This window comes from Typopeltis vanoorti, chromosome 10, assembly GCF_054136105.1.
Source record: "Typopeltis vanoorti isolate ZY-2024b chromosome 10, IOZ_Tvanoo_1.0, whole genome shotgun sequence".
NCBI classification, from domain to species: domain Eukaryota; kingdom Metazoa; phylum Arthropoda; class Arachnida; order Uropygi; family Thelyphonidae; genus Typopeltis; species Typopeltis vanoorti.
The window spans coordinates 3732706-3967126 of record NC_143558.1 but is presented as its reverse complement, the minus strand read 5'-3'; the positions used below and the strand labels follow the sequence as shown (position 1 = coordinate 3967126).

The 234421-nt window shown below is 37.1% G+C and overlaps 1 protein-coding gene across 1 annotated transcript; it reads left to right on the top strand.

Annotated features, from left to right (window-relative positions):
- Positions 1-43124: 43124 nt before the first annotated feature.
- LOC150102136 (5'-3' exonuclease PLD3-like) lies at positions 43125-224205 on the top strand. The gene is made up of 10 exons (XM_090399515.1): positions 43125-43157; positions 126564-126829; positions 144750-144930; positions 151628-151751; positions 159581-159714; positions 172291-172491; positions 188435-188574; positions 200033-200192; positions 210359-210461; positions 223814-224205. Exons 1-10 carry the CDS (start codon positions 43125-43127, stop codon positions 223987-223989), a joined length of 1518 nt encoding a protein of 505 aa, XP_090255641.1. The 3' UTR covers positions 223990-224205.
- Positions 224206-234421: the final 10216 nt, after the last annotated feature.

Genomic DNA, 234421 nt, shown 5'->3' with positions numbered 1-234421 from the left:
TAATCTTGTGGGGAGCTGTGCACTCAAGATTTAATCTTGGGGTAGGGGCGAGTTGAGAATACACCACGCATTGCATACGACCTATGACCTAGCATCTGCAGTGATCGCCAATACATGAAACCCGTGATCTCCTCTGGTTCGGTTCGGGCAAACGAAGTAGCGCTCGGTCCGCCCGAGCACTACTCGTTCGCCTTGCGTTCACAGCGGCGGTGATTCCCGAGAACTATACGGTATTCCCACCTTATGTGACTGCTAATTCATAAGTAGCACAGAAATAGAAGACACAACACAACATAAATAAAAAATGAATTTTAATTAGGAAAAGATTCTTGGAAAATTTTCTAGTGTTTTTTTTTTTTTTTTTTTATTTGGGGGGGCGACTTACTCCCGGGTGCGCTACTGGGTATAATATAGTACCTTTTGGACGTATGTTCTTAACAAATTGATGGTATTAATAGTAATTAATACCATCAATTTCTAGTAAACACCTTTATGATGATGTTTTCATCTTTATAAGGACATATTGACACAAAATTTGAAGATGATGGCCTGGCTGGCGGAGTGGTTAGTGTATCTGCTCTCCAGCCAAAAGGCTGTCGGTTCGAATCCCCGCCCCCCCGTGGGCATGGATGTTTGTGATTGCCTGTGAAAATACTAGTGGTAGTTGGCGGTAGATGGCGTTGGTGGATTAAGTGGTGGAGACACAGAGTTGTAGAGTAGATGCCCTCCCTCGATGAGTCTTTGGACTCGCTGGACGTGTCACATAATAATAATGATGAACAAAAACAGACTCGATTCATCAACTGCAGAACGATTTCCAGACCGCTAACTACATTTACTCGATCTTGACCATTAATAAGGTTTTCCCCGCAGGGAAAAAAAAAGCTGGCTTCCATGGCCACATTTCACTAAAATTGAGTGTAGAATATACGGGAGATAAATATTGAATCGGGAAACAGAAACCCGCCTCTTATCCAGCATGATATGGGAATGAACTCAGCGATGATAAGAGGTAGAACCTCGCTGCCTACAGGCATCCTAAAAATTAGGGATAAAAGAATGCTTCCCTTTGAATGAAAAGGCTTTAGAGGATATATTTTCTTTATTCTTTTTCCTCTCTATAATTTAATTATTGAATTATCTGTTTTATGTATTGAGAGCAACATTCACACATACACAAAAAAGCAGTATGTTTGAACGTACTGCATTTTTTTTTTTTTTTTTTTAAACTGTTTACAAGGAGGAATACTCCGTCGCCTCTGGATGCCACCGACTAAAAATCACGTCTGATGTATCGCTGCCTAATGATACTCAAGTCGGACTAATGCTGTTGCTTGGAATGAGGACTGAAGTAACTTAAGCGACTGCGTTCTCTGGCTGGTCTGCCTGTAAGATGGAAAACTTAAAAAAAAAAGTGGAAGCAGGATCTTCGAATACTATCAGCATAAATTGTTTATACGGATAGATGATTCTTCGGATTAAGAGGAGATTAAATAAAATGCGTTAAAGCCATAGAAAGCGAATGATACGCGAACTCTGAACTTAAGGTTACCGAGATGTCGTCAGTATTGGAAATTATTTTTCCTTCGAGCTCTGCGAATTGGCAATTTCTTTTGCATTATTGGCTGCTGAATAGAAATGTGATTTTAAGCGATCTTCATTGTACTCGCTGACGATCGCGAAGTCCTGGTAATTCCATGATTTTTAATCCCTTACCAGATGACCATCGCTTAACACAGAACGAAAGTATAGGATGGTGCTGACTCATGACGCAGATTTCATTTTTGTATTCATGTACAGACTAGAAATAACTAGATCATAGTTCTACCATCGGCCAAGAGATGGCGCCACTATATTTTATGGTGCTGCTTATTTTTGTTTTACAGAAAAATTTTACAACCCAAATAAATGGAAAACTTTCAGTAAGACTCATACATTGGCAGTGTTTTGTACGCTACGTGTGAATGAGACATTTAAACTTCCAAGAAGGTTCAAATTAATATGCACGATATCTGTTACTGTTCAACAGTGTAAACTGTGGCGAAAAACTATTTGCTTTCCAGCTTCAAGTTTTTCATTTGTGAAGCTTTATTGTGAAAGCTCATCAAAACACATTTAATTAAATAGGGAAAAAAAAAAAAACGGTTGTAGAATTAGAAATTTAATAGTTGATTAAATACTGGAGACCGTCGATGACGTCATTGGCAAAACCATAGTAAAAACGAAGATGTCAACTAAGGAAGTTGACATTCAAGTATCAGTAACCTAAGGACAAGATGATGACGTATTCACAACACTAGAGTTTGAAGTAAACATGTCAAAAAAGAAAGAAAAAGAAAACTTACACCAAGATTGAGATGAATTAGTGCATTTAGGCGGATTGATTTAGAAGATCGAAATGCAAGAGCAGACTTGACAAATAATAGTCCAACTTGGAAGAATGGGATGTTAATTGCTTTGAACTATCATCGCATCTTGTTGTTCTCGTCCATGTTTTACCTTAGGATAAGAAACAAAAACTCGCGCGTGAAACAGTTTTACGATTAAGTATCTTTAACATCATAGACAGTGGCGGCTCGAGGCTTGAAATCGTGGGGTGCTGCAACTTTCGAAATATACATGCATACTGTGAGTAGTGTATACGTGTTTGGATAAAATATCAAATTTATGGGGAAAAATAAACATGAAAAAATATTGTTTATTATCGATAAAATTATACAGTTTAGTATAATTCAAAATTACTTAAAAATAAAATCCATTCCTTTAATTACAATCAAAGGAATGGATTTACAATTTTTGGACATTACAATTAAATCCTTTAATTGTTTAATATTTAAAGAGACGGAGTAAACACGATAAGCATTGCGAACACTCTACTACTGGCGCAAACTGTATATAAACAACAGTGGAACTGCGCGACGGACAGTGCCGCATCACGCTAATCTATCAGTTTCTCATGGAACACTTGAACAACACAGTCGCATATGTCTTTACCTGTCGTGGTTTGAGGTAAATTTTCTAATTTTATCAATTCCTCGTGCATAGAATCACCGTGCAATAATAGCCAATCGAGCTGATGACGTAATATCTGTAGTTTAGTCGAAACAAATGGAAAAACAATCGCATGAGTTCAAGTCTTGTTGTATTTGATTTTCTATACTAGCATTCATTGACATAACTCTGTCTTTAGTAGCATTCCTACTTAATGGTAACTCTTTCATGCGCTTTACATTTATTACCGGTACGTAAAACCTGGTACGTTTTACGTACCGGTAATAAATCGTAGCAACCTTGTTACGTTTTACTCTCTATCATGATACTAATTAGCAGCTATTTAGTAGGTTTTGTTGCGACGTCATCGTAAGTCGTTACTATTTGCATTATTTACCAAAATTTACTGAATTTATTGCAACTATAAAAATGTTTTCATTATTTACTCAGATAAATTCGATATTTAATGCTGCGAATTATATTCTCTTTAAAGTGGTTTTAAATATGTTTAGAACTTGTATTACTCAGTCGAGAGACTTGGAATGATTGGATGAACGAATTTCACACAGAAGTCAAATGAAAACTTTAAGTTTATAATATATAAAGCACGTATTTATAAGTTTGCATCGTATAATATTCATAATATTTTTATAAGTTTTTATAATATCATATGACTATGCAGAAATTATAATGATTAAGAAAGAAAACGTAAACTTAAAACACTCGTTGTTTATAGGCTAGTTACAAAATAAAATAGAAATAGGCTAACTATAAAATATAATTCTTTGAATGAACCGAAACCTACCTTCGCCTTAACTGAGAGGGATCTTACACGTTTATCGCAGTTTTTTCATCAGAATACCAATATCTTTAACAAAACAAAAAAACAAAAAAAACATCTGTTTTTTTTTTTTTTTTTTTTTTTTTTTAAATCAACTAATGCCTTTTATTCCCTAATAGGGAGTAGGCGAGGCCTTTATACCCTATCTAGCTTTTGGAGACTGAGTGGGCAGTTCAATCTCCACCGGTAGCCAATCAGAGATAGCTGACCCATGTCTATCACTAATTATAGCAGCCGACGATGAAGAGGCTGGCAAACAAGTGCTGCCATCTCTTGGTACCTAACCTTAACAAGATATGTCACTGTCTGAAATAATGTGGGTACTACGGTCGATTTTCTTGAGTTTACGGGACGAAAAACCCGAGTTTCCGGGAGGAAAAACCCGCTTGCCTGTGCCAGAGATCGACTAACTCGGGAACCGGTCGAAGATAGGCTTAGAAAAAGTTCCTCCAGTCGGCGACTAGACTAGAACCTAGGTCTAACTTCAAGCGGCCAAGAGCAGAGGACGCAAGTGCCACTTCCACTGAGCTACACAGGCCTCTTTTTTTTTTAATGCAGGTCTAATTATCATCATAATAATAATGTATGTGTCATTGCTTACCTTTGCTGTATTTTTGGTGATTACGATCTTTGGGAGTCGGAATTGATTATAGATAGTGATGAATGAATGTAATATTAATAAGCAGAACAGCGAGATGGACGTCTGTTGCATTTACATGAAATTCAAATCATGTCTTACTTGACATCTGCTTTGCATAATAATTGCATGAGCTGCTTCCTTGTTTTTACACTTCGAATTAACTTATTTCCATTTTGAAGATAAAAAAAAATTCTAAAATTAAGAAAGGTTGAAAAGAAATAATAATCTATAATTTTTAACTTACGAACAAGTTATCAAATAGTACTGAAGTTTCAAAATAAAAATGAAAAATAACTTCCTCACACACTACAGCATGAAAGTCCGTTTGATAAGCCACCTTTTTTTTTTAAAAAAAAATTCATTTTTGGGAAATACCACAAAGGCGATATGAAATTATTTAATGTTGACACAACAATAATGAAAAATAATTGAAAATTGAAAGAAACACAAAATTCTTCCAAAGTAACAGAATATAAAAGGTAGTACAAATAAATAAATTAAAAGAAAACTACTGCAGTTTTAATGAAATGTTGTTTCATTATGTCGAAAACGTCCCTGATGGGTCCCCATGAGGGACGTTTTCCAAATGATCGCCCAATCCCAAAATAATCGAGAAAAACACTGAAATTTCAGTTGAAATAAAAATAGAGATATGTATATTTTATATCTCATTATACATAATATGGTAGTTCCGTTTGCGATGAATGTGACGTAATGTTTCCATGGAAACAAGAAAACTGCGTATGTGGAAAGTGTCAAATAAAGCTAGCTTATACTGCAAATAAACACCTGGAATATATGTAATTAGTAAAAACTTGAGGTACATTACATAATGATATCATGTTAAAAATAATATATTTTTTAAACATTTTATTTCTTTTTCAGATACTTACATATGATACATACATACATTTCATATTATTTTTTAAATTCAATCCTTTTTTATTATTAGAATTATGATTACATATTACAACAGCCTTTTTTTTTTTTTTTTTTTGTAACGACGAAATTCGTACAGATTTTTCTTTCTTTCCCCTGTAAAATGTATTAATAATAGTTAGTTACCATAGTTGGAAATTTATTGTTTCTGGGGGTTGAATAATATTGCTTCTTTTTTTTTTTTTTTTTGTAGCATTTATACATTTAACAATGAGTTACATATATTTAAAATTTTCATTTAATGTATTTAAGCGCTGCAACTACTGCACTTAAATGTGATATATGGATATAAATAAATAAATATATATATATATTTTTATTTATTTATTTATTTATTTATTTATTTATTTATTATTTTTTTTTTTTGTTGATCTTGGTTGAGATGTAGTTTCTCAGCTTTCGTCTTCGAAGCTTATTTGTAAGCTTATCTCAGGATGATACCGGTTAGTTATTATTTAGTGTTTGTTTGCTGTGTTGGGAAGTAGGCTGATCTTTGATAGGTCTAATTTCCATTTCAGCTGTAGGTTGAGAAACTCACACACACACAAGCACACGATAACTTGGAATGTCTTGACGCGTTGCTGAACTGGAAAGCCTGAACGAATATATTGTGTTTCACTAAGTTTGTAAGGTGTGCAGGATGCGTGTTTCTTGTTCAGAGTATGTCCTTAGAGCTCTTTTCAGGCTATTGTAGTTTGTATTCAAAAGGTAATTTGTTTATCATGTCTGGGATGTAGAAGCTTCGCTGGCCTTTCCGTAGTGATTATTGTATTTATATGGGATCTAATTAGTTGTCTGAGGTCTTGTTATACGGTATGTATTTCTGGCTGTCCTGTAGTTGGCATCGAAATAATGTTTTAGCAAAGCTGCATAGTGACATAAATGTTTTGCTGTCAGTATTTTGTGTTCTGACATTGCAATGTTTATAGGGTCGTGATTTTCTCTTTGTTCCCAAAAGATCAGTTTTGTCATTTTATACTGTAACGACATTAATTTATTTAGTTTGTATGATGCACAGAAAGTATAGGTTGTTATAACGTATTATTATTATTATTATTATTATTATTATTATTATTATTATTATAGGACGCTTTAGCAGCAAGCAGTCACAAGCACGCTATTTCGATGCTCCCATATTTTAAGTTGTAAAGTAGATCTTTTCCTGTGAATTAAAATTTAAAGTACATCAGTGAACCCCGTTCTTCAAGACGAACATATAGATGTAAAAACTGTAAGTATCTGTTAAGTAATAAGTAAAATATAAGTATTCAAAGTTCGAAGTATACGTTGGTGAACTACGCGAGAAGAGAACAAAGGAAGACGCCATATTAGAAAATACAGCAAGTTCGTCAAACAAGAAATATGAAGTGCTACAAATGCCAAGAAGACCTAATGGGGGAAGAAACCACGTAACATGTAGGAACTGCCAAAGAAACATGCATTTTTTATGTTCAGGATTGTCCGAGACTACTTGGCAGCGAAAATCATACAAGAATCGTGACGAGTGGAAGTGTCCCCATTGCAGAGACAACAAAGGAACGTCGCCTTCGACCGCAAGCGGAAAACAGCCAATGCAGAAAACAACCGCAGGCAGTAAACAGCTGTCAACAACAGAGGGAATTAAAAACAAAGAAAACAACAACGGAAACCCAGGTGAGCCATCTTTAAATGCATTACTTGAAAATAGATTAAAAAACCTAAAAGACTGTTTAATCGATTTTGTTGGAGAACTATTTAAAAAACATACCGCACAAATTACAGAAAAATTCAACCAATATGAGGAATTTATTAAATTTAATAATAATTCGATAGAAGGTATGTTACAGACCGTTAGAGAAATTAAAAACTGCGTCAAAGAGCTAACTGAAAGACAGCATAATTTAATTAAAGAGACAACGGACCTACGGCAAGAACTAAACTCTCTAAAGAAACAGTATGAGCTCTCAAACCAACAGCAGCACAAAAATGACCTCCTCATAAATGGTCTCCCAGAAATAGCTACGGAACCTCTAAGAGACACTGTAATACAACTAAGACAAAAAATCGGCTCCCTCATTGAACCAAGAGACATCCAGTCAGTGCATCGGTTACCACAAAAAAGGAAAAGAGAAAATAATACCCGTCCTTCTCCTGTCGTAGTGCGACTCACCAACAGCCTAACAAAAACCACACTTATAAAAGCTAGCAGGATTAAAAATCCAGCAGTAAAGGATCTGAAAGGAGACCACGACAACACCCCAATATACTTGTCTGAATACCTTACTCCATACTATCAGAAAATATTCTACCAAGCAAGGAGAGTAAAAACAGAAAACAATTACCAGTTTATATGGATAAGAGACAGCAAAATATTCCTTAGAAAGACACAAGATGCAAAACCAATCGAAATAAAATCCGTAGATGACCTCAACAGGCTGTCACATTGAAAGGAATATATGACAACTCGTAAAGAAGGACCAGCACCCCAACCAACATGAATGCACACCATCAAGCAGACGTAATCACCCCGGAACATGATAATTGCCACATTCTGAAATCAATATCAGAATGGAAACAACTGACAATCCCCAAAAAAGGACTATCTATTCTCCACATCAACATCAGAAGCATTCAAAAATACTGGCTGACCCTGCAAGCTTATCTGAAGGAAGATATAGACGAAATAGACATTTTAATACTGACTGAAGTATCTACGACAAACGAAGAGGCATCCTCCTACCAAATGCCACACTTCCAACAACACAAACACTGCAGACAAACAAAACGAGGCGGTGGTATAATAATATTTACGAAACATAAACTAGAAGTAACAGAAATAAACTATAAATTAGAATACGCAGAAAACATATCGAAATTAAAAACATCAAACAAGAACACTCCCTGATATTAAACGCAATATACAGACCACCCAACTCGAGCACAACAAAATTCCTAGAAGAACTAAACAGATGGCTTTCAGCCACGAAAGTAGGCACCTTAAAATACTTGATAATAATAGGAGACATTAATATAAACATTAAGAACATAAATAACAACACAGAACAATACCTAGACCTATTATCGGCATATAACATAACCCCATCCATACAGTCGTATACACGAGAAGAGATAGTCGGAAACACAACAACCTCAACCTGCATTGATCATATAAATATAAGGACCCCTCCAAACAGCCACACAGCAGCCGTCATAACATGCAAACTAGCAGACCATTATTTCACAGCATTGCAGTTACACACTGAACCAGAACCCATAAAAATCACTGACACTACAAAACAGTATCATAGCATTGTAAACGAAGCAATAGTGAACGATGAAATCAGAAAAACAGACTGGATGCAAATAGCATCTTTAGACTCTGCTGAAGCTGTATATAATAATCTTAAACTTGCATTTAACAAAATATATAACAAAGCATTAACAAAAATAAAAATACGCCCCCAAACGAAACAAAATCCATGGATAACAGACAACATACTAACAGACATACAAAGAAAAGATGCCCTATGGAAACAACTTAAGAAGTCGCCAAACAATATCGCTTTAAAAGCTGAATACAAAAGAAAACGGAATCTCCTAACAACCCAGATTAGAACGGCAAAAAGAAACTATTACAGCAACAAATTAACAACAGCGCAGAATGACATAAAGGAAACCTGGCACCTGATTAATGAAATGCTGGACAATATACACAGGAACCACTGCCTCAGAAACAATAAAACACAGCTTTGCCTGCGACCCCAAATCCCTCAAACAGTTGGCAAACAACTTTAATCAGCACTTCGTGAACTCTGTCCAAAAGCAACAAGAAACAACCTTTCCTCACACAAACGAACATTCTCCACTAGGTCCACGAGCAACCCAGTCGATGTGGTTCCCCACAGTAACAAAAGAAGAACTATCACTGGCAATTCAACAAATTAATCCTAACAAAGGACCGGGGATAGACGGAATCAGACCAAAAGACATCAAGAAACACTCAATCGACCTACTTCCAGTTATACAAAAACTATTAAATAAAATCTTCGAAACGGGACACATACCTGAAACACTGAAGACTGCATTAATCACACCCATACACAAACAGGGAAAAAGAAACATAATAAGTAATTACAGACCTATCGCCACGCTGCCTGTAATCAACCAAATCATGGAGCGCATTGTACATCAGAAACTCTCCACATACGTTGAAAAATTTCAAATCATACCCAAAACACAATATGGCTTTCAAAAAAATAAAGGAACAGCAACACTCCTGGAAGATTTCACAGATCTAATAAACGCTGCATTGGATAAAAACAAAATAACATTAGTGGTATTCATTGACCTAACAAAAGCATTTGACACACTAACACACACAACCTTGTTAACGAAACTAACCCATATCGGAATTGGAGGTCGTCTACTCCAGTGGTTTAAAGCATACACGAAAAACAGAAAGTACATCACACGTATAGGATCAGCACACAGCAAAGAGGTACATGTAACCTGTGGAGTACCGCAAGGAGCTGTCCTATCTCCCATTCTATTTAACATATACACACACGACATAAGCCAACTACCCCTAAAAAGTAAAATCTTCCAGTATGCAGACGACACGGCCATAGTATCCATTCACAACAATGCAAATATCGCTTACAAAAATATGCAACACGACATCAATCAAATCACTAACTGGTTAACCGAAAACGGCATATATATAAACCCTGGAAAAACAAAGCTAATGATATTCAAAAACCCCCAAACCCTGCCCATAGAAACTAAATATGTCACTATCAAACATTCATCCTCCTATACACAAAGCGCAGAACCTAAAACCACAACCATCGCACAGGTGAAAACAACACGCTATCTTGGACTTCACTTCGATGCTGATCAAAGTTGGAATAGCCATACAAACTACCTACATACCAAGCTTAGGATAATAGCAAGCAAACTATACAGATTTAAAGACATTGCCCCAACCCACATAAAAATACTAATCTATAAAGCATTATGTGAAAACATTTTAAGATATGCAATCACATCATACGCATTCTGCGCAGACTACAGACTTAACAGGCTACAATGGTTGCAAGATAAAATGATAAAACTGATATTCTGGGAACAACCCACTCTTATGCAGGAAGCACGGACAAAACACAAAATATTTAAGGTGAAACACTTACGCCACTACACAGTCATGTTAAAACACTACTACAGCCCAACATATAGAGTAACCAGAACAACATATCAAATAACAAGACCACAGTCAACAAACTACATAACATATAAGTACAACAATTACTACGGCAAAGCCAAGCCACCCGAAACTTCTAGGTACCTGACATGATAAACAAACTGCCGTTCGACAACAGAAACTTAGGAACATACAGAGAGCTGAAACAGGCACTATATAAATATTATAGCGAGAATGAAAATTAGAGCAATTCCTGTTTCTCTCCCCCCCACCACACATGCGCACGTACATACACACAAACCTATGACAACCCCCCCTCTCAAAAACTATCACTACAAGAAAACAAAGAAACAAACACACCATGTTTAAATCCAACCCTATTTGCACAAAAATAAAAATTTAAAAAAAAAAAAGTTAAACTGTAATAGCAGTCGAAGTCTTACAAGCACGTACCAACAAACAGTAAAATCAATACCTGGCTTGTGACCATGAAACCACCACCCTCTGTCATCTATTATCTTCCTCAGATAAGCTCTGCTAAGCTTCGAGGAAGAAAATTACCAACTTCCAAGAATCTGTTATACACACTTGTAATGCTTTATAAATATTATATATATATAATTACTACAGCAACTATGTATGCAATTCATCTGAGACATAAAAAAAATAATAATAAATAAATAAAAAAATAATGATAATAATAAATAAATGAATAAAATAAATATATTATTATTATTATTATTATTATTATTATTATTATTATTATTATTATTATTATTATTATTATTATTATTATTATGTATATTCTAAAATCAAAAATTCTGTATAATCCTTATAGTAATTACTGTAAATATTATTATTGTAAGTAACTTATACTGAAACATAATAATTTTTTTTTTTTTAAATAAAAAAAAAAAAAAAAATTATTACTATTATACTCAAGATAACTATTGTATATATGTATGTGTAAATATTTTAGCAGTGAACAAAAATATTATTTATTTAAAAAAAAATTATTATAATTTAAAAATATTAATAACTCGCCAGTATTTGTTATTCACAATTGTAATGTATTATAAATATTATATATATATATATATATATATATATATATATTAGGATAACCAAGCAATTTTATATATGCTTGGTTATTTTAGCTCCTAATCCCAAGTATGCAAACAATTCAGTTTGCGCCTGAAACAAAGTTCAAGTCTAAAGATGGTACAACACCAGGGCAACTCATTGTAAAGGTGGGTAAAGCTCTGATGACTATTCTTAGTATTTTTCCATAATGTAAAGCACATCTCACTAGAAGATGTATACTGCAATGCATTATGGGTGGGGTCACTACCCAGACCGGTTTCGACCTTTTTTGAGGTCTCCTCAGTGAGTAGCTAGACCCTAAATACCAAGGTTTTAGTAATACAAAGCCTTATCAACTTTACCTATATAAGTTGCAACAAGGTGTATTAAGTTTTAATAAAAATCTCTGGAGGAGATATTGATGGGAATAAATTTTTAACTTGGGTATATTGTATATTAGGATAACCAAGCAATTTTATATGCTTGGTTATTTTAGCTCCTAATCCCAAGTATGCAAACAATTCAGTTTGCGCCTGAAACAAAGTTCAAGTCTAAAGATGGTACAACACCAGGGCAACTCATTGTAAAGGTGGTTAAAGCTTTGATCACTATTCTTAGTATTTTCCCATAATGTAAAGCACATCTCACTAGAAGATGTATACTGCAATGCATTATGGGTGGGGTCACTACCCAGACCGGTTTCGACCTTTTTTGAGGTCTCCTCAGTGAGTAGCTAGACCCTAAATACCAAGGTTTTAGTAATACAAAGCCTTATTTATTCCCATCAATATCTCCTCCAGAGATTTTTATTAAAACTTAATACACCTTGTTGCAACTTATATAGGTAAAGTTGATAAGGCTTTGTATTACTAAAACCTTGGTATTTAGGGTCTAGCTACTCACTGAGGAGACCTCAAAAAAGGTCGAAACCGGTCTGGGTAGTGACCCCACCCATAATGCATTGCAGTATACATCTTCTAGTGAGATGTGCTTTACATTATGGGAAAATACTAAGAATAGTGATCAAAGCTTTAACCACCTTTACAATGAGTTGCCCTGGTGTTGTACCATCTTTAGACTTGAACTTTGTTTCAGGCGCAAACTGAATTGTTTGCATACTTGGGATTAGGAGCTAAAATAACCAAGCATATAAAATTGCTTGGTTATCCTAATATACAATATACCCAAGTTAAAAATTTATTCCCATATATATATATATATATATATATATATATATACGTGTATATAAAACTATTGTTGTATCTATGTATGTAATTTATCTGAGACAATAAAATGTTTAAAAAAAAAAAATTATTATTATTATTATTATTATTATTATTATACTGTATATATAAGGTACCTCCATGGAGTCGAAAGACTCATCGCGGAGACCCAACATTGACATACTAACTGTTATTCACACAATGCCTGTCATATTGCTTACGTTTTATAACACAGTGACTGAACTGGATAAGGGTAATGGGTTTACAGTGATTCTACTGGACCTTGCTAAAGCCTTTGATAGGATACCACAAGTAATTCTAATCGGTAAACTGCAGCATATGGGGATTGATATAGGGTTGGTGAGATGGATAGGAGGTGGTTGATGGAGAGATATCAAAGAGTAGTTTATTCAGGGGTCGAGTCCAAAAGACGACCTGTGACTAGTCGTGTGCTGCAGGGTTCTGTTCTTGGACCACTACTATTTAGTTTGTTCATTAAGGATAAAGGAAAGGGAAACTGTTCATTTTTTTTGCTGATGATGCAAAGTTGGGTAGAGCAATAGTGAATGCACATGACGTCAAAATTTTGCAGGATAATTTGGATAGATTGGAGGACTGGGGTAAGGAGAATGGATGTCAATTTAATCTGGCAAAGTGTAAGGTTATGCACTTTGGGGTGAAAAGAATAGCAGCAGTATATCGCATTGGTGGAACCGTACTCCAGGAGATCGATGAGGCCAGGGATGTGGGAATGTTGGTAAAGAGGAAGTTGAAGTTTAGGGGGCACATTGCAAAAGTGGCTAAATCAGCTCATCAAATCACTTGGTTGCTGAAGAATACTTTGACGAGCAGAGACAAGTATGTTATTGTTCCTCTGTATCGAACCTTGATAAGATCACATCTAGAGTACTGTGCCCAGATATGGGCGCCAGGGTTTCTTCTTGATGGGGAAGAGGTTGAGAGGATCCAGAGGCAAGTGACCAAGATGATAGCAGGTCTATGGAATGAACCTTATGAGAACAGGTTGAAGATTTGTGGGTTGCAGAAATTGGTGGATAGGTGGAAAAGGGGTGATATGATTGAGACATTCAAATTACTGAAGGGTTTTTACAAGATTAATTCAGAGGATATTTTCCCTGGAAACTGGGCAAGAGTGTGGTTAGCAAGGGTGTTAGAACTAGGTTTTTTACTTGGAGAGTGGTGACTGAGTGGAATAAGTTGCCAGAGTCTATTGTGGGTGCCATGACTGTGAATAAGGTCAAGGCAAAGTATGATAGAAACTGTGCGGATGTTGAGTAGTTGTTTATGGCCTCCTCGATGAGTCTAAGGACTCCTTGGAGTTGATCGTAATAATAATAATAATAATAATAATAATAATAATAATAATAATAATAATAATAATACTTCCCCTTCAACTCATTCACAGATGAAGCATTCCCAATCACATTTGGCAACGCATTCCATCCATTTGCAATCCTCCAAACAAAAAATCTAGTCCTAACACCCTTGTTAACCACACTCTTGCTCAATCTCCAGGGATGGCCCCTCGTTCTCTCCCTTCCTACACTGGTCTTAAAAAAGTTATCAGTATCAATCCTATGAAACCCTTTTAATAATTTATATGCTTCTATCATATCTCCTCTCCTACGTCTATCAACTAATTTTTGAAACCCACAGACCTTCAATCTATCCTCGTAGGAGACATCCCACAGGCCTGTAACAATTTTCGTAACCCGCCTCTGAATCCTCTCAGCCATTTCCACATCACCAAGAAATCCAGGTGGCCAGATCTGTGCACAGTAGTCCAAATGAGGACTTATTAATGCCTTATAAAGTGGAACAATCACTTCATTATCCCTGCTTGTTAGTGTGTTCCTCAATAACCATGTAATCTGTTGTGAAGTTTTTGCAACCTTTGCAATGTGCCCTCGAAACTTAAGTTCTCTGTCCACAATAACGCCCAAGTCCCTAACCTCATCAAGCTACTGCAGTTCAGTTCCATCAATATAGTAATTTGCATGTGATCTCATCCTTCCGAAGTGCATCACCTTACACTTGTATCTTAGTATATTTTGGCATAGTGCTTTGTATATTAGTGTTTTTAGGCGTATGGGAACCATGTCTTTTAACGTTTTATGTCTTGTTCGGAGTTTGTTGTGTAGATGGTTTATGTGGCTATTCCAGTTCATATCTGCATCGAAGTAAATTCCAAGGTATCGTATTGTTTCACTTGAGTGATTGTAGTGGTTTTGCTGTTCTGTGTGTTTTTTGTGTTGGAAAGTGAATGTTGGATGGTTATATATTTGTTATCAACTGGTCGAGTCAGTGGATTTCTGAATATCATTAATTTCGTCTTTTCTGAGTTTAGGTGTATGGAATTTTTCGTGAGCCAGTCTATGATGAGATTTATATCATGTTGCATATTTGTTTGGGTTATTCTTGCGTTATTATGGATGGATATTATTGCTGTATCGTCTGCGTATTGGAATATCTTACCTTTGAGTGGTAACGGATTAATATCGTGCGTGTAAATGTTGAATAGAGTTGGGGAGAGTACAGTTCCCTGTGGCACTCCACAGGTTACTGGTAGCTCTCTGCTTCGGTTTGATCCGATACGTGTGATATGCATTCTATTTTGAAGGTAGTTTGTAAACCACCTGTGCAGAGGCCCGTCTATTCCAACATGCCTCAGCTTTTCTAACAAGGTTTGATGTGTGAGTGTATCGAATGCTTTAGTTAGATCTATAAAGACTACCATCGCAATTTTGTTTTTGTCTAAAGCGGTATTAATTACGTCTGTAAAGTCTTCCAAGGGAGATGTTGTTCCCTTATTTTTCTGAAAACCATATTGTGTTTTGGGGATAATATGAAAGATCTCAGTGTATGCTGTGAGTTTCTTCAATAATAATAATAATAATAATAATAATAATAATAATAATAATAATAATAATAATAAGCATTTATGAACCCTTCCCCCCCCCCCAAAAAAAAACACCCTCGGAATCTGTTACTGCAAATTTCACATTCATTGTTCATTTTCTGATGAAATTCTAAGGGTGGAGAGGAGCCGCATGCAACAGTTTTGTAACATATCGCATGTATGGTCGTCCAGGGTAATTAGGACGTTCATTTGTGCTATTTTTTGAATACCTGGTCTCCAGATGATGTAGAAATGACACGGCTCATGTACACAGGAACAATAAAGCATGTTAAATTCATTATGCATGATACATAAGCATTCGATGTCAATACAGGTTTTCGTGACTTCCTATAATTAGCGTTCAGCAGAGTTAGTTTTGTGATAAGTCACACCCTAGCTCAACTATGTTGCATGCAGGTTATCCATTGTACTGAAAGAAAATTTATTTTATAAACCGTTCTTTCTTTCTTGCTAATATGCGGATATATAAGGAACGTTGTACGTTTATCCAACGTGGATATACCTTGCGTGCATGTGTGTGTGTGTGTGTGTGTGTGTGTGTGTTTATGCTAAAAAGGCAAATGACTGAGAGGAAAATGTCAATTACGGCCATAATCTCTCTTCACCACCAATCGTCCATCTGTGGAATCAACTAGAAGTTGAACTTAATGTCTTTACTGGTATAGTTTACCCTAACGGGTTCGTTGTGGCTGTATGTAGTATAGCGTCAGTTATGTGGTCAAAAACTTACTTAAAACATTTTCGAAATCAAATTTGTGGAAATATTTTAAGTGCATTTCCTTGACAGACGATACTGTTTTTTTTTAAAATATTCCAATAATGAAGTACTTTTAACAGAATCTTATTCGAGATCCCGGAATTTTATTAAAATACAAAAGTTCTTGGTATTCTTGAGATAAGGTCTCCGATTACTGAATCGAACCCGTGGACTGCCTATTTCATCACACGAATTAATCGCTTATTCAACCCTGTTATTTCTTCTTGTTCGTTATCCTTTTAATCCTTTATCGCTACCATTCCCAATTCCAGTTATTTAATTCTGTAATCGCCCTAGTAATTATTAATAATATTATTATTATTAACGGGACCTCCATGGAGTCAGGGACTCATCGAGGGAGGCCACATACTACATACACCAGCTATCATACTTATTCTGGAATTCATTCAAACTGCTTGTACTCACAACATCCAATGGCAATCCATTCCAATCACGCACCGCCCTATGAGAGAAAATTATAGCCCCCACCGTCTTCTTAGCGGCATTCATTCTCAGCTTCCAAGGATGCCCTCTTGTCCTTTCCCACCCTCAATAAAATGAATAATTCCTTCAAATGAAACCCTGTATGAACCTTTCAGATGTTTGTAACTCTCAATCATATCTCCCAATATATCAGAATCATGACGGAAATCAGGAGACCAGACCTGCGCACAACAGTCCAAGTGAGGTCATATCAAGGCCTTATAAGGAGGCAAAATAACACCCTTATCTTTACATGTGAACGTTCGTTTCAGCATTCCAATTATCTTTTGAGTTGTGTTTGCAATCTTTGCTACATGACCCCTGAACTTCGACTTCCTATCTATTAACACTCATATCATTATCCTCTTCAGTTTCGTCTAGCCTAATTCCACCAATATAATACGGCATTGGATATCTAATCACGCCAAAGTGAATTACTTCACATTTATTAACATTGAAATGACAACCATTTTCACATGCCTACAATTCCAGCATATCAGCAGCATTCCTGATTACCCTACCTATCTTTGCGTCATCAGCAAAAAGCTGTATGCCATATATCAAATCCTTCTCAATGACATTAATGTACAGAATGAATAAAAGTGGACCAAGGACTGACTCTTGAGGCACACGACTGGTTACTTTGAAGAATCTTGCAGACTCACATCCCATATATATATATATACCACGTTTTGATGTCTCTCAGTGAGCCATCCTCTTATCCATGCCAACAGTTTATAATCTAATCCCATATTCTCCAATTTATGCAACAGTCTACCATGCTGTATTCTGTCAAAAGCTTTAGCAAAATCCAAAGTATCATGGTGACACGTTCTATAATAATGTTAGTAACATTATTATAGAATGTAAGCAAATTGTTAAAACATGACCTTCCTTTAATAAACCCATGTTGTTCGTTGCAAAGTAGAGATTCATTGTCCACTCATTTCTGAATGCGAATCCTAACCAACTTTATCAGAATCTCACCACCACTCCAGAGATACTGATTGGTTGATAGTTGAATTCATCGGGTCTTTGCACCACCGTGTACAATGGGATTGCCATACATACATTCTTCCCACTCCTGTGGAACCTTCCCTGTTCTGAGACTCGTATAGCCTGATCAAGGGAATAGCCAGTTCAGCTGAACACTCTTTTAAAACACGTGCTGATATTCCATCCGTCCCTATTGCTGAATTCTCGTTCAGTTTGTGCAACAGCTCTACTATCTCCTCTTCATGCACCCGATTTTCATCATACAGTGAAGAGATAGCAGTGCGTTCAATGTTGCATATTCCAGGTTGATAGCTTTTAGCAAAATGGCTGCTCATTAGTTGAACAACCTCTTCTCCATCAGTCACCCGTATCCACATATAATCTGCATTCAATGGAGTTATTTTCTCAAATTCATTTTTTTTTTTACTTGCAGCATAGCGATAGAATTGTTTTGGGATGTTTTTAACTTGCAGAGCCAGTTTCTTTCATACTCGGACTTAGCTTTCCGTACAACAGTTGTGATTATTCTAGCCTGCTGCTTATAACGTTCATAACGGACGTCATCCTTATGCACACGGTATTCCTTCCATATCGTCCTTTTCTTGCGAATCGTTTGCTTAATAAGATTACACATCCATTTCACTCCTACCCTATTTATTCTTCGAACTCTCTTGACACATTCTGATATCGCATCACTTAAGTATTTTTTAAATGCTTCCCATGCACTGTCGATATTCTTCCCATCCAGCAACCGATCCCATTCGACTGAACTCAGTGTTCTCCTCAGTGGGTCATAATTTCCTGCTTCGTAGTTCAGCATGCAACCTTTTCTGAATGGAACATTCATAAACTTAGTCACTTCCCAAGTGATTACCACATGTTCACAGTCACCAACTGGAGGCAGAATAGTTACATCTTTAACTGAAACGCCCTCTGACTCTATATTCAAATATAACACTCTTTGACCTCCAGTTCCTTCTGTCAGATGCTGCTTGAGGAAGTTGTCTCGCAACATCTCAATAAATTCAGATTCAGTTTCATTCTTCTCGTGCGATTTCATAGCTAACTAATCAATGTTCAGCTAATTAAAGTCCCCATTATGATTACTCTTTTTACACCCATCGTATTTATTTGTTGATGCATTTCTTCGTTTTCGTTTTATTATTTATTTATTTATTGTGTGTGTGTGTGTGTGTGTGTGTGTGTGTGTGTGTGTGTGTGTGTGTGTGTGTGTGTGTGTGTGTGTGTGTGTGTGTGTGTGTGTGTGTGTGTGTGTGTGTGTGTGTGTGTGCGTGCGTGCGTGCATTCCACCCACTTAAAGCTATAGACCTATAATACATCAGTATTATTACTATGAGTGGTTAAGAGTTCGATAATCAGAAAGTCTTGCTCTACAGGTTAACCTTGACCTACTACATACATGAGTATTTACTGGGGGAAAAATACCCTGCTTGGAAAGAAGTCAACGGACACCGTCATGGGCAAGGTGCATCGTGCCATGTAACGAGTCAAGTGTTTGTAAGCAGTATAAATTGGAGGAATATGATGCTCCCAAGTCAGAGGAACTGTGTCCGGATGAAATGGTCGCGAGAAGGAAACTGAAGGAATTTGAAAGAGGGGTTGTAAGAGGATGCCATGTTGCAGGCCTATCTGTTCGACAAATTGGGCCATCCCAGGTCAACAATCAGTGACACAGTACTGAGATGCAAGCGCAGAAAGTTAACAGCAAGTACTCCATGCAGTGATAAGTATCACCGAACGTCACCGTAGGGTGTTACGAAGGATAATATCTAAAAAGTGCCATTCATCGGTCGATACGTTGAATGCAGAGTTCTGGGCATTGATTGGAACATTCAGAGTTCCAATTAGTATTGACAAAAATATTCCACATATTTTGAAATTTTTTAAGAACCTAATAAATGGCGACCGAAAATATTAAGAAAAACGTATTCACAAAATCCCACCTAACCCCATGATTGATTTGCATTAAGATTCTGCAGTATTCCAAGCACCTCCGCTGGTTCACACAAACAAGCCACAAGTTGTGATATTTTTGGAGAACCTGATAAATGGCGACCGAAAACGAATTGGGAGGAATACGTGTTTGCGTGTGGGAATACTCTCGTTCCCACACACACACAATGATTGAATGGCGTGTGAAAATTTCACACACGCGAATTCCAAATTACAACTTCGTTCGGTAATTTTCGTTCCAAGAGTGGATGAAGTTTCTCAACAGCTTCCCTCACGGGATTAAATTCTCACAAGTGCAGTGAACTAAACTCAGATTTTTCTTTTCAAGAAAACTTTAGCCCACGTAAAGACTTTTGTGCAAACTTCGAACTTCAATGGCCAGATTTTGGTAAAGCATTTCGTTCTGTTCAACTATCTGAAAATAACAATTAACAGAATCAAAAATCAATGGTTTCGTTCAGGTTTGTCCACATAGCAAAACGATTTTTAATCTGGCAGTGGCGGCTCGTGGCTTGAATTCGTGGTGGTGCTGCAACTTTCGAAATATACATACTGTAAGTAGAGTGTATACGTGTTTGGATAAAATATCAAAATTATGCTAAAAATTTAAAAAAAAATTAAACATGAAAAAATATTGTTTATTATCGATAAAATTATACAGTTAATTCAAAATTACTTAAAAATAAAATCCATTATCATAACCCCAATAATATTCTAAAATAAAAACTGTAACAAATGTTATGTCTTTAATTGTAATGTCCAAATATTTAAAGAGTAAACGCGATAAGCACTACGAACACACTCTACTGGCGCAAACTGCATATAAACAACAGTGGAACTGCGCGACGGACAGTGCTGCATTACGCTAATAGCTCGCATCCCACTATGACGTGCATATGCTTGCGCGCGTATTTAAACAAATACGGTTGCATTAAACTTCCGAAAATTTGGGAAACATTAATTATCAGAGATCCCTCTTTACATCCTAGGCCACCTGCAAATGCCCATAGAGGGCGCACCACCTACATAGAACTTCAGTTTCACTCACTATTGTATTATTTGTGTGTTGTTACAAAATGTTTTTTTTAATCCCTGAAGATGTCTCTGTGACGAATACGAAATATTGGAAGTATTAAAATTATTTTTAATCCTCAGTGCTGCTAATATTCCATTAAACCTCCAACATGAAAGCTAGACAGTTTTCTTTAGAAAGACATCAGACTATCGTAAGTAAAAGACAAACTGGTCATCATTATTAATAGAAACTTTTCTTAAAAAAAATGTGATCATACTTGCAGTAAAACTCGGACTCGTGATGAATGGTAAAGCTGGTGAAAGTCTTGATCATTACGCAGAATGAATGCTCGCTGAAATAGCTCTTTTTTTGCAATGCTGATGACCTATTATACTGTAGTATATGATCTAACTAGAAAATTATATTTGCTTTCAAACACTAATGTTGTACTTGTTCTCTCACTTCGGGCACATTCTAAAAAAACAAAAATGGATACCACTCGGAGGAAACTTTGCTAATGAAGTCCTAAGCGTCGTCTGCTTCGTTGTCACGACTGCCGCGCCTCCTCGCCACCAGTACACAGTTTAAAGAGAATTCGCAAGTCTTTGTGACAAAAATCCTTACACTTGCTATGCGATTTTATTTTATTGATGGTTCTAAAAACTATACGGAGAAACTGATGAAGAGCCAAACTAATATATTTAGCAACAAAACGATACCTCTACAAGGACAAAATGCATTGAAAGGACAGATTTTTTTTTGGGGGGGGGGGGAGGTAATAAAACCCTTATGGCTTCCAACCATGTTGGTAGCACTATTTATTGCACAAGAAACCAAATTCTCTAATGGTATTTGTTTTTCATCAACCGCATAACTTTACATTTACTGACATTGAACTGACACCCATTTTCCCATGTCCACAATTCCAGCCTATTCAAATCATTCTACAAGTACTGCATATCAGCAGCACTCCTGATTACCCTACCTATCTTTGCATTATCAGCAAATAGCTGTATGTCGCTTGTTAAATCCTTCCTAATGTCATTAATATCCAGATTGAATAACAATGGACCAAGGACTTTTCCTGGTGGTACACCACTGGTCACTTAAATCTTACAGAGCCACATCCACCATAAACCTGTTTTTGAGAGGTTTTGTCTTAGCCATTTTCTTTGTTTCTCTAATAAACTAACGCTAGAGCTGGATAAAGTAATGCCTGTACTGTTATATTGTTGGATTTTGCAAAAGCATTTGACAGAATACCACATGCGAATCTGTTAAATAAGCTAAAACCAATGGAATGGAGACTGGATTGGGGAGATAGATTAACGCGTGGTACTCAGACAGGCACCAGAGAGTACTGTATGGTGGAGCGTGCTCAAAGATTAGAAAAGTGACAGTGGTGTTCCACAAGGCTCTGTTCTCCGTCCATTGTTGTTTAATCTGTACATTAATAATATACGAGGTAAAAAGCCAAACGGCTATTTTTTCTGGCGAAGTTAATTAAACTAAGGGGATAAAAATCCCTTATTATTTTACAGCCAGTATGCGAAACTCTGAGATCGAAACCTACGATCTAAGAGTTTCATGCCGAAGAACTATCGGCGAATCCAAGCGTAAGTGAACACCTGGTAGTACAACACCAAGGCAACTCGAAGCAAAGGTGGAGCAAGCTCTCTCATTATTCTTGATATTTTCTCATCATGTAAAACACAGCTCCTAGGAGATGTAATACTGCCTTACATTATGAGGAGAGGTCACTACCCAGACCGGTTTCAACCTTTTTTGAGGTCTCATCAGTGAGTTGGTAGACCTCGATGATATCAAAGTCCTTATAGTCCTTATAAGGACTGGCTTAAAGGGGCGAAGCAAGAATGCTTTTCATCTTCCCCGTTATCTGTAGAGGACAGTGTAGGGATAAGGTGCTAATGAGCGATTAAAGCTCTGATCATGGCAAGAGGATAACAGCAATAGCCGAGCCTCAGTTAAAACTTCATTGACTACAGCATTGCCATCCATTATATCCGGTATTGGTATTTATATTAGATAATATTACTAATAGTTTAAGTGAAAAGAACTTACATACCTTCACTATACGAATGCCAGAAAGGTGTGCTCATATATTATAACTAAGATAAAAAGCCAAACGGCTATTTTTTCTGGCGAAGCTAATTAAATTAAGGGGATAAAAATCCCTTATTATTTTATAGCCAGTATGCGAAACTCTGAGATTGAAAACTACGCTCTAAGAGTTTCATGCCAAAGAAGTATCGGCGAATCCAAGAGTAAGTGAACACCTGGTAGTACAAATATTGTATATTTAATACCAATCCAGTATCCATTCCATTTGTTTTAGCTTATTTAATATTGCATATTTAACTTCGCCAGAAAAAATAGCCGTTTGGCTTTTTATCTTAGTTATAATATATGGGCACACCACTCTGGCATTCGTTTAGTGAAGGTATGTAAGTTCTTTTCACTTAAATCTTGTTATCTTCCAGGTCTACCCACTCACTGATGAGACCTCAAAAAAGGTTGAAACCGGTCTGAGTAGTGACCTCTCCTCATAATGTAATTACAGTATTACATCCCCCTAGGGGCTGTGTTTTTACATTATGAAAAAATATCAAGGATAGTGAGGGAGCTTGCTCCACCTTTGCTTCGAGTTGCCTTGGTGTTGTACTACTAGGTGTTCACTTACGCTTGGATTCGCCGATAGTTCTTCGGCATGAAACTCTTAGATCGTAGTTTTCGATCTCAGAGTTTCGCATACTGGCTGTAAAATAATAAGGGATTTTTATCCCCTTAATTTAATATTGGAGATAATTTACAGAACTATATCCAGTTGTTTGCTCCCGCTGCTTAGTTGGGAAGGGATAAAAACTCCTAGTAAATAACGATAAAATGTAGCGATTCTGCAGAATAATTTTAGTCAGCTGTCATTGTGGTCAAAGGATAATGATTTTCCTTTAATGTGTCAAAATGTAAGGTTATTTAACTTGGGTTGAAAATGTTTCAATTTGTATATTATATTGATGGTTTCATTGCTGGAAATTGATGAGGAAGGCATCTGGGAATTGTGGTTTATGAACTTTAGAGATCAGATTTCAAAACTCTGCAAAAAAATTCAGATCAGTTGGATGCTCAAAAATAAGTTGATTAGTAGGGCCAAAAAAAAAATCATTATTCCTCTTTATAAGACTGATTCGTCCACATCTGGACTATCGTGCTCGGATTTGGTGCTTGGGCTTCTTGGAGATGTGGAAGTGGTTCAGAGGAGGGAACCAATATTGTTTCGGGCCCGTGGAATGTTCCGTACGAGGATAGATTGAAGATTTGGGAGTTTCAAAAATTAGCTGATGGATGGAAGGAAGAGACGTGGTGTGGGAGAAACAATTGAGCTGCTAAAAGCGTTTAATAGAATGGAGGTGGGAAATTGGGGAGAATGGAGATTGTTCTGTCGCCTCCTGCCATGGTGACAGAACAAGGGGTCGTCATTGAAAGCTGAGTAAAGTTTCAGTTAGCAATAAATCCAGTAAGATCTAGATTTTATTTTCTACAAGGGTGGTTGGTGAATGAATGGAATGAGGCGGTTGTCAGTTCTTCGTCGCTGAATTAGTTTAAGGAGAGGTGTGATAGGCCTTGCGTTAATGATGGTTAGTGTCTTGCTCCGATGGTGAAATTTCAGTTGCATTGTGGGAGTTATGATAGATTTATTGCGAACGATGTTTCTGGGACTTCGGCGATGAGTCTTCGGACTCCATGGGGATACCCGTTTACGATAATCATCATAATACATCGTTTACCTTCTGATTTGAGATGAGCAATTTCATCAACTGCTGTTTTTTCGAACTTGATTGTTACAGACACCTTTTTCGTATAAAGTGTGCAATGGCTTTTTATTATGAGGAATCCTTTACCTTTAGTTAACAGATTAATGTTTATTTTATTTTATTAATTTTCTTTTTTCTTTTCTTTTTTTTTTTTTTTTTGTCAGAAGGGGATAAAAATTTTTGTGGCCCTTCTCTCCTTTTCGCAAGCCTTACGTCTAATGAAAGGCATCTAAAAAGTGTTTTAGACGTTAAAAATTCTGAGTAAAGGGGGAATAAAAAGGATAGGGGAATGATTCAAGTTGATCTGGATTTGCGCCAGGATTTATGAAAAATGAACAATATAAATACATTGCTCTTCCCCTGTGCTACTGTAGATAATGAGGCAAGAAGAGGGGAGACAGACAGAGAGAGAGAGAGAGGCATGGTTGGTTGGATTAGCGCCAAGACATCTTCGCAGAGGAGCGTAAACTCAGTTACGTCTGCGTTGGGCGCTTTCTTGAGTCGTTTTGTTTATTTGCGAAACCCAAACAGGAGAGTCAGTTCACAAATAATATGAACAGAATGCGAAACGTGACAACCCACTCAGAGTTCGGGCATGGCGAACCCGAGGCACCTGAAGCTGGACCACGCCTTATTTCATGTAATATACACCTGTTATATTATCTGTAGACTAGTCCTTACTCTTCTTTCCCTCTGTATTTCTTTTCACCTTGCTCTCCCTTCCCCCCAATGCTATTAGAGTATTCGAGGGCTAGTGGTGATTCTGTCCTATTTACCTATTTTTTTATCTCATGCACCTGCCCACCCCCAGTTTAAAATGGTGAAGACAAATCAGAACTCTGTACCGCATCGGTCGTCGCGCGGGTTACCAAGGACCGCACTAGATGTTAGGCTTCCTGGACAGCCAGTGACAAATGGACTACAGGAGCAAGATCCACAGAACTCGAAAGTATTTACCAGGAAAAAGTGGAGTATGGCTGAAAATAGACAAGTCATGCAGTGCTTCTACAGTTCAAACCCATCAGTTATGGGATTTCAGAAACGATTGTTCCAACTTTGGCTTGAACGACACCCAAATTCTGAAATTTCATTCGAAAGGCTGATGCAGCAACGCAGCTTCATTATCAAACGCAAGATATTTAGTGAACTTGAGCTGGAAGCACTGAAATCTCAAGCTGTAAAAGGAGACCGTACTGACCCTGAAGTGACCAAGAATATGAATGAAGCAGAACCAGATTCCAACATGCAGAGTGCTGAAAATTTTGAAAATATACGAATAGTTGAAAGGAAGCTATCGAGTGAGGAACAAGAACTCGCAAGAAAAATTATCGAGCCAATGAACAGCAACCAGGAACGAGTTAGGCTTCCAGTATTGAGACAAGTACCTCAACAAATACTGAAGGAACTCCTACAAGAGGCCAATAAAGCTGCAAGGGATATTACTACTGGAACTATTGGGCAAACAAATCAACTTATGTACTCAATAGCCTACGTCGTAACATCTGAATTAGGATATAAGATTAGTTAACCCAAAATCAGTAAGGCTCAGGAACCAAAATGGAAGCATCGACTGGAGAATAAAATTCTTAAACTCAGAGCAGACGTGAGCAATTTGAAAAACCTTAAGGAAAAGAAGCTGAAAAACACAAAAATCCGAAATAACCTCATAAAGAGATATAATACTGGAACATAACCTATTGATGAAGTATTAGAGAAAGTGAAGCAAAAAATAGTTGCAGTTGCAGCTAAAATAAGAAGATACAGTGCACGCATTGAACAGTACAAGCAAAATTCGATGTTTTGCGCAAATCACCACCAGTTTTACAAGAAAATTGATAGCTGCAGGAATGATAACCTTGAAGAAAATATAAATATAAATACCAGAGACAAAGAAAATACAAAGTTTTGGAAAAACCTATGGGACAACCCTAAGAGGCACAATAGCAGGGCAAAATGAATTGAACAAATTACGAACAAATCTCAAGAACGAAAAATGGACCAACTGAAAATAACAACTGAAATGGTTCAAAAGCAAGCTAAAAAAATGAAAAATTGGTCAACACCGGGGAAGGATGAATTACATGGCTACTGGTTGAAATATCTAACAGGCTTACATGAAAGACTTGCAAACCAATTTGATGATGTTTTAGAAGGAAAATGCGAAGAAGAATGGCTCACAGCAGGGAAAACGTTTTTGATCATAAAGGTTAAAGAAAAAGGTCCAAACCCAGAAAACTTCCGACCAGTAACCTGCCTGCCAACAACTTTTAAGCTACTCACAGGCATACTAGCTGATAAAATATATACGGCTATCTTAAAGTAAATTCTCTTCTCCCAATTGAACAAAAAGGTAACAGCAAAAATTCAAATTCAAGAGGCACAAAAGACCAATTGCTGATTGATAAAATGATTCTGAAAAATTGCAAACGTAGAAAAACCAACCTTCATATGGCTTGGATAGATTATAAAAAAGCGTTTGATTCGGTGCCTCATAGTTGGATTTTAAAATGCACAGAACTATTTGGTATTAGCGAAAACGTGAAAAAATGTTTGCAATCCAGCATGAAAAACTGGAAAACAACGTTGGTTATAAATAGAGAAGAAATTGGAGAGGTAAACATAAAAAGGGGCATCTTTCAAGGAGACTCATTATCTCCTCTATTGTTTATATTGTCATTGATCCCCTTAACTAGAATTTTAAATAGAACTGCTCATGGTTATCAAACTGCACAAAAGAATGCAAAGATATCTCACCTTTTATACATGGACGATCTGAAGTTGTATGCAAAATCAGAAAATGAACTCGGATCGTTGCTAAACACTGTGCACATATTCAGTCAAGATATATCAATGGATTTTGGCTTAGACAAATGTGCAATTGCTGGAATAACAATAGGAAAGTTTGAAGATATGAACGAAATCGAGCTGCTCAATGGTGAAATAATCAATAAGCAATAAAGTTTGAAGACAGCTGCAAATATTTGGGAATTTTAGAAGCATCACAAATTCTGCACAATATGATCAAAGAAAGAACTAGAGCAGAATACATAGACGATTAAGAAAACTCCTTAAGTCAATGCTTAATGCTGGAAATTTGATAAAAGCAATTAATACCTGGGCCATACCTGCTCTGAGATATTCAGCAGGCATTGTTGAATGGATCCAGCTAGAGATGGAAGATTTAAATCGAAAAACTCGAAAATTAATGACAATGTACCATGCCCTCAATCCTCGCAGTGACACTGACAGGCTATATCTCGAGTTAGATGGATAAATGATTATCCGCAGGAAACAACGGAAAAATTTCTAATTGAGGTAGGGAAAGAGGGTTTATTTAAACCCATGGAGACAAAATTGGAATACAAAACCAACCAAGTAAAAGTGAGAACCGAAAAACGATAAAAGGCATTGTCTGGAAAATACCTTCACAGCATAGAGGACAGCACGGACAGCAACTTGACCTGGCAATGGTTGAGAAATGGAGCACTAAAGAAAGAAACAGAATCGGTAATTTTTGCAGCACAAGAACAGGCCATTAAAACCAACGTTATGAAGGCAAAAAATACAAAATATTGAAGAAGACAGTAAATGTAGATTGTGCAAAGAAAAGGAAGAAACGGTAGACCACATTATAAGTAGATGCATCAAAATCGCACAAATTGAGTACCGTAAAAGGCATGATAACGTAGCTAAGATAATCCACTGGCATTTATGTAAAAAGTGTGGGTTTGAAGTATGTAAAGACTATTGGAAGCATAAAGTTCACCAGAAAGTGGTTGAGAATGAAAAAGCTAAAATACTCTGGGATTTCAAAATCCAGACTGACTAAAGCGTGGAATGTAATACACCCGATATTACAGTGGTTGAAAGAAGTGAAAACAAGGGTGTTACGTTTATCGAAATATCAGTACCAGGAGATAGTCGGATTGACAACAAAGAAAATGAAAAAATTACAAAATATCGCGATTTGCAAATCGAAGTTGAACGAATCTGGCAAAAGAAAATGAAAGTTGTTCCCATAATAATAGGTGCTTTAGGCGCCATCCCTAAAACATTGAAAAATCATCTCGAAGCACTCGAGTTAGATGGATCAAAGATTGGGCAGCTGCAAAAGGCCGCTTTGTTCGGCACAGCTTTCATTTTCAGAAAGTATTTCCACAACTCATTGGCCCTTATTTGGGTAGAGCTCGAATTAGTGGAATATAACCAGCCTTTTCTTAAGACTGAGGAAGCAAATCAAGCTTTGATGAATATTATATATCATCATCATCATCATCATCATCATCATCATCATCATCATCCTTATCAAGGATTTAGGCCTAGTATGGCCTGTTCCAGCCTTAGAAGTCATCGTTGAATCGTTTAAGAGGACGTCCTGGTTTTCTTTTTCCTAATGGCTTGTACTTTAAGGCTTGTTTTGGTAGTCTTTCTGTTGTCATTCTTTGAACGTGTTCCATCCATCTATGTTTATATTTTTTAATTTTTTCAATTACTGGTTCTTGGTTTAATTCTTTCATAATATCTTCGTTTCTTTTGTGATCAAATAGGGTATACTTTGCAGTTTTTCTCATAAACTTCATTTCTGCTGTTGTTAATCTTTGTTTGTCTTTTTGTTTTATTGTCCAGATTTCGCTTCCATACATTAAGACCGGTAGGGCTAATGTATTGTATACTTTTAGCCTGGTTTGTTTTTGAACTAGGTTTGGTTTAAATATAGAGTTAATTACTCCTGTTATTTTTAAATATTTTGCAATTTTTATGTTTATATCTTTTTCATTTTCATAAGTGATCATACATCCTAGGTAGTTAAATGAATTCACCTGTTCTAAGATCTTGTTATCTATTACTATTTTAGTTCTTGCTGGATCTTGTCCTTTAAAGGCCATAGTTTTTGATTTTTCCGTTGATATTATCATACCACAATCTTTGGATATCTCATTTAGATTTAAAATAGCTTTCTGTAAGTTATCTTCAGAATTTGTAATTATTATTTGGTCGTCTGCAAAGAGGAGAGTGTTTAAGTTAACTGTAGGTGAAAGTTTAATTCCTTGATGTAAATTTTTACTCCATTTTATTATTATTTCATTTAAGTAGATATTAAAAAGAGTTGCTGAGAGGGGACATCCCTGTCGGACCCCTTGGTTTATCTCTCTTGTGTATGATAGCTCGTGATTTAATCTTATTTGTATTTGATTATTTTCATATATACTTGTGACAGCTTTTAGGATATTATTTGGTATTTGTCTTTCTTTTAATATGTTAAATAATATGTTTCTTTTAACTTTGTCAAATGCTTTTTCAAAGTCAATAAATGCAATATGTGTTTCTAAATTATATTCTCTTCTTTTCTCTATTCTTAATTTTAGGCAGACGGCTGGGTCTATACATGATCGTCCTTTTCTAAATCCATTTTGTACCTCTAGAATAAAGTTTTCGGAATATTTCATTAGTTTGTTATTTAAGATTCTGCTGTATATTTTGTAACATGAATTTAGTATACTGATGCCTCTATAGTTTTTAGGGTCATCTCTATTACCTTTCTTAAAGATAGGAATCACAATTGCTTTTTTCCATTCTATTGGGGGGATACCAGTTGAGTAAATTTTATTTAAAAATAACAAGAGTCTTCCTTTGAATCTTGTTCCTGCGTATTTATATAGTTCTGAACCTAGTTTATCTTCTCCAGGTGATTTTCCGTTTCTTGTTTCTTTCAGGCTGATTTCTAATTCTTCTTCAGTTATTTCCTTTTCATTTTCGTTAATTGTTTGCCAGTTGTCTTTTTTAAAATATTTGTCTGTTCCACAGTTCTGTGTAGTAATTTAGAAATTCTTCTAATTTCAATTCAGTGTTTAATTTTATGTTTTCTTTGGTATCTGCATTTAGGTGTTTCAAAATCTTATATACATTGGGTCTTATTTTATATAAATCCTGTTCTAAATTAGAAACAAATTTATTCCATGATTCTCTATGTCTTTTTCTGACTTCTCTTTTAGCTATGGCTCTTATTCTTTTATATTCTATTTCATCTTCTAATCTTTTACTGCTTAACCATTTGTGATAGGCTTCTTTTTTCTTTTTGATTATTTCTTTGATTGTATCATCCCAGATCTTCAGTTTTTTTCTTTTTTTGAATTTTTTGGTCTTTCCTAAGCTTTCATTTGCTGCTGCATTTAGTATCGTTTTTATATTAAGCCATTCTATTTCTATTTCTTCATTTTGTTTTATTTTATCTAGATACTGGCTAATTCTTTGTTCATATAGCCATTGTACATTTGTGTCATTCAATAGTCTAGTTTTATAAACAAATGTTTCAATTTTTCTTTCTGTTCTTGTTACTTGTAGCCATTTAGGTGGTAATCTTAATTTTATTTTAACAAGGAAGTGGTCACTGCTTATTTCATATCCTCGGTGAACTCTAACATCTAGTGAAAATTTTGATGTCTTTTCATTTAATATGAAGTAATCTAATATTGATTTCCATCCTCTTGCTGCCCAAGTATATTTATGTATGTCTTTATGTTTATAGAAGGAATTCATTATTTTTAGGTTATTATAAACTACAAAGTCAATCAATTTTTTACCATTTCTGTTTAGAGTGTGTTCTCCATGTATTCCTATATTATTATTAATTTTCGTGTTTCCAATTCTTGCATTTAAGTCTCCTGCTAAAATTATGTAATCATTTTTATTTATTTTATTATATATGTTTTGTAGCTGATTATAAAAATCAATATTATCCTGTTCTCTTCCTTCTTCTGGGGCATATAAACCAATTATTGTTAAATAGCCTCTATCTATTTTTATTCTAGCTTCTATTATTCTTTCATTCCATAATTTATAATGTTTTAACTGTTTTGAAAGGGAGTTATGAATCCAAATCATGACTCCTGCTTGTGCTCTTTGGTCTCTGTCGACTCCACTGTATATCGCATTAAAATTTTCAGTTCTCATAGTTCCTTTTAATTTCTTTTTTGTTTCAGTGATTACTGCTATTTTAAAGTTTCTTTCATTTAATAACTGGTCTAATTCTATTTCTTTATATGCTATTCCTCTTTCATTCCAGTTTGCTATGTGTATTATATTTTGTTGTTTCCATTTTCGTTTTCCCTTTTCCATTCCAGGGTCGTTTCCCATAGATTCAATCCGATTATCTTTTTCTGTCAGCTTACAAGTATGGTTATGTTCTCCATGTCAGGGGACTAGCCTGACGATGGAATAGTTCAGTGGTAGGGCTGCTACCTTAAGGCTTCTGAACTCGCCTTCTTCCGAATTTAAACCCATAGGAGGAATAGGGTATATTGAAGAGGAAAGGGTAAATTATAGAAGAAATATAGTAAGGTTTATAGAGAGGACATAGTTGTAAGGCCAGAAATGAAAAGACCCCATGGCCCTCGAGTACTCTAATAGCACAAGGGTCATAAAGTAAGAAGAGTTGGCTGGTAAGGCCTTATAGGAAAGATTAAAGTAAGTGGGTCTTCCTCAAAGTAGAAGAAGGAGAGGATAGATCCAGCTAGGGGTCCATGGGAGTGCCGCTTCCCTTTATGGCCCTGTTGGTCCACGAGTCCTTATTCGGACCACCTCACCATATATATATATATACACACACGCACGCGCATGTACACACACACACACACACACATGGTGGGCTCCCTATCCGCCACTCAGGGGACGCGCTCTCTAGAGGTTACAGGGTCCCCTGAGATATATATATATATATATATATATATATATATATATATATATATATATATATATATATATACATATATATATAGCAATTTGTAGTATTAACTCGGTACTGGGATATGTTCATATTTGTATATACTGACCATAACCGAGACTAGAATAACAATTAAATTTATTCAAAACGCAGCATGCTTCGTCAGATTGTCCGACTTCTTCAGGCGTGGGAACATGGAAAGCAAATAAACACTATAAGAATTTTTTTTTTTTAACTTTAAACTTTTTTTTTAAAAAGTCTAAACTTTTACATAGATCTTTATATAAACATGAACGTTTATACAAAGAAAGTTCTGAAACGCTACTACACAGACCAAACTTAAACCGCAACGGCGTTCTTACTGTTCCTAAAGTATGGGAAATTGTCATACAAATTGTGTTAAATAATTAATTTTTTTTTTTTTTTTTTTTTTTTTTTTTTTTTTTTTTGGTAACACGTTGCCACGTTAAATGAGATTCTATCGTAATCGTGCGCCCTAACTGTATGTTATTCCTATTATTATTTAAAACTACTGTACTGATGATGTCCTAAGATGCTTAGGATGAAATATCTACATATAAATAATTTGCACTGTGGTTAATACGTGTGTTTCTTTTAATTTTAATTTTAATCACTATAAGCAACATCGTATCACTATATAAACGACTATTGTAAAATTCAATTAGTTTTGAACTGTAGCTACAGTCCGTGTTGAAGTTCTATTGTTAAGCAGCTGCGTGCGTCTGATTTCACGCGTGTGCCAATATCGGATAGCAGAGCTGAAAGAGGACTTCGGTTATGACAACAGAACTTCAACACGGACTGTAGCTACAGTTCAAAACTAATTCTGAATGGCTCATTGCTTATTTGATAATTATATGTATATATATAAATACACACATATACAGGGTGTTCGGGATAAATTTGACAGTTTCGTAAGGAAAAAGAAAATCTTCTTTGTATCTATTAAATTTAATGAATTGACAAAAAAACATTACAGGCAGAGTTAATTACAATACTATCAGCAAGATTTACTCAAAATAACCACCATTAGCATCGATCACAGCTTCAATTCTGCTTCGGAACCTCGAACAAGCTGATGCTACAGTCTCCCTGGGAAGGGCCGCAAAAACTGTTTTAATTTTATCCATTAACTGGGCTTTTGTATTACTGGAAGTGCGATTGGTGTCTTTTTCAACTGCGCCCCATACAAAATAATCCATGGGGTTAAGGTCTGGGGAGTTTGGAGGCCAAACATTTGGACTGGTGAAGTCGTAGAAATTTTCAGACAACCATTTTTGACTTTTCCCAGAGGTGTGGCAAGGGGCCGAATCCTGCTGCCATACATACGGCCTACCATTGGCTACCCTTGTTATCCAGGGCTTGACTACAGTTAGCAACTCCACGAACAAAGCCCGAATTCCAATGCCAGGGTTCTTCAACACCTGTTCCTGCAGATTTGCGAGGAATTCTGCTGTACGAACGCAATCAGATCGTCTGCTAGGGATCTTTCTTCTTGCTACATCCTCGTAGTCACCATTGCAAGTCTCTAGTTCATGCCTGATTGTTTTTACTGTATTCAGGGAGCATTGGGCAGCAGTCGTAATATCCTTATTTTGATGGCGGGCACGAATCATCATGATACAAGTTATTCTCTTCCATGATTCAGGTGGGTTCCAGCTATTCATCCTTTCTGACATCTTGTATATGCATGAAGAAGGGTCCAAACTTTTAAATGAAGAGAAGTGTGTGTTAATACATGTAACTTACGGAAAAATATAATTAATTATAAATATGTCAAATTTATCCCGAACACCCTGTATATACTGATACAGTGTGTGTGTGTGTGTGTGTGTGTATATGATATAACAATGATTGCCAAGAGTCCTATCTTTGAATTGAATATGAAAACCTTTGATGTAGGTGTGTGGAATGTATGCATTGATGAATATAGATATGTTGGGGGAAAAAAGGTGATGGTGCAAGAATATGCATTACATGACACCTCCAAGGAGTCCAATGATTCCTCATGGGAGAGCACGTGTGTGAGACTCACATCTATGTGTGAGATGTGAGTCACACATAGGGTGAGATGTGTGACTCTACTACACACATCTCACCCTCTCCCCAACTTAATCCTTCCACTACACAAGAACATTATTACCATCAACACAATGTCTCCTAGTGCCTACCACCAACAGTATTTTTTGTCTGTAAATTGTGTGTTCTCATGTGGCCGATTTGCACGTATGAAAAACATGAGTTTCCCGAAGAGAAAAACCTTGCTATCCCATATGAGATTGGCTAACTCACCTTCAATTGAAAAAGCCCACATAAAGATCCCTCTTGTCACAACAAGAATTGAATTTAGGTCTTTTCCATTCAAAGGGTGCAGTGTCCCATTGTTCTTCCAAATGCACTACTGAGGTGCTTTCCATTTTTGCTTTTCCTGCATTTCAAAAGTGTGTTGATAAGGCAAATTGGGAATTGTACGTTATAGAATCCAAACAGAATTTTGAATAGCAAATGAGAAGACATGTTAAGTGGTGATGCATACTAGGAGGGATGTCAGTATAGATGTAGCTCAGTCAGTATAGACCATAGGTTCCCAAAGTGGGTGCTGAAGCCTTCTAGGGGGGGCTATAGTGGGAGCAGAAGCATAATTTTTAAATATATATATTTAATATATATTTAAAAATTATTTTCGTAATTTTGCGATTAGATAATCATTTAAAATTTAAATATTGCATTTTAATTCATCTTATGCCCGTCTTACACGATCAATTTTTTTTATCAATTTTCTATTTCAATTATTTAATCATTTGAAAATTTACCATGCCAGATAGAAATAGATGTCAATGAGAAAATAGAGCATGTATATATGTGTGTATAATAGGTTATGTTTACAGTAGCAAATATATTCGTTATATTTCATTTCAAAATATATACAGGGTGTTCGGGATAAATTTGACATATTTATAATTAATTATATTTTTCCGTAAGTTACATGTATTAACACACACTTCTCTTCATTTAAAAGTTTGGACCCTTCTTCATTCATATACAAGATGTCAGAAAGGATGGATAGCTGGAACCCACCTGAATCATGGAAGAGAATAACTTGTATCATGATGATTCGTGCCCGCCATCAAAATAAGGATATTACGACTGCTGCCCAATGCTCCCTGAATACAGTAAAAACAATCAGGCATGAACTAGAGACTTGCAATGGTGACTACGAGGATGTAGCAAGAAGAAAGATCCCTAGCAGACGATCTGATTGCGTTCGTACAGCAGAATTCCTCGCAAATCTGCAGGAACAGGTGTTGAAGAACCCTGGCATTGGAATTCGGGCTTTGTTCGTGGAGTTGCTAACTGTAGTCAAGCCCTGGATAACAAGGGTAGCCAATGGTAGGCCGTATGTATGGCAGCAGGATTCGGCCCCTTGCCACACCTCTGGGAAAAGTCAAAAATGGTTGTCTGAAAATTTCTACGACTTCACCAGTCCAAATGTTTGGCCTCCAAACTCCCCAGACCTTAACCCCATGGATTATTTTGTATGGGGCGCAGTTGAAAAAGACACCAATCGCACTTCCAGTAATACAAAAGCCCAGTTAATGGATAAAATTAAAACAGTTTTTGCGGCCCTTCCCAGGGAGACTGTAGCATCAGCTTGTTCGAGGTTCCGAAGCAGAATTGAAGCTGTGATCGATGCTAATGGTGGTTATTTTGAGTAAATCTTGTTGATAGTATTGTAATTAACTCTGCCTGTAATGTTTTTTTGTTAATTCATTAAATTTAATAGATACAAAGAAGATTTTCTTTTTCCTTACGAAACTGTCAAATTTATCCCGAACACCCTGTATATATTCGGCCATTGAGATGTTCGAGAAAAACCATAATGGAATCGTGTCCATGGCTCCAAATAATGAAGACATCATCTGCATAGCGTTTCCAAACTTTAGGTGTTAAAATAAAGGAAGAGATAGCCTTGGTTTCAAAATCCTCTAAGTAAATATTTGCGAGTACAGGGGATAAAGGATTACCCATAGCCAGCCCCTGATTTTGTTTGTATATATTATCTTGAAATCTGAAGTAACCGGACTTGATGCAATGTGTAAGCAAGGCTAACATTTTTTTGGATCACTTGTCCTTGAGTAATGTTAGGACTTCATCTGTAGGGACATTAGTGAACAAAGAAGTTATGTCCAAGCTAGCCATGATGTCATTTTCATTAACTGTTATATCCCTGATGTATGAAACAAATTCTGTAGTGTTCTTGATAAAGGATGGCGACTTGCCTGAAAAACGTTTGAGGTATTTTTGGCAAGATATTTTGAAAGGTTGTACGTCGGAGAATTGATACCTTGTACAATGGGGCGTAGTGGGGTGTTCTTTTTATGGATTTTAGGAACACCATATATGTGAGGAATTAACGGATGAAGAGAGCGTAGAGATAAGCGAACGTTTCGGGATAATTCAGTTGTTGTTTTTAATAAGTTGTTTGTACGATTTTGAAGTTCACGAGTTGGATCTCTCTCAAGTATTGAGTAGGTATCATTATGTAGTAATTCAATCATTTTATTCTGGTAATCTTCAGCGTTTAGGATGACTGTTGCATTGCCTTTATCCGCAGGGAGGATGATTATATTTCTGTTGTTTTTTAAACTTTTAATAGCTTTGCGTTCAGTTGAAGTAATGTTGTCTGCAGGTGGTTTTGCGTTATTGATAATAAAGATTGATTCAATACGTAGAAGGTTTGCATCTTGTGGAGGGAGAAAAGAAGCAGCTTTTTCTATTTTTGTAAGTAGTATCTCCTTTGGTATTAATTTTGGGGAAGGAATAAAGTTTATACCTTTACTAAGGATGCTTTTTTCTACATCTGAAAGTATATAAAAAGATTTGTTGATAACGACTTTGTCAACATTGATATGTGGTTTTGAGAAGTTCCTATTATTTTGTATTCTTTTTAATGTTTCAAATTTTCTTATAAGATTTACTTTGTTATTATATTGTATTCTGGCTGCTTGAGATTCACAGTTTATATCAAAAGTATGCCAACTTCCATTATCTAGAGATTCTTCCAGTTTCTCAGTTATGGTTTTTTTTATTGAAAAGAAAAGCGAGAGTTCATTTAGTATCCGAGATTCTTTCAGACAGTAGGTCTAATTTAGCTTTATGATAGATTCTCCTCACACGTTCTGTTGTTATATTTTCTTTCAAGGATATAAATTTAGGAAAGACAGCGTGAAACTTGCAACGTTTCAAGAAGACTAACCTGTTGATGCTTAGTCCAATCTTCTTCAGTGTTTTTTTTTGAAGTTTCTTTTATTATTAACAATAAAATTATAATGTCAATTGATGAAGGTCGTTACAAGCCGAAACTAGTCGTATTTTAACATTAAAATCTTTTTACTTAAATCTCGGTTTTAGTCATTCAATTCTTTAAAAAAAATATGCATGTTAACCGAATCAATGACCATTCTTTCATATATATATATATATATATATATATATATATATATATATATATATATACATACATATATATATATATATATATATATATATATATATATATATATATATATATATATATATATATATATACATATATATATATATATATATATATATATATATATATATATTATGTTTTATAACATATTTTCAGAAAAATTATTAGTTTTTACTACCCTTAAAAATGGCGCCAAAACCTCGTCGTAACAAGGCAGTGACTAAAGCTCAAGTTGCTACTGACGAGAGCGTATGTCCTGAACAGAAGCACTGCTGCAGTGATGATAATAATTTATCTGAGGATACGCTGACCTTAGAAATAGCTCGGTTAAAAGAAATTATTAGGAAATCCACCAGGGAATGGGAAAACGTGAAAAAACGTTTGTTTAAACTTCGACAGGATAAGAAAAAGGATGAGAACAAGAACAGAACAGGAAAATACTGAACTTGGTAATCAAAATATTAGTAACAACAAGGTAAGTCAGTTAATATCTAAGAAAAAAGAGGTAATATGGTATGGTGACTCAATTTTAAAATTTGCGCTCGCTGAGGGAGTCACCACTTCTAGTTTCCCAGGAGCTAAAATTAAAAATATGACAAACGTAATTGAAAACTAAAAAAAGAAATGTAAAAGAAATGGTACTTCTGGTAGGTACAAATAATTTAAGTAGTGACAAGGTGTATAGCATGAGAGAAGATATGCAAGGTCTGTTGGAAGAAGCGAGAAAGAAATGTGAAAGAGTAAAAATTGTAGGATTACTACCTAGATACGATAGTACTGAGTTAAGAAAGAGGGCGCTGATGGCAAATGATTTCACGCGCAGGCTATGTAGAAGATATGGATGTGAGTTTTTAGACGTGTGGGGTGTGTATGACGGCAGAAAATATTTATATAAGAATGATGGCCTGCACTTGAATTCATTTGGCATCAGAAGCCTGGGAAAATTACTTCTTGGTATGAGACCCAGTGAGTTAGGGAAACTAGATCATCAAGGGAGGAATGGGGAAATGTGTGTGAAAGTTCAGCTATGGTATACAAATGTGATAAAGATATAAATGCCTTTGAACATGTGTGGCGTAGGAGTGGAAAAATATGCTTTGGGTTCGGACCTTTTAAGTATGCCTCGGGAGAGAAAAGAGAAAATTCTAGAACAAGACCAAATACATTGCATATCTTAATTATAAGAATAGACTAGGTCGTAATTTATTATGTCTATACACAAATGCCAGGAGCATCAGAAACCAAGGGGTTGAGTTCGTTGCTTTATTGAATACGACGTGGCCTAAGATTGTTGACGTTAGTGAAACCTGGCTATCAGAATCAGATATGGTAAGTAGGATCGAGTGTAATAGATATACTATTTTTAGGAAGAACAGAAGAGATAGGAGGAGGAGTGTTACTAATCATATCAGATGACTTAGATCCAGTTAGCGTAGAAATACAAGAAAACAATGATGGTAACAATGTCCCATGTAGCGATGAGTTTGGGTCTATCTGCTGTGAAGTGGAGGTTAACAGAATGGAATATATGGTAGGGTGTTGCTACAGACCTGGTGGCTAAGTTGTAGGGGACGAAGAAATGCATCGCCAATTTAGCCTTATGGGTACCAAGCGAATGATCATTATGGGTGACTTTAATTTTACAAACATTGATTGGGTAGACGAGAAATCTCATGATCAGAAAGAACAGGAATTTATTGAATTGTTGCGGGATAATTATTTCAAGCAGCATGTGAAAGAAGGAACTCGAGGTCAAAGAGTGTTGGATTTGCTCATAGCGTCAGAAGGGATCTCTGTCAAGAATATAGCTATTTTGCCACCAATTGGTGACAGTGATCATGCAGTTCTTTCTTCGGAAGTATCTACTTGTATTGAAGCTCCGATTAAATCAGGCTACATGCTGAACTACAAAGCTGGAAATTATGATCAATTTAGAAGCATATTATCTTTGGTCCCATGGTATCAGTTACCGAATGGCAAAAATGTCAGCAATGCTTGGGAATCTTTGAAAAAGTGCTTGAATATCTGAATGTATCCCTAATGTTCGAAGAATAAATAGGTTGGGTGTGAAATGGATGTGCAGCCTTATTAAGCAAGAAATCCACAAGAAGATGATGTGGAAAGAGTATCGTGAGAATAACAGTGAGAGGAGTTATGAAATACATGAAACTCAGGCCAGAAAAGTAACGAATATTGTGAGAAAAGCTAAAACGGAGTATGAAAAGAAATTGGTCATGCAAGCTAATCCAAAAGAATTTTATCGTTATGCCGCAAGCAAAAGAAAGAATGAATGTGGAAGAATAACTTTATTGAATGCAGATGGTACACGAGTATCGGAAGCTAAGGAGATTGTTCAGTTAATGAGTGCTCACTTTGCTAAGATATATCAACCAGGTGTATGTAGTTTGGTGCACAGTGCCACTACTATGTTGGATGAAGAGTTAGAGGTTCATTAAAATGAGGTTGAAGAGCTTTTGCATAAAAGCTCTTCAACCTGGATAAAAATTTGTCAATAGGGACAGATGGAATATCTGCCAGTTTGTTAAAGGAATGTTCAGCTGAATTGGCTAGGCCTTTCACACATTTGTATAACTTGAGTCTAAGCTCAGGAATGATACCACAAGAATGGAAGGAATGTAATATAGTTCCATTGCACAAGGGTGGTGCAAAAACTGATGTGTCTAACTACCGACCTGTTAGTATCTTTGGTGTGGTAGTGAAGATTTTAAAGAAGTTAGTAAGAACTCGCATACAGAAATGGTAGTCAAGCATTCTATACTCTGCAGGGAACAGCATGGGTTTACTAAAGGAAGGTCATGTTTTAGCAATTTGCTCATATTTTATAACACTGTTACGGCCGAGTTGGATAAAGGAAATGGATACACTATGATAATGTTGGGTTTTTCTAAGGCATTTGATAGGATACCACACGATAGACTGCTGCGTAAACTGGAGAATATGGGATTGGAACATAATCTATTGACTTGGATCAGGGGATGATTAACAGACAGATATCAAAAAGTGGTATACAATGGGTGTGAATGCCAGATTTAAGGTAACCAGTGGTGTACCTCAGGGTTCAGTCCTTGGGCCATTATTGTTCAATCTATACATTAATGACTTCAAGTAGGGTCTATCATCAGATTTGCAATTGTTTGCCGATGATGCGAAGATAGGCAGGGAAATCAGGGATTCTACTGATATTCAGCAATTACAAAATGATTTGAATAGACTGGAAATCTATGCAAACGAAAATAACTGTCAGTTTAATGTTAATAAGTGTAAAGTTATGCAATTTGGCGTGATTAGAGTTCCAGCGGCATAATATATTAGCGGGGTTATGCTACAAGAAACTGAAAAGGCAAGGGATCTTGGTGTATTGGTGGATAAGAATTTAAAGTTCAAAGGTCACATAACAAAAGTTGCAAATACAACTCAGAGAGTAATTTCTATGCTACAAGAAGACTCCATGCTATGAAGTGAACCTTGATATGTAAGGATAAAGAAGTAATTTTGCCTCTTTATAAGGCTTTGATAAGACCACACTTGGATTACTGTGCTCAGATTTGGTCTCCCGGGTTCCAAGGGGGTAAAGAAGCTGTGGAAAGGGTGCAAAGAAGAGTTACAAAGATTATATCCGGATTATGGGATTTAGGTTATGAGGACAGATTGCGAGTATGTGGATTACAGACTGTGGTTAACAGAAGAAAGAGGGGTGATATGATAGAGGTCTATAAACTTTTGAATGGGTGTTATAGCATTTCAAATGATGAAATTTTTCGTTATATGGAAGGCGGGGAGAGAACACGGGGGCATCCATGGAAGTTAAGGTTGTTCTCAGTCAAGAAAAGGGTAAGAGCTAGGTTTTTCTCTCAGAGAGCAGTGAATGAGTGAGTGGAAAAATTTGCCCTTAGAGGTAGTGAGTGCATCTAGTGTAAATTAATTTAAGGGAAGGTATGACAGCTGGGTTGGGTAATTTACAGCCTCCTTCGATGAGTTCTTGACTTCCTGGAGGACTCAGATAATAATAATAATAATAATAATAATATTACCAAGTAATTTTATAAGCTTGGTTATTTAACTCCTAATCCCAAGTAAGCAAACAGTTAAGTTTGCGCCTGAACGTAGTTCAAGTCTAAAGGTGGTGCAACACCAGGGCAACTCATCGTAAAGGTGGATAAAAAAAAACTTATTTACATCTATATCTTCTCCAGAGATTCTTATTCAAAATAAAAACACCTTGTAGCAACTTCTATAGGTAAAGTTGATAAGGCTCCGTATTACTAAAACCTTGGTATTTAGGGTCTAGCTACTCACTGAGGAGACCTCAAAAAAGGTTGAAACCGGTCTGAGTAGTGACCCCACCCATAATGCATTGCAGTATACATCTTCTAGTGAGATGTGCTTTACATTATGGAAAATACTAAGAATAGTGATCAGAGCTTTACCCACCTTTACAATGAGTTGCCCTGGTGTTGTATCATCTTTAGACTTGAACTTTGTTTCAGGCGCAAACTTAATTGTTTGCATACTTGGGATTAGGAATTAAAATAATCAAGTTTATAAAATTACTTGGTAACCCTAATTCTTTATTCCCAAGGTAAAAAAACTTATATATATATATATATATATATATATATATAGAGAGAGAGAGAGAGAGAGAGAGAGAGAGAGAGGAGAGACTACGGTAATTATTTTCTTTTCTGCCTGCTTGTATGTGTTGTGTGTAGCCGTGAGTGCACACGCGCGTACGAACTCTGCCTCTCTCTCTCTCCCCGCGCAGCTCTGTTTCTTTGTGGTGCACTCTCCTCGCGTCAGAAAACAGAACCACTCTCTTGTCTGTCATCACAGCAACTGACAGTCTCGTGAGCTCTACGCACGTGCAGCGTCCCGTGTGATTTCTTGGGTGCTCGGCCGACTGCCTCGGTGACGAAGAACGTGTGGCCGCAAGTGCAAGTCGTGTGGAACGATCCACCCGGAGTAGCCATCAAATGGGAATTCGCATTTCATCCCTATACAAGCAGGTAAGTGTTTGCACTTTAAAAGAAATAAATTAAAATAAAAGTTCTCTTCCCTAACCGCAAATGTAGCATGCGTTCCATCGAATTCTCAGTAAGTTTGGATCGGTGGTATTTTCACCAGAGGAATTCGATCTTATATATCATTAAGGTACCCTAATTTGCATGTCTGCTTTCATACTCCCACTACGATGTCCTTGTTGCAGGTCGGTTACAAAAATCAGTACACCAACCCGACTCCTATAGTCAAATTATGGCAATCCACGAATGACTGTATAAGCAAACTACCTCTACAACTTACTTGATGCCCTTGGAACTTAATAAATGACTTTTACACTGTTTAGCAGACGACATTCAGGACGTTGCTCATGTTAAAGTTCATGAAGCAGTAACTCAAAACTATTTCTCAGGTGTGCAAGGGATATCTTAAGGACATTAACCCAATACACGTTTTGCTAATATTCCTGACGTATAGGTAGGTAGTCAGAAGTCAAAACCCTTTTTTGAACTGCCTAAATTAAACAAACTTCTGATATTAAAAATACAACAACAACAAATGAATGCTCTAAATGCTATTCTTCATATGGCTATACTAACATTGATACGTATTTTATCGTTTGTAACTTTCCTTTTTATTCATTTATATGTATTGCTAATAAAAATGAAGTAGCACTTACTTGGGAAGCTTCAAAACAAAGAAAGGAAGTTTTTTTTTTAATTAGAAAGCCAAAATCTCAGATAATTGTAAAAAAAAAGTGTGATTTGATAATAACATTATTGTATAGTGACATTATTCGTTATGAAAGAATTGAACATAGGGCTGTTTGTGTCTTATGTAGGCAATTTATTTGTTGTCATTTGTAATATTTATTTTCGTATCAATGTGAAATTTTAACATTAACCTTTTTAATTTAAAACACAATTCAGATTACTCGAAAAATGTCAGTACGGATTTTAAACAAGATTTTAAAGATTTTAAATTTGAATAGGAATTCACGCACTTTGATTACAGGAGGATAAAAAAAATCATTTTTCATACATATACATAAAAGAATGTTATATTCCTTAACATTTTTCAAAATTAAAAATAGAAAAAGAAACAGCAAGTGCATTTTAACGCTTTGCGTTGTCTTAACCTCGTTTTCTTCGCTAAAACATTCAACCATATCTAATTTTTTTCACCATAAAAAAACAGTAACTGAATTCTGTTTCACTGACTTTTGTACAGTTGCTTCCCTGTATAGTGGTAATTTAATTTTGTTGACACATTTTCCCATATAAATAAACCCCGTAGGTGTTGTCGGATGTCATCAGTTATCAATGACATCATGATAGTTAAAATAAATCTTAAAAGATATTTATGTATGATTAGGACAGTGTTTTAGGTATGTTTTAGGGGCCAACAAACCCGTAGATTTTTTTTTAATTGTTGATTGAGTTCACAGATTTTCTGGACCTGAAAAAAAAAAAAAGTTGGAATGTGGAAGTTTTCTCCTTTGTGTGTGTGTGTGTGTGTGTGTGTGTGTGTGTGTGTGTGTGTGTGTGTGTGTGTGTGTGTGTGTGTGTGTGTGTGTGTGTGTGTGTGTGTGTGTGTGTGTGTGTGTGTGTGTGTGTGTGTGTGTGTGTGTGTGTGTGTGTGTTTAGTATGCCATTTAACTCAATTCGCGTTTCAACTTCTACCTGTTCTTCAGTGTAATAATAATTCCTTTACAAAACCAAATTATTTTGAAGTTCCAGTAACTTTAAACTGGCAAAAATCGACCAATTCTTCCATTGGTTCAAACATGTCTTTTGTTCTGGATTAGAATACAATCAGATGATCTTCCATACAAATACCACGTGGACAGCAGTAACTGTAAAAAGTAATTTAGTAGATTAAAACTTTACCAGCGATTATAAGTGCATAACATGTTGTCCATTAAATACTTTTTGAGAAACGGGATACACTTTTCTAAGTTGTGTTATTTGGAATTAGCACTAAGGAGGGAAGTAAACGGCTCACGCTTGTGATCGTGTATTTTGTTCATCGTCCAGTTTGTCTGTTCTGTAAGATGAGCAATCCAAGTTTCTAAAAATTTGTGCCACTACTGCTGAGATTCACTGGCTTACTTTCATTTGAGAAAATGCATTTAGAATATTAGCTTCAATAAATCATTTCATCAATTTTTTTCGAGGTCTTTAATGATGGTAGCCTATAGATTGAGTAGAATTAAGAGCACGTTTAGGGTAAAATTATAAAGTTATCCAACTATCTGCATCACGTGATTTCGATTAATGTATTGATATGGTCAACTGATCTGTCCCTTTTTTTTTTTTTTTTTACAAAAGGTTATTTACCAACCTATAGTACATTTTGATCCTAAGTTAGATGAAGGAATTTTCTCCCGTTTTTTAAAATCAATTTTATATTTTTTGTAATTATTTCTTACATAGTCTGGAAGTCCTGCTCTAGAGACCAGACATGGCACTTTTTTTCAAGCCACTTCAGGGATCCAATTAGCTGGGCTGTGGTCTCACATCAGGCGATGAAATTCATGTCCTACCTAAAGACAATCGTAAACATCCATGCGCATGACGGGATTCGAGCCCTCAACTTGTTGGTTGGAAGAACGCAGGTGCGCTAACCACTCGACCAACCAGGACCCGGCGATATTTGTAACGGAAGATATCGTATAAATAAATAAAACAATCCTCTAAGGTGTGTTTATTTCCCATAAAGGAAGTAAGCAGGACTCCTTTATCTCCAACTCACTTTGAAAATTTGTGAGCAGCCGTTCCACCTTTAATACTGTCACCGATAGCTGGTCCATGACTACCGATAATTTTGAAGCCATCCAGACGAGAGGACGGCTGACAACTTCCGCCATATCGTGTTCTTAAGCCTAAATTGTAAAATTGTAAATGTCTTTTTTGAAAAATTACGAGAGTAATGCGATGGATTCTTTGTACGTTTTTGGATAAAGAAAACTCGAGTTCCTGAGGTGGTAAAAACTTCTCTGCATCAGTGATAACATCTGAATTGTTTCTCTGGTATGCCAGAGATACTGAAAACAAGTTACCTCTCTCAGGGCCGTCGACAGATTAGATCGCGCCCGAGGCAAACAATTAAATATCGCCCCTGATGAATTATAAGACAAAAATATAAGAAAATCTCCAATTACTATTTTGTTTTTATTACAAGCGAAACATTAATGCAGAACTATTACATAATAATATTAATTAAATGTTTGTTCTACGGGGATATCGCACAATAAAACAATTTATAAGCTCTTCTAAATTTAAATTATAAGCTATGTCAGCCTCTATCGATATAGTTGCTCGACCAACCAATCTTTCTTGGGTCATTGCTGTCCGCCAATAATTTTTAATCAGTTTCAGTTTGGAAAAACTTCTTTCCGCACTTGCTACGCTAACAGGAATTGTTCGCGTAGCGACGGCACCAAGCGCAATATGGCTGAGCAATATGATCTATACTACACCCTGTCGACGGTACTGACCTCTCTCTCTCTCTCTCTCTCTCTCTCTTAGAGGTGTGACCAGGGCTTAATAGACACAAAAATACTGACCACTTAGCTTTAGTTGTTTTCAGCCATAATTCAAACCAAAGTAAACAAAGAGAAAATCTCATCTACCAGATGGTTGAGTGTTCAATATTTATAATATCCTTATACTAAAAAAGATTGGTGAGTTATTTTGGATTTTTTGTTTTTACGACAAAGAGATTAGCACGATAGCAAGAGATGCCAAATATTTTCTTACTCTTCTATGAGACTAGCATACTAACCTTCAAGAGATACAGCTTTCATACAGAGTTATCGAGTCTCTTGCACGGGATGATGCTCAGATGCAAAAGTCTAATTAAGAAAGTTAAAAAGACCACTTCAAAATTAGAGAGAGATTCATCTTGCTTAGCATTCTTATAATGTTAGACAACGCAAGGGTGAAAATGACTGCTGAATATTCGCTTCGTGCTGGAGGAAATCAACATTACATCGCGATCTCGATTTCGTAATCGATTAAAAAAACACATTCATAGTTCACTTAGAAGGACCCTTGGTGAGAAAGAGATTTACTTGGATTAAACAGTGGTTAAGGATGTGAACCATTATTTCAGATCAGTGTTAAGAGCAAATGTCGCTACCTCATGAATCAGTGCTATTGGACAAGAGAGTCAAGAAAAACATTATTATTATTATTTTTTTAATAATATAATACACTACATAGTTTTAGTTACGTATGATATAACGTTACCTACATTTAATAATTAAGGGGATACAAATCCCTTGTTCATCTGCCAGTAAGCAAAACTCTAAGATCGAGAACTACGAATCTATGAGTTTCACATATACCGAAAAACTATCGGCGAATCCAAGTGTAAATGACCACCTGGTAGTACAACACCAAGGCAACTCGAAGCAAAGGTGGAGCAAGCTCCCTCACTATCCTTGATATTTTCTCATAATGTAAAAACACAGCCCCTAGGGGATGTAATACTGTAATTACATTATGAGGAGAGGTCACTACTCGGACCGGTTTCAACCTTTTTTGAGGTCTCATCAGTGAGTAGGTAGGCCTGGAAGATAACAAGGTTTAAGTGAAAAGAACTTACATACCTTTACTATACGAATGCCATATAAACGGCTTACTGGCAGTTGAACAACAACGGATTTGTATCCCCTTAATTATTATTAAGGATGCCAGAAAAATAGCCGTTTGGCTTTCAATTTATGTTATAATATACAAACACACCTTTATGGCATTCGTATAGTAAAGGTATGTAAGTTCTTTTCACTTAAACCTTGTTGCATCTGAGCAGTGGTATAGTTGAGGGGAGTAGGATGCGAGTTAATCGACCGTGAGATGCGGTGATTAATACCCTTGGAGGGTAATGGATAGTAATGCTGTAGCTAATGAAGTTCTAACTGAAGCTCGGCTATTGCTGTTACCATCCTGCCATGACCAGAGCTTTAATAGCTCAATAACACCTTATCCCTACACTGTCCTCTACAGATAACGGGGAAGATGAAACGCATTCTTGCTTCGCCCCTTTAAGCCAGTCCTTATAAGGAATATAAGGACCTTGTTATCTTCCAGGTCGACCTACTCACTGATGAGACTTCAAAAAAGGTTGAAACCGGTCTGGGAAGTGACCTCTCCTCATAATGTAATTACAGTATTACATCGCCTAGGGGCTGTGTTTTTACATTATGAGAAAATATCAAGGACAGGGAGGGAGCTTGCTCCACCTTTGCTTCGAGTTGCCTTGGTGTTGTACTACCAAGTGGTCATTTACACTTGGATTCGCCGATAGTTTTTCGGTATATATGAAACTCATAGATTCGTAGTTCTCGATCTTAGAGTTTTGCTTACTGGCAGTTGAAAAACAAGGGATTTGTATCCCCTTAATTATTATTAAGGATGGCAGAAAAAATTTTTTTTCGCAATAATAACTATGATAATTTATAGCATGTCATACATACATACATTACATACATACTTTTGATTACATGTGATACATATTTTTATTTTATTTATTTATTTTATCTTGGATGAGATGTTATTTCTCAGCTTTCATCCTCGGAGTTTATTTGTGAGTTTATCTGAGGATGACACTAGTTATTATTTATTGGTTTGTTTGCTGTGTTGGGAGGCTATGAAATCAAATCTATGTTTAATAGGCTTGATTTCCTCTGCAGCCGTTGATTGAGAGATTCGTACGCACGCACGCACGCACGCACGCACGCACGCACGCACGCACACACACACACACACACACACACACACACACACACACACACACACACACACACACACACACACACACACACACACACACACACACACACACACACACACACACGCGCGCGCGACAACTGGAATGTCTTGATGCCTCGCTGAACTGGAAGCCTGGACGAAGATATTGTGTTTCATTAAGTTTGTATGGTATTTTGGGTGCGTGTTTCTTGTTCGTAGTATGTCCTTAGAGCTCTTTTCAGGCTATTGTAGTTTGTAAGGTTTCTGTATTCAAAAGGTAATTTGTTTATCATGTCTGGGATGTAGAAGTTTCGCGTGGCCTTTCCGTAGAGATTATTGTATTTATATGTGATATAATTAGTAGTCTGAGGTCTTGTTATACGGTATGTATTTCTGACTGTCCTGTAGTTGGCATCGAAATAATGTTTTAGCAAAGCTGCATAGTGACATAAATGTTTTGCTGTCAGTATTTTGTGTTCTGACATTGCAATGTTTATAAGGTCGTGATTTTCTCTTTGTTCCCAAAAGATCAGTTTTATCATTTTGTACTGTAGCGACATTAATCTATTTAATTTGTAGGGTGCACAGAAGGCATACGTTGTTATCGCGTATCTTAGTATATTTTGGCTTAGTGCTTTGTATATTAGTGTTTTTAGGCATATGGGAACTATGTCTTTTAACCTGTAGAGTTTGCCACTTATTGTTCGGAGTTTGTTGTGTAGATGGTTTATGTGGCTATTCCAGTTCATATCTGCATCGAAGTAAATTCCAAGGTATCGTATTGTTTCAACCTGAGTGATTGTAGTGGTTTTGCTGTTCTGTGTGTTTTTTATGTTGGAAAGTGGATGTTGGATGGTTATATATTTGTTGTCAACTGGTCGAGTCAGTGGATTTTTGAATATCATTAATTTTGTCTTTTCTGAGTTTAGGTCTATGGAGTTTTTTGTAAGCCAGTCTATGATCAGATTTATATCATGTTGCATATTTGTTTGGGCTATGCTTGCGTTATTATGGATGGATATTATAGCTATATTGTCTGCGTATTGGAATATCTTAACTTTGAGAGGCAGCTAATTAATATCATGCGTGTAAATGTTGAATAGAGTTGGGGGATAGTACAATTCCCTGTGGAACTCCACAGGTTATTGGTAGCTCTCTGCTTCGGTTTGACCCGATACGTGTGATATGCTTTCTATTTCGGGGGTAGTTTGTGAACCACCTGTGCAGGGGCCCGTCTATTCCAACATGCCTCAGCTTTTCTAACAAGGTTTGATGTGTGAATGTGTCAAATGCTTTATTTAGATCAATAAAGACTACCATGGAAATTTTGTTTTTGTCTGTAAAGTCTTCCAAGAGAGATGTTGTTCCCTTATTTTTCTGAAAACCATATTGTGTTTTGGGGATAAGATGAAAGATCTCAGTGTATGCTGTGAGTTTCTTCAGTACGATCCACTCCATAATTTGATTGATAATTGGTAATGTTGCTATGGGTCTGTAATTGCTGATTAAATTTCTTTTTCCATGTTTGTATATGGGTGTGATTATGGCGGTCTTAAGCATACTTGGTATGTGTCCTGTTTTAAATATTTTATTTATTAATTTTAGTAGGATGGGACTTAAACTAGTTGCATGTTGCTTGATATCCTTAGGTCTTATACCATCAATTCCTGGGCCTTTGTTTGGATTGATTTGATGTACTGCAGAGAGAAGTTCTGCTTCTCTTCTGGTTGGGAACCATAATGTCTGTTTTGATTGTGGTCCAAGTGGAGGGTCACGTTTTGTGATTGGGGGAATATTTCTGTGTAGTTCTTGGATGGAGTCTGCAAAGTATTGGTTAAAGTCATTTGCTAGTTGTTGGATAGGTTTTGCGTGTTTCATGAAACTGTATTTAATGGTTTCGGAGGCGGCAGTGTTGGGAGCACTATCTAGCATCTCGTTGATAAGATGCCAGGTCTGTTTCATGTTGTTTTGTGCAGAGGTTAATTTTTCTCTGTAGTAGCTTCTTTTTTGTATTTCTGATTTGTGTTGTAAGGAGATTCCTTGTTATCTTATATTCAGTTTTTAAAGCTGTGTTATTTGGATATCGCTTTAATTCTTTCCATAAAGCGTCCTTTCTATGTATTTCTAGGATTAAATTTTGTGTTATCCAAGGATTTTGTGTTGTTTTTGAACGAATTCTGACTTTCTTTGCAGCTTTCTTATATATTTCCTCCAGTGTGAGTTTAATGTTGTTGTATAAGATATCTGCTGAATCTGATGCCAGGTCTGTTTTTCTTATTTCGTGGTTGACTATTTCTTCGTCTATTATTGTTTTCTGTAGCTTTTCTTCTGTGGGACATTGCATGGATATTGTCTTGGTGTGCAGGTTTAGAGCGGTGAAGTAATGGTTTGCTACTTTGCACTTTATGACTGATGCAGTGTAACTGTTTGGTGGTGCTCGGACGTTTATATGATCTAGACAGGAGGCAGTGATAGTATTTCCGAATATTTCTTCTCTAGTACATGGTGTTATTGTTGGTATTAGATTATACATGGATAGCATTATTATTAGTAGTAGCAATAGTAGTATACGAGCATCTCCATGGAGTCAGAAGACTCATCGCGAGAGACCCAAACTGTCCCCACAATATTTATCATACCTCTTCTTGAACTCATTGACAGACGAAGCACTCACAACTGACTCAGGCAACGCATTCCACTCATTCACCACTCTCCAAGTGAAAAATCTAATCCTCACATCCTTGTTAACCACACTCTTACTTCATTTCCAGGAATGACCTCTTGTTCTTTCACCACTGTCACACGCCTGAAACATTTCCCCTGCATCAATCTTATAAAATATTTTTAGTAATTTAAATTTTTCTATCATATCCCCTCTTCTCCGCCTATCAACCAACCTCTATAATCCAAAAACTCTCAATCTACCAATGTAGGGAGCATTTCTTACACTCACCAACTTGGTAACTCGCCTCTGAATATTTTCTACCACTTCCTCATCGCCAAGGAATCCAGGCGACCAGGCCTGAGCACAGTAATCCGGATGTGGACGTACCAACGCCTTACAAGGAGGCATAATAACTTCTTTATCTTTGCACGTTAGTGTGTTCTTCAATAGCCAAGTAACATTTAAAGAAAGAAAAAGTTCAGAATAATTGGCGTCATTAAAAAATCAATAGAGACGACAAACACATTAAATGAAAAGAGGAAAATGGATTATTGACTGAAAGAAGATCGAAACGATTGCATTCTAGGTTTGAATAGTTTGATATGGGATATCAATGCGAAGATTCCAAAAAATGCCACCTTTGAAGTAAAAAATAATAGAAGTGGTGTATTGAGATAAAGGTAGATACGTAGTGATTGATAAAAGCAAACATTTGAGTTTCTCTAAATCAGATCGATAGTCATTTGCAGAATGATGAAACAAACGGACATCATTAAGATTGAACCTATCGACCACGTATATCTGTGAAAAGAATCGAGACTTTGGCAATACTTTCCTTTAAGAAAATATTGACAAATTCTTTTATAGACCTCATATAAATTGTTCACATGCCAACTACAATAAAAGATAATTTAACCACTCTCCAATCAACGTAGATCTCTTTCTCGTAGTGTACAATCTGCTTCACTTTTAATGACTGTATGTTTACTACAAGGTGAAAATGGAAAGGATATGGAATACTAGTAATAGATTATTTATACCATTACTAGTATTCCATACAGGGTCGTACTTACACTTTTCCCGAAGCTTTCGGAGCTCGAGGCACTAGAGTGCTCCGGGGCCCTCCTGAATAATGAAAAAAAAAAAAAAACTACACTTTTTTCATTAAGAATTTGACAAGACTTTATGAACTTAATTTTCAAACTGAAACTTGATTTCAAAAAAAAAAAAAAAAAAAAAAAAACCTCCTAACCTAAATGGAGTTTATATATACAGGGTGTTCGGGATAAATTTGACATATTTATAATTAATTATATTTTTCCGTAAGTTACATGTATTAACACACACTTCTCTTCATTTAAAAGTTTGGACCCTTCTTCATTCATATACAAGATGTCAGAAAGGATGGATAGCTGGAACCCACCTGAATCATGGAAGAGAATAACTTGTATCATGATGATTCGTGCCCGCCATCAAAATAAGGATATTACGACTGCTGCCCAATGCTCCCTGAATACAGTAAAAACAATCAGGCATGAACTAGAGACTTGCAATGGTGACTACGAGGATGTAGCAAGAAGAAAGATCCCTAGCAGACGATCTGATTGCATTCGTACAGCAGAATTCCTCGCAAATCTGCAGGAACAGGTGTTGAAGAACCCTGGCATTGGAATTCGGGCTTTGTTCGTGGAGTTGCTAACTGTAGTCAAGCCCTGGATAACAAGGGTAGCCAATGGTAGGCCGTATGTATGGCAGCAGGATTCGGCCCCTTGCCACACCTCTGGGAAAAGTCAAAAATGGTTGTCTGAAAATTTCTACGACTTCACCAGTCCAAATGTTTGGCCTCCAAACTCCCCAGACCTTAACCCCATGGATTATTTTGTATGGGGCGCAGTTGAAAAAGACACCAATCGCACTTCCAGTAATACAAAAGCCCAGTTAATGGATAAAATTAAAACAGTTTTTGCGGCCCTTCCCAGGGAGACTGTAGCATCAGCTTGTTCGAGGTTCCGAAGCAGAATTGAAGCTGTGATCGATGCTAATGGTGGTTATTTTGAGTAAATCTTGTTGATAGTATTGTAATTAACTCTGCCTGTAATGTTTTTTTGTCAATTCATTAAATTTAATAGATACAAAGAAGATTTTCTTTTTCCTTACGAAACTGTCAAATTTATCCCGAACACCCTGTATATATATATATATATATATATACATATATATATATATATATATATATATATATATACACTACAAGGTGGAATTATATATATCGGTGGGCTATTAACAGTCCACTGATACGAAGGTGAAGGCAGAATTTCGTGGCACAGCAGACCAGGATAAACGATGTTCATCGTATACCAGGACTGTGATTGCTCGTACTTCAGTTTTCTATCTGTATTTTTGACTTCACAAGTTGATCCTAGGTATCGCAAGGCATCCTTGGAAAAGCATATCTATAGTTTCTATAATTTCTATAATAATATCTATAATAATAAAGTAGGATTAAATTGCAGTTATAATCATTTGCGAAGTCCTAACGAATTTTATAGTTACTTTATTTGGAATTCATATAAAAGCAGAAAAAGAAAGAATAATTGTTCTTCAGCGCGACGGTTCCAATCTCACAGATGTGAAATGTTTACTTTACATCTCATTCCATGACTTTCTTGAACAAAAATAGGATCATGTATATTTTAAATGATTATTATTGTATCGTCTAAACTCAAATTGTAGGCGGCGCTCAGAGTGTAACAGATGTAGTTTAATGTTGGACGTTTTTATTAGCTTACAGCGCAACAGATACTGTAGATATTTCGTTACAGACATTTCGTGTCTTTTTACTCGTTATTCGAGTATTTGATGTTGTGCTTAGGAAGTAATAAACCTGAAAAATCTTCGACTATATCCAGTTATTAACAGCTTTAGAGTCGTTACTGAAATAAACCAATATTCTATCAAGTGCTTGAGGTAATAGATTTTTAAGTACGATATAACTTCCATTAGTTCAAGGTCATTGGCCTTGAAAATACATAAATAATAATAATAATCGAATTTTTTTTTTTCTTTCATGAATACGATACAATTTCAAAAATTCCTGTACAGTAATTGTTTTAACTCAGCATGCACGCGTATCCAAAAGACATACTGCGTGCATGGCTCGAGACCTCCATTTTTGTAATGATATATCTCAATAAGACAGTAGGAGTTGTATAAACTGATCAGCGGTGCTGTATCTCTGTTGTTTTAATTAAAAATATTTTGTTTAAAAAGTTATTTTATTAAATAAAAAAAAGTATTTTATTTTGTCCGGTCTGCAGACAGACCTGACTAAAACCCTTTGGGAAGGTCTGCTACTGATGAGAAACACTATACACAAACTATAGCACTAATAACAGAAAATTATATGTGTGTGCCTAGAACTGTAGGTCATTATTAGGACAGACAAGATTAGAATTACTATTGGAAGCATAGAAGATAAAATGGGACAACATTGGATTGTATGAAACTTGAAGAGTTGGTGAAAATCGTACCGATCTAAAGAATGGACCTTTACTCTATAGTTATAGTGACAATCCAAGATCCCGGGGAGGAATTGGCTTCCTAATTAACAGCAATTGAAAAATATGGACTAGGACAGAGGAATGAAAATGGAGAAAGATTGATAGAATTTGCTGAAAGTAGAGGTCTTTGTGTAATTAATACTTTCTTCAAAAAAAAAAAAAAGAAAGAAAAGAAAGAATCGGAAATGAACATGGTGAAGTCCAAATGGAGAGGTGTTTAATTATATTTTAACCAACAGAAAGTATATTGTCCAAGATACAGATGTAATAGTTTATATACAAATAGTGACCTCAGATTAGCGAGATCAAAAATTGTCATCAGCAAAAGATGGGAAAGACAGAAACTGTTCAAAAGTAAAAGATCCTCTATTAATATACCAAATCTGGAGGGGGGGGGGGAAACAGCTCTTCCAGAAAGAGATAGAAGAACAGTTTTATAATATTGATATGAATGAAGACGGGGAGAAAAACTATCAAATAATAATTAAAACTGTAATCAATGAAATTGTCTGTAATTATTGACTGTAATCAATAACTAAGGAGATTGGTGAATTTAACCAAACGAAGTTGGAAAGAAAATTGTCCGATGAAACCCTAAACTTTCTCAGAAGGTAAAGAGAAATTAAAAGAGATCTAGACATGAAAAGTAGAATAGAATCTCGGAGTTATGTACAACAACAACAAGAAAAAGAATGACAGAAGAAATTAGAAACTTCATAGCAAGGAGAATTAGAATTACAATAGAAAACAATATGAATTTAAAAGGAGTGAGAAGAGATTTGTCCATTAGAGAAAATAAATTAATAACCCTTAAAGATGAAAATGGAGTAATAATTAAAGACAAAGAACAGATCATAAGAAAAACAGAATCCTTTTATGCCAGGTTGTGTGATGCTTCCCAAAAGACTTAAACCAATCTGAAAACAAAAATGTAATATCCCAAACGGAAGAGGGAGAAATATGGCCTGATGTTTTAGAAGAAGAAATTCAATATGCAATGGATAGCATGAGTAGTGGAAAGACACCAGGTGAAGATGAATTACCAACAGAAGTTTTGAAAGCAGGTGATGCACCAGTCATGACTATGTTAAGTAAGATGTATACTTCATTCCTAAGTCAGGAGAGAATACCAAAGAGTTGGAATATCCTTATTATATTTTTGAAAAAGGTAGACGGGGAAAATATTAAAAATTACTGTCCTATGAGTTTCCTTTCAAAAATATACAAAAGTTTTGCTAAAATGATTAGCAACAGAATCCAAAACAAACTAGATTTTTGCCAACGTCAAAAATAAGCAGGATTCAGGAAAAAAATGTAATAAGAGAAATAATTCAAAATACAAATAAATGCCAAAAACCCTTAGATCCTGCATTTGATTCAATCTGAACTTTGGCTATTTTAGAAGCCCTTAAAAATCAAGAAACTGAAAAAAACTTACATTGATATACTTAGTCATATATATTCAACTGCATTTTTAAAATCGGAAACTTATATGAAATTTTCTATAAAAGAGGAAGTTTAGACAGGGAGATGTACTGCATGTCGTTAAAACAGATATTGTTATATTATACCTGTGGCTAAATATCTTATAAATACGTCCACGACAAAATATCATTAAAAATGTGAGAAAGAACTAGAATAGCTTTAAAAATGGAAGTGAAACGCCAGTTATTCTAACTGTCACTTGTGACCTTTAAATAAAAAAAAAAAATTAAAAAAAATTGTTCCATTTGAGTTTACTAGATGAACCACAGCAGTCACCAGTTCGTGCCGTTTTCTGTTTCCTATTCTCTTTGTTGTACGACATTGACGGCACATCTGACGTCGATCGTGTGCCCTGCCGTTGCAAGCAGCGATGATTCGCTAAGAAAGTAAACACACGTGCGGTCGCCTCTTAAGAATTGACGAGAGGAGGGTTGTTCGATCAAAAGCAAGTCAGCGTTTGAGGTTAAAGATTTGATTGGATGCGACCAGATGGGTTCCCGAGTGTCTGTCCTGTCCAAAGAGGTAAGACTTTCAGTTTCACTTTAAGAAAAGCTCTTTCTTCTGTTCTGTGAAAAGCTGCCTTTTTCCGTCCAGCGCAATCAGTCTTGTCATCAATGTCGTGTATTCAGTTTGGAGCGTGAATGAGATCACATGATTGCTGTTATGATACTATCAACAGCATGTTTGTACGTGCGAGGCGTTTCCACATGTCATATTAAGTCTTTGTTTACTCTTTTTTTCTCCCCATTAATCTACATTTCAACTGCGTGCTAACAGCAGAAATGAAAGCCAGCCTGTCTCTTTCGCTAATATTAATTAAATAGCGCTATAACACGCAGTGTTTTCATTCCATTCAGAGACGCACAGCTAGTGTGGATAAAATTTGCATTTACCTCTTCAGTACTTTCCATTGTAAATCATCTAAAAATCGATGATTTGATAGGTAATTTGAAAATTACTTACTCAAATTTTTTTTCTTTCTTTTTTATTTTATGGATTTTTTTTTCTTTTTAAAAATTTTAAACTTCTTATACGAGGGTGGTCTGAAACGTTCTCGGCCTAACAGTAAAAAACGAATTTATAATTTCAAAATTATTTTTCTTTTTCCACATAATCTCCCTTAAGACTAATACATTTATTCCAGCGATGCTCCAGCGCCATTGTCCCTCCCTGTAGTGGTTCTCAGTAAGATCTGCAAATTCCCTCTCTAGAACTGCAATCACCTCTTGATTCGAAGAAAAACGCTGACCAGCGAGGAAGAGCTTTAGTTTTGGGAAGATACAGAAGTCAGAAGGAGCCAAATCTGGGGAATAGGGTGGATGGTCCAACAATTCATAGTGCAGATCTCTTAATTTTCCCATTGCCAAAACACCTTTGTGGGCAGGTGCATTGTCTTGATGAAAGATGATATTTTTCTTCTGAAAACCGCGTCTTTTCTGACGAATTTTTTCGTCTAGTCTGATTTAAAGATCGGAAGGATATTCCCCGATTATTGTTTTACCCTTTTCAAGATAATTAATAAACAAAATGCCTTTAGCATCCCAAAACACAGATGCCATGACCTTTCCTGCTGATGGAACCGACTTCGTTCTTCTTTGGCGCCGAACAACCGGCTTCTCTCCACTGTTTTGACTGCTGTTTAGATTCTGGTGTGTAATGGTGAATCCAAGTCTCATTCACAGTAATAAAGTAATAAATCGACGCACAAAATCAGTTTTATTCCTGTTAAAACGTTCCAAGCACTGTTCAGAGATTTTCATGCGAGTGCCTTTTTGATCTGCTGCGAGCAAGCGTGGTACCCATCTTGCACAAAGCTTTTTCGGTTGCAATTCTTCATGCAAAATATATCCTACACGTTCTTTTGAAATGCCTATAGTTTAAGCAATTTCACGCACTTTGACTTGCCGATCATCCAATACCATATCGTACACTTGATCAATGATTTCTGGTGTTCTTATTTGGACGTTCTTCACGTGGATCACCTTCAAGGCTGGTACAGCTATATTTAAACTCGGCAGCCCATTTCTTAATTGTCGAAAACGAAGGAGAAGGGTGCCCATAAACCTTTATGAACTTCGAATGAATTTCTTTTGGCGTTAAACCTTCTTTTACAAAGAATTTTATAACCGCTAGATACGCAATTTTATCCATTTCAAGGGATACAGACAACGCTTTTGCTTCAGACAGCTGTGTAAAGCAAACTACTTGATAGAATGACTTGCAATTTCACAAGGATTCTTATGACAGATGTACCAACTTAGAAAAAAAATCTTGCCGATAGTGTTGCTATCTATGGTCGAGACCGACAACGTTTCAGACCACCCTCGTATTTCGATGTTGGTTTGGATTCCCTTTGGGGAGGATTATATCTTATATATTAGATGAATTATATATTATATTATACTATTATATCTTATTAATATTAGATGAGTGGCTAAATCTTTTCTGAATTAGTCTTAACAGACTCAAAAATATGCGATTTATAGGATGTTATTAAGCTCTCGATGTCTACAGCAGCATTCCAGTTTAGTTCATCTGTTATTTACGTAGTTCCAAGGGAGGGACGAATTTTTTGAACAATTATCAATACAGTTTAACGAATTGTTGATGAAAGTTTTACATCATTGTTTATCTTAAAATAAAAATTCAAATCTACCATCGATTTACGGAATGCCTTATTGCACTGCGAGTTCTACTGGAGACGTTCATGCCAACTGGTAGCGAATCAAGTGAACTCGAAATATAACACGGTTTATTCTTGTTGCAGATGAACTCGAACGTTTTGTGAAATGAAACTAATTTCACGAACAATATTGAACACTTTCATCGTGTCTTTTAGGTAACCGGAATATTAAAATCTTGCCGAAAAAATGATAATTTAATTAAATCTACGTAATGTGTTGTGAATTCTTACACTCTTCTGAACGGAATATTTTCTGCAGAATATGTTATAACATGCAGACGGACAATGGAACAGAATGGATACAAACAGAAGCGAATATTAGATCTCACACACACAAAAGCAATGAAAATAATTTACCTCATAAAAAAGAAATTAAAGAAATAAACACTCCGGGGATTCGGACCCGTAGTCTGTTAGATGCAAAGTGCCCATACTGTATTCTTGGTAATCGGCAACTCAAATCTCAGTGGAAGTTTGGGCCCGTGAAAGTTTGTCGCGTGCAACCTTTCTTTATTTTCTTGTACCTCGGTAGCGCATTCGCGAGAATGACTCGATATTTTCATCGCGATTGGAAATATTCGGGTCGTAATCTGTCTAGGACGCGAAGAATCTTTATAAAAGGTTAGTCTCATACCTTAGGGAGGGAAGTCTTTCTTCCCAGAAATTCGCATTTTTCATCCCTCAAAAAATAAAATAAATAAATAAAGGTGTCAGAAAAACGCACGCAATAATACAATATGACCTCCTAAGCCTTAGTTGCTTCCGGGGTAAATCTTATTTTACATTCTCGTACGTATTTAATCGGATTGAGTCCCCTAATTAGCGGATTATTTAATGCAGTCGACTTGTCTGCCGCATCCCTTTAAGCGTGTTTTATGTCATTAGTTATCGAGACAGCTTGCCTGCTTTCGAGAGAAAAAACCTCTCCACCTCCGGCCGAGACCGGTAACTCATCTTCAATCGAAAAGCCATTTGCGTCATACACGGAATTCGAATCCAGGTCTTTCCCACCAGAGGATCTCGTCTATACTGATTGAGCTACGAAGGCTCCAGGAGATTCTAGGAGGCTCCGCGTTCAGCGTATTGTAGAACCCACTTTTTACTTGCCATCTTCATCCTACTGTGATTTCTTCTTCTTTTCAAAGACGAAGGATCGAAAATGACCGTATCGTTGCTCGAGACAGAACTAATTTGTATTATACACAAAAAGAAAAGTCAAAAGAGCTTTTAATAAAGAGTTTTTACATAGAACCCAAGAGTGCTGCGTCCACAGCGATCTCGCTAGAAAATGACATTGCTCGCATTAAATGTACGGACAATTGGTGCGCGTCTGGATGCACTCCACCTAGAGACACCCCGAATAATAACGAAGTAGGACATCCGCCTTTCTGCTCAGACTTTAATCGAGCTGTCTGCACGAACTCTTCATGTTACTTGATGCCTGGACGACAACGCTTCTAAAAATAGCCCAGTGGAAGGAGAGCGAGCGAGAGAAAGAGAGAGAGAGGTTATTGTTCCGTGTTGTGCTTTGGCTCAGGGGAGTGTTGTTCGATAAACGTAGTTTACCCCTCGGCTTAATTTCGTATGATAAAGTACTGCGGGGGTGTAACACGCTTCTAACCATCCCACCTTCCCCTTGGGTATAAACAACTCTAACAAGAAGGCACCCTGGGAGCAATATTATTTAGTGTGTGTTAAAGGAGATGGTTGTTGACCTTTCTACAGAGATAAGGAAGAATTATGGACAAAAATGGTGTGAGGAAACAGACGGCGTCACCTGTTGGCAAGTTATGGCATCAACAGTCGTGGTTGCTTATTATGTTTACGCTGTCTGGCATCTGTTGTTAGCAGAACAGATAAGGGGAAAGTTGCTTCGTGTACAATACCCAGCAGCGTCTTCGAAATCCTTGGTCATATCTTGACTTTATATCGCTGTGTTCCAAAGCTAAAACAAGGTCCAGCACGATAATAACTGTCTGATTCGTAGGCGGAGGTTGAGCACCTTTTTCATTCACTGATCGTAAACAAGAAAAAGAGGGGATTAGCGTAGTAGCTAGTAGGTGGTGAGTAACGATACCTACAAATGCTGCTTTGTTTATTTATTTATTTATTTTCCTCCTACTTGGAAATCCTGGTTTTATCTCCTGCAGCTATTACGTTCAGTTGACAGACATCGCACATAACTTCATTTGTTTGAATGCTAATCCATTCAACTAAAATCTTGGTAAATTGATCCGTTAGATTACACCACGGCTTAGGCTTCGAGGGGATGTGTTATGTATGTAAACTGTGTGTTTTCTTTCTGCTGGTTTGAATGAAAACTGACATTCTTGAGCGGGAAACCCTTCCATCCCCGTATGAGACGAACTTCCTCATCTTCACCTGTCTCGTACGAGGAGGAGCGCCGAACACAAGTCTTTCTAAACACACGACTTTGTGTCCTCCAGGGGTATCTAGAACTGTAGTGACATAACCTCTTTCGCCGTAACTTACCCATTCATAGCAGCTATCACTCAGGTAAGAACATCGCCATTAAAGAGGTCTATTATAGGAAATTTTTGGAGCGCTTTCTTTCTAGCCTCGCTTTGCCTTATCTTTTGGTGCACTCTATCACTTACATTCTCTCTCTCTCTCTGTGTTTGTGCGTGTGCTTATTTATGTTTGCATATGCTCTGTCAAACTTCCGTGTATGTACAGGAAGTGGTAACTGTTGATCGAACACTTCTTATTTCTTTCAAACATTTCTTCCGTTTGGTGCTAACAGAAAATAGTATGCGAAACGGCGTGAACATTGGCTGCTATAGCAACTGTGATAAACATTACGGTTCTCTCCCGCCGTTGAACCTCGATTCTAAAGTGTTTTCATTCAAAATCTTATTGCTGTACGGGGAAGCCAGCGCGCGACTTTGGAGAACACACCTCACCCATTATTAACTTCGGAAATCATCGCTGAAGCAGAGCAGATTCAAGCAGCGCTGTTATTATTATTAAGGCGTAATTTTGAAGAATCGAATATGACATTAATCGCTGTAGTTTGTGTGTTCCTCGTCGATTGGCGCATTCTTCAGGATTTCTTAGAAAACATTAAACTAAAGCCATGTGTAGAATTTACGTTCTCGTAATGGGCTTTAAAAGTAAAACCATTCGTCACATGTGATACCTCCTCCCGACTAAATAAACTGTTGGTGACGTCACTGAAGGAATTCGTTATGTGATTCCGAAAATCAGTTCACGTGTTTTGCGTGTAGGTGGTTACATTTGAAAACTCAAATCCAAACTAACACCAGCAAGAAGGTAAAATGTGCTCCCTCATTGAAATAGCGGTTTTAACTTCTTATTTTTTTTAAGTTTACTAAACTGTTTAATCCCAGGGTGGAAAAATAAAAGGACACTTTTATTTTTCCACCTGTGGAAATGCCATCTAATTTCTGCTGCGTATGCCTTCAAGAGGGATACTGCATCTATCAAATTGCTAGCTTGCTACCAAATGTTCTTCCAAGTTGATCTGTTATTTGTTAGCGAATATTGTTAGATCTTATATTATTTATAAGGCACTTTTATCTGTATCTATCCACCGAGATTTTCGTCCTCTTCTTGATCGTTTTTTTCATCCTGACTTCAAACAGCTGTTGGCTTTCCTCCCATTTTGTGTAAGTGACCCGTATTTTCGATTCTGCCATGATGCTACTATTTACGTCCATATTTGTTTTCAAAACTGCATACTTGGGAAAAGGATTAAAACCAAGTATAAAATTTCTTGGTATCTTTACACACACACACACACACACACACACACACACACACACACACACACACACACACACACACACACACACACACACACACACACACACACATCATCATCATCATCAGTTATATATATATATATATATATTAATCCCATACGCGAGAGATCAAGGAACTTATAGGCACATTAGTGCCGTGTGTGGGATACAGATGAGGACTGAGATAGAAATGAAATGTATCGTTTTTTTTTTTTTTTTTGAAGAGTTCCAGTTCCAGGTTGTAGTTGTTTGGGAATAATTTTTTAGGAAGGTTGTTCCAGAGTACAAAGGTAGACAGAATAGAAGAAGATAAATAGAAGCACGTTTGCTGTGCTCACAGCTGCACAGTAAAGAGTGTTGGGCAGCTCCTGTGTTAATAGGTGCAACAGAAAGTGGAGGAACGAAAGTTGCCAATTCACTGGTGCAGTGACCACGGAAGTGCCTGTAGAAGAGAGACAGTGCTGAAACACTGCCTGTGAAATACAGGTTGAAGTGAGTGTAAGAGAAGGATCATCTATGAGTCTAGTTGCACTTCTCTGGATGGCATCAAGGATTTTAAGGGAAGGTTTAGGTGCACCATCCCCAACATGTGAGCAGTATGATGTAATCTGCAGCCTTTGATTAACTGCTTTATTGCTAACCTATCTCTCGCATGCAATAGTTAAAAATAGGTTTAAACACTGCCCTGCATATATAGATATTTATAACACAAATCAAATGTAACAGGATTTGAAACGTATGGCGAAATAACAGAAGCCGAATCAGACGAACAGTGATTGCGAACGTATCCTTAGAAGTGACCGAGCAGAAATGAACCCTCTTCGGTACAGCGAGGAGCACATCGAATGATATCTTTGGAAATCTTCCCTGCAGATGCTAATGGTGTGTGCGCGTGTGTGCGTGTGTGCGTGTGTCGGAATGAGACAACTCTTTCAAAACAGAAACTTCCTGATGACCGCAGATTTCATCGTCGTAACAATAACGTCCTGTAACTGGCTGGCGAAGTAGGTCAGTGAGGTTTAGCAATTAACCTCGATGTTGCTAGATGACGGAAGATCACTGGGGTTGGGTTGTCGTCGGCCACAAATGAATTGATCCATCTTCACTTCCGTCAGCCGACCCACATGTATATGTTATAATTAGAATAGATGGGTTCACTCGCTGGCAACAGCTGACTGTCTTGTGAATGAACGAGGGAGAAATTGCCTTTCGTCGCTTCAGCTGTAACTTCATTAACAGTACCCTCCCCCTTCCCCTAATTGGTGTCATCAATTGACAAGAAGAAGAATGTTAAAAAAAACGGCTCACCCCCATTGATTCTGTTTAATATTTAACTGAAAAAGGAATTTTGTTACCACTTGTGTGGAGTGCATCTTACTTTTTTAATGGAGAAGTGAGGAGGGAATACGAGTACATCTCAATTTCTAGGAAAGACATTTTCAAGCTTTATCAACTCCATTCTTCAGTGGGGTTCTGGTGAGCTTATTAGCTTCGATGCTAGCAAACTTTCCCCCTTTTTTTTATCTGCAAGGGAAAAAAGCTTTCTGCCAGTCGTTTTGCAGTACCCTCTGAACAAGATGAGATTACTCTTAGGATAACTTTAACTTCGAGATTTTATTTATATTTTCAAGTATCGCAGCATCAGCATTCAAGAAGATTTTCTCTTTTGTTCCTGGAGTATCCATCCATAAATAATTATTGACTCTGTACAAATTCAGAGCCTTCATTCTTCCTAAACGAAGCCCTTGGGTTGGAAAGACCGGAGTTCGAACTGTCTAGAACACAAAGAACTTATATCAGTGCCTTTGCAATTGAAGGTGAGGAAACTCGGGTTTTTTCGTCTCGGAAATTAGCCAAGAGAACACCCGCAGTTTACAGAAAATTACAAAAAAAAAAAAACCTGCTTGTATGCTTTCACTTTTACTGCTTCGAGTGCGTGTTGCAGTGATTGCCACAGCACATTCGAAGTAGAGTAAATTATTGATGTATAAATTCGAAGCATGAATTTCTCACTTATTCAAGTTTCTTTTATAAAACGTAAATTGTCATTAAGAGAAATACGCCGTTTACTGTTTAATACAGTAAATTATTGTGGGAAAGTTTCGGTATTGAGACCACATTATTATGTAATTAAAGAGTTTAACACCCACAGAACTGCTAAACCACAGAAACTTACGTTCGCATAGAGTAAATTATTGATGTATAAATCTGAAGTGAACGTCATTAGTGTGTTTGCTGTTTAATCCGGAGACAATTTTTCCCTTGTCTTTCGTACTGGTTCGAACTCTCCCTAAAGCGTCTTTCACTTTATCTCTGAGATAAAGTGGCTGAGAGCGTAAATAAGTTAGTTGGATGGCTGATACAAAGCGAAACCCGTAAGGCGTTTGTGTATTTGTGTATCAGTTGCATAAGATCGGTTTGTCTATTTTGAGGGAGTGCAAACACCCAAGTTGCTGTCGTGACAGATTCAGAGCGAAAGAATAGGAGACACTTCTTTCCTGAGAAGGAAATCAGAACAGCTGGAAATTCCAATTGAATAAGAACAGAAAAATCTGATTTTTCTTTATTTTATTTTTATTTTTGAAAAACTTGAAATTAATATTATGAATAAAACGCCAAAGTAAGTCATATCAATAAAACAACACGTCAAAAACATGTTAAATATTTGACAACCAACCCGCTTCTGAAAATATTTCAGGGTTCTCCCTTAATACTTATCAATCGTTCCCCTCCCCATCTCCAGCCAACTAACCTCAGTTGACAGAGGCTAAAATGTTTTCGAGATGCGAGTCTAACCCAATCTTTCCACCGAAAGGGCATGTGTCATTCTTCTGATTGCGATATGGAGACATCGGAGGCGTGGAAACGTTCCAGTTTGCCTAATGAAAAGCCATTGGAACTAAAGTTACTCCAATAACACGTGACCTATAAATCCTGGAGATAACTTCTCTGAACTTTCTTTAATTCTCTTGGCTCTGGTTTATTGTACGCAACAGAAGGCGGAATCCTATAACATCCCGCATAACTGAAATGTGTAACGAGGTCACTGCAGACAGATGACAAGCAGCGATGCCTTTGAATATTGTTTAAATCCCCCAAGATTATCTCGCTTGACGAGAAACCTTTCGTATCCTATTAGCATCAACTCTCAGCTTTAAAGATGCATTACTCGGCGTCTGCGGACTGCAGCAAGCTTCATATTTTATTTTCCATTTTCCTAAGTAAGGTATCCCCCCCCTGAGGAATGAATGTCATCCGCCAACTTCAAACGGCTCGTGCTCATCTTGTAGTTTCTCCTTTGCGTGGTCACTTGGCACTGGAGGTATTTTACTTTTTATTATTTTCCAAATCTTCGTTGATCTTCCCTTCCCCGAATGGGCACGAAGATAATGAAGTTCATGTTACTTAAAAGAGGGAAAAAATTGTCTGTCCTCCTCGGGGTCTTGCGTAGGAGACGCGGAAGAAAAATGAAGTGAAGGCAGTCGAGTAAGTTAGAGAAAGCGCGGCAAATGACGTGTTCACTGGTCCGTGGAGCGCGTGTTTGTTCTGGGAAGCGGATACGTGCTGTGAATGACGTAAGATAGCGCCGTAGAAGATAGGAGTTGAAAATTCACCGCTGGTGGATGGACTTTGCCTCCTTACAACTCGAAACCGAACATGGAAGCGGATGGCAGAAAACCCAAAAGAGGTCCTCCCCCCCCTCTCTCGGTTACCATAGTAACCCTTTTTCTTTATATAGCACTGGTAAATGATTACAACTCATATTGGCTAGCCAGTTAAGTGCATACCGAGTTTCCACAAAGAATGCTTCTATTTTAAAAGGAAATATTTTTCAAATCAAGTTTTTTAAGTGTTTATGGTTACCTCACCTAACCTAGGATAGTCTTCACGTATTCAAAGTTGTGTGCACATGCGCGTCCTTGACATTCTAATTTGGTGTCCAAATGGTCAGCTTTAAAAAAATTGAGAAATTAGGTAAGCTTTATTTTTTTAAAGCTGACCTATAGGTTCGATAGTTTAAAAACAATCATACCAATAAAAAAAACTCGTATGTAGAACAAAAGAACTTAACGGTTATTATGTATAATTAACCTATATTCTCTAGAGATGAATCTTTTTTATATACAGTCGAACCTCGTTCAACGTCACGCTCAGTTTACGTCTTTTCGTTTAGTGTCAAAGCTTCCATTGGCCTACATGCGTTCGTTCTTCGTCACTTGCTCTGCTTACCGTCACGAATCGCTCGCGTGAAGCCTGCATGATGACCAGTTGAGGTGGGCATGGGACACCACTGCCCAGTCAGTCGATCTCCAGGCATTTTGTTGATTGGTTGTGTATAGTGACCTCTGACTTCAGTTTGGTATTTTTGGAGTGGCGGGGTAGTATTGAGTGACTTGTGTTTACTGCACCACTCTATGCGTTACATTATTATAAAGGAAGATCCATAAATTTAACCTCATGGGTCCTAAGAGACCTCAATCTTCATAAACTGGATCTGCAAGTAAAGCATCAAGAAAGGCCATCAGTTTAGCGACAAAACAAGCAATCATGAAAGATCATATCAAACGCTTAGTGTTAAGTAAATTTGTGAAAAATTTATCATGGCTAGAGCCACTGCAAATACAATAATTAAGAACAAGAGGTCCAGGAAAAAATGAAAGTGACAGATTCCACAACTAAACGTTTTTAAGAAAGAAAACCATCGTTGAAATGGAAAGAATGCTGGAAATAAGGATTAAAGAAAAGCAAAAGAGAGGCGATTCTCTTTCTCAGGTCTTCATTTGTGAAAAGCAAAAGAGAGGCGATTCTCTTTCTCAGGTCTTCATTTGTGAAAAGCAAAGATTGATATTAATGAACTAGTTCGTGATTCTTCGTCAAATGCACCGAGTTTAATTTCGAAAGATTCCAAAAGAGGTCGTGTATTAAAAGCATGTACAAGACCGAGATAAATAAAGCTTTTTATTGTTATTATTTGTTTATTATTCAATTTGTATGTAATACATGTTAATTAATATGCATAAAACATTAGTTCTGAACTTAAAAACATTTACAAAGCCTTAAATTGAAGGCTTTGGAGGCAATAAATTTTTACTTTTGGGTCTCCGAAACGGATTGAACATGCAATGTTCAATCCGTTTCGGAGACCCAAAAGCCCCATTGAACATGCAATTCGTTTAACGTCACGTTTCCTAGAACGGCATGGGCAAGAGATTAAGGGCAAAGAATGAAACTGTCGATACATTTGGAGGTTATAGTCCATGGAGAAATAGTTTTCTCATCTCATACAGTGGTGCTAGGGGTTTGTTCTTCTGGAAACTTGGAACACACACACACACACACACACATGAGCCGAATGTAGGTTGGTTTGCATGTTGTATGATAGATGCCTGTTGTGAAGACGATAATAAAAAGGATTGTTTAAAATCTCTTTTATACGAAAATAAATTACTCATGAGCTAGAATAAAAATAGATAGAGGCTATTTAACAATAATTGGTTTATATGCCCCAGAAGAAGGAAGAGAACAGGATAATATTGATTTTTATAATCAGCTACAAAACATATATAATAAAATAAATAAAAATGATTACATAATTTTAGCAGGAGACTTAAATGCAAGAATTGGAAACACGAAAATTAATAATAATATAGGAATACATGGAGAACACACTCTAAACAGAAATGGTAAAAAATTGATTGACTTTTTAGTTTATAATAACCTAAAAATAATGAATTCCTTCTATAAACATAAAGACATACATAAATATACTTGGGCAGCAAAGGATGGAAATCAATATTAGATTACTTCATATTAAATGAAAAGACATCAAAATTTTCACTAGATGTTAGAGTTCACAGAGGATATGAAATAAGCAGTGACCACTTCCTTGTTAAAATAAAATTAAGATTACCACCTAAATGGCTACAAGTAACAAGAACAGAAAGAAAAATTGAAACATTTGTTTATAAAACTAGCCCATTGAATGACACAAATGTACAATGGCTATATGAACAAAGAATTAACCAGTATCTAGATAAAATAAAACAAAATGAAGAAATAGAAATAGAATGGCTTAATATAAAAACGATACTAAATGCAGCAGCAAATGAAAGCTTAGGAAAGACCAAAAAATTCAATAAAAGAAAAAAACTGAAGATCTGGGATGATACAATCAAAGAAATAATCAAAAAGAAAAAAGAAGCCTATCACAAATGGTTAAGCAGTAAAAGATTAGAAGATGAAATAGAATATAAAAAAATAAGAGCCATAGCTAAAAGAGAAGTCAGAAAAAGACATAGAGAATCATGGAATAAATTTGTTTCTAATTTAGAACATGATTTATATAAAATAAGACCCAATGTATATAAGATTTTGAAACACCTAAATGCAGATACCAAAGAAAACATAAAATTAAACACTGAATTGAAATTAGAAGAATTTCTAAATTACTACACAGAACTGTGGACAGACAAATATTTTAAAAAAGACAACTGGCAAACAATTAACGAAAATGAAAAGGAAATAACTGAAGAAGAATTAGAAATCAGCCTGAAAGAAACAAGAAACAGAAAATCAGCCTGAAAGAAACAAGAAACGGAAAATCACCTGGAGAAGATAAGCTAGGTTCAGAACTATATAAATACGCAGGAACAAGATTCAAAGGAAAACTCTTGTTATTTTTAAATAAAATTTACTCAACTGGTATCACCCTAATAGAATGGAAAAAAGCAATTGTGATTCCTATCTTTAAGAAAGGTAATAGAGATGACCCTAAAAACTATAGAGGTATCAGTATACTAAATTCATGTTACAAAATATACAGCAGAATCTTAAATAACAAACTAATGAAATATTCCGAAAACTTTATTCTAGAGGTACAAAATGGATTTAGAAAAGGATGATCATGTATAGACCCAGCCTTCTGCCTAAAATTAATAATAGAGAAAAGAAGAGAATATAATTTAGAAACACATATTGCATTTATTGACTTTGAAAAAGCATTTGACAAAGTTAAAAGAAGCATTTTATTTAACATATTATATAAAAGACAAATACCAAATAATATCCTAAAAGCTATCATAAGTATATATGAAAATAATCAAATACAAATAAGATTAAATCATGAGCTATCATATACAAGAGAGATAAACCAAGGGGTCCGACAGGGATGTCCCCTCTCAGCAACTCTTTTTAATATCTACTTAAATGAAATAATAATAAAATGGAGTAAAAATTTACATCAAGGAATTAAACTTTCACCTACAGTTAACTAAAACACTCTCCTCTTTGCAGACGATCAAATAATAATTACAAATTCTGAAGATAACTTACAGAAAGCTATTTTAAATCTAAATGAGATATCCAAAGATTATGGTATGATAATATCAACAGAAAAATAAAAAACTATGGCCTTTAAAGGACAAGATCCAGCAAGAACTAAAATAGTATTAGATAACAAGATCTTAGAACAGGTGAATTCATTTAACTACCTAGGATGTATGATCACTTATGAAAATGAAAAAGATATAAACGTAAAAATTGCAAAATATTTAAAAATAACAGGTGTAATTAACTCTATATTTAAACCAAACCTAGTTCAAAAACAAACCAGGCTAAAAGTATACAATGCATTAGCCTTACCGGTCTTAATTTATGGAAGCGAAATCTGGACAATAAAACAAAAAGACAAACAAAGATTAACAACAGCAGAAATGAAGTTTATGAGAAAAACTGCAAAGTATACCCTATTTGATAACAAAAGAAACAATGATATTATGAAAGAATTAAACCAAGAACCAGTAATAGAAAAAATTAAAAAATATAAACATAGATGGATGGAACACGTTCAAAGAATGAAAACAGAAAGATTACCAAAACAAGCCTTAAAGTACAAGCCATTAGGAAAAAGAAAAGCAGGACGTCCTCTTAAACGATTCAACGATGACTTCTAAGGCCGGAACAGGCCATGCTAGGCCTAAATCCTTGATACGTATGATGATGATGATGATGAAATTACTCATGCATTTCCTGGCGAAAATTTGCATGTTTGCATTTCCTGGCGAAAATCGAGAAAATTTAAATTTTACACTTAGAAAGTAAGAATGATTTAACAACCAGAAATAATCAGTCTGCTTGAAATACTCAAAGGTGCATTTTGGTGCCAAACGCAGAATCGAAAATTCACTGGGATACGAAGCTGATGTGGGATCAGCTCAACCTTCGAATGATGACAAAATCACTATTGAAAGGAATTGAACAGAGTTCAGTTTATATTTGTCTAACAATGAAACAATGTCAGTGTAGTGTCGTGATTGTTGCTAGTAGTAGTAGGGGGATCACTATGAACCCCACCATTTACCCAAATAGAGTAGGGTAAATGGTGGGGGATGTGACGCAGTAAACGGGACGTCATTGGTCGGACATTGTGGGTGATGGTTAGAAATAAGATAGGGTGTGGAATACTTGGAATTTCGCTGGAGGAGACAGCTGTCTGTGACATCACGTTGTATCTTTGGTTCTTGCATGGAATTATGGGTAATGGTCAGAGCATGGAATTCTGGGATGTGGCGGTATAGTTAGCGACGTTAGATGAGCTTTTTGTTCACCTGTGACATTATGGGTAATGATTAGAGATTGGAATTCTGGGAGGGGAGGATATTTGGTCAAGTGTTGGGGTGATTGGCTCGAGTGTGGAAAAATGGGAAAATATTTATCAATGGATAGCAGTAGATGTTTTCTAAAATAATTAACCACTGGTATCCCCCTCACCCCCATCCCCCCCACACAATTTTTTTTTCATGTGCACATTTTTTTAAAATAATTAATTACTGGATATCAGTGATATTCCCTCACTCCTCATCAAACACACACACACATACACTTTTTTCCCTTCATGTTCACCTTTTCTAAAATAGTTAATTACTGGAATCTGTTTTGCTCCTTCTATGCCATGTTTAAGATCTTAAAAACTTCATTACTTTTCTAATTAAAAAATCAGCTAATGCCTATGTTGTTCCTGTATAGGGAGTTAGATAGGGTAAACGGTGAGGCTGTTTACCGTATCTGACTTTTGGAGACTGAGTGGGCAGTTCAATCTCCACTGGTAGCCAATCAGAGAGATAGCTGGCCCAAGGCTATCACTGATTCATCGGTACGTGGTGAAGAAGATGGCAAGCTAGTGCCGCCATCTCGTGGTCCCTAACCCAAACAATTTTTTTAATGTCTGAAAATAGTGTGGGTTCGGCAGTCGATTTTCTTGAGTTTACGGGGTGAAAAACCCGAGTTTCCGGGATATAAAACATGCCAGCCCGTGCCAGAGATCGACTAACTCGGAAACCGTTGGGAAAAAAGGCTTGGAAAAATTTCCTCTAGTCGGCGATTAGATTTCAACCACCAAATCCTTTCTTCGTGTGGTCAAGCGCTGTAGAGTGCAAATGCCATTTCTACTGAGCTACATTACTTTTCTAATTAAATATTGTTAATTTTATTACAAATTCTAAGCAAAATAAATATTCTTAAATATGGAGAACACATCAACGACACCTTAATTGTTCGTTTAAGTTTACAAATACACATTTATTTGACTGAAAGATTATTTACAAGTATATTCACAATGAAAATTCAAACATGTAATTACCTGGAAATATTTCACACGATTTGTCTCTTTTGCTATTTTCCTGAAGAAAGAAAAATTTCAAAGGGATTTCAAATTTTGGGATCGCTCATTTTTTTTTTTTTACTTTACGGGATACACAAAACAGTACAGTAGAGCACGATCTGCGGCCTGAAAAAGCGAATTCCAGTAAATAACCTGAAAATGCAGTGATTCTTGTTCCTTATAGGTTTCTGTCCGTTTCCTTAATATCATTCGCACTGTGGCTCATGGCTATGTTTTCCCCATGGTTGTGGCTGTTCTCTACATAGTGCACCATGGGAAGTAAAGTCACCACTATCCTCTTTTGTGAATTTTGCACTGTATTGTGACAGATTGCATTAAGACTTTTAATTTGCACTCGTAATTTTTTTCTACATTCATAACTAAACAGAAATTTAGACTTTATTTAAACTTAACAAGTGTCTGAAAGTAGGATTACCATATTTCTTGAAATGCCACATCAATGCCGATCATAAAAAATAATTGTAAAGAAAAATAAAATGTTTACCTTCAAATAAATATTTATGATCACGGCAAACAAGAAATGAATCATCTTTTTAAAGTTCTGACATTCACACCCATATTGTTTTCATCATTTGGAATACCGCAACCCGAAAATTCGCATCACTCGATACGGGCTTTTGATATGCTTCTATTCTTTTTTTTCAGTCCGCTTGGTTGTTTTTCTCTATTTTATTTTAAAATTCAAAATATGCTTTTCGAAACCTACATTTTGTATCCTTCACTGACATACAGAAACTGCTTTTGTTTGCAAAACTGTGGGGATACATTTGTGGTCCCTTCTGGCTATTAATTTTACCTTCGATTCCTTGTGCTTCAAAGCCACTTCTGTAGCTGAAATTTTATTTTATTTTATTTATTTTTTTAATTTTATATTTTTCTTTAGCATTAGCAAGTTTAACTAAAGGATATGAGACAAGCAAGGGTTGGACTCTGCGTTAGCGTTTTCTTATTAGAAACGTCTTTTGTCAGCAAAAATAAATAGTTATTTCTCATTATTTCAAATGAACATTAGTTCTGTAGTATACTTTGTTAATTTCTATGTTACAAATTTCCAAACATTTAAAACTTTAGATTGAGTGCAAAAGTCAATGGTGTCTAATCATGACTCATATCCTCCATTTTGATGTTTATGTGCGGTCCTTCTGTGATGCTAATGACACCAACATTCTAATTGAGATTATCAGTTCTGGTTTTCGAGTATATTGACGAAATGTTTACAGATAACTCAAACAATGTCAATAGGTGGCATTAGACATTTTTCTAAAATAATTAATTACAGGATATCAATTTTCCCCACTTTTTTTCCATTCTTGGCATTAATTTCACAGTAATGAATATATATTTTTTTACATTTACGTTTTCTTCTATTATGAGGGAGCCGGTGTAGCTCAGTGGATGTGGCGTTTGCACAAAACAGTGCTTGGCCGCCCGAAGGAAGACTTAGTTTCGAGTCTAGTCGGCGACTAGAGGAAATTTTTCTAAGCCTTTTTTCGACCGGTTCACGAGTTAGTCGATCTCTGGCACAGGCAAGCGAGTTTTTCCTCCCGGAAACTCGGGTTTTTCGTCGTGTAAACTCAAGAAAATCGACCGTAGAACCCACATTATTTCAGACATTAAATATATTGTGTTAGGTTTAGGGACTATGAGATGGTGGCGCATTTGAGCCATCTCTCTTCACTGTGTACCGCTTAATTAGTGATAGCCTTGGGCCGTCTATCTCTGATTGGTACCAGTGGAGATTGAACTGCCCAATCAGTCTCCAAAAGTTAGATAGGGCTAAATGGCCTTGCCTACTCCCCGTATACGGGAATAAAAAGGCGTTAGTTGATTTTTTCTATTATGATGTATCATGATCTGTGTTAATGATTCTGCTTAAAGATTGCTTTGTCGCCGATTTTTACACATATGGTCTTCATATAGATGTAATTTTATAGATCTTAAAAGTTCGTTCCTTTTTTCTTAAAGAAATGTTACCGTTTTTACAATAAATAAACAGAATTGCATTAAGATATAAAGTTATGGTTTTATATATCAACATCCAAACAGAATAACTGAATAAACGTTTCACTGTGGAAAGCACATCAACAACACAAAACATTTGTTCATTTAAGTTTACAATGCATATTTTATTTTACTGAAATATTATTTACAAGTATATTCACTGAGAAAAATTTTAACATGTAATTATCTAGAAATATTTCAAAAGATTTAGTTTACACTCTTAACATTTTCCAATGAGTTCAATAAAGAAACTGTTCATTACTCACTGTTGATTACATTAAATAGCTGGACATGCAAAAGAGTCTTAAGATGGGACGCCATAGGATGCACAGCTACATACATCTGATAAGGTTAGCCTGGATTTGACACCATGCCTCCCTAAACCAGACACGAAACACCACAACACAATACGATAGCTGCACTGTATGAACGACTGCAGTAAACTGAAAAGGCACTCGACTCAATTGCTATTCCTTATGGTACTGTTTACTCTGACTATTTCTTCAAAAAATGTAACATTCATGCAGATGACTCACGGACATGTTTTCACATGCTGGTGGACATGATGTTGATGTGATTTTAGCTTACTTTGTGACATCATAGGGCAAAGCTTAACTCTGTGGCTTGAATGGTTTTCTATATTCTTTATCCTCATTATGTTAAGTATTTTTTTCCAACTCAAATAAAGTAATTATTTATTATTGTTATTATTGTTTCAACTGAACATTAGGTCTGATGCTATACTTTTCATGATAAATCTTCTCCACTAAAAATTCTGGCCATTAATTTAACATCCAATTCCTTGTGCTTCCAAATACTTCCTTCTGTAGCTGAATTTTTTTTTCTAAAAGTTGACACAGTTTGTTGAAATATTTGAAGGTTGGCATGAAAAAATAAGACTAATAATTCACTGAGTGAATTTTAAAAAAAAAAAGTCTCTGATTAGTTTGTAGCAGGAAATTTCACACATTTGTCTACAAAGTCGCAAAATTCTTTTGGTTTTTTTATTCTAATCTGTTGGATGCATCTAATATAGTAACAAAGTTGTCCCTATTTTATTCATTTTGTACTTTATCTATTAAAAAGCCCACAATTACGTTATTTGCTATCTCTATCTTTTTCGTTCTGCTTGTAGCATAGTAGGGTCGTAAAGTTTTGAAATAAGTTTCGACTGTCAGTCACATGATATGAAACTTTTATTATGTACAACTGTGTGAGAAGAAAAGAAAATGTAGCTTCTCTTTATTTTTGAAAACACCATCGAGAGTTATTAATATTACTTGCTCAAACAGCGTTTTTGATGTAAGAGCAAGTGACTAGTTCTGTCACTCATATGTCCGAAAATTATTGGGATGGAAAAAAATAGCATTAGGTGGTGGAGGGTGATGGGGTAGTCGAGAGGGTGACTGCAGCAGTGGCGGCCCGTACATAAGCACTGCGAAACTGCAGCACCCCATGGAAAAAATGAAAAAATTAAATTTTGTTTGTGTTTATAAATAATAGCAATGCTTACAACATTAAATAAATGCAGTACAGCATGTTAAAGGTTACAGCTTATGTTTTGACATTGATTGAATAGTTAATAATTGGAATTGTTCGATTAACGCTTTAGATTACGAAACAAATGCACTGCGATCTAACGCCGATATTCGCTTGCTCTTGTCACTGCACGTTACATCATTCCCAACTGTAAATGATCCAACAGCAGTGTACTTTTAGTATGCTTATGCGTCTTATTTCTGTGAGATATGAAACGTTTATTATTGGCACGTGTTCGTAGTGAACTATTTTTTTTGTAAATCTTATTTTATTTTGTTAAAATAACATATAATTATTTATTTATTATAGATACAAGGCCGAATTATGACGAGTGTCACTGTTGAAAATATGAAAAGAATAATATTTTTTCAATTATCGTTACACGAAACAAATGCACTGAGATCTAACGCCAATATTGGTTTGCACTTGTCATTGCTATTAATAGGAAACTTTTATTATTGGTGTTTGTTCGTGGTGAGGATGAAATATTTTTAATAAAGCAATTTTTAATATGTAAATATATTTATTAATAAATTCGTTACTGAATTGAAAAAAAAAAGTGTTTTTTTTTTATATGAAGCACCCCCACTTAAAATTTTCACTGGCCGCCACTGGACTGCAGTCTTCCCTACAACGACCCCTTCATCCCCTTCTCCTCCAGAAGATGTCCGCTCAGTCAAGGGAGATAAGTGACCTCCCCATTAGCAGATATCTGTTAGTGATGTCGCTTATCTCAAACCGATAACTCTGTGATTATCAGTTTGGGTGACACAAAAAAAAGTTAACATTCCTTTAGGAAAAAGTAATGAACTTTTAAGAGCTAGAAAATTACATCTGTACGAAGACCATATGTGTAAAAATCGGTGACAAAGAAATCTTTAAGCAAAATCATTAACGCAGATCATAATACAAGAAAACGTAAATGTAAAAAAAAATATATCACTACTGTGAAATTAATGCCAAGAATGGGAAAAAAAGCGAGGAAAACTGATATCCTGTAATTAATTATTTTAGAAAAAGTTCTACTGTTACCTATTGATATTGTTTATCTGTCCATATACTCGAAAACCAGAACTGATAATCTCAATTAGAATGTTGGTGTCATTAGCATCACAGAAGGACCGCACATAAACATCAAAATGGAGGATATGAGTCATGATTAGACGCCATTGACTTTTGCACTCACTCTAAAGTGTTAAATGTTTGGAAATTTGTAACATAGAAATTAACAAAGTATACTACAGAACTAATGTTCATTTGAAATAATGAGAAATAACTATTTATTTGTGCTGACAAAAGAAGTTTTTAATAAGAAAATGCTAACGCAGAATCCGAACCCTTGCTTGTCTCATATCCTTTAGTTAAACTTGCTAATGCTAAGAAAGATGTTGGAAGTTTTTTCCCACTTGGTTAGACTATAATAAATTTAGTAATCCTTTATCCAAGTGGAAGCAAACAAAGTTGTGTCTGAAGTATCTTCAGGACTAAGGCAACTCGAGGTAAAGGTGGAGCAAGCTCTCATCACTCCTTGTCTTAGTATCTCTCATAATGCAAAGCACATCTCCTTGAGGACATGTATAATGTTTTGCATTAAGGGAAGGGCCACTACCCAACCGGTTTCGACCTTTATTGAGGTCTCATCAGTGGGAGCCAGACCCAGAGGTGGTGATACCAAGGTGGAAGCAATGGAGAAGTAATGTTTACCTATACGAGTTGCCAAAAGGTGTACCACCTTATTATTAAATTACTCTGGATTTAAAGAGAGATGTTGGAATTTTTTTCCCACTTAGTTAGACTATAATAAATTTAGTTTAATCCTTTATCCAAGTGTAAGCAAACAAAGTTTGCGCCTGAAGTATCTTCAGGACTATATAAGATCGAAACCGGTCTGGGTGGTTACCCTTCCCTTAATGAATAGCATTATACATGTCACAAGATGTGCTTTGCATTATGGGAGATACTAAGACAAGGAGTGATGAGAGCTTGGTCCATCTTTACCAAAACTTGCCTTGATCCTGAAGATACTTCAGGTGCAAACTTTGTTTGCTTACACTTGGATAAAGGATTAAAGTAAATTTATTATAATGCTAAGAAAAATACAACATTTAAAAAAATAAAATAAAATAAAATTTTAGCTACAGAAGTAGCTTTGAAGCACAAGGAATCGAAGGTAGAATTAATAGCCAGAAAGGACAACAAGTTCATCTCCACAGAAACTGCTTTTGCAAACAAAAGCAGTTTCTGTATGTCAACGAAGGAGACAAAAAAATAGAATTTGAAAAGCATATTTTGAATTTTAAAATAAAATAGAGAAAAACAACCAAGCAGATTGGAAAAAAAAGAAGTTGCGGTATTCCAAATGATGAAAACAATATGGGTGTGAATGTCAGAACTTTAAAAAGATGATTCATTTCTTGTTTGCCGTGATCATAAATATTTATTTGAAGGTAAACATTTTATTTTTCTTTACAATTATTTTTTATGATCGACATTGATGTGGCATATTGTTTTCAATAAATATTTCTGTTTAGTTATGAATGCAAAAAAAAATTACTAGTGCAAATTAAAACTCTTAGTGAAATCTGTCACAATACAGTGTGAAATTAACAGAAGAGGACAGTGGTGACTTTAAGTCCCATGATGTCACTATGTAGAGAACATCCGCAACCGTGGGGAAAACATAGCCTTGAAACCTATAAGGAACAAGAATCAACTGCAGTTATTTATTGCAATTCGCTCTTTCAGGCAGCAGATCGTATTTGTGTGTGTGTGTGTGATGGGGGTGAGGGGGATCCACTGATATCCAGTAATTATTTTAGAAAATGTGAACATGAAAGAAAAAAGTGTGTGTGTGTGTGTGTGTGTGTGTGCGTGCGTGCGTGTGTGTGTGTGCGTGCGTGTGTGTGTGTGTGTGTGTGCGTGCGTGCGTGCGTGTGTGTGTGTGTGCGTGTGTGCGTGCGTGTGTGTGTGTGTGTGTGTGTGTGTGTGTGTGTGTGTGTGTGTGTGTGTGTGTGTGTGTGTGTGTGTGTGTGTGTGTGTGTGTGTGTGTGTGTGTGTGTGTGTGATGGGGACCCAACAGTTAATTATTTTTGAAAATGTCTACTGCAATCCATGACAAATATTTTTCCATAGTTCCACTCTTGAACCATTAACCCCAACACTTGGCCAAATATCCTCCCCGAATTCCAATCTGTAATCATTACCCATAATGCCACACTTGAACAAAAAACTCATCTGACATCGCTGACAAAACCGCCACATCCCAGAATTCCATTCTATTCTCTGACCATTACTCATAATTTCATGCAAGAACCAAAGACACTACGTGACATCATTGACGGATGGTCCCCCAGGGAAATTCCAAGCATTCCATATTCTAAACATCACCCAGAATTCCATACTAAAACCATTACCCATAAGCGACCGCTGAAAACAAAAACAAGGCACTCACAAATCTGCCACCCATGACACACAGGAAGTCACACCTCCCAACTACTTCCCTTTCCATTTCTACTGAATGACGTCACTTATTTACACCTAACAAATTACGTCATTTATCTACATCTGATAACAATACACAGGATCAATCACGGCACGAATCCTTATCTTATCTTGATTCAGATCTGGTTCATGGTGTCCGACCAATGACGTCACGTTTCCTGCGTCACATCTCCCACTATTTACCCTACCCCTATTTGGTTCATAGTTCCCCCCCCCCCTGCTACTATCGCTTCTCGAAGAGCCTCGAGCTATAAAAGTATTAAGGTTTAAGGATTGCCAATAAAACATGTCGCAGACCATCTCCTCTGCCCTTCTTTTCTTTTCTTTATTGTGAGCCAAGCATGGCGTCATGTTATTGCTTTCCCCTGTTCTTTGTTCCATTTGTAATAACAGTAACAGCGTGGATTCATCATGCGAGCTTTTTCTGGTCTTCTAGTGTTTCTTCGCTCATCTTAACCGTATCTGTTTGTTTTTGTTGGACAGACGTGTGCATTCTATGGTCGTTTGCTGTTATTCGAGACAGTTTCCGATGCATGTCTTTCCAATACATTCCTCCGCAAACGTTAGGTCTACAGTAATCATTTCGCCAATATTCTGTCACCTTTGTTTTGTTTTGTTATATTTTGCTATAGGGAAACTAAAATTGGAAGGTTGAGAGTAGGAGGGGGAAGCTTATGTAGGGAATGTGCGCGTCTGGTCATCCCTTATCGAGGAATACTTTGAAGACTAGAGTAAATAAAAATCGGCAAGAACTAAAAGGAATCTGTAATTTTTGTACACTAATGCAAGAAGCATTCGAAATAAGAGGAACGAGTTTTCGGCGTGAGTCAGTGAAAACTCGCCAAAAGTTGTAGGCATTAGTGAAACTTGGCTGTCAGCAGAAGATGTGATTAGTGGAATTGAATGTGATGGGTACAGTAATTTCAGGGAGGACAGAGAAGATAGAACTGGGCGAGGAGTACTGCTGATGATAGCTGAAGAGCTAGAGTCAAAACAAGTACGTTATCAAGAAGATAGACGTGTGAATGGTAGTTCATTTGAGTCGATCTGGTGTGAAATAATGGGAACCACACGGAACCAAGTTGGTTGCTGTTATAGGCCAGGGGTACAAGGAGTGATGTAGAAGATATGCATCAGCAAATTAGCGCAATGGGTGAAGGTCGAGTAATTATTATTATGGGGGATTTTAACTATGGTGATATCGATTGGAAAGAGGAACGATCTCGTAGCAAAAATGAAATAGAATTCATACACTGTCTAAGATATACAGGGTGTCCCAAAATTCACGCAAGAAGTAATTTTGATAGAAAACACAGGTTTTTAATTAAAAATTGTAATTTCTTATTGATTCATAAAGTATACAGTATAGGGTTATGCTGAAAAACCCCAAAGAAAAAAGTCCAACAGCGTTAAGTCACATGATCTTGGAGGCCAATTCTGATCACCAAAACGGGAAATTACACGACCAGGAAATGACTCATGCGGTAATTGAATTGTTTCTCGGGCTGTATGGCATGTGGCACCGTCTTGTTGAACCCACATGTCTTCCACATCCATATCTTGCAATTTAGGCACAAAAAACTGGATTATCGTGTCGCGATAGCGAGCACCATTAACTGTTATTGCCTTACCAGTCGCATTTTCGAAGAAAAATGGACCGATGATGCCTCCAGCCCAAAATCCGCACCAAACAGTGACACGTTGTGGATGCATTTGTTTCTCAACAATCACTCGTGGATTTTCTGAACCCCAAATGCGACAATTTTGTCGATTAACGAAGCCATCAAGATGAAAATGAGCCTCATCGCTGAAGATGATTTTGTTCGAAAAATAATCATCCACTTGTTGTTGTTCCATAATCCATTCAACGAACTCTCTTCGCTGTGTGCGGTCAGTAGGCTTCAGTTCTTGAGTCAATTGAACTTCGTAAGCATAAAGATGCAAATCTTTCGTGAGAATACGCTGTAGAGAGCTTCTCGAAATGCCCAATTCAAGACCACGGTGCCGAATTGATGTTCCTGGACTCTCAGCAACACGCTCACGAACTGCTTCGATGTTTTCTGTTGAACGACTTGTTGAAGGACGGCCAGAGTGTATAAGATCACTAATTGATCCAGTTTTCTTGAATTTTTTAATTAATCTTTTCACAGTTGATGAAGTTAAATCACTATTCCGACCATATTTTGAATGAAAATTGCGAACTGTAGCTGCCAGACCTTCATTATTTTTAAAATACTGCTCAACAATGAAAATGCGTTGTTCTTTCGTGTAGCGCTCGATTTTTAATAACCCTGAACTGTCAGCTGTCACGCTGTCTTTTTTTTCTCGTTGGCAACACTTTACCGCACAAATGGCGCTAAATTTAAATCTTGCGTGAATTTTCGGATACCCTTTAGTTACTAGAAACAGGATATAACTGAAGGGACTCGTGGCGTGAAAGTGTTGGATCTGATCACGGGTTTAGAACACCTATGCATAATTAAGGTGTCCTCGTTACCTCCAATTGGTGAGAGTGATCATGTGGTATTGACTTGGGAGGTTGCAAAATTTGTGGATTTCTCTCTTATAAAGGATATATACGGGATAACTTAAGTAATTATAACAAACTTCGGAAGCAGCTTACAGCCATCCCATGGCATAAAAAATTGCAAAGGAAAGATGTTAGCAGAGCAAGAAGCCATGGAAAGGATTTTGTGGATAGTTTGGGTCTCCCGCGATGTCTTCTGACTCTATGGAGATACCTGTATTATAATAATAATAATAATATTTACTGCCCACCGACCCTGCGTCTATTTCTCCCTTTCATTGGCTATTCTATGTTTTGGTTATTTTGGATATTCCCAGCAGCAACAATTTCTAAAATACTTTTACCGATCCCTCCCCCCACTCCCACACACACACACACACACTTGAAGTTGCTCAAATCCTACCTTTGCCATTATTACGCGCACTTGAACGTAAAAACTATCTTCAGCAAGCAATTTTTCGTTTATTTATAGCTGATCTCTGCGACGTGTTCTAAGGTTTTTTTTTTTTTTTTTTTTTGTCTTTCAAGTATTATACAGTATATCATATTTTAAAGAAGAGGAAGAAAAATCGGTCACAAAAGATAGCAGAAAACACAACAGTACACGAGTAGAACCGCGCATAGTAGTTCAAATTTTTAACAGACATTTTAAAACCCTCATGAAATTTTACTTGGAATCAATGTATATTGAACTGTGGACTGTTTTGACTCGCTTCCAAGGTCCTGCTTAGTGTTCAAAATGTCGGAAAAGAATATCATGTTTGGTCTGTGGAACAGGGTTCTTGAATAATGTAACCCTTAGCCACGCATACTTCAGGATTACAACCGTTCCTGGACTCCTATCTTGGGGAAGGAGAAACCTTCAACTGAGGAGGAATTTCACTGCCCATTCGGTAATGAATGGCCAATACCGACGAACCATGTTTAGATGAAGGAACAGGCTTGGGGGGAGCTTGGGGAACAGCAATGCTGACATAGTAAATCGAAAGATATTCAGTCATTAATTAGTAAGGTTAATATTGGGTTCGCATTGCATATCATTGATCTCTGCCACGGACTGGAGTGTGAGCCAAACATTAAGTTACTAATGGGGCCATCGTGCAGCTTACTCTGATCTATAAAGGATTTGAGATATATAGAAAAAAAAATCACTCTCCGATTGATATAACACATACTCCATCGGTATCTTTTATGTTTCGACGAGTAATTAAGGCTTTTCTTTTTATGATTAAGACCTTTTTTTTTCATTTTTTTTTTTCATTTAAGTTGAAAAAGCTCCTGTAAATATTCCTCGCATTAAATGAGTTTCAAACCGATTATGGAAATAAAGATGATCCGGATTAAGCAGCTCGTGCTTTTAACCTTATCGTGTGCCTGTGCGCTTTTGGATAAAAAGACACCCGTTTGGATTAAAAACCACATACAGTGATAAAGGTTGTCGGCCTGATCTGCCATTAAGCTTATATTCATGCGAAGAATTAGCATTGTGCACCAAATCTTTACCTGAGCATTAAACATGACCTTAATAGTATCAGCGTGTGACAGATGTCGACGTCATTGTAATGTTGGCAATATGATACGTTCATAACTTGCATACTGCTATGTCGAGGTACTACATTTATTTTAGGGAATGTTGTGTGTAGATGTTTGTGAGAGAAACTTAGATATTTGTCAAAATGTGACGCAAGTAAGTGGATTTTTTTTTTATTATTATTTTAAAACTGACTTTCGAGGTCCATTACAGCGCTATGCGAAAAACAAACAGTACTCTGCACAAAGGTGAAATTATTATGATTTATTATTATTTTTTTTTTCGCATGCCACACGTAAGTGAAAACAATGAGGAAGATATACTAGTTGTTACAGTTTTCCAAGGTGATACGTCTAGGAGGGGATGGGAGTGGAAGGAAACCAACTGACGCAATAAAAAAAAAAAAAAAAAAAAGAGGAGAAGAGTCGCTATAAAACCAATTTTTAAGAAATGAACGGTAAACATTAAGGATAAATGACTGACCGGAAGTGTAGATGTAAGTGGCCAAAGGTCACGATTAGTGCCCTACCTGATCATGCACTTAACGTGATCGGTCCACGCAAAGCGGAAGACTCGTGTGGAGCGGTATTTCGAGTATCTAAACAGGCGGGAGAGTTGGCTGACAGAAACCATATCTATTTCCTTCGTTCCCCCTGCTTCCTCCCCTCCTAGGGAGCGCCATAAACTATTTAACACGCTGAGGGTGTTCCCGAAATATCTCGTGGCCGTTAACGATAAATAATTCTATCTGACAGAAGACCTCTCGCCTGTAGCTCATGCGGTAAGTGCTTCAAGCGCCTCTCCATCACAGCTGGCAGCTGGATGAGAGGTTTTTGATGGTGACACCACCTGCCGGCTAATGGGATCGGAGGCGGCCAGTGCAAGCGTTCTTTTTGTTGTCTTAAAGACATCCAGGTGTACTTTCCGTTTCTGCACTCTCACATATTGGGGGGGGGGGGGAATTGATAGCCTCACGTGTGGCATGACATCTCCCTCTCAACTTCCTGATGTTCTTGTCCACCTACTATCTCTGATTAAGCATTTCTAATCAGGCAGTACCCCTTTCGAACAAATGATGATCATCTATCGTTTCTATGACTACCGACACTATCCACTGCAGAGAAGAGGAGTCGACTGAAAAATGCATTCTTCGAAGGATTCAAGGTGAAAGATGTTACCATCACTACGCATCGGACGATTTCCCCCTTCCGACTACTAACCGCGCTCAAACTTGCTTAACTTTTTTCGTGAGCCATTAGTAGCAGAGGCTCTTTTATTCTAGGATAAATCGAAACATTCTCACCATCATTTTCTTTTTAATTTGACACGTTGTGCTATGAAAATTTTAGAATGTACAAAATCATTCGTGTTTTTCTCTTCATATGGTGACTCGACGCAAAAATCTCACAGCACTTTGTTGTTCTTACTCTGACATGGATCACATTGACAACAGGAAAGACGCCGTGGTTGAAATGCGAAATAACAGCTATGCCATATAGCTACCTGGCGAACGAAATTACCTTAATTTGTATATTCGGAAATGATCATGTCATTGAAATATATCAAATACAAAAAAAAGGCAGCAAACACTTTTCTGCTGACTCTCATAGTTGAATATGGATATACGAATAGGACTGCCTTTTCTTCTTGTCCTCTGCTATTGCTGTGTCTCCTACTTTTATTATTTTCTCTTGCAAAACTTGACGCTCATTAGCTCTGTAGGCAGCATATTCTTCTAGATACATGGAAACTGACGAAACGATAATAAAAGTTCATTTGGTGCCTAAATCTGATCCTCTTTCAAGTGCTCTTTCATACTAGCTTTACTGCCTCTGCAGTGTCGAGTGCTTTCTCCTACTTGTTCAGTATTATCACACAAGATTTGTTCAATATGTTAGTAAAATTCGTAGTTCATTCGCATAGATGAAGCCCTTTGTTTGGAAAGATCTTGGTTCGAATTCCATCTAGAATGCGAAGAACATTTCATCTGAACGTGAGTTATCCAGGATCATACGGGGACGGCAGGATTTTTTTCTCCCAAACGATAGAACAAACAAACGATAAGGATTAACCACCCTATTGGATCTGGTTTCGAAAGCCTGCATGGTGCAGTGTGGATCTCCGCGTAAGCGTAAAACACGAAGGAAATTATGAAAGCGCAAGTTTGTGTCTGGACACATTTCTCATCAGTGGAGTTGAGCAAGATTGTGAAGATGAAGTAGGGACAGTTCTCCGTAATTGAAATCTGTGCGATTTATTTATTTATTCCTACGGAGTTTCCTCCCTTTTCTTCCCCGTCCTTACTGGGGCGAGTTTGGCCCCCCCCCCCCCCTCATGGAGAGTTCAGTATTTATGACTGTAGATCCGTGTGTGTTCACCAGGCCGGTTTGCCTGCTTGCGGGATGAAAAAATCCCAGATAAACTGGCGGAAAAAACCCTGCTGTCCACGCCCAAGACCGGTGAGCTTGGCTATGGCTGAGGAAGATCCCTAAGTCCTCACGTCGCCGACGGGAATCGAACCTAGGACACTCCTTCCCCAGGCATATGGCTGCGAAGCGCAAAGCCACTCGGCTAACCGCGCGGTCACACATGAATATGAACAGATGTTGAGTAAATTCTAATCTGATCATTGTAGAATAGCTCAAAACTGGACAGAATTCCATTTTGTTACGTTGTTACAACTGATTTATTATGCCTTCGGCTTTGCGAGATGAAAAAAAAAAAAAAGTTTCGATGAGGAGAAAACCTCCGGCTAATTCGCCTTCAGTTGAAAAGGTTATTCTCAATCGTAACTATTTTAAATTTAATGGCATTTTCTTTTTGATAGCGTTATAAGTTATGGTAAACAAGAATTGTTATTGCGTCATTTGTTTGCGAAAATTAAGATCGCCCTTCGACATTTCGGGAGAGGGTAAAAACCTAACGTAAAACCCCAAGTTAACAAAGTCCATTGTCTATTTGCATGTGAGCAAACGCAGATTTATCGTAGATCAATCTGTAGTTGTGTTTCGTCTTGGGGCTAGCACTGTTTGAGATTGAGGTTGCCAGGCAACCCTGTAAACAACACGCAATGCGCACAGATGGAACTGATTGCATGTTAATAAATGCTCTGGTGTCGTCATAGATTCTGTTGCTGCACACCAAACAAAAAAACAAAGTAGGAAAGAAAGAAGAAAACATGTCACAGCTGGCAAGGTTGCAGAACACCCGGTGTCGGAGGCTTCCCCGCAATCCAGCTAAGCAGATCGACGATTTAAGGTCTTCGGTGGTTAATTATCTCCTTAGCGGGAACAGCTCCGTTTAGAAAGCGATCGGTGTCATTGATTAGCTGGCTCTCTTACAGTAGAACAGGAAGAAAGCGGAGTGTTTTTAAAAAACAGTTTCATTACCTTGGTTTGAATAAATTTGTTAAGAAAAATGCGAACGAATAGCTTCAGGAGTAAGCCCCACGGGGATCCGAAAACTTATTTTTCAGTATCGATAGACTTCGTTCGTTCCTTGTCCTTCATAGATAACCTAATCACTAATGTCTGGGTGGGTTCGTTCCCTCATATTTCACAGAGTTCTTTGGAGGTAATTTTCTCATGGCGACTCTCCGTCACACAGATCAATGCAGTCAGGTCTCATTACATGTGCGTCCTATATACACCTGCCGCTCTTGACGGATAGGCAAGGACGTCCTTTAATGGGACTGCGTTCCTTTATAGGCATCCCAATAAAGCTTTGGCTCTGAACAAAAGAATGTACACGTGCAGATGCACTCCACTCAGCATTTTATAGGATGTAATGACTGATTTACAAAACGCAATTCTTCATTTCTGGTTGTAATTTTAAGTTCGTATTGGACACACACGAACAAAACGTTACTGTGGCAACAGCGCTTCGTGAAAAACGTTATTATTTGTAATTTTTGAAATAATTTCATAAAACAGATATTGTCGCTCAGAGTCGGCATTCTTCATCTTGTTTGGAGCACCATCCAGTAGAATGTTAATTGATGAGAAGGAGAAGCATTCGAGATATCAAAAGATTGGCCGAGACCGACACAGGCTAGTTGGCCTGTGTCGGTCTAGACCCAGCGTTTCGTTGGTCTACCCCTGTTTCTTTGACCCTTTCTTTTGTAGTTCATCTCCCTGGATAGTCTATCATGTGGCATTGTTTCTAGATGCTCTTTCCATTTACTTCTGTATTTTTCGATTTAGTGATGTTTTAGTTCTTTCAGTGTGTCTTTATTTCTTGTATAACCTGCTGTTCTTCTCGTATATCTCATTTCTTCTGCAGTGTTTCTTTTCCTACCTCTTTCTCTTATTGTCCATGCTTCACTGTCATATAATAATGTTAGTTTTGATATAATATTCTACATTCTGAGCCTGTTTTTTGTTTTGGTTTGTTTTTTGGTGACTATTGCTGACCTTAATGTTTTGTTTATTATTCCATTTACTTTGGATAATTTGTTAATTTTGGTCTTCATTGGAACTTAATTTATAGCTCAAATAATTAAAATTATTGACTTGTTCGATTATTTTTGTTTACTAGTATTTGAGATGGGATGAGATTTGGGAAGGGATTTTGAGATGGCATTCAAAGGACATTTTCCTTTGAATGCCATAGTTTTAGTTTTTGTTCTTGAGAGGTTGACATATTATATTGCTGTAATATTAAATCCTGTTGATATACAGCTTTTGTAGGGTGTCTTCAGTCGTTTCAAATATTTCTTTGTTACCTGTATTGATTTAGATTTCATATTTGTTGGTTAACCTCCATTCTTTTTGGTTCTGTTATCCCTCTTATTACTCTTTTCTCGTACAGGCTGTAAAGTGGTTTTAACAAATTTAGTATATGAAAGAGTTCATATCAGTCTATCTTGTCAACAGTTTTTTAAAATAATCTGTGAATGCTAGATGTGTTTCTAAGTTGATCGTTTTGCTTTGCAAAGAAACATTCTCCGATTGTAATCAAACATATTTTAGCGTACATCCTAAATATGAATTTCGTGCTTGCAAATAAAATAAAGTGATCTGATATTAGCCAGAGCTGATAAATAACTTCAGATATCACAGACGGACAAATAAAACGAGTCTAGGAAAAGCTTTACATATGAGATCCACTTAAAAATAAAAAAGCAGTGATCAACAGGTAGTAATCATCTCAATGGATGAGAGAAATTCCTGTAGGTCTCTAAAACCTCTGTAGGTTTTTCCAAGAGAAATTTTATTAAGAAGCGAGCTAGATTCGAACCGTGCCTGTCTCACAGTGGGGAAGTAGAGCTTTCTGGGTTCTATGATACAAGTACGAGTAAGTTTAAGGATTTTTGACTATGCGGTTAGAAAAGGCAACTGTTGCATGCTTACTCTTCATTTAGAGATCTTCACAAATAAACTTTGCTTTTGTGGACACGTTTTCGCAAAACATGTTTAGTATCTATTTTTTCAGAAACACAACGCCTGTGCGCATGTCACACGAACTGAAATAATATTTTATAGAATTTCTTTTTTCCCCTGAAAACTAAATACCACTACAAATACGGACAATTAGTTTGAAAGTTGTCGGTCTTTACTACGAGTGTTATTGTTTTGGGTGCATACTGTGTGTGTGTGTGTGTGTGTGTGTGTGTGTGTGTGTGTGTGTGTGTGTGTGTGTGTGTGTGTGTGTGTGTGTGTGTGTGTGTGTGTGTGTGTGTGTGTGTGTGTGTGTGTGTCATGTTTAATATTTTTTGATATTTGGACAGCAAAAGTTATCCACCCTCCGTCCAGCCCAGCACATCATTAGGGACGGAATAGGAGTGTATTTCTCAGGCGTATGAATAATTTAAGTGCAAATTTCGAAATACTTAATAATTCCACAAGTCATTTATGTTTCCAAAGGACCGTACCCTTCATAAAAAAAAATAAAAATAAAAAATGACTGAACAGATTTCCGCTCGAAGCATATAAGGAACGTTTCTCAGAACTATTTTCTTTCCCTAGACGAATCGACCACAGAATGTTGGTAATAACAGTTATCTGGGATAGCAGCGATCGTTTGTCTGGAAAAAGGATATGACGTTAGCGTAGCTTGTCAATTTATTCTATCAAAAGCACATCTTAGAGTTGACTTATAGAGAAGAGTTATCTGCGCTAATGTTATTTCTTTAAGCAGATTCTCGTTTGCAAAACATTAACTGTATTAAACAAATATTTTATATTTAAGTGTACACCACTGATTCGTTCGTTTAAGCTAATTACGTTGAAGTATACTGTGGCGCTCTCTTTCGACATTTTTGGCTGAAACTTAAAAATATTTGGTTTACATTAGCTTTTTTCTTTTTTCTTTTTTTTTCCCCTTCTCCTTCCTCGATGCTGTATGTCGCTGTGCAGTATTGATTATTTAAAGATGGGCGAGTTCAGTAATGCCATTGCCGATTCTGGTAATTGAATACTTAGAAAACATCTTATCGGTGAAAGTTCCCTGTTCCAAACAAGTGCGAGGAAAGAAAATTATGGAGAAAACTGATGGCATACGGTGGGAAATGTCGTTACCTAAAAATATGTTTTTCTGCATGAAAAACATTTGGATTTTTGTCAGCTTAAGAGAAAGTGTGTATAATTGAGTGGACTATTTTTGTAAGTGAATGTTTGTTATTATCAAGTTGTCTATTCAAACAAGCCTCTCTTGAACTTTGGAATAGTTTGGTTTGTGGATGACGTACGAGTATGTGGCTGTTCCTGTTCGTATCTGTATCAAAATAAATAAATAAATAAATAATAATAATAATAATAATAATAATAAATTCTTCTTCTACCTTCTCCTTCTTATTATTATATTCAATTTTCGACTGTGAATTCAGTCCAGAGTCAAAAAGTAACAAGAAACATGAAATAGAATAATGAAATCTTTGACTGGCAAATGAGTCCAATTCGGGCCTTACCTTATTCGAAGGCCTAAGAATCGACTAAGATATCGTCGTAAAATGTGAGATGTCCCTAAAAGTTCAGTTTTTTAGAGTTGGGATAATGTTATATCTAGAAGGCTCGACGTTTCCAGATGTTTCATAAAGGTGCTTGGTATTGCTCCTAAGCAGTTGGAACTGTTGTTGTTTTCTTCCCCCAAAGTCGTTGGATTTCAATCTCCAAATCCCTGTACTTGTTCAGTTTTTCATGTACATTTTCTTCTACTCTACTATCTCCTGCTATTGCCACATCAATAAATCGCACAGGTTGTTGTTCGACTGCATTAATGCTTGGCATATTATGTTCAAGATGCCCAGCTGTTAATTTTAAAGTCCCGTAATATCTTCGCATTTTTATTTTCGAAAACGTTTTAAGCTGTGCGTTCCCAAGGGATTTTGCAAGTTGGGAAACCACATTTCCTGCACAAGCTCCAGCGTACAGCTTTTGCTACCGACAACTCTTTGTTTATAGTCTGTAAGAACTAACCAGATGGTCCACTGTCTCTTCTTTATCTCTGAACAGTCGGCATTTGCTATCGTTACAAATCTTTTAATATTCGCCTTTATTGCATCGTTCGTAGTGCTTGTTATTGAGAAGCAAGTATCAGACCTTCCGTCTATTTCTTGATGCGGCCCTGCTGAAAACATATTCAAGTTAAGCGACCGTCAACTTTCCTTTCAATATCTTTCAATTATTGACCATGGAGTGCTTTATTTTTTCCAACCTCCTGATCTTTGCCAATTCTTTCTCCTTGTACTATCTTTTTTGAATCTACTACATTCACTCCTTTTTTCTTTTTAAGCTTTAGTTAATATCTTTTCTGTTTTTTTTTTTTTTTTTTTTTATCATTCAACGCTCGCTTTTTTTTTCTTCTTCTACTGTTGCTGCGCTTGCAAAAAGACCACGTCCTCCACTTTTCCTGGCAATATAACCGATCCACATCACTGCATGGGGTGCAAAGCATGATTCACTGTTATTCACTTTCGTGTTTTACGACCAAGTGCATCCAAATCGGCTTGTGTAGAATCAATTATCTCTGCTGTGTATCTGATTACAGGGATGCCCATGTATTAATTGCTGTTACAGTGTTGTCCCCATTCCGTTTGGAGTCTAGAATTTTTCTAACTCTTTTCAGTCTTTCTTTTCTTTCTTTTTTTTTCCCCACTTCTGAACTTAAAATGTCGTCTACCTCAAGAATTCCTAGATATTTATAGGATTCGTGCTGTGGCAAGTTTTTAATTTCCTTCCATATGCACATAATTTCTCAAGTCCAAAGTCTTCACTTATATACAAATACACAAAGATATACAAATGTCTTCACTGAAGATTCGTTCTATATTGAGCAGTAACTATTATTATTATTATTATTTAGTAAACTCTTCTTCCCTTTAATGGCAGTTTCAGTTTTTGAGAATATTAAGTCTCGAAGTGCTCAATCTAGGAGGGGTGGAGGGGGTGAAGTTCATGCAATGAACTTCATCGATTTTGATGAAGTTCATTGCATGTTTACATCTTGTACAAAAATGTTTGGGTTTGAATTGAAATGAGATTCCTCACGCATTATCTAATACATGAATAGTATCGCATCTATTTCCTTGAACAAGTTCCTGAATCCGTGTCACATTTTCATCCATTTTTTTTTTGTTTGTTTATAGATATCCTTGGTGTACAGCATCATCAGCACTTCATTCCACTTTTGGGTGTGAAAAACACATCACGTGTTATACTCATTATTTTCTTTCCGTTAGCTCTTACTAAAGTGGACCGCAACCAAACAAGCTTCAGTCCCATTCAGATTTTTTTTTTTTAGATATCTGAGATTCTGTTTTCAGTTTGAAGCAGAACTGGATGCACAAGCATGCTTTTCTTTTTCTTTCTCTGCTTCATCAGTATCTGCTCAAACAGAAACTGTCAGGTGAGGCTAATCAAAGTTCTTTCTTTATGAACTGTTCCAACTCAAGTTTCTTTTCTTTTTTTCTTCAAGCTCTTCTGTTATCTGATCTCTTCGGCTTTTCCGTGGGCTTCCCCTTTCCCCTCAATTTATTAATTTTATACATGCTTCTTGGTATTTTGTCTAAATTCATTCTTATTCTCCCACTCACTTCAGAGTGGAGTTCACAATCATTTCTTCAAACACTCTCTGGAACCAAAACATTCCTAATGCCCATATTTCTTATTCTGTTCAATGTCTTTCACTTCACATACAGCAAAAATAAGATCAATAGTTGGTCTCCTTTTCTGAAAATAACCTGCCTTTCTCGATTTCATCTCTTATTCTTGTTGTCAATATCCTTTTAAAAATCTTTGCACACTGACACAATAATGTTATTCTCCTAGTTGTTCCAACCACTCTTATTTAGCCTCGTTTATATATCGGAATAGTAATCCCCTTGGTCCAATCATCCCTATCATATCACCATTTTTCTCCAGATCAGTCTAAAGATTCAAATAACTATTTCATCCTGAACTACGCTGATTAATTCAACAGGCAAATCATCTATCTTAGGAGATTTTCAATTCTTCATTTTCCTTAATGCTTCTTCAACCTCTGCCATATCAATTTCCCTCTTATCTCTGTTATGTCTGCTTTTATTCCTTTTATTTCACTATGGCTTTCATCTTTTTTTTAATAACAACAGATCTAAGATAATACTGCCACATCGTTTTAATCTCTCTTCCAGCAGTCACAAGGTTTCCATCTTCATTTTTTATCAAATGGTAAAAAATTGTTTTGATCACAATTCATTTTATTATTTTGCATATTTTCACATTAATATGCAAACTCGATCTTTCACAATTTAAGTATCTTTCATTAATTAATATCAAGATGAAAACATACATTTCCTCGAAAATGTGTCGACATTTTAAATGAAAGTATTTTTCAATCCAGTTACGTAATAGTGTCTTAACCTAAAAGGTTCACTTACACTTATCTTAAGATGTTCACTTTTGTGCGCATGCACATTCCTCCTAGTGTAATCAGTAGGTGCCAAGATGACGTCATTTCAAAAAAAGAAAAAGAAAGAAATCGCTGCTTTTTACGGTGCAAAAATTCGAGTTAGTAATTCGTGTACACTCAAAATGTAGGCGAATCTCTCAGGCTAAAATTACCTGACAATCTACGAAGCGTATTGGTGTGATCAGGTTTAAGGTACTGGAAATGCTGCTAAGAGTGCCGATTTCCTGACTATCTCATAGTCCCGAGCGTAGATCCTCACACACACAACGCATTTATTAATGTATTAATTGAGTTATTTCTTTTAGTTTACTTTTTGGGGAGAGGAAATGCATCACTTCATGTCACGTGGTTTCTTTGTGTTGTATTAGTTGCGATAATCAGCTGATATTCTTTACATCCCATGCATTCCGTCTGTCAGAATTTTTGTGTCGAAATTTTGAAGGAACGAGAAGCTTTCCAGTGGGAATATGTTGCTATCTAATATTTGCTTGTGCTCTTTAACCTCAATAAGAATTGTATGGGATATGCATTAAAAAAATGCAAATTTGTACTAGTTTGTTCTCCTGGTTGGCCAAATAGGTGTTTTCGCTCTGCAGTCAACAGGCTCTGAGTTCGAATGTCTTTAGGGAGTCGATGAATTTCATCTCCCGGTGTGAGACTACCTAACTGTTGGATTCTGAAGTGATTTGAAAAAGTTCTGTGTTTGCTTTCTAATGTAATTGAGCTCGTTCAATGGGAGTCACATAAAAAATATAATTGGTAATAACTCTGACATTTTACGACAGTAACACTTCTTTCCGTTATATTACGGCATATTTGTTTTTAAATAGCTTTATGTAGATTCCAGCGTTTACACGAGTATGGGTGGATAGCGACTGATTAACGTACATTTGCAAACTGATCATTTGAAAAGAGGTCAGCAAATAGTCTTGTTTTCCTTTCGACATATTTGGCTTATTGTAAATCCATGCGAGTGAACTCATTAAATCAAACGAAAGAATGTCAATGGTTGTTGGATGGAATTACAGCTGAAGCAACTCGGGCTATTTGGGCAACGTATGTCAGTTTCCCTCTTCAGCAGGATGAAAAAACCCTGCCGTCTCCATGATCCCGGTTGCCTTACTTTCATTTGATAAACTCTTTGAGATTTCTCTTGTCCCAGATGGGACTCGAACAAAGGTTTTCAATCTAAAGGACAAATATCACGTCCAGGAAAGTGTGCCAATGAATCACAAACTTACGATACCGAGATTTAAAAAAAAAAAAAACAGTTCATTTACTTTTCATAGGAAATGCTTACCATGATGTATATTAAATCGCATTTTTCCTTCTCAGAAGAACATATAGAGAAGTTCATGATATTTTCAGCTGCAAAAGCACTCCATATGACATCCTCATCAAAATGAAAACAGCGGAACGATCTCACATCCTGTTACACACACGCTGAGTTCAATTTTATTTTTCCTATGAAGGCAGCCCATAAGAAGTGTTGCATAAACACAAACGAAACATCTGCATTTACTTCCAGGGAACGAAATGCTGTAAAGTTTGCTTCCCTAATTGCACATTCCTATGCTGATGTACTTCAGCGTGGTTAATTAACCAGCTGAGTTAGTAATGGGACCGTCGTATAGAGATTACTGTAGATGACTCCACATCAATCAGTGGAGTTGAAAAATATTTAATTCGCCATCAGCGTGATAACAATCGTCCGAATTTCACACAGAAAGAGCTTACGAGACAATAATCATTGCTACTGGGGGAGGAGGGGAATATTCCTCCTACTTCGAAGTTTTTTTTTCGCAGGCCCGAAATATAATCGTCCCGATGGGCGATGTCTAAATGAGTCGTGTCTAAAGGGTTAGCAGCGTGTCTCCAGATCGACATGCCGCCCCCCCCCCATCGATCGCAATGTCCATTACCGCGTGCAAACCACACTGCAGGTGATTGCTAATATCCTAATGACGGCGCTTCACACCCACTGGACGATGCAATAAGAACTCTGCTTAATGTACTTTCTTAATTAAGGACCAAGTTCGCGGAATACACACGGGCCCAGCCAGACTTCCCCGTACTCCACGCCCTAATTAATTAGAGTTCCGTTAGGTGGCAGCACGGCTGTGTGTACTTAAGTTATCTGTTACACGATGGGAGGTTATGTAGAAAAGAGGGATTCGTCGGGAACGTATCTAGGCGAAGCAGAAATTACTTTCACTGCAGTGAGTGGGAATCGATGTAATACGAACTGAACAATGCACGCAAATGAAATTTTTCCCCCCCTCCTCACGGAGAATATTCTGGCCAGCAAGGAATTTGTACATAAAAGAGGATAATGCTGTTTACATTTGCACTTCAATTTCTCCGTCCGAAACAAACTTGTATGTAGTACACCATCTTAGAAACTTAGGTGACTTAGCGAAATGCCAGGGTTAAGTTAAGGGGGGGGGGAGTTAAAATGATTCGAATTCAAAGCCCTTTTAATGTTATGTTAACGCAGCCTACCATCAGAGGGTGTAAGATATGAAGACTAGTTATTTCTCTCTGTCTCTCCTTCAGCATTCTACATTAAACCCTTGAACAACTTTTCTTACGCTGTTTGATTTTTTCTTCTTTCTTTTGAATGTTCACAGAAGACTGGCGTAAGCCGTTTTCAAACAGAATGGACGCAGGGAAGGTGGCAATGGATGTTCGCTAACCCCTATAACAACGCAGCTAGCCCTGAAAATAAATACACTCCTGCCGGGGACAGATTGTCATCTTATGCAGTAGTAATTAGGAAAGGTTGCGATGTATGGTACTCCACCCGAATACTTTCCACTGCCGCTGTAACCTTTCTCAGGGACACATCGACAAACAGCCACCTTTCGCGCGGCGGAAAAGGCTATGGACAAGCAGCTAGCGTTGCCAAACCTAGTTTATTTATTCATTTATTATTATTATTATTTTTTCGAATAAGAAGGGGGAGGGAAAAAATGGACGGATTTCGCTTCGGAATTAAATTGCATTGCAGAAGAAATTTACGCGGTGCTTAGTTTTCTATTTATCTATTTTTTTCACTAACGCCGTTTGAAAATCGTATTTGAGCGAACTATCTGAGCTATTCAGAAGTCAATAAATAAATTGAAATAAATAGCAATTGTTTTAAAAATACTTCTCAGCTGAAACAAGCATCTCATTACCTATTGTTCTGAAACAGTGTGGATTCTATGGTCGATTTTTTATTTATTTATTTATTTATTTATTTTTTATGAGTTACTGAGAGAAAAAACCCGATTGCCCGCGACAGATATCAACTAACTTGGGAACCGGTCATTGAACTGAGGTTATTCTTCGTCTTAGCGCAGAGGATGCAAACGTAATTTCCAGTGTGCTACCGTTTTGTGAATTCATATTCAAAAGATAAATACTTGACTGAGGCCTACAAATAATAATAAATGTCAATAAATAAAAATGTTTATTTTATGGAGAGTGGTTAGTATATTGTATATTAGTATATAATATATCCATAACAATAAGTTTTCAACTTAGTGTATCATATTTTGTGTACCCTTTCGTTGTTATCCTTATTGTGCAAGTTACCTTTAGTTGACTTCCTTATTCAAAGGAACTTCAGTTTGACACAATCATTAGTCTGAAAAATCTTGTACGATTTCTGATTATTTGATGCCTGCCTCTTGATTAAAGAACACTCATCGAAAGCGAGTTTCAATCGAATCATCATTTAGAGCCTCCGTAGTTTAGACGAGGCCCTTTGATTTGTAAACACCTGGATCCGAATCCCGTCTAGGATGCGAAAATGAGTTAGCTGGTCTCACGGAGGCGGAGGAAACTCTGAACACATCGGACATAATATACAACCTTTGATGCTTCAGCCGTAATTTAAAACAACAACTCACCATTGGCATGGATGTTTGTGAATGTCTTTAGTTAGGAGATGATTTTCATCACTGGATGGGAAACCATCATCCCTTGCAGGCCTCAAATGGCTTCAGAAAAAGTTCCATGTTTGATCTCTGTAGAGAAGCGAGGTTTCGGATTTTCTATTAGCTTACCAAGTGCTGTATAATGTTATGGGCTTCCAACATTTCATAGATAAAATTCACATAAAAAATGTTATGCCAACACACACACCTCTCCTGTGGTTTTTCTTTATTATTTGGATTATTTTTGAAAATTAGAGTAGATTTTATCCTATTGATAATTTTCCATTATGTCCTTGTGACGTCATTCATTAAATTTCATCCGACAATTCATTCAGAGCAGGGTTATTAGTAAAAGTATTAAACTCATTGCAAGGAAGCTAAGAAGCTTCCTTCTATCGAAGCTTCCTTCCAAGGAAGCTTGTGATTCGCTTATAATCTTATTGACATCTAACTGTTTCTATACTTCCCTTATACAACATCGATTTCATAATGTAAACGGAACGTCAAGAGCAAATATTTATTGCCCTGCAGCAAATATATTATACCAAAGCAAATACTATAGCCATTGATAATAAAAGTAATGTGTGTACAGGTAACCGAAATGATTCCAGATATCAATCCAGTCACTACTCTCCTCGGCACCTTCGTCAGTACCCTTTCTAAGATGGGACACAAATAGGAAACGTGACCATTCACTACCACTCTCTTATTGTCCTTCTAACCACTTTAGTGATTTATTTTCATTGCCACAATTCCCCAATTTAGAAGGAAGATGACCGTGCAGTAGAGGAGTTCGAAATTACTTTTAGCATCTAATTCCGAAAGTATCACAGTAGCTAAGTTTCATAAATAGGCCCTCTCCTTAACAAAGCTAGCTTCACTTATAATTTTATTGACATCTAAATGTTTCTATACTTCCCTTAACAATTAACTTCGTTATTTGACTACTATCTGATTTACAGGTCTTGTAATTCTTTAGTTCACTTTTCGACACTTCTTTTGTGGATTAGGGTAACATTTATCCTCCAATCAGCTGGATTGATTGGACTAGTTAGAATTACGAACAAAGCAGTTGAGGCTATAGAGATTATGTCTATGAATTATGCATGTTCTCCGGCTAGCTTACCTAGTTTGGGAAAATCCCACCCACTTTCACATGAGACGGGTTAACTCATCTTCGAACTTGAGTCTTCCCAAGGGAAGGGCAAATGACAGGATGAGGTTCTAGTCAGTTTCAAAATCTAATGGGGTACATAAATTTAAAACATTTAAATGCGCTTAACATTCAAATGCTTTAAATGTGAATAAAATTATTAAATCCCCAGGGGAACGGCGGGTAATACGGAATACCATTTTATACACTCCACGGCGGAGTTGTTCTATGAGTAGGATAAGACGGGTGGACAGAAACTAATAGGTGCTGTGCATTTTGCGAAACGTATCTAAAATTCTTCGATTTCAGAGAAAGCGTGGAAAGCAAACAAAAATCGACCGTTTTAATCTCCTGCCTTATTGGTAATGCTGAGTTATTAACCAGCTGAATTTTTGTTTACTCATCGAAGTTAATGTTTTCATCATGAGGTCATCTGCTTTTCTTGTTTGCTCTCTTGGGCATGGGATCACAGAGCTCTCAGTGAAACAAGGGCAAGTTATTTGACAAAGGCTGGCTCAACAGTTTTTTATTTATTAAATAGAGACGTATTCTGTCATTGCTTTGCAAGCGTCTCCCAAAGTTTTGTCTAAATTTAAAACTCGCGATAATAATTAAAAATAAATATTTAAACTGTTCACTTGACAGAATTGTTCCACATAATCGATATTCATCTTAACCGTAGGAAATTTATAATAAAACGGATATTGCTTGGAATGCCATCGACAAGGCGAAATGAGGGCAATTGCTTGAATTATCAGGCATAATACGAATTATGTTTATTATTCCTTACCTTCATAATTAACAATCTTGTAGACTTACAAAGTTCAATTCTAGACAAGTGAACTCATTAGTTTTAAGTACACAATTTCGTATGTGAATAAACAGTACTTAACTGATCAACGGAAAATTAAATAACAACCAAATGATTGCTACTCCCTCTATCGGTGAAACCTTGATTATTGACTTGAAATTACTGTACAGTATCTCATTCATATTAAAAACTGGTGGGAAATTGATCTAATTTATGTTTATTATTTAAATAGTTTCAGAAGTTGTTTGCATTCTATATTGGAGGCAAATTAAATATTAAAATATGTCCAAAACATTAATTTACAATGGCATATATACATGAATAAAAATAAACCGATTTCTTGCATCAGACTTCATAGCCAGATGACGCTCAATTGTCTTTTGGAATTTACGGAAGTCTTAGCTTACACGTAACTTTTGTATTGTTAACTGGATGTACCTGCCATCAAGTAAATATCTCAGGTGGTTAACTGAAATAGCTAGAATGTTTGCGAATAGCTAGAATTCTTGCCAAAGATTACTTTTGGAACTTTTTTAATAATTATTAATATGTGCTGAGAGCAGACAGTTCGCCCTTATCCCAGCTTTATGATGCCTCTCGTAATCATTTAAGTGGGTGTCGAAGTTGATGAACACGGACACTTGCACTAGACAGATATTCAACCAACGTGGTTACCATAGAAACTTCGCAGTAACCTTCAGAGTAATGAAGTTTCTCGATACGAATCATGATTTATCGTGTTCCTAATGTAGATAATATAACTGGAATTTTTAAAATATCTGAGTAGAGATGGCAGACAAAGATGAGTTCTTGGCTGGTGAATGTTTGGACTAAGTAGCAGATTTCAGGCTATGCTAAGGAGAATGAACGATTAATGATTCCAAGTGTGTGTGTGTGGGGGGGGGGGTTATAGTACACAACAATCCTTTTTGAATAATAGCTTCAAGTATATTTGAACTTCATGTCCATTTATCACATTCGAGGGATAGAACTCTTAGGACAGTACAAAAGATATAGGATTATTCTTTAATGGCGTGCGATTTTTTCCCCCACAAAAGATTCAGATAGAATACTTGAAAGTTGTAGCACGCATTGCTATTAAAACTGGAATCTGTTATCATCGAAAACATTACATAACAGCCATCTGTTTCCTAGAATACTGTGGCCAGTTTAGTAGAGATCCTTATCCAATAAGATGATAGGCCAATGTGAGTCTTCAGAACAGTCTCGTAAATAGGAGCATCGACTCCATAAGGTCGAAAAAACACTTTCTTGACATCTACCCCTAAGGTTTACATAGTTGGTTCCTACAGTCTCATCAGGCTGGAGATAGGTCTTTATCAGATACACAGCTTCCCACAGCATCCTAAAGATGCTCAGTGGGCTAGCGCAACATTAAACTAAAGTTATGTGCTTGTAACCATTCCTGAACAACACATGCCCTATGACACTGCGTAATGGACGCTTCCTATTGGAAGCGTCCATAATACGAAGGGTAGATAATGAACCTGAATGATTGCATCTGGTCGGGCAACGATGTTTATGACTGTGCCATTCAGTTCTTGTTCTGCTGGTGTGAAAACAGAGAAATAAGGAAGGAAGGAACACCAAGAAATGTGTCTGGGATCATCATAAAAAGGTAGACTCGTGATTTCGGGTTTTGTCGGTCATACTCTGTCCAGTCCACATGAGGTAACAGGAACCAGAATTCATCCCCCCCCCCCCACAATTTTTTGCCTCTGTCCTCTGGTGCAGTATAATGAAGCCGTTTGTTGGAATATATAAAAAAATAGGAAATAATAATGAAAGAAAAAAAAAATGTTCTTCTTGCCTTCCTCTTCAATACATCAGTGATCTGGTATCCAGTGTTAATATTCCTTCAGCCATAAAAGCATGATTTTATTAGGGTGTTTTATCTTTAGTGACTGTTTACTTGTGGTATCCTGTTCCAAAGAATGCATTTGAACGCATTGTAAGTTCAAATACTTTTGCTGTTTCACCTTGATGCCGTTTGTTCTGTGCAGTCATTTCGCCCGTGATAGCATATATTTGATTTTACGGACGAAATGATGCACAGTATTTCCAGTCCTACTCTTAGATGTTCACTGCTTCCCATTCTACTCTAAATATGCACAAGACACAGGGCCATCTAATTAGAATACGACAACGATTTTTGAGACTGATATCTTTATCAGATCGGCTTCTGTTGTAATTCCGTATTAGACGTAACAGTACTTCATGGGGAAAGTACTGGAAAAAGTACACGAAAATTTCGGTCGAATTTTAGTGTAAACTAATAGCACTGTCTAGAAAGAAAACTTGCTGAAGTACGAGACGTTTTGTTGCATTCTAGTACTTTCCCAATGGAGTACTGTTACGTCAAATAGGGAATTACAGCAGAAGCCGATCTGATAAAGATATCAGTCTCAAAAATCGTTGTCGTATTCTAATTAGATGGCCCTGTGTCTTGTACATATTTAGAGTAGAATGAGAAACAGTAAGCGGCTGAGAATAGGACTGGAAATGCTGTGCATCATTTCCTCGATAAGTCGTTGGACTCCCTGGAGGTGTCAAATAATAATAACAATAAACTTGAAGTCATACATATTGCGGAATGTGTAAAAATGTTCCGCTCGCGCGAAGCGGAAAGGATATATTGTGTTACAAAGTCAAACGAGCTAACGCCAGATGCGCAACGCCTTCTAAACACAGCACGGCGTGAACGTGTTAAAAACGTCACTGTCTGGTCAAAAATATTCGTCCTACTCATCCCAACTGTCACTCTAATATTCAGTTGGTCTTACTTTTGCTGCTGTGATGATACAGGAGCGGGCCTAACCAAACTGTTGCCATTAAGTTTGAAGCAACTTCTTCAACCGACGTGTTCCTTAGGAAGGTAAAATCTCATGATTAGGGTGACGAAGAATTAATTCTGCTGACAAGCTACTCCTCTTTGTTCCTTAATTTATGGAAACCAGTATAGCTAAGGGCAGTTATACTGGTTTCCATAAATTAAGGAACAAAGAAAAATCGCAATAACTCGTGGGGAGAAGAGAAAAAAAACATGAACGTCAAGTACATCATGTAAAAAGTGAAACTGGGTGGTTATCGTATACAAATGATTGGCGCAGTCAGCGGTATACAAATAAGACATGTCATAAAGGTTTTGGAGTGGTTTTCCCTTTCGTGTATGGAGTGAAAACAAGAAGACATTTCGGGGTAGCAAAATTTTTGGATATGGATGAAAGACACCATTTAACCGATGATTTCAGGTGGCGAGCCATCGTAAGACTAGAGGCCAACCAAAGTCAGGCAGGGATGGATAGTTATATGCGAGTATTTCCGTGGCTCACAGACTGTGGAACCAATTCAACAGTCACAATCAGCATTCCAGCGATACAGTGAAAGGAGGGTACGACCTGCAACTGCCCTGGGTAATCGATAACTCCGATTATCTACTCGCCGAAATAGGAGTATTACCCCAATTCGGCTATCATCCGACCTTGCATCAGCTACAGAACCATTAGTATCTGCTTCCCCTGTATGCAAAAAACTTCACGACGGTGGTCTGTATGCTATGCGACCTGTGGTCTGAGGCCCGTATGCCCACGCTACAGGAGAGTACGTTTAAAATGAGCAAGGCTCCACATCTACTGGAACTACGACCAATGGGAATCTGTATTGTACACAACGAGTCCTGATTTACTTGACAAAGAGATACCAGGCGTGCTCTGATTTGGTGAAAATCAGGGACACTTTATTATCCCTCTAATATCCGTGAAAGGGACATTTAGAGTGGAGGTGTTGTGCTGGTTTAGGGAGGCATCTTGTTGGGTGGACGCACTCACCTGTATGTGCTTCCTAGCGGAAACATGAATGCTGCAACTTATAGAGATGAGGTCCTGGACCTCCATGTTCGTCTATATGCGGGTGCGATAGGGGGAGGCATTTATCCTACAAGACGGTAATGCTCCTCCTCAACGAGAGAAGCTCGTGACAAATATCTCTTCAAGAAGAGACTGTCGTACGTATGAGCTGGCCAGTATGTCTCCTGACCTTTATCCTGTTGATTATGTTTCTTTCACATCTCGTATCATACTGCTTTTCACCACATAAAAAATCATCATACAGTTTTTCAGTTATCATAATATTTCTCTTTATTCCTGAATTTATGGAAACCAATGTACTTACTCGTATGCATGTGGATCTGTGTGTTCACGAGGCAGGCTTGCCTGTTTTGAGAAAGAAAAAACCTTCCTCGCCACGTATGACACAGGCTCACTCACCGTTTCATTGAAAAGATCTGATAAGGATTACTCCTCATAGACGTCATTCGATTCCCGATTTTCCACTGAGGACTTGTCTCTACTAACTGAGATACGGAAACAATTGTTTAGTGGAATTATAGGGTGCAGCATTAAGATTCCCCGTCACTGTAACAAGGCCTCCGTCCCGAACCATGAAAAACGGTTCCAGGCTATGAGGCCTCCTCCACCAAGCTTCACAATTTTCACAGCACATTCTGACAGGTAACGTTCTCCTTGCACCGCCAAACCCAGACTCGTCCGGCGGATTGCCAGATGGTGAAGCGTGATTCATTACTCCAGAGAACGCGTTTCCCTTGTTCCAAAATCGGTGAGCTTTTTACCACTCTACCTGACGTTTGGCGTTTCCTTGCTGATATTAGGCTTGTGTGCGGCTGCAGAACCATTTAAACCCATGTTCTTCGGCTCCCAGCAAAATTTGTAGTGCTGGCACTGCTTTCAGAGGCATTTTGGAAACACTCTCAAGTGCTTCAACCGAAGCCTAGGCAATTTTTTGCGTCACATGCTTCATCACTCGGGTTCCCCTCTGCGATTTTATGTAGCCTACCAGGGCGTGATTATGCTGCTGCTTCTGCTGCTGGCACTTTCACGTCACGATAGCATCACTTTTTGTTGATTGGGGAAGCTGCAGCAGAACCGAAATGTCTCGAATTGAGTTTTTGCAAAGGTGGCATCCTAGTAGTTTCACGTTGAAAGTCACTGTGAGCTCTTCGGTATACGGCCCTCTTTTACTGTTGTTTGGTTGTGAGGTACTCGTTTATAGCTATATCCACTACTACAAAAGGATGTCCAGGATTTTTTTTTATCAGATATTGCATTGTTGCTCTGATTCACTGAAAAATGGCGTATCTGGTTTATAACGCTGATATCTGTTCATTTGATTGATATTGTTTTCACATGTACGTTCAATTCATTGAAATATATACATTTTTCAATCCAGTACCTATTTCGATTATATATATATATATATATATATATATATATATTTATTTATTTTATTTATTTATTTATTTATTTACGTGCAGGAATACTTTCGGGAAAAAAATTCAACTATTTACAGATTAATAAACTGCGTACATCTATGGCGTCTGTAAATGCTTAATGTTCCTGTCTAAAATAGTTGATGTTTGAGTTCTGTGAATTTTCGCACTCTGTTTATCCGAAACTGGATCTAAATTGTTTAACTCTGATCTCTCTCTCCAGTGCTTTTCATGGCATCGGCTAAACTAGTCCGTAGTGGGTTGTCAATTAAAAACGTAACCAGACAGATTTGGGTCACTTGGTGCTCTCAGTATAAAAACAACTCTGAGAATGGCCAGTTCGCCGAACTGTTGGGTGAGTCAGTTGCTCGTGAGTGCATTGATACCTCGGTGTGGAATTAGAAGGAATTAGTTTTCTCTTGTATTTGGGATGAAGGCCTGCTCTTTATAATAAAACATGCGACAGAGATACAAAGTGAAAACTGAGTCGTTTGTTTACACGTAATTTGAATCAACAAATCAAATAGACATCTGTAGTACAACTTAGAGCTGAGGGCTGATGCGAGAATTTTGTTGTTCGTTTGAAGATAAGCGCTTCTGAGTAGAAGTATACATAATTCGTGCAGCTTATTCACAGTAGCAGTTTACTGCGTACTTTGTTAGTGTTTGCGACTTTTTAGCCACACTCTAGTGAAGACTTTTTAGTCTTCACTAGACAGGACACAGGAACATCCTAATAACATTCTCGCATTTACTTCATAAATGCCACATGTTTTTCATGGTCGATTAAGTTGAGTCTTCTGATGCGAAGGACAGTATAAAGACAATTTCTTTTGCACGAATTCAGTTGTGAGGTCTTTATTCGAACACAATAGCGGGAGGCGTTCGCCTGAACACCCCGATTTCGATACAATAGTCCGCTTGTTTTTGAAGGAGTAGCTGACTATTTCTTTTGCAATTCTTAGAAAACAGTTTCTCTGTGGATTTTTAGAAAACATACTGTATGGCTAGGTTCTGCGACGGAAACCGCTGGGTTTATGGATATTAAAAATATACAAGTAATCTGAATTTCTATGTCCGTCTCATCAGTATTTTTCAAAACAGTATATCCATGTTGCTGGCTGATAAATGTACTGGACATACATCATTAAACGCAATGCGTTTACTTTTCATACCTAATTAGTCTATTTTCTCGTGGATATAAGAAAAAATAAGTTACTCGTAAATGACGCCGGTATTTACTGAAAACACAACTAAGGAGAAATCTGATATCTGGTAAGTGAACACTTATCTGTCTTTTAAGAGGAAAGCTGTTAAATGTTGCAGTTGGAAGGTTTGTCAGATTCTTGTAAGGATACCGCTAATTAAGATGCATGTGCTATTCTCTTAATGTCTTGAGACACTTAAACATTTTGACTTAGAAAGGGGTCTTGTATTTTTATTTGTTTATTTTGTTCCAATATGGTTAATAAGTGTTTGGAATTTTACTGGTAATTGAATTCTTGTAAAGAGTTCGTATTATAAAACTCACCACTGACTGAAATCGTTCTACAATTCATTTTATTTTTTATTTTATTCGTGCGGGGTTTCCCCCGTTTCTCGACCGCCCCTTAGACTGTTTGAGCCCTCTTAGTGAGAGATTAAGTATGCATTTTATGACTGTATATCCGTGTGTGTGTTCACAGGCCGGTTTGCCTGTTCTGAGGGACGAAAAACTCGAATTTCTGGATGAAAAAATCCCACCTGCGTATGAGACCGGCTAACTCACCTTCCTCACATGAGCGACGGAAATCAAACCCACGTTTTTCCGACCTTCGTCTATATCGACTGAGCTACGGAGGTTCCTCCAATTTTAAAGCTATTATTATACATTTAGTCACCTCAAATAGCGAACTAGACGATGATCACTATATTTTTCAGTCCACTCAACGGGATGAATGGAGTGGAATACTCGACATTAACATCCCTTGAGAAACATCTTCGCAAGCGAACAGCGCCTATTAGCTTGTTTTCCTTCTTTGTCTGCCCATCCACCCATCCGTTCGTATGAAACAACTCCAGAAAGGTAATTCGAATGCAATCCTCTTTTTTTTTTTTATTATTTCTTAACAGTCATTACGTCACATATCGTGAACGCGCCTGCAATATAACGCTGCATGTACTTTTCCCGACCTTCCCCGCAATTCAAATTTGTGGTCATTCACGACAACATGGATACTTTCGCAGTACTTCTCTTTGGTATGTTATTTTCAACATAGTTTGGTTTTGGTCTCTTCCACTGCTGAAAATCGTAAATCCTTACGGCGACTTTGCGTTTGGAGTAGAAATCACCCGGACAGCGAAGAGTGTTACAATCATTGAGCTAAGTATCGTGTTGAAAAGTATATTGATGCCATGGGTAGAGAACAGCGTGTGCGGAAGAGCTGAAGTTATCAGAAATTCAGTTTGCTGCGTGCTGTTGAATGTTTTGAATGTTCCAAAACGTATGCTTTTGAATTACCTCCTACTGATAGCCAATAGGAACCTTGTCTAGTGAGCGAATTTAGCTCTTTGTCACTGAAGCCTATTCGATTCCTATATGACACGGATTTTATACCTGTCTTTAGAACTGGTATCGGACATAATGTACTATATTCAATATGGCAAGCTCCTCTGATGCGACATCACCTTCTTACTTATTGGAGGCTTCACTGAATACTGCCTAAAACGGGAACATGGATTATTTGATAAAATCAGAACACCGCTTATTTAACTTTCGATCTATACACGACAATAATATCCTATAGGTCTATCACAAGTTGGGCTGATTATCATAAATATTGATAAAGTAATAAACGACCATAAATACTGTTAACAATCCTTGCAAAAATTTATCCAGCCTTCTCAATGTTTGTTTTAGTCTGACCATTTCAAGGTGCAAAATGTTAATTTGTATACCAATATATCGAGATCTCCGTTCTCATTATATGTAATTTATTAAAAGTTGGCATTTATGATGTACATTATAATACATTAATGCGATTCAGTTTTGGTTTCGATCTTCTCATTTTTATTAGCAAAATTTGTCAAAACGCTTTGTACGACTAACGCATACCCAAAAATGGAAATAGAACTCGCTATTTCGAACAATGGTGCATTGCATTAAGGTTTAGAGATAGGAATTAGGAGATGGCAGCAGTTGTCTGCTATACTCTCCTCTCCATATTCTAAATAAAAATAGCCCTGGGCCAGTGCTGTCTGTGATGGAAGAGCTTGGAGATTGTGTCTTTCGGTCTTCAGAACTGCTGAAATTCCTGTAATTAATTACATGCTATTTTATATAAATTAAGATTGTTTTGCTTATTTTTGCTAAAATTATTAAACTAAAATACTACCAAATTTTATTTAGCGAAACAATATCCAGATTTCGTTGGATCCTTATACGTTATCCAATCGAGCCGAAACCAAGATGTTTTAAAATATTCCATATTAACGGGCAGACAGAGAAGAAACAAGTGTATTTGAAGACGATTACTAGCTACCATTTAGTGCGACACACAATGCTCTTTTCATAACCCTTCGCATATTGAAGTTTTATTTAAAATGTATTTATTAGGCTAATTACATCGAGATGCTAATATATTAATTCAGTTTAGAATAAAGCAGTTGTTCAAACTCTCATACTTCTACAATAAAAGTCTCCAACTCACAAAATCCATTTGTAACAATTTACATTTAAAAACACAATAAAAGACAGCGAGGCGCTGTGCAACCTATCCTCTATTCTTCTCACTGTCTTTTGCAAATGTCATAATTTCTCGATGTTTCATGCATAGTGCCGAAAGTATTCCTGAGAAAATCTCCAGGTGAGAGTCTCGCAGAGATAATGGCACAAAATGCTGTCTGACAGTCGATCTGTGCGCGATCTCTACTTTGCTGTACTTCACGACTTCTTTAAACTGTTGATCGATTCCATAGATTTGTGTTTTGTACTGTAGCGCATATAACTCGTTATTGCTTCCTTTTTCCCCTAGTGTGCAGAAATCGATAAGTTAATACCGGCAAAACACTTTTTTGAGGTAGTGAAGACAGCTGAATACACTCTTAGAGGAAACGATTTTATTTGACGAATTTTTCACTACTGTGTGTATATCGACGAGTGTAGGGCTCAACCGTGTTAAGAATATATAACTGTCTTAGGTACTATATTTTGAAATCTCAGATCGAAACACACACAGAAATGGTGTTACCTCATATAACGCATCTGGAGGTATGGGTGTTACGAAGTTATATCGCATTCCCTAGTAAACAGTTTTGTTGAGGGATTGAAATCCCCAATATACAGGAGCTTGAAAGCTTTCAGGTTGGGTCACTAGGGACCAAATCTGGATCGATGGAAGCTAATCTTAACGCTTAGAAGTCGCTGATCACTGATATCAGGCCGAAGGCTGTCACTGATTTCATAGACATCCAGGAAAGAGAATATGGGAGACAACGGCCACCATCTTGTGGTCCCTGAGCTTAACACTATATATATTATTATCTGAAATAGTGTGAGTTCTACAGTCGGTTGGTTTTCTTCAGCTGCGGGTCTAAAACTGTGTTTCCAGAAGAAAAACCGTACTTGTTTTTGTCATAGATTGACTAACTGGAAATCCCCCTGAAGAAAGGGCTAGAAAAAAGTTTCTCTAGTGGGCAATCAAGATCGAATTCATAACAATCTTTCTTCTGGCTGTCTAGCGCTATGGAAGAAAATTTCATTTCCACAGACACTCATTGAAAACATACGATCATAATTTTTTTTCATGTAATCAGAGCAGGATTCGGAGACTTTCTTCCCGTATTAAAAATATCATTCAAATTATTATAAATGGAGGATATTGTGGATCCAGCCAAATATAGTAAAAAACTTCCGAAATGTTTCGAAAAGACAAACTCTGCCCCATGCCGATATGTCTTGTCTCGAAACCATTTTTATCAACGATTCAAGTTTGCCACAAGGCAGTATTTTTTCACCATTTTGTATGTGAAAGTATTTAAAAGTAAATAAATAGTGCTTTCAGTCAAACTGGGTAAAGAAAAGAGTACAAAACTACCAGAAAAAATGCTTTGTTCATAAAGATGATTTGAAAATGAACTTACTAAAAAGCGTGAGCAAATGAGTTGGTGTGGAACTCTTCGAAGTGACTTTCCTTCTCTCTTCTGGGGAATTCTATTAAAAAAGATGCCTTCTTCTTGGGTGTGATGCTGAGAACCGATTCTTCTTATAGATCGATCGCTTTACTTTGAAATCTCAAACGCACCGTGTTTGCTCCTAAGGGACGACCACTGTGTTGAGTCATCGAAAGCAATTTTTAGATACATACAATAATAAAAGTGACTAAAATTTCCTCATATACCACTCCGCAACCAGACCAGAAATGTTGTTTTCAGAGCAGAATGTTTAGCCCTCATCTTAGGTTCTTACTGTCAGGCCGTATCATCGCAGTGATGAATTCTTTGCGTCTGCGGAATATACTGATCATTGCAGTCTGTTGAAGGGAAACTGATGTGAGATTGCACGAATATCTAATGGCTTTCTGTAAAACCAAAAAAAAAAAAAAAAAAGTTAGGTGCACTTCTCTACTCTTATAGAGTACGATATTCAAGCAGGAAGCGTCACTGACCTTTTCTTCATCTTCACTTTTTCTCATTCCTTTAGCTTCTTTAATATTTTAAATCACAAAAGGACTGAATTTTTGTGATTAGAATGTGCAAGAGTGTGAAGACATTGAGAAGAAGACATCTTGACTTTTCTCCTGACTGGGGGAGAATAATTTTGTGCTTTTTATAAAGAAGGTTTTGTAAATCATCTCCTTTTTCAGCTAATATTTAAAATACAAAAAAATCCCTAACGCTTTTTGCTTTTTATAAAAAAAGTATTTATTATTATCATTAAAATTATTATTTATTTATTTAAATTATCTAAAAGTATAAGCATATTTTTTCCTTTGTATTTCGAAATGGTTCTGTTGAAGCAATAATTATATACATCAAGTTGGGAGGCAAACTTGTCAAGATGGTGACTTAAGAAATGTAAAAAAAATTCCACAGCTAGCTTTCCATCTTCTAGATGCTCACCGAAAGCTTTCTTTAAAACATACTTTTATGCCTACCATTGGCCTTAACTGTCACTGCTGCTCAGTAGCGCACTCAGAATTTAATCTAGAGGGGGGGGGGGGGCGATTTGAGTAGACGATTTGAGAATACACACCACGCATCGTCGCATACGACCTGTGACTGATCATCTGTAATGATCGCTAATTCATAAGTAGTACAGAAATAGAAGACACGACACAACACAAATTTAAAAAAAAAAAAAAGAATTTTCATTAGGAAAAGATTTTTGGAAAATTTTCTGGTGTGTTTTTTTTTTCCTTTGTCTTTTAAGAGGGGCCGGGGTGCCCTGGATCCCTTTGGGTGCCCCACTGCTGCTGCTGATAATATCAAAACACATTTGATGCCTTGAATTTTAATTTCTTTCTGAAGAAATCAAATAGACACAAATAATAAGCCAGTTAGTATAGGGCGGCATGATAAGAAGCACACTAACATGTAGATAAGGATGTGGTTATGCCACTTGTTTGTACTCAGATTTGGTCACCTGGTTTTCACTGTGATGTGGAAACATTGGAGAGGATCCAGGAAGAGTGACTATGACAATATCAGGACTCTGGAGTGTGGAGGTTGAAGAAATGTGGGTTGCAGAGTTTGGTGGAAAGATGAAAAGAGGTGATATGATAGAGATATTTAAGTTAGCTAGGGGATTTTATCGGATTAATACAGAGGGGATTATAAAATGAGTAGAAGGCGGGGGGGAATGGGGCTTCCAGAGATAGCTTCTGGTAGCTGTGTATGGCGAAGATGGGTGCAGTAGTAACATTTTTACATGGAGAATTGTGGGTGGATGGAAGACATGACCAGAATATGTTGTTAATGCAGGAAGTGTTAAGAATTTTAAGATGCAGTATGATAAATATATTATAGTTCAATGAACCTCCCATGATGAGTCTACTGACTCATCATGGAAGGTTCATTCTGACTCCAATTAATAATAATAATTTTGATATTTTGTTTGTCCAAATAGGAACGAAACCATCAGTGAAATACAACGTTGAAAAAAAAAAAAAAAAAAAAGGATGGATCTTTCGCAAGTCACAAGTTCAGGTTGCGTGCAATACTGACTTTCCTTATTGTAGGTAGATTAGTTGAGATCTGCTATAGCAGGGTTTCCCAAACTGTGTTCCGCAGAAGGTGAATAAGTGTTCCGCGAGAACTTCTCCTGGGATTTGTCATTTTAGTTTTCTAAGCATTTTTCAGAATAAAAATTTTATAGTGGAAATATTCTGAGGAGAATAATATTCGTGAATATGTCGAAAAGCTCAGACCCAGAACGCCTAATAACATCTGTGTAGCAAATGTTAGTGACCAAGCCGTGTATTTTTAAACGTGGAAGTATTCATGAATTATCGTTATTTTTCATACATCGAAACCTTTCAGCATTTGGGAAAGGGAATACCGCTGTTTATGACCGGTCATAAAAATTGCCTGCAAGCCGATTACAACAATGGGTGGCGTATCCTCTCAAAACTGAAAGAAATAACATCTGTGTTGCAAATGTTAGTGACCAATCAGCAAGGAGGTATAAAGAAAATTTTTCCACTAAAATTGAAGATCAAGGTAGTCTGTATCCGGTTCTCAAATCTAGTAATACTGAATACTTTCTTCGCAAGTTCGTATTGCAGTGTGTAAGTGCTTTTCTGAAACCAGAGTGCTGTAATTTTTTAAAAGTAATAGGCCTGCAGATTTAAATTTTAATATGAATAAGAGACAAAGGACTTTGTTTAATTTTGGTAGTAAGAAATCTCTTATTGAAGGTGTTTGTGACGCAACAGATAGTGATTCATCCACCTCCAGCCTAAAAAGCGATCTCCAAGATGTACAAAAGGAGGGGAAAACTACCAGCACACACGAGAAAAAGTCAGCATTCACTCGTAAGTACTTATAATAATATTATAAATATATTTCGTGGTCAGAATGGGATATGTCAATGAAAATCAGCACAAATTAATTTAATGATGTTTATGTTTAATTGATGTTTAATTTATTATTAATTAATTAATAATGATTAATTATTAATTATTAATTATTAATAAAAATCAGCTAAATTAACAGTTAATTATTAATTAATACATTACAAAATAACCAAGGTGTTCCGTGAAAATTTCAGGATTTGTGAAGTGTGTTCCGTCGTAGGAAAAGTTTGGGAAACGCTGTGCTATAGTATGGATTTTAAAAGGAATATAATCAGAATAATGCAATGACACGAAATAAAACAAGGGACGAAAAAAGTCGGAAATAGCATGGAATGGAGATAATTGAAGAAGATAGATCTGCGTCCAGCATGGGCTGATCCAGATTGAAGAAAAAGCAAAAATTAAATTAGAACCCCTAAGCAATAAAACATAGTATTTTCAATGGCCAAAGGATGGCGCCACTTTCATATTTTCAGAGAATGAATCATTGTTATTGAACTTCAGTAATACAGTAGACACCACTTATTGTGATCACTTAGGGGAAGTTGCTTTTCGATAACAATAAGCGGCTGATAACATTAAGTAAAGGATATAAAAAATTGCATCATTTATTTCAATTTATTGTTATGAACATTGTTTAATTTAATTTATTGTTATAAACAACTTCTTAACAAGCAACAACATAAAATTTATTTTAAAAACTTATCTAGTGTTGTCTATCGTAAATGAGGGAAGGAGAACCCCCATACGAAATAAATAAATAAAAATAAAAATATTACCATTATTGCATGTCATGGAAGCAAGTCTCAGAGACTTGCTTCCATGACATTGCTACCAAATGCAATGCATCAAGAAAGGAAATTTTTTTTGCAATTGCACTTGCATCAGATTGGTCTTTTATATAATCAAGTTCAGCTTATAATTCTCGCGTGAACTTTCCTGCGATAATAAGCTTCAAAAGCTCGTATGATGCCTTGGTCACATGGTTGAATTAATGATGTAGTGTTCGAAGGCAAGAAAATTACTTTGATGTTCTTTAACGATCAATTGTTTCTGTGTGCAGCAGGGGCGAATTCTCCATGCTTGCTGCGCAAGCTCATTAATTGAGAAAGAAGTAATATTTATTTGTTAATAAATGCATGCATTTATAAGCATTCCATTTCGGCTTTTATTTTTGTAGACAGACGACTTCTTAAGCTTGCGCGGCAATAATTGAGCTTTGCGTTGTGTATCGAAGGCCGATGCTTGCTCGTCTACTCAAAGCTACCTTGGTTTGCTCGGTTGTAGGAGCTTCCAGGTCCTCACTGCAGCACTGTGATTTCATGCGCGCGCATAGCCATTTCCGCTCACTTCACGTCGTCTTAAACACAGGCCATATGCAGTCAAAGTAGCTCTAGCCAGTGAGCTTCAGCCAGCCAACAAGTGTGCGAGTTGCTTGGGAAAATTATGTTACAACCAACTTTTTATGACGATGTTATTGACCAGTTCATAAAGAAGAACCGTAGGGTAGAATTTGCAAGTAGCTAAATTGAAAAAGATAGAATATCATTTGTAAAATAAGTGTTGTATTTGTATGATTAAATGTACATAAATTTCTAAATATTTAGTTTTAAATGGTCAGTAATTCATTATTCCGCTAATCAGACTTCAATCACACCTCTCACTCCCTGAATGATAACAATTTCAAGACCAGCATTCTCCCGTGGTGTGCAGTGCAGTTGTCTACTAACAAGACAATTTTTCGTTTTAATTTAAGATCCCACTTAACTAACCAATTGTTGAAAATGTCACTAGTCATCCAAGCATTTGCACCAGAACAGTAGTCAACAGGCAAACTTTTGACACCTTTAAAACACTGAGGATTTTTACTTTTTCCAATCACTAGGAGCTCTCATTTCTCACCTTTCATATTAGCACAACAAAAAAAACTGTCACTCGCTCTTTTGAAGATTTAAATCCTTTAGTACTTTCATTTTTAAATAAATAAATATGCTCAGGCATTGCACGAAAATAGAGTCCTGCTTTGTCAAAAAAAAAATAATAATAAATCAGCTAACGCCTTTTTATTCCCGTACATAGGGAGTAGGCGAGGCCGTGTTTTAGCCCTATCTAACTTTTGAAAACTGAGTGGGTAGTTCAATCTCCACTGGTAGCCAATCAGAGATAGCTGGTCCAAGCCTATCACTAATTAAGCGGCACGCAGTGAAGAGAGACGGCTCAACAAGTGCCGCCATCTCGTGGTCCCTAACCCTAACACAATATATTTAATGTCTGAAATAGTGTGGGTTCTACGGTCGATTTTCTTGATTTTACGGGAGAAAAAAAAGCCCACTTTCACGTGCAAGAGATGGACTAACTCGGGAACGGGTCGAAAAAAGGCTTAGAAAAATTTCCTCTGGTCGCCGACTAGACACGAAATGAAGTCTTCCTTCGTACAGTCAAGCGCTGTGGTGTGCAAACACTACATCCACTGAGCTACTTTTTTTTTTTTTTTAATATGAACAACTTTATTATCAACTTTCGCAATTATTTACATCATAATGAATTATATATACAATTGTTATACCATTATTTCAATCGAAGTTTCATGTTATGTTATATCATCATGTTATAATGTAGTTGTGACATTATAGTGCTCTTAAAATGCCTTCACTTCCTTTACTTATAAACAGGGAATCTCATAACTGGTAGTTACATACACATTACTTTCTATTACATCAGTTAAGGTATATTTCAGCTTTGTTAGCTTTTTTTCTTCTCTCTCTCAGTTGGGTTTAACACTTTTTTTTCTTTAAAGGATATACAGTAAATTCTATTTACATACCATATATATAAATATATATCACGCTTATTATATATTTAGCAAACTATATACTCTACAAGATAAATCATATATACATCTGTACAGCGAAATAACATTCATATGCAATCATCTATAGAATTTCTTCTATTATATTACAAGTGACAATTATAATTACAAAGCTTTCACGTATGTTACATAAAATTCGGCGTCTTGAATTTTCCTGATAGGTTTTTTTTTTTTTTTCAGTTAAACTTGTAACACTGAGTATGCTAATTTGATTTCGGCAAGCCATCTTTTAACGGCTTTCCAAGTTACTTCTGCTTCCTTGCAATATATAGTATTTCCAGTTCCTGGCAAAAGTGACATGTTGCATGCCCTTCAAGGGGGGTATACCTTTAGCCACTATCCACATCTTGGTTGGTAGGCACGCATGGTGCACTTTAAAGAAGAAGGTTTTATACCCTGAATATATTTGGAGCTTGAAGATATTGTTTAATACCGGACTGAGTGTGATTTGTCCTCTTCTTAATTCTCTATGTTGTGGTATTGGAATGGTTGTTCTGCTTAGTTTGTAGTATGTTGCTTTTGTTTTTTGACTTATTAAGGTTTCAGTGTTGATGCGCTCTGTCACAAATACGTGTCCTTCCGCCATCTCTGTAAACATTCTGGGAACTCCTCCGTGAATCTCTGGCATTGTGCTGATTATTCTGTGTGGAAGGCATTTCTGTAGGAATACTATTGCATGCTGTTTCTGCAGTCTTCGCTCTGTTGATAACTGTTTTTAAGTGGATATTAAGTAGACCTAGACCTCCGGCTTCTAATTCGTGAAAGAGCGTTGTTCTCCTCATCGGTTCGTACCGAGAGCCCCAGATGTAGGTGGCGCACAGCCTGTGGATTTTGTCTGCCCATTGCTCATGGAACGGGATGTTATTCACTTTGTACCAGATGCGAGAGGATAAATATATATTGCATATCCGCGCTTTTCCTCTTACAGATAGTTGTCTTGGGCGCATGGTATTTATTTTCCACGCAACGGCTGCGAGGAGTTCTTTCCACTGTTCTTCATACGTTTCTGGGCCGCCTATTTTAACTCCCAGAACCGGTAAGTATTCGTGAGCTCTTATGCCTTGAAGAATCTCAGGGTTCTTTTCCCATTTTTCTATTAGCATGCAATGAGATTTATTCAGGTTTACTTTCAGGGCAGAAGCTCTTGCAAAAGCGTTTAGTAATTTCATTGACTCTTCTATGGATGTTTCTGTCTCTAGGGTTAATGTGATGTCGTCAGCATATGCCAATATTTTCGCTCTGATGACTGGTTCTAGTGCAAGGACGAAGAAGGCCATAGAGAGGGGGGGGGGGTCTCCTTGTCTCACTGAGCATTTCATTTTAAAAGATGTGGATAGCTTCCTGTTCACGATTACTTGACTTTCTGCATTTTCGTAGAAAGTTTGCAGCCAGTTCCTAAATTTTGGGCCAAATCCCATTTCCTCTACAACTTTGAATATATATACTTGGCTTATGGTGTCAAACGCCTTTTCTATATCCAAGCCTAGTAGGACACAGGGTTTGTCGGTTGGATTGTAGTACTCATATACTGATCTTAAATGAGTAATTGTGTCTGCTATGTTTCTGTCCTTAATTGCACAAGTCTGTGTGGGAGATATTAATTTCTGTATTCTATTGGACAGGATTTTTGAGATGATCTTGTAATCGGTGTTTAAAAGGGTTATCACTCTCCATTGCTTTATGTATTTTAATTTCTCTGTGTCTGAAGTTTTCGGGATAAGTGTGATGTACCCTGTGCTGAATCTGTCTGGCTTTATTTGTGTTTCGTATATTTCTTGCGTCATTCTCATAAATAAATGCTCGAATTTTTGGAAGTAGTGCTTGTAAAATTCGTTTGTAAGACCGTCTTCTCCTGGGGATTTCTTGTCTGGTAAATGTCTTACTGTTTGCCTGTATTCTGCTGCTGTTATCGGGACGTCAATTTCCTCCGCCTCCTGCAGGGTTATCTTAGGTATGAAGGGGAGGAATTTGTCTCTGTCCCGTTCCTCGCTTTGTTTTTCCGAAAACAGTGTTGCGAAGTATTCGTGAATAGCATGCAGTAGTTCCGCATCTTCTTGGATAATTTTCCCATCGTAGTGTAAACATTCTATTCTCTTTCTTTCGTAATTCCGTTTTTCGAAAATCCAAGCTGTGGATATTTTGCCCTCCTCATTTTCTATGGTTCTTAACCGGGAGCGGAGCCATGCTCCTATTTTCTGAAGTTGTTGCTTTTTAATTTTTTCTCTAATTAGATTTATTTCTTGTTTAACTTCTGGTTTGGTCCGATCCATGTAGTACAGGCTGGATAGTTTCTTTAGATCTGTCTCACTTTCTTGGTTTTGCTGGTGTTTTCTTTTAGTGTTAATTTTTATGGCTGCGTTTTTAATTTTTCTTTTGAAGATTTCCCAGGCTATGATTGGATTGACTATTTTTTCTACTTCTGATATTATATTTTGTACTTCTTTGTTGAATTCTTCATCTTTCGTTAAGTTCTGATTAAATTTATACAGAGGGAAATTTCTGTTGACGAATTTTGTTCTTATTTCCTTGTGAGAGGGTTGAAATTCTACTATTACCAAGTAGTGATTGCTGAAAGTTACAGGGATATGTTCAACACTGTTCGCAGTGAAGTCTCTGTATTGGAACAGGTAAATCCTATCGATTCTTGAGGCGTTTCCAGGAGCAAAATATGTGAACTCCTTTTTTTTTTTTCTTGTGACCCTTTCTCCTGATCAATGAAGGACTGTTCCACGAAGTTCATGTCACCTACAATTACTGCTATGTTCTTCTGTTGCAGATTTTCTTTGATTATCTGCCAAAATGTTGTTTTTTCTTCACGTTTTGTTGGGCCGTACACATTCATTAAGGTTATTATTTTGTTGTCGAAATATATGTCAACTTCTAGGGTTCTGTGCCTGACAGAGACTTCTTGGGACAGCAGTTGCATGTGTGGTGTCTTTTTGATAAGGATAGCTACTCCACCGTTAGAACTACTGCTGGCAAGTTCATTGATTAGGATGTAGTGATGGACGAGTCTTTTTTCTAGTCGTGTTATTGGCTCTGGCGCGTGAATTCTTGTTTCCTGCAGCATTACGATGTCTGGCAATTTTTTGTGAATTTCATTGATCAGCAGGTTTTGGCATTCTTTGGTATTTATCCCATTGCAATTTAGGCTCATTAACTTCATTTTGGTTCGGATTTGTTCTGTTACGATTATTCGGGTTGTTTTATGTTTTGCTTCTGGCTCTGGTAGTATTTGGCGTGACTTTAATTTTTGTTCTTCGCTGTGTTTTAGGAGCTACGTTTTGTGTTGCTGGCGATTTGCTATTTGTTTCCCCTTGGGATTTCGGATTAGGGGTTATTTGTGATTCATTTGAGGTTTGCTGCTTGTCACCTGTACAATTCTTTCCACTAATCCCTTCCTCGTTAATGTCTCAGGGCGACTTTCTGGAATTTCATTTTCTCTGCTTTCTCCCTCTTATCATTTGATATAGACATTTCTGGAACAGTGGTTTTGTTGCCATTTTGTAACGTGAAGTTTTTTTCTTACCTGTCTGTTGATGAGTTGTTGCTTCCGTTGTTATTCTCCCTATTTTCTTCTTTGCCTTTGTTATGCCCATCTGTGTCCTGCACATCCTCTTCTTCACCTTCCATGTCTGGGGACTCTTCGTTTTGCCTCAATATGGAAGCGTACGTGCTACCCTAGCATTGATCTGCTGCATGACCTATGCGGTTTCACTTTTCACATTTCGGCTCATTGCAGTGTCTGCGTAGATGTCCGTTTTTTTTACAGCGGAAGCAGGATGGTGGTCTTGCTGGGACGACGACTATTCCCATAACATTTTTCACTTGTATAATATATGGGATGTCGTCAATTTTTGCACCTTCGTTCAGTTCTATAACTAATTTTTTTTTTTTGTTGCTTAGGACATGACACCAGCCATCATTTTTAATTGTTGATATGTTTTCCAGAAATTCTATTTTCCGAATCTTTTAAAGTGGAGAGCAACCAAGTGATTTTATAAGTGGGGTAGCATCCAGTGTATTAAAATTTCTAATTTCCTACATGCATTTATATTAATAATTTCACAGGTGCCGTTCCTCACGTGGATGTTCCCCATGCTGGCAAATCGTTCTTTAACTGTCAGTTGTTTGAACGACAGTAGAAAAACATAATTGTATTTTAGATGACCTAAACGCCACACATCACTTCCTTTAACTTTGTTTTCCGTAAGACTTTTAATTATGTCCTCCTCGGTGTAAGGACTGCATTTTGCGTCACATTTAAGAATAACAGTTTTAGACCAGTCTATTTCCAGTGGTAAGTTTAGCGATTTTAATAGGTCCCGCGAGTTAAAACCTTCAGACTGATTTTCTTGTTCGCTATCTACTTTAGATTCAATACCGTTATTTCAATTCATTATGCTATTCATATCACGAGATGGTTGAAACAAAGAGGTACTTACAGTTCCTTCTTGGTTAACCTTCGCATTAGCCTGCGAAGCTACGGTTGATCTTCGGTCTTCCTCTGCGGCCTGCAGCTTGGGGGTCGGGGCAAGGGTCTGCTCAGTGGATGCAAAGTCGGCTAACTACCCACTTTGCATCCACTGAGCTACATAGGGTCCTTCTTTGTCTGCATTGTAAATATCCTCGGGAGAATATTCAGCAATAATTTTTGGCCACACGGTGTTAATCCACGCATCATCAGCTGATAAAAAATCAGCACTTTTTTCTTCATCATGAATAAGCTTTACACAATATTTTCTTGCTTTTTCCACCTGTTAAACCATCCATCAGAACTTACAAAAACAATGGGCAAAGAAAATTGTTTTTGTAAGTTCTGCTTTTTGATGCATCAAAGGCCCATAAGTTGAATCATTATTTTCACGAACTAAACCAAATGTTTAATGCTAATTCAACTGAGTATCCTTACTAGATCAGGGTTCTCTTCCGATCCATGTTCTCATTAGTAAGAGCTGAAGTTTCGATGTTTGATCTGTTTTTTAAGATCTTACACAAGGGTGGTTGTGAAATTTTTAAATGCACAGCCACACTACGCTGACTCATCTTGGACAACTTATCATAGCACTCCAAAATTCTTTGCGTTTGTTGAAAAGATACATCTTTACGTTTTACTTGCTTCTGCCATAATGCTAAGGGCTGTTTTAATGAGCACTTAAAGTCAAATCCACTTACTGAAAGAAAGCACCAAAATAAACTCGAAAAATCACAATTAGACTGTATTTATACCCCCCCCCTGCATTTGCCTGAAAGATTTAAGATTTAGGGAAGATTAAGATAAAAAAAAAAAAGATTAACAAAAAAGTAGGATTTCGACAAATGTTCTTTGTCAAATTTGTTCATGATTAACCTTTATTTCTTAGAGTTCTGAGATGCAAAAGGCTAAACATTCGAGGATTTTGATAACAATAACCGGAAGTTTGATTATAATAGACGGATTATTTTTAATTCATTTTAAATGGAGTGTTTTGGGACCAACTGATTTTGATAACAAATAGACAGAGCCTCCAGTAGTGGAGACGTTGAGTTGTTTTACCTCCCGCAATAAGTCCTTTGACTCCTTGGTGGTGTCATGTAATAATAATAATAATTCTAGTACGTATATCTAGTCAAGGCGTGAGAAACACAATAATACTGAACTTAATGAAATTAGATGACATCTGTATTCCCAAGGTCTGTTATATCTGTGTAGTATGGACCAACTTTTTGAAATGGACCATCCCATTCATGTGCCGTCTCCTACCTAGGAGGTTGACTACCATGATGTTACTCATGGTTAACTACGGGCGTAACGACATGTGGCGAGGACCCTATCTCTTCCACATATTGTCGTAAGTATTCATGGCTGTAATCTGTGTGTGTGTTCACGGGGCCGATTTGCCTGTTCTGAGGGACGAAATACCCTCTATCTTCGTATGAGACTGACTAACTCACCTTTAATCGAAAAAAACCAGATAAAGCTTCCGCACGTCATAGACGAGAATCGAACCCAGGTCTTTCCGACCAAAGGGCTTCGTATGTACCGACTGAGCTATGGAGGCTCTGACATGACCAATCATCAGCCAAATATGTTAGCAGTATTTGTACAATTATTTTCTAGTGAAACTAGTGGAAGTAATATTATTGTGTGAGGGATTTAGCCTAAAGGCTCATATGACAGTTGTCTGGGTCAAGGTCGTTCTTTTTTAGCTTCTTTCTTGAAAATTCTTATAAACATTCTATTGTAATTTTGACGCATATGGCATTCAGTGATTGAAGGCAATTGTAAAATTTGTGTACAATGGTGAAGTTAACGTTTCACAGGACCAGCTTTCTACGTTTTTAAATGGAGCTGAGAGCCTAAGGGTGGATGGTTTAATTGAAGTCATAGGCCAATACCGGAGGGTTTCTGATCTAGTGCAACAGGGAAATAATCAAAAGAGTCTTTACGCTTTCATCAGTATTTACCAACCAGCGTGAATGACACTGAAGTAGAGCAATATTGCCACAGGTAAGGAAGAAAAAGAAAGGACTCTGTAAAAGACTAAAAGGACTCTTGGGAACTAAAATCAGAGACACTGAGAACCATTTGTCAGATATCAGAAATCCCGTGTCATCATTATTTGAAGATATTAGTATGGAAGTAAGGTAAGATGGTAATGAATTTAAGCAGATGTTATCAGCACCAACTCATTCACAACCTCATTTTCTTCAGTCAAGTGAGCCTCATGTTATATATTTCAGGAGACCCACAATAGAATATGCTGGAAGAAGGCCTCTCTACTCCATTGCAGCAAATATAAGCACAAAAGACTTTCCCTTTAATCTTTTTTTCTCAACAAATTTGATTGCATGAAACTGTCCCATATTTGGGAAGTGCTTATCCTCTGTACTTTAGTCCAAAAGCCAAGGATGCCTAATTTAGCCCACTAGTCGATGCTATTTAGGACTTTAGGTCTACTCCGAGTTGACATGTTTCAGTTTCATTATTATTATTATTATTATTATTATGTGACACCTCCAAGGAGTCCAAAGACTCATCGAGGGAGAGTGTGCGAACAGCATCAAATGATTGAACCCCTTCCAACTATTAACTGTGCTCAAACTTGCTTAACTTTTTGCTGAGCCATTAGTAGCAGAGGCTCTACCAATCGACCAACCTTTGCTGGCAATTAAATAACATATTTTTCTTCATCTTCATTATTTAGTGTCATGCCTGCATACACATATGTTGTTACATTTTGTTCCCTGATGATGGCATTGACTTTGGTGAAATATTGGAAGAATTAATTAAATTTCTTTCAGTTAATATATTAGGATTAATTATAATTCCTTAAAAAATATAGCTATAAGATACAGAAACTGATTGCAGAACTAAAATGCAGAAATTAATTTAGAAAATGAAACTAGAAAGCATCAAATTAGGTTCCTTATTATTTCTAGTTATACTTTTTCCTAAATACTTTTCCATATCCCCCTTGTGAAAATATATGGACTAATTTAGAACTAATTTATATATATATAATATATGCAAGCACTTCCATTGTGCAATTGGAAAAGCAAGGGAACATTGTGCACTTCACTTGGAAAAGAACCTGCATTTGATTCTCATCATCATGAGAGGAATCTTTATATGGACTTTTTCAATTAAAGGTGAGTTAACTGATCTCTTATTGAGGTCATAGAGTTTTTATTCTCCTGGGAACTCGGGTTTTTAATCCTGCATACTGGCAAATTGACCATCAGAACACATGCAATTTACAGACAAAAATACTGTACTGTCATTTACCATTACTATGCCATTTACAGGGGGGACCCTTTGTTCTCGCTCTTCTTGACATCTATTGAAAACGTCTGGTGTCTTTCCTATAAAACCTCTTTAATAATATGTTTCTATCATATCCTTTCTTTTTTTGACTATCAGCTAGTTTCTAAAGTCCACAGATGGAAATGATTAGGATAGGGGATCTGGCAGTGGCTGATAGACAGACATCAGTGGTGATTTTGCTGTCATTGATGTGACAGAGACTGACATGAGAATGGAGGTAGATAAACTGAGATACTCAGTATATTGAAAAATATCGACACAAATGCAGTAGTGGGACTGGACAGTATGTCAACTCATGTGCTACAAGAATGTGCAAGTGAACTGGCAGTGCCTCTAATGAAGTTGTTTAATGTAAGTCTCAGCTCTGGCAAGGCTCCAAGGGAGTGGAAAGAGGGTAAGATAGTTCCATTACGTAAAGGTGGCTCCAAAACAGAAGTAGTAAATTACAGAAAAAGTATTGGAATAGTTGATAAGAATAAAATTCAGTAACGGGTGGATAGGAATATGATGCTCTATAGGGGCAAATGGCTTTGTAAAAGGGAGGTCCTGCCTCAGTAATTTATTCAAATTTTATAATAAGGTGACAATGGAATTGGATAAAGGAAATGGCTACAATATGATACTGTTGGACTTTGCAAAGGCATTTGATAGAATATCACATGGAAAATTATTACATAAATTAATAATGGGAGTGGATAAGGGGTGTCTGATAGACGGACATCAGAGGGTGGTGTACAGTGGAGTGGAATCAATGTGAATGAGGGTGACTAATGGAGTGCCCAGGGCTGTGTACTAGGACTTCTACTCTTTAATTTGTACATTAATGATGTAGTGGAAGATTTGAGGATTTCTTCCTGTTTGAGGGATATTCAGTTCTTTGCTGATGATGCAAAACTGGAGAGGGCAATAGTTGATAAAAGTGATATAGATATCTTGCAGGATGACCTAAATAAATTGGTAGTGCAGACAAAGGACAACGGTTGTCAATTTAAAGTTGTAAAATGTAAAGTCATGCACTTTGAGATGAAAGGGTTATATACTTTGTATCATATTGATAGTACTATATTACAGGAAATTGATGAGGATAGGGATCTGGGGGTGAAGGTGGATAGAGATTTGAAATTATTATTATTATTATGTGACACCTCCAGGGAGTCCAAAGACTCATCAAAGGAGGGTTTACTCTACAACTCTCTGTCTCTACCATGCAATCCACCACCAACGCCATCTACCGCTCACCACTAGTATTTTCCCAGACAATCACAGACATCCATGCCAACGGCAGGATTTGAATCCGCAGCCTTTTTGGCTGGAGAGTGGATACGCTAACCACTTTGCCAACTATTGCAAGAGTTGGCACAATAGCTCTGGGAATTACTGGAATGTTGAAGAATACATTGGCAAGTAAAGAGGAAGGCTATGATTTGGACACATGTTGACTGATACTGTTTGACAGCCAATCACCTATTCAACTCACCACTCTTGTATTTAATCCCATTCATTCCAGTTTAATTACCAACTTGTATGGCAATCTATCAAAAGCCTTTCCAAAATCTAAGTATACCCTTGTATACTATAACAAAGTGATGAAGTACATAAGTAAACTGGTAAAACAATGAATGAAATAATGTAACTGTAACATTTAGCTTTAATAAATTTAGCTGTAACAAATGATTTAAAGGATGGCACACATGAAAGATAGAGGATACAAATTAATTACCAGAAGCAAAAAAAGAAGAGCAAGTGTGTTAAGGTTATAAGTCTATAGGACTTTTAATCAAGCAATCAGTCTCTGTTCCAATGATGTTTCTTTTACAACTGAATATACATGCAACAGCTACCTATCTAATGGCTACAGTTCCACAGAATGAACAAAATTATTATACAGGTATCTCCATGGAGTCATAAGACTCATTGCAGGAGACTCTATATTGACACACACTAGCCATTATTCACACAATTCCTATCACATCTCTTTATTATTATTTTATTATTATTATTATTCAGGCCTCCATGGAGTCAGAAGACCCATCACAGGAGGGCCTTCCTGGGAAACACAAAGTCTATCATACCACTCCTTGAACTCATTGACCGCTCTCACTCTCACCACTCTATCAGGCAAATGCATTCCACAGTTCAACCACCTTCCATGCAAAGAAATTACTTCTTAAACTCATTCACAACCACCTCTGGCAATGCATTCCACCCATTCACCACCCTCCAAGCACACGCTTTCAGCACTTCCACTGGTGATCCTTCATTCTTTCCCCTTTTTTGCCATCTACTGAAAAAGTCATCTGTTTCAATTGTATAAAACCCTTTTAATAACTTCTATCTTTCTATCATATCTCTTTTATTATGCCTATCAGCAGACCTTCAATCTATTATCATATGAAGCATCCCACAGACCTGCCACAATCTTTGTCACACTGTATAAAGAGCAGTCTACTTGTTAGTTAAATAGCATCACCATCTGCTTAACTTCCTTCTGATAACTGGCTTCAAATTATTGCTATCACCAAGAGTAAAACTAGTCACAATCAGGCAAGTATTAAACTTGAAGGCTGTTCAATACAGCATCGATAACTTCAATATGATTATTGTATTTTGTTGAGATAAATTCTATCATATATTAATTCATTAACCACGCTACCGCCCAGGACATGGTTAATGAATGCAAAGTGCATATTAAAATTGTAATATCATTGATATTACATTGAAATATATGATGGATACAAAGCATATGAGTATGTGTCTTTGATCCATAATGGCCGGTAAGGTGGTTAATAGCACTTGGTTTATGTTATGATTAAGCCAATAGACTGTTATTAATACATTCATTTAAAATGTAAACTTTGTAAAATATTTTTTGATTATTTTTGTTTATTGCAGACTGTTGTAGAAGGTACTGGTAAACTTGATGTTGGTGAATATGAACTGCAACTGTTTGACTCCCGCTATATGTTAAAAGGAGAGGAAGAAGAAAAGTGGAGTGGCTGGTTGAAACCTTCTTGCATTCCAATAACCATTATTCTTATTCTAATAGTCTTAGTTGTCCTCTTACCACTTTTGGATCAGAAAGAAGATCCCATGAATAGTGATGTACTAGTTATTAATGAATATAATTCTGCATGGAACAACTGTTCAAGTCCATGTGTGTAAGTAGTAAAATCCTATGAATGCATTCTAATATATAATGATGTGCTGAAAAGTACCTCCTAACTTTGCTCTCAGTAATAAGAATAGGTATGACATTCAAACAAAAACAGGAACTTTCCTTGAACTTTATTCTTTGGTGTACCTAATTATTTTTGAACATAAAGAGGTTATGATTCCATTGTATAAGACTTTGCTCAGGCCTCATATGGATTATTATGCACAGATTTGGTCACCTAGTTTCCATGGTGACCAAATCTGTGTTAGAACGGGTCCAGAAAGGATTCACAAAAGTGGTAACTGGTCTTGGAATGTGGAGTATGAAGACAGATTGAAAGAAAGTAATTTGCAAAGCCTTGTAGAGAGAGAGAGAAGGATGAGGTGGGGATATGACAGAGACATAAAGTTGGTTAAAGGTTGTTAACAGGTTAACATGGAAGAAATTTTTCATAGAAGGTGAGTGGAGGTTGTGTGCTAGAAACAAGAGGTCATTCCTGCAAACTATAAGGAGGGTGTGAACAAAAGAGCAAAGAGAAGGTTCTTTGCATGGAGAGCAGTTGGTGAGTGGAATGCATTGCCTGAATGTGTTGTGAATGCAGACACATTGCATAAGTTTAAAGCACAGTTGGATGAGCTTTGTGTGTGATAGTGTGTACCTCCCACAACAAGTCTCTGACTCCATAGAAGACAGATGTTAATAATAATAATTACCTCTGTAGTCCATACACACTAACCTGCACTCAGGTAGTTTCATCATAATAAGAACTGATCATAAAGGTGTTTCATCTTTGGACATGTGGCATCTGTGCACAGCTTGAGTTTAGTGGGAAGGAAGGAGGAAGAACTAATATGAATGAGTGAATGAGTAAGAGGTATATGGAGTAATTTTCATATTAATAAGGCTGTTGGGCTTGATCATATATGATATTAAGAACATATGACTGTATATTTTCATATGTGAACAAATACGAGAGTTCTGAAAATAACTATGAGAATGATCAGGTGGTATCAGTGGCAGCAGCATCATTTGGTGAATAGGAGAAAAAGAGGTGATATGGGATTTTTCCAGATTAATACAGAAGGGATTATAAAAAGAGTCGATGATAAAACAGGAAAAATGAAAGGCCATGTGATTTTTCTCGTCTTCACACAATTTCCAGGTTGTGTATTAGCAACATATCTTACATGTGCAAGTCTTACCTTAAAATCATTTATTCTCCATTACATTCACAACACATTCTAGCAATATGTTCCACTCACCAACCAAATTGGTGAGTGGAACATGTAGTCAGCAGAATTACAATGGATCTGTTGACTTCATGGAGGTTACTGTAATAATAATAATAATAATATTATTAAAAATCAAGATATTAGGAAGGATTGAAGAATGTGTGAACAGAGAATTTAAGATAGGATGGTCATTTAAACAGGATGGAGGAGTTGAAAACATTAGCAAAATAGCTGTTTGATGCAATGATGGTAGGAAAATGATCAAGAGGAAGATGGAGATCTGAGTGTATTGATGTAGTTAGAAGCACCTTACATGTACAAGTCTTGTATTGCAACATTGTATTAGCAACATGTCTATCATGTTAAACCTTAAAATCATTTATACTCCCCTGCATTCACAAACTGAAATATAAGATGCACAATACCAGAATCTAGTCAGATAACAGATTAGTTTGAAAGAAAATTGCAAATAAACAGTTTGTAATAATGTGAACATTTCATGTCATAGTGTCCTGTTCACCACTTCAGTGTTCATATTAATTATTATTATTCAGGCCTCCATGGAGTCAAAAGACTCATCGTGGGAGGTCCTTCCCAAGAAACACAAAGTCTATCAAGACTCATCGAGGGGAGGTCCCCCTCTAAGAAACATAAAGTCTATCATACCACTCCTTGAACTCATTGACCGTTCTCACTCTCACCACTCCATCAGGCAATGCATTCCGTGGTTCAGCCACCCTCCATGCAAAGAAACCACTCCTCACCCTCTTGTTCAAAGTTTCCTTTTGTAACTTCCAGGGATGCCCTCTTGTCATCACTCCTTTCCACTGTTCAACCAAGTGAAAGAACTCCATAGTGTCAACCCTGTAACCACCTCTCAACAGTTTAAAAGTATCAATCATATCACCTCTCCTTCTTCTATCCACCAAACTCTGCAGTCCACATTCCCTCAGCCAATCCTCATAACTATCATTGTACAGTCCTGAAACCATCTTTGTTATCTGCCTTTATACCCTTTCCACAGTTAATTTATCCCCTTCAAATCCTGGGGACCAAATCTGAGAACAATAGTCCAAGTGTGGTCTGATCAGGGTATTATACAACAGAATGATAACTTTTATCTCTACAGGTCATTGGTGGGGTCATTGGTGCAATGGAGATACTTAAAAAAATTGACAGCAATGATAGATTGTATATCTTAAGTGAAGAAGATAAAGAAATTTGAAGGCTAGGAAAGTGACTAATATTGTAAAAGAGAGAAAAATTAGAATATGACAGGAGACTAGCACTGCAATCCAAGGAGAATCCAAAAGGGTTTTTTTGCTATGTGGCAAGTAGGAGGAAAATTGATAGTGGATGGATTATCTTGCTGAGTGGAGATGGGAATTGGGTGACTAAAGCAGATGACAAAGTTGGATTATTTAATGATTACTTTATTAGTGTTCCATTCCGGTACTACAGGCTTTATTCCTAGAAGGATAATGAGTGGTGAAGTAGACTTTGTGTTGACTAGTGCTGACCGACCACAGTGAGTCTTGTTACTCCATGGAGATCAGGAAAATAATAATAATAATTATTATTATTATTAAACAAGACCTCATGGAGTCAAAGACTCATCTAGGAGTTCCTTTTATCTCACACACATCTCATCATACTGCATCTTAAACACATTCAAACTCCTTGCAGACACCACACTCTCAGGCAAGGCATTCCAATCATTCACAACTCTGCACGAAAAAAACCTGCCTCTCACTCCCCTACTCACACCCTCTTTATACAGTTTCCAGGGATGACCTCTGGTTCTCCCCTGATCTCCCACTATTCTCTGTAGAACTTCTCCACCATTGATCCTATAACAACCCCTTACCAACTTGTAGGTCTCTATCATATCTCCCCTCTTCCTTCTCTCCACTAGACTCTGCAAATTACATATTTTCAATCTTTCCTCATACTCGACATTCCAGAGGTCAGAAACTACGCCTTTGGACCCTTTCCAACATCTCTTCATCCTTCTGAAAACCAGGTGACCAAATCTGGGCACAATAGTCCATGTGTGGCCTAATCAAAGCTTTATACAATGGAACAAGAATCTCCCTACTTCTACACGTCAGTGTCCTCCGCATCATTCCCAGAAGTCTTTGTGTTGTCGTCACAATTTTGGCGATGTGCCCCCTAAATTTTAGATCCTTATCCACTATCACCCCCAGATCTCTTATTTCCTCTACTTCCAACAATATATTCTCACCAAGCATAAATTCTGCATCCCATCTTTGTTTTCCAAATTTTAAAACCTTACATTTTGCAACATTAAACTCGCATCCCCATTTGCTTGCCAAAACACTCAATTTATTCAAGTCTTCTTGTAAGGCCACAACATCTTCACTACTCTTTATGGTTCATCCTAACTTTGCATCATCTGCAAACAACTGAATATCTCCATCCAAATCTTCGCCAATATCATTAATATACAAGTTAAATAGTAATGGCCCTAAAACAGATCCCTGAGGCACTCCACTAGTGACTTTCCTTTTCTTGGATATTGCACCCCCATACACAACTTGTCGATACCTATCAGATAGCCAGTCTCTAATCCAATGCACTAATCTAATATCCAACCCCATCTGCTCTAGTTTGACTGTCAACTTATCATGAGGTACTCTATCAAAAGCTTTTGCGAAATCCAAGTATATTACTGTGTATCCTTCTCCTCTGTCCAGGGAAGCAGTCACTTTATTGTAATAAGTAAGTAGATTACTAAAACACGACCTCCCTTTAGCAAATCCATGCTGTCCATCAAAGATTATACCATTGTTGTCAACCCAACTCTGGATCCTAGTTCTCACAAGCTTCTCCAACAACTTAACCACAACACCTGACACACAGATAGGCCTATAGTGTGATGCTTGAGTTCGATCACCTCCTTTATGAAGCGGCACAATCTTGCCCTCCTTCCACTCTTTAGGGACTTGACCAAGTGCAAGACTTATATTAAAAAAATATGTCAAGGCTGGTGTCAACTCTCTGGCACATTCCTTCAGAATACGCGGTGATATATTATCAAGTCCCACAGCCTTATTTACATCTAGTTTACTCAACTCCCCAAACACCTCTTGCTCTAACCAATAATAATAAAAAACAGAGTAATGCATCAGATGAATTATATGCACTCACAGGAGTGGATATTTTGTAGACTGAATTATTATTAATATCAGTGCTCGACAAATATGCTCGCCCATTTGCTCATGGTGAGTAGATTTTGTTAGCTGACAGGTAGCTGCAGGTTGGACAAAATAGAATATTTTTTATTTAATAAAACTAACTTTTTAATCATAATATTTATAACTTTAAAAAATCACAGTGCATTACCATTGATCAGTTTTTAAACTCTTCATCTTACTGAGACATATTGCTAAAAAGCGGGGGGGGGGGGATTATATTTATCATTTGACAAGTAGGATTTTGCATAATTTGTCAAGCCTTGATTATTATTATTACATAGGTATCTCCATGCATATCCAAGGACTCATCAAGGGAGGTTCTAAACATTTCACAAAGCACTAACCAATATTTGCACAATATCTGTCATACTCCACTTTTAATTCATTATTATTATTATTCCAAGATCCCTATGTAGTCAAAAACTCATCATGGGAGGTCCCTTTGTCATACACATAGCTCATAATACTTTGTCTTAAATACATGGAAATTCTCTGTGGACACCACACTCTCAGGCAATGCATTGTTATCATTCACAAATTTCCTGCAAATAAAACCTACTTCTCACTCCCCTGCTCTCAGCCTCTTTATACAGCTTCCGAGGATTATCTCCTGATCTCCCACCTGTTCAAACCTGTTAACCATGCTACCGGCCAAGACGTTTATAGATGTCAAGGTTATCATGGATGTGAAGTGCATTTTAAAATTGTAATACCATTGATATTACATTGAAATATATGATGGATACGAAGCATATGAGGATGTGTATTTGATCCATAATGCCCAGTAAGGTGGTTAATTCTATAGCAACCCCTTACACACTTGTGTGTTCCTATCATATCATCCCTCTTCCTCCTATCCACTAGACTCTACAAATTGCATATTGTCAACCTTTCTTCATATTCAACATTCCAGAGATCAGAAACTATTTTTCTCAATCGCCTCTGGACCCTCTCCAACTTCTCTTCATCCTTTGAAATACCAGCTGACCAATTCTGTGCACAGTAATCCACGTGTGGCCTAATCAGAGTCCTATACAATGGAACCAGAATCTCCTTACTTCTACAAGTCAGTGTCCTCCACATCACCGCCAGAATTCATTGTATTGTCTAATTCCATCTTTGCTTTTCAAAGTTTAAAACCTTTATATTTCTCTCTACTCTTCATAATTCTTTCCAACTTTGCATTATCTGCAAACAACTTAATATTCTTATTTAAATCTTCAACAATATCATTAACTTACTGGTTAAATAGCAATGGCCCTAAAACAGACTCCTCAGGCACACCATTAGTGACTTTTCTCTTCCAAGGATGCTGCAACCCCCAAGAAACAACTGCTACCTATATATCAGATATCCATTTTCCAATCCAATGTACTAATCTAATATTCAACCCCCATCTGCTCTAGTTTGACTATCAACTTATCATGTGATAATATATCAAATGCCTTTTCAAAATCTTTGCATCTCCCTCATCTTACTTCTTTTACATCTCCCTTACTTATTACAAGATGTTGGCAGCTGCCAACATCTTGTAATAAGTAAGCTGATTTGCAGCATGATTTGTAAAACATGACCTCCCTTTAGTAAATCCATGCCCATCAAAGATAATAATAATAATAATTATTATTATTATCTAGGCCTCCATGGAGTCAAAAGACTCATCGTGGGAGGCTGTTTTTAGGAAACACAAAGTTTATCATAAACTTATTGACCGTTCTTGATCTAACCACTTTCTCAGGCAGTGCATTCCATGGATCAACCACCCTCCATGCAAAGAAACCACTCCTCACCCTCTTGCTCACAGCGTCCTTTCATAACTTCCAGGGCCCCCTGGTCATCGCTTCTTCCTGCCATTCCACCAAGTAAAAGAACTCCCAAAAGTCCACCCTGTAACTGCCTCTCAACACTGTAAAAGTATCGATCATATCACCTCTCCTTCTATCCACCAAACTCTGCAGTCCACATTCCCTCAGCTGATCCTCATAACTGACATTGTACAGTCCTGAAACCATCTTTGTTATCTGTCATAATACCACTGTTGTTAACCCAATTCTGGATCCTGGATCTCCTAGCCTCTCCAATGTATCCTTGCCACAGTTAATTTATCCCCTTCAAATTCTGGGGACAAAATCTGAGAACAATAGTCTAAGTGTAGTCTGATCAGGGTCTTGTACAATGGAATGATAACTCTTTTATCTCACTGATAACTCAGTGTCCTTCTCCGTATTGCAACAATCCTCTGGGTTACCTTCACCAGTTTTGCAATATGCTCTCTGAATTTCAGTTTTCTATCGATCATCACTCCCAGATCTCTTGTCTCCTCTACTTCCTCCAGTATAGCTTCTCCAATCGAGTATGCATCCTCCCATCAATGGATCCCAAACTTCAAAACTTTACATTTTGTTGCATTAAATTGATATCCCCCATTTCATTTGCCCATCTGTCTAGTTTACTCAAATCCTCTTGCAGGGCCGCCATATGTGCACTATTACTGATAACCCTTCCCAGCTTCATATCATCTGCAAAAAAGTGAATATCCCCTTGCAATCCACTGACAATGCCATTGATATAAAGATTGAACAATACAGGTCCCAGTACTGAGCCCTGTGGAACCCCACTTGTAACCTTCTGCTTCCTTGATATTGTCCCACTGTACACAACTCTCTGATACCTATCAGACAGCCAATCCTGAATCCATTTGACTAACCTGACATTTAAACCCATGTGCTGCAACTTAAATATCAGCTTATCATGTGGCACCCTGTTTGTCTTAATACCACTGTTGTTAACCCAATTCTGGATCCTGGATCTCACTAGCTTCTCCAACATTTTAACCATAACACCTGACATGTAGATTGGCCTATAATTCGATGCTTGAGTTCTGTCACCTCCTTTATGAAGCAGTACAACCTTCCCTTCCTTCCACTCCTTTGAAACTTGATCCAATGTACGACTCATATTAAACAAATGCCAAGGTGTATTTGTTTAATATGAGTTTCCAAAATTGTGAACTCCCTGGCACATTTCTTCAAAATATGTGGTGATATATCATGAAGTCCCAGAGACTTATTAACATCAAGTTTGCTTAATTCACCTTTCTCACTCACAGTTAGTTACGCCTCCTCATCATCCACTTCTCTAAAACTGTCCATAATTGTCACATTCACTAGGATGAAAGATCTTTATGAGCTGTTCATTAAATATGTCAACTATATCCTCTGCAGCAGTTATACTGTTTTCTCCAGTCAGTGTCATCCTACCATAATCGTTCTTCTTTTTTATGGCTTCATATCGAAAGAACTCCCTGGGCTGGGCTTTTTTTTTGGGGGGGGGGGGCTTCATTAACTAACTGCTGCTGATACACTTTTGCTACCCTTACCAGCCGAGTCACCCTCCTTGCCTGTTCTTTGTACTCCTCATGGAATTGATTACTACCACTCATCTTATGCTATCTCCATAATGCCCTCTTTCTCTGTATTGCATGCTTAATTTTCATTCATCCATAACATCTGCTTCACTCTGCATTGCTCTGCAAATATAAAGCACAAGCTGCAAAACAATAAAACATTATTATAATTATTATTATTATTCAGGCCTCCATGGAGTCAAAAGATTCATCTTCGAAGGTCCTTTCTAAGAAACACAAGTCTATCAAGACTGATCGTGGGAGGTCTCTCCTAGGAAACACAAAGTCTATCATACCACTACTTAAACACATTGACCATTCTCGATCTCACCACTCCATCGGGCAATGCATTCCATGGTTCAACTACCCTCCATGCAAAGAAACCACTCCTCACCCTCTTTCTCACAGTTTCCTTTGATAACTTCCAGGGATGGCCCCTTGTCATGATTCCTTCCCACTGTTCAACCATGCGAAGAAACTCCCCAATGTCAACCCTGTAACCACCTCTCAAAACATTCTGCAGAGAATGTAAAGAAAAAGGTGATCAGCATATTCATGAGCAGTACAAAGTGCAGAAAAGGAGGCTAACTAGTATGATAAGAAAGACTAAAGCAGATTATGAGAGGAAAATTAACTGAGTAGGCCAGTGGCGGCCAGTGAAAATTTTAAGTGGGGGTGCTGCGTATACAAAAAAAAAAAAAAAAAAACTTTTTTTTCCTAATCAGTAACGAATTTATTAATAAATAAATTTACATATTAAAAATTGCTTTATTAAAAATATTTCATCCTCACCACGAACAAACACCAATAATAAAAGTTTTGTATCAATAGCAATGACAAGTGCAAACGAATATCGGTGTTAGATCGCAGTGCATTTGTTTCGTGTAACGATAATCGAAAAAATATTATTCTTTTCATATTTTCAACAGTGACACTCATCATAATTCAGCCTTGTATCTATAATAAATAAATAATTATGTTATTTTAACAAAATAAAATAAGATTTATAAAAAATAGTTCACCAGGCACAAGCACCAATAATAAACGTTTCATATCTCACAGAAATAAGGCACTTAAGCTTACTAAAAATACACTGCCGTTTGAGCAGCTACAGTTGGGAATGACGTAACGTGCAATGACAAGAGCAAATGAATATCGGCATTAGATCCCAGTGCATTTGTTTCGTAATCTAAAGCATTAATCGAACAATTCCAATTATGATCTATTCAATCAATGTCAAAACATAAGCTGTAACCTTTAACATGTTGTACTGCATTTATATAATGTTGTAAGCATTGTTATTATTTATAAACACAAACAAAATTTAATTTTTCATTTTTTCCTTGGGGGTGCTGCAGTGCTTATGTATAGGCCACCACTGGAGTAGGCCAAAGTAAGTTCAAAAGAGTTTTTTCCTCAATGTAATGGATAAGAGGAAGGATGATTATTGAAGGATAACTTTAATCAATGCTGATTGCAGGAATGTACAGAAATAGTTGAGTTACTAAGCATTCTCTTTGTAGCAGTGCATCATCCAGGTGGAGATATTGCAGTTACTGGTGTTAATACAGGCTAATGTGAGAATTGAGTTAGATGAACTGGAGTTGCTCAACATATTGAAAAATATCAATGTGAACACAGCAGTAGGCTGGATGGTATGTCAGCCAGTGTGTCTCAGGAATGTGCAAGAGAATTGGCACTACCCTTGATAAAGTTGTTTCATCTAAATCTCAGAGCTGGAGAGGTTCCTTGGGAGGGGAAAGATAGGTACCATTACATAAAGATGGCTCCAAAACAGAAGTAGCAAATTGCAGATTAATTAGTATCTCAGAAGTGGTGGTTAAAATATTAGAAAAGTTGGTTAAAGGTAAAATCTGAGAATGGGTGGATAGGAATACAAAAATCTATGGTTGGAGAGGAGCACAGTGTTGTAAAAGTGTAGGTCCTGTACATTTCATAATAGAGTGAGAACAACATTAAGAGAAATGGCTATACCATGATATTGATAAACTTAGCAAAAGCATTTGACAAAATACCACATGGAAAACTGTTATGTACTTTGGTTCAAATGAGAATGGACATGAAGGTGGTATGGATGGGTGGAGGGTGACTGACTCTGTGCACTAGGATCACTACTTTTTTTTTTCTTGTTTTTTTTTTTAAATTTGTATAATAATGATTTAGGGAATGATTAAAGCGGTATGTGTGTGTGTAGGGGGGGGGGGATATTCAGTTGTTTGCTGAAAACGTACAACTGGAGAGGGCAATAGTTGAGAAACGTGATGTAGATATCATGCAGGATGATTTAAATAAATTGGGATTTGTGAGCAAAGGATAATGATTGTTAATTTAATGTTGCAAAATTAAGGTTATGCACTTCAAAATTAGAAGATTACATGTTGTGTACCATATCTTTGGTAATGGATTGCAGGAAATTGATGTGGCTAGGGATTTTGGGATGGTGCAAAGAAAGTTTAAGTTCAGAGGACATATTGCAAAAGTTGACGCAATAGCTTAAAGGGTTATTTGGATGTTGAAAAATGTACTGACAAGTAAAGATATGAAGGCTATTATCTCTCTTTATAAGGCTTTGATTTAGCTGTAACTACAATGCACAGATTTGGTCAACTGGGTTTCTTGGGAATCAGGAGGTGATTCAGAGACAAGTGACCAAGCTAGTGATAGGTTTGTGGAATGTTCCCAATGAGAATAGGGTGAAGATGTGTTGGCTGCAGAGTTCAGTTAATAGCAGAAAATAGGATATAAAGTTCTAAGTTATTTAAGGGGTTCTATAAAGTTGCATTAGTCTAAAAATGCATAATTATATATACTGTCTTCTTCTTTTAACCCTTTTTATAGCCACTTCTGGTTGGAGGTATCTCCTAATTCTCTCAATCTGTTTCTCTCCTGAGCTTGTTGGTACCGAGGCATTCTAATTGTTTTTCTTATATCATCTGACCATCTTCTTTCAGGTCTTTTAGCTGATCTTTTACCTTCATATGGCTGCCACTCCATTATAACTTTTGTCCATCTATTGTCCTTGAGTCCTGTAATGTGTCCCACCCATTTCCATTTCTTTTGAAGTATGTTTTTTCCAATATCTAAAAATTTTGTTTTAGCTCTTATTTCTTCATTTGTTTAACCTTTATATCAATGACATTGCCAGTGGATTGCAAGGGGATATTCAGTTGTTTGCAGATGATGCGAAGCTTGGAAGGATTATTAGTAATAGTGCAGATGTGGTAGCCCTGCAAGAGGATTTGAATAAGCTAGATAGATGGGCGAATGAATGGGGGTATCGGTTTAATGCAGCAAAATGTAAGGTCTTGAGGTTTGGGAAACATCGATGGGATGTTGCATACTCTATGGGAGGAGTTATACTGGAGGAAGTAGGGGAGACAAGAGATCTGGGGTTGATGATTGGTAGAAACCTGAAATTTAGAGGACATATTGCAAAGGTGATGAAGGTAACACAGAGGATTGCTGCAATTATGAGGACACTGACCTGCAGAGATAAAAGGGTTATCATTCCGTTGTATAAGTCTCTGATTAGACCACACTTAGACTATTGTTCTCAGATTTTGTCCCCAGAATTTGAAGGGGATAAATTAACTGTGGAAAGGGTACAAAGATGGATGACAAAGATGGTTTCAGGACTGTACAATTTTGGTTATGAGGATTGGCTGAGGGAATGTGGACTGCAGAGTTTGGTGGATAGAAGAAGGAGAGGTGATATGATTGAGACTTTTAAACTGTTGAGAGGTGGTTACAGGGTTGACACTATGGAGTTCTTTCGCTTGGTTGAACAGCGGGAAGGAGTGCTGACAAGAGGCCATCCCTGGAAGTTATGAAAGGAAACTGTGAGCAAGAGGGTGAGGAGTGGTTTCTTTGCATGGAGGGTGGTTGAACCGTGGAATGCATTGCCTGATGGAGTGGTGAGAGCAAGAACGGTCAATGAGTTTAAGGAGTGGTATGATAGACTTTGTGTTTCTTAGGGGGGGCCTCCCCTCGATGAGACTTGACAGACTTTATGTTCTTAGGAAGGACCTCCCATGATGAGTCTTTTGACTCCATGGAGGCCTGAATAATAATAAAAATAATAATAATAATAATTTTTGATTTATCTGTGAGTCTTATGTTTAGCACACATCTTTCTATTCTTCTTTCTGTTTTTTTGCATTTTATATATTGTTTCCTTTTTGATTGGCAAGGTTTCTGCTCCATATGTCATAACAGACAATACACATTGATTGAACAGTCTTGCTCTGTTCTTAGGTTTTATTTTGTTGTTTAAAAATCTCTTCCATTTTCCAAAAGCTGACCATCCCATTTTCCTATTCTTCTTTTCACTTCTTCACTGACTCCTTGCTTCTTCATTTTATGCTAACAATTTTTCAAAGTATACATACTCATCTACTATTTCCATTTCTTTATTGTTTACCTTAATAACATTGTGTCTTTCATCGTGTCCTTTTTTGGTTTGTCATTATTTTGGTTTTCTCAGAATTAATGTCTAATCCATTTTCTGTTGATTAAGTTGTTAGATCTTCTATCATTTATTTTAAATCTTTCATTGTTTTCAATAATAAGAATATCGTCAGCAAATTTTAGGCTATTTAGTTTAATTCCATTTGGAATTAAACTAAGTAATGACTAAATAATGACTAAAACTAAATGTTGACTCCTTTATTGAACCATTCTAAATTACTCATCAAATGTTCCAGTGTTAATGTGAAGAGTTTGGGAGAAAAGGTGTCTCCTTGTCTTATTCCTTGATTTATGCGAAATATTTTGCTTATTTCATTAAGAATGATATTTGATGTAGCATTTCCATAAATATATTTTATTATGTCAATAAAATGTTTTTTTCAATGCTATAATCTCTAAGAGCTTTTGTTATTGATGATGTTTTTATGCAATCAAAAGCTTTTTTTAAAATCTATGAAGGCCATGTGAAGAGGAAGGCTGTATTCATTGCATTTTTCAATAAGCAGGCTTATTGACTGAATATGATACATTGTACTGAAGTTCTTTCTGAAGACTTGTTCAGAGGGTTGTACAAGTCTTGCTTCTAATCTCTTGGTTAAAATGCTAGTGAAAAGCTTATAAATATAGCTTTTAACTAGAATATAAAGCTTATAGAAAGGCCCATCCTAGAAAACACATTCTGTCATACCACTCCTTGAAATCATTGACCGTTCGTGCTCTCACCACTCTATTAGGCAAGTGCAACATCCTCCAAGCAACCACCAAGGTGCAACCACCCTCCATGCAAAGAAACTACTCCTTATCCTCTTGCTGACAGCTTCCTTTTGTACCTTCCAGGGTGGACCCTTGTCATCACTCCTTCCTGCTGTTCCACCAAGCGAAAGAACACCCCAGAGTCAATCCTGTAACTACCTCTCAACAGTTTAAAAGTGTCAATCATATCACTTCTCCTTCTTCTAACCCTCAAGCTCTGCAGTCCGCATTCCCTCAGCCGATATCCTCATAACTAATATTGTACAGTCCTGAAACCATCTTTGTTATCTGCCTTGGTTCGGTATCCTTTCCACAGTTAATTTATCCCCTTCAAATCCTGGGTACCAAATTTGAGAACAATAGTCTAAGTGTGGTGCGATTAGGGTCTTATACAACTGAATAATAATTCTTTTATCTCTGCAGGTCAGTGTTCTTCTCAGTATTGCAGCAACCCTCTGGGTTACCTTCACTACCTTTGCAATATGTTCCCTGAATTTCAGGTTTCTATCAATCATCACCCGAGATCTCTTGTCTCCCCTACTTCTTCCAGTACTGCTCTTCCAATCAAGTATGAAGCCTCCAATCGATGTATCCCAACCTTCAAGACTTTACATTTTGTAGAATTAAACTGTATCACCATTCATTTGCCTATCTATCTAGTTTATTGAAATCCTCTTGCATGGCTACCACATCTGCACTATTACTAATAACTCTTCCCATCTTCACATCATCCTCTACAAACAACTGAATATCCATGTGCAATCCATTGACAATATCATTGATATAAAGGTTAAACAATACAGGTCCCAGTACTGAGCCCTGTGAGATCCTACTTGTAACTTTCTGCCTCCTTGATATTGCCAAACCATACTCTACTGTCTGATACCTATCAGATAGTCAATATTGAATCCCATTCTTCTGACATCTAAACCCAAATGCTGAAACTTAAATATCAGCTTATAATGTGGTATCATGTCAAATGACTTTGTAAAATCCAAAAAAATGGCAAAATATGCCTTTCCCTCATCAACTCCTCTTCTCACTTTATTATAAAAGGCAATCATATTACTAAAGAAAGAGCACCCCTTAACAAATCCCTATTGATTCTCACAGATAACATTACCCTCATCTGCTTAATGCTGTATATTGTCCTTCACTAATTTCATCAATATCTTAACAACTACTGATGAAACACAAACTGGTGTATAATTTGACACTTCTTGTCTGCTACCACCTTTATGCCATGGCACTATCTTACCCTCCTTTCACTTCTTGGGTACCTGTCCCTTGGCCAGACTTTCATGGATAAGCCAGTTCCAACGGAGCTCTCAATTCAATGTGCTATAGAATTGAGAGCCCCGTTGACCTGGCTTTTTCTCTCAAAATCGCTGGCAAAATTCCATCTACTCCCACTGATTTATTGACATCCAGAGTACTGAGTATTTGAAACTTACTCTCCTTTTGCACTTCTAAACCTTGATCCTGCCCTATTCCTCTACCATTAAAACCTCTTCTCCTAGATGAAATACTCCAATAAACAACTCCATTATGTCCTCTGCATCAGTCACTCTATTCCCATTTTTATCCAACAATATCAGTCTTCCACAATCACTTCTCTTACTTCAATCAGTTACTGGCCACATAGCTAAAAACTTCCTTAGGATTTTCTTTGGATCTGAGGGCCAATCTCTTCTCATATTCCAGTTTTGCCTCCCTCATCATACTGGTCACCCTCCTGGCCTGCGTCTTGTATTCTTTGGGTATCTGCTTTCCACCCCCTTTCCTTATATCTCTTCCATACCTCTTTTTATCCTGCAGTTCCTGTTTGATATTGTTTGTGATCCATTTTACACAAAATTGTATCCTCTTTTTCTTCACTTGTGGTATTCAGCTTGTTATTGCTGGTAATAAATATTCGTTCATAATTTCCCAAATGATATCTCACCTTTCCAGTTCTTCCCTTCATTGAACTGTTCCAAGTTGACATCTAAGACTATTATAATCAACTGCCTTATAATTCCACATACATTCCTTCTCTTTGATACTCCTGCATGTCTATTCATCTTCCAAGTGAAAACCACATGGTCACTCTCTCCAACTGGGGGAAGAGATGCAGTTTCAGTTATAATTAGCTCTTCTAATGCTATGACCAAATCCAAACTCTTGACCCTTGTGTTCCTTCTACTACACATTGCCTAAGACATTCGTCCCTCAAGAATTCAAGAAATTCCATTTTCTTATTACTACATACAGTTTCCTCTTCCCAATTTATACTCCTGTAGTTAAAATCTCCCATAACAATTATTCTTCTTAGTCACTTGCCAAGCTCAACTGCCTAAACATCTCCTGATCCTCACCCTCTGTGCTTCCTGTTTTGGGGTGTTGCCACCAATTTATTTCCTTTATTCTGGATACTCCTGGCATTAGTATAAAGAATAAAAATGTCACTGTTTCCACACATATCATTATCCCCTCCAGACTCCACTGCATTACCCAATGTATTCTTCCTTCTCTCAAGTATGTATTCCCACAAGAAGCCACCCCTGCTACCACCCACCCTCATAGTTCTAGTTTCCCTGCATTGACACATCGATTCGTTCAGAGAACAGCATTCTCTGCAGATGCCTACATCCTTCTTCATTCAATTGCAAGTGGTATTTCGCATACATTCCTTTCTGTCTTCAAATGCCTCCCAAGCATCCTTGTGCTCCAAGCCTCTCTTTTGACACATTCTTGTTATCATACCATTCATTATTGATGCTCTTCTCCTCACCTCTGCATTTTCATATCTGGTCAACACACACACACACATATCCTCCCTCTCTGAATCTTCTATGACCTCAAAACCTCAAGCATGAGCCTCAGATCTCTTGACACCTGATTCACACTGCCTCTCAAGTCATTCGTGCCTACCATCACAATCATCTCATCCACACTTTTACCCTGCTTAATTGCCATAGTCACACTTTGTGTCGTTCCTCAAGGCAAACACTTCTCAGGCATTCTATCCCTGCACATCACGAATCGAATCATCAAGTTTCCATACATCAGACCTCTTACCACTCTGTTTCTTCCTTGGTCATCTGCATCCCTTACTGTCTCTCTCTCCTCTAACACTTTCTTTATTTCCCTACTTACCTGCTGTCCTGGCATCTCTCCATAACTGGTTCCAACACTCCCTTCCATTTTTCTCATTTCTTCTCTTCCACTGTTTCTATTCTTTCATGCTTCTCAACTCATTCCCGAGACATCTCTTCTTCTTTCACGCTCTTCTTTTCTCCTCTCTTCTTCTCAACTCATTCCTGAGACATTCCACCTCCTCTTACAGCACATCTATCTCTCTGTGCAAGCTACCCACTCTTGCTCACCATTCATCCTCCCAACTAAGACCATCTCCGAAAACTTCACAATGATTCAAACTTTCCACACTCCCCACTTTTATTTTTTCATTTACATTACTCGTTATCCTCACCCTCTATCATCACACTACTCGTCTCTCTGGGTCAGCATTCTCCTTCCTCTGATGCACTGCTACCAAAGTCTATTATACTAATCTCCAACTCGCAAAGTTCTTCCCATTTCCTACATTTTCTGCTTATGTGCACTCCCCGATCTCTCACCTGCCACATATCCAACAGACAGGATGCATACATGCCACAAGCACTGCATACTACAAAATGTAGTCCTTAAATGGGGGAGGACTTGGTGACAAGCCATTGGTGAACTGAGCTTCGGCTGCAGCCATCTTTCAAATAGTGCACAAAGAACACCGAGTACTAAGAACTACTACAACTATACTAAAAATTTTATGTTTTTAAGTACAATTATCCCAACTGCCAATATCTTACATTGTGTAATTTAAAGTGGAAAACTTTAAATAAAAAATAACAAAAACTTATTTTTTTTCTTGCTGCTACCTCTGAACGCATCCGACTCTGACCAGCAAATTGAGCATAATAATTCTGCATAACCAGCATAATAAAGAAGGAAGCAAATTAAGTAATTTACTTTCTTTATATGCAGTAAAATAATGTTTGCATTCTTCCATATCTGGGGTGTTTCTCCTTTTTTATATATATATATTGAAGACGATTTTTGATTCTTGTTTCAGAATATTCCTGCCTTCTTTAGTCATCTCTATTGTTAAACCATCCTCTCCAGTAGCTCTATTGTTTTTCATTTGTTTTAATGCTTTTTCAGTTTCAAAGATTTCTAATGGAGGTATATCAGACATATTGTCATAATCTATTTTTTCTGTTAATTCTGAAATTTTCTTTCTATTTTCACTTTTATACAGATTCATGTAGAGATTTTTTGCTTCTTTTGTGATTTCTTGTTTGCTAAATAATTTTCTTCCATTATGGTCTTCAAGAGCTATAATATTCTTTCTTCCAGATGAAAGGTTATTTCTTAGAATTCTGAGGTTTCCATTTTCATCAGGGATTTTTTAGATCATTGATGAAATAACGCAACAAGGATAAATATAAAAGAAGATATTAAGAAGAGAGAATGATATCTTCTTTTATATTTATCCTTGTTGCCTTATTTATTACTGTTATTTCAACAGTTCCTCTTTTTTCCTTCTGCAGTCAATTGTTTTCTCTTTTCAATAAGATTTAAAAGAGAAAACAATTAATATACTTAATTAAATATACTGTACATTTCAAAAATTTAGAAAGATGTGATATGATTGTTGCATTTTTCACTATGACCTTATCTTTCATCTGTTTATTATATGAAGGTCATGCCCAAAGCCTAATTCTTTATCAATTTTTGAACCTAAAAATGCAACTACAGTTATGTGATTCATGCTAATTTTGTTTACAGAATTAATCTTGTAGAGAGCATTCCTCAAAATTTAACTTATCATAAAGGATCTCCAAGGCATCAATCAACATTTGAAGGCTGGAAAAATCTGATTTGGTCTGCAAGAGAGACAATTGATATTGCATCATATTATTGGACACTCAAAGGAAAGGACATTGTAACTGATCCTTTATACTGGCAGGTTAGGACATATACAATATTATTAATTATGATGTGAATGATTAATTAGTCTTTATGAAGTGCATATTTTATTATTATTACTGTTCTGTTATATTATTATATTATTCAGGGTCTCCATGGAGTCATAACCTTCATTGCCTGAAGGTCCCATTATCTAAACTTGTTCATTGACAATTGTCCAGACATTGCATTATGTGGTCTAACCACTCTTCATGAAAATATATATATAAAAAAACTAACTACTTTTTATTTTCTCACTCACCACTTAACTTCCAAGGGTGGCTCCTTAACTTGTTCTTGTCCCTTGTTCTGCCACATGAAAAATCTTCCCATTGTCAACCAGTAAATACCTCTCAATAGTTTAAATGTCTCAATTATACAACTGTTCATCTTCTTTCCTCCAAGTTCTTCATTTCACATGCCCTCATAACCAACACTCCACAGTCCTGATATCATTTTTGTTATCTTTCTTTTTACCCTCTCTAGAGTTATTTCATTCCTTTCAAATTCAGGTGACCAGATCTGAGTACAGTAATGGAGATGTGGTTTAACTTCAATGCCTTTATAATTATATCCCATGAATTTCAAATTTCTGTCTTATCATTGAAAGATCTCCTATAGTTAAAATCTTCCATAATGATCACACATTTTGTACTTGCTACCTAATTTATCTAGTTGTTGCAAAAGGACTGCTCTGTTTCCATAAATAGCTTAGCTTTTTCATTTCTACTCTACATATGTTTATTTCTCAGCATATTGATCATTTTTAGTTTTAGTGAACACTACCATATGCATAAATGCAGATAAGCTACTGTACAGTAATTTAGCTACATTTAGAGTGGTGTGACTTGAAATTACTTGTAAATAAAATGGAAAGTACAGCTAAAGATACAATTTTCAGCTATACAGCTTTTAAATATAGCTTCATTTTAGCTACTTTTATTGAAAGTGGGTTGCTGCTCGACTCTTGATTACATTTATAGCGTAAATTATATAAGAAATATAATTTCTTCTAGGAAGCTTAATTTAATTTGTTTAATTAAATTAAATATAGTTGATAGGCTTAAGTATAGGATGTTCTGCATAAATTATTTTAATTTTAAGTAATACCAATATTACTAATTTTATACTAATGCCAGGAGTATCCAGAATAAAAGAAATGAATTGGTGACGCTGATAGTATCAGCCTGACCACAGATTATTGGGATCTATGAGACATTGTTGATGGAAGATGATATGATAACAGGAATAGAAGTAGCAGTGTACAGCATTTTTTGGCAGGATAGGAAGGTAAAGTGCAGTGGTGGCATACTGCTTATGATAGCTGATGACTTATTTCCTTTAAGAGTGGAGGCTTTGGTTTTGAAAGTATATGGTGTGAGGTAGAGATGTGTAAGACAGGGTCTTTAGTGGGTTGTTGCTACAAGCCAAGGAGCACAGAGAGTGGGGAGCAGGAGATGTTTAGGCAGTTGAGCTTGGCAAGTGCAAGAAGATTGATTGTTTTGGGTGACTTTAACTACAGCAGTATAAGTTGGGAAGAGGGAAATGCATGTATTAATAAGGGAATAGAATTTATAGAATTCTTGAGGGATGAATGTCTTAGGCAACATGTAATAGAAGGAACAAGATGTTCAAGAGTTTTGGATTTGGTCATAGCATCAGAATAGCTGATAATAACTGAGATGACATCTCCCCCCCCCCCAGCTGCAGATAGTGACCATGTGGTTTTGACTTGGAAGATGAATAGACATGTAGGAATATCAAAGAAACGGGAACGTATGTGATACTATAAGACGGGTAATTATAATACTCTTAGATATCAACTTGGGCAGTTCTGGGGGGGGGGGCAGAATTGGAAGGCCAGGATATAATTAGTGCTTGGGAAATTGTGAAGGAATATTTGTTAGCAGTAATAATAAGCTGTATTCCATGAGTGAAGAAGATGACCCAATTTGGTGTAAAGTGGATGACAAACAATATCAAACAGGAACTGCAAGTGAAAAAGTGGTTATGGAAGAGATATAAGGAGAGAAGGGTGGAGAGCAGATGCATGAAGAATATAAGACTCAGGCCAGGAGAGTGACTGGTATGGTAAGGAAGGCAAAACTGGAATATAAGAAGATTTGGCACGAAGATCCAAAGAAAATCCTAAGGGATTTTAGATATGTGGCGAATAGAAGGAGAAATGATTGGAAGGATGACATTTTTTAATAAAAATGGGAATAGAGTGACTGATGCAGAGGACATAGGAGTTCATCCTGGAGAAGTATGTTTAAATACTAGAGGGATAGGGCATGTTCGAGATTTAGAGGTGCAAGAGGAGAGTGTGCTCCAAATACTGAATACTCTCAATGTCAATAAAGCTGTGGGACTGGATGGTATTTCACCATGGGTTTTGAGATGCTAAAGAACTGACAGCTCCGTTGACCTGGTTTATCCATGAAAGTCTGGGCAAGGGAAAGGCACCCAAGAAATGGAATGAGGGTAAGATAGTGCCATAGCATAAAGGTGGTAGCAAACAGGAAGTGTCAAATTATACACCGGTTTGTGTTTCATTAGTTGTTAAGATATTGGTGAAATTAGTGAGAGACTATATACAGCATTGAGCAGATGAGGGTAATGTTATCTGTGATAGTCAATATGGATTTGTTAAGAGGTGCTCTTTCTTTAGTAATATGATTGCCTTTTATAATAAAGTGAGAAGAGCAGTTGATGAGGGAAAAGCATATTTTGCCATTTTTCTGGATTTTACAAAGTCATTTGACATGGCACCACACGATAAGCTGATATTTAAGTTTCAGACCTTGGGTTTAGATGACAGAAGAACTGGATTCAATTTTGACTATCTGATAGGCATCAGAGAGTTGTGTATGGTTTGGCAATATCAAGGAGGCAGAAGGTTACAAGTGGAATCCCGCAGGGCTCAGTACTGGGACCTATATTATTTAACCTTTATATCAATGATATTGTAAATGGATTGCATGGGGATATTCAGTTGTTTGCAGATGATGATGTGAAGCTGGGAAGGGTTATTCGTAATAGTGCAGATGTGGTAGCCCTGCAAGAGGATTTCAATAAACTACATAAGTGGGCAAATGAATGGGAGTATCAGTTTACTACTGCAAAATGTAAAGTCTTGAAGTTTGGGATTCATCGATAGTAGGCTGCATACTCGATTGGAGGAGCTTTACTGGAAGAAGTAGGGGAGACAAGAGAGATCTGGGGTGATGATTGATAGAAACCTGAAATTCAAGGGACATATTGCAAAGGTAGTGAAGGTAACCTAGAGGGTTGCTGCAATACTGAGAAGAACACTGACCTGCAAAGATAAAAGAATTATCATTCAGTTGTATAAGACCCTAATCGCACCACACTTAGACTATTGTTCTCAAATTTGGTACCCAGGATTTTAAGGGGATAAATTAACTGTGGAAAGGGTACCGAACCGAGGCAGATAACAAAGATGGTTTCAGGACTGTACAATGTTAGTTATGAGGATCGGCTGAAGGAATGCGTTAGTTATCAAGGTTTGGCTGCAGAGTTTGGTGGTTAGAAGAAGGAGAAGTGATATGATTGACGCTTTTAAACTGTTGAGAGGTGGTTACAGTGTTGACACTGGGGAGTTGTTTCACTTGGTGGAATAGCAGGAAGGAACGATGACAAGGGTCCATCCCTGGAGGTTACGAAAGAAAGCTGTGAGCAAGAGAGTGAGGAGTGGTTTCTTTGCATGGAGGGTAGTTGAACCATGGAATGCATTGCGTGATAAAGTGGTGAGAACAAGAACGGTTAATGAGTTTAACGAGTGGTATGATAGACTTTGTGTTTTACTAACTATTATAATAATGGAATTAACTCACGTAAATTAATCTTTATTTGTAGAATTTTCACCTGAGTATCACAGGCATCATCAGTACAGGTACAAGGCTAATTAAACAATAACTGTTATATTCACAAAGCGCCACCTAAGTAGCTAAGGTTAAATTTCCGAAATTTATATAATTATTATTATTATTTTTTAATTATTTAAATTTAATTATTCAATTATAATAAATTATTTTTTATTTTTATTTTAAAAAATATATGTGTATACAATTATATGTTAAGAAAGATTTGCTGCTTTATAAAGTACTATCTCCCATAAGGGGGAAAGACATAGACCATCGGATCTGTTTAGGTTAGGGGAGTGAAGTAATGTTTCACATGTTTCTTTGTTTAGCCGTTCCATTAGGAACTGACTTTTGTGAATGACTTTTGTCTTGTTCCACTTAACTCTATGTCTGGTCAACACCAGACATAGAGTTAAGATGGCACGTTCTACAATTCCAGACTGTTCGGTTTCAAGGTACTGGATGTACGACTGGTGTTCTTCTAACTGGACCTGAGCAGATCATCCTGTTTGTCCGAAATATGATAATCCACACAAGCAGGGAATCTGGTACACACCTGGATAGCTGAGATGTGGGAGCTTGTCCTTTGGAGACATTAGAATGTGGAGATTTTTCTGATGGGTCGAAAAGCTATACAGATATTTAGTGGTTTTAGCACCTTAGCTATGTGTTCACTTACCCTGTGTACATAGGGGATAGGTATACGTGTAAGTTATTCTGTACTTGAAGGGGATCTGGAGCACGACTACTTAAAGCTTTTTTTATGAAGGACTTCTTATAGCCATTGGATATGAAGGGGGAATTAATATACTGTAATTCTTTTTGTAAAAGTTCTTCTGAAAAACAAAAGGAGTGGGGCTCTATGAACTAGTGGTTTTATAGTACCTGCCTTTTGGTTGGGATAGTGATGTGATTCAGCATGGATGTACTGGCCTGTATGAGTCTCTTTCCTATAGACTGTGACTGCAGATAACCATCTGGTTGGTTATCTTCTGAGGTGCCCTTCCATAAATGTCGTCCACATATCTGAACCAAATGTTAGGTCTGGGTGATGTAATGTAATGTTGTCAAAGATACGCTGTTCAAAATGCTCCATGAAGTAGTTTGCAATAGCAGGGGTTCGATTACCCATTGCTCTCCCTTCGACTTGTTGGTATAACTGGTTTTTGAAGGAAAAATAACCAAACTTTATTTCAAATTCAAATAATTTGACAATGTCTAGAGGAAATTCTTGGTGTAGTAATTCTATGCTGTCCACCAACAGAACATTCGTAAATAGAAAAACAACATCTAGACTAATCATAATCTCTGAATCTTCTAGATGCAGATCGGAAATTTTATTTCTGAAGTCCACAGAATTTTTTATATATGTAGCAGTTCTTCTAGTTGAAGAAGTGAGTAAATTTCTACCAGATTCCCTGCTCGTGTGGATTATCATATTTTGGACAAACAGGAAGATCTGCTCAGGTCCAGTTAGAAGAACACCAGTTGTACATCCAGTACCTGGAACCCAAACAGTCTGGAATTGCAGAACAGGCCATCAATACCAGACATAGAGTTAAGTGGAACAAGACAAAAGTCATTCACAAAAGTCGGTTCCTAATGGAACAGCTATACAAAGCGACATGTGAAACATTACTTCTCTCCCCTAACCTAAACAGATCCGATGGTCTATATCTTTCCCTCTTGTGGGAGATAGTACTTTATAAAGCAGCAAATCTTTCCTAACATATAATTGTATACACATATATATATTAAGAAAATAAAAATAAAAATTAAATTATTATAATTGAATAATGAAATAAATTTAGGAAATTTAACCTTAGCTACTTAGGTGGCACTTTATGAATATAACAATTATTGTTTAATTAGCCTTGTATCTGTACTGATGATGCCTGTGATACTCAGGTGAAAATTCTACGAATAAAGAATAATTTACGTGAGTTAATTCTGTTATTATAATAGTTAGTAATATGTCTACTCACGGTATTTCCTTACTGAGACTTTGTTTCCTGGGAAGTATCTCCCATGAGTCTTTTGACTCCATGGGGCCTGAATAATAATAATAATAATAAATCAAAACAAAATTAAATTATTACAGGATAGTTATTAATCGGTTTATATTTTACTGAATTTGAAACCAGCATCTTCAGAATCAAACATCCATATTACATTTCTTTTAGGCTTACCTGGTGATCAGAATACATTTTGGAAAATTATGGAGACAACTACCATGTTTGAGTGAAACTTTAGTTTAATATAAACCAAAATCTACACTCAGTGTTGATTTTGGTTTATATTAAACTAAAGTTTTACTCAAACATGGTAGTTGTCTCCATAATTTTCCAAAATGTAACCATATTACAGTATACATGTGACAATGAGTAAGTGGAATGATTCAGATTGCATGAGACAAAAGATCTCAAGTCTTAATTAAAAGTCCTCGATATGGTCACGAAGAAGAGGTCAAGAGTAGTTTCTTTGCATGGAGGGTGATTGAACTGTGGAATGCATTGCCTGACTCCTTGTGACTCGATGGAGGTCGTGAGTCATAATAATAATAATAATAATAAAATAAGTTATAAATTAAATTAAACAAATTTAGTTTAATTGTCACAGATTTTCAGGTGAAAAATTACTATCAATACTGGAATTTAGAATAAAAATATGGCTACTATACAACACATATTTAAACTTTTTTTTATCTGTTGGGTAAATGTTTTATATCTGTCTTCAGTGATGTCATAAAATTTTAATCATTGCTTAATATTCTGAATATTTAAGAAATGGTATGACTTAATTTTGACACAGGGTGAAAAAATATTTCAAGAAATTCTTCAAGCAGGAACAAAAAGGAATATCAAGATTAGAATAGCACAAAACCAAACACCAGAAAATCAATCTAATTATGATACAGAAGAACTAGAGAAAAGAGGTAAGATGTTATCACTCAGTTTTGAGAACATTAAAAATTTTGTTTGTGCTAGTTATCATATAAAAATTTAGTTAATATATTTGAAAGTAGTTTAAAATCATTTAAAGTTCAGAGGGTATATTGTAAACGTAAGTAAAATGGCTTAAAGGATTTTTCATAAGACAGTCAAATTTAAGCAAAAATAATGGCTAAAAATCTCCAGATTTTGGACAACAAATATACCAGCAGTGGCCTAGATTCCTGGATTCCCTCAATCTGTCTTCATATCCCAGAGACTAGTTATTAACCTTAATCAGTTTTCTTTAAACTCTTTCCAATATATATCCTCATCACTATCAAACCTAGGGGACCAAATCTGTACATAATAATCCATAAGAGGCTAGATCATGGCCTCCTATGGATTATTGCTATATTATTATTATTATTAATACTAATACTTAGGTAATGCATTCCACTCACCAATCACTCTCCATGCAAAGAACTTGCTTCTCATTCCCCTGCTCACACTCTCCTTAAACAGCTTCCATGGATGGCTTCTGGCTCTACTCTTGTCTCCCTCTACTGTATGAAATATCTTCTCCACATTAATCTGGTAATGACCCCTCACCAACTTATAGTATTATTATTATTATTATTATCAACAGACCTCCATGGAGTCAAGAGACTCATCATGGGAGATCCCACTCTCACATGCACAGCTCATCATACCTTGACTTAAATGCATTCACTGTCCCTGTACCCACCACACTCTCAGGCAATGCATTCCAATCGCCCACCACTCTGCATGCAAAAAATTCTCACACTTCATTGCTCACACCCACCTTACACAGCTTTCAGGGATGGTTTCTCATTCATCACCCCCTCTTCCCTATCTCCAGATATTCTATGAAAAATCTCATTCATGCTAATCTGGTAATTATCCCCTTACTAGCTTATATATCTCGATCATGTCTCCCCTCTTCCTTCTATCCACTACTCTCTGTAATTTGCATTCTTTCAATCTGTCCTCATATTCCACATTCCAGAGACCAAAACCAACTTAGTCAATCATCTCTGGACCCTCTCCAACATTTATTTTCTTATTATCCTTTTGAAAACCTCTTTACCAAATCTGTGAACAGTAATCCACATGCAGCCTGATCAAAGTTACAATAGAATCAAAACATCCTTACTTCTGCACATCAATGTTCTCTGCATCATTCCCATAATCCACTGTCATCCTCATAATTTTAACAAAACGTTCAAGAAATTAGAAGGTTGTTGTGGGTAGAGATCCACCACAACCCACAAATTCTTCATCTCCTCCACCTCCTCCAAAATATCTCTTAATTTTAAAATCTTAACTTTGCAACATTAAACTGATATCTCCACACACTTGCCCATTCAAACGGTCTATCTATCTTGCAAAGCTACTACAATATCTGTTCTACTTCTCATAACTTTCCCCAACTTTGCATCATCTGCAAACAGTTGTTTGCAGATGATGCAAAGTTGGGGAATAACTACTAGTTTGTCATATGGTAATCTATCAAAAGTCTTTGCAAAATCCAACTATACTACTGTATATGGCTGTTTATCTAAAACATGATCTTTCTTTAGATCACCAAGTTCTGAATCATTGTCCTCATTAGCTTCTCCAATACCTTGACCACAACTCTTGACAAGCAGATTGCCTATAATTTGAAGTCTTATCACCTCCTTGATGAAGCAGAACAATTTTGCCATCTTTCCATTTCTTTGAGATCTGGGCTAATCTAAGACTTATGTGAAAAATGTACATTAAAGTTATTTTTAACAGTAAAGTTATTTTAACTTTATATCAACAAGTCCCATGGCCTTGTGGCATCAAGTTTACTCAATTCCTCATATACCTCCTGCTCACTCCCACTGCTCTCAAGTTCTGCATTATGTTACAATCACAAGAATGGAATACTTTAATGGCTCATTAAACACTTCTACTATATTTTCCTCAGTGTTTATCATTCTTCCATTATCACTGATTAGAGGATTATCTTCCGATAATCATTCTTTCTTCCACATATTGAAAAACTCTCTAGGCAGTCGCCTTTAGCATCATTTGCTAACTGCTGCTCATACTGCACTTTTGCTACCCTTAATAATTGAGTCACTTTCCTTACTTTCTCTCTGTGCTCTTCATGTAACTGATCTTGTGTTCCTCCACAATGCCATTTTCTTCCAGATTACATGCTTCACCTCTTCAGTCATCCATTTTACTTCTACGTTATTTAATCTTCTGACCTTTGGAATACACTCAGTTATTGCCTCTGCCAAATAATTCCTGATTAGAGACCAAGCAGCATCGATTTCCTTCCCATGCAATTCCTCATTCCATGACATTGCTGCAAGCTGCTTCCTAAGTTTTCCATAATCACCTGCTTTATATTTCCACATATAACTCTTTCTTGCAAAAGTACTGATATGGCTAGCCACCACCCAAGTGATCACTTCATGGTCATTTTCACCAACTGGAGAAAGATGTGGCACTTCATTTACAACAATATCTTCTGATGAGATAATCAAGTACAAGGCCCTCTGCTTATGTACTGCTTAAGGTAGTTATCCCTTAAAAAATCAAGAAATTCATTTTCTTTGAATCCTGATGCCTTCTCTTCATTCCAGTCTATATACAGTAATTGAAATCACCGATAATGATCACCCTTTTCTTATTAGCCAGACCAATTTGTCTAAACATTTCCTTCTCGCTGGCATCCACATTACCAGGTCTATAGCAACACCCTACTAAACATTTCATCCCATCTGCCTCCACTTCACACCCACGATGAGTCTTTTGACTGCATGGAGGCCTGAATAATAATAATAATAATAAAAACTACTGTCAGTATTTGCTCCTTGCATCTCCAACTTAGATGGGCACAATTCCTCTGCCATCATCAATAACACTCCTCCCTTTTTGCTTTGTCTTTATGAAAGTCTACATCTCTCTCTCTCTCTCTCTCCCTGTTAGAATGTCATCTTCGTTCAATCATATGTCACTTATACTAACACTTTTTGGGCAAACGAACTCTATCAATGCTACAATTTCATTCCCCTTTTTTGAATACTTCTAGCATTTGTAAACATACACACTAGCTCATTTCTGTTTCTATATCAAGTCCCACTAACCCCACTTCTTGGACATGATTCCTCTATACTCTTCCCTGTTTATTATCATTGATATTAACCCCCTCCTCCAGACTTAATGTCGCCCCCCACATCCTTGACTGTCTTAATCGTTTCTTGTTCACTCACACATCTACTTCTGAAACCATTACTTACACTTTTCACACAGTGTCACCCTGTCCACCCTTACCTTTCCTGTTTCCCTGTCTGTTCTGCATTCCTTCTCTCTTATTCTCTTCACTCATGCCACTCACCTCTCTATTCATAAACTTGCCTACCTTACTTTCCTGCTCTTCCATAACACATCTTGCTTCCTCAGGTCTTATATTCACTTCAGTCATTTTCTCTTGTAGCAACAGTTTCTACCAAGTGACTCACACCAAATTCATTCACATGTAATGCATCTCTTTTATACAGCTCTATGTTTCCCTCAAATTCATTCCACACATTCACGAAATGAACCCTTTCTCCTCATGCAGCTCTGCTAGCATACCATTCATAATCTTCACTCTCTTCACTCGCCTTCTCAACTCATCATCATTATCATACTGGGCAACATATTGAGTACCTTACCTACCATACTGTTATCTTTCACTCTCCTTAACAGCTTCATATATCCCTCTTTACATTCTTCTTGTTACCAATCAAATCATTCTTGCCAACTACCACTACCAAGTCTTTTGCTCACATACTCCTCTTATCCAATGTTTCAACTACTCTGTTCATTTTACCTCCCAGAAAAGAGACCTTGTGCACCTTTTCATTGAATCTCCATACATGGTCACTCTCAAATCATTCGATATTTCTTTCAAATCTTTCATCCTATTCTTCTTCACATTCCCATGCCAATCCGTAATTCTCCTCAGTTCATTCTTCATACATTTAATCTCTTGCCTCATTTCCAACTCCACTTTCATATCTTGAATTAGTTTTTAAGGGTGAGTAGTGGGGTACTGCTGGATACTACGTGGTGGCTGTCACTCAGAGCATAATGTCATATGCATGACATTTTATTGTCAATACAAATTTTCTCCTTTTTTTTAAAATATTTGTTTGTATTTATATGAAAAAATTCAATATATTTATTATTATTATTTATATGGGTACTCCATGGAGTCAAAAGACTCATAACAGGAGACTCACTCTATCCATTAACACAATACCTATCATATCATGCTCCTTAAACCTATTCACTGTTGGAGTGCTCACAACCACCTCTGGCAATCCATTCTACTCATTCATCACTTTCCAAGTAAAGAACCTAGTCCGCACACCCTTACTAACCACATTCTTAGACAATGTCCAAGTGTGATCCCTTGTTTTCTCCCTACTCCCCATGAATTGAAAAAAAAATGTTTTGTGTCAATCTTATGGAATCTCTTTAGTAACTTATCATATCAAGTTTCTGTCATATCTCCTCTCCTCTGCCTGTTAGCTAAATGATGCAATCCACACACCCTCAAGGGATTGGTAACAGACTTGTCACCAGCTTGGTCACTTATCTCTGAATCCTCTCCACCACCAATTCCCAAGAAATGAAGGGGCCCAAATCTGTGCACAGCAGCCAACGTGTGGGTGAATCATAGCCTTATAAAGAGGAATGATAACTTCCCTATTTTTACTTGTCAATGTGTTCTTCAGCATCCAAGTAATTCTCTGAGCTATTTTGCCAACTCTTCCAGTATGTCCTCTGAATTTCAAATCTACCATCACTCCCATTTCCATCATCAATTTCCTGTAAACTAGTACCATCGATATGATACGAAGTATGTAATCATCTTTTCATCCTGAAGTGGCTTACACTTTACAACATTGAATTGATAACCATTGTCTTTTGCCCACACTGTCAATTTATTTAAATCATACTATAAGATATCTGCTTCACCTTTATCGACTATTGCATCATCTAGTTTTGCATCAAAAAGGGCACTGTGGAGGCAGCATAAGAGAAGTGGAAGTAACCAATTTCATGAGGTCTACAAAGACCAGGCAAGGTCTTTGTAGACCTCATGAAAGGTTGGTGAGAGTAGCTAAAGAGAGGTATGAACAGCAGTTAGCTAATGAAGCCAAAAGGAATCCTAGGGAGTTCTTTCGATATGTAGCCAGCAAAAGAAAGAATGATTATGGAAGGATGACATTGATTGGAGGAAATGGTGTAAAGACAGCTGTTGCAGAATGTGTGGTGGAGATACTTAATGAGCAGTTCATAAAGATCTTTCAATCTTGTGAATGTGACTTCATGGAGAGATTAAGAGCAGTTGATGATGGGGAGGAGAGACTGACTGTAAGTGAGCAAGAGGTGTTTGGGGAGTTGAGAAAACTAGATGTAAATAAGGCTGTGGGACTTGATAATATATCACCGCGTATTCTGAAGGAATGTGGCAAAGAGTTGACACCTGCCTTGACATTTTTTTTTAATATGGGTCTTGCACTTGGTCAAGTCCCTAAAGAGTGGAAGGAGGGCAAGATTGTGCCACTTCATAAAGGAAGTGATCGAACTCAAGCATCAAACTATAGGCCTATCTGTGTGTCAGGTGTTGTGGTTAAGTTGTTGGAGAAGCTTATGAGAACTAGGATCCAGAGTTGGGTTGACAACAATGGTATAATCTTTGATGGACAGCATGGATTTGCTAAAGGGAGGTCATGTTTTAGTAATCTACTTACTTATTACAATAAAGTGACTGCTTCCTTGGACAGAGGAGAAGGATACACAGTAATATACTTGGATTTCGCAAAAGCTTTTGATAGAGTTCCTCATGATAAGTTGACAGTCAAACTAGAGCAGATGGGGTTGGATATTAGATTAGTGCATTGGATTGGAGACTGGCTATCTGATAGGTATCAACAAGTTGTGTATGGGGGTGCAATATCCAGGAAAAGGAAAGTCACTAGTGGAGTGCCTCAGGGATCTGTTTTAGGGCCATTACTATTTAACTTGTATATTAATGATATTGGCAAAGATTTGGATGGAGATATTCAGTTGTTTGCAGATGATGCAAAGTTGGGATGAACCATAAAGAGTAGTGAAGATGCTGTGGCCTTGCAAGAAGACTCGAATAAATTGAGTGATTGGGCAAGCAAATGGGGATGTGAGTTCAATGTTGCAAAATGTAAGGTTTTAAAATTTGGAAAACAAAGATGGGATGCAGAATTTATGCTTAGTGAGAATGTATTGTTGGAAGTAGAGGAAATAAGAGATCTGGGGGTGATAGTGGATAAGGATCTAAAATTTAGGGGACACATCGCCAAAATTGTGAAGACAACACAAAGACTTCTGTGTTGAGTGATTGGAATGCCTTGCCTTAGAGTGTGGTGTCTGCAAGGAGTTTGAATGTGTTTAAGACACGGTATGAAGAGATGTGTGTGAGATAAAAGGACCTCCTAGATGAATCTTTGACTCCATGAGGTCTTGTTTGATAATAATAATAATAATAATAATAATAATAATAATTTTCCCGTAAAATTTTCAAGACTGTACCATAAGCCATATCAAGTTGGTGAGCTATGGCACGAGTGCTTGGACCAGTACTGGTCCCTGTGTCGTTGAACACCGAAGTAGCAACGTCTGTTACTGTCTCTTCTTGCATTGCTTTCCATCCTCTGCCAGCTCTAACTCCTAGTGATCCAGTTTTTTCAAACTTCTTAATTATACCTCTCAGTGCTACAGCTGACATAGGACCTGTATGCAGATTATGAAGCCTTCTAAATTCCTGAAGGGCTGCTACAGCATTGCATTGTTTAAGGTAAAACAACTTAACAAGTAAAGCACGATGAGACAAGGTAGGATGCATATTGAGCACAATTCGTCGGTCATTCAAATAACTGCCTGAACATTCCCAATCCCTTTTTAAGTGGAATTGGTGGTGCTGCTCTCACGTAAGCAGAGTAAAATTTGCATAATCCTTTTTACCTGCGTTTACTGCAAATATTTGACAGCTTTCGGCTCTGCCAGTGCCAAAATTTCCCCTATCGGTGACTTTTGGTACTAAATCTTTTTTTTTTGCTGAATTCATCTCCCCATGCCCTCATTCCGTGTATTAGTTTTAGCTACAGATACCTCCAAAGAGGGGAAAGTTAATTTATGGCCACCCTGTATATATTATTATTATTATTATTATTATTATTCCTGATACCTCCAAGGAGTCCGAAGACTCATCGCGGGAGGACATCTTCAACTCTCTCTACACCTTACCTCTACTACGAATCAACGCCATCTACCGCCCACCTCCAACACCACCACAACAAGTAATTTTTGTCTATAAATTGCGTGTGTTCTGAAGGGCCGATTTGTATGTATGCGGGATGAAAAACCCGAGTTTCCGGGAGAAAAAACCCTGCTACCTCCGTATGAGATCGGCTAACTCACCATCGATTGAAATCGACCAGATAAAGATTCCTCCCGTCGCGACGAGAATCGAACTTAGGCCTATTCCAATCGAAGGGCGCAATGTACCGTCGTTCTTCCAATTGCGCTACGGAGGCGCGCATATACACACACACACACTTAATAGTGCCTTACTAACAGAAATCTAAGATCAAATGATACTGAAAACTTGAATTGTGAAAGATTAATTTAGAAGAAATTTGTTGATACACAGCTGATAATAATGTACATTAAATTATATAATAGTAATCATGTGTCAGTGAAAATTATTATTTCCCTGAATGGATTTTTTCTTCCTCTGTAGGAGCTGCTACAGTGAGAAGTGTTAATTTTGACAAGCTAATAGGTGCTGGAATTCTTCATACTAAGATGTGGTTGGTAGACAGAAAACACTTCTATATTGGTAGTGCTAACATGGACTGGCGATCATTGACACAGGTTATATATATTTTGCCATATTTTTACTTAGTTTTTCCACATGAATAGAGAACTCTCATTTTATTAAAATAACTTTCACAGCTTACACACATAACAAAAATTATATAGAATTTATTCAAAAACTCCAATATATTTCATCCAACATTACACATTCTTATTATGCCATGTGATGAAATAGACTGCATTGATGATAAATTTAAATAGATTGACAGTGTCTTCTGGGAAATCAGATTGTAAAAATGGAAGGTACAGATATAAACCTTTTATTTTTTCTTTGAAGATAAGACTGTTTTTGATATAAGAGCTGGTATGGCCAGTGAGATTCTGAAGATGATGACAGAGAGAGAAAGAGAGATTGACAGAGAGAGAAAGAGAGATGTTTTGAAAGATAATAAGTTGGAGAGCCGATACAATCCATTATTGGGCATAGTTGGGTTTCCATTCCTACACTAGAACACAAATATTATCATCACGAACACTGACAAAGGTAATACCACTGTTGTCAAGAATTCCACTGTGTATAATCATAAAATTAATATCTTATTAAGAGATAGATCAACCTACAGTGTTATCAGCATGGGAACCAACAAAAAGTCAAATAAACAAAATAAATTATTAGACAATATACAATCTAGGGCTTCCATTACTATTGAGAAGTTACATAAGGATCCACTACACCCAATAGTGGACTGTACTGGCTCTCCAACTTATTACCTTGCAAAACATCTCTCTCTCTCTCTCATCGTCTTTAGAATCTCACTGGCCATACCAACTCTTATATCAAAAACAGACTTGACTTCAAAGAGAAAATAAAATATCTACATTTGTCTTCATAATGAGATTGTGGTTTCTTTTGATGTAGTCTACTTATTCATCTACATACCACTACAAGAGACTCTTTAGTTTTTTACAATCTGATTTCCCAGCTGTCCTGTTTAACCACCTTACCGGCCATTAAAGATCAAATATGCATCCTCAAAAGCTTCGTATCGATCATAAATTTGAATGTAATATCAATGGTATTACAATTTTAATATGCACTTCGCATCCATGGAAATGTGGACGTATATATACGTCCTAGCCGGTAGCGTGGTTAAATTTACCATCAACATAGGTTATTTTGCATGGCATAATAAGTTGTTCAGACAAATAGAAGGAACAGCAATGGACAGTCCTATTTTACCAGCCTGAGTTGATTAGTTTATGGAGCACCTAGAAAAATAACTCTTTGACATTATATATTTCCTCAGCCTCATATATGGTTATATTTTGTTAATGATAATATTTGCAGTCTGGTCTCACACAGAGTCAAAATTACTTCAGTTCCTAGAGAAAATAAACTCCTTATACTCCAATATCAACTTCACTTGAATGTAAATCATGTAAATCCAATAACCAACTACCCTTGTTTAAATACTGTAATAATTCATAATCCCTCAGGTCATGTTGAATTTTCAGTTTATTGTAAACCAACCTTTATTATCAGATACATTCACTCATCCTCCCACCATCATTAATCACAAAAAATGGATAAATGAACTAATAAAATTAAAAGCAATCTGATATATAATGGATACAACAAAACTACTATTCAGAAAATTATTGATAGTTATCATCCTTCTACCAGACTACAATCTGATGTGAAAAGAATTTCAGTGCTCTACCTTAAGAACCTCAGAACAAATATATTATTATTATTATTATGTGACACCTCCAGGAAGTCCATAGACTCATCAAGGGATATTTTGAATTTTGTTTTCTATTTTTATCAATTTTTAAATTTTTTTTTGTATTTTTCATTTATTTTTTACATAGTCTAGAAACTCTGCTCAAGAGACCAAACATGATACTTTTTCAAGCCACTTCAGGCCTCCAATAAGCAGGGTGGTGGTCTCACACCAGGCGATGACATTTATCTTCCACCTAAAAATAATCAGAAACATCCATGCCCATGACAGGATTCGAATCTGTAGCCTGTTGGTTGGAGAGCAGGTACACTAACCACTTGGCCAACCAGACTGGCAATTCCAGGCCTACATTCTTTTGAATGTAGTTAACATTATATTTCCCTGGGATGCCCATATAACGTTAGATGAAATATATTGGAGTTTTTGAATAAACTCAAAAACATGTGTAAGCCGTGAAAGTTATTGAACATGTCTAGTGCACATGTTCCATTAAAGCTATTAATTATAAATCTCATTTTATTGTTCTTTAAATGTTATATTCTAATTCCAATAGTCAGATTAGAATGTTACTTGATACCCTATTTAATTCTTTGCATGTTTAATCTTGTATACAATTGCAGTGTGCTCATATTGTATAAAGGAAGTATGAAAATCAAAAAATATTATTATTATTATTGCTTTTAACATCAGGCTTTCTTGGAATCAAAAGATTCATCAGTGGAAGTCTCCACTGTCGCACACAAGATTATCACACCATGACTTAACTTCATTCACTGTTACCACACTCTCAGGCAATGCATTCCATTCACCAACTATTTTATTCACCATGTAAAGAATGTACTCACCTTTCAGAATTCTTTTTTCAGAATATCCTCATCAATCAGAATATATAAGAAAGATCAGCCTGGTTGGCAATTGGTTAGCATATCTGCTCTCCACCCTGTGGGTTTGAATCCAGCCATAGGCATGGATGTTTGTGATTGTCTGTGAAAATACTAATGGTGGTGGGTGATAGATGGCATTTGTGTAGTTGTAGTTTGTTGTAGTTGGTGGATTAAGTGGTGGAGACAGAGAGTTGTAGAGTAGGTGCCCTCCCTCTGTGAGTCTTTGGACTCCCTGGAGGTGTCACATAATAATAATAATATAATTTCTTCTTCTTATGTAACTTCTTCTATATCATAAACATTATTATTGAACAATGCCTTAAACTCATTCACTGTTACCACACTCACAGGCAATGCATTTCACGCACCAACTGTTTTCCATGTAAAGAGCCTACTCCTTACTTCCTTGCTCACACCTTCCTTATATAACTTCCAAGTATGGCTTCTTGTTCTTCCCTTGTTTACATTCTATGAAAAATTTTCTGCACATTAATCTGGTAACAGCCCACTAACCAAGTCTCAATAGTATTTTTCTTCCCCTTCCTCTTCGTATTCACAAGGCTCTACAACTGCATTTTCTCAATCTGTTTTTGCATCACACATATCATAGACCTGACACTGTGCTAGTTAATCTTCTCTGGAGTTTTCAAGATATCCTCATCATTCAGAAAACTAGTTGACCATGTCTGTTCTCAGTAGTCAATGTGTGGTCTAATCAAGGCCTTATATAATGGATGTTATATAAGGACTTCAGGATGTTAAAGTCCTCTTCATTATTTCCATAATCCATTTTCATATCTTCACAATATTAGCAACTTGACCACTAAACTTCAAGTCCCTGTTTACCACCACTACCTTGGCATAAAAAATCTGGAGGGAAAATATGTTAATAGAGCATAGGAGATAGTCAAGGCATGTTTGAAAAAATCAGTATCAGGCAGTATACTCAGAATCAGGAAGATAAATCAGGTATAAGTTAGATGGATGAGTGAGTGTTGCAGAAAAAGAAAACATTGTAGAAAGTATATAAAGAGAAAGCTGATCAGCAGGCTCGTGAGCAATACATAGCAGAGGTAAGAAAGGTGACTAGTATGTTAAGGAAGGCAAAAACAGATTATGAGAAGAAGCTCTAAGAGGGCAAAGGAAAATTCCAAAGAATATTTTTGCTATGTGGTGAGTAAAAAGAAAGAACAACTGTGTAAGGATAACTTTAATGAGTGCTTGTGGTAAGAAGATAACAGAGGCAGACATAATAATTGAGTTACTGATTGATCATTTTGCAATGGTTGTACCACCTTACCCCAGTCCTGAAGATACTTTCAGGTGCAAACTTTGTTTGCTCATACTTGGATAAAGGATTAAACTAAATTTATTATAAACTTTCAATATTTTAGTATACCATCCAGGTTGAGATATTGCAGTACCAGATGTGACATTGACTGATGCCCATGGGATAAGATGGGATATCAACCCATGTATCACAAGAATATGCAAGGAATTGGCAGTGCTTCTGATGAGGCTATTTAATTTAAGGTATTATTTCTGGAAATTTTTCCATGTTACTCCTCTAAATAAATATTCATTTTTATGGCTATTTTGCTTATTTTTGTTTAAGAGGTACTCCTAAACAAAAATAGACAAAATAGACATAAAAATTAATATTTAAGTCTTAACTCTGGGAAGGAGCCATGGGAGTGAAAAGAGAGCAAAATAGTTCAGCTACATAAAGGAGGCTCCCAACGGGGTGGCAAATTATAAGTCACTCAGTATCTCAGGAGTGGTGGTTAAGGTATCGAAAAAGTTTATAAAAGATGGAATTCAGAGCTGGGTGGACATTATAGGAATGCATGTTATAGAAGGGTTGCATGGTTTTGTGAAGGGCGAGTCTTTCCTTAGTAATATCATGCAGTCCAGTACCATCAGTATGATATAGAGTATGTAACCTTTTCAACCCAAAGTGCATAACCTTACATTTTGCAACACTAAAATGACAATCATTATCCTTGACCAACATTGGTAATTTATTTAAATCGTCCTGCAGGATATCTACATGCCCTCCCTAGTTCCTCATCATCAACGATAAGGAGGAACTAGGGATTTTTGATTCACCATTTAAATCATTCATTTTTGAAATTATGGATTCTACAACTGTGTTAAAATAACTCTTTTTATTATCCAGACGTTTCGATCTTCATATCACAGTCATCATCCGAATCATACATAAATATACAAGACAAGCTGCGTTACATTTCATACTGAAAGCTAGAGAAACAATGATTTGATCACATGCTAGTCACTGGCATGACCTCTAGTGAAAAAAAAAAAAATTACATCAAGCTAGATTTAATTTATGATTACATGAATAAACATTCTTACTTACAAATAGTTTTCCTTCCAGTAACAGTTATGTCCTATTTCAATGATTACAATTGTTATTTCTGATTTAAAAAATTATTTATAAATTACAACATGAATAAACATTCCTTCTTATAGATTTTTTCTTTAACAGTGATGTCCTATTTTTTAGGATTAAAGTTGTTATTTTAGATTTAGGATCTTGGATTTTCTACAGTCCTATTTATAGTTGTTCTTAGAGAGGAAGGATTCGTGGGACGAATATATGTCTTCCATATGTATGAGATTTTTAGATCATCATTATTGTTTAGATTTGGTGTGGTTGATAATGAGCTCATAGGCTTCCTTAAATTTGCGTTCATACCATGTTTTGGTGTGATGTAGACAACTAGTGCTTTTCCAGTCAATTCTATGTAAGGTGTTCAAGGCATGATCAGAAAGGCCAGCTTCACCATAATTATTATATTCGATGTGTCGTTTATGTTCTTTTTGTCTGATCGGAATTGTGCTTCCTGTTTCTCATATGTATGATATGTTGCAGGTGCAGTAAATACGGTATACTCCAAGGTGGGCCAGCAGAGGGAGTGGGTCTTTGGATGAGGTGACTAAGCTTTTTAATTTTGCAGGAGGTTTAAAGGTGGCTTTGAAGTTGTATTTTTGTAGTACTCTGTTTATTTTATCTGATGTCTCTTTAATGTAGGGAATGGTTATAGTTTTACTGTAGTCTGGTTTGTCTTTGTTTTTTATTGAGGTCTTGTGGAGAATTTTGTTAATAGTATTTTGGCTAAATTAAATTTAGTTTAATCCTTTATCCAAGTGTGAGCAAACAAAGTTTGCGTCTGAAAATATCTTCAGGACTGGGGTAAGGTAGTACAACACCGGGAAACTCTTAGCAAAGGTGGACCAAGCTAACATCACTCCTATCCCAGTATCTCCCATAATGCAAGACACATCTCCTTGCGGATATGTATGTTATGCATTAAGGGAAGGACCACTACTCAGACTAGTTTCAACCTTTATTGCTGTCTCTTCAGTGGGTGCCAGGCCCAGAGGTGCAGATACCAGGCAGAAGCAATAGCGAGGGTCATTTTTACCTATAGGAGTTGCCAAAAGGTGTGCCACCTTTTTATTAAATTACTCTGGATTTAGAGAAAGATGTTGAAAGTTTATTTTTCACTTGGTTAGACTATAATAAATTTAGTTTAATCCTTTATCCAAGTGTGAGCAAACAAAGTTTGAGCCTGAAAATATCCTGAGGACTGGGGTAAGGTAGTACAACACCGGGCAACTCGTAGCAAAGGTGAAGCAAGCTAACATCACTCCTATCCTAGTATCTCCCATAATGCAAGACATATCTCCTTGTGGATATGTATAATGTTATGCATTAAGGGAAGGGCTCACACTTGGATAAAGGATTAAACCAAATTTATTATAGTCTAACCAAGTGAAAAATAAACTTTCAAGTGTTTTGGCTGTACCCATTTTTTTGAAAAGTATTGCTGATCACTTTAACTTCGTCTTTCAGTGCTTGTTCACTGGAGCAGATCTTCAGAGCCCTGTTTTTTAGGGTATTGATGACACCTAGTTTTTGTGTTGGGTGGTGGTAGGAGTTTATGTGTATATATTGGCCAGTGTGCGTCGGTTTCCAGTAAACAGTGAAGGAAAGTTTTCCCAAGGGGAGACGTGTGACAAGTGTATCCAGAAACGGAAGTATGTTGTGTTTTTCAATCTTAATTGTGAACTGTATATGTTTGTGTTGCTTGTTTAGGTGGCTAGGGAATGTGCCTAGTGTCTGGCGGCCATGAGACCAGATTGCGAAAACATCATCAACGTATCTAAGACAGATTTTGGGTTTTAAAGGGGAGGAACCTAAAGCAAGTTGTTCAAAATGTTCGATATAAAAGTTAGCAATGGGGGGGGGGAATAATGGCAAGCCCATGGCTGTGCCTTTTTTTGTAAGTAGAAAGCGTTTTGCCATACAAAATAACCAGAACATAATACATGCGCAAAGAGCACTGTGATATCAGGAAGAAATTTGTTCTGTAAAAGAAGGATTGTGTCATTGATTGGGATATTTGCAAAGAGGGCAGAGACCTCAAAACTGACTAATAGATCATCTTTTTCTAATGTAATGTCTTTGATGATGTTTATGAAGTGTTGTGTATTTTTGATATAGGAGGGGGGAATGACCTACCAACTCCTTGAGTGTTACCGCTAATTTTTTGGCTAAGTGATAAGTCGGGCTATCCATCCCTTCGACTATAGGCCTTAGCGGTGTGTTTTCTTTGTGAATTTTAGGTAGCGCATAAATTCTCGGGGATGAGCTTAGTGTGGAAATAGTTTTTTTACCTATCTTCAGGCCATATGGTAATTGACTTAAGTAGATTCTCTGTTTTCTTTTTTATTCTATTAGTTGGGTTATAGTTAACTAATTGTTATGTGTTATTGTCCAAGACCAGCAGATTTATTTTATCCACATAAGTGGTTCGGTTTAAGATAACGGTGGCACTTTCTTTATCTGCTCTGGTTATTACAATGTTTGGATTTGACTTTAGTGATTTTATCGCTGTTAATTCGTGTTTAGTTAGGTTGCTTGTTATTGTTTTGTTATGATTTAAAACGTTGGCAGTTTCTAAACGTATTTTTTCTGCTATGTTATTTGGGATGAATTTTAGGTCTCTTTCAATATTACAAATAAATTCAAGTTTGTTTATCGATTTGGGTGCTATGTCATAATTTAAACCTTTGTTAAGTATCGAGATTTCATCTTTGTTTAAAGTGTGGTTGGATAGGTTAATTATGTTACTGTTAATTGTAGGTGATTGATGTCTCCTGTTGTTTCTTGCTTCTGGTTGGTTGTTATTGTTCACTGTGGAGAAATTTGAATATGGCAGCTGGTTCTTTCGATCTTTTAGTCTTTGGAATTTGGAAATTAGGTTTTCTTTCTTCGTTTGGAGCACCGTGTTGTCAGTAATCTCTTTTCCAGGATCATCCAGATATCTGCGTTTATGTAGCTTGAAAGTTTCGTTTTTTTCTTTTTGTAGCTGGTTTTGTGTAGCTGCTAAGTTCTTTCTGGAAGCTTGGATTTGTTCTCTGAGAAGTGCTTTCTCCATGTGGAAGTATATTTGTTGCGCTTTTGCAGAAGTGAATTTTCTTTTTAGCCTGATGCAATTCGGAATGATATTCATGTCCCTATATCGTTTTAAAAAAGCCAGTTGATTGATCAAATTAGAAAACGGATTCTTAAGCTTACCGTATTGATTGCATCGCTTGTAGGTTGAATCTCCATGAATTATCATAATCCTTTCTTTTAGTGTTACATGGTGATCAGCATTCATTTTTGAAATTATGGATTCTACAACCGTGTTAAAATAACTCTTTTTATTATCTCGACATTTCGATCTTTATATCAAGATCATCATCTGGAGCATACATAAATAAGACAAGCTGCATTACATTTCAAACTGAAAGCTAGAGAAACAATTATTTGATCACATGCTAGTCACTGGCATGATCTCTAGTGAAAATAAAAAAAAAAAGAATGGACCATTTAAATCTTTCCCTGTACCATTGATATACAAATTAAAGAGCAGTGGCCCTAGTACAGAATCCTGAGGTATGCAACTACTATCCCTCATTCTCTTAGATTCCACTCCATCATATACTACTCTCTGGTGTATGTCTATCAGCCACCCTAATATCCATGCTACCAACATGGATAGCGGGGTTGCTGATTCATATTCCCATTTGCTCAAACTTTTGTAATAGTTTTCCATGTTGTATTCTGTTAAATGCCTTTGTAATGTCCAGCACCATCATGATGTAGCCATTAACATTATGTAATTCTGCTGTCACTCAATTATTAAACATTAGTAAATTACTAAAGCAAGGTCCACCTTTCACAAAGCCATGTCTCTCACCATAGAGTATTGCACTCCCATGCACTCACTGTTGAATTTCACCTTCAACCAACTTTTCCAATGCTTTAACTATCCCTGAGATATAAATTGGGCTGTAATTTGGCACTTCTGTCCCAGAACCACCCCCTGTGGAATCTTTCCAAAATTTTTCTAAACAGAAATTACACAGCGTGAGAAAGGTGGATGCTCCAAGAGGAGGTGAGAGAATGTGTAGCCAGGAAAGTAATGGGATGATCAGTGATCAAAAGGAAACAGATGGAATTGCAAAGGGTTCTAAAATGAAGAAGCAGAAAGGGAAATGGCCCCAGTCCAGCATGGAGAGATCACATCGAGTGAGTGGTATCAGTGGAACTAGCTGTAGATCCAGAAATGAGTTGTTGTGTTTGTATACCAATGCTAGAAGTATAAGAAACAAGGCGGATGAAATGGTTGCACTAATTGCATCTGTGCACCCAGAGATTGTCGGAATAAGTGAGACATGGTTAGATGAGGATGACATCCTGACAGGAATAGAGATGGAAAGGTATGATGTGTTTCGTGAGGATAGAAGGGGTAAAAAGAGAGGGGGAGTGCTATTGATGATAGAGAAAGAGTTATGTCCATACAAGGTAGAGATGCAAGAGGGAAATGGGGCCAGTGGTTTTGAGGCAATATGGTGTGAGATAGAGGTGAATAGAATCAAATACTTGGTGGGATGTTGTTATAGACCTGGTAATATGGATGGTGGTGATAGTGAAATGTATAGTCAAATAAGCCAAGCAAATAAGAAAAGGGTGATCATTATGGGTGATTTTAATTATGGCAATATAGACTGGAATGAAGAGATAGCAACTGGAAGTAAAGAAAATGAGTTTCTTGAGTTTTTGAGGGATAACTACCTCAGACAGTATGTAACAGAGGGCACAAGAGGACTAAGGGTCTTGGATTTGGTCATCTCATCGGAGGATGTAATTATCAATGAGGTATCAAATCATCCACCAATTGGTGAAAGTGACCATGAGGTGATTACTTGGGTGGTTGCCAGCAGTGCAAGGACCCCTGTGAAAAAAGGGTATATGTGGAACTACAAGGGGGGGGGGTGATTATGAAGAGCTCAGGAGACAGCTTGCAGGTGTATCATGGAATGAGGAGTTAGCTGGAAAAGAGATCGATGCAGCTTGGGGGATTTTCAAAAAATATTTAGTGGATGCAATGTCTAAATGTATACCACGGGTGAGAAGGTTAAATAAGTTAGGTGTGAGATGGATGAATAAAGAGATTAAGCATGCAATACAGAGAAAAAGGGCATTGTGGAGGCAGCATAAGAGAAGTGGAAGTAACCAATTTCATGAGTTCTACAAAGACCAGGCAAGGAGAGTGACTTGGTTGGTGAGAGTAGCTAAAGAGAGGTATGAACAGCAGTTAGCTAATGAAGCTAAAAAGAATCCTAGGGAGTTCTTTCGATATGTAGCCAGCAAAAGAAAGAATGATTATGGAAGGATGACATTGATTGGAGGAAATGGTATAAAGACAGCTGTTGCAGAATGTGTGGTGGAGATACTTAATGAGCAGTTCATAAAGATCTTTCAATCTTGTGAATGTGACTTCATGGAGAGATTAAGAGCAGTTGATGATGGGGAGGAGAGACTGACTGTAAGTGAGCAAGAGGTGTTTGGGGAGTTGAGTAAACTAGATGTAAATAAGGCTGTGGGACTTGATAATATATCACCGCGTATTCTGAAGGAATGTGTCAGAGAGTTGACACCTGCCTTGACATATTTTTTTAATACGAGTCTTGCACTTGGTCAAGTCCCTAAAGAGTGGAAGGAGGGCAAGATTGTGCCACTTCATAAAGGAGGTGATCGAACTCAAGTATCAAACTATAGGCCTATCTGTGTGTCAGGTGTTGTGGTTAAGTTGTTGGAGAAGCTTGTGAGAACTAGGATCCAGAGTTGGGTTGACAACAATGGTATAATCTTTGATGGACAGCATGGATTTGCTAAAGGGAGGTCGTGTTTTAGTAATCTACTTACTTATTACAATAAAGTGAGTGCTTCCTTGGACAGAGGAGAAGGATACACAGTAATATACTTGGATTTTGCAAAAGCTTTTGATAGAGTACCTCATGATAAGTTGACAGTCAAACTAGAGCAGATGGGGTTGGATATTAGATTAGTGCATTGGATTGGAGACTGGCTATCTGATAGGTATCAACAAGTTGTGTATGGGGGTGCAATATCCAGGAAAAGGAAAGTCACTAGTGGAGTGCCTCAGGGATCTGTTTTAGGGCCATTACTATTTAACTTGTATATTAATGATATTGGAGAAGATTTGGATGGAGATATTCAGTTGTTTGCAGATGATGCAAAGTTGGGACGAACCATAAAGAGTAGTGAAGATGTTGTGGCCTTGCAAGAAGACTTGAATAAATTGAGTGATTGGGCAAGCAAATGGGGATGTGAGTTCAATGTTGCAAAATGTAAGGTTTTAAAATTTGGAAAACAAAGATGGGATGCAGAATTTATGCTTGGTGAGAATATATTGTTGGAAGTAGAGGAAATAAGAGATCTGGGAGTGATAGTGGATAAGGATCTAAAATTTAGGGGACACATCGCCAAAATTGTGAAGACAACACAAAGACTTCTGGGAATGATGAGGAGGACACTGACGTGTAGAAGTAGGGAGATTCTTGTTCCATTGTATAAGGCTTTGATTAGGCCACACATGGAATATTGTGCCCAGATTTGGTCACCTCTTTTTCAGAAGGATGAAGAGATGTTGGAAAGGGTCCAAAGGCGACTGACTAAGGTAGTTTCTGACCTTTGGAATGTCGAGTATGAGGAAAGATTGAAAAGATGTAATTTGCAGAGTCTAGTGGAGAGAAGGAAGAGGGGAGATATGATAGAGACCTACAAGTTGGTAAGGGGTTGTTATAGGATCAATGGTGGAGAAGTTCTACAGAGAATAGTGGGAGATCAGGGGAGAACCAGAGGTCATCCCTGGAAACTGTATAAAGAGGGTGTGAGTAGGGGAGTGAGAGGCAGGTTTTTTTCGTGCAGAGTTGTGAATGATTGGAATGCCTTGCCTGAGAGTGTGGTGTCTGCAAGGAGTTTGAATGTGTTTAAGACCCGGTATGATGAGAAGTGTGTAGGATAAAAGGACCTCCTAGATGAGTCTTTGACTCCATGAGGTCTTGTTTAATAATAATAATAATAATAATAATTAGTGGTTTAGGAAATTATGATTTAAAGCACCAGTTGTTACCATTTAAATCACTTTAGATGGTAGATTGCTTTCATCATCTTGCTTATCTGAGGACTGAAGTAGAAAACCATGTTTGCCTTTCTTCTCTATAGCAGTACTTCTCTGGCCCACATGAAGATATGTTTTGTTTTCTTCTCTGTACCAGTACTCCACAATATATGATCCTTCTTCTTTTCAGCCATTTTCTGTCCACTGCTAGATGAAGGCCTCCTCCAGTTCTTTCCACCTTTCTCTGTTCTTGGCAATGGTTGACCAACTTTCCCAATAAACTCTGACAGTTCATCACTCCACCTTCTTTTAGGACGTTCTCGTGATCGTTACCTACCCATAATACTACAAATTCTTAACCTTTATAAGTTGACAAAAACAAAGAAAAAAAAAAAAATTGAACATGTTGCTAGTCAGTTATTGATTATCTCCATGAACAGTATCCCATAATAGTGAAATATGTATAATATATTTTTTTATATTTATTTACTTAATCAGGCAAAGGAACTTGGAGTAGTGGTGTATAATTGTACTTGTGTTGCTCATGATCTATCTAAAATTTTTGATGTGTACTGGATGATGGGACTACCAGATGCTCATGTTCCTGCTGACTGGCCTTCTTATATTCACACTACAATTAATAAAGACAACCCAGTTGCTGTTGAATTTAATGGTTCGCTTGGCTATACTTATCTCTCAGTAAGTTACTCTTTCACTATGAAATTTATGATTATTTATAATTATCAATAATTTACCTGTTAATTATTATTTTTATTATAAGTTATTATTTTAACTTATATTTCCCTCCTTCTTTTTCCTGCTTCCTTCATTTCATCTGTAGTCATATGCAGTTCTTTGAGATCTGATTCTAAAGTTATGCCAAGTGTTCATTCGACATTCGTTTTGTGTCTTTACTGAGTGTATATTGTTAAAGTGTCTCTAATAATGCTAGCTTGAGCCAGTGAAATATCAGCTTGTAAATAATTTATTTTAATTGATAAATTATTTATTTGCATTCCAGTGTCTGTGTAGTTTTCTGTTCCAAAACTTCTACATGAATCATAGAAATGGCTACAGAAATTTGAACAAGTAAATAACATTCCCTTGTGATCAGTTTTCTTTCAATTTATTTATCAATTCACCCAATCTTCTTGTATTCCCTTTATAGTGTGTCTACTATAGTAAAGTTTTTTTAGAAAGTTCATTTGGAAAATTAGCTAAAATTTTCCATATCAGTGTATTTGGGATGCTGACCTGCAGAGATAAAAGAGTTGTCATTCCATTGTATAAAGTCCTGATCAGACCACACTTGGACTATTGTTCTCAAATTTGGTCTCTGCAGGATTTGAAGGGGGATAAATTAACTATGGAAAAGATGCAGAGGCAGATCAGTACTGTACAATGCAGTTATGAAGACAGACTGAGGGAATGTGAACTGGAGAGGTGCTTCCCTCTCTCTTCTTGCCACTTTCTTCTGTAACTCCTGTTTGGTGGTGGTGGTGGTGGTGGGGAGCAGCTGATTATTATTATTATTATTTCGGTAATCTCCTTGGAGTCAACAGACTCATCATGGGAAGCCCATTCAGCAGCAACATGTCTGTCATAATGAGCTTTGAAGTTATTTACACTACCTGCATTCCACACACTAATAACTCTCCATTAAAAAAATCTTCTCCTGACATCTCCTTCACCACATTTTTATACAGCTTCTATGGATAGCCACTTGTTCCTCCCATTGTAACATCACTCTTTTTGTAATTTCTTCTGTATTGATCTCATAACTGGACCTGAACTAACTTAAAGGTCTCTATTGTATATCCTCTTTTCTTCCTATCCTCTAACCTCTGCAATTCCCATTCCCTCAAACACTCTTAATAACTAACACTCCAGAGTCCTAATTTCACTTTGGTCATTCATCTTTGGACCCACTATAACGTTTTCACATCACAATGAAAACTAGGTGACCAAATCTGAGTACACTCCTCCATATCTGATCAATGCCTTATATAGAAACACCACCACCTCCTTATCCCTACATGTCAATGTACTTTTTATCACTAAAAACACACGTATAACCACAGTGATTAGTTTTTAATATGTAAATATTTCATCCCAAGTATCTTGGGACATCCTCAGTACAGTAATTCAAGCAATACTAGGAATAACATACAGTTAGGGCGCATGATTACAATGGAATCTCAATATGTGTGCAGTAACGTGTTATAGAAATAAGTTAAAATATAACTGAAAAAATAAAAATAAAAATAACATATATAAAGAGACTGTTTTACACAATTTTGCATGACAATTTCCCATACTTTAGGAATAGTAACAATGTCGTTGTGATTTAAATTTGGTCTGTGTAGTAGGGCTTCATTATACAGACGTTCATATTTAAATAAAGATCTATGTAAAAGTTTCGACTTTTCCCAATGGATCCTATGATTTGGGTTTTCAACTCCGTGTTGAGAGAGACCAGATTTCTGCGGTTTGAAAAGACGAATGTGGTCGTTTTGTTCCGAGATGCGTTTCTGAACAGATCTACCTGTCTGTCCAAAGTAAGACAAATTGCAGGAGCACGGGATCTCATAAATGCCAGGTAACATCAGAGGTAACATGAGAGTTTGTCCTTAGGAAAAGTTATAGATCTGGTTGATGGGTTTGTAAGTAGTGGCAAAATTGTATTTCTTCATTATTTTTGAGATGTTCGGATATGGGAATTCTATGGGCTTCTTCTTGTCTAGGTTGATGTGTGGGGAAGTGACTGATGATTTTTTGAGTTGTTTTAAAATTATATCCATTTAGTATGGCTGTATTTTTGATTATTTCTAGTTCTTGGTTTAGAGATTCTTCAGAGGAGCAGAATTGTGTGCTGTGGTAACTAGCGATTTAATGATGCCAAATTTCTGAGATGGATGATGAGCGAATAATTATGAATGTAGCAACCTGAAAATGTAGGCTTACGATAGAAGATAGACAGCCGTGGCAATGGAACCATCTTCTTTTCTTGAAGATGTACTTTCACCCTCGCATCAACTTTACGCTAGAAAAAGAATCTACAAAGAGTATCTCCTTTCTGGATTTGCACATTCAAGAAAAGAAGATGGTTCCATCACCACGTCTGTCTATCGTAAGCCTACATTTTCAGGTCGCTACATTCACAATTCTTCCGCTCATCATCCATCTCAGAAATTTGGCATCATTAAATCACTAGTTACCAGAGTACACAATTCTGCTCCTCTGAAGAATCTATAAACCAAGAACTAGAAATAAACAAAAATACAGCCATATTAAATGGATATAATCTTAAAACAACTGAAAAAATTATCAGTCACTTCCCCACACATCAACCTAGACAAGAAGAAGCCCATAGGATTCCCATACCTTATGTCAAAGGCATCTCCGAACGTCTTTCAAAAATTATGAACAAATACAATTTTGCCACTACTTACAAACCCATCAACCAGATCTATAACTTGTTACCTTCTCCTAAGGACAAACTCTCACCTCTGATGTTACCTGGTGTTTATGAGATCCCATGCTCCTGCAATTTGTCTTACTTTGGACAGACAGGTAGATCTGTTGAGAAATGCATCTTGGAACATAAAGACGGCATTCGTCTTTTCAAACCACAGAAATCTGGTCTCTCTCAACACGGAGTTGAAAACCCAAACCATAGGATCCATTGGGAAAAGTCGAAACTTTTACATAGATCTTTATTTAAACATGAACGTCTCTATAAAGAAAGTGCTGAAGCCCTACTACACAGACCAAATTTAAACCACAACGACATTGTTACTATACCTAAAGTATGGGAAATTGTCATGCAAAATTGTGTAAAACTGTCTCTTTATATATGTTATTTTTATTTTTATTTTTTCAGTTATATTTTAACTTATTTCTATAACACGTTACTGCACACATATTGATATTCCATTGTAATCATGCGCCCTAACTGTATGTTATTCCTAGTATTGTTTGAATTACTGTACTGAGGATGTCCCAAGATACTTGGGATGAAATATTTACGTATTAAAAACTAATCACTGTGGCTATATGTGTGTTTTTAGTGATGAATTCACCACAGGTTTCATTATATAAAAATGTACTTTTTATCATAGCAGCAGTACAATGTACAGTCTTTGCAGCACTTGCGATGGGTCCTTGGAACTTCTGTCCACCGTTTACCACCACTCCATATCCCAAACCTCACCCACTTCCTAAAGTACAGCTCCACCAATACAGTACATAGCAGTATATTAATATTAAAAACTGCAACCCTATTCATTTATCTAAACTAAAAGTCTCTTCAAATTTTCCTACAGAGAATTAGCATCAGCACTACTCCTGATAATTCTGCCTAACTTTGAATCATTGGCAAATATTTGAAGATCTCTAGTTAATCCACATGAAATATCATTAACAAAGAAGTTAAATAACTTGCTAGTTTAACTTATTTATTAATGATTTGCTAGTATCTTTCAGAAAGCCAATCTAACCAATCTACTGTTTAATCATATCTTCTGCAGCTTATACATCAATCTGTCATGTAGTAATCTATCAGATGCCTTTACAAAGTTATTATTATTATTAACATATGACCTCCATGGAGACAGAGACTCATTGTAGGAGGTACACATCACACAAAAAGCTCATCCAACTGTGCCCTAAACTGATTCGATGTGTCTACATTCACAACACACTCAGGCAATGTATTTCACTCTCCATGCAAATAACCTTTTCCTCACTCCTCTGCTCACCCCCTCCTTATACAGCTTCCAGGGATGGCCTCTTGTTCTACCTTGTCTCTCATTCTATGAAAAATTTCTTCCATATCAACCTGATAACAACTGCTGACGAACTTATGTCTCAATCATATCCTTCTTTCCTCCTCCTATTCACAAGGTTTTGCAATTTACATTCTTTCAATCTCTCTTTATACTCCACATTCCAAAGACCACTAACCACCTTTCTAACTGATTCTCATCACCATTAAAACCTGGTGACCAAATCTATGCACAATAATCCACGTGAGGCATGATCAGGGCTTCACAACAGAATCATAACCTCTTTTTTTTTCTGCATGCCAAGGTCCTCTGCATCATTGCCATTATCTGATGTGATCACTTCACAATTTGTGCAATGTGATATCTGAATTTCATGTCCTTGCTCTCCACCACTCATAGATCTCTCATCTTCTGTACCTCCTTTAAAGTTTCTGCACCAATAATAATCCTTTTGTCTCTATCCACCAAACTCTACATGCATTCATAACCAATTTATATCATCTTTTGATATCATCTTTGCTATTCACTTTTGTACCGTTTCAAATCCTGGTTTAAGAGCTTTACATTACAGACATACCATCCTCTTAAATTTTTGGTCAGTGTTTTCTCCTCAATACTATATCTCTTCCTTTGAACTTTGAATTTCCATTTATAATCACTCCAGGATCCAATGTTTCCTCTACTTCTTCCAGTATAGTTACACCAAGAGAGTATGTAGTCTCCCATTTGTGGATCACAAATTTCAGAATCTTACATTTAGCTGTATTAAGCTGATATTCCCAGAGGTTTAGGCAGTTGAGTTTGGCAAGTGCAAGAAGAATGATTGTTATTTTAACTGCAGCAGTATAAGTTGAGAAGAGGGAAACTGCATGTAGTAATAAGGGAATGGAATTTCTAGAATTCTTGAGAGACAAATGTCTTGGGCAACATGTAGTAGAAGGAATACAAGGGTCAAGTTTTTAGATTTGGTCATAGCATCAGAAGAGCTGATTATTATTATTATTATTATTATTATTATTATTAAACAAGACCTCATGGAGTCAAAGACTCATCTAGGAGGTCCTTTTATCTCACACACATCTCATCATACCGGGTCTTAAACACATTCAAACTCCTTGCAGACACCACACTCTCAGGCAAGGCATTCCAATCATTCACAACTCTGCACGAAAAAAACCTGCCTCTCACTCCCCTACTCACACCCTCTTTATACAGTTTCCAGGGATGACCTCTGGTTCTCCCCTGATCTCCCACTATTCGCTGTAGAACTTCTCTACCATTGATCCTATAGCAACCCCTTACCAACTTGTAGGTCTCTATCATATCTCCCCTCTTCCTTCTCTCCACTAGTCTCTGCAAATTACATCTTTTCAATCTTTCCTCATACTCGACATTCCAGAGGTCAGAAACTACCTTAGTCAGTCGCCTTTGGACCCTTTCCAACATCTCCTCATCCTTCTGAAAACCAGGTGACCAAATCTGGGCACAATAGTCCATGTGTGGCCTAATCAAAGCCTTATACAATGGAACAAGAATCTCCCTACTTCTACACGTCAGTGTCCTCCTCATCATTCCCAGAAGTCTTTGTGTTGTCTTCACAATTTTGGCGATGTGACCCCTAAATTTTAGATCCTTATCCACTATCACTCCCAGATCTCTTATTTCCTCTACTTCCAACAATATATTCTTACCAAGCATAAATTCTGCATCCCATCTTTGTTTTCCAAATTTTAAAACCTTACATTTTGCAACATTGAACTCACACCCCCATTTGCTTGCCCAAACACTCAATTTATTCAAGTCTTCTTGCAAGGCCACAACATCTTCACTACTCTTTATGGTTCTTCCCAACTTTGCATCATCTGCAAACAACTGAATATCTCCATCCAAATCTTCGCCAATATCATTAATATACAAGTTAAATAGTAATGGCCCTAAAACAGATCCCTGAGGCACTCCACTAGTGACTTTCCTTTTCCTGGATATTGCACCCCCATACACAACTTGTTGATACCTATCAGATAGCCAGTCTCCAATCCAATGCACTAATCTAATATCCAACCCCATCTGCTCTAGTTTGACTGTCAACTTATCATGAGGCACTCTATCAAAAGCTTTTGCGAAATCCAAGTATATTACTGTGTATCCTTCTCCTCTGTCCAAGGAAGCAGTCACTTTATTGTAATAAGTAAGTAGATTACTAAAACACGACCTCCCTTTAGCAAATCCATGCTGTCCATCAAAGATTATACCATTGTTGTCAACCCAACTCTGGATTCTAGCTCTCACAAGCTTCTCCAACAACTTAACCACAACACCCGACACACAGATAGGCCTATAGTTTGATGCTTGAGTTCGATCACCTCCTTTATGAAGTGGCACAATCTTGCCCTCCTTCCACTCTTTAGGGACTTGACCAAGTGCAAGACTCGTATTAAAAAAATATGTCAAGGCAGGTGTCAACTCTCTGGCACATTCCTTCAGAATACGTGGTGATATATTATCAAGTCCCACAGCCTTATTTACATCTAGTTTACTCAACTCCCCAAACACCTCTTGCTCACTTACAGTCAGTCTCTCCTCCCCATCATCAACTGCTCTTAATCTCTCCATGAAGTCACATTCACAAGATTGAAAGATCTTTATGAACTGCTCATTAAGTATCTCCACCACACATTCTGCAACAGCTGTCTTTATACCATTTCCTCCAATCAATGTCATCCTTCCATAATCATTCTTTCTTTTGCTGGCTACATATCGAAAGAACTCCCTAGGATTCTTTTTAGCTTCATTAGCTAACTGCTGTTCATACCTCTCTTTAGCTACTCTCACCAACCAAGTCACTCTCCTTGCCTGGTCTTTGTAGAACTCATGAAATTGGTTACTTCCACTTCTCTTATGCTGCCTCCACAATGCCCTTTTTCTCTGTATTGCATGCTTAATCTCTTTATTCATCCATCTCACACCTAACTTATTTCTTATTTAACCTTCTCACCCGTGGTATACATTTAGACATTGCATCCACTAAATATTTTTTGAAAATCCCCCAAGCTGCATTGATCTCTTTTCCAGCTAACTCCTCATTCCATGCTACACCTGCAAGCTGTCTCCTGAGCTCTTCATAATCACCCCCCTTGTAGTTCCACATATACCCTTTTTTCACAGGGGTCCTTGCACTGCTGGCAACCACCCAAGTAATCACCTCATGGTCACTTTCACCAATTGGTGGATGATTTGATACCTCATTGATAATTACATCCTCCGATGAGATGACCAAATCCATTATAACTGAGATTGCATCTCTGTCCCCAGTTGGAGAGAGAGTGACCATTTGATTTTCACTTGGAAGATGAATAGTATCAAAGAGAAAGGAATGTATGTGGAATTATAAGGCAGGTGATTATAATAGTCTTAGATATCAACTTTGGGCAATTCCATGGAGGGAGAAATTGGAAGGGTGAGATATCATTAGTGCTTGGGAAATTGTGAAGGAATATTTATTAGCTGCAATAGCAAGCTGTATACTACAAGTCAAGAAGAGGACACAATTTGCTGTAAAGTAGATGACAAACAATATCAAACAGGAACTGCAGGTTAAAAAGAAGAGGTTATGGAGGAGATATAAGGAGAGGGATGGACAGTAGATGCATAAAGAATATAAGACTTAGGCCAGAAGAGTGACTAGTGTGGTAAGAAAGACAAACCTGGAATATGAGAAGAGATTGACCCTGAGATCAAAAGAAAATCCCAAGGAATTTTTTAGCTATTTGGCCAGTAGGAAGAGAAATGATTGTGGAATAATGATATTGTTGGATAAAAATGAGAATAAAGTGACTGATGCAAAGGATATAGTGGAGTTGTTCAATGAACACTTTATTGGAGCACTTCATCCTGGAGAAGTAGGTTTTAATACTAGAGGGATAGGGCAGGAACGAGGTTTAGAAGTGCAAAAGGAGAGTGTTTCAAATACTGAGTACTCTAGATGTCAATGAAGCAGTGGGACCGGATGAAATTTTGCCAGAGATTTTGAGAGAATGTGCTAAATAACTGACAGCTCCATTGACATGGCTTATCCATGAAAGTCTGGCCAAGGAAAGTTACCCAAGAAGTGGAAGGAGGATAAGATAGTGCCATTGCATAAGGGTGATAGCAGACTGGAAGTGTCAAATTATAGAGCAGTTTGTGTTTAATCAGTAGTTAAGATCTTGGAGAAATTAGTGAGGGACTATATACAGCATTGAGCAGATGAGGGTAATATTATCTGTGAGAGTCAACATGGATTTATTAAGGGTGCTCTTGCTTTAGTAATATGATTGCCTTTTATAGGCAAGTGACAAAAGCAGTTGATGAGGGAAAGGCATATTCTGTCATTTTTTAAAATTTTACAAAGGCATTTGACATGGTACCACATGATAAGCCAATATTTAAGTTTCAGAACTTGGGTTTAGATGTCAGATGAACTATTCACGATTGGCTATCTGATAGGTATCAGAGAGTTGTGTATGGGGGAGCAATATCAAGGAGGAAGAAGGTTACAAGTGGGGTCCCACAGGGCTCACTACTAGGACCTGTATTGTTTAACCTTTATATCAATGATATTGCCAGTGGATTGCAGGGGGATATTGAGTTGGGTGCAGGTGATGTCAAGTGGAAATATTGCAGATCTGGTGGACCTGAAAGAGAATTTTAAAAAACTAGACAGATGGGCTTATTATTATTATTATTATTATGTGATACTTATAGGGAGTCCAAAGACTCAACGAGGGAGGGCACCTACTCTACAGCTCTCTGTCTCCATCACTCAATCCACCAACCACAATGAAATGCAACTACCATCATCATCTACACTAACGGCATCTACCACCCACCATGACAACCACCACTACTAGTATTTTCAAAGACAATCACAAACATCCATGCCCATGGCGGGATTCGAACCTGCGGCCTTTTGGCCAGAAAGCAGATATGCTAATCACTCGGCCAACCATGGCTGACTGCAAATGAATGGACATGCCATTTTAATTCAGATAAACGTAGAATCTTGAAGTTTGGGATATGTTGATGGCAGGGTGAATACTCTGTTGAAGGAACTACTGGACAATATAGAGAAAATAAGGGATCTGAGGGTGATGATTGATAGAAACCTAAAATTCAGGGAACATATCGCAAAGTGGTGCAGGTATCCCAGAGGATTGCTGCAATACTTGAAGGATGCTAACCTGCTGAGATAAAAGAGTTGTTATTCCATTGTATAAAGCCCTGATTAGTCCACAGTTGGACTATTGTTCTCAAAATTGGTCCCCAGGATTGGATGGGGATAAATTAACTGTGGAAAGGATGTCAAGGTGGTTAACAAAGATGGTATCAGGACTGTACAATGTTAGCTATGAATACAGGCTCAGGGAATGTGGACTGCAGAGTTTGGTAGGAAGAAGGCGAGATGATATGATTATTATTATTATCAACAATATTATTATTATCAACATAACTCCATGGAGTCAGAGATTCATCATTGGAGGTATACAATGATCATCCAACCGCATCTTAAACTGATTCAATGTGTCCAAATGCACAACACACTCAGGCAATGCATTCCACTCACCAACCACCCTCCATGCAAAGAACCTGCTTCTCACTCCTTTGCTCACACCCTCCTTATACAGTTCCCTGCAATTAAACTGTATAAGAAGGGTGTGAGCAAAGGAGTGAGAAGCAGGTTCCTTATACAGTTCCCAGCAATGGCATCTTGTTCTACTCCCCTCTCCCATTCTATGAAAAATCTCTTCCCTGTCTACCTGGTAACAACCCCCTGACCAGCTTATATGTCTCAATCATATCCCCCCCCCCTCTTCCTCCTATTCACGAGCCTCTGCAACTTACATTCTCTCAATCTGTCCTCATACTCCACTTTCTAAAGACCCCTGACTACCTTTGTGAATCTTCTCTGTACCCTTTCCAACATATCCTTGATGCCATGAAAATCTGTTGGCCAAATCTGTGCACAATAATCCATATGAGGCCTGATCAAGGCCTTATACAATGGAATCATAACCTCTCTACTTCTGAATGTCAGGGTTCTCCGCATCATTGCCATTATTCGATGTGATGTCTTCAAAACTTGTGCAATGTGGCCCCTGAATTTCAGGTCCTTGTCCACCATCACTCCTACATCTTTCATCTCCTCTACTTCTGTTAAAGTTTCCCTACCAAGTGTATACTTTGCATCCCATCATTGCTTACCAAATCTCAAAACCTTACACATGTCAGCATTCAACTGACAGTTCCACCTACCTGCCCATTCATGCAATCTATTCAAGTCTTCTTGTAAGGCATTAACATCAGCCTGACTGTGCGCTGTCTCCCCAGTTTTGCATGATCCACAAGAACAGCTGGATATCATTAAACCCGATCCAATATCATTAACATACAACTTGAACAACAACAACCCCAAAACTTATCCCTACAGCACACCAATGGTGATTTCTCTTTAGAGATACTGCATCCCCATTTACAACTTTCTGATACCTATCCGATAGCCAGTCACTGATCCAACACAGAAGTCTGTTATCCAATCCCATCTGTTTCAATTTATTCTATCAAAAGCCTTTGCAAAATCCAAGTATACACAAATGTATATGCATCTCCTCTGTTCAAGGTATTTGTCACCTTGTTATAGTACATAAGTAAGTTAGTGAAACATGATCTCCCCTTAATAAACCCATGCTGATAACCACAGAGAATACTGCTGTTATCAACCCATTTCTGTATCCTACTTCTCACCAATCTCTTCAAAACCTTCACCACAACTCCAGATATACAGATTAGCCTATAATATGAAGCTACAGCCTTATCACTGCCTTTATGCAGTGGAACAATTTTACCCTCCTTCCACTCCCTTGGAACCTGTGCTGTTGCAAAACTCTGATTAAACAGGTATGCCAATGCTACTGCCAGTTCCCTGGAACATTTCCTTAAGATGCGTGGTGATGTGTCATCAAATCCTATCACCTTATTAACATCAAGGTTATTTATTTCCTCAAATACCTCCTGCTGACTCACAATTAAGCTATCCTCTCCTATGTCCTCTACACTTAAGTTTCTCATGATTCCACCCTGATCAGGATGAAACGCACACACTTATAGAATGGTCACTGCTGCAGAAGACATTGTTGAGGTATTCAGTGATCAATTTATGCAGAAATAAGAGGGTTAACATTCCGTTGTATAAGTCTCTGATCAGACCACACTTGGACTATTGTTCTCAGATTTGGTCCCCAGGATTTGAAGGGGATAAATTAACTGTGGAAAGGATACAAAAGATGGATGACAAAGATGGTTTCAGGACTGTACAAGCATAGTTATGAGGATCGGCTGAGGGAATGTGGGCTGCAGAGTTTGGTGGATAGAAGAAGGAGATGTGATATGATTGAGACTTTTAAACTGCTGAGAGGTGGTTACAGGGTTGACACTGGAGAGTTCTTTCGCTTGGTTGAACAGTGGGAAGGAGTGATGACAAGAGGCCATCCCTGGAAGTTACGAAAGGAAACTGTGAGCAAGAGGGTAAGGAGTGGTTTCTTTGCGTGGAGGGTGGTTGAACCATGGAATGCATTGCCTGATGGAATGGTGGGAGTGAGAACGGTCAATGAGTTTAAAGAGTGGTATGATAGACTTTGTGTTTCTTGGGGGGGGGGGGGGAACCTCCCATCGATGAGTCTTGACAGACTTTATGCTCTTAGGAAGGACCTCCCCACGATGAGTCTTTTGACTCCATGGAGGCCTGAATAATAATAATAATAATGATCATTCTTCCTTCTACTTGCCACATATCTAAAAAAACTCTCTAGGGTTTTTCTTAGCCTGATTTGCCAATTTCTGCTCATACTCTACTTTTGTTTTCCTTACTAACTGAGTCACTCTCCTAGCATGTTCTTTATATTTTTCATGTGACTGATTACTTAAGTGGTGCTTAAGGGTCAAAGCTGTATAACTGAGAGGAGACCTTCACATAGCCTTTAAAGGAATGTGGAGAATAGACCAGGGCTTCTGACCTAATGTCCAATCTTCACTTTCTCGTGGTGCACCCTGTTGGGTATCTACTTGGATACTGAACAAACGAGGATGGGCTGGCAATTTGGGATTTAGCCGACCAAATTGTATTCTTATTGGTTAAACCAAAATAAAGAAAAATCATCATCATCATCCTGTACACCCCTTGAGGGTACATGGCAGGAATTTGATGATGATGATGATGTGACTGATTACCATTATTCATCTTGTACTTCCTCCAGAGTACTTTCTTTTTCTAGATTTCATGCTTAAGCTCCACATTCATCTATTTTACACCTACCTTATTCAGCCTTTCTTCCTTTGGGATACGTTCGTACATTGATGCTGTTATATATTTCTTTGTAAGTTCTCATGCAGCATTTATTTCCTTACCGCTCAACTCCTCGTTCCATTTTATAGCTCGAAGTTGTCTCCTAAGCTTGTCATAATCATCAGCCTTATAATTCCACATATATCCTTTCCTCACAAAAGCCTGCATATGACTAGCCACAATAGAGGTGATTATTCATGATAACTTTCACCAACTGGAGGAAAATGTGAAACCCATTTAACAATTACATCCTCTGATGAAATGATGAGATCTAGAACTCTTGATCCTCGCGTACCTTCCTTACGTGCCTGAGATAGTTATCTCCCAAGAACTCGAGAAATTCACTTTGATTATTCCCAAATGCTAACTCTTCATTCCAATCTATACCGCCATAATTAAAATGACCCCATAATAATTATCCTTCCTTTGTTCACTAATCCAAGTTGTTTATACATTTCTTCATCACCACCTTCCGCATTCCCAGGCCTATAGCAACATCCAACTAAATATGTCTTCCTCTCAACCTCCACATTATACCACACTGCCTCATAACCATTGCCACTATTTCCCCCTTTTATGTCTACCTTATGTGGACTTAATTCCCCTTCTATCATCAGCAGCACTCCCCTTCCCTTCCTGCCCTTTCTATCCTCATGAAAAATACTGTACTCTTCCATTTCTATTCTTGTTACGATATGATCTTCATTCAATCATGTTTCACTTATTCCAATGATTTGGGGGCGAATAAACTCAGTCACTGAAATCATTTCATCCCCTTTATTTCTGATACTTCTGGCATTTGTGAACAAACACAACAGTTCATTTTTAGGTCTATAGCCAGTCCTATAAAAGTTATATGTTGGTTGTGATATCCCCACTACACTTGTCAAATCACCTTTATCACCGCTTACCATATATACCTGCTCAGTCTCCACTTCTCCACCCACATAGCAATATACTTCATCTTCATACAGAAATTCAGTGCCACTTTCAACATTCACTCCCTCTATGCCATGTCTCCCTGCCCATCTGAGCTTACACCGTTTCCCTGTTCCTCTTGTATTCCCGTTCTCTCTTCCTCTCTGACACTACTACTGTTTCCACTGCCAAACACTGCTGTCTCTTCAGTACCACTCTCCTGATTTTTCTCTTCATCTCTTCCTTCTGATATCTGGAATGCATCACACACTGTACTTCCACACATTATATTTTCATCCAGCAACACTTTCTCCAGCACACTCACTCCAAAACCATTTAAATGCAACCCATCATGTGCCTGTATAATTTCATTCTTCCCTCAAACACATGCCATACATCCACAAACTCCACTCCCTTCTCCACACACATCTCCGCCAACACACTGTTGATGATTTTGGCTCTCCGTCGCAACTCATCATCATCATCATCATACCTAGGTAACACATCGACAACCTTTCCTACTACACTGTTATCTTTCACTCTTCTCAATAGCCTCCTGATATTTGTCCTCACATCCTTCTTATGTCCAGTTAGATCATTTGTTCCCCACAATCACAACTAATCCTCTCGCTGGTTTCTTCTTCATGTCCAACACCTTAATTATCATACTCATTCTCCCACCCAGATAGCAGACCTTATGGACTCTGTCAGTAACTAGCCCTCTAATAATGGAGTCTCCACATACTGCTATCCTGGAATCACTCGTCACTTCTTTTACTCTTTGTTCTTTCATTCTGATTTCTTGCATACTTTCATTAATTTCCTCTAGACGCCTAACATCACTCAACATATTCTTCATTTCATTTTTCATTTCCAATATCTGTTTCATTAACTCTTGCATTCCAACAGCTTCATTCTCCATCTCACTACCTCTCGTATTAAGACTTTTAAACTTTTGAGAAGTGGTAGCAGGGTTGATACTGGGGAGTTCTTTCACTTCGTGGAACAGGGAGAAGGAACAAGGTCAAGGGGCCATCCCTAGAAGTTAAGAAAGGAAGCTGTGAGCAAGAGGATGGGAGCGGTTTCTTTGCATGGAGGGTGGTTGAACTGTGGAATGCATTGCCTGATAGAGTGGTGAGAGTACAAAAGGTCAATGAGTTCAAGAAGTGGTATGATAGACTTTGTTTTTTCTAAGATGCCTCCCCCCCCCCCCAAGATGAGTCAAAAGACTCATCTTGGGAGAGATTTCATATTATCTCCATGGAGACCTGAATCATAATAATAATAATAATAATTTCCCCACCTTATCAAATTATTCAAATCATTGTGAAAAGCCATAAACATCAGCATTATTAGTAATAACCTTCATAAGCTTCACCTCATCTGAAAAGAGTGTACTGAGCCTTGTGTCACTCCACTTGTAATCTTTTTTTGCACTCTGATACTGCTCCCTTTCAGATCTATAAAGCCCATTTCCAGTTTAATCTACTAATCTAATATCCAAACCCATGTACTGTAACATAAATATCAACAAATCATGTAGCATTTTATCAAATACCTTTGTAAAATTCAGAAACATAACAGTTAATTATTATTATTATTATTATTCAGGCCTCCATGGAGTCAAAAGACTCATCGTGGGAGGTCCTTCCTAAGAACATAAAGTCTGTCAAGACTCAACGAGGGGAGGTCCCCGTAAGAAACACAAAGTCTATCATACCACTCCTTAAACTCATTGACCGTTCTCGCTCTCACCACTCCCAAATTATAATTGATATTTATGAGATTACCAGAAAATGATCTGAATATACTTGTATGTCATAAAAAAATGTTCTATCTCGTAATTGTGGAGATAAGTTTTGTTACTGATTTTTTTTGTTTGTTTTTGTTAGTGATTATACAGTCTATTATTGATCCTCTGGCACTCTACATGTATTTATGAATTTCAGAAAATTTGTTTGTGATATTTAATTCATATTATGGAGGAAATTTTCACAGTTTACTACCATTTTGATTTAAATGTTGTTCTTCATATCCATCTACAATATGTGGTGTGCTCTGGTTCCCATCTCCTGTAAATATCAAATAATCATTCTATTACAAGATCTCAGAAACATTTTTATATCATTGCAAAATATTACACTTTCATCTATTTTTTCATTTTTCGAGAGCATGTATTCCCATTACCATACATTTTTTTTCTCTTTTAACTCTCTTTCAAGTTCTGTTTCATTTTTAGCTAAGCCCTTTATCTTTTTCTTTCTTCTAGAGCATGTATTCCCATTACCATATTTATCTTTTTCTTTTCTAACATTACAAGTAGCAACATTAATAATAAATTGAAATGTATAATACTTTATAATATCGATTTAACTAAATTGACATGATGAAGTATAGTTATGCTAGATTATTTAGAAGTGATAAAAATAGGTTTTATTTCAGATTATCTTACAGAAACTGTGAATTAATGTTATTATTAATGTTGGCAATGATTATATTAATTATGTCATATAATTTATGAGTGTAAATCTATTAAGTAGTATATTAATCATATTTTTAGAGTTCACCCCCTCAGTTTTGTCCTAAAGGACGAACAGCTGATATTGATAGCATTCTAGATGCAATTTATAAGGCCGAGAAGTTTATCTACATTGCTGTTACGGATTATATCCCTGCACTTATTTATATGAAGCCCAAGAAGTAAGTTTTAGATATAACATGTGATATGTTTAAAGTTGTACTTTATTCTGTGTAAATTTGATTGTTTTCATTTGTTGATTAATAACAGAATATTATATAATTACTTAATAATATTAATTACTTAATAAAGCTAGAGATAAGGCCTCGAAAGACATAACATCAGTTAAGCAGATAAAGGACGCCACAGGAGTAGCACTACAAGAGGAGGACAAAATCAGAGGAAGATGGGAAGAATATTTTTGTAATCTACTAAATGAGGAGAATCCAAGAGAGAGGTGTGAGGATGGAGAGGCAAATGAAGGATCGGTGCAGGACATAAGCAGAGAGGAAGTGTATTGGGCACTGAGAAAAACGAAGAATGGAAAAGCTGTGGGGGGCGGACCAGATACCTGGAGAAGTGTGCAGAAGCTTGGGCAGCAAGGGCGTAGACATGTTATGGGATCTGATGAGGAAAATAGCCCAACAGGAAAAGATACCAGAGGAATGGAGGAAAAGCATTCTACAAGGGAAAAGGAGTCACATGCTGATGTCACACACATTGAAGATATGGGAAAGAGTAATTATAGGAAGGATACAACAGGAAACAAAAATTGGTGAGGAGCAGTTTGGATTTATGATAGGAAGAGGGACAATGGATGCAATATTTGCGCTAAGGCGATTGATGGAGAAATATAGGGAGATGCACGCAGAGCTACATATGGTGTTTATAGACCTGGAAAAGGCATATGACAGAGTGGCCAGACAAGAGGTATGGAGGTGTATGAGGAAGAAGGGGGTGTCGGAAAAGTATGTGAGGTTGGTGAAGGAGATGTATGAGGGAGCGAAAACTCAGGTCAGGTCTAGTGTCGGCATGACAGAGGGGTTCCCCATTGTCGTAGGGCTCCATAAGGGATCAACTCTGAGCCCCTACCTCTTTGATCTGGTCATGGATGTACTAGTGGAGGACGTCAAGAAGGAGGCACCAGGGAGCATGATGTTTGCCGATGATATTGTTCTCTGCGAATCATCCCGAGAGAAGCTTGAAAAGCCTCTGGAAGAGTGGAGAAAGGTATTGGAGGAGAGAGAGGCATGAAAATTAACCAGGTAAAGACCGAATATATGACCAGATCAAAGAGGTAGGGAGTGATGAGGATATGATCATATGACTCCAGGGTGAAAGGTTAACTTCAGGGAAGAAATTCGAGTACCTTGGGTCAGTCGTCGAGAGGAATGGTGACCTGGATGAGGAAATACAGCACCGAATAACATGCAGCTGGATGAACTGGAGGAAGATGAGCAGGGTCCTGTGCAACAAGAGAGTGAGTTCTAAGATGAAAGGAAAGCTGTATAAGATGGTGGTGAGGCCGGCGATGCTCCATGGTGTGGAGACGTGGCCTATAACAAAGGCACGGGAGAGGAAGATGGAGGTGGCGGAGATGCAGATGTCATGATGGATGAGTAGTGTGACAAAGAAGGACAGAATAAGGAATGACTACATCAGAGGGACGATCAAGGTGGGACCGATCGGTAAGAAGGTACAAGAAAGCAGGCTGAGGTGGTTCAGTCATGTAGAGAAGGAGTGAAAAGTATGCTGGTAAACGAGTGGAACGTATGGAGGTGGAGGGAAGGAAAGAGGCAGGCCCAAACTCAGATGGAGGGATAAGGTGGCAGAGGATCTTAGGGAGAAAGGATGGAGTCGGGAAGATGCTCTGGACCAGAGAATCAAGAAGAAGAAGATTAAAGATGGGAACACCGACCCCGTTTAACATGGGATAAGGCATAGTGAAAGAAGAAGAATTATATAATTACTTAAGAAAGAGTAGAAAAAGCTACAAATTTCCACTGTAACTTATTTTTCATACATATGCACACAGACATTATTATTAGTAATATTATAACAAATCTCCATACATCCAACATTCATTATGGAAGATCTCACTTATTGATCATATTGACCCTTAAATTCGTTCACGTTCCTGGCATTCATAACACATTCCAGTAACGTATCCCACTCACCCCACCACTTTCCGTGTAAAAATTCTACACGGAAACTCACTCATCCCACTCACCTCCCTGTTCAATACACCTTCCAGGGATATTGCCTCTCATTATCTTGCTCTCACTTTTCACTCTGTTTATAATCTCTTCTGTATTTATCCAGAAAAAATTCCCCTTACTAACTTTAAATCTCTTTATTATATTGCCTCTTTTCTACATATCCACTAAACTCTGTGCTTACATACCTTAGTTACTCACCTCTGGCCCCCTCTCATAGTTTCCTGTTACAGTGGAAGTAGGTAAACAAAAACTAAGCACAGTAGTCTATGTGTGGTCTGACCAGTGCTTTATATATATATACAGTGATGTACCCACTTCCTTATTCATAATTGTTAATATACTCCTTATCAGAGCAATTCTACAAATACAATACACAGAGCCCTATACTTCTGAACTCCCAAGTAGCTTATTAAAGTTATGAAACTATGTAGAGGGGACCAGAAGTGAGTAACTAAGGTATGTAAGTGGCAGAGTTTAGTGGACTCTGCAAATGTCTTTGAAGAGTCCAAGAATATCACTGTATATTATAGGCCAATCTGTAAATCTGGAGTTGTGGTTAAAGTATTGGAAAGGTTGGCAAGATATAGGATAAAAAAAGTGGGTTGATAACAGTACTATTCATTATGCTTGTCAGCATGGGTTTGTTAAAGGGAGGTTGTGTGCCACACTTCAATATGTACTATTACAATGTTACGAATGTATTGGAAAAGGGAGATGCATATGCAGTGGTACACTTTGATTTTGCAAAGGCTTTTGATAGATTGACACACCAGCATATGAAGATGGATGCAAAAAGTGACACGAGCTGTTAAAAAAAAAGATAAGTATTAGTAGTAAGGAAAGATATTATTGTGTTTATTATTATTATTATTATTAAACAAGACCTCATGGAGTCAAAGACTCATCTAGGAGGTCCTTTTATCTCACACACATCTCATCATACCGTGTCTTAAACACATTCAAACTCCTTGCAGACACCACACTCTCAGGCAAGGCATTCCAATCACTCACAACTCTGCACGAAAAAAACCTACCTCTCACTCCCCTACTCACACCCTCTTTATACAGTTTCCAGGGATGACCTCTGGTTCTCCCCTGATCTCCCACTATTCTCTGTAGAACTTCTCCACCATTGATCTTACAACAACTCCTTACCAACTTGTAGGTCTCTATCATATCTCCCCTCTTCCTTCTCTCCACCAGACTCTGCAAATTGCATCTTCTCAATATTTCCTCATACTGAACATTCCAGAGGTCAGAAACTACCTTAATCAATCGCTTTTGGACCCTTTCTAACATCTTTTCGTCCTTCTGAAAACCAGGTGACCAAATCTGGACGCGATAGTCCGTGTGGCCTAATCAAAGCCTTATACAACGAAAAAAGAATCTTCCTACTTCTACACGTCAGTGTCCTCCGCATCCTTCCCAGAAGTCTTTGTATTGTCTTCACAATTTTGGCGATGTGTCCCCTAAATTTTAGATCCTTATCCACTATCACTCCCAGATCTCTTATTTCTTCTATTTCCAACAATACATTCTCACCAAGCATAAATTCTGCATCCCATCTTTGTTTTCCAAATTTTAAAACCTTACATTTTGCAACATTGAACTCGCATCCCATTTGCTTCTCCAATCACTCAATTTATTCAAATCTTCTTGTAAGGCCACAACATCTTCACTACTCTTTATGGTTCGTCCCAACTTTGCATCATCTGCAAACAACTGAATATCTCCATCCAAATCTTCGCCAATATCATTAATATACAAGTTAAATAGTAATGGCCCCCAAAACAGACCCCTGAGGCACTCCACTAGTGACTTTCCTTTTCCTGGATATTGCACCCCCATACACAAATTGTTGATACCTATCAGATAGCCAGTCTCCAATCCAATGCACTAATCTAATATCGAACCCCATCTGCTCTAGTTTCACTGTCAACTTATCATGAGGTACTCTATCAAAAGCTTTTGCGAAAACCAAGTATATTACTGTGTATCCTTCTCCTCTGTCCAAGGAAGCAGTCACTTTATTGTAATAAGTAAGTAGATTACTAAAACATGACTCTCTTTAGCAAATCCATGCTGTCCATCAAAGATTATACCATTGTTGTCAACCCAACTCTGGATCCTAGTTCTCACAAGCTTCTCCAACAACTTAACCACAACACCTGACACAGAGATATGCCTATAGTTTGATGCTTGAGTTCGATCACTTCCTATATGAAGTGGCACAATCTTGCCCTCCTTCCACTCCTTAGGAACTTGACCGAGTGCAAGACTCGTATTAAAAAATATGTCAAGGCAGGTGTCAACTCTCTGGCACATTCCTTCAGAATACGCGGTGATATATTATCAAGTCCCATAGCCTTATTTACATCTAGTTTTCTCAACTCCCCAAACACCTCTTGCTCACTTATAGTCAGTCTCTCCTCCCCATCATCAACTGCTCTTAATCTCTCCATGAAGTCACATTCACAAGATCGAAAGATCTTTATGAACTGTTCATTAAGTATCTCCACCACACATTCTGCAACAGCTGTCTTTATACCATTTCCTCCAATCAATGTCATCCTTCCATAATCATTCTTTCTTTTGCTGGCTACATATTGAAAGAACTCCCTAGGATTCTTTTTGGCTTCATTAGCTAACTGCTGTTCATACCTCTCTTTAGCTACTCTCACCAACCAAGTCACCCTCCTTGCCTGGTCTTTGTAGACCTCATGAAATTGGTTACTTCCACTTCTCTTATGCTGCCTTCACAATGCCCTTTTTCTCTGTATCGCATGCTTAATCTCTTTATTCATCCATCTCACACCTACCTTATTTAACCTTCTCACCCATGGTATACATTTAGACATTGCATCTACTAAATAGTTTTTGAAAATCCCCCAAGCTGCATTGATCTCTTTTACAGCTAACTCCTCATTCCATGCTACACCTGCAACCTGTCTCCTGAGCTCTTCATAATCACCCCCCCCCTTTGTAGTTCCACATATACCCTTTTTTCACAGGGGTCCTTGCACTGCTAGCAACCACCCAGGTAATCACCTCATGGTCACTTTTCACCAATTGGTGGATGATTTGACACCTCATTGATAATTACATCCTCCGATGAGATGACCAAATCCAAGACCCTTAATCCTCGTGTGCCCTCTGTTACATACTGTCTGAGGTAGTTATCCCTCAAAAACTCAAGAAACTCATTTTCCTCTACTTCCGGTTGCTATCTCTTCATTCCAGTCTATATTGCCATAATTAAAATCACCCATAATGATCACCCCTTTCTTATTTGCTTGGCTTATTTGACTATACATTTCACTATCACCACCATCCACATTACCAGGTCTATAACAACATCCCACCAAGTATTTGATTCTATTCACCTCTATCTCACACCATACTGCCTCAAAACCACTGGCCCTATTTCCCTCTTGCATCTCTACCTTGTATGGTAGAGATGCAAGAGGGAAATAGGGCCAGTGGTTTTAATAACTCTTTCTCTATCATCAATAGCACTCCCCCTGCCTTTTTACCCCTTCTATCCTCACGAAACACATAATACCTTTCCATCTCTATTCTTGCCAGGATGTCGTCCTCATCTAACCATGTCTCACTTATTCTGACAATCTCTGGGTGCACAGACACAATTAGTGCAACCATTTCATCTGCCTTGTTTCTTATACTTCTAGCATTGGTATACAAACACAACAACTCATTTCTGGATCTACAGCTAGTTCCACTGATACCACTCACTCGATGTGATCTCTCTCCATGTTAGACTGGGGCCATTTCCCTTTCTGCTTCTTCATTTTAGAACCCTTTTCAATTCCAACTGTTTCTTCTCGATCCCTGGTCATCCCATTACTTTCCTGCCTACACATGCTCTCACCTCCTCTTGGAGCATCCACCTTTCTCACGCTGTGTACCCCTGTCCACCCTGAGCCTCCCCGTTTCCCTGCTCCTCTTGCACACCCATTCTCTCATTTTCTATACTCATACCTCTCACTTCCCCATTCATTTCCACTTCTTCAATCTCTCCTGTCTTACTCTCCTGCTCTTCCACATCACTCCCCTCTTGATCTGATTCATTCTCTCTCTATTCACTTCTCTACTTTCCAGCAGTAGTCTCTCCAAGCGACTCACACCACAACCACTCAAATGCAGTCCATCGCTCCCATACAGCTCACTTCATCCCTCAAACTCATTCCACACATTAACAAACTGTACTCCCATCTCTTCACACATTTCAGCCAGAATATCATTCATAATCCTTGCTCTCCGCCTCATTTCACCATAATCATACCTAGGCAACACACTGACTACCTTTCCTGTCACACTATTCTCTTTTATCTTTCCAAGCAGTCTCCTGACATTCATTTTGACATGCTCTTTGTTCTCTCTCAAATCATTTGTACCGATTAATACAATTAACTCTTTTGCTCGCTCCCGCCTCATATTCAATGCCTCAATCACTCTGCTCATTTTACCGCCTAACAATACTAGTTTTTAAGTTTGTGCTATTCGACGTGATGTTTTTTTTTGTATAATTATATCGTATTTAGTTAGGATTTTATGATCTCAGTAATGTCTCCACATACAGCGATTATATTCAACATAGTGGCTGCCAGTTTTTGTACTAGCTCTAGCCCCCCCCCACCACCATTTAAAGATTACGGTATTCATAACCTAGCTGATGATTTTGTAGCTTGTTACGCAAGCAGTGTGTATGCATCCCATTGTTTAAGAATGTAGCATTTGTGAGACAGGAATGTAATGTGTGCAGGCAGTGGGAGGCATCGGAAGACATGAGTGTTTCGATTTTGGGATTTAGCAGTGGTGGAGCTAGTGCTTTGGAAATGGGTGATTTTCCATGGACAGCATGGATTTACTAAAGGAAGGTCATTTTTAGTAATCTGCTTACTTATTACAAGAAGATGACAGGTGCATTTGACAAGGGAGATGGATACACAGTTGTATATTTAGATTTTATAAAGGCTTTGGATAGATTGCCGCATAGTAAGTTGATAGTTAAACTAGAATGGATTGTGTTGAATATTAGATTAGTGCATTGGATTGGAGATTGACTCTCTAATATCAACAAGTTCTTGGGGAGCAGTATCCAAGAAGAAGAAAGTCAAGTGGTATGCCTTAAGGATCCATTTTAGGGCCATTTCTTTTTAATCTGTATGTTTAAATGGAGATATTAAGTTGCTTGCATAGGATGCAAAGTTGGGAGGAACCATGAGAAGTACAGCAGATATTGCAGCTTTTATGTATCCACTAAAAATAACTCGGGTGTAAAGTATTCACTTCCGTAAGGTATACATTCCAGGCAGACCTATTAGCAAAACTATTAACTCTTTGGATGTTGATGGAAAAGTGGATGAAAAAAAACATAAGTGGAAGAGGTGGATGTATTAAAACCTATTCCAAGAACCTGATTTGATTATAGCAGCCAAGGTGGATGAGATATTGGCATGCATACTGAAGGAATGTGCAGAAGAGTTACACAATGTTATGTCTCAAAATGTGTATGATTTCTACATGTGTTGAGACTCAACTCCAGCAACTTTCATTAACCAGCTACTTCACCTTCAGTTGAAAATCCCTTATAAAGGTTTTTCACTGGAGATTCAAACCTGTGTCTTCCAGCCAAGGGCACTGCCATTACTAGCTCAAGTCCAAATACTCCACATAGTACATTTTAATTTTAATAGGTATTGGTAAATATGGTGGAGTATCATTTGCACAAAACTATGTAAGAAAAAAAAATATAGCAAAACTGTACAGACTATGCGAGGGTGGTCTTGAAAAGTTTTCGGCCTTGACTGTAGATGGCAACACTGTCTGCAAGAGATATTTTTTCAATAGTTGGTACATCTGTCATAAGCATCCATGTGAAATTGCAAGTCATTCTATCAAGTAGTTTGTTTTATATAGCTGTCCCATGCTAGCCTTTTATAATAAAGTTACAAGAGCATTAGATGAGAGAAAGGCATATACTGACATTTTCTTAGACTTAGCAAAGGCATATGACAGGGTGCCACATGATAAGCTGATATTCAAGTTGCAGCACATGGATCTGGATGTCAGATTGGTCAACTGGATTCAGGATTGGTTGTCCGACAGTATCAGAGAGTTGTGTATGTTGTAAATGGGTTATCATTCCGTTGTATAAGACTCTGATCAGACCACACTTATACTATTGTTCTCAGATCTGGTCCCCAGGATTTGAAGGGGATAAATTAACTGTGGAAAAGGTACAATGGCAGATAACAAAGATGGTGTCAGGACTGTACAATGTTAGTTATGAGGATCGGCTGAAGGAGTGTGGACTGCAGAGTTTGGTGGATAGAAGAAAGAGAGGTGATATGATTGAGACTTTTAAACTGTTGAGAGGTGGTTACAGGGTTGACACTGGGGAGCTCTTTCACTTGGTTGAACAGCAGGAAGGAGTCATGACAAGGGACCATCCCTGGAAGTTACGAAAGGAAACTGTGAGAAAGAGGGTGAAGAATGGTTTCTTTGCATGGAGGGTGGTTGAACAATGGAATGCATTGCCTGATAGAGTGGTGAGAGTGAGAACGGTCAATGCATTTAAGTAGTGGTATGACAGACTTTGTGTTTCCTAGGGGAACCTCCCTCGATGAGTCTTGATAGACTTGTGTTTCTTAGAAAGGACCTCCCACAATGAGTCTCTTGACTCCATGGAGGCCTTAATAATATATTTTGCATGAAGAATTGCATATTTTTGAAAAAGCTTTGCTCAAGATGGGTGCTGCGCTTGCTCACAACAGATCAAAAACACATTCTCATGAAAATCTCTGAACAATGCATGGAGCGTTTTAACAAGAATAAAACGGATTTATTACTATGGATGAGACCTGGATTCACCATTACACAAGAGAATCCAAACAGCAGTCAAAACAGTGGACAGAAGCCGGTTGTTCAGTGGCAAAGAAGACAAAGTCAGTTCCGTAAGCAGGAAAGGTCATGACATCGGTGTTTTGGGATGCTAAAGCCGTTTTTTTATTAATTATCTTGAAAAGGGTAAAACAATAACTGCGGAATATTATTCCGATCTTTTAACCAGACTAGACAAAAAAATTTGTGAGAAAAGACCTGGTTTGCAGAAGAAAATAATCATCTTTCATCAGGATAATGCACCTGCCCACAAAAGTGTTTTTTTTTTCAATGGGAAAATTAAGGGATCTGCACTATGAATTGTTGGAACATTGTTGCAGCTGTAGAGGGGTATTTTGCAGAACCATTACAAGAACAGGATAATGGCGCCGGAGCATCGCTGAAATAAATGTATTAGTCTTAAGGGAGATCATGTTGAAAAAATAAAAATAATTTTTAAATTATAAATTCGTTTTTTCATTGTTAGGCTGAGAACTTTTCAGCCCACCCTCATACTCAATAGAAATAGGTATTGACTTTTTTATGTATCAGAGAAACTTTGATCCTGAGAAAAACAGACATATATTTAAGACAGCCAAATGTATTTCTGTATGTTCAAAATTAAAGTATATATACCTGTTTTAGGCCTTCTGGAGTGCTATGCAGTAATCCAAATGCTGCAGAGTTTGCAGAAATGCATTGTGAGTCATTCAGAAGCAATATCTGAGAGAAAAAAAAAAGTAATTCCAAAATTAATTCACCATTGGACACTTTAAACACCAAATGTATAGAATTTGCATAACACGCAACTTATCAGGTGCCAGGATGATTTAAAAAAGATGGACAGGAAAGTTTCCCTTCATTCTGGTTATTAATACTGTCCATAGTGATGCACAAACCTTTCCACAATGTGCTTTGCTTGTTGAAGCTATACTACTTAAACAAACTCAGCAAATTTTGTTGCCAGAACAAATGTTAATAAGATTCATTATCTCCATTTGCTCTGTGATGAAAGATTAATATCATTTTGAAGAAACTGGATCACTGGAAGTTAGACCTCACAGAGGTCACAAAAGAATTAGTTCACTACAAGTGAATGAAGTTACTACTGCCGTTGTGGCCATGCATAACAGCATTGGTTCCTACAGTGTATGTGCTGTATCAAGACATGTGGATGCCTTACACAACTGTCTGGAAAATTATGCACAACATTCTGCATTTCAATGGAGTGATAACTCTTTTATCTCTGCAGGTCAGCGTCCTTCTCAGTATTGCAGGAATCCCCTGGGTTACCTTCACCACCTTTGCAATATGCTCCCTGAATTTCAGTTTTCTATCAATCATCACCCGCAGATCTCTTGTCTCCCTCTACCTCCTTCAGTACAGTGCCTCCAATTTAGTATGCAGCCTCCCATCGATGTATCCCAAACTTCAAGACTTTACATTTTGCTTCATTAAACCCATACCCCCATTCATTTACCCATCTCTCCAGACTTGGATTTGAATCCAGTCTATGATACAAAAAATCTTATTCAGGGCTTTTCAATCAAAGGTGAGTTAGCTGGTCTCATACAGAGGTAGAGGTTTTTTTCTCTAGACACTTGGGTTTTTCATCACTCAAAACAAACAAACCAGCCCCATGAACACACACATATCTACAGACATAAATACTACTCTTGGGCTAAGAAGGCAATGAGAAATCACCTTGTTCTTTAACCACTATTCTAGGATGTGTTAAATCTATAACCACTATTCTCAGATGTGTCAATCCAAAGATTGACACATCCTAGAAGAAGAAAAAGACAGATAACAAAAATGTTATCAGGACTTTGGAACATTGATTAGGATAGAAGATAAAGAAGTGATATGATTGTAATACATCATCTGTTGAAAAGTAATTACGAGATGGAGGTTGGGGAGAGTTTCTTTTCTTTTAGGTTTGCACGGTGATCCGAATGCATTTTTGAAAATTATGGAGACAACTACCGTGTTTGAATCGGAATTGGATTCAAGCACGGTAGTTGTCTCCATAATTTTCAAAAATGCATGGGTAGAGTTTTCATTAATAGAACAAGAAGTGTCCATCCCTAGAAATTACAAATGGAAGGTGAGTAAGAGAGTGAGAAGATTTTTTTTTTCTCTCATGGAGAATAGTAAGAGCATTGCATTGTATCTTTTGAGAGAGTGGTGACAAAGAACAGACAGTGAATGAGTTTAGGGAGTGACATGAGAGACTTTGTGTTGTTTAAGGATGACCTCCCATAATAAGTCTTAATGAATCTATGGAAGTTGATAATAATAATAACAATGAAGTTCATTTAGAATGGAAATGATGCTATCAAACTTGGCCAGATGATGCAATTTGTTCTAAGGAAGAAATTCTTTGTAATATTTGCTACAACTAGAATTGACTGTATTTAAAAACATCAAAATATATGTGGTAATTACTGGTAACTATATAATTAAAATGTTTTATAATATAATAATTATAATACTAAATTTTACTGGCCCCCAACAGGTATTGGTCCGTAATAGACACTGCTTTGAGAGAAGTTATATTCAATAAACACATCAAAGTGCGCCTGTTAGGAAGTCCACAGAATCATGCTGAATTGAATAAGCTGATTTTCCTTGACTCTCTTAGTGCACTAAACAGCTCACTCTACAATATTGAAACGGTATGTTTCTGATTTCTTGAAGCATTATTGTATTTAATATACTTGTATGACTAATGTAATTTAAAGTTTTAAACAAATAAAGCTGAAAGGAAGAACTTATACTAAGAAGAAATTCTTAGTATAAGTTAAAAACATATTGGTGTAAAGTGGAGATTGAAAGGAAGATATATTTAGTTGGATGTTACTATAGCCCATAGAATGTGGAAAGTGGTGATGAAGAAATCTTTCAACAACTTGGATTACTGAACAAAGGAAGGATAATTATTATGGATGATTTTAATTATGGCAGTATAGATTGGAATGAAGAAATAGCATTTCGGAATAAGATGCATTTCAGAGTTCTTGAGTGATAACTATCTCAGGCAGCATGTAAAAGAAGACACAGGAGGATTGAAAGTTTTAGATCTGATTATTTCATCAGAAGATGTAATTGTGAGTGGGGTTTTGCACTTTCCTCTGGTTGCTGAGCATGATCATGAAGTGATCACCTGGGTTGTGGCCAGCCATATGGAGACCTCTGTGAGGAAATGATATATATGGAAGTACAAGGCCGGTGATTATGACAATCTTAGGAGACAGCTTGGAGATATAACATGAAATGAGGAGTTGAGTGGTATGGAAATAAATGCCGCTTGGGAACTGACAAAGAAATTTTTTGTCAGTTCTTTTAACTCAGAAGAAGGCACTTTGAAGGCAGTACAAGATAAATAATAGTAATAATCAGTTATGACTATTATTTATCTTGAACTGTGAAGAGTATAAAGAACAAGCCAGGAGAGTGACTCAGTACAGAAAACAAAAGTGCAGTATGAACAGAAATCGACAAATCAGGTGAAGAAGAATAACCCTAGAGAGGTTTTTAGATATGTGGGAAGTAGAAGGAAGAATAATTATGGTAAAATGATATTAATAGATGAAAATTGTAGAATAGTAACTGCTGCAGAAGAGATTGGTGAGATATTCAGTGATCAATTTATAAGGGTGTTTCATCGTGATCAGGGAAGAATCATGAGGAACTTAGGTGCAGAGGATATATCAGAGGACAACTTAATTGTGAGTGAACAGGAGGAATTTGAGGAAATAAATAATCTTGATGTCAATAAGGCAATAGGATTTGATGTCCTATCACCACACATCCTAAGGGAATGTTCCAGGGAATTGGCAGTAGCATTGGCATGCCTGTTCAATAAGAATCTTACAACAGCACATGTTCCAAGGGAGTGAAAAGAAGGTAAAATTGTTCCACTGCATAAAGGTAATGATAAGGCTGTGACTATAAATTATAGGCTAATCTGTATATCTGGAGTTGTGGTGAAGGTACCAGAGATATTGGTGAGAAGCAGAGTACAGAAATGGGTTGATAATAGCAGTATTCTCTGTAGTTATCAGCATAGGTTTGTTAAAGAGAGAGATTATGTTTTACTAACTTACTTATGTACTATAACAAGGTGAAAAATACCTTTCACAGGGGAAATGCATATACAGTGGTGTAGTTGAATTTTGCAAAAGCTTTTAATGACTGCCACACAACAAGCTGTTAAATAAACTGAAATGGATGGGACTGGATAACAGACGAATTGGATCAGTGACTGGCTGTTGGATAGGTATCAGAAAGTTGTATATGGAAGCGCAGTATCCTGAAAGAGGAAGGTCACTATTGGTGTGCATTGCAGTTGTCAGTTTTGGGACAATTGTTGTTCAATTTGTATATTAATGATATTGGGATGGGTTTAACTAATGATATGCAGTTGTTTGCAGATGATGCAAAATTGTGGAGAGCAATGCAGAGTCAAGCAGATGCTATGGTCTTACAGGAAGACTTGAATATATTGTATGAATGGGCAGGTAAGTGGCATGTTCAGTTCAATGTTGCCAAGTGTAAGGTTTTGAAATTTTATAGCCTGCTGAATACAGGATATAAAATATATGCAGGAATATTAAAAGAGAAACTAAGCAGCATTGTAGAAAACAAATTACTAGAAGAACAAAATGGCTTCCGAAAAGGCCGATCCTGCATAGATCCAATTTTTACTTTAAAATTATTAATAGAAAAGAGAAGAGAATTTCAAAAAGAAACACATGTGGCGTTTATTGATTATGAAAAAGCATTTGACAAAATTAGTCGACAAAAAGTGTTTAAAATATTAACCAATTTAAACATACCAAACCAACTTTTACAATCTATTCAAGAAATATATACAGGAAATAAAATAGCAGTTAAATTAGAACACACCTCAGAATGGAAAGATATATCAAGAGGAGTACGACAAGGATGTACCCTCTCACCTCTGCTTTTCAATATATATATAAATGAAATATTAACAATCTGGAAACAGCATAACCCATTTGGTATACAAATGACCCCGCAAATGAAGATAGATACACTACTATTTGCAGATGATCAAATAGTATTAGCTACATCAGAAGATGACTTACAAAGATCATTAAAATCATTAAATGATATCTCAAAGCAATATAATATGACAATATCCAAAGAAAAAACAAAAATAATGGCATTCAAAGGAGAAAACCCAATAAGAAGTAAAATAGTGATAGATAATACAATACTAGAACAAGTAAACACTTTCAGATACTTGGGATGTGATCTATCATACGAAGAAGAAAAAGACATAGACACTAAAATATCAAACTTTGTCAAAGTAAATGGCATAATAAATAGTATATTTAAGCCATCCCTGGTACAAAAACACACTAGAATCAGACTATATAATGTCTTGTCAAAACCAACTCTACTATACGGAAGCGAAACATGGACCATGAAAAGGAAAGATGAAAAACGAATTCAAACAGCAGAAATGAAGTTCCTCAGAAAAACAGCTGGATATACCAAGTGGGACCACAAAACAAATGAAGAAATCTTACAATCACTAAAAATCAAACCAATTTATTACTACATAAGACAGTATAAACAAAAATGGCTAGAACATTTAAATCGAATGGACAACAGCAGACTACCAAAAATATTATACAGATACAAAATAAGTGGAAAAAGAAGAATCGGAAGACCAAGAAAGAGATGGCATGAGACCAGAACAGGCCACATGGCCTATATTCCATGATAGGAAGAAGAAGAAGAAGATAAGCAACAATGGGATATGAAGTATACACTTGGTGGGTAACGTTAAAGGAGGTAGAGAAGATGAGGGATCTGGGTGTGGTGATGAACAAGGACTTGAAATTCAGGGACCACATTGCACAAGTTGTGAAGTGATCATATCAGATAATGGCAATGATGCAGAGAATCTTGACATGCAGAAAAAAAAGAGGTTATGATTTTGTTGTATGAATCCTTGATCATGCCTTACATGGATTATTGTGCATAGATTTGGTCACTGGGTTTTAATGGTGACAAGGATATGCTAGAAAGTTTCCAGAGAAGATTCACAAAGGTGGTCAGTATGCTTTGGAATGTGGAGCGCGAGAACAGATTGAGAGAATATAAATTGCAAAGCCTCATTAATAGGAGTAAGAGGAGGGGGGGGGGGATTGAGACATTTAATCTAGTAAGAGATTATTACCAGGTTGACATGGAAGAGATTTTTCATAGAATGAGAGACAAGGTAAAACCAGAGGCCATCCCTGGAAACTGTATAAGGAGGATGTGAGTAGATGATTGAGGAGAAAGTTCTTTGCATGGAGAGTAGTTGTTGAGTGGAATGTAGACATATTGAATCAGTTTAAGGCACAGTGGGATTAGCATTGTATGCGATAGTGTGTCCACGATGAGTCTCTGATTCCATGAGTAAAACTCGGACTCATGATGAATGGTAAAGCTGGTGAAAGTCTTGATCATTACGCAGAATGAATGCTTGCTAAAATTAACTCATAGCTCTTTTTTGCAATGCCGATGACCTATTATACTGTAGTATATGATCTAACTAGAAAATTATATTTGCTTTCAAACACTAATGTTGTACTTGTTCTCTCACTTCGGGCACATTTAAAAAAAAAATGGATACCACTTGGCGGAAACTTTGCTAAAAAAAAAAAAAAAAAAATTGCAATTGATTCCTTTTTAAGGGTGATTTTTTTTATCAGTAAAGAGAGTTATTGTTAAGCACCATGGCTTATTTAACCAAAGGTAGAAAGGAAGATTTACGTAAATTGGCTGAAGAATTGGGAGAGAAGCCAACTGTTGAAATGAAAGTGATAGATCATATACTACAGTATAATAGGTCATTGGCATTGCAAAAAAAAGAGCTATGAGTTAATTTCAGCGAGCATTCATTCTGCATAATGATCAAGACTTTCACCAGCTTTACCATTCATCACGAGTCCGAGTTTTACTGGCACAGTCAATAGGACCTACAAGGTGAGAGCAATTCGTTATGTAAATGCATGCTCCCATGTTTTAGAGTTCTATTTTGATTATTTGGGCGAAAGTCTGTTTTAATACAAAACAAAAAAAAATGGCATTCGGAGTTTGTTCCATCCTGGAACAGTAGTAGTTTTTATTTCTCGCCAGAGAAAGAATATATCAGTATTCAAATTTTGTTCCATCCTGGAACAGTAGTACAATAGTTTGGATAAAAGAAAAACACGCCAGTGTTCAAGCTATATTTTCGTCCCAGATAAATCAGAATAGTTGTTTTTTTTTTTTTTTTTTCATTTTAAATTTATTTTGTTCTGTTCTGCATTTACTGATTTGTCCTGTTTTGCATGTTTGTTCCATCTTGGAACAGTCAGTACTTGTGATTTCTCGCCAGAGAAAGAACACGACAGTGTTATCATAGTTCATTTTTGCATACTGTTTTGATAGTTCTGTTTTGAGATTTAAGTTATTATATAGTAGCGGTGTAAAATCGAAACTATTTCTTTTTTGTTTTTATATATCCACATATATATATATATATATATTTGTGTATTTGAAAGTGTAGTAAATTGTGTAGTTGAAGTTTTTTTTTTTTTATCTGATAATATTGTAAGATTTATCTATGTTTACAAATGATATGTTGAATTTAGTTATGAGTCCCATAATCGCCAAATATATACATCTCATTCTGGGCATTTAAAAAAAAAAAAAAATTGCAATTGATTCCTTTTTAAGGGTGATTTTTTTTATCAGTAAAGAGAGTTATTGTTAAGCACCATGGCTTATTTAACCAAAGGTAGAAAGGAAGATTTACGTAAATTGGCTGAAGAATTGGGAGAGAAGCCAACTGTTGAAATGAAAGTGATAGATCATATACTACAGTATAATAGGTCATTGGCATTGCAAAAAAAAGAGCTGTGAGTTAATTTCAGCGAGCATTCATTCTGCATAATGATCAAGACTTTCACCAGCTTTACCATTCATCACGAGTCCGAGTTTTACTGGCACAGTCAATAGGACCTACAAGGTGAGAGCAATTCGTTATGTAAATGCATGCTCCCATGTTTTAGAGTTCTATTTTGATTATTTGGGCGAAAGTCTGTTTTAATACAAAACAAAAAAAAATGGCATTCGGAGTTTGTTCCATCCTGGAACAGTAGTACAATAGTTTGGATAAAAGAAAAACACGCCAGTGTTCAAGCTATATTTTCGTCCCAGATAAATCAGAATAGTTTTTTTTTTTTTTTTTTCATTTTAAATTTATTTTGTTCTGTTCTGCATTTACTGATTTGTCCTGTTTTGCATGTTTGTTCCATCTTGGAACAGTCAGTACTTGTGATTTCTCGCCAGAGAAAGAACACGACAGTGTTATCATAGTTCATTTTTGCATACTGTTTTGATAGTTCTGTTTTGAGATTTAAGTTATTATATAGTAGCGGTGTAAAATCGAAACTATTTCTTTTTTGTTTTTATATATCCACATATATATATATATATATATTTGTGTATTTGAAAGTGTAGTAAATTGTGTAGTTGAAGTTTTTTTTTTTTTATCTGATAATATTGTAAGATTTATCTATGTTTACAAATGATATGTTGAATTTAGTTATGAGTCCCATAATCGCCAAATATATACATCTCATTCTGGGCATTTAAAAAAAAAAAAAAAAATTGCAATTGATTCCTTTTTAAGGGTGATTTTTTTTATCAGTAAAGAGAGTTATTGTTAAGCACCATGGCTTATTTAACCAAAGGTAGAAAGGAAGATTTACGTAAATTGGCTGAAGAATTGGGAGAGAAGCCAACTGTTGAAATGAAAGTGATAGATCATATACTACAGTATAATAGGTCATTGGCATTGCAAAAAAAAGAGCTGTGAGTTAATTTCAGCGAGCATTCATTCTGCATAATGATCAAGACTTTCACCAGCTTTACCATTCATCACGAGTCAGAGTTTTACTCCATGGAAGTCAGATGTTAATAATAATAATAAAATAATAATATTGCTTAGTACTGGACTTAGGATAGAAGGCAAAGGGAGATTTTGAGAGATGAAAAACCCAAAGTGAAAGACAACAGTATAGTTGGGGAAGTTATCAGTATGTAGCTGCGGTATGGTGATGAGCTGAGACAAAGAGTGAGAATCATGAATGATATGCTCTCAGAGCTATGCGAGGATAATGGAGTGCAGTCTGTAGATGTGTGTCATGTATGTGAGGGAAGAATGGAATCGTAGAAAAGTGATGGATTGCATTCAAATGGCTTTGAAGTGAGTGAATTAAAGAAACTGTAGCTAAGTGCAGTGTATGTCATGCAAGCAAAAGATTCAGAAGTAGAAGAAGAGATGAAGTGAAAAATAAGGAGAGTGGAATGGAAGAGAACTGCTTGGTAATGGTAATATTAATAGTGTGAGAGACAGTGGCAGCTGGTGAAAATGTTAAGTGGGGGTGCTGCATATACATACAAAATTTAAAAAAAAAAAAATTATTTTTTTCCTAATCAGTAACCAATTTATTAATAAATAAATTTACATATTAAAAAATTGTTTATTAAAAATATTTCACCCTCACCAAAACACGCACCAATAATAAAAGTTTCGTATCTCATAGAAATAATGCACCAATGATATGATACACTGCTCAAATGAGCAGTATCGGAATGACTCATAATGTGCAATCACAAAAGCAAACAAATATCGGCGAGACTGTCTACGATTGGTCGAACGTGATAATATCGACACTGCGTTAGATAGCAGTGTATTTGTTTCGTAATCTAAAGCATTAATCGAACAGTTCCAATTATTAACTATTCAATCAATGTCAAAACATAAGCTGTAACCTTAAAAATGTTGTATTGCATTTATGTAATATTGTAAGCTTTGTTATTATTTATAAACACAAACAAAATTTTAATTTTTAATTTTTTCCTTGGGAGTACTGCAGTGTCACAGTGCTTATGTACAGGCTGCCACTGGTGAGAGATGAAGAGAGAATGGGAATGCAAGAGTAACAGAGAAATGGGGCGAGGCAGGTGGATATGGAGACATAGTATGGGGAGAGTGAATTTGTGTTTATGGGGTGATCAGCATAGGAATGGAATGGATTAGAAGTAAGGGGGAGGAGAGTATTTGAGACTGGGATAAGCGGTGATGAAAGTAATTGAGGAAGGAAAGGTGTGGTAGAGAAGTCACAACCAATTGGCAGCTTGGGTAAGACTGGTTTCAGACAAAAAGTAAACTGCTCTGTTTATTTACAAATTCCAAGAATATCAGAAATAAGGAAGATGAAATTGTTTCACTGACTGAATTTATTTGTCCAAAATTTGTTGGAAGAAGTGAAACATGTTTGAATGAAAACAATATTCTAGTGGGAATAGAAATGGAATAGTACACTGTACTATTCAATACCATCCCCCAAAAAAGCAATGGGTTTAACTGGTGATATACAACTGAGTGCCAATGATGTAAAACTAGAGAGAGAGGGTGAGAGAAATCAAACAGTTATTGTGGCCTTACAGGAAGACTCGAATAAATTGTACGAGTGGGCAACAGTGTAAAACTGTCAGTTCAATGTTGCCAAGTGTAAGATTCTGAAATTTGGTATGCATCAATGGGATGCAAGGTATTCACTTTGAAGGAATATAAACAACCTTGTTGTTTATATTCCTTCTGCAATGCTTTCTTTTTTTGCAACTCCTATTTAATATCACTACTCATCCACTTTATCCCCACTTGGTTTATTTTCCTGACATTGGGAATGCAGTCTGATACTGCTTTTTTCAAACAATCTCTGACCACTTCCTTGGCACTAATGACATTCTTTCCTTGTAACTCAAGTCATGGCACTGCTCCAAGATGCCTCATGAGTCTGTCATAATTACCAGTTTTATGATTCAATAACTCCTTTCTTGAGAGAATTCCACATATTTAGCAACTTCCCAGTATAAGACTGCATGGTCACTCATACCAATTGGAGGCAGAGTGTCTACCTTGATTATGGATATAATTCTGTGTTCAACTCTGTTCTATCATACCAAGTTAGCAGACTCACAATCTTTACTTCCTTACTCTCCATTTTCACTGCTTTCAACAACTCTTTCATATCTTCTCTCACTGTGTATTTTTCCCATTTCAAATCATTTGTTCTGTCATAAAGAACTAACAGCACCTTTGACCTGGCCTTTCAATGAAAGTATGGCTGTGGGAAAGGTGCACAGGGAATGGAAGAAAGGTAAGATAGTGCCATTGCATAAGGGTGGTAGCAGATTGGAAGTGTCTAATTACAGGCAAGTTTGTGTGTCATCAGTAGTTGTTAAAATCTTGGAAAAATTAGTGAGGGACCATATACAGCATTGAGCAGATGAGGGTAATGTTATCGGTGAGAGTCAACATGGATTTGTGAAGGGGCGCTCTTGTTTTGGCAATATGCTAGCCTTTTATAATAAAGTTACAAGAGCAGTAGATGAGGGAAAGGCATATACTGCCATTTTCTTGGACTTAGTGAAGGCATTTGACAGGGTTCCATATGATAAGCTGATATTTAAGTTGCAGCACATGGGTCTGGATGTCAGGTTGATCAACTGGATTTGGGATTGGTTTTCCGATAGGTATCAGAGAGTTGTGTATGGTGGGGCAGTTTCAAGGTGGCAGAGGGTTACAAGTGGGGTCCCACAGAGCTCAGTACTCGGACCTATATTGTTTAACCTTTATATCAATGACATTGTCAGTGGATTGTAGGGGATTATTCAGTTGTCTGCAGATGATGCGAAGCTGGAAGGATTATTAGTAATAGTGCAGATGTGATAGCCCTGCAAGAGGATTTGAATAAGCTAGATAGATGGGCAAATGAATGGGGGTTTGGTTTAATGCAGCAAAAGATCTTAAGGTTTGGGACACATAGATGGGATGCTGCATAATCTATGGGAGGAGCTATACCAGAGGAAGTAGGGGAGACAACAGATCTGGAGTTGATGATTGATAGAAACCTGAAATTTAGGGGACATATTGCAAAGGTGGTGAAGGTAACCCAGCGGATTGCTGCAATAATGATAAGGACACTGACCTGCAGAGATAAAAGAGTTATCATTCTGTTGTATAAGACTCTGATCAGACCACACTTAGACTATTGTTCTCAGATTTGGTCCCCAAGATTTGAAGGAGATAAATTAACTGTGTTCAAAGGCGGATAATAAAGATGTTTTCAGGACTCTACAATGTTAGTTATGAGGATCGACTGAGGTAGTGTGGACTGCAGAGTTTGCTGGATAGAAGGAGAGGTGATATGATTGAGACTTTGAAACTGTTGAGAGGTGGTTACAGGGTTTACACTGGGGAGTTCTTTCGCTTAGTTGAACAGTGGGAAGGAGTGATGACAAGGGGCCATCCCTGGAAGTTACGAAAGGAAACTGTGAGCAAGAGGTTGAGGAGTGGTTTCTTTGCATGGAAGGTAGTTGAACCATGGAATGCATTGTCTGATAGACTGGTGAGAGTGGAACATTCAATGAGTTTAAGGAGTGGTATGGTAGACTTTGTGTTTCCTAGGAGGGACCTCCCATGATTAGTCTTGATAGACTTTGTGTTTCTTAGGAAGGACCTCCTGCAATGAGTCTTTTGACTCCATGGAGGCCGGCCTGAATAATAATAATAACAACAATCATCTCTTTCATTTCTTCGTTGTGAAATTCACTACCATTGTTTTGTTGTATGTATGTACGTTGTATGATAGACTTTGTGTTGTCTAAGTCAGACCTTTCATGTTGAGTTTGATAACTCTATTGAGGTTTATAATAATAATAATAATATACTACATGTGTCTAGTATATAATTTTTTTTCAGAAATTATTTGCTGTCCCAGTGTATAATGAAAGCCAAACCAAAATCCCATTTTCTCGCATTAATCATAATAAATATATGGTCACAGACCAAACTGCTTATATAGGTAAGTTAAAACTTAATGAGCTTACAAATTAATACATTTTTGATAGTATTCAAATTTTTGAGCCTCAGAAATTACAAAAACAATATATTTTATGTGAATCTCACCCATGGAAGATTGGAAACCTAATGTACTTTAGTATTAGTACACTAATAGATAATCTAGAAATTGGCTCTAGAAATCAAATGTGGAAAGTTTTTCAAGGACCTGCAGATCTTCAATAAGAGAGTGGGGTTTCATATCAGCCAGTAAAATTTATCTTCTGCCTAACAGCAGTTATGAATATCTTGGATAGAATTCAAGGATAAGCTTTCCTCCATGCTGTTGGGTAGATATCAAATTCGTACAACAGCTTATATAGGCAATACAGGATAAATGTTAATTGAGCACAAGTTTTGAGCAAATCTTTTTCATTTGCAATTCTTCATGCAAAATATATCCTACATGTTCTTTTGAAATGCCTATAGTCTCAGCAATTTCACGCACTTCGACTCACTGGTCATCCAATACCATATCATGCACTTGATCAATGATTTCTGGTGTCGTTACACTTTTTTGGAGGTCTTTCACGTGGATCATCTTCAAGGCTGGTATGGCCACGTTTAAACTCTGCAGACGATTTCTTAATACGAAAACGAAGGAGAAGAGTGCCCATAAGGATATATTGTTGGAGGTGGAAGAAATAAGAGATCTGGAGGTGATAATGGACAAGGATCTCAAATTTAGGGGACACATAGCCAAAATTGTGATGACAACACAAAAGCTTCTGGGAATGATGCGGAGGACATTGACGTGTAGAAGTAATAAGATTCTTGTTCCGTTGTATAAGGCTTTGATTAAGGCACACATGGACTATTGTGCCCAGATTTGGTTACCTGGTTTTCGGAAGGATGAAGAGATGTTGGAAAGGGTCCAAAGGCGACTGACTAAGGTAGTTTCTGACCTCTGGAATGTCGAGTATGAGGAAAGATTGAGAAGATGCAACTTGCAGAGTCTGGTGGACAGGAGGAAGAGGGGAGATATGATAGAGCCCTACAAGTTGGTAAGGGGTTGTTATAGGATCAATGGTGGAGAAGTTCTACAGAGAATAGTGGGAGATCAGGGGAGAACCAGAGGTCATACCTGGAAACTGTATAAAGAGGGTGTGAGTAGGGGAGTGAGAGGCAGGTTTTTTTCGTGCAGAGTTGTGAATGATTGGAATGCCTTGCCTGAGAGTGTGGTGTCTGCAAGGAGTTTGAATGTGTTCAAGGCACAGTATGATGGGCTGTGTGTGTGATAAAAGGACCTCACAGATGAGTCTTTGACTCCATGACGTCTTGGGGTAATAATAATAATAATAATAAATTTTTATGAACTTCGAATGAATTTGTTTTGCTGTTAAACCTTTTTTTACAAAGAATTTTATAACTGTACAATACTCAATTTTATCCATTTCAAGGGATACAGAAACACTTTTTGTTCAGACATCTGCATAAAACAAACCACTTGATAGAATGACTTGCAATTCCACACAGATGCTTATGACAGATGTACCAACTTAGAAAAAAAAAATCTTGCTGACAGTATTTGCCATCTATGGTCAAGCCCTAGAACTTATCATATCATGTTCTGAGTGCAAGCAGTGTGAATGAATTCAAAAATAAGTATGATTGTTGGTATGTGTAGTATGTGGCCTCCCTCAATGAGTCCCTGACTCCCTGGAGGTCTCTCTTAATAATAATAGTAATAACAATAAGTAAGTTGGTAAAACATGATATGATCTCCCTTTAATAAATATATGTTGACAACCAGGGGTGCACCGGCCATATGTGTAATATGTGCAATGCACACAGGCGCCAAAGAGGAGGAAATACTTTAAAAAAATGTTATTTTAAAGTGATTTTTTTATTGGAGGGGGGGTAGGGGTGCCAACTAAAGTTTTGCACACATGCGCCGGACACTACTGTCGTGCCCCTGTTGACAACCACAGAGAATATTCTGTTATCAACCCATTTCTGTATCCTAGTTCTCACCAACCTTTTCAATACTTTAACCACAATGCTGGATATACAGACTAGCTTATAATTTACAGGTAGAGCCTTATTATTATTATTATTATCAACATTTGACCTCCATGGAGTCAAAGACTCATCGTGGGAGGTACTCACTATTGCATACAATGCTCATCCAACCGCGTCTTAAACTGATTCAATGTGTCCACATCTGCAACACACTCAGGCAATGCATACCACTCACCAACCACCCTCCATGCAAAGAACCTGCTTCTCACTCCTTTGCTCACACCCTCCTTATAGAGTTTCCAGCAATGGCCTCTTGTTCTACTCCCCTCTCCCATTCTATGAAAAATCTCTTCCATGTCTAACTGATAACAACCCACGACCAGCTTATATGTTTCCATCATATCACCCCTCTTCCTCCTATTCACAAGACTCTGCAACTTACATTCTCTCAATCTGTCCTCGTACTCCACTTTTCAAAGACCACTGACTACTTTTGTGAATCTTCTCTGTACCCTTTCCAACATATCCTCGACACCATGAAAACCTGTTGACCAAATCTGTGCACAATTATCCATATGAGGCCTCATAACCTCTCTATTTCTGCATGTCAGGGTTCTCCGCATTATTGCCATTATTCGATGTGATGTCTTCATAACTTGTGCAATGTGGCCGCTGCATTTCAGTTCCTTGTCCACCATCACTCCTAGATCTCTCATCTCCTCTACTTTTGTTAAAGTTTCTCCACCAAGTGTGTACTTTGCATCCCATCGTTGCTTAGCAAATCTCAAAACTTTACACACTTCAGCATTGAACTGACAGTTCCACTCACCTGACCATTCATGCAATCTATTCAAGTCCTCTTGTAAGGCATTAACATCAGCCTGACTATGCATTGTCTCCCCATTTTTGCATCATCCACAAACAGCTGAATATCACTAGCTAAACCCAACCGAATATCATTAACATACAAATTGAATAACAATGCCCGCAAAACTAACCCCTGCGGCACACCACTGGTGATCTTACTCTTTCGAGATACTGCACCCCCATATACAACTTTCTGATACCTATAAAGATGGTGAGCATTATCAACCCTTTTCTGCAGTGGAACAATTTTTACCTTCTTTCCACTCTATTGCAACCTGTGCTGTTGTAAGACTCTTATTAAATAGGCATGATAATGCTACTGACAATTCTCTGGAACATTCTCTTATCATTCATTCACACTGCTTGCACTCAGAACATCTAATGGCAATCCATTCCTATGAGCATCAACCTATGACAGAAAAATCTAGCCCTGACCTCCTTCTTAGTGGCATTCATTCTCAGCTTCCAAGGATGCCCTCTCGTTCTTTACCCACTTTCCATAAATTGAAAAATTCCATCAACTAAAATCCTATATTACCCTTTGAGAAGTTTGTAAGTCTCAGTCATATCACCTCCTCTTTCTCCTGTTTGCTCGTCTCTGCAGTCTACAAATTCTCAATCTGTCTTCATAATTAGTATTCCACAATCTTGATATTATTTTTAACACTCTCTCCACTATATCAGAATCACAATGGAAACCAGGAGACTAGACCTGCACACAATAGTCCAAGTGAGGTCTTATCAAAACCTTGTAAAAAGCCAGAATGACATCCTTATCTTTACATATGAACATTCATTTCAGCGATGCAGTTATCTTTTGAGTTGTATTTGCAGTCTTTGCTACATGGTCCCTAAACAGCAACTTCCTATCTACTTACACTCCAAGATCCCTAGCCTCATCAGTTTCTTCTAGCATAATCCCACCAATATAATACAATATTGGATATCTAATCATGCTGAAGTGAATGGCTTTACATATACTGACATCTGTTTTCTCATGCCCAATTCAAATCATTCTGCAAGTACTGCATATCAGCAGCATTCCTGATTACCCCCTACCTATCTTGGCATCATCAGCAAATAGCTGAATGGCACATGTTAAATTCTTCCCAGTATCATTAATGCAAAGATTGAATAACAAAGGACCAAACACTGATCCTTGTGGTACATACACCACTGGTTACCTTAAATCTATCTTGCAGACTCACATTCCCCGTAGACCACTTTTTGATATCTGTCAGTCAGTGATCCTCTTAGCTACATTAATATTCTATAACCCAAACCCATATTCTCCAATTTATGCAACTGTCTACCATGCTGTATTCTGTCAAAAGCCTTAGCAAAATCCAAAAGTATCATGATGTATCCATTACCCTTGTCTTGTTCAATGGTAACATTGTTACAGAATGTGAGCAAGTTGCTAAAATGTGACCTTCCCTTAGTAAACACACATGTTGCTCATTGCAAAGTAGAGATTCACTGTCAACCCATTTCTGAATGTGTGCCCTAACCAATTTTTCCAAAATCTTCACCACCATTCCTGAGATACTTATTGGTTGATAGTCAGATACATCAGTCTTTGCACTACCATTGTGCAATGGAATTACCACACATTCTTTCTATTACCGCTGAATCTTCTCTGTTTTGAGACTCATATTAAACAGCCTGGTCAAAGGGATTGCCAGTTCAGCTGAACACTCTTTTAGCACATGTGCTGATATCCCATCAGTCCCTATTGCTGAATTCTTATTCAGTTTGTGCATCAGCTCTAATACACCTGATCATCCTCATCCTCATACACCTGAGTTTCTTCATCCAGTGAAGAGGTAGCAGTGAGCTCAATGTTGCATACACCAGGTTGATTGCTTTTAACAAAATGGGGAATCATTAGTTAAACAATCTCTTCTGCATCTGTAACCCTCATGCCATCTGTACTTATGTGCTATAACAAGGTGACAAATGTCTTGAACAAGGGAAATACATATACAGTGGTATACTTATATTTTGAAAAAAAGCTTTTGATAGACTGACACATGACAAGCTGTTAAAGAAACTGGAACGGATAGGATTGGATAACGGACTAGTGAATTGGATAGGTGACTAGCTATCATATAGGTATCAGCAAGTTGTATATGGGGGGTTATGCAGTTATCTTGAAAGAGTAAAGTCACTAGTGGTGTGCCACAGTGGTCTGTATTGGAGTCATTGTTGCTGACTTTGTATATCAATGATATTCTGATTGGTTTAACTGGTGATATGAACTGTTTACAGTTGATACAAAATTTAAGAGAGTAGTGCTTAGGAGGACGTGAATGGATTTTACGAGTGGGCAGCAGTATGAAACTGTCAGTTCAATATTTCAAAGTGTTAATGTTTTGAAATGTAGTAAACAATGATGTGGTGGTGCAAAGTGCACACTTGGTGGGGAAGCTTTAAAGAAGGTAGAAGAGATGAGAGATCTGGGAGTGGTGGTTGACAAGGACCTGAAATTCAGGGACCACACTGTGCAAGTTGTGAAGTAATCACATCAGATAATGGCGATGATGCAAAGGACCTTGCATGCAGAAAGAAAAAAAAAAAAGAGGTTATGATTCTGTTGTATGAGGCCTTGATCAGGACTCATGTGGATTATTATGCATATATTTGGTCACCGGGTTTTCATTGTGACAAGGATATGTTAGAAAGGATCCAGAGAAGATTCTCAAAGCTGGTAAGTTGTCTTTGGAATTTGGAGTATGAAGAGAAACTGAAAGAATGTAAATTGCAAAGTTCCATGAATAGGAGAAGGAGGGTGGGATATGATTGAGAGTGCAAAAGCAGAGAGAGAGAGAGAGAGAGTGAAAGAAGTGATAGTAGTGGCAGGAACGAATGATTTGAAAGGAGATAAATTTGCTATGAGAGAAGACTTGAAGGAATTACTAGAGGTAGCAAAAGAAAAGAATGAGAGAGTTAAGATAGTGAATCTGTTGCCGCGGTATGACAGAGAAGAGTTCAGAAGAAGGGCCATAATTGCAAATAACTTCATGTGCAGGTTATGTATGAGGAGTGGAGTGGAGTTTGCAGATGTGTGGAGTGAGTTTGATGGGCAAAAGGACTTATATAAGATGGATGGATTGCATCTGAATGGATTTGGTGTGCAGAGACTGGAAAAAGTATTGCTGAATGAAGTGAAAGTGGATGTGCAGAATCAGGGAAACTAGAGCTGTTAAGGGGGGGGGGGAGTGCATATGCAGACATCAGTGAGGCAGTTGAGTGTAAGAATGTGAATAATATACCTGAGCTAGTACGAAGGACAACAAATCAGAATGGAATAGTTAGTATAGGGCATCAAGATAGAGGTGGGACTAACAGTCTTCTGCACTTCATGTATACTAATGCCAGGAGTATTAGGAACAAGGAGGAAGAATTTTTGGCCGTGGTTGGCTCTTCCTGACCACAGGTTACTGGCATTAGTGAGATATGGCTGACAGAAGATGATATAGCTGGTGGGATAGAATGTGAAGGGTATAGTGTGTTCAGGAGGGACAGAGAGAAAAAAATGGGGAGAGGAGTATTATTGATAATAGCTGATGAACTGCAGACAAGGAGAACTGAAGTTTAGTGAAGAGAGTACATTTGAGGATATTTGGTGTGAGACTGAGAAAAGCAGAACAAAATATACAGTTGGGTGCTGCTATAAACCAGGTGATGGAATAGATGGTGGAGATAATATGCATAGACAAATAGATGCAATGAGGAAGGAGGGTAATTATTATGGGGTATTTCAACTATGGTAACATTGATTGGAAGGAGGAGAGGACACATGGGAGGAAGGAATTGAGATAGGATTTTATGCAGTTATTAAGGGATAACTACCTGAGACAGCATGTAATGGAATATACTAGGGGCTTGAGAGTGCTTGACGTAGTAATTGCATCAGAGAATTTGACTGTAATGAATATGACCACTTTACCACCAATTGGTGAGAGTGACCATAAAGTTGTAACCTGGGAGGTGGCCAAATGTGTGGAATTTTCAATTAAGAAAGGGTACATGTGGAAGTACTGGTGAGTATGACAAACTCAGGAGATTGCTCGGTTCAGTGCCATGGAATGTAAAACTGCAAGGGCTGGAAGTTGATAGTGCATGGGAAGTGGTAAAGGAGTGTTTGAAGGAGATAATGGCTGACTGTATACCTGGAGTCCGGATAGTAAATCATCATAATCATCATCAAATTCCTGCCATGTACCCTCAAGGAGTGTACAGGATATGCTAGTACTACATGAAAAAATTACATCATTATTAATTTCCTACCTATAATTTTTCTCCAAATCAGTCTGTTACTTGTCAACACTCCAACATTATCAGATCTTTCTCTGTCGATCTATTTCTATCGTCTAAAGCACTTTGTACCGTATCTGATCTATTTCTATCGTCTAAAGCACTTTGTACCGTATCAATCCACCTATATCTTGGTCTTCCTCTGGGTCGTTTTGCTGCCAACCTGTCAGAGAACATTTGTTTTGCTAATCTTTCCTCACCCATTCTGTTTAAGTGACCATACCACCTGAGATTAGCTCTGCTAACGCATTCCTGGATGCTGACAATGTCAAGTTCTTTCCTAATATCCTCGTTTTTAATATGATACTACCATTGATGCCATCTGTTCATGCCTATAATCTTTCTCAGGACTCTCATATCTGTGGTCTCTAGTCTTTGGTCAAGTGTTTTACTTCTGACCCAGCTCTCAGATCCATAAGTTAAAACTGGTTTGAACACTGTCTTGTATACAGCTAATTTAGTGTTCCGACTAATTTCTCTCTTATTCCATATGAATTTATTCAAATGACTTCCCACCATATACCAGCTTTGCTGATTCTGTTGTCTATTTCTATATTTAATTTACCATTTTCAGTAAAAATCGTGCCTAAATAGCTGAAATATTTTACTTGTTCCACAGGTTCTCCATTCACAACATAGTTGATATTTTCAATGATTCTGCCTATTTTCATTGTCTTTGTCTTTTTACTGCTGACCTTCATACCATATCTATTACAACAGCTATTCAATTTAGTCAGAGAATCTTGCAGACTTGTAGCGGATTTATTTAGAAGTATAACATCATCCGCATAAAGCAAAGAGCTGATATTAACATCTCCAATTTTGATATCATGTTTAATACCACTTTCCTTCATAATGTGATCCATATAGATAATGAATAACAGAGGGGATAATGTACATTCTTGTCTGACACCAGATTTAACATTAAACCATCTTCCTGTACTTCCTTCAATTCTAACTGCTGACTTACAACTCAAATAAAGACTAAGTATTGCTTGATATAATGCCCCATTGACATCATATAACTGCAGCGTATTGAATAGATTCTCTCTTGGCACCTTGTCATGTGCCTTTTCCAGATCGACAAAACTTATATACATATCTTTGTTATATTCCCATGCTTTCTCGACTATTTGTCGTAAAGTGAAGATCTGATCCTGACAGCCTCTATTTGGCCTGAATCCAGCTTGTTCTTCACCAAGCTTTTCTTCCACAATTCTTCTCAACCATTTCTCAAGTATACTTGCATAGATCTTGCCAGGAACACTCAGTAGGGAAATACCTCTGTAATTCTCACATTCAGTTTTATTTCCCTTTTTATATATGGGTACTATGATAGCTCTACTCCAATCATCGGGAATTCGTCCCTCAGTCCAGGCTTTCTGAACTATGCAGTGCAGCCACTGTAAGACTCTTATACCACCATACTTCAGCATTTCTGGTCGAATATCATCTACTCCTGCTGCCTTTCCACATTTCAAGCCTTAGATGGCTTTTTCTACTTCAAGTATGGATATGTATTCCTGACTGCATGCCTGGTCAGTGTTTTTTACCACTGTGCTGTCATCACTGCTTGTTTCATTTAGCAGTTTTTCAAAGTAATTACTCCATACTTCAAGTATATCTTTTTCTCCCGTTTTCATGTCACCTTTATCATTTCTAATTCCTTTTATAGCACTCTTTCCTCCATTCCTAAGCTTCTTCAACAACCTACAGAATATTTTGCCACCCTCTTGATATTTATTTTCTGTATTCTTGCCAAAGAATACAGAAAATAAATGATTTTTGTTTAGCTAGTTTTACACAGTGTTTAGCATTCTTGCATTTGTCTCTATATTCTCTAAGAGCACAAGCTGACTTATTTGACAGGAACTTTTGGTATGCTTTCTTCTTTTCCTTCACTGCCTCTTTAACTTCCTGTGTTCACCAGGGAGTTCTGATTTTTTTATCCTTACAGACAATCTCACCACATGCCTCTCTAGCAGAATCAATCAATGTTTTCTTCAGAGTTTGCTACTGAATCTCCAAGGTTTGATTCCTGTTCTCAAACTCTTTCATTTTTTCTTCAACAATCTTTGTGTATTTTAGTCTACAGCTCACATCTGAGAGCTGCTCAACTTTTATTCGCGTTAAAACTTTCTTACATGTTATTCTTTTCAATATGAAATTCAATTTTATCCTGCTCAAGACTAAATAGTGATCACTTCCAATTTTAAATCCTCTGTACACTCTGGTGTCCTGCACCAGGGAGAAAACATCACTATCAACAATAACATAGTCAATGAGACTTTTCTTATTCCTAGCCTCTTCTCTCCATGTGAATTTGTGCACATTTTTATGTTGGAACATGGTGTTAGTAATAACCAGTCCATGTCCTGAGCAGAAATCCAACAGATATTTGCCATTATTATTATAGGGGTGCTTAAGGGTCAAAGCTGTATAACTGAGAGAAGACCTCCACATAGCCTTTAAAGGAATGCGGAGAACCAACCAGGGCTTCTGACCTAATGTCCAATCCTCACCTTCTCGTGGTGCACCCTGTTGGGTATCTACTTGGATACTGAATGGACGAGGATGGGCTGGCAATTTGGGATTTAGCCGACCAAATTGTATTCTTATTGGTTAAACCAAAATATAGAATGATGGTACAACATGACAAAATTTCATGCCGGCTGGGGCGTCGCCCGGTTAAACAAGGTCCCCGTTGTTTTCGCCAGGGAACCAGGGCGAACAGCGAAAAGTCAGCTACTGGAACAAATCTGAAAATAAACCCCAACTCAACATCACCAGAGTTAAAGATCGGTACTATCAACGTAAGAAGCCTGAATGGCAAAAAAATGGAGCTAGCTGAGGAATTAGATAAGTACCAGATTGACATAATAGGGATGACTGAAACAAAAAAGACCAAAACTGGTGAGATCTTTCTGAGCAATAAATACAAAATGTTATATTCAGGCAATGACAATCAAGGAAAAGAAGGAGTAGCCATAGTATTCAACACAAAATACAAGGCTAATCTTCTTGAATGGCAGTCAGTCTCAAGTAGAGTAATGTGGGCAAATATGAGAATGGGGAACTGGACAATGAGACTTATTTGTGCCTATGGTCCCACAGAAGGTTCTACTAAGGTAGAAGTGGAGGAATTTTTTGAGGCTTTAGAAAAAGCAACTGACACAATGAAAAATGAAAAGTTGGTCCTTGTTGGGGATCTAAATAGCAGAGTAGGAAATGACTGTGAGACATACAAAAATATTTTGGGAAAATTTGGAGAAAAGAGCAAAGCAAATAATAATGGATAGTAAATCAAGTAGGGGTTAAATGGATGAATAACAGCATTAAGCTTGAGCTGCAAAAAAAGAAACAACTGTGGAGGGAATTTAAGGAGAAAGGTGACCTCCAGGTACACGAACAGTATAAAGCAATGGCCAGAAAGGTAACGAATGTAGTAAGAAAAGCAAAAGCTGATTATGAAAGGAAATTAGCCACACAAGCTAAAGAGAACCCCAAACAGTTTTTTCGATATGCTGCAAGTAAAAGAAAAATGTATATGGCAGAATAATTTTAAGGAATGCGGATGGTAGGGAGGTAACTGAATTGGTTGATATAGTGGAATTACTGAGCGAGTACTTTGCAAGAGTATATCATTCAGGTGGTGATATTGCAGGAACGAAAGATCCAACAGGTAATACGGGAATTGAGGTGAATGAAATGGAGGTAAATAGTATATTACAAAACCTTAATGTGAATACAGCTGTGGGTTTGGATGGTATACCAGCTTGGGTCTTACATGAAGCGGCAAAAGAATTATCAGTGCCCTTTACCATTTTGTTTAATTTGAGTCTCGGGTCTGGGTTAGTCCCAAGGGGGTGGAAAGAGGGGGAAAATAGTACCACTGCATAAGGAAGGTTTAAAGACTGCTGTTGCAAATTATCGACCGATCAGCATATCAGGAGTCGTTGTCAAGGTTTTGAAGAAAGTAGCCAAGAGAAGAATACAGGAATGGATAGATGATAATGGGATACTGTATGGCGGACAGCATGGCTTTGTGAAGGGAAGATCATGCCTCACTAACTTGCTCACGTTTTATAACACAGTGACGGCTGAACTGGATAAGGGTAATGTGTTTACAGTCATACTGCTGGACCTTGCTAAGGCCTTTGACAGGATACCACATGGAATTCTAATCAGCAAATTGCAGCATACGGGGATGGATATAGGGTTGGTGTGATGGATAGGAGAGTGGTTGATGGAGAGATATCAGAGAGTAGTTTATTCAAGAGTAGAGTCCAAAAGACAGCCTGTAAATAGTGGTGTGCCACAGAGTTCTGTTCTTGGACCGCTACTATTTAATTTGTTCATTAATGATATCGGAAAGGATCTGAGAAGAACAGTTCAATTGTTTGCTGATGATGCAAAGTTGGGTAGAGCAATAGTGAATGCACATGATATCAAAATTTTGCAAGATGATTTGGATAGATTGGGGGACTGGACTAAGGAGAATGGATGTCAATTTAATGTGGCAAAGTGTAAGGTTATGCATTTTGGGGTGAAAAGATTAGCAGCAGTATACTACATTGGTGGAACTGTATTCCAGGAGATTGATGAAGCCAGGGATTTGGGAGTGTTGGTGGATAGGGAGTTGAAGTTTATGGGGGGCACATTGCAAAAGTGGCTAAATCAGCTCATCAAATCACTTGGTTACTGAAGAATACTTTAACGAGCAGAGACAAGCAAGTTATTGTTCCTCTGTATCAAGCATTGATATGACCCCATCTTGACTACTGTGCCCAGATTTGGGCACCAGGGTTTCCTCTTGATGGGGAGGAGGTAGAGAGGACCCAGAGGCGAGTGACCAAGATGGAATGAACCTTATGAGAACAGGTTGAAAATTTATGGGTTGCAGACATTGGTTGATAGGCATAAGAAGGATGATATGATTGAGACATTCAAATTACTGATGGGTATCTATAAGATTAATTCAGAGAATATTTTTCAGATCAGGTCTGGTGGTGGGAGGACTAGTGGCCATCCATGGAAACTGGGCAAGAGTGTGGTTAGCAAAGGCATTAGAACTAGGTTTTTTGCATGGAGAGTGGTGAATGAGTGGAATAAGTTGCCAGACTCTGTTGTAGGTGCCATGACTGTGAGTGGGTTCAAGGCAAGGTATGATAGATACTGTGTGGAAGCTGAATAGTTGTAGACATGATGTTTAGGGCCTCCCTCGATGAGTCTACTCCTTGGAGTTGCCCATAATAATAATAATAATATAAGTTAGTAAAGTGTTGTTATCAGCTTAACATGGAAGAGATTTTTCATAGAATGGGAGGGGGCAGTAGAACAAAAGGCCAACCCTGGAAAATGTATAAGGATGGTGTGAGAAGAGTAGTGAGGAAAAGGTTCTTTGCATGGAGAGTTGTTGGTGAGTAGAATGCATTGTGTGTGTGTGTTATGAATGTAGACACACTGAATCACTTTGAAGCACACTTTGATGAGCTCTGTGTGTGCTTCCCACAATGAGTCTCTGACTCCACAGAGGTCACAATGTTGAAATAATAGCTTTGCTCGTTGAAAGTCTTTTCACTTGTTTATACTATAAAGATGCCAAGAAATTATATTATTGGTTTCATCCTATTCCATGTTTAAGCAAACAAAGTTTGCACATGAAGTCACTTCATGACTAGGCTGCTTGAGGCTTTTCAATAAAGGTTGAAATTGGCTGAGTTGTAGCTCTTCCCATAATGTATAGCATTATACATCTCCTTAATGATGTGTGCATCGCAGTGTGGGAAACCAAGGCAACTGATATGAAGTTATTAGCCTATATATACAAGCATCCCAGTCCTGAAGTTACTTCAAGTGCAAACTTTGTTTGTTTACACTTGGACAAAGGATGAAACCAAGAATATAATTTCTTGGTATCTTAAATTAATAGCTTTGCTCACATAGTCTTTTTAGATCCTCCCTAATGCTACAATTTATTATAATCCATTTAGCTTAGTTTTAGCACACAACACATCCCTTAAGAACTTGCAGTTTCTTGAAGAGAATTGTATAATTTCTTTAGGTGTTCATTTTTGTATTTATTAAATTGCTTTTCTACAAATAGTTCTTTATAAAAAAGCCCATTTGTCTTTATCATTTAGTGATTTTATTCTTGGAACTTTTCAGGAACATCTAATTGGTGTGGAGATTACTTTGTCAATACTGGAGGTATTGGTTTTATTCTTAGTCAATCAGCCAACACCACTGTCCCTAGTCATCCACTAAGAGAGCAACTGCAAGCAATATTTGAACGAGACTGGAACTCAGAATATGCTCATTCTCTTTCTAAATTTTCAAAATGACATAATTGGTTCCTGTAGGAAGGTGATTATGTACTCTATATGGCCAATTTGAGTGCCAAGCCTGTGATATTTACGCAACTTTACATCAGTTTACACATGGTAATGTTGTTTATCCATCCATTTCTCTGCTACCTTTTCTTCCCAGAGACTGAAGCAGGGTAATTTGGTATAAGGGATAGAAATTTTAATGATACAGTATTAGCTCAAAAAAATAGTAATGCCACATTGGATGTTATATGATAAAAAAATATTTTTTTTATATATGTATATATGAAAATATCATGTATAAAATTATTACTATGCATCATTTACTAATTTTTGGCATGAGAGAAAGAGAGAGAGAGAGAGAGAGAGATCTTTGTGTACCTCATTGCTTTTAAGAATGTATGTACCACTGTTGTTAAACCTTTTGAAATCCATAACAGTGCCTTGAATATATAAATAGGTGCAAATCATCTTTGTACATCATCAGGAATATTACTGGTACACTTTTTTGAAAAAAAAATTAATGATGTGTTGCCTCTCATGCAAGTCGTATGGTTTACGAAGAACCTGCAAATGCTAACTAGCCATCGTATAATATCCATAGATTGTTTCAGAATTCTGTTCTGTAAGTGTGTCAAGACAGAAGAATTAGTTTGTTCATTTGTAACATAAAATTAATGTATCTGAAATTAAGTTGAAAATTATAGAAAATTTATTTTTTGATGTAAGGTATTTTTAAAAATTATATTTTGGTGTTTTGTAGAAATATTTACATTATTGTCATTTATTAAGATACTGATGGAGTTAAAACTTTCTTGCTACTAACACAACCTTGGTATAGCTATAGTGTAACTTTTATTCTGTACAAAATTCCCTTTATTTACACTCTTAGAAGAATTTCCATTGTTGTAATAATAATAATAATAATAATAATGGCATTTTAATAATAATATTATTAATACAATGATCTTTGTATCATATTATAAAGTATTTATATAAAGATTTAGTGAGCATTACACCATACTAATGCATTTAATATAATATAATATTTCATTTCAATACAAGAAAATTATCATTGCATCATAATTATATTCAGTTGTGTAAATTATTGGGTTTACAATCTTAATGGGTTCAATTCACATAAAAAATGCAAGTGCGATTGATATACACAAGTAATAAAGAAAGAAAACAATATAAGGTCATACAAATAACTTTAGTTTGAGTTACACAATTATGCCAGCCTGGCTAGCTGAGTGGTTAGTGTGTCCGCTCTCCAGCCAAAAGGCTGTAGGTTCAAATCCCACTGTGGGCATGGATGTTTGTGATTGTCTGTGAAATTACTAGTGGTAGTGATCGGCAGTACATGGCATTGGTGTAGTTGCAGTCAGTTGGTGGATTGTGAGTGGTGGAGACCGGGTTGTAGAGTAGGTGCCCTCCCTCTATGAGTCTTTGGACTCCCTGGAGGTGTCCAGGGAGTCCAATATAATATAAAATAATATAATTGTTGAAGTATTTCACATGTATTAATTAATTTGGCATCATAAAACATGCAAAATTTGGAATATTATATATTATTATTATTATTTCCCAAGACATCATGGAGTCAACGAATCATCTGGGAGGTCCTTTTATCACACACACATCTCATCATACCGTGTCTTAAACACACTCAAACTCCTTGCAGACACCACGCTCTCAGGCAGGTCTTTGTTTTCCAAATTTTAAAACCTTACATTTTGCAACATTGAACTCATATCCCCATTTACTTGCCCAATCACTCAATTTATTCAAGTCTTCTTGCAAGGCCACAACATCTTCACTACTCTTTATGGTTCGTCCCAACTTTGCATCATCTGCAAACAATTGAATATCTCCATCCAAATCTTCGCCAATATCATTAATATACAAGTTAAATAGTAATGGCCCTAAAACAGACCCCTGAGGCACTCCACTAGTGACTTTCCTTTTCCTGGATATCGCACCCCCATACACAACATTTTGATACCTATCAGATAGCCAGTCTCCACTCCAATGCACTAATGTAATATCCAACCCCATCTGCTCTAGTTTGACTGTCAGCTTATCATGAGGAACTCTATCAAAAGCCTTTGCGAAATCCAATTATATTACTGTGTATCCTTCTCCTCTGTCCAAGGAAGCAGTCACTTTATTGTAATAAGTAAGTAGATTACTAAAACATGAACTCCCTTTAGCAAATCCATGCCGTCCATCAAAGATTATACCATTGTTGTCAACCCAACTCTGGATCCTATTTCTCACAAGCTTCTCCAACAACTTCACCACAACACCTGGCACAGAGATAGGCCTATAGTTTGATGCTTGAGTTCAATCACCTCATTTATGAAGTGGCACAATCTTGCTCTCCTTCCACTCTTTAGGAACTTGACCAAGTGCAAGACTCATATTAAAAAAATATGTCAAGGCAGGTGTCAACTCTCTGGCGCATTCCTTCAGAATATGCGGTGATATATTATCAAGTCCCACATCCTTATTTACATCTAGTTTACTCAACTCCCCAAACACCTCTTGCTCACTTACAGTCAGTCTTACTTACAGATAGTCAGATGATGGGGGAGGAGAACCCATCATCAACTGCTTTCAATCTCTCCATGAAGTCACATTCACAAGATTGAAAGATCTTTATAAACTGCTCATTAAGTATCTCCACCACACATTCTGCAACAGCTGTCTTTATACCATTTTCTCCAATCAATGTCATCCTTCCATAATCATTCTTTCTTTCTTTTGCTGGCTACATATCGAAAGAACTCCCTAGGATTCTTTGTGGCTTCATTAGCTAACTGCTGTTCATACCTCTCTTTAGCTACTCTCACCAACCAAGTCACTCTCCTTGCCTGGTCTTTGTAGAACTCATGAAATTGGTTACTTCCACTTCTCTTATGCTGCCTCCACAATGCCCCTTTTCTCTGTATTGCATGCTTAATCTCTTTATTCATCCATCTCACACCTACCTTATTTAACCTTCTCACCCTTGGAATACATTTAGACATTGCATCTACTAAATAGTTTTTGAAAATCCCTCAAGCTGCATTGATCTCTTTTCCAGCTAACTCCTCATTCCATGCTACACCCGCAAGCTGTCTCCTGAGCTCTTCATAATCACCCCCCCCCTTGTAGTTCCACATATACCCTTTTTTCACAGGGGTCCTTGCACTGCTGGCAACCACCCAAGTAATTACCTCATGGTCACTTTCACCAATTGGTGGATGATTTGACACCTCATTTATAATTACATCCTCTGATGAGATGATCAAATCCAAGACCCTTAATCCTCGTGTGCCCTCTGTTACATACTGTCTGAGGTAGTTATCCCTCAAAAACTCGTTTTTATATTATTTGTTATAATTAAGAAACCACCATGGAGCTGGCACACTCGTTGTGGGAGGTCTCATTTCTAATTCAGTTAAACGTTCACTACAGTAAATGGAATGCATTGCCTGATAGAGTGGTGAGAGCAAGAATGGTCAATGAGTTTAAGGAGTGGTATGATAGACTTTGTGTTTCCTAGGAGGGACCTCCCACGATGCATCTTGATAGACCTGTGTTTCCTAGGAAGGACCTTTCACGATGAGTCTTTTGACTCCTTGGAGGCCTAAATAATAATATTAATAATAATAGGAATAGTTTGTTATGATGGATTGATGTGAATGATGATGAAGTGAATATTCTTTTTCAACACAGCCTATGCAGTTTGTTATAATGAGTAAGTTTGTTAGAGCAGTATTTGCTGTAGTGAGCTTTACATATATCTATCATATTGAACTTTAAACTTGTTCATTATCCTGGCATTCACAATGCATTCCAGCAATGTATTCCATATTCTCCATTCTTTCCAATTATTCTCCATGCAAAAAATGTAAAAAAATCTACTATACACTCCACTCTTCACTACACCTTTATACAACTTCTAGGGATGAAAATTCATTCTGTTCCTCTTATCTTTTTTGCTATGTATAATCCCTTCTCTATTAATTTGGTGTAATTCCCTCATTATCTTAAATGTAGCTGTCATATCACTTCATTTCTGCTATCCACTGAACTCATATTCTTTCAATCTCTCCCTATAACCAATATTGTGCCTTAATTACTTGTCTTGTGATCCTTTGTACAGCTTTCACATTACAATTGAAACTGGTGACCAAATACCCTTGGTGTGCCCCTGAGTGTCAATGTGCTTTTTATTAGAGCATGAGTGATATATTGTCTTTGCAGCACTGAATATGTCGACTAATGGTGTTTTCTGACATAGGGATTTTTAAAACTTCCTTTTCATATTCCTCACCAAACATAATATTTAAAATTTTACAGCATGCCAGTAAAATTACATCCAAAAAGACGAAATCTCACACAATTGTGTGAGATTCATCCTTTTAGCAATTATTTCAGTGACAGCATAACTTGCTTCTTTTACTGTTTCCAATAATAAATTTGGTCCATTTTTTGCCTGGCGAGTTTTATCAAGTTCAAGTCCATTGTACTGACAGACAATAGTTTTAGATGTACTAACTTGGTATAATGTATGGGGACTCAATGATCGGTGGTGTTCAAGATAGGATGCGTGAGGAGTGTTTGCCAGGAGGAACGATAGAAAGTGTGGCTTTGGCAGTTAAGAGAGGTGAAAGGGTGGATGAGATAATTGTGATGTGGGAACAAATGACTTGAGTGGTGGTATAAATAGGGCAGCGAGAGATATGAGATTCTTGCTTGAGGTGGTACGAAAGAAGACACAGAGAGGAAAGACAGCGTGTGGGTGGGTGTGTTGCCTAGGTATGATAATGACAAGCTGAGCAGAAGAGCAGTAATATTGAATGACATAATAGCTAGAATGTGTGACAAGAGAGGACTGGAATATGGGGATGTTAGAGTGCATTTGAGGATAGAGAGGAATTGTATGCAAGAGACCGCTTACATTTGAATGAGGAAGGATGTAGGCATCTGGAGAGATTGCTGTTCTGAAAGAGTCAGTGTGTCCCAGAGAGGATGGTAACAGGGGTGGCCTCTTGTGGGAATTGGTACTTGGGAGACGGGGGATGACATCAGCTAACACTGAGCCCTGTGGAGTCTAGAGGGGATAATGCTGGGTATAGAAACAATGGCATTTATATGCTTTATACTAATGCCAGGAGTATCCAGAATAAGGGAGAGGAATTGGTGGCACAGATAGCATCAGCCTGGCCAAAAATTATTGGGATCACTGAGACGTGGTTGACAGAAGAGGATATAATAGCAGGAATAGAAGTCGCTGCGCACAGCATTTTTTGGCAGGATAGGAAGAGAAAGGGTGGTGGTGGAGCACTGCTTATGATAAGTGACGATCTATGTCCTCTAAGATTGGAGAATTTGGAAGGCAGTGGCACCAATGATTTTGAAAGCATACGTGTGAGGTAGAGGTGGGTAAGACAGGATATTTAGTGGGGGTGTTGCTACAGACCCAGGAGCACAGGGGGTGGGGACCAGGAAATGTTTAGACAGTTGAGTTTGGCAAGTGCAAGAAGAATGATTGTTATGGGAGATTTTAACTAAAGTAGTATAAACTGAAGAGAGGAAGATGCATGTAGCAATAAGGGAATGGAATTTCTAGAATTCTTGAGGGACAAATATCTTAGGCAACATGTAACAGAGGGAACAAGAGGTTCAAGAGTTTTGGATTTGGTTATAGCATCAGAAGAGTTGATAATAACTGCGATGACATCTCTCCCACCAGTTGGAAAGAGTGAACATATGGTTTTGACTTAGAAAATCAATAGACATGCAGGAGTATCAAAGAGACGGGAACATGTGTGGAATTATAAGGCAGGTGATTATAATAGTCTAAGACGTCAACTGGGGGAAGTTTCATGGAGGGAGGAATTGGAAGGCTGGGATATCATTAGTGCGTTGGAAATTATGAAAGAATATTTGTTAGCAGCAATGGTAATTTGAATACCATGAGTAAACAAGAGGACACAATTTGGAGTAAAGTGGATGACAAACAATATTAAACAGGAATTGCATGCAAAAAAAGAGGCTATGGAAGAGATATAAGGAGACAGGTGAAGAGAAGATGCATGAAAAGTATAAGACACAGCCCAGAAGAGTGACTAGTATGGTAAGGAAGACAAAACTGGAATATGAAAGGATATTGGTCCTAAGATCCAAAGAAAATCCTAGGAAATTTTTTAGATATGTGGCCAGTAAGAGGAGAAATAACTGTGAAAGAATGATATTGTGGGATAAAAATGGGAATAGAGTGACTGATGCAGAGGACATAGTGGAATTGTTCAATGAACACTTTATTGGAGTATTTCATCCTGGAGGAGTCAGTTTTAATGCCAGAGGGATTGGGCAGGTTCGAAGTTTAGAGGTGCAGGAGGAGAGTGTGTTTCAAATACTGAGTACTCTGGATGTCAGTAAAGCTGTGAGACTGGATGGTTCACCATGAGTTTTGAGAGAATGTGCTAGGGAACTGACAGTGCCTTTGACCTGACTTTTCAATGAAAGTCTGGCTGTGGGAAAGGTGCCCATGGAATGGAAGGAAGATAAGATTGTGCCATTGCATAAGGGCGGTAGCAGAATGGAAGTGTCTAATTATAGGCCAGTTTGTGTGTCATCAGTAGTTAGTAAAATCTTAGAGAAAGTAGTGTAGGAGCGTATACAGCATTGGGCAGATGAGGGTAATGTTCTCTGTGAGAGTCAACATGGATTTTTGAAGGGCCGCTCTTGTTTTAGCAATATGCTACTCTTTGATGATAAATTTACAAGAACATTAGATGAGGGAAAGGCATATACTGCCATTTTCTTAGACTTAGCGAAAGCATTTGACAGGATGCCACATGTAAGCTGATATTTAAGTTGCAGCACATGGGTCTGGATGTCAGATTAGTCAACTGGATTCAGGATTGGCTGTCCGATAGGAATCAAAGAGTTGTGTATGGTGGGGCAGTTTCAAGGAAGCAGAGGGTTACAAGTGGGGTCCCACAGGGCTCAGTACTGGAACCTATATTGTATAACCTTTATATCAATGACATTGTCGGTGGATTGCAAAGGGATATTCAGTTGTTTGCAGATGATGCGAAGCTGGGAAGGATTATCAGTAATAGTGCAGATGCGGCAGCCCTGCAAGAGGTTTTGAATAAGCTAAATAGATGGGCAAAGGAATGGGGGGTTTGGTTTAATGCAGCAAAATGTAAGGTCCTGAGGTTTGGGAAGCATCGATGGGACACTGCATACTTTATGGGAGGAGTTATACTGGAGGAAGTAGGGAAGACAAGAGATCTGGGGTTGATGATTGATAGAAACCTGAAATTTAGGGGACATATTGCAAAGGTGGTGAAGGTAATACAGAGGATTGCTGCAATAATGAGAAGGACGCTGACCTGTAGAGATAAAAGTTATCATTCTGTTGTATAATACCCTGATCAGACCAGACTTGGACTATTGTTCTCAGATTTGGTCCCCAGGATTTGAAGGGGATACATTAACTGTGGAAAGGGTACAAAGGTGGATAACAAAGATGGTTTCAGAACTGTACAATGATAGTTATGAGGATCGACTGAGGGAATGTAGACTGCAGAGTTTGGTGGATAGAAGAAGGAGAGGTGATATGACTGCGATTTTTAAACTGTTGAGAGGTGGTTACAGGATTGACACTGGGGAGTTCTTTCACTTGGTTGAACAGCAGGAAGGAATGATGACAAGAGGCCATCCCTGGAAGTTATGAAAGGAAACTGTGAGCAATAGGGTGAGGAGTGATTTCTTTGCATGGAGGGTGGCTGAACCATGGAATGCACTGCCTGATGAAGTGGTGATAGCAAGAACGGTCAATGAGTTTAAGGAGTGGTATAATAGACTTTGTGTTTCTTAAGGGGGGGACCTCCCCTCGATGAGTTTGATAGACTTTGTGTTTCTTTGTAAGGACCTCCCACGATGAGTCTTTTGACTCCATGGAGGCCTGAATAATAATAATAATAACATCACTTACTACTTCACTATCATCTAATTTTCGTTTTTTACTTAGAAACTTGTCCATGTTGAATGTATCATTATAAAAAATAAAAATAAAAAATCAACTAAAGTCAAAAACAAAATAATAATAATAATGAATTGACTCTTATCATTTAAAAGAAATCACTTGAAATTACTGGTTCATAACAGTTTAAAAGTGCAACACTCATATTTTTCCCTAAAATTCAACACCATTGAAACAACGAAACAGATCTTACAGAATTGAAACCGATTCAGCTGTGTTGGCAAAAAAATGCTCAAAGATTTCAGTTGTTTGCTGATTAATCTGTCACTTCTTTATATGGCACTGACACTACAGTGTAAGTGCAGCATATGCTATAATTGTTGCACAACTGGAGGAACTCGTAAACATATACAACGATGCATATCTATAATAACAGATAGAATAAATCTATATTATACCAGTATAATCATAAATTTTATTCAATCTTAACAATTCCATTTGATGCAATATAAACATTATTACACTCATATGCTTTGTAAGTAAAATGCACAAAAAACTTCTTTTACATCAATTTTTATTCATTTATATCAAAATCTTGGAGCACACCTGTGAATATGTGAATATGGCACATCAGTTTTCAAGGCACATCAGTGTGCCTTGAAAAGTTCACAACAGGTATGCTGCAGCACTCTGGTTTAAAATCACTGCACTACAGTATTTGTATTAATATTAATATTACTTCCAAGTCTCCATATAGTCTGAAGACTCATTGCGAAGACTCATCTGGCAATGCATTCCACTCATTCACCACCTGCCAAACAAAAAATTTATTTTTCACCTCTTTACTCACATGACCTTTGTACATTTGTAGGGATGACCTCTTGTTCTTGTTTCACCCATTATCCTATGCAATACTTCCCCTATATATATATATATATATATATATGTATATATATATATATATATACATATATATATATGTATATATATATATATATATATATATATATATATATATACATATATATATATGTATATATATATATATATATATATATATATATACATATATATATATATATATGTATATATATATATACAGACCTCCCAGTCTGTATATATATATATATATATACAGACCTCCCAGACGAGTCTTTGACTCCATGCGGTCTTGGGTAGTAATAATAATAATAATAATTTCAGTTCTGAGACAGTTATTTTCCTCTGCACTCTCTACAATGTTATTAATAATAAATCCAAATGAGGCCTAATTAGCACCTTATAGAATGGAACTATCACTTCCTTATCCATACATTTAGGTGGAAGATGAATTTCATTGCCAAGGGTGAGACCACCTTCAGGAATACATTGTGTGTCATGTGGAAGCAATATCTGAGAAAAAAAAGTAGTTCCAAAATTCACCATCATGGGGTGCTGTATGATGTACTGAATGTAGATGTAGTAATTCTTTTTGTGTGTGTGTGTGTGTGTGTGTGTGTGTGCGTGAGTGTGTGTGTGTGCTGCCCTACCTGGTATGCAACAAACTACATCCTTTTGCAGAGTGTGTTCAATGGCAGAATGCAGCTGGTTGGGTCTGATGTTGTGCTCATGCAGCATTATGCTGTCTTTCAGTGCTGGCAAATTATCAAGGTGATCCTGATAAACCATTTCTTTGAGAAATCCCCAGAGCCAGAAGTCACAAGGGATCAGATTAGGTGAACAAGGCAGCCATGTAGTGGGAATGCACTGCTGATCACTCTGGTTTCTGTGAAATGTTCTCAAAGAACTTCCTGTACAGATCAACTGGTGTGTGGAGGGGCCCCATCCTGCATGAAAATGACTGAATCCATGCACAAGAGCTTCTGTAGCTGCGGTATAACAAAATTTTTGATCATATCGCAATACCTCTCAGCAGTAATTGAGCAAGTCACAGGACCTGACTGGCAAATATCCTCAAAGAAGAAGAATGGTGCAATGAATCTGTAAACCTACACCAGACAGTATATTTCAGCAAATGCAAGGAATTTGTTGGATTGCATGTGGGTTTTGCATAGCCAATGCCTAGCAATTGTGGATATTCAAAGCATCGTTCAGGTTAAAGTGAGCCTCCTCTCTCCAAAAAAAATCATCCACGACCACACAGCGTCCAACTCTATTTGAGCAAAGAATGTTAAAGCAAATGTCAGTCGACTTTCAAAATCCTGTGTGGCATAACTCCTGTGTAATGGTTATCTTGAATAGGTAGAAATGCAGAACATTCTGTAGAATTTTCCAGACAGTTGTGTAAGGCACATTCCATGTTGTCATGAAACAGCACATACACTACAGGAACTAATGTTGTTATTCATAGCCTGCTCCACAACAGCAGTAGCAACTCGATTCACTTGTTGCAAACTGATGGTTTGTGACTTCCGCCAAGCCTAACTCCCAATGATTCCATTTCTTCAAAATGACTAA

Excerpts from the sequence above, each read along its gene's own strand:
- LOC150102136 (XM_090399515.1), top strand. The coding sequence starts at position 43,125 with ATGGGAATTCGCATTTCATCCCTATACAAGCAG. Across the intron at positions 126,830-144,749 it reads AACTGTTCAAGTCCATGTGT|AATTAATCTTGTAGAGAGCA; the intron begins GTAAGTAGTAAA and ends TTTTGTTTACAG. Across the intron at positions 200,193-210,358 it reads CACTCTACAATATTGAAACG|AAATTATTTGCTGTCCCAGT; the intron begins GTATGTTTCTGA and ends ATTTTTTTTCAG.